The 281,232-nt window shown below is 54.8% G+C and overlaps 6 protein-coding genes across 11 annotated transcripts; 4 read left to right on the top strand and 2 right to left on the bottom strand.

Moving 5' to 3' along the window:
- Positions 1-22,364: 22,364 nt before the first annotated feature.
- HES5 (hes family bHLH transcription factor 5) lies at positions 22,365-24,141 on the top strand. The gene is made up of 3 exons (XM_049875863.1): positions 22,365-22,755; positions 22,861-23,026; positions 23,193-24,141. Exons 1-3 carry the CDS (start codon positions 22,702-22,704, stop codon positions 23,462-23,464), a joined length of 492 nt encoding a protein of 163 aa, XP_049731820.1. The 5' UTR covers positions 22,365-22,701; the 3' UTR covers positions 23,465-24,141.
- A 2,350-nt stretch (positions 24,142-26,491) lies between these two features.
- On the top strand, positions 26,492-49,167 carry PANK4 (pantothenate kinase 4 (inactive)). The gene is made up of 19 exons (XM_049877664.1): positions 26,492-26,669; positions 31,756-31,838; positions 32,269-32,483; positions 33,270-33,453; positions 33,818-33,910; positions 34,294-34,447; positions 35,891-36,072; positions 37,827-37,908; positions 38,761-38,861; positions 41,148-41,303; positions 42,354-42,466; positions 43,023-43,110; positions 44,162-44,313; positions 45,573-45,628; positions 46,227-46,276; positions 46,711-46,815; positions 47,307-47,407; positions 47,649-47,717; positions 48,585-49,167. Exons 1-19 carry the CDS (start codon positions 26,546-26,548, stop codon positions 48,796-48,798), a joined length of 2,322 nt encoding a protein of 773 aa, XP_049733621.1. The 5' UTR covers positions 26,492-26,545; the 3' UTR covers positions 48,799-49,167.
- A 2,486-nt stretch (positions 49,168-51,653) lies between these two features.
- Positions 51,654-83,337, bottom strand: PLCH2 (phospholipase C eta 2). 4 transcript variants are annotated; one of them, XM_049877663.1, is made up of 22 exons: positions 83,126-83,337; positions 81,197-81,343; positions 78,445-78,704; positions 78,168-78,296; positions 74,165-74,335; positions 72,789-72,882; positions 72,364-72,567; positions 71,984-72,104; positions 70,091-70,262; positions 69,648-69,755; positions 67,995-68,153; positions 62,997-63,089; positions 62,514-62,596; positions 61,053-61,150; positions 60,571-60,753; positions 60,139-60,246; positions 58,956-59,080; positions 58,593-58,677; positions 58,173-58,319; positions 57,830-57,909; positions 55,192-55,489; positions 51,654-53,521 (listed from the first exon to the last, which is right to left on the bottom strand). In XM_049877663.1, the coding sequence occupies exons 1-22, from the start codon at positions 83,247-83,249 to the stop codon at positions 52,197-52,199; spliced, it is 4,314 nt and encodes a 1,437-aa protein (XP_049733620.1). In that variant the 5' UTR covers positions 83,250-83,337; the 3' UTR covers positions 51,654-52,196. The 4 variants fall into 4 exon arrangements, with proteins under 4 accessions (XP_049733620.1, XP_049733618.1, XP_049733619.1 ...); XM_049877661.1 differs by lacking the exons at positions 78,445-78,704; positions 81,197-81,343; positions 83,126-83,337 and having other exon boundaries at positions 77,624-78,244; XM_049877662.1 differs by lacking the exons at positions 78,445-78,704; positions 81,197-81,343; positions 83,126-83,337 and having other exon boundaries at positions 74,165-74,475; positions 78,168-78,202.
- Positions 83,338-149,814: 66,477 nt separating this feature from the next.
- PEX10 (peroxisomal biogenesis factor 10) lies at positions 149,815-157,041 on the top strand. Of its 3 annotated transcripts, none has more exons than XM_049877655.1 (6): positions 149,828-149,997; positions 151,402-151,482; positions 152,204-152,586; positions 154,226-154,401; positions 154,475-154,610; positions 155,965-157,041. In XM_049877655.1, the coding sequence occupies exons 1-6, from the start codon at positions 149,892-149,894 to the stop codon at positions 156,031-156,033; spliced, it is 951 nt and encodes a 316-aa protein (XP_049733612.1). In that variant the 5' UTR covers positions 149,828-149,891; the 3' UTR covers positions 156,034-157,041. The 3 variants fall into 3 exon arrangements, with proteins under 3 accessions (XP_049733613.1, XP_049733612.1, XP_049733615.1); XM_049877658.1 differs by lacking the exon at positions 149,828-149,997 and adding an exon at positions 150,979-151,209; XM_049877656.1 differs by lacking the exon at positions 151,402-151,482 and having other exon boundaries at positions 149,815-149,997.
- An 873-nt stretch (positions 157,042-157,914) lies between these two features.
- On the bottom strand, positions 157,915-172,142 carry RER1 (retention in endoplasmic reticulum sorting receptor 1). The gene is made up of 7 exons (XM_049877659.1): positions 171,976-172,142; positions 166,927-167,014; positions 165,354-165,458; positions 163,749-163,848; positions 161,882-161,960; positions 160,086-160,221; positions 157,915-158,929 (listed from the first exon to the last, which is right to left on the bottom strand). The coding sequence occupies exons 2-7, from the start codon at positions 167,005-167,007 to the stop codon at positions 158,840-158,842; spliced, it is 591 nt and encodes a 196-aa protein (XP_049733616.1). The 5' UTR covers positions 167,008-167,014; positions 171,976-172,142; the 3' UTR covers positions 157,915-158,839.
- A 259-nt stretch (positions 172,143-172,401) lies between these two features.
- Positions 172,402-277,244, top strand: MORN1 (MORN repeat containing 1). The gene is made up of 14 exons (XM_049875498.1): positions 172,402-172,477; positions 176,170-176,241; positions 177,499-177,597; positions 178,466-178,576; positions 180,714-180,804; positions 181,644-181,731; positions 191,383-191,479; positions 193,700-193,810; positions 229,877-230,000; positions 231,942-232,114; positions 255,239-255,369; positions 256,170-256,243; positions 272,232-272,296; positions 277,025-277,244. Exons 1-14 carry the CDS (start codon positions 172,402-172,404, stop codon positions 277,171-277,173), a joined length of 1,461 nt encoding a protein of 486 aa, XP_049731455.1. The 3' UTR covers positions 277,174-277,244.
- The last annotated feature ends 3,988 nt before the right edge of the window (positions 277,245-281,232 follow it).

Below are 281,232 nucleotides of genomic sequence, written 5' to 3'. Positions count from 1 at the left end.
CTCTCATTCATTATGCTCTTTCATTCATTCATTTGCTCATTCATTCACCAGCATGGGTGGAGCACTCCCCACATGCCCAGCCAGGACGTACCCCTTATGTCCCAATGACACACCCTCTATTTCCATGTCAAGGCCCTGTTCGAGGGGTGTCAATGAGGGGTACGTTATTATGGGTTGAACTGTGTCCCCCCAAAATATGTGTATCAATTTGGCTATGCCATGATTCCCAGTACTCTGTGATTGTCCACCACTTTATCATCTGATGCGACTTTGCTGTGTGTTGTGAATCCCACCAATATGACGTTAATGAGACAGATTGGTGGCAGTTGTGTTGACAAGATCTAAAGGTATTAGATTCTGTTTTAAGTCAATCTCTCTTGAGATATAAAAGAGTGGTCGGGGGACCTCATACCACCAAGAAAGCTGCGTCGGAAGCAGAACGTATTCTTTGGACCCAGGGTTCCCGCACGGAGAAGCTCCTAGTCCAGGGGAAGATTGATGACAAGGACCTTCCTCCGGAGTTGACAGAGAAAGGCTTCCCCTAGAGGTGACTCCCTGAATTTGGACTTTTAGCCTACCAGATTGTAAGAAAATAAACTTCTGTTTGTTAAAGCCATTCAGCTGTGGTACTTCTGTTACAACAGCACTAGATGACTAAGACAATTGTCATCTGACATCCCCTGGCCTGGGACTTTTCTCATTGCTGTGTTCCCACACTCATGCTTACAGAGCACTATGCTCCCTAAGAGCTGGGACAGGCAGGAAAGAAGGAGAACGCCAGCCAGCTTCCAGGGAAGGTGGTTGTAACAGCCCAGTTTATTGGAAGCCTGCTGGGTGGCAGCTGTGGCTGGTGGTTCCATTAGGTGGGGACACTGGAAGAGGTAGGTGGTCTCTCCAAGGTTATATATGGAAAGTGGGGGTCCATCTCATTTTGTGGACTGAATTGGAATATTCAAGCAAGAAGGCCACTAAGAGATGGCCTAATACCACCCCCTTGTTCAGTCGAGGACAGCCAGTGACTACCCAGAGTCTCCCCTGGGCCTGCAGGCTCTTGCCCAGCACCCCCTCCCCATCTCACCACACAGTGAGAGGAACCCCCAGGACCAGGCACAACTCAGACCCAAGTCCCTGTAACTCTCACTCCAGTCACTGAGTGTCACTGAGCATCTCTGAGACTCTGTCTGGGACATGGAGAAGCTGCCACCCACCACCTGCTGGAAAGGCTGGGACACCCACAGGGAGGGACCTGGAGCCTAAGCTAGAACTGGACAAAGCGGCTTCTGGGGCAGAGGGAAGGAGGCTGGAGGCTGCTCCTTCCTGCCCATACCTCAATGAACTTTTCCAGGCCTTTGTTCCTGAGCCCACGTGCCCTCCTCAAGCAAAGGGCACAGTGCACCCCCAAATAAGATGCGCTGCCAAGGGGATCCCCCAACACTGCTGCTTGAATATCTGACAAAGACAGCAGATCATCTTTCTGGGAATTGACAGTTCTGTTTACCAGGAAGCAGAGGGTTCTAGAAAACCAGTCAGGGCAGTCTCCATAGCCACAGCCTCACCCTGGGCAAAGGGCAGGAAATAGGCCCAAAGCCAAGGGAGGTGGGGCTCCACTGCAGGCACTGGGTTGGGGATGGGCAGACCCCTGATAAGGAAGCTGGGGTCCCCTGAGCTGGCTGGGCTCTACCTTGAGTCCAGGGCTCCTGGAACTGCAGGAAGGCATGCCTCTGTTCAGCTCATGAACATTTATTAGGCATCTACTGTGTCTTTTTTTTTTACTGTGTGTGCTGGGCAAATGGCCCAGGAATGCTGTCACATCTGCTCCCTCCCACTGGGGAGAGGCATGTAAGAGTTGGGATACATGGAACCTGATTGCGAGGCTGGGCCCTGAGGTGGACACTGCTAATCTGAGGCAGGTCAGCTCAGGGTGCTGTGAGTGGGGACCTTGAGCCATCCTGGCTCAGAGGGAGAGAGGCATAAACAAGGTGGCCCTCTCCACACTGGTCCTCCCTCATTTCTAAACTGGTTGGGTCTGGACAGGGCTGGTGCTTCCTGGACACATATGTAACCTTGCCTTCTGTGGCTCAGCAACCCCCATTTCCCGGAACATGCAGAGAAAACACCAGGTGTGGTTTCTGAGGTCACTCCCCATGTCCACCCAGCAGCCTCAAGGGTGACCCCTAGTGGCAGCTGAGAAAGTAAGGGCAAGCGCCGCTGGGCCTAGGGGTGGGGCATGCAGCAAGAGAATGGTGAGTCCTAGCACAGAGGGACCTCCCCCTCCGCCCTGGCCCAGCGGTTGAGGAGCGTGGATTTGGACACCCCTCCCCTTCCTGGGAGCTGCAGAAACTGCCAACCAGGCCCTTCCCGCACTGGGTCCAGTGTCACCCAGCCCTTTCTGCGACCCAGACCCTGCCAGCAAGCTGTATCCTCTTCAGCCCCCAGGAGACGCTGGGGAGGTGGCAGGTCCAGGTGCCACCAGGGGGCAGCAGAACCTAGACCCTGTTGCTCCTAGGTGTAGCCGTAGTACATAGGGTCTGTCCTCTGTGGGCTGTCTCCTCTGTCCCTCACACTCCATGGAGTCAAGAGATCCTGGTGGCTTGTGCCTCCTGCATCCCCTCGAGAATGTCCCCCAGGGAAAAATGGCCAGAGCTCCCTCTGGCTCTGCTCACAGTGAGGGACTCTGGGCGTAGCCCAGGACAAAGAGAGGTGCTTCCCAACCCTATAGCAGTGTTGGAGGAGGCGATGCGCACCGGGGAATAACTGGAGGGCAAAACATGGGGTACCAGAGGGACAGGTGCTTGGGGAGCCCATCCCTGCTGAGGCAGGGAGGATGGAGGTTGGGACCCAGCCTCACCTTGGCAAAGGAGCCTCACTGCTGGGGGCTCCAGCCCACCCTGACACCCTGCCATGTTCTCCTGGCCATCCCTGACCTCCCCAGTCCCAAAGTGGAAGTGAGGACACTCCTGCCTCCAGGGCTGTTGGGAAGGCTACCAAAAACTCCACAGCATAGGGTGCAGTGTTCAACCCACAGGAGGTCCCCCCAGGCAGGGTGCCCCAGGGTCAGGGCATCACTGAGGGTCTTCCTCGCCACTGGGGGTAGGGGAGATGGGTTGGGCAGGGGCCCAAACAGGAAGCCCTTGTTACAGTGCCCCACCCCTAGAGACCTGGCTCCCTTCCCACATCCTGGGCAGGGCCATGAACCCCAGGTGGAGGGAGGCTGGCAGTCAGCCTATGGTGGAGGGTTAGGGTGGGGACAGAGACCCAAGCAAAGGCTGGTTTATTCCATCTCTACGGTCCAGCCCTGAGGCATACATTGTATGTATCCCCATACCCGCCATCAAAATTGGATACGCCGGTGTCCTATGGGGACGAAGCTGTAGCCCACACTCCTGCTGGTGTCCAGTGGAGCCCACAGCCTCCCAAATGCACAGCATTCACCCTCCCCACCCAACTTTAACATAAAGCAACTAGTCCTTCAGGTCTGTGCAGCAGAGTCCCAGCTGCAGGGCTGGCCCCACAGAGCTGATTCCCTCTGTATGGACAATCTCGACAATTTACAACCTTGTAACATACAAAAGAAGGGTCCTAGCACCCCTCCTTCAACATGAAGGCACAGGACACTGCCCTCCCCCCGCCATGTCACCACACACCAGCAAGACACAGGCTCGAATCTGGCTGCACGCTGGCATCCCAAAGAGGAGGGAAACTGAATCCCTACTGGCCAGAGCGCTAAGGCAGCCCGCCTGGTCCTCTCCTCTGGAACAGGGTGCACAGAGTCCATGGGACAGGGCTGCACGGGCCGCCCACTGCTCTTGGGAAGTGGGGGGCTCAGGGCGGTGGACCCGGAAGCAGGGGTCTCTCTGGGAAGTCACTTCTGCTTGGCCAGGTCTCCCTCCACACAGGGTGCAGGGAGAGGATGCAAGGCTTCCTGAAGGCCGGGCCCAGGCCTTCCCTGAAAACTATCTCGGGAAACATGTGGCTGCCAGGTCTGCTGAAAGTCAGGGGAGACATCAGGGGCTGGGAGCGAGGAGCCCAGCGGGCTGCCCGCCCTGCCCAGCCTGGTGACACACACTAGCACCCCGCCCCCCACCAGGCCAGGGCTGGGCGCAGTGCTCACCAGAGATGTCACGGTCTCCATCTCCAGTATGTCCCCTTCTGCAGCTCGGAACTGGGCTAGCGCCGTGCAAACTCCAGCAGCTGCAGCTTCCCCGTCCCAGGCTTGGTGCCTGCGGGGGCAGGAGGGCGCTCAGAGAGCAGCGAGGAGTCCCGTGGGCCCTGCCTGGACCCCCAGGATGCACCCGACGCTGCCAACGCACCTGACACCGCTCTTCATTTTGGGGCTGGGGAAGGCGGTGGGAGGCTGTGCCCGGGGCTAAGCAGAGCCTGGGGTCCTGAGCCTGCGGACAGGAGTGGGGCCAGTGGAGGCGGTGGCAGCTGGGGCGGTGGAGCCTTTATGTGGCGCTGGCCTACGAGGCAGTGGGCGTGCTCGCTTTCCCACGCTCGGCAGCCAACCGGGGGCCAGGGCTGGACAATGCGCCTGTCCTCATCCCCCCTCCCCACCGGGCTGCTGGGCTGGGTAATGACTCCCCTGCTTCCAGCAGGTGGAGGAATGGGGGTGGGGAGGCTGGGAGACACGTGGGGTGCAGGCTAGAAGGTACCTGGTCCCACCAGAGTCCCACCCTCAAATTACTGCAGGGCTGCCCCCAAGGTCCAGCTGGCTGCCCGAGATGCAAAGTCCAGGCGAAGTGGCAGTCCCCGAGGGCCCAGTACCAGCCAGGGCGGCTCCTTCTCTGCCCCTTGCCCCTGCCCCCAACCTTCCTGCCGCACAGGACAAGCATCTCCACCCTTGCCCCCTGATCTCTCCTCCCAAACTCCAACTACTCATGCTTTCCGGCCTGACAGGGAGCACCCCAGCCCAGGGACCTGCCGGACCTGGCCAGCCTCACCAGGTCACTCATGGAAGCAGCATGGAGCCAAAAAGCAGGGAAGGGGCACTCACCCCCAGATGCTGCAGAGGTACCAGGCCACCCCTCAGTCAACACCCTTGACTGGGCCAGTGTCCTGCTCATGGACACCCCCACAGTCCCCCTGTGCTTCCAGCTGCCCTTCCTCCAGGAAGCTGTCCTCATCTCCCTCTCCTCCCTCCCCTGGTCTGGTCCAAGTATTGTCAGGCTGGAAGGTATCATCAGCCTCTGAGCAGGCACCCCCTGGGGGCAGAGGCCCCCTGCTCTCCCAGCGCCTGGTATTGTTAAGCAGCTGACTGTGGGGGCAATCACTGGCCCACGGAGGGGACACTGGAGCCCACACTTCAGACGAGGAAGCAGAGTTTGGGAAAGGAACCTGCCCCAGTCCCCTGCTCCCGTCCCGCTCTCTCTTGTCTCTTGCCCTTCATGGCAGCATAGGCTGTAGTGAACGTGAGGGCATGAATGTGAAAGACTGTCAGGGTGAGAAAAGCAAGGATGTCTGCCTACCATCCCCCACCGTGTGCTTCCCCAGGAGCCCCCGTGTGCCACGAGGAAGGTGTGTGGCCGAGGCAGGGAGACAAGGCAGTCATTGTGGAGGCAGAGTGCCAGGCACAGCACAGGGATGTACAGGGCATTCCTTTACCCTGGGCACCCAGGGACAGGCAGGACAGTGGAGGTGGGGTGGGTAGCCGGTTTGGGTGGCTGCACGAGACTGCCCCAAGCCCACAGCCATAGCCCTGCCTCCCTGGCCAGCAGGCAGGAGCCTCCCCAGTGTTACGGGCCTGGCTTGAGGGTGGCCAGGTAGGAAGGTTGGCAGGGCTGCGCTCTGCTCCCCCCCCCCCACCCCCTCGAGGTGCTGAATGGCTGGAGTCTTTTGTGCAGAGCAGCTGGCGGCTTGGCCTTTATGTGGGGCTGTGGGAAAGCCGAGGGCCAGCCTCTCACAGGCTCCTCCAAAGCCGGATTATCTCCAAGCCCGCAGGACACGCTCTCAAGGACGCCCCCCAACAGTATGGGGGTGGGGCGCCTTCACAGTGGCCGGAGGAGCCCAGGTCAGGCAGGGTCCTGTATGTGGAGAGACCCAGGAGGCCCAAAGACCCCCACTCCCTGCCCCCAGCAGTCCAGAAGCCCAGGCCCCAATCTGATCACCCCAGGCCTCTGGTCCTCAACCCCTCTGCATGGCCATACCCACAGCTGGACAGACCCAAGGCTGAGGTCAGGCTGGGGGCTGCCCAGGACTGCAGCCTGGTGGCGGCAGCAGGGGAGTACACACTTATGGAGCACCTATTGCATGCAGGCCAAGCAAGACACACACCTCCCTGAACCTGTTCCTTGCCCTAAGGGAGAGAGGGCTACACCTGCTCCATGGAGCCCACCACTCAACCCAGAACCCAGGCCTTTCCCTAACCCAGGTAGGCAGGAGGTCACCTCACCCCAGGAAGCTGAATGAGGAGGGGCGGGGGAGAAAGAGGCCTGACACTACCAGGGCAGGGTAGGTCATCAGGCCGTTAATAACTGCAGTTCTCACTCACATGGTGCCCACTGGGAATGCTGGGCTATATTCACTCCCCAGTCCTCAGGGTATGCTTGAGTGGGACTATTATTAGGCCCATTTTACAGATGAAGAAACTGAGGTCCAGAGAGCTCAGCTACCGAGTGGTAGAGTCTAGACTCAAACCCTGAGCCATAGCCCTGCTCCCTGGGCTGTTATGACTCCCAGAGGTCTCCAGCCAGCCATCAGAGGGGTGGGGGGCAGGGAGGTAGGGCCCGAGTGTGCAGGGAACACCCCGGGCTAGAGGGCCACTAGGCGGGGGCTGTGGGAATGGGGAGGCGCTGGACAGACCAGATGTGCCGCCTTCCTGGGGGCCATTGCTGGGAGCTACTGCCGATTCTTGGCCTTCAAAGGCAGCCTGGAGGGGAGCCCCCTTCCCACTGGGACGACTGCTCCCCAGATGGCCTCAAGGTCCAAGCTCAGCACACAAAGCCCAGGCAGCCCATGGCGAATGAGTGTGTCTCCAAGCACGGGCCTTTTGTGCAGGATGAATATCCTGGCGGCCAGAATGTGGGAACCCACTGAAGGGGGGGCTCCCCACCTCCGGGCCTGGGTGGGCAGAGCTGACAAAGAGAGCTGGAGCTGAGAGCCTCCCTGCCCACACCCTGTGCCTTCTCTCATACTGACAGTGGCCATGGTGGCTGGAACAGATCATCAAGCTCCCCCCACCCACTCCACTCCACACACAGGCAAACAGAGGCTGGGAGGGAGGGCCTACCAGGACACTCTAAGGAGCCCTGTGGGGTTTTCTCACACTCCTCTGATGGGAGTTTAGGATGGGTGGGTGGGGGAAGATTCCCCGTGGGACCCAGAGAAGGGGTGGGAGCTGGCAGCAAGGTCTGGAGACCACACCATTTTGAAATCTGCCCTGGACCCCTTCTAGGGCCCTGGTGAAGCCAGGGCTCATCTCAGTCCTGGGGCGGCAGGAGGTTCAAGATAGGTTTAACAGCCAGACTTGGGAGCAACCCTCCAAGGCCAGGCCAGCACCAGCACAGAGTGGCCACCGAATCAAGAGCAATGGTCACTGCTGGGCTGGAGTGAGCGGCCTAGATCCCACCCCTCCGCTAGCCTGCCTGCCCCTGGCGGGGTCCCAGAACTAGCGTGGCTTCTAACTCTCTCCCTCCCTGCTTCTTCATCTGTGAAGCGGGCAAAACGGGTCCTCAGCCCTGCAATGTGGATTCTGTGAGGAGCAGGTTCACAGGAAGCACCAGATGGGCACCTGGGGCCATGGGTGCAACTCCCCTCTGCTGGTCAGGCCTGAGGGGGCCCAGTGCTTCACTGGGAGGCAGACTCTGCTCCCAGTGGCTGGCCGTGATGGGCCAGTTATAATGGGTGGAAGTGGGAGCACCAAGGACCGAGTTCCAAAAGGAACGCAGATGAGGCCGGCCCCAGTACCTGGGCTGGGACAGGGGAGGAGCCCCGGGATCCAAGGATCAGGGAGAAGTATTGAAGGGGTGAACTCTACATCTGTGAGCTCCCCAGTCCCCACAACACCACGAGGCAGAGATGGGAATGGCTGGGTCCTTGGCCAAGACAGTGCTCACAGAGCCATGTGCCTCTCATTGAAGTGGGGCCAGAGGGTCTGATGGGGCTAGGATCTTGGGGAAAGGCTCAGGAGGGGCTTCTAAACCCAGAGTCCCTGAGTTGTGGAGGTCCCCTTGGCCCCTATCCCAGGTTTCTCTGTTAGTGGATCTACCAGCCGTAGCCTAGGCCCCCAGTGCAGCCCCAAGGCCCTGGCAGCCCATTCTCACATTGCTTGCAGATTAGTCACCCCCTCCATAGCCTAGGATTGCTGCCTCAGGCACTGTTCCCCTGGGTTTCCCACAGGGGTTTCCTACCCTCTAGAGAAATGCTGTGTCCCTACACCCACGCTCACTTTGGGAGCCCCCAGTGACCAGGAGCCAATTCAAGATGTCCTTATAGAACAGCGCGGGTCGCTATGAGTCGGAATTGACTTGACAGCACTGGGTTTGGTTTGGTTTTTTGGTTTTATTGAATAGCCGGGCCAACCCCTCAATAATCAGGTAGGGAAAATGAGACTCATGAAAGGCAAATCCTGACAGGGGCCCCCACTAGCGAGCTGGGGTTGGGGGCAGGAGATGGAGGTGGGGTTGAGCCCAACCAGCCAGTAGCTGCCCTCTGAGCAGGTAGGGGCAGTTGGAGGGGAGGTGAACTTGGCGGGAGAGTAGGAACTCGGGTGTTTTTGAATATAAAGTGCTTCACCCGCCTTCTGGTGCTTGCTCTTGAAGCATGAACAGACCCCATGGGTGGCCAGGGGAAGGTCCTCTCCCAGGCCCTGGAGGAAGAGCTTGTGACTGACTTAGGGAGAGGTGAGGGGGGGAGCAAAGTAGGAACTGATCCAGGAACTCCACCCCACAGGTCCTTTCTGGAGGCGGGGGTGGTGTTTCCCCACCTGCCTTATTTCAGGGTCTAGTCTGGCCTGGGCCACCAACTGGCAGCCTGGCCTTGGGTAGAAGACCAGATTTCTCTGGTCCTCAGTTTGCTAGCCTGTGCAGTGGGTACGATGACACCCAACCTCAGGAACATGGCCATCCTGAGTGCAAACAGACAGTCAGCTGACCGAAGCTCCCACACCAGCCAGAGCACAGAGAGGGTGGTGGGGCAAGCAGACTGGGTGGTGATGCCACAGCACTAAAAAAAAAGAAAAAAAAAATTTTTTTCTTTTTTTTTTTTAATATTCTTGGGGGTTTCCGCTTGTCACCACGTGCAGGTGGTGTTCTGAGCTGGGGGATAGAGAAGGGCAAATGTCTTGTTTTCTGTAAAAGGCCAAATGGTAAATATTTTCAGCTTTGCAGGCCCCACGATCTCCGTCGCACCTACTCAGCTCAGCCATTGTAGTACAAAAGCGACCACAGATAATCCGTAAAGGAATAAGCGTGACTGTGTGCCAATAAATATTTATTTATGGGTGCTGAACCTTGAAATTCATACTTAACATTCAGTGAAATATTCTTCTTCTTTTGATACTTCCTCACCATTTAAAATGTAAAATTATGTTGAGTGAAATAAGTCAGTCACAAAAGGACAAATATTGTATGATTCCAGTTAAATGAATATCGAGAATAAGTAAGCATATGGCAACCCTGGTAGCATAGTGGTTAAGTGCTATGGCTGCTAACCAAAAGGTCAGCAGTTCAAATCCACCAGGTGCTCCTTGGAAACTCTATGGGGCAGTTCTACCCTTTCCTATAGGGTCACTATGAGTTGAAATTGACTGGAAGGCAATAGGTTTGGGTTTTTTTGTTTTTTTTTTAATAGAGATCTAACATTTTTTTTTTTTTTTAAGTTTATTAGTGGTCACCAGGGGTGGGTAAGAGGGAGAGGGAAAAGAAACCAAAATGCTTAGGGGACACTGAGCTTCTATTTAGGGTGATGGAAAAATTGGGGAACTGTTCAGGGTGATGGTTGAATAACAATGAACCAAATTAATGCATGTGAAGATCATTGATCAGGCAAATGTTTTGTACCTATGTATTTAAACCCGTTGCTCTTGAGTCATTCCCACTCATAGCAACCCTGTAGGACAGAGTAGAACTGCCCCATAGAGTTTCCAAGGACCACCTGCTGGTTTCGAACTGCTGACCTTTTGGTTAGCAGCCATAGCACTTAACCACTGTGAGCCCCCAGTGTTTCCTCTACATATTTACCAAAAAAAGACAAAAAGTAAAAAACCATTCTCAGCAGGGAAGGGGCCTTGATGCCAGCCCTGCTCTAAACAATTTACAGACACTAACAAGGCTGATCCTCTCAAACCTTCTGGGATGGGTTCTGTCCTTGGCTGACTCCATTTCACAGATGGGGAACTGAGACACAGAGGGTCTAAGGACGATGCCCCATGTCACCTGGGGTGGCCTGCTGTGAGCAGTCCCGCACTCACCCAAGCTTCCAGGATGCAGGGGTTGGGGGGCCTGCTGCTAGCCTATCTCTGCTCCCCTCACGAGACCCCACTTCTAGGAACCCTCTGGCTCGGCCCAGCGTGAGGGCTGTGAGTTTGCGCTCACCGGCGGTTCCCACAGTGGCGCGGTGGCCACAATGGAAGCGTGCCCGGGCCTCCCCGAGGCATTAGTGCCGGGCTTTGCTTCTGAATGAATGAGGGCGCCCGCGGGGGGCGGGGAGGGGGGTAACTCCCAAAAGACCATCTGGCTCCGCGTTATAATAGAGCAATAAAGGGCTTGTCTGCCTTTCAGAGGTTGGGAACGCGTTGCTCTCTGACACTGTGGGGTTTTTAACCAGCTTGGGACGGCGACCCGGGCCTGCCCCAGCGCGCGGGGGAAGGGGGGGGTGCCCGGGGGCGGACGCCACGTGGGCCGCGCGGGGCCCTGATCCCGGGCCTGGGACCGTGGGCCCCGCGCTTTCCCACAGCTGCGGGGAGCTTAACCGGGGAAACTGAGGCCAGCAGGCAAGCTCGGTTTGTGCCCAGGCCTTTGGGGGGGATCTGGGGCCCAGCAGGTGCCAAGAGGTGTGCCCTGGTTTTGTCAGCAAAAACAGGGCTTTCCAGATGTAGCTGCAGTCCACGGGTGACTCTGCACTGTGTCCTCCACATGGAGTAACCCCCACTTGCCCAGACCTGATGGAGCACCCTGGCAAGGATGTGGGCAGGGGCCCAGGCTCACCCCCAACCCCTGAGGCTGCCAGGTGGGCAGAGCCAGGGGCTGCACCAGCCTCTGGAGCCAGTACCTTTCCCTGTGGCTCTTGGGGAAACTGTGCCCCTCCCCTGCCATGTGCCAGCATCCCAGAGGTGGCTGGAATGCTCTGGTGGTCAGGATGGAGGGATCCCAGCCTCAGGGCACAAGGCACAGGGTGCAGCCAGCCTTGAGGGGGCATTACATCAGACCATCATGAGAGAAGGGATCACAGAGGAGCCCACCACCCCAAGGCTTTTATGTCACCCCCACCACTAGGTTAGGGGACAGCATCATCACCCCAGCCCCAGGTGGGGAAGCAGCCCCATTCAGGCTCTGCTGAGTAAGAGGAGAGACTGGAACTCAGAGTTGCAGGACTGTTCAAGGAGGAGAAGGGTCGAAAACAACCTAAATCATAGAATTCCACCAAATTACACAGGCATCCCAGCTGAGGAAGCCCCAGAAATGGCACAAGGCTCACTCCAAACACACCCCTGCTCAGAGCCCCCTCAGGCTCCCATCTTGGCAGGCAGGGGTGGGGTAAGAGCAGGTGCTGGGCGGAGAGCCCTCCCCTGACTCTGGGACCTGGGGAGCTCTGAGCAGGGGGTGAGAAGGCCAGCCTCACCCAGGACGCTCTTCTCCACCATATACTCAATGCCTGCCCAGGGGCCCTCTGCACAGTGGGGTAAGTGGGCACCTCCCAGCCTTAAACTACTCCACTTACCCAGCACAAGGAGGGTGTTACTCCATGTCAGGGGTGTGGAGACAGGCCCTGTCCCTAAGTTGGAGAACCCTCCCCCAAATCCTCCCATGCAGCCTACATTCCTGCTGGCACTTGAGTGTCCCAGTGGTCTTCCCCCCAATAACCCAGGCCTAGCAGCATCCCAAGCCTAGTCACAGCCAACCAACTGCAAAGTCAACTTCATCTGTCAGTTCGTTGTGCTGTGGGGGCTTGCATGTTGCTGTGATGCTGGAAGCTATGCCACCGGTATTCAAATACTGGCAGGATCACCCATGGTGGACAGGTTTCATCAGAGCCCCTAGACTAAGACAGACTAGGAGAAGGACCCAGCAGTCTACTTCTGAAAATAGTGACCTTGTGAATAGCAGCAGTACATTGACATAGTGCCGGAAGATGAGCCTCTCAGGTTGGAAGGTACTCAAAATACCACTGGGAAAGAGCTGCCTTCTCAAAGGAAAGTCAACCTTAATGGAGTAAAGCTTTCGGGACCTTCATTTGCTGATGTGGCACAACTCAAAATGAGAAGAAACAGCTGCAAACGTCCATTAATAATTGGAATATGGAATGTACATAGTATGAATCTAGGAAAATTGGAAGTTGTCAAACAGGAAATAGAATGCATTAACATCCATATCGTAGGCATTAGTGAGTTGAAATGGACTAGTATTGGCCGTTTTGAATTGGATAATCATATGGTCTACCAAACCAGGAATGACGAATTGAAGCGGAATGGTGTCGAATTCACTGTCAAAAAGAACATCTTAATATCCATCCTGAAGTACAACACTGTCAGTGATAGGACAAAATCCATATCCCCACAAAGAAGACCAGTTAACACGACTATTATTCAAATTTACCACCAACCATTAATGCCAAAGATGAAGACATGGAAGATTTTTACCAACTTCTACAGTCTGAAATTGATCAAAAATGCAATCAAGATGCATTGATAACCACTGATGACTGAAATGTGAAAGTTGGAAACTTTTAAAAAGATCAGTAGTTAGAAAATATGGCCTTGGTGATAGAAAAGACATCGGAGATCATATGATAGAATTTTGCAAGACCAACAACTTATTCATTCCAAATACCTTTTTGAACTACATAAATGGTGACTATACACATCAACCTTGCCAGACGGAATCAAATTGACTATAATCTGCGGAAAGAGATGATGAAGAAGCTCAATATCACCAATCAGAGCAAGGCCAGGGCCTGATTGTGGAACAGACCATCAATTGCTCATATGCAAGTTCAAGTTGAAACTGAAGGAAATTATAGCAAGTCCATGAGAGCCAAAATACAACCTAGAATATATTCCACCTGAATTTAGAGATCACCTCAAGAGTAGATTTGACGCATTGAACGCTAACGACCAAAGACCAGATGAGTGGTGGAATGACATCAAGGACATTATACATGAAGAAAGCAAAAGGTCATTAAAAAGATAGGAAAGAAAGAAAAGGCCAAAACAGATGTCAAGAGAGACTCTGAAACTTTCTCTTGAACATAGAATAGCTAAAGCGAACTGAAGAAACGATGAAATGAAAGAACTGAAGATTTCAAATGGTGGCTGGAGAAGACAAAGCAGAGTGTTATAAAGACATTTGCAAAGACCTGGAGTTAGAAAACCAAAAGGGAAGAACACACTTTGCGTTTCTCAAACTGAAAGAACTGAAGAAAAAATCCAAGCCTCAAGTTACAATATTGAAGGATTCCACAGGGAAAAATATTGAACAACACAGGAAGCATCAAAAGAAGACGGAAGGAATACACAAAGTCACTGTACCAAAAATAATTGGTCAATATTCAACCATTTCAGGAGGTAGCATACGATCAAGAACCAAGGGTACTGAAGTAAGAAGTCCATTATGCACCGAAGGCATTGGCAAAAAACAAGGCTCCAAGAATTGACAGAATACCAATTAGATGTTTCAACAAATCGATGCAGCACTGGAAATGCTCACTTGTCTATGCCAAGAAATTTGGAAGACAGCTAAGTAGCCAACCAACTGAAGAAGATCCATAGTCGTGCCCATTCGAAAGAAAGGTGATCCAACCAAACATGGAAATTATCAAACAATATGATTAATATCACATGCAAGTAAAATTTTGCTAAAGATAATTCAAAAATGTCTGCAGCAGTATATCAACAGGGAACTGCCAGAAATTCTAGTCTGACGTGGAACAAAGGATATCATTGCAGATGTCAGATGGATCCTGGCTGAAAGCAAAGAATACCAGAAAGATGTTCACTGTGTTTTATTAACTATGCAAAGGCATTAGACTATGGGGATCCTAACAAATTATGGATAACATTACCAAGAATGGGAATTCCAGAACACTAAATTGTGCTCACGTGGAACCTGTGCATAGACCAAGAATCGTTAAAACAGAGCAAGAGGATAAATACTGTGTGGCTGAAAGTCAGAAAGGTGTGCGTCAGGGTTGTGTCTTTTCACCATACGTATTCAATCTGTATGCTGAGCAAATAATCTGAGAAGCTGGACTATATGAAGAAGAATGTGGCATGAGGAGTGGTGGAAGACTCATTTAACAACCTGTGATATGCAGATGACACAACTTTGTATATTGAAAGCAGAGAGGGCTTGAAGCACTTACTGATGATGAGCCAAGACCTCAGCCTTCATTATGGATTACACCTCAACATAAAGAACACAAAAAGCCTCACAGCTGGACCGATAAGTAACATCATGATTATTGGAGAAAATATTGAAGTTGTCAAGGATTTCATTTTACTTGGAACCACAATCAACACCCATGGAAGCAGCAGTTAAGAAATCAAATGACATATTTGCAAAAAACCTCTTAAAACTATTAAAAAGCAAAGAAGTCACTTTGAGGACTGAGGTGTGCCTGACCCAAGCCATGATATTTTCAATCACTTCATGTGCATGTGAAAACTGAACAATGAATAAGGAAGACTGAAGAAGAATTGGCGCCTTTGAATTACGGTATTGGCAAAGAATATCGAATATACCATGGACTGCCAGAAGAACAAATAAATCTGTCTTGGAAAAGTCCAGTCAGAACTTTCCTTAGAAGTGAGGATGGCAAGACTTCATCTCATGGACTTTGGACATGTTATCAGGAGGGATCAGTCCCTGGAGAAGGACATCATGCTTGGTAAAGTGGAGGGTCATGAAAAAAGAAGATCCTCAACGAGATGCATTGACACAGTGTCTACAACAATGGGCTCAAGCATAAACAGTTTCTCGTTGTGTTGTGCATAGGGTTGCAATGAGTCAGCACCAACTCGATGGCACCTAACAACAACAGCAGCACCCCAAGCCTAGATACAGCCATCAAACTGTGAAGCCAACTTTGGAGCTCTCACCCCAACTACGGTGGGGAGAGGGCTGGGAGTCATCTCTCTTCAGCCCTGACGGCCTGGCTGGGGGGCAGGAGAAGGCCTGCTGACCCCAGCCCAACAACTGCCCTTGCCTGCCTTGCCTCAGCCTACAAAGTGGGGATAATGTTTCCTGCCTCTGAGGGTTGCTGGAGGCCTGGATGGGCCACAGGTGCAGCATCAGCAAGACGCTGGCCCAACAAATTCTGGGTGGGAGTAGTTATTAGGGTCTTTCCCATGCTCACCCCAGGGACGCTCACCCCAAAGACCTGTTCCAGGAAGGACGCACATAGAGTGCTTAGCCCCGCCCTTCAACCTCCAGGCAGCTAGGCAGGGCTGGGAACGAGTGACTTGAAGGTGGTTCCAGAAGCATCCATTAGCCTGAAGGGCATCCACACACTGACCTGCTGAGGGAAGAGGTCCCAGCCAGTGAGGCCTTCCAGGCCAGCGTCAGACCTTCTATTTCTAGAGCCAGGCACACATGCACAAGTGCACACAGGCACAGATGCAACAGGAGCACAAGCAAAGGCACACATGTACAGGCACACATGTACAGGCACACATGCATGGGCGGACACGTGGGTACACAGGTAGGGGTACACGAATGGCTGCACACACATACAGATGCACGCACACACACATACTCACACACACACGGTCATACACGTATGGATGCAGCACACAGGCACACGATAATGGGAGCCACCTTCCAGCCAGAATCGGAGGCTTCCAGCCCTGCCTCAGGTGGCCATGGTCTCTCTCACCTGCAAGCCGGCATCCCTGCCATTCCCTGCCTGGAAGGTGCTTCTGGGAATTCCTCACCTGGACAGGCTTCCCAGGCCTCGCCTCCCCCTGGAAGCCCCTAACTTATCACCCTGCCTTCCTTTTCGCCTCTATCTTCTCAGGACTTTTCACTGGCAAAACCCCTATTTTCTTCTGGAAAACATGAGTGCCTCAAGCTCCTGCCCCCAGATGCCTCCAGGCTCCCTGGAGGCCACCCAAGGGCCATAACTACAGATATATTTATGTCTATGTATTTTATATTATATAAATATTTACATTCCTATCTTCTTGTGTATTATATATATGTAATATGTTGTTAGGTCCCATTGTATCGGTTCCAACACACAGCAAGCCTACATACAAGAGAACACAACACTGTCCGGTCCTTCGCCATCCTCACAATTGTTGCAATGCTTGAGCCCGTTGTCGCAGCCACTGTGTCAATCCAACTCGTTGAGAGTCTTCCTCTTTTTTCTGATGCTCTACCAAGCATGATGTCCTTCTCCAGGGACAGTTTCTCTTGATAACATGTCCAAAGTACATAAGACGAAGTCTCGCCATCCTCACTTCTAAGGAGCATTCTGGTTGGACTTCTTTCAAGACAGATTTGTTGGTCCTTCTGTCAGTCCATGATATAGTCCATATTTTTCACCAACACTGTAATTCAAAGGCGCCAATTCTTCTTCAGTCTTCCTGACTCATTGTCCAGCTTTCACATGTACATGAGGTGATTGAAAATACCATGGCTTGAGTCAGGCGTACCTTAGTATTCAAGGTGACATCTTTGGTTTTTAACATTTTTAAGAGGTCTTTTGCAGCAGATTTAATATACATATACAAATAAAATTATATTCATTTGTTCGGATTATTCTTTAAAATTACATAAGTTCTGAATGGTCGTTCAGGAACATTTGGAAAATACAGACATTGAAGAAAAACTATCCATAGTCATGCCCCCCAAACTCTGTGGGCATTTTGGGAGCTTCCCTTGGTCTCCTACCCTGATCAGGTGGCCTGGCCGCTGGTGTGCTCCTCTTGGACGTAAACCCCCTACTTTCTCCAGGTGAGGATCTCCCCGGACCAATTTCAGCCCCCACCACCTCCCCAGTGGGGGCGGGGGGCAGGTCTCAGTCCCCTGCTCCTCCCAGTCGCCTCCTGCCCCACCCCCCGCCAGAGAAAGATAATCTTTCACAGGTAGGGAGGGACGGAGGGAGAAAGAACGCCCCCCCCCCATCTCTTCCACCCAGTCCTTTGCTCTGGCTCTCAAAGGGGCTGCAGGGAGCTGAGGCCGAAAGGGGTCACGCCCAAGGGGAGGGGCCCCAGAGCCTTGCTAACCCTGGTGGGTGCGCAGCCGTTGGTTCCCACACTCCCCGCGCCCCTGGCGGCCTTTGGCGGTGACAAAGGGCAGCGCGTGCCTCCCTTGCGGACCGCCTCTGGCCGTGGCCGCCTTTGTCCGCGGTCACGCGGCCACCCGCCATCTGGAGCGCGCGCTCTTTGCGCCGCCGATGGATCGAGGAGCCGCCCTCCCCTTGCTGGGGACCCGGGAAGGGGCTCGCTGCACCGGGGAGAGCCAGCCATTCCCCGACGCCCCCTCAAAGGGACTCAGACCCCGCACGCCTGGTCTCGCTCCTCCTCTTGGAACTCCGAACACATTAGCGCCCGAGGCTCCCTGCCCCGGGCCTACTCTCCTCACTCCCTCTCACCGGACCTTCCTTGGCTCCTCAGGACCGAGAAATAACAAGTGCCACAGGTTCCAATCCCAACTGTGACCCTCACCCACAGTGTGGCCTCTGCGCCTCTCTTTTCCTGTTGGCTCATCTGTAAAATGGGGGTAATAAATAGTATCCACGTGGTGAAGGCTAACCTGGCAAACATAGGGAAAGCACTCAGTTGGCCTAGCCTGCGGTAAATGCTCAGATTCATGGTACATTATCACTATCATCATCAACGTAGTGTTAGTTGTCCCAGGGTATGGAGACCATGGGCAAGTCACTTAACCTCTGTGACCCTCTCTTTCCTTGTCTTTAAAACCGGGAAAGGGATATTCCCTCTGCAGGACTGCACTATAGCTAGAGATTTCACATTCCAAACTCAATGACTGTGGACTCTTACTCCCTCCTCCCTACAGCTCTTCCCAAAGGGAGACCCTGACCCCCTTCCACTGTCAAGTAGGCTAATCAGCTACTAGACACTACAGCCCCCAGGCATCCTCAGTGGCTGGGACTGGTCCACACCTGGGGACAGGAGCCCAAGTGCCCCCTTGCTCAGAGACCACAGGGGGACCACTCTAGCGATGGAGGGAGGGCCTGGGGCCCTACCAGGAGCCCCTGGAGTGGGGGGGGGGGATGCTGCATTTGGATGGGCCACATGCACAGCACAAAGCCAGGGGGCACCCCCAGGTCTGTGCAGAGGAGAAGAGGAGAGGGGAGCGGGGGAGGGGGCCCTGGCAGCTTCCTGGACAGAGAGAGTCATGCTTCCAGCAACCTGGGAGTAAGGCCATCTCCCCACCTCCCGGGTGGCATGACTTTCTGCATTTCCACCAAGGAAGGACTTCTGGGACAGAAGAAGGAAAAGTGGTGAGATTTGGGCCATCCCTGTCCCTCCTTTCCCAGAGGGCCAGCATAGCTCCTAACCCTCCCCATCCTGCCTGCTCCCCACACACACACTGTGGGGGGACCCTGGCCCTTCGCAGAACAATGGCCTGCACACTCAATCCTGGGACTCACGCTTTACACCTGGGCTTCAGGGGAGCAGGTGGACAGGAGGCAGGTGGGTGAGGCAGGGTGCCCCAGGCCAGCCCAGCCTGCACGGCCTAGGAGGTTCCAGTGCCAGAGGTGATTAGAGGCTTCAGTTCCAGTGTGTGTGGGGGGGGCCGGGGGGGAGGTGCCTAGGAGGGGAGTAGTTTGTGGCTCTTCTCCAAGGAGTCTTCCTCTGGTAAAAAAAAAAAAAGAACAAATGCCCCTGAGCTTCCCTCTGCCTCCAGGCCCTGCCTTCCCGAGGAGCCCTTTGCTCTGCAGTCAGGCAGGGACTGGGGTGGTGTAGGAGGTAGGGGCTACTTAGAAACTGTTATGGTCCTTGATTGGTGAGTTTAACATAACCATGACCAACTAGCGCGGTTTGCCAGGAGACTCCACATCCACACCTCTCTGCCACAGTGGTTATTTCTGGGACACATCATTAACTCCAGATACCCCCTCACCCCAACTAGCTGGCCCCTCAGACTTACTGAGCTCTCCAAGGTGAGGGCTCTGGGAACTGCAGGAAGGACAAGCAACCTTACCTCCTCAAAGCCACCCCAGCCCACCCCTCCATGGCTTTTGGGGGCAGCCAAGGGGATGATCTGAGCTCCTCGCCACATTCCACGGTGCTTCTGCACAGTAAAGCCCTCCTGGGACCAGGCCTCCAGCCCCCTCCTCTCCCCCCAGCCCCTCCCAGGGCCACGCGGGTGCTATTCACATCGGATGGTGTGAGCCAGGAGCCCAGCAAGTTTCCCACACTTTGGCCCCATTCATAGTGTTAAACGGCCCACAAAGGCCGGGCGTGTGCCTCAGAGGCCTCCTGAGCCTTGGCGGGGCAGCCATCTGGCCCGCACCCGGGGAGGGAGCAGGCCTTTCATCCGGCCAGGCGGCCGCCCCCGCCCCTTACTGCAGCCCACGCACCGGACAGGATTTAACACCATTCATTTCATATTTCCCACAATCGAAAATTGGATCAAAGCTGTGCAGCCCAGGGGAAGGAGGAGAGGGAGAGAGGCCACAGCCCCCTCTGCCCACCCGCTACCCTCACCCTGGCCACTGCAGGTGGGTGGGCGGGCGATGGGGTAAGGGGGGCTGGACTGCTCCAGGCACGTGTCTCATTTGGCCGTGGAGCCAGCTGGGGGAGGGACACCAGCCCCAGCCAACTGTTTCTTCCGATGCCTGGTGGGGGGTGGGGTGCAGAGCCCCTGCCTGAGTGCCACCCCCCACATCTGGGCCCAGCTCTGGGGCCCTGCTGCCAGCAGCCCAGTGGTCACGGCACATGTGGGCTCAATCCCCATCCCCAGGTGGTAGACTGTGGCCAGGGCTGGCACAAACTGCCCCCTCATCCCTGCAGTCCCACCCAGCTCTTGCTTGGCTAAGTGCCTACTCGTACTGGGCCCTAGGCTGGCAGGATGTGGGCTATGGGAACACAGGTGACTGTCATCCTGCCCACCCCAGCCCCAGACAGCCCACAGAGAGCCCCCAACCACCAGTGGCAGGCGTGAAGTGTGATGGCCACCCAGCATGAGCCCCTTTTGGGCATCCCCTGGTGCCATTTTCAGCCTGGGGACCCTGGCCTGCCCTGAGGCTGTCAGTGATGTAAGAGCCCAGGGCTGCCCAAAGTCTTGGCACCTCACCTCCACCCTGAGTGTCCTTTGCCCTTGTGCATCAAACAAGGGCCATGTGTCCATAGGAAGGACCCATGTGCTCACAGAGGAGCCCCCACCTCTGGTGAGGCCACCCTGGCCCTCAGCTTCCCCTTCTCCCACAGACAGCCTGCGGCCTGTGTCACCTTCAAGGGAGATGCTATTGGGGGCAGGATGGGAGGAAGAGTGACTAGGGGATTCCTCTCCTCCCCCCTTTAAAGTTACCTGGAGGTTCCACCCCAGGACTCCCCTAATCCCCAGCCTAGCCTGACCCAATGCTGGACCAGTTGGCTAGTGATTCCACTGGCACCAAGCAAAGCCCCACCCTGGTGTCCTGGCACTGCCCTACCTCCTCCCCTGATGGCTCCACTGCTAGGTTCCTTGTGCTGGGGACATCTGGAGCCACATCCACCTAACAGGCCACTCATAGCTGTGAGTCACTGCCAAGACCAGGCCCTTGTTTGTTGTTGATTGCCACTGAGTCAATTCTGACTCAAAGTGACCCCATGTGTGCAGAGTAGAACCACGCTTCATAGGGTTTTCAAGGCTGTGGCCTTTCAGAAGCAGATTGTCGAGCCTGTCTGTCAAGGTGTCTCTGGGTGGGTTCGAACCACCAGCCTTTCAAGCTCATAACTGTTTGCACCACCTAATTCCCAGACATATCTGGACAAGACTGCTGTCCATGGAGCTGTGCCTCTGGACTTAAACTCTGGCTAAAGTGCCTGGTCCAGTGGGCTCCAGACCCTGTCTTCCCCTAGCACCTGGCTGAGTCCCACCTGCCCCTTCTCCACAAGATGCTGGGAAAGAGAGCTGGCAGGGGGCATGTAAGACACAGCCCAAGCCCCACTCCCTCTCTCAGTCCCTGCAGGCTGCAGGGATCAGAGGCAAGGGACTGTTCTGGACAAAAGGTTCACAGCAGACTCTCCCCAAGGGGCCAGGGTGGGGCTGGTGGCCTGAAACAGCCACTGGCCCTCAGCTGGCTGGTCAAGAACTGGAGTTGTCAGATTGTCAAGTGGGTCCCTAGAGGGCCAGTCTGGGTGGCACTGCATCCATGTGGGCTCCAGGCCTGCCCTGCTTAGACCCTCTTGTCTTCCCCTGGTGCCCACCTCTCCACCCACTAGCAAGATGCCTGAAGAAAGCAGACCCCAGAAGTGCCCAATGGGCTGTGCAGAGGGGTGACAGGGGGCTCTGGCCTCCCACCAGTCATGCCAGGCCCTGGGAGACTTCTCCCAGCCCCAAGGCTCACCTGGGCTCCAGGCAGGCACCCCTACCCCACAATGGGGTGAGGCCAGCAGAGAGGCCACCCAGTCGCCTAGGATGCCCCAGGATTCTAAGGCAGCTGGTCTGGACCAAGTGTGGCTGAATTCCCAGCCCGATGGGGGCGGGGTGAGGCTGGAGCACCCCAAATGCTACTGCCTACCAGGCTGCTCCCAGGAGGATAGGGTACAGGGGCCCCAGGAGACTGGATAAATGCCAGGCCCCACGCTGGGCACTCTGTCTCCCTGAAGCTCCCTGAACCCCAGCCAGGGAGGCAGGTTGCCTATTTTCCAGGTGAGAAGATTGAGGCTTGGGTAAGTCACATGTCCCAGGTGACACAGCCAGGGGACTAGCAACATGGCTGCCAGGTCTGATCCTAGGAGCTAGGGCCTTTCCTTGACTGTGTCCACCTACGGTCCAGGTGACCAGACGCCAGTCCAGGAGACGTGTGGCCCCTCCTCACCTCCCAGCTGGGCATGAGTCTCTTTCAGGGAGTGTGGAAAGCTGCCGTTAAGCCACTCGCCGCTCTTGTTAATTCTTAAGCTTTTCCCTTATCATCCCTTGTGGTTTTTGAGCGGGGGTGGGGAGGAGGGGAGCGAGTGGGAGGGGAGGGCAAGGGAGGGGCCCCTTCTTCCTGCCCTGCCCCCTCCCCTCCCCGGCGTCCCTGCAGCCTGGGAAAAGGCAGCATATTGAGGCGCGGGTCTCAGCATCAGGCCCGGGATGCTAATGAGGGAGAGCGTGTTCCCACAGCCCGGACATTGTGCCGCGCGGCCCACCTGCTCCTCAGGGAGCGCCCATTGTGCCCGCGCCAATTCACAGGCAATTTAGCGTGTGCTAATGGGCCGGCGCCTTTGTGCGGCCTGCGCCTCCATTGGCTGCCGAGCGTGGGAACCGCCGCGGCGCCCGGGCCCCAGGCCCTGGCCGCGCCGGCGCCTATATCAGGCGACTCGCGCCCGGTCCGGCCAGCGCCTGGCCCGCCACCGCAGGCCGCGCCCGCTCCTCCGCGCCCACCGGCATGGCCCCCAGCACTGTGGCCGTGGAGCTGCTCAGCCCCAAGGAGAAAAACCGGGTAAGTGCCAGCCCCGCCGTCGTCTCCGTACGGTCTTTCCCCGAGCGATCCCCTCTGGCCCGCCCGCCCGCGAGTCCGCGCCCTCTGACGCCCCCTCCTCCCCAGCTGCGCAAGCCAGTGGTGGAGAAGATGCGTCGCGACCGCATCAACAGCAGCATCGAGCAGCTGAAGCTGCTGCTGGAGCAGGAGTTCGCGCGGCACCAGCCCAATTCTAAGCTGGAGAAGGCTGACATCCTGGAGATGGCCGTCAGCTACCTGAAGCACAGCAAAGGTGAGCGCACCACCCGCTCTCCCGGTCCCTGAATTTCACCCCGCTGCGGGTCCCCCTTGCCTCGGCCCCGCTCCCTGGGTCACCGCTCCCCAGATCTCCAGCTCCCGGTGTCCCTGCTCCCCGTCTCCCAGTGCCCGCCGCCGGCTCACTGCCTATCTCCCTGCAGCCTTTGCTGCCGCTGCCGCCGGCCCCAAGAGCCTACACCAGGACTACAGTGAGGGTTATTCGTGGTGCCTGCAAGAGGCCGTGCAGTTCCTGACGCTGCACGCGGCCAGCGACACGCACTTGAAGCTGCTTTACCACTTCCAGAGACCCCCAGCCACCTCGGTTGCGCCTAAGGAGCCCCCAGCTGCCAGCGCGGCGCCTCTGCCTGCGCTCACTTCTGCCAAGGCTGCTGCCCCAAGGCAGCCCGCCTGCGGCCTCTGGCGACCCTGGTGACCGGGACTGCCCAGGACCAGAGGGCGAGCCAAGCCGTTCCTCTCCCGAGTAGGGAAGCGCCTTCCCATCCCCTCGGTCCAGCTTGAAGGCCTCTCTGGAGGGCTTGTTCCCCAGCTGGCGGGCCAGCAAGGGAGTCGTTCTCAGAGAATGTGTGCCGGCCCTTGTCCTTTTAGGACAATCAGGGCCAATCTTCTTCAGAGAGAGCTGCTGCAGCATCTGACCCCAAGGGGTCGTTCTGTGTTTGCATTTCAGCAAGTGACTTCCGGGAAGTCCCGGCCACATGCCGGGGTCTATGATATTTGTAGGTGGTGGGGCTGGCGGGAGCTGCTGTAGAGGACTTTCTTCAGGCCTGTGGCTGTGGGCACGCCCCCGGGCGGCCGTGCAGTGGGGGCTGTCTTGCCTTTTGTGAAGGCGAACTCAGTGTGCATCCTCATAGGAGAGAGAGTAACAGCCTGAGGGCATGGAAGAGCCACGCAGTGGATTCCTTCCTGAAAGGCACCCTTGTGTGCTCAGCTGTCTGCTTGGGGCTCATAGTGGGCTGTTTGGGGCGGGTGGGTCCCCATAACGATCCTTAAAGGATTCCTGTGTGTGGGTGCACGTGGGCGCGCGTGGGCGTGATGTCTGTACTCAGTATTTGAAGTCTGTTATGCAGACTGCTCTGCAGGCTTTTAATAAAATCTGACTGTTGAGTCCTTGTCTCCTCTTCTGCCTTACAAGGGTGTCTTTGCCAGCACGGGGGTGGAAGGGCAGGTCTTTAGGGGTGAAGGAGAGTGAGCATGGCCACGGTGTGTGGCCACAGCTGGAGATTTGCTTAGCAGTGACCCTCTGGCTGCTGGAAGAATGTCTGGGTCCTGGCCTGGGAAGGAAGAGGAGAAGCTGGAAATTAGGGAGGGAGGAGAAGAGTAAGGAGGAGAGACACAAGGAGGGAGGGGAGAAACAGGTAGGGAAGGAAGAAGGGAGGGAAAGAGAGGAGGAGCTGGAAACAAGGGAAAGAGGAGGCAGGGGAGAAGCTGGAAGGAAGAAGGGGGGAGGGGAGAAGCAAGGAAAGAGGGAAAGTGGAGAGGAACGCTAAGGAGAAAAGGGAGAGGGAGGGAGGGGAGAGGGAGGCTGGAAGGTGAGGGACATTGTAGACTGCATTCCCTCTGTGTGTGGAGGAGGGGCAATCAGGCGGGAGACCTGGGTTCCAGGGCCTGGGTGAGGACAAAGTGACAGCTATGGGTGAGCCCTTCCTGATGTCTGGCTGGGGACCTGTAGCCTGCTGTGGAGCCCTTGCTGCAATCAAAGGGGGCTTGGCCAGGCCAAACAAACAGGCGGAAATGTTTACCGCCAGCCCCTGCCCCTCCCCTCCAGCCTGCAGCCACCTGCAGCCCTGGCAGGAGCTCCCTCCCAGAGGCACCTATCTAGCTAATTCCCAGGTGTCCGCCCTGTCCTCCCAGTTGCAGGCCGCTTGCCGGGCTGGAACAGACAGTGCTGGTGGTGACTCGGCCACGGCTGCTCCCTTGCTCTGAAAGGGCACCTATTTTTAGGCAGGCTACGGGGTTTTGGTTGAGTCTGCAAGAACCTAGAACTTCAGCACCCAAGTGCCATTTCCCCAAGGGGTGAAATCCACCCAGCAAGGAGCAGAAAGGAGAGCCTGGCACTCCAGAGACTCCCAGATACTTTGTGATGACAATTCAGGCAGCGCGGGTCTCATCCCTCTCTCCCTTCTGCCTTCTGCCCTTTCTGGCTCATTCTGAAAAGTGCCTTCTCTGGGCCAGCCGAGTGTCTGCCACCGGCCCTCTCTGGTAGCTGCTGAGCCCCAGCTGTGGTGGGCAGGGGACAGGGGAGGCTCGCTGCAGGCATGTGGATCCATCGTGACTGGGAGGAGCGCCGCTGCCCTTGTGAACTGTGCCTGCTGGCTGGGCTAGCCCAGGGCCCACCCCGCTGTCCAGGCCACTATGCCATGTCGCCTGCTATGCCCTCTGGGGAGCAGACCCTCTGCCCTCCTTTACCAGAGCCTCCTTTAGGCAGGCTCACCTACGGCAGCACAGCCATCTCCTGGAAGGCACTGCGAACCCACCTAATACACCCTGGAATTCTGCCCAGGGCTCTGCATTCCTGCTGCCCATGAGTCTGTTTTGGCTCTTTCAGGGCTCCCAGGAACCTGTCTAGCAGCTGGTGGCACTCTCAGTTTGCAGACAGAGAGGCTAAGGTCCAGAGGCACACAGCAATGACCAGGGTCACCTGGGAGGCAGGAAACCGACCTCAGGGGCTGAGTCTGCCTGCCTCTGTGCTGGTTCTTTGAGGGACTCGCTCCGGAAGCCATTTCAGACATTCCCTGCGTCCTTGCTCTGCAGCAGTCTCAAGTCTCAACGTGTTTCTCAGCAAACTCCCATTGGTCCCCCCCTCCCCCATCCCTTGCTGGAAGGTACCTCCTCCAGGCAGGCTTCCTGGCGGTGCAGGAAGGGGCCTGCTTCCGCTGTATTTTCTGTGGCACGCCAGCAGAGCGCTCCTCTTCCCTAGCTGCGGGTCTGTGTCCCAGGCCTATCTAGACCCGGGCTGGGGGCTCCTTGGGGGCAGAGTCCTCTCCTCCTCCTTGCTTGCATAGGACTTTTAGCACTGAACCTGGACGGTGGGTCACCCTAGCAGAGACGTCATGTGCACCCTAGCGTGCAGGAGCCTAGCTTATAGAGCGCGCTCGCAGGGCCAAGAGGCAGGTGTTATCTTCTGCAAGTTCCATGGCTGCTCTGGAAGCCGGAACGCCGCCTGCCCTGTCTTATTCAGCACCAGCTCAGAGGACCCGAGTTAAGCATCTGGCCAGCTCAGTGGGGAGGGAAAAAAAAAAAAAAAAAAACCACAACACACGCCAGATGTTTAGTGCCGAGGCGCAGTCTCCGGAGAACAGCCGCGGGCCCTCTCGCAGCCCAGCCTCCTACGACCCCTCCCCAGGCCCGCCCCCGGCGGCTCCAGCGGCTGAGAAGACCAAGGTAGGCGGGCGGGGCGGGATCATCATTAGCATAATCTATGCGCGGGAGGTGTTTAGCAGCCAAATATATGCGCATATATCTCCATGGCTGATGAGGCTGGCCGGGCACATTCAAAATGGCGGAGTGTGGGGCAAGCGGCAGCGGTAGCAGCGGGGACAGCCTGGACAAGAGCATCACGCTCCCTCCCGACGAGATCTTCCGTAACCTGGAGAACGCCAAGCGCTTCGCCATCGACATAGGTAGCCGTGGGCCGGGGCCCCGGGAGCTGCCCGGCCTGGAGCAGGAGGGAGCCTATTTGGGGTACCGGCGAGCCGGGGGCGGCGGGAAGGACGAAGGGTGGGGCGGGGGCCGCGGCGCGCGCGGCGCGACGGGAGTAGTAGTCCGCGGGCCTCCGGCGCGAAGGCTTGCGGCGGCGGCTGGACCACAGTTACCGACAGGCGCCGCGCGGGGCGGCGCCTGGCATGCCGGGGCACGTAGTCCGGCATGCTAGCGGGGTGGGCGCGGGGGAGCTGGCCAACCCGGTCCACAGTCGGCGGAGACTGGACCCAGGCGCGAGAGCGGGCGAGGGGCATGACCTCGAGGCGTCGCCCCTGGGCGCCCAGGGCGGCAGCCACCCCGTTATCCTGGCGGAGGAGAGGACCGCCGCGGAACGGGGGCCCTGGGGCCGGACCCTGGGTTTAAATCTTGGCCCGAGTCGAGCCGCTCGGCCGGCAGGCGAAGGGGATGATGCCCCACCACTGTCTCGCGGTCCTCAGAGGCCAGCCTGAGATTTGGGGTTGAAGGCGAAGCTGGAGCCCCAATCCGTGCCCAAGCACTTCATAGGGCGGCCCAGCAATGGCCGCGGAGCCGGCGGCAGGGACCCCTCTCAGCCCTTCCGGGGCGATCGTCGACCTTTGGCCCGCGGCCCCAGGCAGAGGCCGTTGGCAGACTCGTTAGGGCGCAGCGCTGAGGTCCTCCCGGACAAGCTGGGCGCCTGCGCTTTACTCGCAGGCGTTGCTTTTGAACGTTTGACTGTTAACAACCAGGGACGGTGGACTTCGCAACTGGGGTCATCCTCTGGGCCTTCCCACGGGTGTTTTCAGGGTGTGGGACATTCACTTCTAGCCCTCCATACCTTCCTACCTCTCGGGGTCCCTTGTTTCCTCCCTCCATCCTCCCACCACCGGGCCTTTAGGTGGTTGCTGGGGTGCACTCTGCCCACCTAACCCTGCAGCATATTATTGGCATTAGCTCCTGTCCCTCCTGGGCACTTCTTACTCACTGACACCCCTTGAGGAGCTTCTTGCATCACCCCATTTACAGGTGAGGAGACTTGAGTCACTGAACGATGGATCAGCTGGTGGTCACCAGGCTAGAAAGTGACAGAGCTGGGATTGGAACTCCTCTGGCAACAACCACACTGTGGCCTGGGGCAGAGGTCTTCCCGGGCAGGAGCTAGGTGAAGCCCCTTGGATGGGCCCTGTGGCTGCCCTTTTAGCAGCCTGTGTTTGTCCGAGTGTCCGTTTGACTGTCCTCAGGTAGACAGTTAAGGCCCCTGGGGGCAGGGCAGGGTCTCCTTTTGCGTCCCCTGTGTCGTCAGCACCCACACAGTGCTCAGTTGGAACTCAATAAATGCTCCAGTGAGTGAGCTGTGAACTGCTGCTCACCCTCCTGGGAAAGCTGGGGTGTCAGGAACCCAGGCCTGTCCCCTCGGAGCTCATTGTTTCTGGTGCATTTAATGCATTTGCAAGTCTCATGTTCTGGGGATCACTTGAGTCATAGGCTTGGTCCTTCACTGTAGTCCATGATGCCCCATCAAGGAGGGGAGAGGTGTCCTCCAGGAAAAACTGAACAGTGAGACTGGAGGCGTGGCTGGGTCCCGGGTTCCTGCCTTGCAATGTGGATGTCTTCCTTTGGACTGGTGAATGGGTTGAGCTTGCAGAGAAGCAGAAAGGAGGGCTTGAGGGGTGGGACTTTGGGGGGGATGGCCAGTGGGAGGTACCTGGAGGCTGGCCCTGGGGAAGAAGCCTGTACAGAAGTGGGCAGAGCCTGACCAACTGCCACAGAGGAATCAAATAGAAGGAAGGGCTGGAAGTGGTGAGTTTGGAGGCCCCACTGCGGGCGTTGTTCATGCCAGCCTAGCCGAGGCTTCAAGCAAGCATCCACTCCAGACCCATAGTGGCAGACTGGTGCTTCACACACCCTGTGAGGTTCAGGCCTTCACGCCCATCACTCCTGGGACCCTACATCCCCAGAGCAGTTCTCTCTCCTCAATCGCTGCTGTAGAAGCTTCACAGTAACGGCTGTCCCACGCTAGGTGACATTCTCAAGTTGTTAAAAGCATACGTGCTTTGAAACAAAATAGTATTTGTATTATAAATATATGTTAAAAACTGAAAAGAAAAAAGAAAGGCCTTCGGTGGCCTGCAGCACCATGAGGTCATGGCGTCCTGGCGGGCGTGTGGTCTAAAAGGTTCCGCTCCTTGTCCCGCTGTGCGCATCCTGCGCTCGGGGCCCTGTTCGGTGGGAATAAGTCAAGAATCAGTGTTTCTGAGGTGCAGATATCACTGTGGGGCGGGGTGAGGGGGGCAGCAAGAGGCCGGGCCTGCCTTCTGTGTTCTTTGTGGCCTCAGAGGCCCACAAGGGGCCACTGAGTGTTGCTGGCAGGAAGGGCTGTCACTGCCCTGGAGGGTCCCAGCCTGACCTGCCGCCCGGGCCAGGTGGGGTTTGCTGGCAGAGGAGCATATAGAGGGATATTTTTAGTGCTGTTATTTATTTCCTCTCTCTGAAGTCCCCCCGACCCCCGGTCCGGGTCCAGTGTCTCTCGGTCTGAAAAGAACACTCTCATCATTACTGAGTACAAGCCTTTGAAAGTTTTTTACTGTAGCCTTGGGAGGTCCCTCTAGGTGGGGTGCTCGGCCCAGGGATCCACACAGCCAGAGTGCTCATCAGTAGTAGGCTTCTCTGTTTCCCTTTCCTTAACCAGGACTGTGGACCCAGGAGACCGCAGCTGCTCAAGTGTTCTTGGTGAGGCCTTGCCTCGCTTGAATGGGGACGCCTAGCCATCTTGGCCAGCCTACTTCCTTGAGAGCATCAGGGATGCTTGTGTCCCCATATGTACTTGAAGTGATGATTAGACTTCAAAGAAGTCCAGGAGGCCTGGTGCTGCCGGGTGGCAGGGAGTACTCCTCGGGGGCAGTGGGCATGTGGGCAGGAAGGGGCAGCAGGGGTGATGGGTTCTGGCTTCCTGTCCCTCCTCACTCAGTAAGGGCCCAAGGAGGGCCTTTGGGGCAGGAGAAGGTGCAGGGCACAGGCAGCCCGAGGGTACCCTGCCCCGGCCCCGTGAGGTCTGGAGATTGGAAGGTGGTGGTGGGGCTCAGGTGGTGGACCATGTGTGAGTAAGCGGCTGGGCCCCCTTTTCTCCTGTCCTCAAGGAGGGGTGTGGAAACTGGCTGGCAGAGCACACAGGGCAGTGTGCTGATGCCAGCCTGGCCCTTGTCATTGTTGGAGGTGGGGCTGGGGAGCAGGTGACAACACACCTGGACTAGGGTACCTTCGAATTCTAACAAGTCCCTGACAGCAGGCCAAACGCTTCTGGTTTCCTCAGGCTTCCACTGTTCTTTGAGCCACTTCTGGTCCAAACTGACCCCCCTTTTGTACCCATCGCCCCTCGCACTCCGGTGCCCTGTCTGCCTCCTCCTGGGTGGGGTGGTAGAGGGACTGGGGCCCTGCCATGACCGTCTTGTCAGGGCCCAGCGTGGGCTATTTAAGGCAGTGTGTTCTGCTGCCCTGTTGACGGGGCGCAGAAACTAGCCCTCCTCACTCTACTGCTGCCAAGCCCTCCACCCGAACCACTCACACACCTTGTTTGGCTTGCGGTCCAAAGCTAACCCAGAGAGCACTACTCTGAAATTGAGTCTCTGTGTTCTCAAGTTTGTTTATAGCGGCTTTTGACGTGTCTCTTAAAATATGTCATCATCTCTTTGCGTCACCTGTCGTTAGAAAACAGTGTGTTCACAGAGGTGACTCGGACAACAAGCATCTTAGAAAAGGACTTGGCTAGGCTGGGATTACCCCGGGGGTAAGGAGGCTCAAGGCTGGCTCTGTCTTCTGAGCTCACGGTGCAGGCGAGATTAAGGCCAGCACCGAGTTGACCCAACCAGGTGTGCCCTCTATCGTGACAGAGGTGAAGCTGCGGGACCATGGAGATCAGACCGCAGCTGGGACGGGCGGGCACAGGAAGGTGGCCTGGGTCCTGTGAAGGGAGGACCTTTGGCCCTTGGCACCTGGACGTTTCTAAATCGATTTACTGACATGCATTTGTCCCTATACATCCCTTTAGTATTTTGTCACAAAACAACTGTTTGGAAATCATTTTCCCCTTCTCATTCTCTCACGGCGAGGGATGTTTGCCTTATTTTTGTCAGGCCCTGTAAGAAAGGCAGCCTGCTCAGAAGTCCTCTTGTGCTCTGAGCATGTGGTTCCTTCTGTCTCCCATTCGCGGGCCCTCACATCTGTGTCCGGAGCCCCGTTGCCTCCAGCATGCCTGCTCTGACTTGGAGAGGAGCCTGCTTTAGTTCATCTGGAGGGGGACTTCACGCTCGTTCCCAAGATACGTACTGGGAAAGCCTCGTCTGTCCACTGATGTCTGGCACAGCCTTTGGCCGTCTGTCTATGTTGCATGTCCAGCAGCATTCTAGGGGCAGTGGGACTTCTCCAGGACATCTAGAAAATCTTGATCATTGAGAGAAAATACTGTGGTGTTTCTGGTTTCTTCTGGTTCGTTTTGGGGAGTGTACTGCCGTCTCCAGCTCTGAGCCTCTCCAGACAGAGGTCCGCAGGCTACTTCTGGGCCCCAGGTCTTGCTCAGCCCCATTGTCTCCAGTGTATCTGCTAGGAAAATACTTGTATAGCCTGCCCCGCTTGTTAAGATGGGTGGCCACGTGTGGGACTTGTAATGGGAACGCACTGGATGTAAGAGCCTATTTCGTGGGTCATTCTCAAGATCAGAACTAGAAGCTGACATTTCCAAAGCTGGGAACAGCAGCGGAGCTCCTTCAGAAACTGGACCGGCTCCTTCCTTCTCCAGGGAGAGTGGAAGCTCTGAACCCAGTTTGGTCAGGGTCTGAGGAGGAACTGAAATTGTAAAGGGAAAACAGGCTTAGATTTGATAGCTTTTTGTCTGTGGGGCTCCAGGCTGTGCAGAGGGACCCCAAACATCTGCATCCTAGCCCCCAGCGAGAGGCCCCATGCTTGCTCAGAAATGTCCCAGAGAGCTGCAAGCAGCTGGTGGATCCTCTGTCCCCACACCCGGTTTTGACTGTGTGGTTTGCCTCCCCCTCACAGGTGGGTCCCTGACCAAGCTGGCCTACTACTCAACCGTGCAGCACAAGGTCGCCAAAGTGAGGTCTTTCGACCACTCGGGAAAGGTGAGCTCTTCAGTGGAGAAGGCTCTGGCAGGCGTGGGTTGAGGCAGCAGGCGAGCATGTGGCTCAACCAAAGGGGCTAACTGGTGGCACCTCCCCGCAGTGGTGTTCGCCTGCCAGCCCCTTGGCTGCTAGTGAAGGTGGACAGACCATCCTGGACGTCGCTAGCCTTTCTGTCCCTCCCTGTCCCCGGCCCTGTTCCCTGCAGTCCCGACCTTGGAGGCAGGCATCTCCACCTGCCGGGCTCCTTGGGGAGGCCTCCTTTCTCAGCCCCCTCACTGGGTCTTTGGGTCTCTTCGCTTCATGGAGACCCTCAGCTCGGACCCTCTGAATTTGGAATCTGAGTTCTGCTTATCTTAAGGTCGGCTTGGGTCGCCAGGCTGCTGGGGTGGAGCAGCAGAATGTTCCAGAACCTCCCAACTTTATTCTCCAGGACACAGAGCAGGACCATGAGCCGCCCTATGAAATCTCTGTCCAGGAGGAGATCACCGCCCGCCTGCACTTCATCAAGTTCGAGAACACCTACATCGAAGCCTGCCTGGACTTTATCAAAGACCACCTGGTCAACACAGAGACGAAGGTCATCCAGGCCACGGGGGGCGGGGCCTACAAGTTCAAGGACCTCATTGAGGAGAAGCTTCGGCTCAAGTGAGTGGGGCCCAGCAGCCAAGATGGGGCCGGCAGGCGAAAGCGGGTGAGGTGGCCCAGCCTGCTTGGGTGGGGTGGTGGGGAGGGCTCCCTACTGGTGAGAGGGGTAGGGGACTTACTGCTGGTGTGTGTGGGGGGCTCCCTGCTTATGTGCGGGGGTTGGCGTGAGGGTTCCCTGTGGGTGTAGGGAGGGGTGGGGGTCTCCCTGGAGGTGTAGGGATGGAGACAGGCTGGTCAGTCCTTGGGCTCGGGCTCTCCTGGGCTCCATGGCAATACACCTGGCTGCTCTGCATCTGTTCCAGTCCTGTCGTGGGGTGCCTGAGACCCAAAGATCTCGCTTGCCTTTGAGTGGGTCTAGGGTTCTGGGCCGAGCTCTGTAAGCAGATCTGGGGACTGAGCAGCAGGAAGGCCTGGGAGGGACTGAGGACGGGTGGGCACGGTGGGTGAGAGCGGCGTCGGGACCAAAGGAAGGAGATGGGCTCTGGGGGAAGGAGTCTGTGCCAGTGTCCTGATGGCTGGACACTCTCCAGGGCTTTCTGGGGTCCTGGGCTGCACCCGCCTGGCAGAGCCCAGTACATTCTCTGTCACAGAGCTAGTGGTCATTCTGTAAGCTGCCCTGCTGGTTGCAGTTCCTTGAGCGTCTTATCTGTTTGTGGAATCGGCAGCCTGGGGACAGCATGCGGGGAACAGCGTCGAGGGGTTTTGTGCCGGCCTGCCTCCCTGCGCTGTGGATGAGCTCCATCCTCTGTGGCCACCATGCTCCAAGTGTTGTCGCTTCCCTTGCAGAGTCGACAAGGAGGACGTGATGACCTGCCTCATAAAGGGCTGCAACTTCGTGTTGAAGAACATCCCACACGAGGCCTTCATGTACCAGAAGGACGCTGACCCCGAGTTCCGATTCCAGACAAACCACCCAAACATTTTCCCCTACCTTCTCGTTAATATCGGCTCTGGGGTCTCCATCGTGAAGGTGAGTGAGGGAGGGAGGGATGCGGGGGACGTTGGTGAGGCCCTTGTACATGTCAGAGGCAGTGTTGGGTGTGGGGACCCGTGACACAGGAACTTGCGACATGGGGACACATGATGCATGACACAGGACTGGCCCTCGGCCTGGTGTGCACAGGACATGCTGAGTGCCAGTGCTCCTCATCAGCAGGAAGGCCAGCCCCACCACAAGCCTCAGGCTCTCTAGGCCATCAAGCTGCACCCTCGAGAGCGGTCACCCATGGTGGTGGCGGCAGTACACCTGGCAGGGTCTGCTCTTGGGGTAGCCCTGAACGACTGTGTCCCCTGGGGACCTGTCAGGTGCTAATGCACCCCTGTCTGCTTCCCAGGTGGAGACCGAGGATGAGTTCGAATGGATCGGCGGCAGCTCCATCGGGGGTGGCACCTTCTGGGGGCTCGGTGCTCTGCTCACCAAGACAAAGGTGCTCAGCTGCCTGCAGGAGGATGCCTGGGCTGGGAGGGCTGGGGCTGTGGAATCGGAGACTTGTAGTCAGCCAGAATTTTACAAAAGTGGCTCCTTTCTGGACTTTATTCTGTCTCCTGGGTCTCGGACCCCACAGCCCCAGTCGGCATGGAGTTGTTTGTGCTCTGGAGGATGGAGTGTACAGATGGGCCTGGGGCATCGCTGGGTGGGTGATCCACAGAAAGGCATCTGGCCTTGCCCTATACCTGCCCCACGCCATGCCAGAGAGGCTGCCCAGCACCCACAGGCTTTGCTTGACCTTTCATGGACGTGGTTCCACGTGCCACAGGGACACTGCCAGCCCCTGAGATCTAATGGCTGTCATCTGCTCTGTCCCCACAGAAGTTTGATGAGCTGCTGCATCTGGCCTCCAAGGGCCAGCACACGAACGTGGACATGCTAGTGCAGGACATCTATGGTGGGGCCTGCCAGACATTGGGGCTCAGCGGCACCCTCATCGCCAGCAGCTTTGGGAAGTCGGCCACCGCCGACCGAGGTGCCTCAGGCTGGGATCTATGACCACGGTGGAGGGAGCGGCCTCTTTTATTCTTAAAGGATTGGTCTGTCACTGTTACATGCTGGCTACTTGGAGGAGTTGGATTCTCGAAAAATAATTCCCCATGTTCCTTCCCATCACCCATTTACTACAGCCTTCACTTCGTGCCGACTTCACTTTGATTTTAGTAAATTCATTCAGTCCTTCTTTGTATGACTTAGGAAAGGTGTTTTTGTTTTTTCTTTTTCCCTTGTAACTTTCCCTGGATCGCACACACGGTCCACACACCTCTTTCTTGCTGTCTCCCGCGCATATGTATTTTCTCACTGTCTCTGTCTATCGCTTGCTCTCTCATGCTCTCTTGCTCACTCTGGCTTTCCCTCACTCTCTCCCGCTCCCCCCTCGCTCTCTATTTCTTTTATTTACTTTTAAAATGTTTTATTCGTTTTTAGTGGCAGTATACACAACCGAACATACATCTGTTGACAGTTTCTACACGAGCCGTTAGTAACTTCGGCAACATACTTCACATCGTATCACCGTTCTCCCTTCACGCGTACTGATTCATCACCATCCCCTTAGGCCCACTGCCTCTTAAAGTTCTCGTCTGTGCTGTAATTGGTGTCGGTTTATACTCGTGTAGGTAATTCTTTGGAAGAGTGCCATGCTTGAGGTAAACATTATTAATTGGGCTCGGTTGTTGTTTAGTTTAACAATGGCTTCATGGCGTAGTTTTGGTGCAAGGTTTAAGGATTATTTCTGGGCATTAGATTCAGGGGTTCCCCCAGTCTCGATGGATCCAGTAAGTCTGGTTTCCATGTGTCACTTTATCTTCTATTTTTCTCTCTCATTCTCCCCTCCTCTTCTGTTTCTCCGTCTCCCTCTCTATCTTGCTCTCTCATTCCCCCTGTCCCTCTCTCTTGCTCTCTTTCTCCTCTCCCCTTTCCTCTCTCTCTCTTATTCTCCACATTCCCCTCCCTGTCTGTTATTCTCCCCTCCCGTCTTTTTCTCCATCTCCCTCTCTATCTTGCTTTCTCATTCTCCTCCGTCCCTCTCTCTTGCTCTCTCTCATTCTCCTCCCCCCTTTCCTCTCTCTCTCTTATTCTCCCCGTTCCCCTCCCTGTCTCTGTCATTCTCCCCTCCCGTCTGTTTCTCCGTCTCCCCCTCTATCTTGCTCTCTCATTCCCCCCATCCCTCTCTCTTGCTCTCTCTCTCTCATTCTCCATTCTCCTCCCCCCTTTCCTCTCTCTTATTCTCCCCGTTCCCCCTCCCCCGTCTCTCTCACTCTCCCTCTCCCATTTTCTCTCACTCATCTCCACCTCCCCCCTTCTGCCCTGCTCCCTCTTCCTGTCCCTTGCCCTCTCCTGCTCACCCCCCAGGGCCTGTGTACCGCACAGCCTGTGTGACTGCCTCGGTCACAGCCTGTTTCCACTTGCCTCTCAGAGTTCTCCAAAGAGGACATGGCCAAGAGCCTCCTGCACATGATCAGCAATGACATCGGGCAGCTCGCCTGCCTCTACGCGAAGCTCCACCACCTGGACAGGGTCTACTTCGGAGGCTTCTTCATCCGCGGCCACCCCGTCACCATGCGCACTATCACCTACAGCATCAACTTCTTCTCCAAGGTAGTGAAACTCAGGCCCTCTCTCCTGGCCTCTGCCCTGAGCTTCATTCTTCCTGGGCACATTAATGTGGACTCTGGTGCTTTTAGCCCCAGGGTGTGGTGCATAGGGCAGGGGACGAGGGTGTGCTCACCGGGCCCAGGCCACCAGGGGAGGTGGGTAGTGAGAAGTCTACACCCACCTTGCTAATCCTTCTGTCTTTCTGCCCTTCATCTGCTGCGCCTCGGCATCCTGCCTTTTGGAGTGCCTTGGCTTCCTCAGGCCTTGAGCCTGCCCCAGTGATTGGGCTTGAGGCTGCCTCCTTCTCCATTGACAAGCTTCACAGCTAGCTTAGAGGCATCTGGGCCAGAGGGCGGTACTACTTCTGGGATGTGTGCCCACAGGAAACAAAGTGTGTCAGCAGAATGGTGTGAGGAGACCAGAATGATGCGTGTGCAGAATGGTGTGAGGAGATCAGAATGATGTGTGTGCAGAATGGTGTGAGGAGACCAGAATGATGAGTGTGCAGGACGGTGTGAGGAGACCAGAATGATGCGTGTGCAGAATGGTGTGAGGAGACCAGAATGATGTGTGTGCAGAATGGCGTGAGGAGACCAGAATGATGCGTGTGCAGAACGGTGTGAGGAGACCAGAATGATGCGTGTGCAGAATGGTGTGAGACCAGAATGATGCATGTGCAGGACGGTGTGAGGAGACCAGAATGATGCGTGTACAGAATGGTGTGAGGAGACCAGAATGATGCATGTGCAGGACGGTGTGAGGAGACCAGAATGATGCGTGTGCAGAATGGTGTGAAGAGACCAGAATGATGCGTGTGCAGGACGGTGTGAGGAGACCAGAATGATGCGTGTGCAGAATGGTGTGAGACCAGAATGATGCATGTGCAGGACAGTGTGAGGAGACCAGAATGATGTGTGTACAGAATGGTGTGAGGAGACCAGAATGATGCATGTGCAGGACGGTGTGAGGAGACCAGAATGATGCGTGTGCAGAATGGTGTGAAGAGACCAGAATGATGCGTGTGCAGGACAGTGTGAGGAGACCAGAATGATGCATGTGCAGTATGGTGTGAGGAGACCAGAATGATATGTGTACAGAAGGGTGTGAGGAGACCAGAATGATGTGTGTACAGAAGGGTGTGAGGAGACGAGGATGTGTGTGCAGAATGATGTGAGGAGACCAGAATGATGCGTGTGCCGGACGGTGTGAGGAGACCAGGATGATGCGTGTGCAGGATGGTGTGAGACCAGAATGATGCATGTGCAGAATGGTGTGATACCAGAATGATGCGTGTACAGAATGGTGTGAGGAGACCAGAACGATGCGTGTGCAGAATGGTGTGAGGAGACCAGAATGATGCGTGTGCAGGACAGTGTGAGGAGACCAGAACGATGCATGTGCAGGATGGTGTGAGGAGACCAGAATGATGCGTGTGCAGGACGGTGTGAGATCAGCATGATGTGCTTTGTAAGATGAGCCCCACCAGGGAAGCCTGACTCCAGAGAACCAGATTTACAAACTAGACAAACTGGGTGGTTATTTATTTCATGGAAGGATTATTGTAGAAATGCTCGCCCTCAGATTTCATCGACCTGCACGCTCCCCTGTGCACTTTAATGCTGTCCCATTGACAAGCCTGCCATGGACAACTTTTCAGGAAGGTGCCACCACTGCAAGGTGTTAGATCATTCCCGAACCACTCTGGTTAAGTCGTGGCCACCCTGGCCGGCTACATGGGGCATTTTGGGCCATGGCAGGGAGAAGTCCAGGCGTTGTTCCTGAGACACGAGGGCTACCTGGGGGCCATCGGCGCATTTCTGAAAGGAGCCGAGCAAGACAGTGAGTAGCGTGCCCTCGTTGTTTCCCTGTGAGCAGCCTCAGCCATGTCGAGAAGTGTGCGTGGGGCCCTCTGAAGCCCCTTCCTCTGTGTTGGGGGCAGCAGCAGGGATTTGTGGGGTGATGAAGTGAGGGTGGGGGAGACTGAGGCCCCAGGAAGTGGTGAGGATGGATATTTTTAACATTGAGTAAAGAAATGATTCCCCACCCCCCCACCTCTGCTCTTCCCCTTTCGACTTGGAGTTGCCAGCTGTTGCTGGGCCAATTCCTGCCTGCAGTGGAAGGGACACGCCAGCACTTCACTTGTGGTTGAGGGTGTCACTGTAGACAACAGGCCCCCTGAAGGCCTCAGCCCCCTACTTCCCGTGTGCTCTGCTTCAGTGACTGCTCGGTTCAGCTCACCTTCCCAGGTTCAGAGGTGCCTGAAGGTCTACAGATGTGTTCCTGGCCGGGAAAGTGCAGGCTGTCTGCCGGGGGACTGGCTGGTGCCAGGGGCCTGTCAGCCTCAATGAAGACTCAGAGTGCTGTGGAACCTGGGCCATCCCAGCTTTAAAAACCATGTCCTTAAGTTCAGTTTTCTGCTTGATATGTATCAGAGAGCTCTTCCCTGAGAGGCTCAAAAAGGTCTAAATCATTCTTTCCCAAAGTTTCATCTCTAGCAGGAAAATAAGAAATAACAGAAAAAAAAAAAAACGACTGGGAAAGAAAGTTCTCGCTCGTGTAGCCTGGCAGGGACCCTCGGGGAGCTGCCCCTTTTCAAGTGCAGCCAAGCAGTCCTGGGTTCACTGTGGGGGTTCAGAGAGCGGTGTGTTGTTGCCCAGGCTGACACGGCGACTTGGTTTCTCTCTTTGTCAGATCCCAACCAGTACAGCTGGGGTGAGAACTACGCGGGCAGCTCCGGCCTGAGGAGCTCGTCCCCTGAGCTCTGCCCGGCACAGCGGGCGCGCAGCGGCACCGTAAGTAAGGGCCTGTGCCACGGGGTGTGTATCTTGGGGCAGGCGCCTGCAGCCACAAAGCTGTTGCCAGGGCCTATCACCTGCTCCTGAGAGAAGTCCCCGCGCAGCTGCAACTGGACTGATGGGCGCTTTCTCCTGGCCCAGACTTTTAAAAACCTAGCCACGGACGTGGGGACTTCCCCTGAGGGCAGAGTAAGACACCGTGGCTGCCTTTTTTCACCCTGTTTGCAAACCCAGCTCTCAGCTCAGCAGGAACCTGGAGACCACTCAGTGCAGCCCCCTGTTCGTATAGACAAGCAGAAGTTCAGAGAGGACAGGGGTCTCTACCAGGCTATGTGACAGAACCAGGACCGAAACCTGGAGTCCCAGGAGCCAAACCCAGGGCTTCCCTCAGGTATTTTTTTAGCTGGCGGTTTCAGGGTGGCAACAAGTCACACACAGCATCCACCCTCCTAGGAAGGTTCTGGCCTATGTCTTGAGTCCCCACTTGGGGCAAGGCCACCTTGACTAGACAGTGCCCTCCCCCTGTTCCCTTAGCCTGTTGCACTGAGTGGAGTGCTCTGTGGCCCCAGATAGGGGAAAGCCATCCAGACAGTCAACATAGTGACTGTGTTCCCTTGCCCTCATCAGTTCGGAAGCGAAGCCACGGTTTCTGTGTTAGCCCTGCAGTTTTGTGGGTGCGTCTTGGAGGCGAGTCCTCCCCTATGGGCCAGGCCTCAGTGTCAGACGACTGATGCCTCAGGGTCACACCTGCATCTCCACCCTGGTCGCTTGCAGTAGCAGTGCTCCTGGCAGGGAAGAAGGGCTGAGTCCCAGGTGTGCGACATAGTGTCTAGTCACTGAAAGGCAAGGAGAAGTGGCCCTGTGGGGGCAGGCCTCCACGGCAGCAGGTGCTTAGTTAGTATTTTGTGCCAAGGGCCAAGCGTCAGTTTGCACATCTTGGCGTAACTCTTTCCCACGTAAAACGAAACAAGCCAACCGGGCGTATTACCATCCATCGGAAAATGCTGCATGTCCTGGGTGTGCCCGCTGCTGACGCTATCAGAGCGAAGTAGTTGGTAGTGTAGACCGGTCCTGTGTTGATCGGGAGGTGGATTTTGAACACTCCGATGTGGTTGTAAAAAAAAGGGAAAAAAGAAAACTTTTTTTTTTTTGATGTGGTTGTAAAGGGTCAGACGTGCTTGGGGGAAGGGCAGGGAATGGTGATGGGGGACAGAGGAGTGAGTGTCTATGGGGGTGGAGGCCATGGTAGTTGTGCCCAGCTGCCAGTACACAGGGCCCAAAGGAGTCAGTAGGGCAGGTTGTAAGAACAGTGGGAAGGCCCAGGCCAGAGAAGGGGCACGCCAAGGCCCAGGACCTTGGCCATGTGTTGGGAGAGCTGGATTGGGGGGCATAACCCAAACTGGGGTGGGAGTGGTCAGTAGGACCACCAGCTCCAGGGTCACAGGGGCCCACAGGCCTCAGTGCGAAAACAGTGAAAGGGGGCAGAGGAGAGGGGAGAGAGGGAGCCAGGAGGCATCTCAGGCTGCTGGGCAGATAGAAACCAGATAGGGCTGCAGTGGCCACTGGGAGGCCATCCTGAGGCCGGCAGAGGTGACAGTGGAGGAGGAGGTGATGTGAGCAGACCTAAGATCTGCTGGTGATAGACCAACCCAACTTGCTGAACCTGGTGACAAGCCCCAGGTGTTTGACTTGGGCAACTGAGTACCAGAGGAAGAAGACAGAGGTATAGATGAGGTAGCCACGACAGCCTCCGACATGCTAAGCTTGAGGCAGGAGACATCCACGTGGGGCCCTGGTGGGTGATGGGTAACACGTTGTGGCCCCTAGACATTGAGAAAGGTGCTTGTCTACTCTCTGAGTTCAGCTTTAGCTTGTCCGTTCTCACAGAGAATAGCTAATTCCAAAACCTGTAAATGAATATTTTGGTGACGGGAAGTCAGACCAAGAGGACACATACTGTATGTAGTTTCTGGAACAGGCAATTGCACAGAGGCAGGAGGCGGATTAGCAGCTTCCAGGAGCTGGGGGAAGGGAAGAGGGGAGTGCTTGCTCGAGAGACTGGGTTTCTGTGGGAGCGGGGGGTGAGAAAGGTTTGGAAACAGATGGTAATCATGGTTGGACAATGTGGTGAGTGTCATTAATGCCATTGAACTGTCCACTTAAAAAAGACTAAGTGGCAAATTTTATGTTGTATATGCATTTTGCCACAGCGAAATTTAAAAAAGGAATACTTTGATCTTGTGGAAAAATGTTGCCACCGACTCTGCCCCCTTTCTGTGCCAGTTCGACCTGCTGGAGATGGACCGGCTGGCACGGCCAGTGGTGGACCTGCCACTCCTCCTGGACCCATCCTCCTATGTCCCCGACACAGTGGACCTAACTGAGGACCCCATGGCCCGAAAGTACTGGCTCAGCTGCTTTGAGGAGGCACTTGATGGGGTAAGGGCTCTGGACGTGAAGGGACGGATCCCACGGGAAGAGCATGCTTGGAAAGAGCAAGGAAGACCTGGGTTATCTTGGAAAATGTTGTCTGTCCTTTTTTGGCTCCTTCCCCTGAGCATGTCTCTACCGTGGACAGTTTTCTGCCTTTGTCCATTGCGGTGGGCATGAAGCCACAGTGGTGTGGCCAGACAAGCCGGGCAAGCTCCCCAGGAGCCTCGGAGTATGGCAGGCGAGCTTCTAGATGCTGTGCGGTGGCTTCCGTGTTCAACGGGCTGGCTCACATTTCTCAGGGGGACGATGTGGCTCCAGTAGCTGTTGGGTTAGCAAGTCAGGACGTGGTACTAGTAGACGTGCTTTTCGTAAGTACTCCAAGTAATGTTGCTAGTTATGACATTTCTTCAAAAAGCCAGCAATCAGGTAGCCCTCGCCCCTTGAGGTGTGTGCCTGATAGACCTGCTGGGGGGCTGTCGGCGGCTGCTCGGACCAGGGACTGCTCGCTTGGCCCCCTCTCGCCTCCACCCCAGCATGTGCTGCACTTTGGGAGAAGCCACTCCAGCTCGAGCCTCGTCCTACCCTTCCAAGGATGGTGCCAAGTCCTGAGCTTATGGCTGCCCCGTGAGGTGCTCGGAGCTGCCAGATTCTGGGAGGAATACCTCTCTTCCCATGAGCCCTCGGGCTCTCCTAGGTCTGCGGCCTCGGCGGTCCAGCCTTACCTAGACCTCGGGCTCTCCCGTGCTGGGAGAGCTCTGGGCACAGCCAGAACCGCCCTGTAGCTGGAAGGAGGGGGCCTGGGCCCGACAGCACAGCTGGACCATGGGTCGAGCTGTGGGTCTCCAGGTTAAGTCAGGGTGAATGGTGACCTGCCCCCTCCTCTCCGTGGAGTTGGAGGCCCGGAGGCAGAGGGGAAGCGTCCTGTGGATGGGGCTGGGCTCTCAGCCTGAGCATGTGCCCAGTCTACCACGCTTGCTCCCGGGGCTGCTCTGAGCAAAGGCTTTGCTCCCCACCCGGAGCAGCCTGGGGCCTCCTCTGACTGTGTGCCGTTGCCAGGTGGTGAAGCGTGCCGTAGCCAGCCAGCCAGATTCCATCGACGCCGCTGAGAGGGCCGAGAAGTTCCGGCAGAAGTACTGGAACAAGCTTCAGACTCTGAGACACCAGCCATTGTGAGTCACTCTGCCTCAGCTTCTTCTGGTGCTGGGAGGCCTGTCACTTGCCCACGAGGTGCTTTAGGGACCCCAGTGTGTTGGCGCTTAGGATCCCCCAGTGCTGTGGGCTGGGCGTGGCCTTTGAGGATCTCTGTCTCTGGGGGCACTTGGGACCCCTGGGGCACTGTGGCTGGCTTGTGGCCTTGAGGGACTGCTGTCTCCGTGGGTGCATACCCCGCTGGCCTGAATCTTTAGTCCAGTGATGAGGGGAGGACCCAGGAAACAGGGATCTCTGAAAACACATCCCTGAAGGTGGACCACTGGCTCACATGCCCACCCCTGCTGCTGGGTTCTTCCAGGGCCACTCCTTGGTCATCTGAAGCTGCAGCCGCCCTCCTGCCTCCCCAGCTTAGGCGTGCAGGGGTGAGGCTAGTGCGGAGGGCAGGCCACCCCAGGTCCTCGGGCTGCACGTAGCCATGTGCTCTGGTTTTCCCGTGTGTGCCGGACCCTGCACCCACGAGGAGCCCCAGTAGAGCTGGCATTGTTCACCTTCTCCGGCATGGTCTGTCCGCAGTGCCTATGGGACCCTGACCGTGCGCAGCTTGTTGGACACGAGGGAGCATTGTTTGAATGAGTTCAACTTCCCGGACCCCTACTCAAAAGTGAGTCCCGCCCATCCCCTGGCAGATGGGTGAGTGAATGGTCAACCCTGCTGTGTGATCTCAAATGTGCTGCCCTGGTAGGTGCAGGGGGCCAGTGACTACACTGCAGGGGGTCAGTCTGCACCAGCGCCTTGTGGGATGGCTCCTGCGGGTGCAAGGTGAGCTGCACTGGGCCCCTCTGCTGCAGTATCTGCCAGGGAGCTGCGGGCTAGAGATGCGTGGGGCTCCCCTCTGTATGACCTAGGGGCATTGTGGGGACTCCGCACCAAAGACGGCCAGTCAGGACAGGTATGTGAGCAAGGTAGGAAAGTGCCATGGGGCCCAGGGACACAAACTGGATGCCTGAGTGCCTGCTTTACCTGACCCATTACCTGAGAGGTGCAGAAAGGCCTGTGTGAGAAAGCAGAGTTTATCGTGGGGTCTAAGGAGTGGCCACCAGGAGGGAGAGGGCTCATGGCGTGAGGCTGCAGAGTTGGTACTCGGGGCCTCCACTGTGTACCTGCCATGACCTGGGGCCGCCAGGACCACCTCATGGGCACTGAGCTGCAGAGCTGGGGTGTCTGTCCTGCTGCCTGACATCTGAGCCAGGAGGTGACCTGGAAACAGCTGCTTTCCTCCTGTGGCCACGCCCTCAAGGAGGCTGTGCCATGGGCCATACTCCTGTGACACCACCCGACCCCACATGGTGCCTGGGCTGCCATGTGGTCCCTGTTCCCATCTCCTTCCTGCCCACCCCCACCTGTGGGCTGAGGCCCCACAGACCTTGCCCTCTGCACAGTGATGTGTGTCTGTGTTGGCACACCTGCTGTCTTCCAGGGTCCTCAGAGCCAGGCTCTCCCTTAACTTGACATGACCTTGAAACATCCAGCTGCATCTGTGAATTCCTAGTGTAGCCGTGGCAGGTTCTCTGTCAGGGCACAGGCTTAGGTTTCTCCATAGCGTCCTCTGCCAAGCATCTTTCCTGGACCGCGCTGAGCACACTCCCCTGAGGGCCCAGAGGAGGTCTGAGGAGAGCGTGGTCTCACCCATAGCCCCATTCGTGTCTCCTCAGGTGAAGCAGAAGGAAAACGGCGTGGCACTGAAATGCTTCCAGCGGGTCATCCGGTCACTGGACGCACTGGGTTGGGAGGAGAGGCAGCTGGCGCTGGTGGAAGGACTCCTGGCAGGGAATGTCTTTGACTGGGGTGCAAAGGCCGTCTCCGAGTAGGTGCCCTATGTTCCATTCCACTACGGAGGCCCACCCTCCCCGTAATGTTCATGGCTGCTTGGCGCAGCGTTGGCTTCATCAGCTTGTCTGTCCCTGTCCCCTCCACATGCACACACACACACACATTGCTTCTGTGCTTGGTGGCCCCAGCAAAGTCGCCATTGCATCGCCCCAGCCCTGTGCCCTGGTGGCCTGGCTTTGCCCTAGCAGGGAGAGTAGGGGAGATTTGGATGGGGTTGCCTAGCACGTGGTGGACTGGGTGCCACTTAGGGCTCTTGGCTGGACCTGGGCCTCAGCAAGGGGTGAGGCTGTGGTGCCCCATTGGCTGGTGGGCCAGGCATCCCTTGCACCCTCATGGAGCCCTACGAAGCCCAGTCTTATCCTGTGCCCTGTCAAAGAAAGAGACTTGGGGCCAGGGTTCAGTGGTAAAAGTCCAATCTGTGTCTTCCACATACCCTGGGAATTACGCTGGGGAAAAAGGCTGCACACAGAGGCCTTCACCAGCTCATTCCATGGGACTGCACGTGTTCCTCACTTGCCAAGCGCCCCTCCTGGAGCTATCCTGTGGGTGTCTCCAAAAGGAAGCGCTTCACGTGATGATTGTGGGTTTCCACAGTAGCCATCTTAACTGCTGAGAAAGTCATGCTCCTCTTCCCAGGCCTCGCTGGTGGCCTCTGTCTCACCCTGGCCTGCGGTGCCATGTGGTGGTGAAGCCACAGGGAGCTAGTGTGGTGGGCTGCTCGGTACCAGGCCCATCACCCAGGGGGACAGGGCACCAGGACCCAGGAGGGCTGCCCACTCCCTTCCCACCACCACCCTTGGCTGGCATAGACCCTCTGTCCTGCTCGAATACCAGCTCATCGGGCTGAAGGCCATGTGGTGTGTCTGGTTCATGTCCCGTCTCCGCAACCCGTGTCCTGTGGTGATGTCCCAGCTTGAGGCTCTCATTGGCCCCAGGCCAGCGAAGGGGGAAGGAGTCTGCTAGGACTGCCTAGGCCATGACCGGCCCTGGGCACCATCTTCTTTCTTGAGGAAATTTTATAAGTCAGCTGAAGGAATACAATTTGTGATTCTTTCAAGATATTTGCTCAGTGGACCCCTGAGCTTTTCCTGAACAACTGGAAGTAGCAACATAAACAGCACGTCGGTAATGGTGCATTCGCTCAGCTCATGAAATGCCGTATTTGACATTTCTGCACTCAGCTACGTAGACTCAAGTTTTGTTTTGTAACTTTTTTTTTCCTGCTCCACACAGCGTTCTTGAATCAGACCCCCAGTTTGGATTTGAGGAAGCTAAGAGGAAGTTACAAGGTATTGACCCCCACAAACCCAGAGCCGGTGCAGGTTAGCCAGTGTCCACTACATGTTTGTTGAGAGAGCTATGAGGACCATACAGGCTGGGCACAAGGGCCTTTCTCTGGGTACAGCTTCACCCCTAGATTCAGGGGATGGAGAAATGAGTGAAGACAGATGACTCCCTTTAACTGTCTTCACAACTCTGGGCCTGAGGGAACTGGGCTGATTAGGGGCTAACTGAATTGTATAGGGGCTGACCAGGCTGCCTGGGCCTGACTGGGGGCTGATTGAACTGACTGGGGGCTGACAGACTGACTGGGGGTGATTGGAGCTGATGTGGGCTGACGGACTAACTGGGGCTGTTGTGGGCTGACTGAAGCTGACTAGGGCTGATGTGGGCTGATGGGCTGACTGGGGACTGACCATGCTGACTAGAGGCTGACTAGGCTATTGTGGGCTGACTGGGGCTGATGTGAGCTGACTGGGGATGCATTCACTGGGCCGATGTGGCCAGGGTCTGATCTAGGCTGACTGGGGCTGACAGGGCTGATGTGGACTGACTGGTGCTTACTGGGCTGATGTGGCTGACTGTGGGTCTCTTCTCTCTTCCCAGAGCGGCCTTGGCTGGTGGACTCCTACAATGATTGGCTCCAGAGGCTAAAGGTACGTGGAGGTGCCTTCCCTGCCTCTGCCTTTGGGGGACCAGGAATGGAATGGGAGTGCTAGGAACAGGAGTCGTGGGGACTAGGAGTCAGACCAGGTCAGAGCAGGGGGCTGGGAAATGGGGTGTGGGGCCACCTCTGGGAGCAGAGAGGGACCCTGGGCAGCTGGTCAGGATCCCAGCAGAGCATGAAGGGGCCTCTTCTCTTCAAGTCCCGCTGCTTCCCCGATCTGTGAGTCTAATCTAGGACATTCTTGGCTCTGTGCCTACCCTTGTCGTCAGCACTTGTTATTAGGGCCAGTTGACCTCAATACAAAGGTCACTTGGGCCGGCAGGTGGCACCATCCCTAGTACTCAGACTGTTTGGGGATGCGGGTGTGTCTAGAATGCTTGGATTCACCTGTCCCCAACTGAACACCCTGGTTTTGTCTTGCAGGGGCCCCCTCATAAATGTGCCTTAATTTTCGCAGATAACAGTGGAGTAGACATCATTTTGGGAGTCTTCCCCTTTGTCAGGGAGCTACTCTTTAGAGGGACTGAGGTGAGTGACGAGGCCGTGTTTGGGCTGGGGGCCTTCTGGGGTGTCTCTGGGTCAGTGGGGATGGTGCCGTTTGTGGGCTCTGGCAGCAGTGGCTAGAGCTTGTCCTCACATGGAAGGTAGGTGAGGTCAAGGGGCACAGGGGGAACAAGACTTCCCTGGGAAGGGTGCCTGGGTCATCATGTCAAGAGGCCGGGATCAATATGCATAAGTCTGGGAATGCTGCCCCGGTTCTCTGCGGCCAGAAAGATGCTCTTGGGGCCAGATCTCCATGCTGACCACGTGGTGGGGTTGGAGGGATCCCCATGGCAGGCTCTGAGTGCCTCCGGAGGCCATAGGGTGGTGTGAGTGAGGGTGGTCAGAGGCCTAGCCCAGCCTTGATGGGCACTGCCAGTCACCTTGTTAAAATGCAGAGGGGCCTTCAAGAGCCTCGGGGGGCACAGGGCATTGGCCCTGCAAAGGGCCCTAAGTGCCTCGGGCCCTCCCTGCTGCAGGTCATCCTGGCGTGCAACTCGGGGCCTGCCCTGAATGACGTGACCTACAGTGAGTCACTCATAGTGGCTGAACGGATAGCCGCCATGGACCCCATCATCCAGTGAGTGCAGGGTTGTGTGTATGAGTGTGGGTGTGTGTAAAAAGTGGGGCCCTGGGGGCTGGTGGTGGGGCAGATGCTCCTAAAAAGGGGTAGGAGATGCCAGGCCAGTCTTTTGGTCATGAAGAAAGATGGGTGGTGCCAAGTGGGTGGAGCTTCCTGAGGTGGGTGGGGTTCCCTGAGGTAGGTGGGGCAGCCTTACAGCCCTGCCCTCACAGGTTCTGACTGTCTTATACTCCGGCAGCTCTGCGCTTGGAGAAGAGAGGCTGCTGCTGGTGCAGACTGGCTCCAGCTCCCCATGCCTCGACCTCAGGTAACCTGGCAGGCAGGCAGGCGGCACCCTTGTGCCCTCCTAGGGTCCTTCCCATGGTCCCCCCCGGGGTCCAGTGTGTACCTGTGAGACAACAGGAGTCAGCACCTGCCCCAAAGGAGCTCCCCACCCCCTCCTAACCCCTGACCCCAGACCTCCTCTGCTTCCTCGGGGGCCTGTGGAGAGTGGGCAGGTCTGAGTCTGTGTACTAGGTATGGCTTGCTCTGGCAGGAGAGACATAGACACCCCTGAGCCAAGCATGTCCACCTGTGGGACTCAGGGCCCCACCTGGCCTCTCAGGCCTTGGCATCCCTGTTTGTAGATGGGTCCATTGTGCTGAGGACTGAGTGAGCAAGGCCACCTCCCAGTGGCCCACTAGCCAGGTTACTTTTGGTGCCTCAGTCCCTGGTGGTCCTAGAAATGGAAGTACTGGTAACTTGGAGAACACTTCCCCAGCAGGGAAAGTCTGGTCTGGGGCACATAGTCACCCAGTCTGTTTTAGTAGCGATTCTCCCATGTTTATGCCTTTTTCTTCAATGAGGAAAGATGATGAAACATCTGTGAAAAGGAATAAAATCTTTTAAAGTGAAAAAATAAAAAAGGGGGAAGGTTACTGCAGCAGTGTTCAGAACTGGGCGGGCAGCCTTCGTAAAGAAGCGCTGGTGCTGGTGGTTTACCCGAGCCCAGAGGAGGCCCAGGGTCGGTGGAGGCCCATCGTTAAGAACCACCTGGACTCAAAGTGCTGCTGCATAGATGGAGTCATTGATTGGCGGGCTTTTTCCAGGCACGCTCTCGGTCATCACACTTGGTGAGAGGCAGGGGGGTGTCCCTACTGGTACCCCACCTCACAGACCCCCTTCTTCCCCAAAGCCGTCTGGACGAGGGGCTGGCTGCGCTGGTACGGGAGCGCGCTGCCGACCTGGTGGTCATTGAGGGCATGGGCCGCGCCGTCCACACCAACTACCACGCTGCGCTGCGCTGCGAGAGCCTCAAGCTGGCTGTCATCAAGAACTCCTGGCTGGCTGACCGGCTCGGAGGCCGGCTCTTCAGCGTCATCTTCAAGTACGAGGTCCCGGCCGAGTGAGGGCCGCGCCCACCACGCAGGCCAGTGTCGGCCTTGTAGAGAGTGTATTTTTACCGCCACGGGGAAGCTGCACCTGTCAGAGCCCGAGTGTAATTGTGCTTCTGTGACGCAGCACCGAGGGAGCCCATGCCCACAGCGAGTAGCAGTGTGCCGCATCACTGTGGCACTTGTGTGACGCGTGTTTCTTTTCATGCTGTGTGTTTGTGATGGGGACTGACTTGGCGTCCTGTGAGACACTTGTGCTGGGGTATATTTAACTGGTAAATAATCTTTTATATACATATATATATAAATCTATACATATATATCTTTGACAGAGTTCGCCAGCAGGGTTGGGCATACGCCAAATAGAGTTTTTAAAGAGTGAAACCACGTGGCCTGTGTATCTGCCGTCTTGTTCAGGAAGCGTGTCTAGGCAGGGGAAGCCTGAAATGAGGACTTTTTCTAAAGTTACTTCTAGAACTTTCTTAGCCCCTGAGCACCCCTTTTCCCCACCATGGTGTCAGCCCCGAGGACCCTCTGCAGCAGTGTTCCCAGGGCTGGCCTTGGCTGCTGTCACCTGGTTTTCCACACCACCCCCTTACCCTGGCCTTGGGGGCTCAGAGAGGGGGCCGCCCTGAGCAGTGCATTGGGTCGCCTGTGTGCTGTGCCTCTGTAACCATCCCTGGCCCACTCCCCCATTCCCCTGGCAGGGATGCGTGAAGCCTGTGCACACACTCCTGGCTCGAGAGTCACTGAGAGGAGGCATCGACCACTCTCAAGGGCTCCTGGGGTAGAGGTGGTGGCTGAGGGTGGTAGACTGAGCACCCTGTGGGTTTCTCGCCGACTGCTCCTGGACTTGGGCCAGCACAGGGTCCTCCCAGCTGGATTGACCTCCCCGGGGTACAGGGAACAGGAAAGCAGGTGCAACCTGCCACCACAAGAGTAGGGTCACATGTCGGGTTGCAGGTGACTGGGGGCGGGGAGGTGTTTCCTGGAGAGGGAGAGATCATGAACCCAGAGTCCTTGCTCTCAGATCTTGATGGGGCCGGGAGCTGCCCAGTGGGACCCATGCTGGGGCACTCGGCTGCAGAGTATAGGGCTGTGGCCCTGCAGTGGGGGTACATGCGGACTCTTCCTGCCCCTGAGCTGCTGGAGGGGATTTCTACAGAGGCTGAGCCGCTGCAGCCCCTCCAAGGCCTGCTTGTCTGCAGGGAGCAGAGGAACTGGGAAGGGACGGGCCCAGGTGGCAGTCGTGACCGTGGTCTCCAAAAAGGTCCCCAGCTCTGGCCCTGCTCTTGGGCCAAGGAAGCTGACAACCTGCACTCCTGCCAAGTGGCTCTCCCCAGCACTCAGGGAACCTGCACAGCTCCCCCAGTCCTGGGACCCTGTCTCCCTGCCCCTCCTCCACATGGGGCTGGGCCTGGTCCTCATGATGCCCTGCATGACAGGAGGCATCATCACTCTGGTCCTGTGGACAGACACCACTGCCCTGTGGGCCAAGGGCAAGGCCGGGCTTGCATGTCTGCCCCAGGCTCCATGCAGAACAGCTGCTCCCCAGCTGGACGATTTCTGGGTCTGTCCTTCCTGCTACTGCTGGCCAAGTACCCACAGATGCCTCTGCATGGAGCCCCTGCCGGATCGTGCCGGGCCATCTGCAGGTGGCTGGAGTCCAGGCCAGCCCATGGCAGTGACTGAGCAGTCAGGCAGGCCCACAGCACCAGTCGAGCCTGGTTGAAGACCACCACCAGATGGCAGCAGGAGCTGGCCAGGCCTGGGCTGCAGTTGTCCTCCTGTTCCCTCCTGGATGACCCAGAACCGGAGCAGTGGCTATGGGCCAGGTCAGTCTACACAGTGGTAGTGAGGGTCAGTCCCTGTGCTCTGTGGCTGGGGCAGCAACAGGGCCCTTGCCCTGGGTCTTCGGAGCAGAGACCCCTTCCCCGCCTCCAGCCACACCCCCTGGCCAGCTCCCCTTCCTGCCTGGTGCCCCCCCCCTCCAGGCTAGACCCTGCCCACAGCCCCTGCTGCCAGTGCCAACTTCCTGCTCCAGCCTGTGAGCCCGACCCCTCCCAGCTGCACTGGACTCTGCCTTGGGACCTGTGGACAATAAAGCCCTTCCTAGCCTGCACCCCTGGGGAGCTCAGCCCCATGTATCCTTGTCTGGGAGGTATCCCTGACCATTTTCAGCCCCAGGCTGCCCTCTGCTCCTGAGCTCACCCCCAGGGGCCAATCCTGCGGCCCCGACCCCCTGTGGAGGACAAACGGTCCCCTTGGCTGTGAGGCACAGAAGGGGGCCCTGCCAGTTGCCATGGGGGGCTGGGGGAGATGCCTGGGCTGGGGTGGGGTTGAGCATTGCCCCACCCGAGAGCGTGCAGGGCCCCATGGGGAGGGAGCACTCTGACCTTGGGCTCTCACCGCATGCTCGCCAATGCAGAGTCTCCCCTCTACCCGTGCCTGCCCTGCCCTCAAGGACTGCACCCCCCCTCCGCCCTGTCCAGGGAGGGAGCTGGCTGCTGAACTAGGTGCTCCAGCCCCATGTGCCCCAGCCCTGGTTGCTCTGGCCCCCAGCCCCTCCAAAGCTGTCCAGTTTCTCAGCCTCAGCATACCGGGGGAGAACAGCTCCTGGATCGTGACCACGGGGTTGGGGGCTCCAGCACACCCTGCTTTCTGCAGCCTCACCCAGGGTGCCTTTGGCCTGGGGGCCCTGCCTTGGGTCAAGACTGCCCTTTGAGGAATGGGAGGGGACTAGAATCACGTCACACACCTGGTGGAGGTTGTATGTGGGGTTCCCCTTGCCCCATGAGCCGGTCGGCCAATACTGACCTTGCCCAGCAGCAGGAGCAGGAGTGAGTGAGGGGCTGCGCCAGCCTCGCCAAGTGAGAATGCATTTATTGGAGTCATGTTCCAGAGTTTACGCAGTCCTTAAAACGTCCCGATATGGAGGACGGGGGTCAGAACAGGCCAAACGCCGAGTCAGGCGGGATGCCGGCAGTCTGAGCAGCTCTGGGCACGTGGCCTGCACCCTGGGAGGAAGACCACTTGGGGGCATGACTCCCCAACACTGTGGCACACGCTCACACCCGTGGGCTAAAAGCCCAGGTAAAAAAATGGAAAAGGACTTCGGTATAATTTCAGTGTTGTACAAGTTTTGTCTGTAAAAATTTAAATACCTCTCTGTATATATCTTAAAATGGAGTGACGACCTCAGCCTCTTCCTCCCCTGGGAGTGGAGGGCACTGAGCAGCAACCAGGGCAGAGGGCCACAGCCCCAGCCAGCACGGTCACCCGGGCATAGCCAGCCACTGGTGCACTCAGCATACAGGCCAGCTCTGGGGACCTGTGACAGATGCCCTATTTCCTGAGCAAACACGAAGGCTCCCCACTCAGGCCTGGAGGGTACAGGCAGGCTGGGGCAGTGGTCAGAGTCTGAGCAAGAGGGGGCTGGCAGAGGCCCCGAACTCCTGGCCGGGGGCTCCCTTGGTGGAGGCAGGCACATCCACACAGCCCTCATGACCCATAGAGCAGGCACCTTCGGGGGTGCCACGCTCCTCCTCGGGGGGTCCTGGTGCACCCAGGCCCTGTAGCCGCTGCTGCCGCTCCTGGGCCTGGCGGGCACGGCTGGCGATGGCGCGCACCCGGCTCTGGCTTCGGGAGGAGGAGCGCCGCAGGAAGCCAGGTACCCCTGCCACCGCTACTCCCTCCCCGGCCAGGCCCAGGCTGGTGGGCGAGGTGATGTCCCCTGCTTGCTGGAAGCCTGTGAGCCAGCGCAGCTGCTCTGTCAGGGCGTCCAGCTGTGGCTCGCCCTGGGGGCCCAGGCCTCGGCCTGGGATTCGGGGCCTGCTCTCAAAGCTGGGGGCAAAGTCGTCGGCAGTCAGGTCCCCCAAACTCTTGGACTTGGCAGCTGCAGGGCAGTCCTGGAGGCCCACCAGGGAGAGACGGCCCCAGGGTGGCCGGAGGCGGGAACCAGCTGGGTACCTGTGCAGCCGAGGGGCCAGGGGCCGGGGCTGCAGCTCATCAGACACAGGGGGCAGCTGGCCTGTGACCCGCAAGTTGGGGTTGGACTTGCTCTTGGTCACCGGGGGCAGGCCTGGGCAGGTGGAGCAGGGCCGAGGGGGCAAACGGCTGGATGGGGCTCCGGCCAGGCTCTCTCGGCTGCGGCCCAGGCCCAGGCTGGGCAAGGAGAGGTCGATGACGGTGTCACTGGATGACATGCTGGAGGATGAGGACAGGCTGTCACGGTGGCTGCTGGGCTCCAGACGCTGCCACAGCCGGTCACCGCTTGTGGCGTCTGAGTACACGGCGGGGGTTGGGGAGGGCCCAGCCAGGAGCCGCCGCCCAGCCAGGGGCTCTGCAAGCACCTGCCCCTCACTCTTGGCGTTTCTGACCAGGTGCAGCTGGCCCGGAGCCTGGGGCTGGCCCCTGCAGCCCACCTGGCTGCCAGCGGCCCCCTCAGCTAGCCCCCCAGGGCTCTCGTCGTGGCAAGGCCACTGCCTGCTGTCAGGGGGTGCCTCATTGTCCCTGTGGCTACCAGTCATGAGCTGAGGGGGCTCAGAACCTCCTGGGGCTGCCCCTGGGGGGCCTGCTGCCTTGGCACTGGGTCCTTCGAAGTGCTGGGGCCCTTCCGGGGAGGGGCTGGCAGGGGCAGCCCGCGGTAGCAGTTGGGGACCGGGTGCCGGCTCCTCAGCAATGGTCTCCAGGCCACACAGGGAGGAGACAGACCTCTGCATGGACAGGGGGCGGGTGTCTGGGGAGAGAGAGAGGGGTATCAGTAGGTGCCCCAGGCTCCCATGCCATGTGACAATGGACCAGGACCCTGGGGCCCTCAATGGCCAGGCCCTCCATCTGTACACATGGGTGCCCAGCATGCCCCTCTCCCCGGCCACCCTCTGGAGCTGGGGAAGCAGGCAGGCCACAAGGCCACAGCCTGGTGCTGACCCGTGGGTCTTCAGGGCAGGGCACGCACACGGCACACAGGGCTGCCAGCCTGTTACCTGGTGCTCGGCCGCCGCCATCAGTTCCTAACTATGGAGGCAGCATGGGGGCAGGGACAGAAAGGAGAAGATGGATGATCAGAGGGGGCGGGGGTGAGGTGGCTGGCAGACCGACAAACTGACAGCAAGCCCGAGCAGGTGCAGGACGGGAGCTCGAAGGAGGGAGGAAGGGAGGGCCAGCTTTCCCTGCCCACAGACTGGCTCTCCAGCGGCTCAGAGCCTGTGTGACCTCGCCCTGCTGTGGGCCTGCAGCACTCAGGACTGCAGGCAGCGCTGTAGGACCTGCCTGGAAGGGCCTCTGGGTCAGGCGCTCAGTGCATGTTGGGCCAAGAGTGAGCCCATGCCAAGCCACGTGGAATCTACTCCATTAGCACTCTCAGCGCTATCTGGAGGGCCCTGGACCACCGGTGGGGGGGTTAGGGCTGGCCCTTGACACGTCAGACTTGGGGAGTGACTGGGCCAGCAGCTGGGGAGTGGGGGACAGAAGGCAACCAAGGTCCAGGAAGGGTGTCAGGAGCATCTGAGCCCCCCAGTCTCCTTATAGGCCCCTGTGATGAGGGCCCGGCTGGGACAGCTGGTGTGCACTGGGCTGGATGTGGCCCTCAGCAAACGCTGCCCACAGGCCCTTGCCTGGGCCCACCTTATCAGGGATGGGAGGCACAGCCATGCTGCCCAGGCCCCCACCCCCCACCTCCGGGCTCCAAGAGCACCAGGGCCCCTCGGGTCAAATGGGAGGGTCAGAAGGGAGGGCCAGAGCTGAGGGGGCGGGAGAGACAAGCTGATGGAGCACAGTGAAATGAAAGCGAATGGTGGGCCAAGGGTGGAGGGATATGATGGCGGCGGAGCCAGGCAGGCCATGCCAAGAGTAGGGACGCAGGGGAAGGCCCAGTGGGGCCGGCCTTACCAGCTGAGAACATGGGGGATTTACTCCTAATTTCGTCCAGTTTTTGAACAAACAGGGCGTTCATCTCCCGCTGTAGGGCCCCCGGGGGCCTGCGGGCACCCCCAGGCCAGCAGGGGGGCCCCTCAGGGCTACCACAGCTGTCGGGGCTGCTGGAGTCCGAGGACACGGAGCCACCACCGCCCGGCCGCTGCCGCCGGGCTCCGCGGCCCTCGGAGGCCTCTCTGCTTTTTCCTGACTTGGCCGCAGTGGCTCGGGAGCCCAGGCTGCCACGGGGGTCCCCCAGGGCATCTGGCCGGGCCTGGGGCTGCTGGCTGATGGGCAAGTGGGCGCTCATGGGCCCGGGGCTGGGTGGCCGCTCCCTGAGCAGGCCCTCAGCATCCACACCAGCACATGAGGCCACCACACACTTCATGCACGTGGCGGCCATGCCTGCAGGCCCAGTGCCCTCAGGAACACACTGGGATGGAACTGGGGCTGGGCTCCTCGCTGCTGCAGCCACTGTAGGTGCCAGCACCTTACCTCGGGGGCTGGCATTGCTGGGCCCCTCATGCAGTAGGGCTCCTGAGGTGGGGCTGGGGCTGGGGGGCACCACGTCGTCAGCTGCCCCCTCAGAGCCCGCGTCCTGCGTGCCAACCACCAGCTCTGGGAAGCCCTTCCGGCCCGGCTTGTGGCTCTTGGTGGGGGCGCTGGCCGTGCGCCGCAGGAGCCTCTGGCTAACGGAGGGCCGGGGCAGCAGCCGCCCAGCAGCATGACTGTCCAGTGAGCCGGGCTTTGGGGCGCGGAGGAACAGGCCTTTTAGGCCCAGAGCCTGTTTGACCTGCAAGAGAAAGGGCCCAGCATCGGTGGTGGCTGGGGACTACCCACCCTTGGCACTGGCGAGTGTGGGCAGGAGGAGCCATGGACAATTCTGGACAGTGACTGCCTGGGCCAAGCCAGGCTAGCTGGGGTAGAGGCAGGTCCCCAGGTGTGCAGCAGGTGGGGCCTTAAGGGGGGGTGGGGAAGCAGAAACTTGGAACCTGAGACCCAGCACCCACCGCGCGCTGTACCCCTCGAGGCTCACAGCCCCCAGCTCTGCCAGGGGTGCTGGTGTGGAGAGAAAGACATTAGAGTGAGGACCCCAAGAGCTGCCTGGCTGGCCTAGCTCCTGCCCTTGGGCGCTGGCAGCCTGGAGCAGTCACAGAAGACTGAGGCAGGCGGCCTGTTCTTGGAGGCACATTCCTGCCAGGCCTGGGAGGCAGAGCCCATGGCCTGTTCAGAGCCCCCCGAACTCCAGCGGGTCCTCAGGGACCCCACTGTGAGCTCAGGGCTCAGGCTCCTGCCTCTCAGATGCCAGTTCCAGCCACGCAGCCCTCCTGGACAGCTGGCCTGGGGCCCTGGTCAGGTGGGCCCAGTCACTGCTGAGAGGGCCTGGCAGCCATGTCCCAGGTTTGCACAGGTCAGGAATCCTTGCATGCCAGACACGCCGTGCCCCCAGAAACTCTGCCACCCCAGACTCCCCCACCCCCGCCCCTCTTCTCCCTGGTGACCCTCGGGCTCGTGCACGGAGCAGTTCTGTGGCCTGGCGGGAGGTCACCCCCATTGGCACTCTAGGCACAGGTGTTCGTGTGGCAGCACTTGAATCAGCATCCCGATTCAAGATCCCAAATCCAGTGCAATTTGGTCAGAGACGGCCAAAGTCATTTAGAAGAAGATCCAGAATTCAGGCTTGGAGCTCCCGGTCCCGGGACCTTCCCACCCCAGACACAGATGGGGGGACAGAGAAACGACAAAATCAGAGGGGGAGGATACAGTGGGGGAGCAGAGACAGGAAGGCGGACACAGAGGAAGGGGATATGGGGGGCACAGAGACAAGTGGAGGGAGAGGGAGGAGGATGCAGCGGGAGGGTCACAGGCTGAGAGTGGGTACAGGCGAAGGGGAATATGGGGCGAGAGAAAGGGAGGGAAATACAAGCATAGAGAGGGAAGGGGAGCAGGAAGGAGGGGAAGACAAGGGGAGGGGAGGTAGGGAGAGGGCTTGCAGAGGAGGAGGGTTTCCAGAGGGGGAGGGGGAGGGTTTGCAGGGGGGGAGGATACAGGCAGTGGGGAGAGGAGGGGAGGGGCCAGAGCAGGCTGCAGGTGGGCACAGGGGAGAGGGCAGGGCAGTGGGGGGAGGAGCGGACAGAGGGCAACCCCAGGGCCCTGCTGAAGTCCTGGGTCTGCTTTGTAAATGCTGCTCTGGCTGAGGATGGCCCGCGGAGCCCAGGAGCCACGGCATCACCCATGTCACACGAGCAGAGTTTCCAAAATGCTACCAAGTGGCAGATGCTAATGAGGGGCTTCGGTCTGAGCATGCGGGGGTGGGGTGGGGTGGGTGGCAATGTCCCCGCAGGGTACCTTGGAGGCTCCTAACAGGGCTGCGCTTCTAAAGGTGGACTTTGCACATAGAGACCCACTGCAAGACCAAAGAGACAGAGCGAAGGCAGGTGAGGTGCAGTGTGGCCGCTGGGGCCCAGCGCCCGTGGGCAGGCAGACACGACGGACGAACGGACGGATGGACGGATGGACAGACGGACAGATGGCGAGCCCCGGCTCCGGCCGGCACCTCTGGCCTCATGGAGCAGCAAGAGAGACGGTCAGTGCTGGGACCCAGAGTGGCTGCTGTGCCTGGCGGCCCCAGGGGCTGAGCCTGAGCTGTGCCCAAACAGCTGCACCTGCCCTCTGCCGGCCCAGGCAGGGGGACAGGCCTGTAGAGTAGGAGGACTGCCCTGGGCAGGAAGGGGCAGGGAGAGGAGGAGTCTTGGGGAAAGAAGGGGAAACTGGCTGGCCGGTGCCCAGAGGAACATGGCACCCTGACCTGGGTGGGGCCGGAAGGGCCTAGAGGAGTCACCACAGGGTGGGGGCAGGATAAGAGCTAATGACCAGGCCCTGGGCATGCCAAGGCAGGGAGCTGGGCCCCACAGTGAGTGTGGGGACACGGAAGTCCACCCTGGTGGACTTAGGGCCAGGCAGCCTCCCACCACCCTGTCTTAACGGTGGAGAAAGAGGCCTTGGGGGGTAACTACAGGGCTCACTGCCCAGTGGATCAGGGGCTGGCCCTGGGGCAGCAGGACACGCTGCTGGGCTGGGGCTGGTTCTGCCCTTTCCTGATGGCAAAGGTGGCCCGACAGGCAGCACTCACCTTACCACTGACGTCACTGATGGCCACGTGGACAAAGATGGAGGCCTGCTCCATGCCCTCCAGGTACACATGCCGATAGCCTGCAACAGCAGTCACCAGCTCCCACCTGCCCCTGATCACTCACACTTCCCACTTACAGGTCCCTAAGGACACCGACAAGCCCAGTCTGGGGCCTCCGCCTGACCCCTAGCTCCACCTCCTCCAGGAAGCCCACTGGGGTTGCACCAGCCTCAGGGATGAGGTGTTTCCCTCCCCTAGGTGGATGGAGTCCCCGGGCCTCCCTTGCTCTCCTCCCCAAGCCCCCTCTGTGTCCCTGTGGAATGACCAGGCCCCACCCATCCACCTGGCATCATGCTGCTGAAGGCCAGTGTCCTCTGGCCAATGAAGTCCCGCCCAATAGGGTCATGATCCCACACGAGGAAGCGGACCAGCGCCATCTCGGGCATGTGCACCAGGAACACCAGCGTCTCCTCCCACATGGGGTTGAATCCTAGAGGCCACCAGGGGGTTGTCACCTTCCTTCCCTGCCTAGGGTCCAGCCACCCGCAGCCAGGCCCTGCCCACCGAAGTGCCAGCCTTGGGCTGGCCACCTGGGAGTTGGGGCCATCAATGCTACTTGCATCCAGGGAGACAGTGTCTGCTGATAGTGGCCCGGGATGTAGTCCCTGAATGCAGGGAGATGGCCAGGAGCTGGGATGGGGTATCTGAGGCACAGGTATACGGAGGCCTTACTGTCCCCTTGCCCCACTGCCCTGTGTCTCACCATTGTCATCCACCACACGGGTCTGCTCCTTGTTACAGTCCACAGGGAGCCCGATGATCTCCACCTCCACAAAGGGGTCAATGATCTGGGGGCCCCAGAGGTACAGGTGGCACCTTTGGCCCAGGCACCAGGCTCCTGCCCTTCTAGTCTCTGCCCTCCCGCCGCCCGGCCCAGCTCAGCTCTGCTGCCCCTGTGGCCCCCTCCTAACTTCCTGCACCACTCCACCTCCCCGCGGAGCCCCAGCATGGAGTCCCACAGCCCCCTATCTCCCTGCACCCTTCCACCTCCCCGAGGCGCCCCAGCATGGAGTCCCACGGCCCCCTACCTCCCCAGAACCCCCCTATTTCCCTGCAGCCCCCCTACCTCCCCACGGTCCCCTAGCATCGAGTCCCGAGGCTTGGGGAGCTGCTGCCCGCTGATGATACGCAGTACCAGCTGCTTCTTGAGTTGCCCAGGCAGCGGGTCCTCAGAGTTGGGGTTGAAGATGCCTGGGGGCCGGGGTGGGAGGCTGAGCAGCCATGGCCCTCCCTGAGGCCCCACAGATCCTGGGCAGGCACCAGGCTGCAAACAGTCAAATCCCTCTTTCCCCCATTTTACAGATGGGACCTTGAGGCCCAGGCAAAGGAGGGGAGGCAATATCACAACGCGTCTGGGGGGGGGCGCTTTGGGGATCGAGACTGGCAGGTGGCTCTGAGACCGAGACCTGGAACACAATATGGGACTCCCACCCCCCATCCTACAGGTGAGCTCAGGGACCTGTACAAGGTCATGCTGCCTCTGGATGGGGGCTGGGCCCTTGGAGTCCTGGTGGGGTGGGGGACCCTGGTGGTGTAGGGGCTGGGCCCTGGGAGCTCTCGTGGGGCAGGGAACCCTGGAGAGGAGGGGGTCCAGGCCCTGGGAGCCCAGAGGTGGGCTCTCTGGCAGTACGCCAGGGGCTGTGAAGGCTGAAAACTTGGTGGGAGGTAAGTGCAGCTAAAAAACAGTCAAATACAAACAAAGAGGGGGTGTGGGGGGAAAGATTAGGATTAAAATGGGAAAAAATCCATAAGTTCTTTTCAGCATGTCAGGGAGAAATTGAAGCATCTGAGAGGAGAGGATGGGTGGGGGGTGGGTAGGGGGGTGGCGTGAGGAAGAAGTGGGGAGGGAAGAGGAAAGGGGGAGCTCCTTAAAATGCCCAGCCCAGAGGCTAGCCTCAAGAGCACCTTGGTCTACAGCTCCTACAGACCAAAGCAGGCTGTGGGTGGGAGACAGGCCTGGGGTACGGTGGAGTTGGCACCGTGCCACCTGACAAATCCTGCCTGCACCTGCTAATAAACCTCATGCTGGGAGCCCAGGTGAGGGGTTCTCTAATTCACCGCCTCCAAATTCCTAGCTGAGTGGGGGTCCTTCATGCAGCCCCTGCCCCCAGCAGGGCAGGTGACTCCAGCCCCAGCATCCTGGGAGCTATACCCCACAGGTCCCCCACCAGGAGGCCCTGCTGAAGCCACTGTCCCCAGTTACTACCTGGTGCAGGTTCCCTTTCAACTCACACTCCCAGGCACCTCACCCTTGCACATGCATGGGGGCTTGAGCACGTAGCCACAGTTGCCATTGGCGCTGAACTTGGCACGGTTCAGCTGCAGCATGCGTCCCTCCGACTGGTAGTTCAGGGCCACTGTGGGGCAGGGTGGGGGTTGCCAGTCACACTGGCCTGCCTGGCTGCTGGGTGCACCTGCCACCCCACCCCACTCCCACCACCGGGTGTGATGGGGGCCCTCAGGGCCACATAAGGCCCAACCCCTGGCTCCCGGTTCCTAGTGGGGCGCCCCTGGAGCCCTGCACAGCCAGCCCCTGCAGACCCCAGACCCCAGGTATGTACAGGCAGACCCGTGTCTCTGAGGACCCAGCCCAGCGCCAATACACAGGGTTGGTGGGATGGCACAGAGGCTCCCCTGGGGGCTCCTCGATGCCTCCCAGCATGCTGCCCATGGGCACCCACCCATTTGGCAGCCGGCGTTCCAGAAGGGCTGCGGGTTGTAGTTGCTGGAGTCGACGCGGTAGGACGAAGGGTAGATGCGGGAGAGCTGGTGCTGGTTGAAGCTCAGGTATTGCGCCGGCTTCTGCTGCAGGATCTGGTGTGCCTTGGTCTCGCTGAACGACGACACCTGCCAGCTGGATGCCACTGGCAGATGCAGACCGGCAGGCATCAGAGGGCAGTCCACCAGGCTCGGGGCTCCCCAGTGTGCACCTGACATCAGGGCATCCCTCCCTGACATGCACCCTAAGGTCATGGTGTTCCCTACAACCATGTACCCTGAGGTCAGGGCCAGCAGGGCTCAGGACTCTCTGGTGTGTACCTGGCTCAGGGCATCCCTCTCTGACATGCACTCTGAGGTCAGGGGCCACCTGGGGTAGAGGGAGGGCCTCCCCACTGTGCCTTGGGATCAGGGCTGGCCAGGCCCCACGCCCGGCCCCGCTCACCCTCGGTCTCCACATCATGTGTTCCCACCGACTTGGTGTACTTCACCAGGTCCGACAGGGCCCGTGACAGCTTCATAGTCTTCTTCTGCCGGGTCACCCTGTGGGGTGGGAGGGGTGTCAGGAGCCTGAGGTCACGTGGGGGCCAGGAGGTGTGCGCCCATCAAAGGGGTGTGTGACCAGTGCTGAGTGCTGCAGAGACAGCGGGGCCAGGCGGCTGGGATGGCCACACTCCTGGGCTCAGACCTGCAGAGACAGCAGGTGCCCAGGCTCAGGGGTGTAAGAGGAGCACAGAGCAGCAAGATGTGGCCAGGGGGGTTGGGCTAGGAGGTCCTCCAGGAGAAATGGGGCCTTCCGGGAGGTCCTGAGCAGAGGAGAGCCTGAGACAGAAAGAGGCTGTTGGGGTGAGAGGTCGAGGCTCCAGGTGTGCACTGAGGACAGAGCCAGGAGGAAGTGGGGAGGAGCCGGGTGTGATGATGGAAAGGATAGGGAGCTGTTAGCAGGGATGGGGGTGTGAGAGTGGAGGGGATGGAGGATGGGGGAGGCAGAGGAGACCGAAGTGATGGGCGACAGAGGTGACTAGGGACAGTGTGGGGGGGACAGAGGTGACAGGAAACAGAGGTGAGGGGGGACAGAGATAAGGGGACACATAGTATGGGGGACAGAGTGGGGGGACAGAGGCGAGCGGGTACAAAGCAAGGGGGGACAGAGGCAAGCAGGACAGAGTGTGGGGGGACAGACTGTGGAGGACAGAGTGTGGGGGACAGAATGCAGGGGGCAGAGTATGGGGGACAGAGATAACAGGGGACAGAGTTCGGGGACACAAGGAAGCCTAGATTTAGAGGGCAGCTCTGACAGGCCGACTGCACACCCATGGAGGCACCAACATAGGATGGCTGGGCTGGGCTGGCCTAGTTTGCATGTAGGGGCATTTGAAGGGTGGACATGACCCCTCAGGAGGGCATTTGGCTGAGGGGGCTAGACTCTGGGAGGGAACGCTGAGCGGAGGAGGAGGTCCTGGGAGAAGGACCCCAGGGACAGAGGGGGTCCCAGAGGGGAAAGCGGGGGGTGTTGGCTGGATCAGGGGCCCAGGGAAGAGAAGGACTGAGACCTGATCCCATCTCCCCCAGCCACCACACAGAGCCCTGCCCTGGGTTCCCGCAGATCCATGCTGCACGGCCAGCAGTGGGCCTGGGTCTCTGTCTGGGCGCTCTGCTCCAGGGTCTGGAGCACAGGGCCCACCCTCCTGACTGGACCCCCACCAACCATTCCGAGCTACTGGAACTGGGACTGCAGATCCGCTGCCCTACTGCCTGGACCTCGACTTCACCAGCTCCGGATGCCTCTGGTGCAGGGTGGTGGGGAGCCCCTTCCTTCCCCACTGCCCCACCAAAGCCCCCCTGTGCCCCCCTCCAGGGACTGCCTCCCGGGGTGCACGTGTAGGCACCGCAGTAGGGCACTGACCCTCGGTTCTGGCCTCCTTGGGGGTCCAGGTCCTCCACCCCCTCCTCCACGCTGGCCACCTTCTTTAATTTGCTGCCTTTTTTCTGGGCAGAAGGAGAGAAGCATTGAGACCTGCTGGAGCGCTGGGCTCCGACTAGGCCGTTGAGAGGTGGGCCCCAGCTGCACTGCTTCCCAAGCCCCTCCACACCTAGCTGTGGCTGCCCGTCCTCTGCCACAGTCCCACCCCATCTGTCCCTGCTAGGCACTCAGCCCAGCTATGGGGGCCCTGAACCTGGGCCAGAGGAGGGGGCAACTGGAAAGGGCACTGTGGCCCCTGCTCTGCTACAGCCCCTGCCCCAGCTCCCGACCCTGGCCCCCTGAAGCCACCCTTGAGATGCTACCAGCGAGGATTCTGAGAACCAGCCAGGGAGAATGGAGACCCACCACCCCGCCAGTCTGGAGAACAATGGTCTCTGGCCCCCCAGCCCCAGAAGCCCACCAGACCTTGCGCTTGGAGAAGCTGTTTATAAGGAGCCGGCTGTTCCGCCGGCTGGCTCCGGCGTCCTCCCCAGAGTCAACATCCTCCTCGGCTTTGCTCTGAGCCCCAGGGAAAGAGAGAGAGAGAGAGAGAGCAGCAGGGGTGAGCGCAACAGGTGAGCCTGGCCCTGAACCTGGTGTGGGGCCGGGAGCTTCTGCCATGCCTGGCTCCAGGAGGCTCCAGGAGGCCTTCCTGGAAGCAAGGGATTGAGCTGGGCCTGAGAGGAACCGGGGCAGCAGAGCGAGGTGCTGGGGTCCCAGAGCAGAGCCCAGGCCCACTGGAGGGGGTGAGGGGGGCAGCTCCCAGTGAAAACACAACCGCAAATCAGGGCCATCGAGGCACCGATGGTGGTGTTCTCACATGCACACATGCGTACACAGACGCACGCACACACTAGCTTTTCACAATGCACTCTCTAAACCCGTTAAGTTCCCAGTTCTGAATGTTTTTCCAGGGAATAATACCCATAGTCTGTGGGTCTGGAATGTTCCTCAGCTCTTTGCTTATGTAACCCTCTCAGGACACCTGTGCTCTGATGCCCAGCCGGCGGCAAACAGGCAGACTCGGAGGAACAAGGATAGGCTGCGTTTAAAACCCAGATGCTGCTTTCTGCTCACCGTCAGGGCTCCCAGGGTGGGTGCAGGACTCACCTGTCTCCTGCTATTTGAAAACCACGTATCTTGGGCCCTCCCTGCTGTCTGCTGCGAGAGGTACCACAGAGTGGTCATAACCACCCACTCGCCTGGGGCTCATTCATGCCCAAGCCCTGGGAACCTGAGCCACGTGTTTCCATCCCTGAGGCCTGCAGCCACCGCCACCTGCCACTGCCAGCCTTTTGCAGATGTTCCCAGTCTCGGCCCACGTCTCATCTCACTCACACGTACCTCTGCAAACACCCTGGCACACACCTCTGCACACACACTCCTGTCTGCACCTCTGCACACACACCCCTGAAAGCACCCCTGCACACATGCCTGTATGCACCCCTGCACACATGCCTGTATTCACCCCTGCACACACACCCCTGTACACACCCCTGTATGCACCCCTGCATGCCCCTACACACACACTCCTGCACATACACCTGTGCACGCATCCTGTATGCACACACACCCCTGCACGCACCCCTGTATGCACCCCTGCACGCACCCCTGTATGCATCCCTACACACACACCCCTGCACACATGTGTGCACACATCCTGTATGCATCCCTGCACGCACACCTGAGCACACAGCACTGTACACACCCCTGCACACATACTCCTATACACACCCCTGCACACACCCCTGTACACACATCCTGTAGGTACTCTTGCACACACACCCCTGCACATACCCCTGTATGCACCCCCTGCACACATACTCCTATACACACCCCTTTACACACCCAACCCTGCTCTCACATGGGGCTGCTACGCCCACTGGTGTGGCCAGCTGGAGGTCCCTCCATCCCTGGTGAAAGCCATTGTCCTTTCCTGAGTCTCAGCCACCTGGGGAGTCCAGGCCAACAGCCTCTTCTGGGCTCTCTGTTCATACTTAGCCCCTAATGTGGCTTTGGTACTGGCCCCCAGCAGGGTCCTCAGGGCCAGGAAGGTGATGCTGGCAGGCTGGCTCTCGGCTGGCTGAGGGGTGAGCTGGAGGTCCTCAGGCCCCGGGGGTGGACACTCTCCATGCTTCAGCAGCGTCCCCAGAGGCCTCCAGCGACCAAAGTTTAGGGAAGCAGCAGCCCCACCATCCCTGCACCAGACTCCCCCCACCATTCCTAGCCCAGCCTCCTGCTCAGGCCCATGGCCCGGCACCTCTTGCTCCAGGTGGTAAGTAAGACTCCCTCCTGGGCAGCTCTCATCGTCTGGGAGGGCCTCAGGAGTGTGGAGCTGGGGGCCTTATCCACCCTATTCCAGGAAGAATGGGTGTCTGTCCTGCAAGTAGGGTTCTCCAGGCCCCAGAATCCACACTTCAAAGCACCCCAAGGAGCCCACCACGGGCGTTCAGGAACCAAAGAAGCCACGGTGCTGGAGCCAACTTCACAGCCAACAAAACTGTGTGCATCCCCAACTGGATACCGAGCCACACACATCTAAAGACGTAGTACATTGCCGGCTGTGGCCCTGGGCTAGACAGCCTGTCAGTTGTTTGTGGCCGGCAGCTGCCCCAGCTGCTCCAATGCCTGGAGACTGTGCCTATACAGCCCAGACCTTCCTCCCTCCTTCTCCCACATCAGAAGCCAGGACAAATACACGCCCGTGCCCCAGGTCTGGCCACCCTGGCCCTGCTCTCCCACTGCCCCCAGGAGCCCACAGTGGTGGGATTCTCAGTGATGAAGGCACACGGGATTAAGTCCCCAATTGCTTTGAGAGATGTATGTCTTTCTCCACAGCCCCCAGCAACAGCAACTCGTTTTCCTCTTAATTTACTGACGATGCTGAAGTATGCTGGAAGCCGCACTAGCGTTTGCTTGAAACCTGTGGAGGCTGACACGCTCCGGCTCTCCTTAAACATTGCCTGAAACGCTGCAGCTGCTACTGAGAGCCACAGGCGCCCATAAATCTGGGCCACAATTAAGGGAGCAGCACTACTGGCCCAAGTCCCTGGAGGAGGTGCCGCCAACTGTGGCCCAAGTCTCTTGGACCAGGATGGACTGCTAATGGCACAGCCCATTCTCCCCCAAAAGCTGGGCAGAGGAGAGCTGACAGCCCGTAGGGGAGGGCGAGTCAGTCAGCCAGCAGAAAGACAGCATCCACCAGAGGCAGAGCACAGCCCCTCCCTCCTGACAGGGCTCAGCCCTTGTGATGGCACAGCAGGGTGGGAGGGCTGGGCAGGACAGGGTCCCCAGCAGAGGGCGAGGCCTCGCCTTGGCCAGCACCAGCTCTCCCGGAGTTGTCCTGTACTGCAGAGGCACTTCGTGCTCATCCGTCCCTCGCCTCCAAGTGTCCAGGTGTCCCCCATGCTGAACTCAGTGCCTCCTCCTTCCCTACAGGACCCCCCTGTAGGACGGATAGCATTCAGGACCCAGGCTCACGCCTTAGGGGTCAGCTCTGGGGAGGACAGTGCCTGCCCCCATGGGGCCCAAGTGGCTGTGGTGGGACCCCCTGCATTGACGCCCCCTCTGCCTGGAGTCTGCACCCCTCCGTGAGCGAGCTCCATGGCTGACAAAGTCCCCCCTCCCCTCGCCCCTGCCCCTGCCGGGGCTCCATCTCTCCATCTCAAGACTAGAATAAGCAAGCGCCTGGCGGCACGGGACCTGCCGGGGCCACCTGCAAAGAGTGTCGCTGAGTTCCCCAAGCGTCAGCTGTGCAACGTGGTGCCACACTTGTGGGTGGAAACAAAAACAACTGCGTCTAAAAATACAGGTCCCAGTGGGGGCACAGGAAGGAGCTACTGCTGCCCCCCCCCCCAAAATTTGGAAAGCAGGAGGGGCTGCAGGAAGGGGAAGGGTGAGCCAGTGCCTGCATGGCGGGCTCTCCAGGAATGTGGAGGCGGCCACACCCACCACGAGTGCCCTCTCCAGGTTGAGGGGGGAGGGCAATCAACGTCCCCCGCCACCTGCCCCACCCCATGTCTGCACCTGCCCCCGCCATAAGGGAAGCACCTCTGACTCCTCAGGCCAGTTGTTGAGGAGCCATCCCTCCAGGCTGGCTGCAGCCCAGAGGCTCAGCCTCACTGCCCAGTCAGGGTCCCCGGACACACACGCTTCCCTGTATCTGCCCTGACACCCCTTACAGCCGCTCTCCATGTGGATAAGTGCCCCATGGGGCTGTGAGTGGCTCCCAGCATGGGGGCCCCGGGCAGGGGTGGCACTGGGCAGGAGGGCCCTGGGCAGGGAGGCTCCAACCTTCTGCACTTGGCTGGGCCTGCTGTGGGTGGGGGGCAGCATGCAAGCTTGGCCCTATCTGGCCTTGAAACACTCTGGTAGGAGCTAGAGGCCTCCGCCTCTCCAGCATTCCCGGGGTAAGGGGCCTGAAGCTGCCCCATGTGGCCAGTCCCATTGCCAGCCCCACACACTCCTCACTGGACAGCTCCTGGACTGGCTTGGCCCTGAGACCCTGCTGGGCCCCTCCCTGCCACTCACGAGACCCCCCCCCAAGATGGGGGCCAGAACGAGCCTGTGGGCAAACCCCCTTCTGTGAGGAGCTGCGGTCACCCAGGGCTGTCTGCCCACAGACAGACTGGGTGGAGGGTGTGGGCTGGGAGCTGCCCGCAGGCCTCCGAGGGGACGCGTGTGGCTGTCAGACTACAACAGAACTGCCGGAGGATGTGAAAACAGCCACACCAACAGTGCCGCCAAGCCCCAGGCTGATTCGTTCTGTGACAGGTTAAACGTCTCAAGTCCTCCCTCAGCATGGAAAATCAAAACAAACCTAATCACTGAGCTCCAAGAGGACCCTGGTGATGCACCATGGGCAGTGTCTGTATTTGCACTTGTGCATGTATATGTGCAGATGCGTGTATATGTGCAGGTGTGTGTGCACAGGTTTGTGTGTACATATAGGTGTGTATGTACAAGTATATCTGCATTTGTGCAGGTGTGCATGTGTGTGCAGGTGTGTGTGCATGAGTACTAGCGAGTGTGTGAGTGTAGGCGTTTATATGCAGATGTGTGCGCAGGTATGTGTGGAAACATATATATACAGGTGAATACACAGATGTGTGTGCAGACGTGTATACAGGCATGTTTTCAGGTGTGTATGCAGGTACATGCACGTAGGTGTGTGCAGCCAGGTGTGTACCTGCAGGTATGTGCATTTTGGTGTCAATGTGTGTATGTATGTGTGCATGTGTGTGTGTTCAAGGGCGTGTGTGCAGGTATTTTCATGCAGGTATGTGTGCTGGTATGTGTATACAGGGGTGCATGCATGCACACACGTGCAGCACACAGACAGCACACTCCAGGCCCCTCACCAGCCCACTGGCCAGGCCTGGAACCTGTACCTGTGGAGAAGAGAACAGGCGTTGGGAGCCTCACCTTCTTTCCCTCAGCCCTGTGCCCAAGTTTCCATGCAGGGGACAACGTGGACACGGAGAAGTCGTTGGGGTCTTCACAGTCTCGGATCTTGGACTCCTTGATGAGGGAATCCAGTTTCCTCTTTGCGATGTTTTCCACACGCTTCCGGTTGGTGGAGGCCTGCAGGAGCCAGAGGGTGCCCTGTTGTGTCTGTCCCCAGCCCGGCAGCAGCAGGGCACTCCAGTGGGTCAGTTGGGGCTACTGGAGTCCCGTCCAGGCCCACACTGCACTGGCCACCAGCATGTGGGTCAGGTCACTCATCCTAGAAGCTGGCTCACGGAGAACAGATGATTTGCCCCCGGGACGTAAACCCTGGCCCTGCTGGTTCTAACTCTCGGCTCCTTCAGCTGCAGGGTGATGCTCCCCTACGACCTAACACAGTTTGTGGGTGCCGACCCAGTGGGCTTCAGGGTGGCGGGGGGAGGGGAGGAGTCAGTGCACCCGCATCCTGCCCTGGACTCTCAGAAAACACTCAGTAGTGCAGGGTCTGGGGCCCTATCACCCCAGGGAAGTGGGCCAGCCACAGTGGACAGACTATTCAGCACCAGGGGCCAAGACCCCCTACCCTTGGCCCATGCAGTGTCCACATGGCCTTGATGACCTTGGATGTCTCAGGGGCAGGGTCTGGGCTCAGGCATCTGAGTGTCCCCAGAGCCCCGTCTGGAGTAGCCCAAGTGGGTATCAGGACTGCAGCTGTGCCATCTCTCTGGCTGGTGAGAAATGCACACGGAAGAATTCACTGCCTCAGAGCTTTCTAAAATAATTAACCAAGAGGCGGGGAAGGCTCCTGTGCAATTATTTTCCCATCCAATGGCCCCTCAGGGAGAGATAAAGTCTTTGCTGCCTTGTCAGCAACAGCTTAGCACAGGTCCTCGGCCCCCACCTGCAGCCCCCAGCCCAGGTGGCCGCTGGGAGCAGGGATAGCTAGCCGAGCTGCAGAGAGGAGACACCCGCAGGAACCCCCTGGCAGGACAGGCGGCTCTCTCCACATGCCTCCTGGCATCTGTGTGGGACTTGGGGTTCATGCCTAGAGGTGGCGCCAGGGTTGAACCAGGGTTGGCCAGAAAGGAAAGGAATGAGGAGAGGAACCCAGGTTAGAGCCTGGCTGGTACAGTTGTGGGTGGGGTTGTCTGGGACCGGGGAGGTTCCCTGAGCCCCGTGCTACTCCTAACTGCTGAGGACGCCAAGAGGATGTCACAGGAGTTTGAGTGGATGGTTCCCTCAGGGTCCGTTCAGAAATGGAAGCTGAGAGGGGCCCCAAGCAGACATATGTCCGCCACCCTGAGGGTCAGCCTCACCGGGAATGCAGAGTGCACACTCCAGTGGGTGTGGGGAGGCGGGCAGGGAGGGGACCGCCATGGCCCCAGGACCAGTGCTCATGCACGGCAGCCTGGCTGGCTTTGGAAATCCCCCAGCTCCTGGCCTGGTGTTCTTCACTCCAGCCACCTCCCTTCTTGATTTCCACTGACCACAGGAACATGAGCCCCTCATCAGGCTGCAGGACTCCTGCCCCTTGCCCAGGGCTGCCCTGGCCCCACCCATACCCAGCCCCGCCCCCACCCCAGCTCCGCCCCATCCAGGCCCTGCCCCCACTCCAGCCCCACCCCCACTCACATCCCCATTGAGGAGCTTGCAGTCCTCATCAATCTCATCAGCGCTGTCCTCATCAGACACCTCGCCCTCCTCAGCGTCCTCACTGATGTTGGCCGGGAGCTTCTTCCCCTGGGGGAGGAGGCGGACAGTGGGAAGGGCCCAAGGGCCCAGGGGCCTTGAAGGAAGTACTGGCAGCCTGCACCCGAAATGAGCAGCTGTCAAGGGGCAAGGCTTTTCTCAAGTTTGCCTGTGGTGACTCAGGGGGTGGAGCAGGGGGTAGGGACCAGGGCTTGTCACCTCTCTACAGTAGCAGCATGGAAGGGACATGATTCAGTATGCATGTTGGCAGGGGTGGGGGTCCCTAGATTGGCACGCAGGCCTATCTGGAGCAGGGTCTTCCCCAAGTCCTGGTCCCAGGTCAGATGCCCAGTTGGATGCTGGCCCTGGGAGGGGTAGTGGCTGACCTTCACCAGGATCTTGCCCTTAAGCATCTCTGGAGAGGGAAGCATGGTGAAGTCCTCGCTGCTCACCGACGACAGGTCCAATTTGTCCCCAAGGATGTCAGTCAGGTACTGGGCCATCTTCTTCTGCTGGATGACACTGCAGTGGTTCTCAATGGATAGGATCACTGGGTACCTGTGGCCCCAAGGCAGGAGGAGCTGGGTGAGCCAGGGCCTCAGAACCACTGATCAAGGAGGGGTCTCCATCAAGAGGCCTGGACAGATAGGGCTGCCAGCTGCTCCAGGAGGGGCCCACCAATGACTTTGAAAAGCAACTAAGTAGATGGGAAAAGGGCTGGAAGACCTCAGGGACAGGGAAAGAAGACACACATTTCATCTCTTGGTGAGAAAAAAGAAAGGCAATTAGAAACTCCAGGAAAACAAAAGGCAACATCTGAGAAATCTGTGGTTCAAAAATGATGCAGAATAAACCAAGACATGTTGTAGAGCAATGGACAGATGGTGAGAAAGATGACCCTTTGACCGAGACACTGGGGACACTGCCCTTGGATGGCCTGGAGCCTCAACATTGGCCCCAAGGAAGAGACATAAGCCTGGCACACACCGTCTGGTGGAACATGGCTGTTATCTGCAAGTGCAGAATAGGGAGTGGAGCATAGAATTTTTCATTATTTGCTCTTCTGCTTGTTTTTTTTTTTCAAACCATGTGCACATTTTCCTTGGATTTTTACCCAAAGGTAGTCATGGTTCTTTTAGGAAATATGACCTTGATGGAGAGGGCACAAACCAGAGCAAGAGATGGGCATGTGCTGTGGTGTGGGGGGACAAGCAGGGCTTGCGGCACAGGTGCTCATCCCATTCTCGCATTTCTCAGGCTGGAGACTGAGGCCTGGAGCCCAGCATTTGGGGTGGGACTAGGGTGCCCACAAAGACAACATGGGCACCTGAGATGCATGCCTCTTCTGAGATGCTGGCTGGCCCTGGTTCCTTGGCAGCTGCAGGAGCCCCCCGCCCCGAGCCACCCTCCCCACCTGCAGCCCCAGGGGCTGGTTGCCTTGAAGCACCCTCCCTTCATCCCTCCCGGTAGCTGAGACAGCCCAAGCTGCCCTTCCAGGAGGAGCTTCCTGTCACTATTTTCTCAATCAACCTGCTTCTCCTCCCACTTCATCAGGTTAGCTCCCTCTTCACCTTCGAGCCTTGTTTAACAGAGACTTGAAGGTAATTCTCCAAGTGAGGGAGGCAGTCTTCTATTTCCAGAAATGAAATTGCATTTTGTTTAGCAATGTCTGTAGCCACAGTTGAGTGACAGCAAATTGAGTCCAGACGCAGAGTGGCTTCTTGAGGGTAATTAGGACCAAAGCCACTGCAGGCAACTGACATCCAGGGATGACCGCCAAGCGAGTGTAGGCAGGGGGCTGCTTGCACACGCCTGTCATGTTGTCTGCCTGCTCACCACCACTGTCCCTCTCCCTGGAGCTGTGGGTCCATCCCTTCCCTGTCCCTCTCTCCTCAGTGAGACACCCCAAAACCAGCCCCTCAGCTCAAGGCTACCACAACCACTGCCCCCCATAGAGGATGTGTGAGAGGGGCAGGAAGAGCCAGAGCCTCGTGGTCCCTCCCCAGCCCCTTGGGGCCACCACCCCAGTCCCAGCCACTCACTGTTATATCCTAATTTATTTCTCTTTGTTGTTAATTGCCATTGAGTCAACTCCAATTCATGGCAACCCCATATGTGCAGAGTAGAATGGTGCCCCATAGGGTTTTCAATGGCTGTGACTTTTCAGAAGCAGACCGCCAGGCCTTTCTTCTGAGGCATCTCTGGGTGGGTTTAAACCTCCAACCTTTCACTAGTAGCTGAGCACTAAACTATTGCACCACCCAGGAACTCCTACTCACTCATTCTTGATGAAGGCATATTTGTTGATGGTTTCAATGACGTCTTTGAAGAGGATCTTGGAGGTTAGGGTGTAGCCATGGTGTACGATAGGCTCGCCATCAGGCCCGTCCCAGCAGTCCACTGTGGGGAGACAGGCTATGGGTCAGAACCAGGGCACACAGGCCACATCTGCTCCAACACCAGCCATGGCACACACAGGCTGCTGAGCCTCCAGACTCCAGCTGAGGACCGTCCACATGCTCATACACTGAGGGGAGGCCTTATCCCAAGCTTCCAGCCTGATCCTCAGCCCAGTGTACCCCTTATACCCCCAAGGGAGCCTGCTTGGGCCCTGGGGGCGAGCAGGTCTTGGAGCACCCGTGAGGTGGCTGCTACTCACCCTCCACGCAGCGGCAGCCAGCCTGCAGGACCCAGGCATACATGTCCACACGGGACTGGGACATGAGCTGGTCGCCCACGAGGTAGGTGTTGTGGGATGAGGTGATGAAGTAGTGGCTCAGCGGGTGGCTCATATCCTGGTGCACACTGTGGTGCATGTGGTTGAAGATGTCACCAGCTGGGCTCCGTGTGTAGTTGGTGAAGCCTGCAGAAGGTGGGATGGGGTCATCCCTGTGTGCTTGGCCCCTGGCCCGGTTGCACTAGTCCCTCATCACATAGCCACCCACCCCCATGCCTCATGGTGCCAGTGGCTCAGGCCACTGCCTTGAGCACAGCTCACGCTGTGGCCAGTGCCCCCAGTGGCCCTCTGGGACAGTAGATTCAGGGTAGTCCCCAGGACAGTGGACACCAGGCGGCCCCACTTACCATCAATGCCCAGCACCCCCTTGCTCTTGTTTTCTGGGCAGGGCTCAAACTGCTCAATGATGTCCTGGCAGCTCTCAAGTGTCACACCTGTCATCTAGGCAGAGAAGGGGTCCGGGCTAGCCTCAAGCAGCTCCCCACCCTCCCCATTGCCACTGCCTCCCACCTCCTGTCCTTGCAGCCAGCTTCCTCCTCCCCAGAAGGCTCACTGGCTACTCCCAGTGTCACATGACTTGGGACAGACTGGGGTCTGTGCTCAGCAGGTGGGCCCAGCATGGAGCAGAGGCCACGTGTGGGGACGTACAGACAGCCAGGACCACATCCCAGGCTTGGGGAACTCAGGGGCATGGGGGAGCCCCCTGCCATCTACCCCAGGTCCCTGCAGGTGACTGTCATGGGAAGCTGAACCCCCAGCCACTCCTGAGAAGGCTCTGCACATCGGAGGCTGAGCGGCTCTCTGGTCCCCCCTCCAGGACCAGTCCAGCACCCCAACCCCACCTGCACTCGAAGACGCCCATGGCTTGTCACCACAAGGCTGACTGTGCCCTCACGGCTGAGTGACAACGGGGCTCTGTCATAGGTGGGGAAAGCCCCTGAGCCCCCGGGCCTGGCTGCCCAAGACCTGCCCCTCCCCTGCTCCTCCCTAAAGAGGGTCCATGAGGGTCCTAGGAGGAGAAGCCCATGACACTGGTCCTCATGGTGGCCACCCCTATCAGCACTGAGGGTGCAGGGCACATGCTGCCTGGGCCCCTCCCATGGAAGCATTCTCTTCAAGGGGCTCTGCCTCTTCCCACCATGGCAGGCTTTCAGCCAAAGGCATGCACCTCAGGTCCTACACATCAGAGGGGCCCAGGAGGACGGTCCAGACCCCTGAGCCTCTGGACACTAGGGCTCAGGCCAGTAGCGCAGTCCCAGGAGAACATGGTTCTTGCACTGGACCCTGGGCTGGATGGTGCTTTCTGGAGTCAAGGTACAGAGGTGGGTGGGTCTCATGGGCACCAGGAGGCACTGGGCGTTTGCTGGGCAAATGATGAGTGGAGGTGGCCCTGAGCGAGCTCTGGGGAGGGGCCAGCCAGACCCATGCAGGGAGCATGGGCATGTGGGAGCAGTTCCCAAAGTCTGGGCCATGGAATTCCAAGTCCCTGCTGAAAGCTTGGGCGGCCAAAGCCAGGACAGCACCCTTCTCAGGCTCCATTGGAGAAGCCGCTAGCTCTCTGCCCCACACAGCAGACTCCCCAGGCCCCAGAATGAGGTTGGTGTACTGATGTGAGCTGGAACAGGTGCCATCAGCAGAGGCAGATCCTGGGCCACAGAGGCCAGGCTGTGGCCCCACCAACCCCAAGCTATCAGCCACACTGGAACCCCCTCAGCCCACTCACCTTCTGCTCTACCTCCAGGAACCGCTGCAGGTCAGCGGTGTCCAGGTGGTCCTTGTGGTTGCTGTAGGTCAGCAGGAGCAGGTAGAGGTCCCGGCGGGTGGACATCATCTTGTAGAAGGCACAGAACTCCTCGAAGTCCAGTGTGCCCTGCTGGTCATCTGTGTCTGCTTCCTGCAAGCGAAGGCCTCTGGGTCCCTGTCGGCGTCCTCTCACAGCCACAAGGAGTCCTCAGGCTTGTCCCCCTCCTTGGCCAATCAGAACCGCAGCTCCACCGCCCCCCACTTCCTGTTTCGCTGCCATGTCACAGTGCCCTGGACAATCACATCTGTGTCTTCAATGGCCTCCCCCTGTCTGCCTCTCCCCACTAAGAAGCCACTGGGGCAATCCTTTTAAAACACAATTTGACCCCCTGGCTCTGAGCCCTCCAAGGTCAATCTACAGCCAAATCTGGCACCATCACCCACACTTGGAGTCAGTATCCACCCTGGTCTCCATGCCACTGAGCCTTTAATGAAATCGATGCTTATCAGTTAGGAACGCTCATGGCCCCAGGAGACCCAGGACCCAGGTCTCCCTGGCAGAAACAAACAGGACCTGTTCTTAGCTGTTGCCTTCCTTTCACTCACAAAATGCCCCTAGCGGCCTTTTGGGGCACTCCGCGGGGGTGGTAGTTCCGTGGCACAGACCCACCAGGGATCCCTGTGAGGGTATGGGCTCCTTAGTGAACCCACATGCTCACAGCATTTACTGACAACATGCCAGACCCCAAGACGCCAAGGGAAAAGGCACAGCCCTACTAGAAGGGACCCAAGTCTGGGGACAGATGCACAGGACGTGGTATCCCAGTGGCTGGAGACCAGTGGATGGCTGAGGTGCCCAGGGGCCACAGGCACCTGGGGGTGTGCAAGAAAGGCTGCTTGACCACAGAGGCTGGGCTGAGGCCCAAGATGAAGGTGGATGGGGATGGTGGGGTGGAGGTGGAGTGGGAACATGACCCACTTAGAGGCACTGGGCTCCAGCTGGCCTGGCCAGTGGGACCCAGCACCTGGCCCTGTATGCAGCAAAGCATCTGTGCTCAGTGAACCAGGTCAGCCATGGTTCCACCAGCTCAGATGCCCACCTTTCCAGGGCTCACAGAGATGCTGGTGGGGTGGCCACAGGCGAAGCCAATTGAAGCCACCAGTCCAGCCCTGACCACAGCTGCGCGGTCTCCCCAGGCTTGGCTCATTGAGGACCACAGCCACCCTTATCCTCGGACTCTGCCCAAGGCCACAGGTCTCCACCAAAAAAAAAACCAAACCCAGTGCAGTCAAGTCGATTCCGACTCATAGTGACCCTATAGGACAGAGTAGAACTGCCCCATAGAGTTTCCGAGGAGCACCTGGCGGATTCGAACTACTGACCCTTTGGTTAGCAGCTGTAGCACTTAACCACTATGCCACCAGGGTTTCCACAGGTCTCCACAGAGTCTCTAACTTTTCATCAGTCCCTGAGACAGGACGAAGCCTCATAGAAGTAGAAGTGGTGCCATGCCCACCACACCAGAAATGCCGGGAAGCCCTGAGTGGGTGGGCTGGGGGCCCCCTCAAGGTGCTATGGGCAGGGGACAGTCTCAGCAGCTGCCTTTGGGGATTCCCAGGGAGCCTGGAAGAGCCCACAGTGGGTGTGACAGGGGGGCTGGACAAGGGAGGGAGCAGACCACCAAAGGTCATTCTCAGGCAGCCCCCACCCAGCATACTGTCAGAACCATGGACAGCATCACCTGCTGAACTCTTGGGGGTGGTCCTCTAAGGTCCCCTCTGAGCCAGGAGCACCCCAGAGAGTGCGGTGGCCTCAGCCACACCCCATATCCCTGTCCCCATGAAAGCAGGGTTCTTGGGGAGGCAGGGCCCTGATGAGCTTCTGGCTGTACCCCAGCATGGGCTTGGCCTGGCAGTGGGCACCCAGCGGGGCCTCCATGACTCCCTCTGGAACTCGAGAGCTGAGGCGCGGCAGAGATTGTGCCACCTTGGTGTGAGGGGCCCAACCCAGGTGGTGCTTGGCCCCACAGATGCCAAAGGAAGACCCTGGTGCGCCTGAAACTAGATTTGAGGGCGCCATAGGTCTGAGGTGAGGCAGTGGTGGTTCAGTGGAAGAGTTCTCCCTTTCCATTCGATAGACTCAGGTTCAATTCCTGGTCAATGCACTTCACTTGAAGTCACCACCTGTCTGTCAGTGGAGGCTTCTGTGTGGCTACGATGCTAAACAGGTTTCAGAGGAGCTTCCAGACTAAGACTAAGACTAGGAAGAAAGGCCTGGAGATCTACTTACAAAAATCACCCAGGGAAAATCTTATAGATCACAATGATCTGATCCACAAGCGGTCATGGGGATGGGCTGGAAAGGGTAATATTTTGGTGCATTGTGCACCGGATTGCCATGACTCGGGGCCCAGTGTCCTTACTGAGGACCGAGCGGCAGGGAGGGGATCCAGAGCTCCCCATGTGGGCCTTCTCCAGCCAGGACTCCACACCAGAACCTTGGCCCCAGGAGCTGGACACACTTATAGCCAGTTGTTGTTAGGTGCCATCAAGTCCATTCTGACTTACAGTGACCCCATGGACAACAGAACAAAATACTGCCCAGTCCTGAGCCATCCTCATAATCATCTTTATGCTTGAGGCCATTGTTGCAGCCACTGTGTTAATCCATCTCATTGAGGGTCTTCCTCTTTTTCGCTGACCCTCTACTTTACCAAGCATGTCCTTCAGGGACTGACCCCTCCTGATAACATACCCAAAGTATGTGAGATGTAGACTCCCCATCTTTGCTTCTAAGGAGCATTCTGGTTGTACTTCTTCCAAGACAGATTTGTTCGTTCTTTTGGCAGTCCGTGGGATATTCAATATTCTTTGCCAGCACCACAATTCAAAGGCATCGATTCTTCTTCAGTCTCCCTTATTCATTATCCAGCTTTCATGTGTATATGATGCATATACTCAGTTCAGCAAGGGCTTTGTCCCCCTCCAGCCAGCCTGTCAACTGGTACCCGTACAACCTCACCTCCCTGGAAGGGCTGCTGACCTCAGAGCTGCCCCTGGAGCCTGGATAGGCCGTGAACAGCCCAGCCTCAGGCAGTCAGGGGGCTGTCGGTCTGGTGGGTGATGTGCCCAGCCCCCTTAGTCCTCTCGGGCAGGGTCTGAGAGCCTCTTGCTCCCCTTCCCATCCACACTCAGATTTGCTTGTGCTGAGCCAGGCTGGCTGCCTCTCTCCGGCCAAGCACGACCTCCCTGTCCATCTCAAGACAGGCAACAGGAGCCAGGGCCGCTGTGGGGAGCTGTCAGGCTGGGGTGGTGGTGCAGGGGGTTGCAGAGCCTGACGTCCAGCTCAAGAACCCTCCTCCAGGTGGAAGGAAGAAGATGAGGCCCAGGGCGGGGCAGTGAGGTTCAAGATTAGCCTGTTTTCACGCTGCCCACCTACCTGGAGCAAGATCTGCTGACGGCCATGTTCCCCCATCCCAGCAGGGGTTCCAGAAAGACAGAAGCTAATTACAGACAATAAAGGCTGCAGCTCCAGCTGAAGTATCTAGGGGATGCATTTTCGTAACTTTTAACTATGGGGCGGCTGGGGGACTGCAGAGGCCAGGGAGGTGTGGGGCCAGGGGGGCGAGACGGTGCCAGCTAGGGCCCCTGGGGCCCAGACTGGGCCGGGCTCATCTCACTGTGGCTTTGTTGGGGGGCCAGGAGAGGGGCTGTGGCCTCCTCTGGGCACTTACCTCAGGGAGCTGACTCCTACCCCCAAAGCCCAGTCCACACACCTAGGGTTGGTGGAGCCACACCCACCTAGCTGCCCCCCTGTGTCTGCTGCAGACCACCCGTCTGTAGCTGGACCACCACTGCCCAGGACCCCTCCTGCTCAGACAAGGCTATGCCTCAGCCCGGGGTGCCCCCCTCCTCATCTCTGCATAGTCCCCAGTCCTCTGCAAAGACCCCACAGCAGGAAGCCCGCCCCCTTCCTGCCTCACCTTGAACATCTGCTTCACACGCTGCCGTGGCAGGTTCACGTTCAGCTTGTGCAGCAGCTGCAGGACCTCGCCAATGCTCAGGCTGCCGTCCCCATTCTTGTCAGCCTCGTCGAACGTCTGCTTCAGCCACTTTGGGGCCGAGTTAAGGGCCACGCAGTCCACAAGACAATGACGCTGCCCACCCTTGGTGCAAGCAGCCCAACTGCCCTCCCACGCCCATATCCCTAGTGTGTGGCCTGGCCTGGGAGGACAGGTAGGGGCACTGTCCCTGCCCCACCCCACCCCAAGGATATTGGTCCCTGGTCCGCTGCCGGCGGGCCAGGCTGTCCTCATCACTGATGCCAGCCATGAGGTAGCGAAGGCCAGTGACCCAGGTGCGCGCCTCGTCCCCACTGGATGAGACCAGGTCCAGTGAGTCACGGTGGTCGCCATAGTAGACGCTGAAGCAGCAGTTAGGGTCGAAGCTGCCGTCAGGGTAGCGCTGGAAGATCTCCGACTGCCGGCCCTCGCTCACCTCCTGGATGGAGTCGATGGAGACTGCGGGCAGGGAGCAGGGGGTGGTCAACAGGGTCTCAAGTCCCCCTGGCCTAGTCCCCCTGGCCCACAGCCCAGAGTCCACTGGGTCTGGGAACCATGGAGGACTGAGTGGCCTGGGCTGTACTAGAGTGCTGGGCTCTCGTCATAGCAACAGCTCAGCACCAAGCCACAGTCCCTCTAAGCCTTGGAACGCCAAGGCAGTTGCACTTTCGGGAGCTCCTTTCTGTGATGGAAATGAAGCTCTCTCATCCCAGTAGGGTATGGCTCTGATTCCACTGAGCCAGCGCTGAAGCCCGGGCAGCAGCAATGGAAAGCAGAGGGACCAGCCCCAGGGGCCGGCAAGAGACGATCCACTCCACCCCACCTCCAGGGGCTTCACAATCCACCCTCTCATCTCCCACCTGCACTCAGGTCCAGCCTGCTGTGGCAAGAGGCTGCCCAATGCTTAGGCAGTGCACTGGGGACAGATGGTTCAGGGACCCCTGGCACATTTCAGATTGGGAAGAAGAGACAATGCATCATGCTCAGGCAGCCAAGCCCCCTTCGCAGCCCTCCCTACTCAGCTCTGACAGTGTGGTCCCCCTCCCACACTTTGAGCATGAAAAAGACGCCCCTCAGAAAAGGGGGGAAACACTTCTTCCCATGAGTGCTCCAGATGTCCCCTGGTTAAGGAGCAGAGTGAGACTTCAAGGAACAGACAGGCCATCACCTGGTCAACTCATCCCCACTTCCAGAAATACAGCTGGTAGCTGACACCTAGCATGCTCAGCAGGGGGAGAGGCAGGGGGACAGCTGCCTGGCTCAAATTCCATCAAGGGTCTCATTACTGGCCCCGGCGCTCAGGCTCCAGGACACTCTGTTTAAAACATTGAGTTACCATGGACAGATGAGCTCAGAGGGACTCTGTAAAAGGCCTATACCTGCTCACAGCAGGGCCTGTTCATGGCACTGGGGTCCAGGCATAAAAGGGCTGGGGGCAAGTGCCCACTGGTGGAGGCAGACACCCTTGGTACAGCACCACCAGGGCCTGATGGCCAATACCAGTGCCCCATCTCCTGCCTGCCGGATCCGTGCCAGCCTCTGTGCATTCCTGTGTCTAACACTCAGGGCAACCCAGGATGCCAACAGCATGCGATGAGGATGCCGAGGCTCCTCTAGAGCCTCAGATGCCATGGAAAGAATGTTTTCCAGATGCTGGGTCCCCATTCCAGCCCTGCCACTGCTGCCAGGTGACCTAGGCACCCCCTCCCTGGGCCTCAGTTTCTCCATCTGTGCAGTGATGGGTAACCTCATACTTCTCCCTGCCACTTCATACCCCCTCCCGGAAGCCCCCTTCCTTGGCCCCCATGGTGCCTTCCCCACCTGCTGGCCTTCCCTCATTCCTGTGCACAGCACTGAGGGGCTGGCTATGGGCCCCCAGACAAGGGAGACAGTCCAGGGAAGAGCTGCTTTGCCCTCTTCTTCCCTCCTTGGGACACCTCCCAGGCCCAGGGATTTGTCTGCCCCAAACTATGTCTTCCTGAGTATGGAGACAGGGGCAGAAGGCTAGGGAGGCCCACCCCAGCCCTGGGCCCCAAGCCTTCAAGTCTCAGCTCAGTTGTTCCCTTCCCCAGAGAGGCTTTCTTGAACCTCAGGCCACCTGTCTATCCCCCTTTCTGCCGCTCTTGAATGTTCACCATGGGGCATTATCTTCTCACTTATGTGGCCCAGTACAGAGAACAGCACCTGGCACAGAGTAGGCACTCACAGCTGAGCGTGGGTGCTTCCCTCCTGGACCCAGAGGGCAACCCTGGCCCTGCACCTCCCCACACACAGCCTCTTGCTCCAGGACTCCTCTCTCTCAGCTCACCCGTGCTTGGCCCCCCGGGTCCTCTGCAGCAGGCTCTCTCTTGGGCCCATGGTGGTGGTAGTGCCCTTGGTAACTGCTGGGCTAAGGCCCTGGAGACACCTGGTCCCACCCAGGTCAGCAACACCAGAGCAGGTGTGGAAACTCCCATCTCTCAGCCCAAGAGGATGCTTATGTGTCTCTTCCTGACCCCTGGGACCCCTCACCTCATCCTGCCTTCCCTCTGCCTGTGCAGACCCTCCCAGCTCAGGAGCTGCCTCCCTATCCCACTTCAGGCCCTGGCTGGGGTCTCTTCTGTCCATCCACTGGCCTCTCAGGGCTGGGCCCCAGGGGAGCTGCATGGGCCTCTGAGTCCCAGAGACGGCCAGACAGCCTCAACGCCAGGCAAGGGTCTCAAGGGATGGGGCCCTGGCTCCCCCACCACATGGTCGAGATGTCACTCCAAGGCTGAGTCTGGCCAAGGCCTAGAGCGACGTAGAGAATTCTGGGGGCAGGGTCTTACTGCCCCCTTAGCTGTCCATTGGTTATTCTGGGAAGGGTCCCTACTCCCCCCCCAGAGGGGTTCTCACCCAGGGGCCCTGGGTCTGCCCCCATCCAGGGCTGCCCCCTCCCCTGCCCACCACACCACCCCCAGCCCCGCACTCACTCTTGGCTTTCTCGTTCTTGCGCGAGGGCCGCCAGCGGATACAGGAGCGGTGCTCGTCCAGGTAGTAGAAGCGGACAAGGCCTTTGGAGCCTCCGCGGAGCTTCACCATCTGCGTCCCTGCCTGCATGGCGCTCATACACCGCTCCACTGGATGCCACATGTGGACAGACAGACAGACAGAGACACAGACAGAGTGCTGGTGAGCCCTGGGGCAATGCCATCCTCACAGCAACCTGGCCTCCTCCCCACCACCCCAGCTACCCCGCCAGTGCTGTCCCAGGGCAGGAGGGAGTGTGAGACCACCCACCCATTGCCCACCCCTGAGATTCCCAGGTGCAAGCCCAGGCTGTCGCCTAATCACATTCAGTCTGGGCTTGCCCATGATCAGGGCCACCAGGAGACATGGCTGCTCTCCTCCACGTCCTAGGGACAGAGGGCCAGGTAAGGTCCTTCCCCACTCAGGCCACCTGCCCAGCCCACCACTACTGGGATCATCTGCTCAGAGGGAGCGTGCACAGTAGGACCACAGTGCAGCAGCTGAGCTGGCAGGGCCCCACAGTAGCCAAGCTCAGGGGCCCCTCTGCACTGGAGGCCTCTGCTAGGCATGGGGCAGGCTTGGGCAGGTGGTGGGCGCCCCGTGACACCTGGCCTGGCTTGTCAGCCTTCCACCACACGGGCCACCCCTGAGAGAATCCAGTCTCACTCCTGGGTTCCTGCTTTCCCCTCCTCTGACACCATAAAGCCACCCCTCCCATCACACAGCAACACCAACACGGATCACACTTATTCCTGGAGGCTCCTCAAACCATGGACGACACGAGGGAGAGGAGGCCAGACAGGCCAAAACCCCTAGAGCATGGATTCTGGAGTGCAGAACCGATTTGAGCTCTGAAACCCAGGCCTTCCCGCCAGGCCCACTGCCCTCTCCCCTCCTCTGTATGAGCTTGCCCCTCTTTTAGGTCACAGTGGGTAGTGATGCCAGCTTCAGGAGCGGCGCGTGAGACTGGAGGAGCTGCAGGCTCAGGGTCAGCCACCCAGGCCCTCACACCAGCTCCCCGAAAGCTCAGCACAAGGAAGGCCCCAAGGAACCATACCCCACAAGAGCCACACTACCAGTGACCCCAGCCTGAGGGCAGTGGTCAATGATGACCTCCAGAGAGAAACCAGTGTCAGACCTTGGAGGGGACGGAACCTTGGCAGTGGGGTGGGGTGAGCGTGGAGGCCTGATCTCCAGGGAACAGTGGAGGGGGTGGGGAGGGAGAAGCAGGGGCGGCCACAGGGCTGGGCCACAGAAGGCTTAGAACAGGGCCCGGAGGTGGCAACCTGGACCCAGCCTGCCCACCAGTGGAGCAGAGACCCAGGTGGACAGCCCCACTGAGGCCTCCCTGGGCCTCCCGAGTCAGACCATGAGACCTTCCCCTTTTCCAGGCAGGCGTGTGACCCCACCGCAGGGAGTCATGGCAGCAAGAGGGTGCTCTTCTGGCACCAGCATGCTGGTCCCACCCCAACCTGGGCTGAAGGTGCTGCTGCCCCCCAAAGTGACCAGGAATCTCCCTGAGCACCCCACCTAGCAATCCAGCAGGGTCCCTGCCCATCAGCCCCCTCCTTCCCCTGCTCAACCCCACTTCCTGTCTGGGTTCACCTCCCAGGCCTGCTCTGAAGCAGAAGGGTTGGAGGAGTCAGGCCTGAGGCTGCTGCTGGAGCCACACCTGAGGCCGAGTGGGAGAGCCGAAGGGGAGGGAGGATAGAGGTCAGCAGAGGAGGGGATGGGAGACCCCAGGCCACCGACCACTGACATCGCCAGTGACATCCCCTCCTCTCTCCCACAAGAGTCCACCTAGGGCCTTCCGCACTCGGATTGGCCCCAGGGGCCTTGTGCCCAGTGCCGCTGCCCTCCCCCCGGGGGCAGGCAGGCTGGCCCCTGCTCACCGAGCTGGTCGAGCTGCCACCTCGGACACATGGCCACGCTCCCTCTGACCCAGAGTAGTGCCTCAGCCAGGCAGGCCACTGCTCCCCGGGCCCGGTGGTGGGTAGCGGGCCCAGCCGAAGTCATGCTGGATGGCTGCCAGGACCAGGGAGGGCATGCAGAGGCCAGAGGGGGTCCGGCTCACATCAGGCCGAGGTGGGTGTGGGTACAGGGTTCTGGGGGGAGCCTTCTTTGGCCCAATCCCAACGCTAATCCGAGGCCACCACTGAGCCCAGCTGCTCAGAGGATTTAGGAACTCCCAGCTGGGGAGGAGGGGACCAGGAAGGTGCCAGCCCCCAAGGGCCAAGTCATGACAGGCAGGATGGAGGGTGGCCTCTTAGGACTTTGGCCACCCCCAGGATGCATCTATAATGGTCAACCTAGCCTGGGATGCCAGTCCTCATGGACTACCCCACCAAGAGCTCCTATCTCAGCCCCCCGATACTGGGATGCAGAGGCTGATGTCTATATTCACAGGGACCCCCAAGAGGGCTCCCCTGGTCCGGAGGAAGGCCGTTCCCAAGGAGAGGCAGGAGCAGCAGCATCCTGTCCCAAGGCCCAGTGTCCAGCCCTCTGTAGGGTGGGGTCCCCAGTTTCCTCTCCCCACCCCCCACCCTGGCCTGGAGGTAGACACACACAACCGGGGCCCTTTCAAAGAGTAAGGACCCTGGGCCCAGTCCGAACACCCATGCCTACCTCACCCAGCTTGAGGTAGGGCCTTAGTAGCCTTAGGCACTCTCCAAGTCCCAGCCCCTGGCAGGTGACCTTTCCCACAGGCAGAGGCGGCTGAGGCTCCAAGTACATTCCTCACCACATTCTGGCTCCTGAGGCTGGGCTAACCTAGGCAGCCACCCTCCCCTAACCACCACCTGGCCTTGGAGAAGACTCAGCAGCACCCCCCTTGCCTGCCCACCGGACCCAGGGTCCAGCCAAGAGACAGACCTGGGAGCAACGGGTGGCCCCTGGTGCTGATTTGGGGTGTGGTGGGGGGAAGGCAGAGGAGTGGAAAGGAAGAAAGGCAGAGGGGACTCTACTGCTAGGAGTTGGGACGCTGCTGGGCACCCCGGCCTGCCTCACCCCCAGGCCAACTTGGCAAACCTTCCTCCTGGTTGGGGCAGCCAGAGGTTACATGGAAACCCCAGGGTTGGGACAGCTCTGGGACCCCTGCTGCTGACCCCAACACAGTCCTGGCCAGCCACTGTGCAAAGAACTCAACCCCTGGGGCCCTCAAGCCCACATTCCACCCTATGCCCACCCCATTCCTTCTGCCTGGGCACTGCCAGGCCTCAAAGGGAGGGCCAGGCATCTGCCTCACCCATCCCAGGGTCCTGCTGGAAGCCCGGTGGTAACCAGGGGCAGCTTGCAGGCAGTGCCTGGGCCTTGGAGGGGGCAGACCTCATGAACGCTGGCCACCCGCCCTGCTGACTATGCCCAGGAGGAGCGACCAGCCTGTCCTGAGCCTCCAGCTCCCCTCCCCTGCCATGCTGAGGCTCCCATGATTCTGTCAGAAATGTCCAAGAGGGGTAGTTTACCCTGAACCCTGCCCAAAGGAAGGAGCTACAGAGCCCAAAACAGGAAGAGCCTAGCAGAGCTGCAGAGGTCTAAGGTCACCGAGAAGGGGAAATGGATGCAGAGAGCACATGAACTTGGTGGGCTGACCAGAGAGCCCAGAACACCCCGACCCAGAGCCAATGTGATCAACTGGAAGCCAAACTCCAGAACCCAATTAAATGCCTTTGTCAAGGAAGCCCTAACTGGCTTATCTACAGAGGGCGGTCAGCGCCTTTGCATGTTCTGCTTCAGAATTGGATTAGGAAACCATTAGCCCCTGGAACAGGAAGGAGGAGGCCTGTGCATCTCAGGAAGATGGGGCCCCTGGCCCCCGCTACCACCACCACAGCATCATTGCCTGTGCCAGAGGTCTGGGGGGATCCCCAAGAAGTGTCAGAACCAAGGCGCTAAAACCTCCCTTTCCAGGACCAGAGCCAGGGCTGGAGGGGATCCCATAGCTAGTGGACCCCAGCTTAGATGAGTTCTCATGATCTACACCCTCAGTGCCTAGGGCTACACCCTCCCTTTGCCCTGGGCTCGGTGTGATACTCCCACCTTCCTCACCTGCTGACCCTACAGTCACTGCCCTAACCTCGTTCCATCCTCCCCCTGACACACTACCCTTCCTCCATGACAGTGGGCTATCCATTCCTGTATCAAGAGCCTGTGGCTCTTCGTGCCCAAGAAGGCTGGGTTCTTCTTGCCTCAGGGCTGCCTTGTCACAATCTGGGGGCACTCCCTCCTCCTACCCACCCAGCCCTGAGGCTCAGCCCAAAGCCCAGCTCTCCTCAAAGCCCCTGAGGCTACCAGGTCCGGTCCCTTGGCCCCTGGCCATGAGATGCCCTCCTGCTTTCAGCCTGGTGGGTCTGGCTGCCCCTCTGCCCAGGGCAGAGGTCTGGGGGGGGAGGTGGGCAGGTTGGGTGGGCCCAACCCACCTTCCCCAGCATGGGCCTGAGCCCCAGCACCTAGGATCCTTTGACTTACTTGGCTGCCCTAAGCTGTAATCCTGGACAGACCCAGCCAGATGAAGGCCCATCTAATTCGCCCTCTGACACGCGGCTCCACCATCTAGGGCCCCCTCCACCCTGAGGACTAAGGTGACCCCACCTTCTCTGACACTTCAGGGACACGGAGCACCGAACTTCAGCAGCTGCAAAGCTGGGGTACCTGGGGCACCAGGACATGACCACTTGGGTCAGGGCCACCACAGGGAGCTAGCTAGCGAGGGCTGAGCCCACTGCTCCTGACGCTGATGGCCTGGCCCTAGGATGGTTCAGATGCCCCAAACTAGGAGCAGCAGCCCCCACCCCAGGGAGGGACCCACATACCAGGTCCCACACCCCACTTCTGGCACAGCTGCTGCCGGTGCACAGCAGAGGGTGCCCCCGCCCCCCAGCCTCCAGCTTTTTAAAGGCTCAAGGTTGGGCAGAGCCAGCCAGGACCCACCTGCCCCATGGAAAGGCCCACATCACCCATGGCCCACATATGTCACCCTTTGCTAGCCCCTCTGCCATGTCCCATGATCTCTGATGCATGCCTGGCTTGCCCTTGGCCGAATCACCCCTTTGTGTGGTTCAATGACTGGGGGGCCACCCAAGCCAGCCCACCCTCCATTCAACAGGAAGACCCCAGGCGAGGCCACACACCTTGAGGAAACCTTTGTACCCAGGTACCTGCAGACCTGCCTCCAGGCGACACTGGAGGTGAGCAGGTGCCCAGTGCCGGCCTCCAGCTCCCACCCTCCTCACCTACTAACCCTGCCATCACTGCCCTGACCTCATCCCATCCTGTCCCACCACCAGATACCTCTCTCTCTGAGACACTGGGCCACTCATTCCTGGCTCAAGAACCCACAGTCATAGGAGGCTCAGCCTATGCCCAGGAGAACCATCACCCAGCCTCAGCACACTGGGCCTGGAACAGGCTCACCCATCCCCACCACGGCCAGCCTCCCTGGCCCCCTCTCCCCTCCCCCTCCTGGTGCACATCTTACCCTACCTGCCCTGGGTATGGGCGTACTGAGTGCCCTGGGAGAGCCCTAGGAAGCTGCCCTGTGTCCTGCGGCACTCACAGACCCTGGGCCCCAGCCATGGTCCCAGCCCAGGGCCGCCCTGCCCTTCTTTTTCATGGGCCTCCCTGTGGCCTAGGCAGACACACCTGGTATAGCCCTGCAGCCCCCAGAGTTCAGGTGGGAAGGCAGCAGCCACACCTCCCTGGCTCACATGGAGGCTAGATCCACCCTGGACCACCCATTCTCCCAGGCCCATCCATCCCCCAGGCCCACCAGCCCCCCAGGCCAAGGCAGGTAGGGACATGGCCCTGGGTCTGAAGGGGGCTCCATGGGAGAGAGATGTACCCTGCCTCATCCCCCCCAATCCCCTCCCCTATCCACACGCACCAGTGGTAACCCCCCCCAGCCCCTCCCAGGCTGCCACCTCTCTAATCCTCTGTCCTGTGACCCTGTTTTATTCCCACAAGGCTCCCCATGGCCTGTGGCTACCCGACCGCATGTATTTATCTGCTCACCATCTGATCCCCGGTGCCCCTTGGGCACAGAGCAGCCCCTGCCCCCTGCTCTGTTCCCAGCACCTGGCCCAGAACCTGGCACACAATGGACGCTCCACGGGTGAGGTGACGAGAGAGATGGGAGGGGGCGTTGCAGAGAGCCCAGGCCCAGTCCTCAAGTACAGGTGATGACACAGTCACTGGTGCCAAGTCCACCACGACAGCTCTGAGGAGGTGACTGCAGCCAGCTCCTAGCCTGGACACCCCTGGACAGGCTTGGGGTCCAGCTTTCTAGGACTCAGCCGCTTCCAGCCAGTACCAGCAGCTTCAATCCGTCCTAGAGGATCCAGGGCGCAGGGACACAGCAGGGACAGACAGAAGGACAGGCAAGGTCATTCCCTAGGTTTGTTGTTGTTGTTAGGTGCCTTCGAGTGGGCTCCGAGTCATAGCAACCCCATGTACAACAGAACAAAATACTGCCCAGTCTTGCGCCATCCTCCCAATCACTGATATGCTTAAGCCCATATGCTGCAGCCACTGTGTCAATCCATCTGTTTCATTGAGGGTCTTCCTCTTTTTGCTGACCCTCTACTTTACCAAGCATAATGTCCTTCTCCAGGGACTGATCCCTCCTGACAACGTGTCCAAAGGATGTGAGACGTAGTCTTGCCATCCTTGCATCTAGGGAGCATTCTGATAGTACTTCTTCCAAGACAGATTTGTTCGTTCTTTTGGCCAAACAAACAAACAAACCCTTTGCCATCAAGTCGATTCCGACTCATAGCGACCCTATAGGACAGAGTAGAACTGCCCCACAGAGTTTCCAAGGGGCGCCTGGTAGATTCAAACTGCCGATCTTTTGGTTAGCAGCCTTAGCTCTTAACAACTACGCCACCAGGGTTTCTGTTCTTTTGGCAGTCCATGGTATATTCAACCTTCTTCTCGAACACCAAAATTCAAAGGTGTCAATTCTTCTTCGGTCTTTCCATGACATGTACTCCCCAGGGTAGGAAGAGGATAAAGGGAGAACTCCACAGAACCCAGAGTCCCCAGCGCCCTCAAATCTGCACCTGCTAACCCCACAGAGGAAAAGTGCCCCCATGAAGGCCCAGGCTTGGCAGCTGGGGGAAGGGGTCCTACTCTGCCCCCGACCCCCTCTGATTTCCACCATGACCTTGGGCTGGTCCTGCCTGCCTGAGCCTCAGTCTTCCCATCTTTTCAGGGAGCCCTCTCCCCATCCCCTTGCTTGTTCTTCCCTGAGTCCTTGCAGCAGGTGGCAGCCACTTGGAGCAAGAGAAGGCAGGAGGGAGCTGCCGCCACACCCTCGGAAGCTGGGGGCCCACGGTTTAATTTTGTTTTTATGGCTCAGATTGATCTTGTCCTAACATAGCAGGCAACACGGCCTGCAGTGCCGGTGGCGAGATCCCTCCTGTCCCCCAGAGGACGATGGCAAAATCAATTAAATTTTCCAACAAAATTCACAAATGACACCCATGAGCTTCTAGCACTGATGGGGTGACCTATTGGGGTCCGCCCCCCCCCCCAGCTGGGATGCACGGATGTGCCCTTGTTCACTCAACCCTTGTTTAGCATACATGGGGAGGCTGCAGCCAGGACCACATATTCTTCCTCCCTGCAGCCTCCAGGGACTGCAGACCTGCCCACCCCAGGCTGCCCCCCAGCCTGGCCACCTCATCCCCTGGCAGCCCCCTCCTCTTCCAGTATGTGTGCTTTTCTGGAGGACAGTCCCATGGCCCTTCCGTTCATCACTGGACATGAGTAGCCCTTCCCCTGCCCAGTCATTCACCCCAACAGTGTCTCAGTCCTGCTGTCTGATGCTGGCCTGGGGCAGCACCTGCCTCTCCAGCAGCCTGGGGAGGAGTCCTCCCAGGTGCATCTGCTGTCCTCCCTCGGACTCAGCTTGCCATGCAGTGATGCTTGGCCTGCACTTAGGGTGGAAAGGAGGCCGAAGGGAGAGGTCCTGGCCATCCGTGGAGCAGCGACCGGCTGCACCCCCCAGATGGGCCGGCCGCTGGCCCGGCGCCGATAGGGGAGGACGGCCCACACACAGATGGCGGAGATGATTTCAACGTCTCAAGAGGCAGCTCATCCCCCCACATGTCTGGGCGCCTCCTCCCCAACTATTTTTATTTTATCAGGGTGTGTGAGTCGGCTCACTCAGACCTCCTCCAGGCAGGACTGGGGTGGGGGGCGGATAGTGCCCAGTACCTTGGTGCCAGCAGCCACTGCCGAGCCCAGAGTGGTTTCAGCCTGGTCAGCCAAGCCTGGGTAGCCCCATGACAAGTGGGGGCACTGGAAGGTCAGAGGGAACAGTGGGGCCCTGCCAGCTTTGGCCACTCCCCCAGCAGCACCCTCTCACTAAGCAGCAGCTCCAGCTTCCCCCAGGAGTGACGAGAGTCCCTCAGGCAGGAAGGCCTGACTCCACGGCACGGCCCAGGCAGGGGGAGCCCCGGGGGCAGGCCGACCAGACTTTGTTCTGCCCCAAAGGGCAGCTCTGGCCACCTCATCCTTTGCTGCCTATGCACTTGGCCTCTGGGGAAGCCAGGGATGGTGTGTGTCCTAAAGGAGGAGACAGGTTTTCGGTGGTTGGTCATTGTCTGTTCATCACACCAAGCTTGGCTCCACTCAGAGTAGGCATCCCACCCCCAGCCTGAGGGGACACCTCCCTGCCATCCCAGAGTCTGCTCTGCCCACAGAGGTCCAGGGGGATCAGAGGCCCAGCCCCAACTGCTTGGGTTGGGGGTGACAGAAGCTTGGCCTACCCCCAGATGGTGGCACCACCCCCAACTGGAAGGATCCAGCCCCCAGTGGATACAGGTGAGGGCCAGCGAGGTCCTTCTGTCTTGTCACTCAACCAGGAGTCTTCATGATGGTCAGAGGCAACCTGGTAAGGGATGGGATGCCAGGAACAGTATCACGGGGCAATCCCAGAGGCTGAATGGGGTGTGGACACAAGCTCTCTGAGGCTGGGATCCAGGGTCCATGCGCTCCCCTTGGAGGAGCCCCTTCCTGTGCAGGTGGCCCTAGCCCCTGCTCTTGCCCAGCCAGCCCCTTCAATTCCCACCACTACCGCTTCTACTTCCAGGCCTGCCCCCTGGGCACCACAAAGAGACCTGGAGTCCTCACACAGCCAGGAAGCTCTCCACACTGGACCTCCCTCCACCTGCTGCCCAGAGGAGCCACCTCCCCCAGAGCAGCCGCCTCCCCCAGAGTAGGCTCCCTTCTGGCCCCCCCCACCCCAGCAGGCCCAGCTGGTGGCAGGTGGCAGCCCAGCTTGTGGCAGGTAGCAGCCCAGCTCCTTGGGTTAGTTGTGGATACTCATCACACCTGGTGTCCCCCAGGGAGGGACTCTGTCAATGTCCCCTTGTCAGTGTCCATGGGGTTCCCAATACCAGCCTTAGCTTCCCCAAGGCCTCCCTGCCTCCTTCTTGTTCATGGAGAACCGGGGAGTCCAGGCAGGGAAGACAGAGGGTGCTGCAGCCAGGGCAGGCCAGAGCACTGGCAGAGGTCAGGCCAGGCCACTGTACCGACCCAGAGCGGCCCAGTACGAGTAGAGAGGGTGGGAGGCTCCAGTAGCGGCCAGGGTGGGGCCGTTCCTGAAAAGTCACCAGATGGAGCCCAGGCTGCCTGGCAGGAGGAGAGGAAACTCCTGCTGGACAGTAGGGGGCAGTGGCTTCAAGGCAAGGATCCCCAAAGTCAGGGGAGCCCAGGCCAGGGTAGGGGGGAGCATCTGGCAGGGCCAAGTGGAGCAGGCGCAGGACCAGGGAAAAGCCAGGAAACATAAGGCAAGGCCCCATGGAGGAAGAGGCAGAGGGTGGGGAGGAAGGCAGCTTCCTCAAGAGCTGGGCCCACAGCCCCAAGCACCTGCCGGGGGCCTGCAAAAAGCAAGGTGACCTGCAAGCTTTACTTCCTGAGTGTCCAGGCATCTAGTACAGGGGGGACCCTCCCAGGCGCCCCGTCCTCACCTGATTCCAGGTACTGGCCTGGGGTCTGACCCCTGCCTCCCTCCCTACAGTGGGGGAGGGGAGGGCAGGCCAGGAGGCTTTCCCTGGTCCACATGCCCCCATCCTATATCTCCCCACCCCGCACTGTGCTATCCTCACACCCACCGCTGACCCAGGGAGGGACCTGTGGAGGAGGCCACCGGAAGCCTGGCCCTTGGTGCTGAGCACTGACCTGTGTAGAATTCCACAAGAAAGCGGAGGAGCTGGGCTGCCTCGGGCAGGGGCCTGCCTGCGCCAGGAGCCAAGAGTGCCACAGAGACATGTGGAAGCAGTCACGGGTCGCCCAGCCTGAGCAGGCTGAAGGTACCTGGCCCAGCACAGGTTCCCCTGTCTCCCCAGGCCCTCTTCTCCCCTGTGGCCCTGATTTTCTCTGCTCCCCGGCTCTTCCACCCCTCTAAGTTCCCCTGCCCTTCTGGACCCTCTGCCACCTGGGAACTCCTGCCTCTGGCTGCCCCACCTCTGGAGCCCAGAGCTCGAGGGGCTCCATGGACAGCCCCTGGCCCACAGGCGTTCAGAGCAGATCACCCCTCTCCTGCTGACCAACCACAACCCAGGCCCCACAGTGGGGTGGGGTGTTTGACAGCCATGACTGGGCCACCCAGGAGGGTGCCTGCTTTTCCCACAGATCCCCCTGAGAGTACCCCACCCACTGCTGTCCCCATACAGGAAATATGTCCACCAGCGGAACCCACATCCTCTGCACTGCAAGCACAGTCCCAGGAAGACGATTAGTCACCCCCTCCTCAGCCCCCAGCCCTCTGTGATGAGCTGTGGAGGGGCCTGCACCCCCACCTGTCCCAGGACGGGGAGCTTCCGGAGCAGGCTCTCTGCCCACTTTCAGAGAGAGGTGCCAGGAGCTGCGAAGCCGTCGCCATCAGCTCATTAGCAGGCAGATGGAGGGCCGGACCCAGAACTCCGGCCCATCTGCTCCCGGCCTCAAGACATCAGAGACTGTTCTTCTGGGAGGAGCCACCAGCACATTCATCCCAGAGGAGAAGGCAGTGCTGTTGCATCGCCTCCCCTCATGGCCAGCCCTCACCCAGGGTGGGGGAATGGAGTGGGCATGGTGGCTGACTGCTCCCCGCCAAGGCCTGGGTACTCAATGGTTGCTTCTTCCTGGCTGCAGTAGGACCCTCGGTGGGTCAGGCTCCCTGGCCCCCAGGTCTTGGGGCCACAGGGCAACAACCAGTGTACTGGGCATCGGGCAACCTCAAGTAGGGCACAGGTGTTCTGCGTTCATCAGCCCAGACTGAGGCTGGGTCACCCCAGGCCATTGACACCATGAAGCTGTCTACAGGCCAGGCCCTCCCTGTGGACCACCCCTACATGGAAGCCCTGCCCAGCACTGGGGTGGGGGTTTTGGTCAGGTACACCTGGGGAGGCCTTAACACGAAGCCCAGCCCTGTCCTCAAAGTGCCAAGCTGTGATGTCTGCTTCACCAGATCCATGTACACACTCCTCCATTCATTAAGGGCATCTCAGCCTGGCGGGGGGAAGGGGCAGGCAGACATTCCCCACCTGTGCTCGGCACCCTGCAGACACCTTTGCTCCAAAATCCTCACGGCTTCTCTGGTACATGGCCCGATGGTGTCTCTCACACGAGAGGCTCAGAGAGTCATGTAACCTGGCATGGGGCCCCACAGCTTGTCAGAGGCACCTCCCCAGCCCACTCTGTCCCCTGGCATTGACACTGTGCTTCCCCCTCGCCCTCTCCATGCTTGCCGGTTAGCCCATCCCCTGCATCCACACCAATCAGAGGGCAGAATGTCTGGCACCAAACATGTCTCCAGAGTCAGATTCCGCTCTCCCCTCATCAGAAAGTTATTCCCACTGGCTTGCCCAAATCTCTCCTGCTGCAGAGTTGGCCAAGGCTGCTGGTCCCTCTTACTTTGCTTCTCCCCACCCTGGCTCCAGGGACAAGCACTGCCAGGGCGAGGGGCAGACAGAGACCATGCTGAGGAGAAGCTCTGCTGGGTCCAGCTCTGAAGACTCCCCTCCTCAGAAGCCCTGGGGGGTTGGTCCTGAAGCCCCTCACCCTTAAGCCCCTTCTCACTACCCAGCTCCTGGTGGCAGGCAACCCTGAGAAGCCCCAGAAGGTTCCTGCCGCCCCTGGTGTTCAGCACCATCTTCCCAGGGCAATACCCCGGCTCCCAGACCAGGAAAGGACAGATCAGAGCCTAATGTCTCCAACCTGAGTGCCCAGCACTAGGGCAGGCGGGGATGGGGCTGGCTGCTGCTGTCCATGGTGCTGACCAAGACTCAGGGCCGCCTGTGCTGCCTTTAAAGCCCTGATTGGGGAGGAAGACCGGGGAGGCCCCAGGGTTCCAGAGGCCAGAGCCCACCAGCCCTGGACATTCCCAGATTCTGTCTCCCTCCAGGCAGCTGGTATTAGCTGTGGGCAGGTCAGAGGTCAGTGGAACTGGGTCAGTGTGGCTGTGGGCACCTCCTCCCTGCCACCCACCGTGGTTGTCTCCACCCTTCCCAAGTGAGTGGGACCCTCTCTCCAAGTATCCGAGGCAGCAGCGCATGATAGGGGTGTGTGTGTTGCTGGGGAATGGGGTCATGGGGCTGTACTGCTGGGAACCCCATGAGGAGAGGCAAACACTACCTGCATTGGGCTTCCCACAGGCCAGGCAGCACCTTTATTGAGCTCCTGCCCCACCTGCATCCGATCCTCACCCGCACCCTTACCTTGGTCCCGGCTGAGCCCGCTGGGGGCCCCAGGCTCTTCCATGGCCCGTGGGCACCAACCCCACAGCTACCGGCGTGGCCCGAGGGGGCCTGTGCCCCAAGCTCGCCCCGTGGGTTGCCAGAGCCTGAGCCCTAGCAGGGGTGCCCCAAGCGTGGAGCCCATGCCTAACAGCTTGCCGCTGCGCTGCTGCCGGCGGGCGGGAGGGCGGGAGGAAGAGAGAGAAGCAGAGAAGAGCCTCCGCCTGCCGCTGGGCACCGCCCCTCCTGCGGGAGCCCCGCCTGCCCTTAACTCCTTGATGCCCATCTCATTGCCCCTTATGCCCCATTGTCGGTGGAGATGGACACACACAAGGGGGGGAGTCTCAGCAGCACTGAGCTGGTTCTGCTCAGAGGCCAGCAGCGGAGGCAGTGCCTGGACACAGCTCCTCCCGCAGAGGCTCAGTGACCTCCCAGCACCTGCCATCCCCGTCTGTCCTCCAGGTTGGCCCACAGATGCACAAGGCTGTGTCCCCTCCTTCCAGAGGGGTAGCTGCCACGCCCTGGGGTCAGGAGAGACCCCAGGGTCTCTTGGATTGTTACACATAAGCCAGTCCCCAGGCTGATGGCTGGATCCAGGACAAGTCATCCCACCCAGGAGGGGCTCCCAAGAAGGACTGAGGCCACTTTAAGGGTGGCTAAGGGGACTTTTTTTTAAGGGGACAGTGGCTGCCCTGGTCCAGACCAAGGGAGGGGCTGAGACCTGACTGCTCCTGTAGAGAGCTCCAGCTATTCGTGCTCCCAAACTCCCTTCTCTGTATGCTACACCTGCCCCTCTACTGTGTCCTCCAAACTGGGGTTTGCAACCTGGCCACACAGCCCCCTGCAGGAGAAAGCAGAGCTCGAAGCCTGTAAGGCCTGGGGATGGTGGGACGCTACTGGGAGTACTGAGAACAGCCAAGCCCCCCATGTATGCCTGCCTGGGGCAGGGTCCATCCCTGGTCCCCAGAAGCCACATCCTCCCTGGCCCAAGCCACCCACTCCTGCCTCCTCTTGGGGGGTGTTTTGATTTACTTGCCTCCTCTGGCATCTGAGGGAAATAGCATTTTCCAGATCAACAAAAGATGTTTCTGTTTAGCAAGTGACACTTTGAAAGGTGCCACTTCTGCTCACAGCCCCATCTGGCAGGGGTTTGGCAGATACAGCCCAGAGGATGACCAGGGGAGGTGACAGGGACAGGGAGTCCTGGGCCTCAAGGCCCCTGAGCCCTGGCAGGAGGACTATGGCTGGCCACCACCACCTCTGAGTGTGACTGCTCCTGCCATTGAGGCCCCCAGGTGTGGAGGGGGAGGGGCACACCACCAAGGCGGCACTATCACCTGGATCCTGCCAGGGAAAGCCCCTGGGCCAACTGCCTGGCACCCTTAAAGGGGCCACCCTCTTCCCTCCACTGCAATGCACAGGGGCCCTGGTCCCTCTGGCCAGGGCAGGGCACCTATTAGACACTCAGTGTGCCTGGGCCTGTGCCCACCCAGCCGGGCAGAGGCCAGGAAAGGAAGAGTTTTGTCCTGCCTCTAACTGAGGTCTGCTGCTGGCTGCAGACAGAGGGGGTCCTTCCTAGTGGAGGTGAAGCTGGGCCACATAGGCTGGGGCTGGGTCTTCTGGGCCAGGAAGGCTGGTCTGGGGAGGGGGGAGGTTCTGCCAGGCCAGGAAGGCTGGATGGGGGGCAAGGTCTGCAGGAAGGCTGGGGGTGGGTCTGTCGGGCCAGGACAGCTAGTGGGGAGGATTGAGCCAGGCTAGGAAGGCTGGGGGTGGGGTGTCTGCCGGGTCTAAGCCATGGCACTAGTGTGCAAAAATATAAGGGGTGGCCAGAGCCAGCGGGGTGATCAACAGCCCCCCAAGTCTCAGAGAAGGAGAAAATGGGCAAGGAGAGAGAGGAAGTGGGGAGAGGTGTTTGGCAAAACCAGAGATGGGGGAGGAAGGAGAGGTGCCAACTCAGGGTCCTGGAAGGAGGAAGGATTGGAGCTTGCCCAGTGTGTCTCCAAGAGGCGGGACCCCACCAGTCCGCTGGGCCCTCCTCTCTCAAGAGGCCAGCTGACACCAAGTTCAGGTTCTAATGAATAATCCATGCCGCTGCCAGCCCCGCCCACCGCACGCAGCCGGTGGTGGGTCCTCACCGATGAAAGCAGTGATTAAAAGCAGCCTGCTGCACATGTTAATTTGCTTAAGATTCTGATCTCGTAAATCTCCTTTCTGGGCATTTAGCAGAATTCTGTCTTTGAGATCGCTGGGCCTGGCTGGTGGCGGGCAGCTCACTTGGAGAGTGTCTTTATGAAAGAAGGCCCCCCAGGAGTTTAATTTCCTCCTTATTTGAAGAGGGTAGCAGGTATAAACAAATAGCAAGTTGGGGGTGGGGAGCCAAGGGGCTCTGCCTTGAGCCCTTCTCCTTTCAACCAATTCTCGTGTTCAGAAAGGGAGACTGAGGCAAGGAGCCCAGATTCTGCCCTCCTGGACCCTGCTCCGCCTTCTGCAGTCTGTGCCTCCCTCCCCCACCACCAGCATCCTTCTTTCCTTCCTGCCTCTTTCTGCCAGCAAGGAGGAGTCCTTTGGAAAGGGCTCCCCCCGCCCTGGTCTGACCAGGGTAGTGAGAGAATAAATTGTGTTCTTTAAAGTCATCCACTTTGTGGTATTTTATTATGGCACCAAAACGCCAGTTGCTGTTGAGTTCATGGGTGGTGCGAAAGATTAACACACTCAGCTGCTGACCAAAAGGTTGGGGTCTCCAGTCCACCCAGAGGCACCTCGAAAGAAAGGCTTGGTGATCTACTTTGAAAGATCAGCCACTGGAAACCCTACATGGAGCACAGTTCTGTTCTCATGCACATTTGTTGGGGGACCCCTAGAACACTAAAGCACCTCCTTACTGCACTGAACCTCTGCCCCAGGGCTGGGGTGAGGGCCCATTAGTCACTCTAGTCGCGTTTACTACGCTTGCCACATTCACACTGTGCTGGGTACCCCTGGCCAGGTGATCAGGAGACCCAGGTTCAAGTCCTGGCTCTGCCTGGACTCTCCACGTGGCCTGGGGGAAGTCACTGTCCGCTCTGGCCTCAGTTTCCATTTGTAAACCAGAAGAAGGACCGGACTGGAGTCTTGAGTTGGGCCCTGGAGGAGGGTCTGGGAGGCAGAAATGAGAGACGATAGTGAGCACCCTCAGTGGGGCCAGCTGGGGCCAGACCTTCTTGCACCAAAGGTCCAAGCGAGATGCCCGCTTGGTGGCATAGCCTCAAGGAGGGGGCTCGGAGAGAATTTTCTCTGCTGTTCTCAGGCTTCAGGCCCTGACTGGTGGCCGAGTAGCACCGGCCACCTTGCCCACTGACCTCCAGGATGCAGGGGGCCATGAGAAATCGCCTCGCAGACCCTGGACTAAAGCAGGTTTACACCTGGATACCTTTGCGGTGCTCCACAGATCTGTATGCCCTATGACAACAAGCTCCAGGAATCGCTTCCCAGTGACTTGCCACGATAAAGCGCAGTTCATGGCAAACTTCAGCAGACAGGGCTCTGAGTCTCCAGCTGGCACTATAGGAACCCTGTGGGGCACAGCAGAGGGGAGCTCCGAGTGTGGCCCCGATCCTGCTGTTCTGAGTTAGAAGGGCCCCAGGGGCCACCTGGTCCCACCTCTTGGCTTCTCAGATAGGGAGACTGAAGCAGAGGGCCCTTGCCCAGTCTCCCAGTCAGGCCCAGGCCTCAGGCCACAGACCCCGCAGCTCTCCCTCTGGGAGGCCACATAGTCCCCTCGCTCCCCCAAGCATTTTAATTACCTCTCCAAAGTGTCAAAAGAGTGTTTAAGGACGGAAGCACACCCGGTAACAGTGGAGCTGACAGCCCTGCCACTGGGAGACAAACAGCCGAGCCACCAGTCACTGGGAGGTTTTATTAATTATTCAGCATTGAAGCCAATTCAGTGTCACTTTCTTGCCAGTTTAAGAGTTCGGTCAACATTACAGCCTCTATTAAGAAACTAAGCTACTCTGGAGGGCCCTGCAGGTGGCCGGACCCACCCCAGTCCTCCCAACACACATTGCGCCCCAGTGTGGGCTGAGCAGCTTCCTTCCTGGGAAGAGGCTGGGTAGGGGGAATTCAGGGGACACTTGTCTTTGGGATGTCCCTCCCCTCTGGGTCTCTCATATCCCCCTCAAAGACCCCCTGCTCTCCTGGGCCCCAGGTCCCTATGTGGAGTCACCTCCAATCGTAAGTCAACCCCAAGGCTCGGTCTTGGGGGCTGGGGTCACAGAGGAGCATGTGACCTGGTTGAGGAGAAGGACACCCCAGTGGGAAACTGGCCTGACCACAGGCCACCCCAGAGAGACCACTGGCCTGCATATAGTGATACCAGGCTGCCCGAGGCTGACCACAGGCCACCCAGAGTAACTATATGCCACCCCAGGCTGACAATGGGCCACCCCAGGCTGACCACAGGCCGCGGGGAGAAGACGGGGTGGCGACAACGGAGTGGAGGGCAGCATTAAAATATTACCACGAACGGTACGGCCTGCACAGGCTGAGCTCCAGGGAGGGGGCATCTGGAAGAAGGCTCAAGAAAGTGGGGTCTCAGCAAACCCAGAAGTAGATAGGAACAAGTGGTACTGGCCGAGGACAACCCAAACGCAGAGGTTCTGTTGGGGCCTTCTGTCCCCATCTGTCCCAGGTGAGGCCTGTGCCACCCTGCCCCATCACCCCATGCCAGCCCCCAAATAAGGGTGCCCATCCCGCTCCCAGCTTCCCAAGCCCAGCAGCTTCAGAAGGAGCATTGCTAATTCCAGGGGTGACGAGGGAACAAGCAGAGACCCAAACAGCAGGAGCTGCTGGAATTTGGGGTCTGAGGTACTGGAGGCTGCAGGAGTGTGGTGGAGACTGGCTGGGGAGGTCACTCTTTCCTCTGCTCCCTGAGCTATGCTCATTCCACAGAGGGGAGCCGAGGCCCCGAGGGCTGGAAACCAGCTCCAACCTTGGAGCAAAGCCTAGGTCTTTGGATGGCACCTCCATGGAAGGCAGTGGCTGTGGGAAGCTGGGAGGACCAGGGTGATTAGGTGGCCCAGAAGTGCAATAAGGGGCATGAGCTGGCAGGGAGTGAAAGCAGGCACAGAGCTGGAGGGCCAAGGCCTCCAGGGAGCTTCTGGAAGGTCTTGGCCTGAATCCTTGTGGCCACCCCGCCTCATCTGGGCCCCAGAGCAGAGAACTACACATTCACCCATACAAGGGCATCCACAGTCACAATCAGGTGTGACGCAGGGCCTACTCACTCCCCTCAGGGGCGGCCAGCTCCGCCCTGCTCAGGATGCCACCCCCAGGAGGGGCAGGCCAGGCCAGGGTCAAGAGGACAGGTCCTCCCCCAGGCGCCTGTGGCCCTGCCAAAGCACGTGGCAGCAGGCGCCTGCCCTCACTGCCCGGCCCACCTCCCTGCACCAGCCTGACCTAGATTCCGAGCCTGCTTGCTGGCGGCAGGCAGAGCCACCTCGCCTGGCACTTCAACAAGCTTGATTTCAGGACAATCGCACTGGACGTTTAGGGTAACCCTGCCCCTGATGCCACCAGCCTCTGCTCAGTGCTGGGCCCTACGGTCCCAAGCCAGGCTCTTGAGCCCTCCGAAGGAAGAGGGTACAGGAAGGCGAGAGACGGAGGAGGTAGACCCCACCACCATTCACGCTTCCTGCCACCTTGGGGCAATCTCGAAACAGCCCTGCTGGTGGGGGGTGTCACACTGCTACACAAATGGGGCAGGAGGATAGCTGTGAGGCTCCCCCCTCCACACATACACACACAACCATTGGCTCCATCAGCCCTGGAGACCTCCAGCCTCGGCCCTGCCTCCCCTTCACACACACACACATACACACACACACACCCCAGAGTCTGGCCTGTGCCAGTGTGACAGTCCATCAGCACTTTAGCATCTCCATGCCACCCTGGGCAGGGGTGCAAGAAGCCACATGGCTTGTCTTGACTAAAAATACAAAAACCCTTGAAATTAGAAGCTTGTCCACACTGCATGCAAATGTATGCAAATAAGCCCTGTCCTTTAGCTATAAGGCCTTCAGAGGGATCCCCCAGGTTGGGGCTACAGGTGTAAAGCCCTTCCCAGGGCCAGGGAAGCTGCCTGAGGCCACAGACCAGAACCTGCCACCCTGTGCCCCTTCTTTGCCCTTATCACTGCTACCTGCTCCATGCCCTCCCAGCTGTTAGCCAATGTCTTTTAAGTGCCTGCTGTGTGCCAGGCATTGTGCTAGGGCTGAGGAGGGAGTCGTGGGCAACCGGAAGCAGCCCACCTTCGGAGAGCTTCCAGTTTGGGTCTCACTCCTAGGGGGAGCCCTTGACAGGGTGGGCAGAGGAGGGGCCTTGGGGGGCACAGCCTTGGAAAGCTTACAGCAAGGGCCTGGGGGGCTTGGGCTCAGAAGGGCCAGCCCACCAGACCCCAGAGCCCAAACTCCGGAACCTGTCCTCCAGCCAGGCCCAGGGCAGGAGGCTGAAGAGGCTGTCAGCGGGAAGGGTCTGGGTGGGGCCCCACATGCCACCCTGGCCCAGTATCAGCCCAGACCAGGGAGTGTTGCTGCTTGAAGAGGGGCGAGCAGCGCGAGACCCCGTCCTAGCCATCAGCACAGCAGGAAAGGGCCCTTCCCTAGCCGGCCAGCCCCCTGAGCACAGACCCCACTTCAGAATGCTCGGCCTGGAGGCACCCTCTAAATGCTGCTGCCTCTGATGTCCCCACCACGCAGCTCCATGTGTAAAGTACTCCTAAGCCGGCTCCTCAAACTCCACCACGGCACTTAAGTTACCTTTCTTGGTGTTCATTTGTACTGGAGTCCCTGGGTCATGCACAAGGCAAACATACTCAGCTGCTAACAGGTTGGAGGCTCAAGCTTACCCAGAGGCACCTCGAAAGAAAGGCCTGACAATCTACTTCAGAAAAACTCAGCCACTGAAAACCCTAGGGAGCACAGTTCTATTCTGCCACACAGGGGGTCGCCAAGAGTTGGGGTCGACTCAGTGGCAACCGGACTAGACTGATTGTTCATTTTTAGAATAAAAACCATTTAAAAAATGTGAGCAGTGGCATATTCGAGCCAACACAATGGAAGAAACAAACCAGAGAGGGCTCTACGGTGAGTGCGCGATTTCTTTTAATATTCCACACAGGTGGAGGAGGGGCCCCGGAAGGAGAAATCGGAATGGGGAGGGGTTTTAGGCCTGGAGGTCCCGGCAGTGGGGAAAGACAATGCCTTGGCAGCAAGCACAAGGTCCCATCACATACTCCGAGGCCTGTCCTGAACTTTGCCCCTAGAGAGACCAGGGCCTGGCAGTTGGGGAGGGGGTGGGAGCTGACTTTTAAAAAAGAGGGTCCACAATTGGCATAATAAAAACTACTAAGAAAACATTCTGCATCCCACCTTGGCGAGAGACGTCTGGGGTCTTAAACGCTAGCAAGCGGCCATCTAAGATGCATCAACTGGTCTCAACCCACCTGGATCAAAGGAGAATGAAGAACACCAAGGACACAAGGTAATTACGAGCCTAAGAGACAGAAAGGGCCACATAAACCAGAGACTACATCAGCCTGAGACCACAAGAGCTAGATGGTGCCCGGCTATAACCGATGCCTGCCCTGACAGGGAACACAACAGAAAACCCCTGAGGGAGCAGGAGAACAGACCCCAAATTCTCATAAAAAGACCAGGCTTAATGGTCCGACTGAGCCTAGAAGGACCCCAGTGGTCATGGCCCCCAGACCTTCTGTTGGCTCAGGACAGGAACCATTCCCAAAGCCAACTCTTCAGACATGGATTGGACTGGACAATGGGTTGGAGAGGGGTGCTGGTGAGGAGTGAGCTTCTTGGATCAGTTAGACACTTGAGACTATGTTGGCATCTCCTCCCTGGAGGGGAGATGAGAGGGTAGAGGAGGTTAGAAGCTGGTGAAATGGACACGAAAAGAGAGAGTGGAAGGAGGGAGCGGGCTGTCTCATTAGGGGGAGAGCAATTGGGAGTACATAGCGAGGTGTATGTAAGTTTTTGTGTGAGAGACTGACTTGATTTGTAAACTTTCACTTAAAGCACAATAAAAATTAAAAAAAAAAAAAAGAGGGTCCAAGTTCCTCTGAGGCAGCCAGTTCTGTGAGCCACCTAAACAGCCCAGTGACGCACCTAATCCTACCAGATCACCGAGAGCCACCTGAGCTCACAGGAGAGACTGCACGGCCCGATCCAGCTGAGGGGCTGGCAAAACACACATCTCGAGGCCTCCATGAAGAGGAGCCGTAATAACCTTTTGTATCACAGCGGACATGATGTTGCATAAGCACAAAGATTAAAAGCCAGCGAGACGACACGGAGCTGCTGAGGAGAATGAAACTTGGCTAAAGATCACCAAGTGGAGGCGGGTGGGGCTGGAGGTGCCTGTGTTGGGAGGGGGGCTGGAGGGGGGCTTCCTGCCCACTCCAAGGTGCCCAGCGCTGGGTCTGGCGCACGAATTGCTCTTGGTGTTTATGGCAGGGCCCCCTGAAATCCAGACCCACGCAGGGAGGGGACACTCGCCTCCCCCAACATTCCCCTCAGGTGGCTTGGCTACTGACCAGCTGAGAGGATGGCGAATGGCCACTAGCTCCCTGCAAGCAGAGCCTGCTCCCCATCGCCTACCTCGGCCCCTTCCCAGATGGGCATTGAGCAAGGAGGAGGTAGGGGATGGTCTAGGGGGCTGGGGAGTGGACAAGGCTCTCCAGGCACCTGGAAGACACTGCCTCCTTCCAGACTGGAGAGAGGTACCCAGACCCCACCTGACCAGTGCCTGCCTGCCTATGGATGGATGAGTCTCCTCAGGGCCTGCAGGGAAAGAGGGGGCCCTCTAGTTGTGGGTCCTAAATACATGCCACCAGGGACTCAATGCCAGCAGCCAGCCAGCTGAGGGTCAGCAGTGGGCACTGCCCTGAGTTGGTCTCAGTCTGGGCACCTTGCTCTGGGTAAGTGAGTTTCCATAAGACCCCACTCTGCCCTGTCCCTGAGCTCTCCCCACCCCCAGCCTCACTTTGCCCCCCTGCCTTCTCATCAGCCTCCTGCAGGACTGCTCCAGCTGGCCATTCTTGAGTTCAGGGCCGCAAGGGAAGACTTCCAACCCCGCCTCCCCAGCACCCACCCTGATTTCTGCCCCGGAGTCCCGTGCTGCAGCCTCTGCTCCAGGCTGTGCCTCCCAGGACACCCACCATCCTGCATCCCGGACCATGCCCCCACTGACCACACCTACCTCCACTGACCACACCTACCTCCACTGACCACACCTACTCAATGATCACACTTGCGCAATGGTCATGCCCCTCTCATGCCCTGCAGGCCTGTCCAATTGTCTGGCATGCATGTGAGCTGCTTCTCCAATGACCCTAGGGTGACCAAATGCCTCAGCTGGACCCCGTTTCACACACTTGGCCCTCAGCCAAGGTGTCTGGCCAAAGGACACATGGACAAGCCACTCTTACCCGCTCCTTCAGCCTGGCTGGACCCAAGCACTGCTGAGTGACCGATGGCCCGGAGCTGGTCTTCCAGGGCTCCTCCCCCAACCCCTGGGCAGCTCTGGGTGACAATCATCTTTCTTCTGTCCTGGGGGCTCCCAATGATGGACTTGTGGCCACAGCAATGTCCCCCCTCACACACTTTCACCCCCAGGCTGGGCCAGCCAAACCCAGGACAAAGACAGGGCCTTGCCCTTGGTGCCTGCCCTCTCCTGCCCTTTGCCCTCCCCCCAGCTGGATGCAGGCTGCCTGCAGGCTGCGTGGGCCCTGCGGCATCGAATGCCACACAAGCAAGCGTTTATTTTTTCTTGAGGGCAAAAAAGAAAAGATAAGCAGCAAGAGGAGCAGCCCATTAGGTGGTGAGTCACTGGGAATTTTCAATAAAGAGCAGAGGGGGCAGCCCCGCCCAGCATTCCCTCTGGGGCAAGACCAGGCTGTCCTCCCACCCTCCTGGGTGCCAAGGGCAGCCTGGACTCTGGCGAGTGGCCGGTCAGCCTTCGGGGCTTGTTACACCCCTGGCCAGACATTCAAGGAAGCTGCTTCCTTCAGGAAGCCCTCCCTCACCACCTCAGGGGTCCCTCAAGGTGGAGAGGCTGGTTCTACACCTAGTGGATTCAGCCCTCGTGAGCAGTCAGGGTGGATGCTGGAGAAGAGGGTGGTCTTCTCTCGGCAGATCTCTGTCCCCAGGGAGCCCCTGGGAGAGAAGGTCAGGAGATGCCTGTTCATTCGACAGATGTGGAGTCCACTGTGCCCACTGATGAGGCAGCTTAGGACCCCCTAGAAGCCATTTGTGTTGGGAAGCCCTTTGGAGGCAGAAGGGATGACGGTCCCTGTACTGATGGGCACAGGGCCAGCCTGGACCCATGCAGCCCCCCACTCACTCCTGGTGCAGACAGGCCCCCAGGGGAGGGATGGCCAGACTCCCAGGAGGCAGGTGGGCCACCCGGACCACATCACTCGGAGCCCAGATCTTGTTCTGCCCCACTAAGATGGAGTTTCCAGTGCCAGGCATTCTGGACTGGGGTTGCAGGGCTCCCTGAGATGACACCCCAGTGCCTGTTCACCCATCCTAAGAGAATCGAGTGCCCAGACCCCCCCAAGTAAGGGCCGGCCAATGCGGGACAATAACCGGGGCCTGACCAAAGCCACTGCAGACACATCTGGGTGACTAAGGGCTGAAGAAGCCAGAGACTTGGGGGCTCTAGCTATAGCCTCCCACTCCCAGCTCTGGAGGAATGGGTACAACAAGCAGGGACATAGGGTGATCAAGGGGACCTGAGCCAAGTGCTCAGGAAGAGGCTTACTCACCCCTCGTGATGCCAGAGGGGGTCACAGTGACTTTGGGTCCCTTAGTAGGAGCCCTGCTTGGCTCTGAGACCTGTTCTCTCAGACCTTGGCCTAGCCCCTCTACCCTGGGCCCTGCCCAGCTAAGGCTGGTCCCAGTGGACAGGTGAGCCAAGGGCCTGAGGCTCCCTCCCTTTTCCCACTACGACGCCTGCACACATAAGGTTAGAGAGGTCAACTCCCCACTTCTGAATGGGAAATTGAGACCCAGGGGGGTGGGGGCAGGGAGAGTGACTGAGGCGGCCAGTAAGGGAGGAAGAAGTCTCAACCAAAGTCCTTCAAACCAAGTCCTTTTCTACCTGCCCTCTGCCCAGCAAGGGTCAAGGAACGGGTTGCAATGGCCAAATTCAGGCATGGGGGAGGCTGTCTGCTGAGCTCTGCCTGGGTCTCCAACCTGGCCTGGGGGTCTGGAGGAGGCCACTGCTGCCCAGGACGGGCCGCCCCTGTGACCTCAAGTGTCTCCAAGAGCATGGTTCCATGGTGACAGCTGAGTCACCAATGGGGCTTTTTATGGCACAGCTGAGTGCAAGGGGGCAATTTGGGTCTTTTTGATGAGGAAGCGGGTGGCAGAGAATAGCAGGTCAGAGCCAAATGCAGAGCTGTGTGCCCACAAATGTGACAATGACTCCCCCCTGCAACCCAAAGGAGAAGCCAGACTCTCAGTTACAGCATGAGGGACTTGGGTCAGGCAGAAGAGGGACTGTCCCTGCAGGAAGCTTGTGCAATGGGCCTACACACCTGGCCTGGCAGGGTTGAGTAGGGCCCTCCCTACCTCGTTCCATGACTGGGGGGTGGGGGACCTAGGAGGGAGGGCCCGGAAGTCCTCACACCCCACCCAGTCTTGTTCTCTTGTCCTTGGGTAGCAGCCGGGGGAGGCCTGCTATGTATGGACTGAACTGTGCCTCCACAAATATATGTTGCAATCCTAATCCCTCTATACCTGTGGATGGCAATGTTGTATTAATGAGGTCATGTCAGTGTAGGGTGTGCCTTAAACCTAATCACCTCTGAGTTATAAACAGAACAGATTAGACACAGACACACACACAGGCGAAGACAGATGCCACGTGAGGATCACCAAAGACCAAGATCACCTATGACAAGGAAGGAATTGACAGAGCCGAGACCCTGATTTGGACTTTTAGCCTCCAGAGCTATGAGACAGTAGAGGTCTGTTCTTTAAAGCCACGTACTCGTGGAATTTGTGTTACAGCAGCACTAGGCTATAGGGTCGCTATGAGTTGAAATCGACTCGACGGCAGTGGGTTTTGCAGCACTAGGAGACTAAGACAAGGCCCAAAGTGGACATTGTTGCCCAGAAGAAGACTAGCATCCAGGGAATGGCCTGACACTTGAAACCCAGGTTCTGCAAGACTGGTGAGCCCAGGCTGCAGCTGGAGCCCTGAGGGACGCAGGCAGCCCAGCATGCTCTCTCCTCTGTCCCCTCTGCCTTGATGTCCCCGTGTCGGCATGCCTGGCTCTCCCAGGGCCAGTCAGTCAGTCTGTCTGTCTGGAGTGTACAAAGACTGTCGGTGTGGCTTAGCCCCTCAGCATATGAACTCATGACATTCTGTTCAACAGGCCTGGGAACCAGGATTTGGGATGGTAGCGAGCAAGGGTCAGCAGGAGAAAGAATGCCCCGGGGTAGGGCTGCTAGAACCTGGTCAGGTGAGCCAGAAACACCTATAAGGTGTCCCCTCCAAGAGGGGTCTGGCATGGAGGTGGGCAGGGGCAGGCTGGGTGCAGCCCAGGAAAAGTCTGCATCACAGTTGGCCCCCAGGTGTCCAGTACGGCCCGTACGTCTGACACCAGGGCTCCTTCTCCTCCTCTGGGTCTCGCTCTCCCAAACTGCATCCAGCAGCCCCCTCTTCAGCCTGATGATTATTCCCTGAGCAGTGCAGCTTCCTTGCAAATACAGAATATAATAATTCTCAATAATGCCAAGCCCAAAATAACCCCGGAATGTGCTGCGTGCCGAACTCCCGCCGAATAATGCAACTGACTCAGGCACAGCTGCAGAGTCGCTTTAAAAATACATCTAAACACACACACAAACACAAAGCCCGCCTGCAGGGTGCGTGCGCCACCCACGGGCCTCCGCTCCACAGGTATGGGGGGAAGTTGTGTGAAGGCGGGGCCACAGGCCTCCCTGGGCAGGCTGAGACCCTGCCCCACACGGGGGGGAGGGCGCTGCACCGGTGGTCCCTGCAGCGTTGCGGGGGGTGGAGGGCGGATGGTCTCCTTACCATCCTAAATTTGCAGCAACTGGTCACTCACACCTGCCCCTCTGCGCCAACCCTGCCTGCCCTGCCCACCAAGACCACAAGGGACCCAGAGGCGCCCGAGTCTGTCTCAAGAGAGCGGCCAACTGAGCCTCCACTGAAAGGTGCAGGGCCCCAAGAACTTAGGTCAATTGAATTCTGCAAGAACGTGGGGTGCCGAGGCTTTCACCTGCTCCCAAGCCCAGGCCTGACACCCCCCACAGCACTCGGAGGGCCCTTCCCACAGTGGGAAATACTCTGATGATGTCCACATCCCCCAAGACCAGGGCTTTGGGCCTGGCAGGGAGCACTCAGGGGACAGGCTGGGCGGAGGGAGAGAGCGAGGGAAGGAGGGTTGAGGGCACCCCTGTCCGCAGGGACACACACTGGCTTTGCTCCAAACAGAAACTGCTGTTGTGGCGTGGACTCCCTCCCGTCTCGTCTCCCACCCCCAGTCCTTGCCACCAGGGCAAACAGAGGCCACCTGTTGCTCTGGGGTCTCACTATGGGAAACACCGCGTGGCCAAGAGAAGTGGGCCATGGGCCTGGCTGGACACCATGCTGCTCAGAGCCTGGCTGGGGCACAGGTCTGCTGTATTGGGCAGTGGGCAGCCTACACAAGTCAGACTTCCTGCTCAAGGACACACCTCTCCCGGTGCCTCTACCCAGTGGTCACCAGCCCTGCTCCCCCCTACTAGGAGGGGCTCCCCAGCCATCCTGCTGACACCCCGGGGAGCCAGCCTGGCAGCCCTTCTACTGATGGGACCCCTGCCCAAGCCCAGCCCCGACCCACCCCCGACCCACCACCTGGCTCTAAGTCCCCGTCAGGTTCAGAGGAGGGAGGATACCGCCAACCCCCAGGTCATCGGAGGATTCCAAGGGCTTCCCATTCCCCAGGGCTGGGGGCTTCCCTCGATGCCCCACCCGACCTGGGAAATGCAGAAAGAACTGTTCATCCCCTCCCCTAATGTTGGCCAGTCCTGGGGCCACCTGGGAACCACTTGTCCATTATGAAATGGGGGTTGGGGATATGGGGAGGAGGGGGTTACCAGGGGCTTCACACTAACAATGGGAACAAGGATCCCACTGAAGGGGCTTGCTGTGGGTTTCCTCAGTGCTGCTAGAGGGACACAGCTCATGCCCTGCAGAGGGCAGAATTAAAATCAGGAATGAGGTGAAGGGTGCCCAGAGGGGACTCTGGGCCAGCCAGAACAGGGTGGTCCATGGGGACTTCTGGGTCAAGGCTGGCCTCAGCCAGGTGGGCTCCAGGAGGCAGGAGAACAGAGGCAGCAGGGTCTGGGAGGGTGCTGGCTGAGAGGATGCCATGGAGGGGGTTCTAAGAGTTACTTGCTTTCTTAGTCCTGGGCTAGAAGAAGAAGAAAAGAGTTCCCACAATGTGGTCAGAATACTGGCTACCTCACAGCGCCTTTCATGAGGGAAAGAGGGACCAGCACCCACTGAGTGCAGACTGGGTGCACAGATGCTCCTGTTTAACCCTCTAGCACCTCTGTAAGCCATGTGCTCCCCCCATAGAAGGGTTGGAGGGCCTCACCTGCCACCCCTGGCACCTCAGCTATTCTCTTCCCTGACCCTCAACTTGAAGGCGGCAAGAGAATAGGGCCAACCTCCCAGAGCTGCTGTGGGGCCAGAAAGAACACTCGTCCTAAGGGCAGCAGGCACTGATACTGTGGGGAGAGGTGGGGGCCCCACCATGTTTGAGCTTTGGCAAGCTCACCCTAGCTGTCCACGAGGAGACTGAGGAGATCTAATAGTCAGGAGGCTGTTGCCATCCTGGGGGTGACCCAGGCCAGGGTGGAGGTGGCTTCCTGCCTGAGCAGTGGGAGCCTTCTCCTATAGGCAGCCCTCCTGACCCCAGTGGCTATTGGGCCACACAGCCAGACAGCCCCCATAGGAAGTCCCTTCATGGGCCTGGGTGAGCACGGTGGGCAGAGGGCTTGCTGCTGCATTTGAGGCCCTGTGCCAGGAGAGATGAGCGCAGACATGGATACGCTGGGTAAGGCGGGGGTTTGGGGCAGGCCCCTGCCAGGCCCAAGGCTGACCAGGGATGCAGGCTGGGCAGGCCCCAGGAAGGGAGCCCTGCCGAGCTTCCCATTCCCATTGCCGTGAATTATTTAGGCGCCTCCCCGGCCATCTGCTGCTCTCTTGGTGGCTAGGGGCGGGGCGAGTGATACATGAAGTCCCCACAGCCTGCCAGTAGGGCAGCTAGGGGCTGGAGGGGCAGCAAGCTCCTCCTGCCCTCCAGAGGGGAGCGTGGCTTCCACCAGAGCCCCAGCCCCCTAGAGGCCTAGTGTAAAGGCCACCGCTCAGGGTGGCTGCACCGAAGACCAAAGACTTGGTGAGCAGGAGTGGGTGGAGGGGCTGGATCAAAGGCTCCAGCGCCCCCACGGCAGCCCCTCCCTTTGGGGGCTTGTTCTGGAACAACACTGCTGCTCTGAGCCCAGATGAAACACTTCCGAGGGGCTGACTCCCGCCAGGCAAGGCATGGGGTAGAGGGGGCCAAGGCCTGGGACCCAGCATGGCATCTCCTTGGAAACCTCTTGCTTTGTTCCCGGGAGGTGTGCTGTCTGGGCACCATGGCCAGCTGCCCTCAGGCCTCGTCTCTCTCCTTCAACAAACCTGGCTGGATACATGCCCACCTACCTCCCATGGGGAGGGGACTAAGTGACAAAAGCTCAGCAGCATGGGTGAAGGCTGCCTGGCCCCCACCCTGGTTCCCGGGGCGCCACCCTCCAGCAAGGTCTGGGAAGGAGGGCAGTGCCCGTCACCTGTACTGGTGGGAGGGGCTAACTATCAGGATCAGAGGGGCCGCCAGGCACAGGGCCCAGGTTTGGCATTTCTGGAGAATGACAAAGATCCGGGCTCAGAACGGGCTTTCTGTGCATACAGACATTCCCCCACGTCTGCCGATGACAGCACCGCCTTCAAGGTTCAGCTCGAATCATCGGCGCCCCGGCAGCTCTGCAAGGGCAGGGGCAGGGCTGGGGGCTGACAGCCAGCCGTGGGCCAGGGTGATGGGACTCAGGAGTCTGCCACCCGCCCGGGCAGAGGGACCCCATCTGCCTGGTCAGTCCACAGTTTCCCGGCCCAGGTTCTCTATTCCCAGCTGCAGGGACCCTGCTCAGATGGGCTCTGCAGGTGCCCAGAGAAGTGGCTGTGGCTTTGGGAGAGGGGCTGTCACATTCCAGGCTGGCTGTGCCCTCCACATGATGGGAGGGCATTAGCACTCTGGCCAGGCTTGTGGGGTACCAGACAATGCATGCCAAGTGACCAAGCAGCAGACCCCTGAGGGAGGGGGAGGCTGAACCCCAGCCCCTCCCAGAAGCTACCTTCTCCAAGGATGGGGGGCCTTGTGAAGGAGGAAGCCCTAGCAAGGTGGGGTGATCATCACCTTCCAGAATGTTCCTCACCTTCTCTACTGCTACCTAATTTTCTCTTATAATCACCCTATGCATAAGGTCATCACAAACCCCTTCTACAGACGAAGAGATTGAGGCTCAGGGAGACTGGGGCTCCCCTCAAACCAGGATGTGAGCCAGGCTGGCAGCTTGGGGCCTGGCCAAGGGTCATGGAGTCGATGCTGAGCACACAGTAGGTCTGGGAGCAGGCAGGCTGGGGACCACCAACAGAATGTGCTCATTAGCTTTCTGAGGCTGTGGGAGCTATCCAGAGCCGTGCATTTTCACTTTGTGCAGCTCGGAGGTGGTCAGAGCTCTCAGAAAAGTGGGGCATTTCATGATTAGTTAACGAGGCCCGAAGGGAAAGGCCAGCAGCAAAGGAAGGAGCTGCGAAAGCTGGGAAGGTGCAGAATTGAAGGGGAGAGGTGAGAGGAAAGGTGGGCTCTGATCGGCATTTTTGCAAATGCAGGCCAGGGCCCTCCTGGGAGGGGGCTCCCCATATTGGCCCCCAGGAAGGAGCACTCCTGCTGGCAGGTGGACAATCCTGTGGGAGAGTGGGGGGGACACTAGCCAGGTGGCTGAGGGCCAGGGCTTCCAAGGCCTTGCGTGCAAAGAAAAGGTCTCCCAGTACTTACTGTGCGTGGGGGGACTGGGGCCCTGGCACAGGCAAGGCCCAGCACTAGCCTCCTGTTTATGAATTAAGGCCCCCCAACCCGCTCAGCTCTGGGCACTGGGTTCTGCAGAGATCAGTGGGTTCTGGGTATGACAGGGAGCAGAGGGGCGGAAATGAGGCTCTTCCCTGGCCCCTCACTCCCACTTGTGTAGGTGGAGGACTCTGAGTGGACTCCTTGTGTTGGACCAGAGGCAGCAGGGGTGAGGGGACAGGGGGTAAGGATGGGGGGCAGCAGTGTTCAAAAGACTGCCAAGGTCAGCTTCAATTCTGCCTCACATCTACTGCCCATATCACTCACAGCATGCTACCTTTGGCCCATTTTACAGATGAAGACGTTGAAGTCAAGCTTCCTAGCCAAGGCTCCCAGCTGAGTGGTAGTAGAATTGGGTTCCTCCCCGAGCCAGCCCAGTTCCAGGGCTGAGGCCTCCAACCTGCTGATCTCACACTGGGCAAGGCTAGCCTGGGGATCATCCTTCCAAAAACAGAGGAGGCCAGGTGCCATCCTGTTCCCACTCCCACTGACACCATTCAAAGCATGGTCCTCCCATCTACAGAGCCTGTTTCAGATAAGTCTGTCTACTAAAGCAGCCCTGGCTTGAGAGTGGGGCCGGGCATCTGCCTGTTCCACACTCCCAGAGGACGCATTAAGCCAGCTGCAATTAGGTGGCACTGGGCTAGGTGTCATCAGAGCTATGGGGCCCCTAGGGGCTGTCTGAGTCACTCCACCCTCCCTGCAACCACTGGCAGCAGCTTGGCTCCATTGGCCTCCATCTGGAATCCAGGTCTGGCCTCCTATCTCTGGCCACCAGAGATTCACCTGGCTCGACACCCCCTAGGGGGCCAGCATGTCCCTCCAGGACCCTCTGGAGCCCCAGCCTGAGGAGAGACTCAGGCAGAGGATCCCAGAAGGCAGGTCAGTCAGGGGCTCCCACTGCTCAGCTGCTCTGCCTACATGGGCTGCACCTCCCAGGCCAGTATGGGTCCAGAGGTAGTCAGGCAGGGAGTGGGCAGAGTTGGCCACACCATCACTGCAGTGAGTTCAATGGTGGCCCCCAAAAAGATGTGTCCACACCCTAATACCAAAACCTGTGAAGGTGACCTCATTTGGAAAGAGGGTCTTTGCAGATGGAATTAAGTTTCTCAAGATAAGATTATCCTGGATTATCTGGGTAGGCCCTAAATCAACCAACAAGTGTCCTTGTAAGAGACAGAAGAGGAGACAGACATACAAAGGAGAAGGTGATGTGACCATGAGGCAGAGACGGAGCCATGCTGCCAAAAGCCAGAAACGCCTGGGGCCACCAGAAGCTGGAAGAGACAAGGAAGTATCCTCCCCTAGGGCCTTCGGAGGGAGCGCTGCCCTGCTGACACATTGATTTCGGACTTCTGGCCTCCAGAACTGTGAGAGAATGAATCTCTGTTGACAATCCATTTCTGTAAGCCACCAAAAAACCAAACCCACTGCTGTCGAGTCGATTTCGACTCATAGTAACCCTATAGGACAGAGTAGAACTCCCCCATAGAGTTTCCAAGGAGCACCTGGTGGATTCGAACTGCTGACCTCTTGGTTAGCAGCCATAGCACTTAACCACTACGCCTCCCGGTTTCCTGTAAGCCACCAGTTTGTGGTAATTGGTTACAGCAGCCCCAGGAAACCAATATAGTCATGTAGGGCTGAGCTGGAGTCCCTGACAGAGCAATTGGTGAGCGCACTCGGCTGCTAACCAAGAGGATGGAAGTTCAAACCCACCCAGAGGCACCTCAGAAGGAAGGCCCGGCAATCTACTTCCGAAAGATCAGCCATTAAAAACCCTATGGAGCAGTTCTACTCTGACACACATAGGGTCGCCGTGAGTCAGAGTCAACTTGATGGCAACTGGTTAAAAGAGCCAAGTGTCACTGGGGGCACCTTGGAGCTTGGGGCAGGGGGAAGACAGGCTGGGCTCTCAGGGAAGCCCTCCTGAACATGGAGGCCCCTCTGCCTGGTCTGGCTGCCCCGGAGGGTCGCCCCAGGTACAATAACCACAGCATGCATGGCCAAGGGAGTCCTGCCCAGCTGTGCCCAGGGTCACATGATCACTGGAATGGCCTCGCTTGGCATCTGCAGTGCCCCTGAGCAGCTGGCTCCAGACGCTGCTTTCCAGAAGCGCAGGGCAACACAGGGGGTGAGGGGACTCGACTAGGTCCTGAAGCCAGGAAGGGGACTGGGGTCCTCCAAAGGGACAGGAGCCCCTGAGTCTTGAGGCATACACAAGCGGGCTCACGTGCAACTGGGGCTGAGGAAAGCCTGAACCAACAGAGCACCTGCTCTCAGGTAACTGAAGGCCCTCAGGTAACCTCTGGCCCTGGCAAGGACAGGGTTCATCACCAACACCCCAGGTTGCAGGCAGGGCCACATCAGGGAAGTGGGGGACCGGGCCCAGGGCGTGTAGCTGAGGCTGAGGATTCACTGAGCCCCCCTTGGGGACCGAGCAAAGGGATATTCCAGAGAACTGCCCCCCCCAGCCTATCCCCCTAGGGTCAGCAGCTCAGTCCATCTAAAGACCCCCGCCCCCACCATCTGTCCCCTTGTGCTATGTCCTTTCCTGCTCCCCACACTGTCCCAGGTCCTGATTCCACCAGTCGGTGTGAAGACTCTCCTCACATGACAATCTTAAAAGGGACAGTGGGGGCCACTCCACCCCATGTGTACACGTATTCATGCATGTGCACACGTATGCAGGACGACACACACCACACACACCTCTGTGGGCCCAACAAGGAGGAAGAAGATGTGTGGCAGGTGGCAGGCAGTCTTGCAGGATGCAGGGCAGGCATTCAGGCCCTGCCCACAAGATGCCGAGCGTGCGTGGACAGCTCTGCCACAGCCTCTCGGAGGCCCCACTCCTAGAGAGCAGGCTGATCCCCCCACCACCTCCTTGGTGCGCAGCAGGAGTTCAGAGAATAGTTGTGAAGCGCCAGCTCTGACTACGGGGGTGGAGACCCCCATTTAATGCCTGAAGGCTGCTGCGAGCACAAGAGGGGGAGGGAGGCAGGAAGAAGAACTGCAGAGAGCAGACCTCCACCTCACTCACCCAGGCCACTGTGCCAATCTCGGTCTGGACCCAGGAGGAGAGCACACACATGCACACACACACGTATGCATGAACAATGTGCACACAAGCACTCACACCCACATGTACACATGCATATGCATAAACACGTGAACAGAGGCACACGTGCACATATGCACGCATACACACACACATGGCTGCAGGGGCAGAAGCCTCAAGCCACACTCAGCCTTGGGGAGCACCAGTAGGTGGGGTGGCCAGACCCTCGCTGGCCCTGGCCCTTCTCCATAGCCCTGGCTGGCAGCCCTTTGCTGGGCAGGTGGTGGAGACATCCTCCTTTGTCTCTTTGTGCTGGGCAGGCGGAAGGGACAAAAGCTGCACTCCCGGCTGGCTAGCTTCTGCCGCTGGAGACATCTCCCAGGAGCCGTCCTCCTCTGCTCAGATGCTTGCCTGTTACGCAACAGGCCTAAGAATAATTCGGAGGATGGCGGTGCAGGGGGACAGGCCGCTCACCTCCTGGGTCCCCTCCAGCTCAAGGACCAGCAGGCATTTGATTTCTGCTTCTACCCGGGGGCCTGGGTCCCTCTGGAGGCTTAGGGCACCTGGGGGTAGGCTCTGCCCCCAGCCCCTGAGAGGGCAGAATGCGAAGTCCTGATTCACTAGCCCCACCCCAGTTCATGGGGCCGGCCTGGCAGGGCCCACAGCGTAGGCAGTCAGGAATGGTAAGTGGAGCCCCAGAAGATCCAGACCTGTGCCCAGTGGCCTTTGTTCAGGGTCAAAGGACAGGACTTCATGGCCTGAGAACAGGCAGCTACATGGAAGTGGGTGTTCAATGGCTCTGATGGAACCTCAGAAGCCCTGGCCAAAGCCTGAGACCAGTGGCTGCCCCTTCGTACAGCCACAGGCATGCATGCTGGATCCCGAATGCTGCAGCTGGCACAGGGCAGGATTGGGTGGAGATGGCTGGCTGGGCAACTGAGGATGGTTGGGGGGTCCTCAGCCCCACCCCGAGACCTCACCATGACCCCCAGCAGCCCAGCCGTTCCTGTCCCCCGTCCCAGGAGCAGGTGGTAGGCAGCCTGTTAGTTCCTGGCACCAGCTCCGGGCTGGGCGCAGGCAGCAGGGCGGGCTCAGTAGTTAACCAGCTAATGAAGTAGTCCTGTTAGGTGTAGAGTAACAGAATATATACAAATTGGCCCATAGCTCTTCATCTATTGCAGACATTAAAAATTAAAATCCAATTACAACTTGTATTGTCAAACCTGGCTGCTGTGGTACTCCCGGCAACCTGAGTGTGGGTTGGGGGATTATGTAACCTCAACTCTAGGTGGGGCGAGGGGCTGCATATTCCAAGGGTGGGCCTAGTGGAGATGGGTGCCTGGCCCCAGCAGCCCCCAAGAGAGTTGTCCAGGGGGTCTCCCACCCACAGCCCCTCTGGCCCCTATGGGGGCCCCGAGGGTGTAGGGGGGCACTCAAGATGCAGCTGGGAGGGGCAGACCCTGAAGAGCCAGCTGAGGGGAGGAGGGTGGGGTCCTGCCTGGTCAGCCCCAAAAGGGGCCCCGCCGGCCTGCCTGGTACCCTCTGAAGACGGTTCCCCCGGTGCCAAAAGGTCCTCCAGCCGCAGCGCTGCCCCAGCTGCTTCCAAGAGCAGACAGCAGCTCTGGGTGATAGGCGTGAGCCCTACAGACCCCCAGTCTCACTGTGCACCCCCAGGGAGTGGGATCTAAGATATGAAGGCCCCGGGGCCAAACCCTCTAGGAGGGGGGCACAGCTCACACTGCCTGAAGATGCCCGACGCTCAAACCTTGAGCCGCCCGGGCCAGCTCCTAGCTTCCCTTCTGCTGCCCTCTATTCCCTGGGCAGGTGTCCCAAGCAGGCACTGGGCTCACCCCCTCTACCCTACCCAGCACCCAGCCCAGACCAGGAGGTCACCCTGCCAGCTGCCAGAGGCCAGGGCCACCAAGCATCAGGGCCTCAGGAAAAGGGGGCATGGGGACCGTCCAGGGCAGAGCCAATGGCACCCACGCCAGCCACCACCTGCCTCCTCTTCCTCTGGAAGCCCAGACCCCCCTGTGGGCCACACAGAGGACATGGCTGTGTGGCTGCAGGGTGAGGAGGGAATGAGGAAAGGCTGGGGACTTCAAAGCCCAGAGTCCTGGAAGGCATGCAGGCTGGCTCCAGTCCCCAGGGACCTGGAGAAACGATGGTGACCTCTGACCTGCCCCGAGGCCCAGCTCCCCCTGGTGCCTGGACTCCCCTCTGTAGCCGCAGATCAGAAGACCCCAGTAGGTGACAGAAGCATCCAGATACTGAGTTTAACCTCACAGGAGGTCAATGTGAAAAGGGTAAAGGCAACCCAGACCAGGCGAATGCTCATGAGGGGTGGGGATGGGGTGGGAAGAACAGCTGGCTTTGGAGGGATGCACTGGGTGGCAAGGGGAGGGAAATGGTGGGGAGCGGAAGAGAGGGAAAAAGAGAGGGGAGAGAAAAGGGGGGCCAGCTTCATAAGTACCCACCTTCCCTAAAGAACGCCCTACAACGCCACCCCCAGGAAGTGCTGCCCAGTGCCACACTCGCTGCCCCCCCCTCCAGCCCGGGCTGGTCGCGTTCCTGCGTATGGGGGCAGTGGCCGGAGCCTCCCCCACCAGCTAGTAGTGCAGGAGAGGTTGGCCCTGGGCCAGAGTCCGCACCTGCAGCCCAGGCAGATGTTCCAGGCAGTCGCTGAGGCACGGCCACCTCGTTGCAGACCCAAACGGCCCCCGCTGCCCATCCAGGAGGGGACAGGTATCCTGCCTGGCCTCGGCGGGGTCAGCCCTCGGCACCCATGGCACAGCCCCAGCGCACAGCCACCCCTGCCAAGGGAAGGACTCGGGAAAGTTGGGGAGTGCCCCCCCACAACTCCCTCTCTGGGACCTGAGGCTCCAGGAGGCCCGGGACCTCTGCCTGCCCTGGCGCAATCCCGCACCCCCTGCAGGCGCACCCAGCACCCAGTTGCCCTCTGCGGTCGGGGCTCTGAAGCGCACGGCCCGCGCCCCCTCCTCAGCCTCTCTCCCCGCGGCGCCCCCGCGCGTCGACGAGCCCGAGGCGGCGCAGCAACAGGAGCGAAGACGCGCGGCGGCACCTACTGTGCTTCTGCGGGGCGGCTCCCGCGTCCATTGTCTCAGCGGCAGCGGCTGCAGCGGTAGCGGGCGCGGGCGCGGGGCGTGAGGGCTCAGGGCGTCAGCAGCCCTGCTCCTCCTCCGGGCCAGGCTCCGGCCGCATGGTCGCGCAGCTCTGGCGGCCCGCGGTGGGGCTATGCGCGCGGCGGACTCGGCGCAGTGACACTGCGCCCCGTGGAGGCGCAGCGCGAGAAGCGCGCTGTCACTCGTGGCGCCCGTACCACACCCCCTGCCCGCCCCGCGCCGGGAGGGAGCCAAGGGAGCGGCGCAGCGGGGCGCGGTGTCCCAGGGTAAGGGGTGCAGGACCGTGGGTGCGGAGCGGAGGGCGCAGAGTAGGCGGCGCAGAGCCGGCCAGGCTGCCTGGCCCGCACCTGCCGCAGCCAAAGTACTTTCTCCCGCAACGACGCGCGCGGCCTCCCGCCTGTCCACCCCCCACCGCGTCCGCGTGGCCGCTAGCTGGACCGGGAGGGGGTGGGGCCGAGCGCTCGCAAGCCCGGAGCTCCGCGCAGCCCAGGCAGGGCGTTTTTCTGGGCGTCAGCCCCCAACCATGCTGCCCTCACTCTCGTGTTTGAAAGAGTGGGGCCAGGCCACCCCTCCATTAACTAAGTGGCCCGTACAGGGACCTGGGGAAGTGCCCTCACTGGCAGGGCAGGGGTGACAGCCTAACACGTAGCCGCCCCTTGTGTGGAGGCATCCCTTAGCTCACATAGGGGGAAAAGACCAGGCTCCAGATTGGGGGGCAGCCCTCCCGGGTCTGGGGGAGGGCACTCGGCTGGCAGTCTTGGTCATGTGCCACATGCCTGGACAAGGAGCAACCTCAAGACCTGTAAGCACAGGCACTGCCCCCCTGCGCAGCTGGCCCATGCCCCCTGGGCCTGTCACTAGCCCCAGCATACAAGTTTCCTCCCCCACCCCCACTGTTCCCAGTCCTGAGAACCCCTAGAGCAGGGGCAGAGATAGGCCCTGGACCCTGGAGACCCTTCATGGGACCACCCTGCCAGACCTGGCTCTCTGGATGCCCTGCGCCTTCTCAGAGACCCCAGCACCACCACCACCGCCACCCCCCCCCCCATCCAGAGAGATGAAGGTGGAGGCTGAGATGAGGAACAGATCAAATCCCTACAGCCACCTGTGTCCACAGAGGCCGGGACTCCCTCTGGCAAGCCCCTCCTTCCAAGGTTCTGAGCCCCCCAGCTTCCGCACTGGCCACTCCAAGCCCCAGACTGCTAGGGAAGTCAACAGAATTCACTCAGGACAACCCCGTCTGTACCACCACCCAGGTTCTGCACCTGAAGGGCCCTGGAGTCAAATCTTTCGGGTCTGACATGGGAGGTTCAGTTAGCAGTGGGCTCCTCACCAGAGTGATGGGGCAGAGAATATGGTCCCCGTGTTTTCTCAGCTCAGCCCTCAGGAACCTCAGAACCACAGGCCAGGCAGCTTTGCCCAGTGGCGGAGGGAGGGCCCAGGTCTGGGACAAGGCCTGGGTCGGCCAGGCTGGGAGCAGGTTTCAGGAGGTGGGGAGACCAGGGCTGGAGGGAGGGCAGTCCAGGAGGGTGTCCCTTAGACACATCGACAATGTCACCATCTTGCCCCTAGGCAGACCTGTCCGCCAGCTCGCCTCAGTCTAAGGAGGAGGCAGGAGGTGCAGGTTCATACCTCTGATCCACACAGATTCACAAATAGCCTCAACCAAGCCCCGCCCCTCTGGGCCTTAGTTTCCCCAGGTGTAAGACCTGCTGTTTCTGAGGTTCTTTCCAGTTTGCTGAAGCCCGGGAGGTTCCTCACTTCCCCCAAACCACACGGCAGTTCCTTAGCAGCACTGAAGACCCCAGAGTGTGCCCGGGAGGCCTTCGAGTGCCAAGGCTGACGCTCAAGAAACCTCATCTCGGGCCTGCCAGGCCAGCTGACTCTGAAGCCACCCACTTTCTAGGAGTGCTTGGCATGATTGAGACCTGCTCTCAGCTGTCTCTGCAGACAGTGCCCACGGAGCTCTGCGCCAGTTTGCATCTGGGGACACTTGGTCTGGCTAGGCTGGGTGGGTTCTAACAGCCCTCTCCCCCACCTGCTCGGGGCAGCGTGGGGCATTCCCAGTGCAGCCTAGGAGAAGATTCCTCATCGTTCTGCAAGAGGCTGCCGAGAGAGGCGCCTGCGCTGTGCTGCCTTAATGGGACTGCAGAGCAGAGGGAGTTAGAGCAGCTGTGCCTCCCTGGCCAGCTCCAGGGCTCCAGGGTGCAGGCTCGGCGCTTTTCCACATAGCCAAGGCCAGCTCCTGGCTCCCTCACTGCATGGGTACTGGCCCCCCCTCCTCTGCCCTGGCCTCTGCTCCTGGAATACCAGCTCCAGCAACTTCTCTGTCCTCCTCGCACTCCAGAGCCTGATGCCCCAGCCTGGGCAGGGCCACCGTCTCCTCTACCCTCCTTACCCCAATCCTGATGGTGTGACACCCCTAACCTGGGGGCCCAGGACCCCAAAATGAGTGAGAAAGGTCACATCGAATGGGCAACAGGGATGGACAACAGACACACCCATGGAACAATGCTCAGAAACCAGAGAAGGATGGACAGAGTGAATGGTCAAAAGCCCACAGCATGCGTGTGCTTATGAGAAGAAAGGAGCCCCCTACCCATGTTCCTGCCCCATGCCCAGCCCCCACCCGAAGGTGTGCAGAAGCCTGGGAGAGCTAAGGCGGCTGGGATGGAACTCCTGCCTGGCAGCAGCACAGCCATCGGTGATCACACCTGTGGTGTCTCACATTCTTTGGCTCCTGAGATATCAGCAGGGGCCTGGACAGGCAGGGCTGGCAGCAGGCCAGGGGCTTCCTTCTACACCTGGTTCATCCCAGGCCCTCCCCAGGCTGCCATCATGGCCTAGCTCAGAAACCCCCACTGGGTGTGGTGGGTGGTAGAGGGGACCTACTCCATCTACCTCCTGGCATCTCTGGTGAGAAAGCCCTCCAAATCCTGCCCACCTGCCTGCCTTTCCCAGACATTTTGGGGTTCAGCTCAGGAGGGGGCTGCCGGGCACAGCCAGATTCCAGCAGCCCTCAGAGGTAGGCCCAGGGAAGAATCTTTGGCTCTCTGTGCCCAGAGCCGAAGACCCAGAGACAGAGAGAGTGACTAGAGCCAAGTAACAGACCTGGAGCCAGAGACAGAGAGAGAGAGCAGCGCTGAGTGACCGCAACCTAGAGACAGAAAGACAGAACCTGAGGAAACCACAGACCAAGGAGCCCAGGCTTCCTCTAAAAATGGAGCCAAAACTGAAATGCAAATGTAAAACCATGAAAGAAATCTCCTTTCCAAGTCAGGAACTCCCAGAATTCCCAGACCATAGGCACTGGACCTCTGGACCCACTGTCTCAGGGCCTTAGGGAGCCAGCTGTGGAGATGGGGGAACTACCTGCACAGGGGGATAGCCTGCCCTCCCCCACCCCCACCCACCATTGCCCAGCCCCCATGTCCCAGATATGTCAATATTTGGGCCTTACCCTCAGCCCCATCTGGCTCCAGGCCTCTCTCCAGTGCCGCATACCTGCTGCTGACACCCAGGCCATGAGCCCCACTCCCATCAGGCTACACCAGACCCCTCAGCCTGGCACCTGGCTGCCCCTAGACAGGCTGATGCCCTTTCCCCCTTCCTTCTGTCTGCCCAGGGGCCCGTGCACAGGTGCTCCACCAGACCTGACCCCTCCTGCTCCGCGTTCCTCCCTTGTCCCCTCCCATGTTTCCAAGGGTGGATCAAGACATCTCTTCCAGAAAGCCTTCCCTGGTTGCCTCTTCACCTCCTCCTCTGAGACCAGGAAGCGCCCAGTCTGAGCCTCAGATGCCCCTTGTGATGCTGCAGGGCAGGACTCGAGTCTGTGCTGCCCTTCCTGACAAGACCACAAGCTCCCCACAGTCAATAGCCGGGCCTGGTGCAGTATGGGACTCCCGGGGTGACACTCAGGGGAGAGGAATCTGCCAATTTGACCCACTGCCCCATTGACCCAGAACTCTCCTCTGCTGGCGGTGTCTCAGCTCCCGGGATAAGGGGCAGAGCTACCAGGGCAGGGCCTGCGCTTGGGGAGGGTGGCTTGGGTAGCCCTGGGGAGAGACAGGCAGGCCCAGAGAGACACAAGACTGGAGAGATGCAAGCAATGGGGCAGCGGGTGGGTCTTGGGCAGGCGCAGACAGCCAGCGCCTGCTTGTCAAATCAATAAGTCTAATTGGGTAAATGTGCGATTCTCAACTGGCTAAATTTAGAAAGTGTGTGCTTCATTTTTCACCAGCATCTGATCTTAAAATGTCCTGTTCTGGATTGTAAGAACTTAAGATAACATGGTGAGGTGATTGGACCTAGGTCCCCCAGCCCGGCCTCTGCTGCCTAGAGTCTAGGGTGGCCCCAGGGCCCAGTGCAGGGAAGCAGAGGCCGGTCTCACTAGGGCTGGCAGTAGATGACAGCCTGGGCATCTCCCACAGGCATGTGGGGTGCTTTGGGAGGAGAGGGGACCTGGCCCCACTCCAGGGGAAGGGTCAACCCAGTTGGCTCCAAGACTCCCAGGTACGTCACTGCACGGCTGCTTGCCAGACTCAGAGGGACCTCTGACCCCAACATCCTGGGGTGGCGGATCTGGTGCCAAGGAGACGGGGGACACACTGGAAGGGCAGCCTGTGATGGGCCAGAGGCGCCTTTGAGGCACTGCCGACCTTTGGATATCTTTGATTCTTGACACCTTTTTCTCTGAGGGAAAACAGAGGCTCAGGTCGAGGAAGGCCCCTGCCCAGGGTCCCCGGAAACTGGGTACCCTGCCCAAGTCACCTCTAGGCCTCGTAGAATGGAGATCCACCTGTGAGCCAATCAGCTGCCCATCTCCTAATATGGAACCTCTGGCAGGCCAGAGCCCCAGAACCCTCTGGGCCAGCCTGGATCCACACTGGCAACACGGTCTTGAGCAGGAAGCAGCCCAGCTGCACGGGGGTGAGGCCAGAATTGCCCTAGTCCCCCCAGGACAGACACACCGGGGCCCTTTGTAACTGCCCCTGTGGAGCGCCAGAACCTCACAGATGTGCCCACGGGACCAGGCCGTAAGTCCCCCTGGCTCAGGGGAGGGTGTAAATTTGGGGAGGGAGGGGCAGTGGGTTGCTCCCAGCCTCCATTTTGGGAGGAAACAGCTGTGGACTGGCATGTGGGTAGTACTGGGCTCAGCAGGACTTCATGCCCCTACTTACTCCCCACCAGGTGGGTCATGCCTGGCCCCTCCTTGACCCCTAGCCTCCTCAAAACTCCCCGTGATGTTTCTGGCCTGGGCCCAGGGGAGCCCTCTTCAGCTGGCACCTTGGGAGGCCCCAGTGGCCTGCCCCCAGGCCAGGCCACACTGCCTGTCCTTCCCCACTCTGCAGACCCTGCTTCCTTGGCTGCTGTCACCTCACACATCCTCAGACTTCAGGTGGAGCTGTGCCCTAAGGCAGCGCGCACCTGCCAGCTGCAGCACAGCAAACGCCTACTGGCTAACCCCAGGGAATGGGCCACCAGGAACAAGACTAGCTGGGCCCTCAGGCCACAACTGCCAGTGGCCCCCACAGCCACCCTCCCTGCCTCTTCCCTGCTCTCAAGCCACAGGCCCAAAGGCGATGCTCTGTTAGGAGCTGCCATGGGAGGGGCTTTGGCCACAGGAGGGACAGGGGAGATACCATGCTCATTTCCTGGCCGGAGGAAAAATGTTCCCACACCCCGCAACCCCGGCAAGTCCACCCAGGCCGGGGCCTCTTGCAGTACCAGGTGGACTCCAGCCTTACTGAACGATCCATAGTTCTCCTTGGCCCCAGCCTTATTTGGCCACCCCCAGTGAATCAACACCTTTGAATTGTGGTGTTGGTGAAGAATATTGAAATACCAGAAACTGCCAAAAGAACGAACAAGTACAACCAGAATGTTTGGAAGAAGTACAACCAGAATGCCCTTGGAAGACATACAACCAGAATGCTCCTTAGAAGCAAGGATGGTGAGACTATGTCTCACATAGTTTGGACATGTTATCAGAAGGGATCAGTCCCTGGAGAAGGACATCATGCTTGATAAAGTACAGGGTCAGCAGAAAAGAGGAAGACCCTCAATGAGCTGGATTGATGCAACAATGGGCTCAAGTATAACAATGATGGTGAGAATGGCCCAAGACCAGGTAGTGTTTCGTTCTGTTGTACACAGGGTCACTATGAGTCAAAAGCAACTCGACGGCACCACCAACAACAGTGGCTTCTGGAACCCCCTTCGGAATCAGAGCTGGGCCAGGTACTGGGGAAGCCAAGAGCAATGCACCTTGCATGAAGACCCACCCCGCCTCAAGCAGTGGGTAGGCAGTGTAGTCCACGGCCAGGCTGGCCTGTGCCTACCCTGAAGAGCCAGGACACCCAGCAGGACCTGGTGTGTGATGGGGTTAACAGTCATGGATAGCGGGGAGCTGATGCCCCACACTTCTCAGAACAAACCTCCCCATGAAGCTAGCTCGGTCACGGGGGAATCCCCACTGCCGAGGGACTCCCTGCCTGCTGGGGCTCATGTCCCCCCTGGTGTTCCCAGGCATGATGTGGACACCCAAGGACATAAAACTACTCACAATGGAATCATGCAACCTGCCTAGGGATTTACAGTGACACAAAGCATCAGTCACCATGTGAAAGGGACCCACACATTTCCAGGATGGGGATCAAACAACAAGACCCCCTTTCCTCCCCTGTCCAGACCTGGAGACCCAGGTAGGCTGGTGCAGCCAACTTGCTTGGGAGGGGTGTTTCCTAAAAGAAAGGCCCCTACCATGCCCTTCCGAGGCTGGAGATTCAAGCTGGCCCTGGTGAGCCAAGTCTGGCTGACCGCCTCAGCTATCCACTTGAACTGTGCCTAAACCAAGAGTTGCCAGGCTGAGTGTGAGCATCAGAGGGAGGGAGGGAGCTCACAGGTATTTAGACGTGGCAACTTCTATTTGTCTGCCCAGGAACAAAGAGGAGCCTCACGGTGCCCAGGAAGAGAGGAAGTCCAAGACTGCCACACTCCAGAGAGCCGCAGATGGCTCTGGAGGTAAGCAGGTGTCCTGCCTCCTTCCGGAAAAGCCTCTGGGCTGGCACCAGGCAGAGGCTGACTCAGGAGAGGCGGCAGTGAGCTCGGGGTTCTGAGCGCTTCCGGCACAGGCTACTTGGTTGGCCACCCGCTGGAACACGTGAATGCAGCCAGCTGTTGCCTGGGGCTTCTCAGCAAGAAGCTGAAGGTGGGAGCTTCAAAGAGCCTAGAGCTCTCAGATGCCTCTGGGAAGATACGTGGCTCCCAAGGATACACCAGAGGCACAGACCAAGACACCTGGGCAGGAGCTTGCCTTTCAACGTTATTGAAAAACGTGAGTGCTTAGAAGTTTCCGGAATGCTTGCTGCTGACTTGGGGCCACGTGCGCTGGATTATGGGGTTGGCCATTAAAAGCAGGCTCTAAAAGAAAACCCAGAGGCTAAGAGGGAACCGACCTGGTCATTTTTAGAACACCAGGATTGGACTTGCCCCAGGAGGGGGTAGAACAGCAATGAGGGGGGGTCAAACAGTCAGGAGCAAAACCATCTGAGGTCAGTGCTCTCCATGGGCACTATTGTGAGTTGAACTGTGTCCTCCAAAATACATGTGGTAAATCCTAACCCAGCAGTTCAAACCCACCAGTTGTTCTGAGGGAAAAAGATATGGCAGTCTGCTTCCACAAAGATTACAGCCTTGGAAACCCTATGGCACAGTTCTACTCTGTCCTGTAGGGTCTGCTATGAGTCTGAATCAAATCAATGAGACGTTCAATGGTGGTTATAACCCCATTTGGGAATGGGTTTTCTTTGTTATGTTAATGAGGCGGTATTATTGTAGGGTGTATTTTAAACCAGGAAATCCTGGTGGCATAATGGTCAAATGCTACAGCTGCTAACCAAAAGGTCAGCAGTGCGAATTCAAACTCTACGGGGCAGTTCTGCTCAGTCCTATATGGTTGCTATGAGTCAGAATCGACCTGAGGGCGATGGGTTTGGTTTTTATCTAAAACTGATCACCTTTGAGATATCAAACCAGCAGCGACACAAAAAGAAGGAAGCAAAGATGAGGGAAGAGAGATGCCATGCCACGTGAAGGTCACTAAGGAGCCAAGGAATAGAAGATGAAAAGAGACAAGGACCTTCCCCCAGAGCCGACAGAGAGAGAAAGCCTTCCTGTAGAGTCAGTGCCCTGAATTCAGACTTCTAGCTTCCTAAAACTGTGAGAAAATAAAAATCTGTTTGTTAAAGCCATCCATTGTAGTGTTTCTGTTATAGCAGCAGTAGATGACTAAGACAGGCACTGAGGTGGGAAGAAGAGATGCCTACGGCTGGGCAGCTATCTCTAAGCAAGGGATTTGTGGCAACTTTTAATATCTTCTTTATATTTCTCTGTATTTTCCAAAGCACCTCCTTTGAGCTAGTCTTGCTTTCATCATCAGGGAAAAAAAATACAAGCGAGGCTGCCACAGAGCCGGGTGTGAATCCCCAGAGGAGGTGCCGATCTGTACACACTTTGAAGTCCGAGCCCGGGAGTGCAGTGCTGGACATGTCCTTCATGTGGACACACTCTTGCCTTGTACCACCCCCTCCTCACCACAACCACCACGCCCCCTGCAGCCCCACCTCAGGAGGACACAGACCTGCACATGCCAGCCAGCCAGCCCAGGACCCTTTCAGTGGACAGGAGGGTACTTCCAGGACCCCTGACTGCAGCCTATCTGCAGTGTCTTGGCTCAAAACCCTGTTATTGTCTGCAACCACCAACCAAGCAGTGTTCTGGTTCCAACCCTGCCAACCCAGGGCATGGCCACCCAGGGGGTGCCAGGAGCAAGAGCTGGCTGCCGGCCCTCAGGCTGGAGACCTGGTGGGCTGCCACTCCTGCACCAGGGGATCAGCAGCTGTAGGATGCACACCCTGTCCCTTCTGTTCCTCAAGACCTCGGACTCTGGCCCCTGACCTGTCACCTTGGGTATCAATGATCCCACAAGGCTCAGAGAAAAGGTTGCCACTTCTAGAGCCTCGTGAGTGAGGGTATCAGGTCCATGGAGGGGCCTAGCCCTGGGGCAGCCTCAGCTCTCACTTCTCGGAGATGGGGGGGCCTGCAGTCTGATGGAGGCTCCTGAAGCCCCTAGTCGCTGAGGCCTGGCCTCAGCCCTGACCCCTCATCTCCTACAATCTGGGCTCATTGGCATTCTCCCCCATCCTTAGCTTGTGGGATTGGATTCAGTCACTTTAAATGAAACCGCGTTACCATGGATACACGAGAATTGGGGTAAAACAAATCACACTGTAGGAGTGGGGGCTGTCAGCTCTGAGGGGGCAGCGGGGGAGGCCCCCAATGTTGCCCCCTGCCCCCAGGCCTCGCTTCCTTACCCACCAGGCAGGCCTTCGACGCTGGTCCAACCAATTCCCTACCTCTCTGAGAGCCCTGCTGGGGTTGGTAGGGGGAGAGCAGCCCACTCCCCAGGTCTGGTCACCCAGTACCACCCCATGTTTTTCCCCAGAGGCTGCATGATCTGTGCCTGCAACGTTCCCACCCCGGGAAGGGGGGCGGCTGCCTGCCTTAGCCCGACCGTCAGTAAGATGGCCCACCCAGCTGTGAGGTCCACAGTGATGGTACTGGGTGGGCTCTGGGAGGGAGAGGGGAGGGGGAGGAGGAGATGGTAGGGGGGAGGGAAGGGTAGGGAAGGGGGTGGGAGTTATAAGGCAGCCCCTGCTTCATTCATCAATGGTACCCTTGCTCAGTTGCTAAGCAAAAGGTTGAAAGTTCGAGTCTACCCATGGGCAACTCAGAAGAAAGGCCTGATGACCTACTTCCAAAAGATCAGCCATTGAAAACCTTACGGAGCACAGTTGTAGTCTGACACACATAGGGGTGCTATGACTCTAGGTCAACTTCTCAGCTACTAGCTGGCCTCTGATCTGGCCAGCTTGAGCTGGGTGCTAGGCCGCTCTCCCCACCAAGTGAACTGCCCTCCCAACCCATGTCTTGGGGCTCTTGAGGCATGAAGATCTCCACACCTTTATCCATCACTCTCTGGTCAGTGCCTGAGTCCCGATCAGAGCAGGTGAGACCTGGCCTCTGTCCTCAAGGACAGGGTATCTAGTGGGAGTAGAAGCATGGGCCCTAGGGTGCAAAAATTGTGAGGAAGAGGCCAGCCAAGGGCCTGTGGATTCAGGGGATGGGAGCCACTTCCCTGCTCAAGGCTTCCTGGAAGAGGGGACCTTCAGGCCTCAGACACTTGGTGGTGGAGAGGGAGTTGGGTTGGGGCAGAGGGCTGCAGGCCCAATGGGGAAGGGCTAGAGGGCTGCTCTGAAAGGGAGCTCAGTGCACCTTACCCAAGAAGCTGGTGCCCTCCCAACCTCCGATCTCGTCCTCCCACCACTACTCTCTCAAGTGCAGAGGCGAATGGAAGGGATGAGGGCCGAGGGTCTGCGTTCTTGCCCAGCTTTCAGGAGAACACACCCAGGCAGACTCAGTGGTCTTGGCTGGAGAGTAGTGTCCTGAGCCCCATTGTGGGACATGGCATGGGCAGTGAGGCTGACGCAGTGTGGGCACTGGGTTGTGTTGAGGGCCCTGTAGCAGACCCCAGACCCACACCACCCAGGACACCTTTCTGACCATTACCCTGCATGAACCAGCCCAGGCCCTGTAGTTTCAGTGCCTTGAAGCCCTTCCCTGTCTTCCGCCATGGGTGACTGGGTGACTCCCACCCTGCTCACTAGGGCAGCCTCAGGTAGCCTCAGGAGGGATCTCAGCGTCCCATCAGACACTCCCTCCCAGACTTAGAACCTAGCACAGGGCCTGATATGACATCAGCATGACAAAATCAGGCATGGGCAGGGCCTGTGAGCAGGGGGTGTGGGCTTGTCCACAAAGGGTATACAGCCTGGCACTCCCCCTTCTGCTCATCACCCAGCACAGGGCCAGGTATGATGTCAGCATGACAAAACCAGATGTGGGTGGGGCCTGTGAGCAGGAGGTGTGGGCTGGTCAGCATTGGCTTTGGCCCTGTCAGTAGGGGTTGTGGCCCTGCGAGCAGGTGTTGGGACCCTGTAAGTAAGGTGTGTGGCCCTGTGAGTAGAGGTTTGGTCCCTGTCAGCAGGGGTGGTTCCCTGTCTTCAGGGAGTGGTTACCTGTCAGTTGTGGACATGTTCTATCAGCTGGGGGCATGGCCCTGTCAGCAGGAGGTGGAGCCCTGACAGCAGGGGGCATGGACCTATCAGCTGGGGGTGTGGTCCTGTCAGCAAGGGGCATGGCCCTGTCAGTAGGCAGTCGGGCCCTGTCAGTAGCAGGTGTGGCTCTATCGACAGGTGGTGAGGCCCTGTCAGCAGGGGTCAGGCCCTGTTAGCAGGGGGTGAGGCCCTGTCAGCAGGGGGTGGGGCGTTTCAGTCAGGGGTGGGGCCCTGTCAGTAGGGTTTGTGGTTCTTTTAGCAGGGGGTGTGGGCAGGAACAACCCGGACCCACCCTCCCCCCCTACCCTGCACCATGGACTGCAGCCTCTCCACCAAACATTCTGCCTGGGCCCAGGGACTCTCAGGAACTCTGGGGCCTTGAAGGAGGGAGCACAGCTTGTTCTCCCTTCGCCCCTCAGCCACTCCCTCCCAGGGTGTCCATTCCAGACAGGGATGAAAACACAGGGCCCTCGGTGCCCCAGCTGGGCCACGTGCTTCTCAGCAGAATAGTATACCTCTCAGCAGAGACCTGTCTGGGCTCGTCTGGAGAATGTGGGCTTGGCAAGCCAGAGCCAGAGCCACAGCCAGCTCGGGGGGCCCAACACATGAGCCTGCATACGCACATGCAGGCACCACCCCGTGCACAGACCAGCACACGCAGATGCTGGCACACAGTGCACGCACACACACACACACACACAAACGCTGACTTCCACCATTGCTCTCCATGGAAGGTCAGGTCCAAGCCAGCCCCCAGGAGAAGCAGCAGGTACCAGCACACACGCATGCATGCATACACACCCACACACACACATGCACACGTGGGCAGGGAGACCCTACCTGGCACAGACGAGCAGCCAGACTAACCAGAAATGCAAGAGTGACAAGAACCAGCCCCGACTCCCTGAGGCCTCCCACACAGAGTAGGCACCAGGAGGTTCCCAGGCTAGACTCAGAAGCTTTCACCCATGTTGAGAGATCCTTGCCCAGGCGCCAGGTCCAACAACACACCAGAGAAGAAAACATTCCCAAGCTCCCCGGAAGCCCCTGCCTCCACCCAGTCCCAGGTACCCACAACACTCCAGGTGGGCTGAGGGCTGTCCTTCAGGGGTCCCCACCCCACTCCCAGGTGGGCTGAGCCACTACCTGTCCTGGAGTGGGTGGGTCCCAAGACAAGCCGGTGAGGGCAGGCCTCGGGTGGGGGCAACTCAGCCCATCCCTGAGGCCCAGAACAGCAGGCAGGCGAGGCCCATGACAGCTCCACTCAGCCCTCCAAGCTGGCTCCTAGGAAAGGCAGTAGCCAACTGGTCTGGGGCAAAGGGTGTTAGCGTCCCACTTTCCAGACACCCGGGCCCAGCCCCTGCCTCGTGCCCAAATGCCTGCCGGCTGTCAGAACAATCCCTAGCTGCAGATTGTAGATGCAGACAGACTCTATCTGGCTGGACATGGAGCACATTGTAAGCAGGAATGGGACAGGAGCAGCACTCAAGGCAAGGGGGGTCCAGCCAGTGGGGCCTGTGCTGCCCAGAGGGTGGCAGGCTGAGGGCACCGCTGGGCATCTGCCCTCTCCAGGGACAGGGGGCTCTCACACCTGGCCAGCCTGAGTACACCTGTGTGGCCCCAAATACTGAAAGTCAAAAAGCAGCCAAACAAATCTACGATGGAGAAACCAGAACAGTGCTGTCCCCTCCTGGTGAGGGGAGAGGCAGTCCCAGGGAGGCAAGGGGAGACCCCAGGTGCTAGAATGTTCCATTTCTTGATATGGATGTTGGCTGCTCAGCATGTTCACTTGTGGCACTTCGGCCAGCTGGGTGCTAACGATGTGTGCACTTTACAATGTGCAGATTACAGCTTGAGTTTTCTTGGAAGTTGAAAGAGAGCAAACACATGAACCAGCATAACTCCCTGTCAGAGGCCTCAGTGTCATTGCCAACAGCCTCAGAGTCACTGGGAAACAGCACAGAGAGCCAAGCCTAGAGACCTACAGAGCGTCCTCTCTGGGACACACAGATTCCCTGCAGACCCACCATGGCAGGACATGGTTCCAGGGATCTGACCAAGTGGGGAGTCCCAGGGTGGTGCAAACGGTGAATGTGCTCCTCTGCTAACTGAAAGGTTGGAGGTTCAAGTTCACCCAGAGGTACCTCGGAAGTGAGGCCTGGAGACCTACTTCCAAAAAATCACCCACTGAAATCTCTACAGAACACAATTCTGTTCTGACACACATGGGGTCGCCATGAGACAGGGTCATCAAGACTGCAACTGGTGTTTTTGGACCGAGCTGGTCTTGTTTGAGGAGAAGCTGGGGGCCCAGAGGCTGCCCCTCAAACCCACCCTGTGCATTCATTCCCTGTTCATTCTCACCCCTTGTTCTGCCCCTCAAGGGGAGGATGAGCCCAGGGCAGCCCCCTTTTCCCACCCCCAGCTCTTGCTTTTGCCTGGAGCCACGGAAAGCCACAGTTGGGGTACACTGGAGATGAGATGCCGAGGTTCATGTTTCATGTCAATTAGAGAAAAGTCCAGGGCCTTGGAATGCGGAGTGGATGCTTGAGACCCCCAGCCTAGAGAAAGATCGGCAGAGGGACTCCCGCCCTGTACACTGACAGAGAGCCCTGCTGGCTCCTGGCAATGTACACCCAGGCTCCTCAGGTGTGTGGCAGCCCAGCTGTTCTGCAAGACTGCAGAGCCCCCTTCTCCCAAGGTGAGCCTGGGACCCCACCGTCGCTGGTGAACCGAACCCAAAACCCCACTGTCCCCTCATTCAATGGCAAGAAGAGAACAATGCCCTCTGGCCAGAGCCAAGAGCCCTCACTTACCCACAGGCAGCACATTGGCACAAAGGAACATTCTTCTGCCCTCCAGGTCAGGCCCTGGGTCTTCAGGCAAGGCAGCAGCGCCAGGTGAGGGGCCAGCTGGTGGGGGAGTTATAGGGAGTGCCCAACTGCTCTTAGCTGTTAGGGCAGCAGCAGGCGAGAGGCAGAACTGGCCTGGACTACCAGCTGGCACCAACCATCCACAGGAGGCAGGAGGGGGCTGCTCTGAGCTCACTCTACCCCCAGGGGCCCCGGCGTCCTTTGCTGGGATGGAGTTGGGGCCTTCTGGTCATTGGACACCTAGAGAGAGTGAGAAGGGGCAGAGGGAGTTGGTGGATGAGACCAGCTGTCCAGGTTAGCAACTCTCAGGCAGGAATGCCATGGCGCCCCCTGTTGTGGGGTGTTGTATTGCAGCCCAGCTACACTAAACCAAAAAAAAAAAAAAACCCACTGCCATTGAGTAGATTACCATTCATAGCTACGCTATAGGAAAGAGTAGAACTGCCCTATACGGTTTCCAAGGAGCACCTTTTGATTAGCAGCCATAGCTCTTAAACACTACTCCACCAGGGATTCCAAAAACAAAACCCATTGCTGTCAAGTTGATTACAACTCAGAGCGACCCTATGGAACAGAGTAGAACTGCACCGTGGTGTTTCTAAGGAGTGCCTGGTAGATTCGAACTGCCAACTTTTTGGTTAGCAGCTGTAGCCCTTGACCACTGCACCAACAGGGTTTCCCCAGTTTCACCAGGCCTTATAAATAAACACACCACTGAGGTGGGGTGTAAGGCAGGTGGTGTTAGGCCATAGACGGCCAGGCAGGAAGGGCCAAAGAGCAGGAGGGAAGTGAAGCCAGAGGCTGATGACCACATTAAGAACCTCCTCTCCACAACTTTCAGAGTGTTTCTCTGTGCTGGACTTTCTCCATATCTTGATAAAACACAAAGGCAGAACAATCATCTTACAGAAACCAGCCGACCTCCAAGGAGCAAACTTTGCAAAGCAAGGGATGCCTGGGAGTCTCAGAACTGGGCCAGTGCCATCTGCTGGGCTGGGTGCTAAAGGTGCTCACTTGGCCCTATGGTCGGCAGGAGGAGCCCCAAGGAGGGCTCCCCTTGTCCTTCTCCCTCAGGCCCCCGCACTGTCACTCTCAAACCCCAGGGTCTTCTGGTCACATCAGCTGCTACTCAGTTCTTGCAGCAAATCAAGGCCATATTGGTCTTGCCAAGGGCACCCACTTGGCTGAACCATTAAAGCCCAGAATCCTAACTCTCGTGGCTCCCCAGTGCCCCAGGCTCCACCAGCCTTCTTGTCACCTCCCAGAGCGTGGCCCCATCTTCACGCCTTTGCTTGGGTTCATCTCCCTACTTGGAGTCTTCCTGTCACCTTCATTCCATCCATCTAACTCCGCCTTACTCTTCCAGGCCAGTGCCTTCCAGAGCCTTCCTGGCCACCTCTTCACTGGTGCCTACTCCCCACTTAGAGCCCCCTCCCTTGGCTCCTGGGCCTTGGTGACCACAGAGAGCCTAGCAGGGCCTAGCGTAGCTTGGCAATGGGTCCCAGAGCCTGTCGACCTGTCCAGGACAGAGCTCAAGGGGCCCTGGAGTAGACATCAGGACACGGCCCTGTGGTAGGTAGAACAGCCAGGAGGTGGCATGCGGAGTATCCCAGTGGCTACAGGGGGCCGCGTCAGGCTCCCTGCCAAGCCCTAGGCTGTCCAGCCCCCTTCCAGGACCTCAGAGCACCCGTGGCAGGTGGGTCCAGGTGGGCCCCCACCTCTGCCTCACTCCCTCCTCAAACCCACGCCTCATGGACTCCCTCCAGTCCCCGAGGATGGATGGACCCTCGTCATCTGTCCTTCTCTTCCCTGGCCCACGAGCCTGCCCCCCAGAGCAGCAGCAGACATGGAATGGGCTACCCAGGAACTCTTTGAGGTACTGGGCCTCAGTACAGCATAGGTGGATGGGCACCAGACAGCCCCAGGGCCCCGGGCACCTGGCACTTGAGGCTCGGCTCTCAGCCCAGAGGCATCCCCTGCTGGCCGGGCTGGGCCCCATCACCACCTTCCCAGGCCCCCTCTTCTCCTCAGCCCCCTCTCCCACATTCCCCTGGCCCCCAGCTCACCCACAGGTATGGCGTCTCCCAGGCCAGCCTCGCCTGAGCAACTGGACAGCCAAGCCCCTCCGCCACACGCCTGCCTTCCCGGTGCTGTCCTAGCCACGCTGCTGGTTCCGGAGCAGGCGCCCCAGCTTCCTGCCTCCCTTGGAGCCCGGCAACCATGTCCAGACATGTCTGTGGTGCGCAGGCCGGGCGTGGGGCTCAGCTGGGGCTGGCACAGAGAGCTTGATTAGGCAAGGGGTGCCCCACCAGGCCCACACAAGCCAGGGCGAGGCCATGAGGACCATGAAGTCAGCCCTGGCGTGGGCCCTGGTGCACCAAGCCAGGTGTCCAGGGGCCCTCGCACATGTCCCTGCCCCAAAAGCCTCATGATCCCCTTAGCAAGGCTGCCCCTTCTAGCACTGCCACCCCAACAGTTTCTGGGGCCCACAGGAGCTGAAGAGAGGCCCAGAGCAGGGCAGGGGGCTACGGGTCAGAGCAGGAGTGGTCAGTCCACTGTGGTGCCACCCGAAGTGAGGCCTGCCCTGTCCTGCACTGGAGCAGGGTTCTGACCGACTCCAGGCCTCCAGGCCTCCGGGCCATAACTAAAGGAAGCTGCACCTCCAGCCTCAGGCCTCGCCACTCTGCTGAAACCTGGCCCAGACTCCCACACCATGCCCCAGGAGCTGGCCATTGTCCACAATGACCACCCCTGGCAGCATCATTCAACTCTAGGCAGTGCTGGGGGCACCAGGTTAGACCAGGTGGCCTGGGGACAAGGTGGAGAGGTCTGCTTGACTCCTGTCCCCAAGCAGCAGCTTCACTGAACCAGGAGGTAGCCCCGGCCCCAGAGCCCTGAGTCCTCAGGGTATGCTGCCCAACACCCTGATAACACACCCTCACCCATACAGGAACTAGCCTCTATCCTTGCAAGGCCACAAGGAAGGGATATAGCAGCTCCTGGGCAGACCTTTGAAGTCCTGAGCTCACAGCCCTCCCTGGCCCCCGGTGGGGGAGAGGGACCCAAGAGCCCTGTCCTGGCTTTCTGTCCCAGAGGACTCACTGGCAGCCCCATCCTGGCTCCACTGTCTGCTGCAGAGCACCAGCTCACAGCAGCCATTGCAAAGCCCCCACAAGCCCCAGCCTGCCCCTTGACACCTTTCTTCCTCCCATCACCTGCGTCAGGGCCCAGGAAGTGGAACTGCCTCACCTTGATCTGGCAACCCTACTTGGGAAGTCCCCGGGGGGTAGGGAACCAGCCTCTTGAGGAGGAGATGTCAGGGTGGGTGTCTCCTCTCTTGGCCCCACTTGGCCACCCAGAACACAGACAAATCTCGCTCTCTGGAGGGAGAAACTGAGGCCCAGAGAGGGCAAACCTCTCCCCAACCCAGCTGAGCTGGGACACAGCCAACTTTGGAGTCAGCTCCCCCTCCAGACTCTCTACTCCTGGGATCCACTGCCCAGTCTTGTCCATGGGGTCCACCCTGGGTTAGACCCCTGGCCCAAGGCCCCCAAAGGCTGACACAGAACCAGTACTAGAAATCAGAGAGCTGCCACCTGCTTCCAGCCCCCAGACCCCGTTTGCTCCCTGTCCTGGAGGCCCCCACTCCAGCCTTGCCCAGCCCCCACTCCCAGATTCCCAGGAGCCCCTGAGGGATCTCCGCTCCAGGCTGTCCTCACTGGCCAGTGCTGCCCTCCAATGCCCACTTCCACACTGAGCTCTCTCCTTCCAGAGTGCCTGCATCCCCTCCACTGAGAAGCCCCTCTTGACTGCTCCCACTCCCGGTACTTGCCTGCCCTGGGAGGACCTCCTGGTGCCTGCAGTCCCCACGCCAACCAGTGTGCACAGGCCCTAGCCTCTGAGGTAGCCTGGGCCACCCACATTGGCTCTTCAGGTGCCCACCAGTATCAGATGGGGGGGCTGTCTCCAGGCTGGAGTGGGACCCATAGTATGGAGACCCATGGCAGAGAAGTCCTGGTGATGGGTCAGGGCACCTCTGGGTGTTAAGTCCGGAAGCTGGGCCTCTACCCGGAGCCACCAGCTGCCCAGCCTCCCAGGCTCCTTTGCAGGCCCCACTCTCCACCCCCTCCCCAGTCCTCATGGATGCAGAAACTTCAGAGAACTAAGGCTGGCTTGGGAGGAGCCACAGGTCTGGGCAAGCTCGGCCACTGATGCCACATAGCTGGTCAAGCCAGCTGGAGCTAGAGCTGGAGCCCAGACCCGGCAGCAGAGCCTGGGACTGTAAGAAGCAAAACGCTCAAGCAGCCCTGCCCTGAGACCGTGATGGGAGGTGTGGCGTTGGACTGAGAGCCCTTGAGCTACAGGCAGTTCTAGCCTCTACCCAAGGACCCAACAAGGTGCAGCCCCCCATCCCTACCCACCATCCCCCCCCACCCCAATTCAAAGGTTCATCCAACCCCAAGCCAGGGAGAGAGGGAGGGAGCAACAGACAGAGTGACAAGCCACACATCTGGCCAGGGCTGTCTTCACAAGCAGAGACTGCCCAGTGCTCCAGGGTCCGAGAGACGGGAGCGGAGGGCTGTTGTTAAGGGAAAGGCTAATGGCCTACAATGGGCAAGTCAGAGATGAGAAACGAGCCACTAAATCAGGGCTTGTGTGGGCCAACTTGTGGCTGAGCCGCCCCATGACCCAGCTGCTCTGTGCCAGGAAGAAATTTCCTCCAGGCCCCCAAGGGGATGTGCAGGAGGGTGTTCATGACAGTCCCGTTGGGGTGGTGGTGCTAGAAGCCACTGGGTGTCCAGTGGTGGACGAGACCACAGGAGTGGTCACATATGTAGATATCACATGTCAGTTAGAAACAAGAAAAGAGATTCACATGGGCATCAGATGGATCTTTAAAACACAGTGCCTAGTGGGAAAGGAGCAGTAGTGGTGTAGGGGTTAAAATCTGAGCTGCTAACCAAAGGGTTGGCAGTTCGAATCCACCAGCCACTCCTTGGAATCCTGTGAGGGCAGTTCTACTCTGCCCTATAGGGTCATTGTGATGGTTAATATTGTGTTAACTTGGCTGGGCCATGAGTTTCAGTGTTTATATGTGATCACTCCTATGATGGAATAAGCTGTGAGTATCCAATCAGTTGAAAGGGAATTTCCTTAGGGGTGTGGCCTGCATCCGAATATAAGCAGACATTCTGTTTTTTTGCTCACTCTGGATCCTGTGGCTGCCTCCTCTTCATCTGACCTCCGGCTCTTGGGACTTGAGCTATCAGTTTACCTGCAGATCTTGGGATTCCTCAATTTTCACAGCCTGAGAGCAGGAGCCCTGCTCTCAGATCTGTTGATTTTGGGTTTGCCAGCCCCTGTGGCTAAGTGAATCAAGAGAAGCCTCTATCCTGATCCACGGACTTGGGACATTCCAGGCTCTACAATCCCATGAGCCATTTTTCTTGATATAAATGTCTCTATATATGTATTTATATGCTTTACTCATTTTCCTTCTCCAGAGAACCTAGCCTAAGACAGTCACTATGAGTCAGAATCGACTTGACGGCAACAGGTGTTACACATTTAGTGGGAAAGTAAGAAACAGAATGCAGTACATGACTCAAACCATTACATAGAGCAGTGCTTCCCCGGGAGCCCCAGAGCCTTTCAGGGTCTGCAAGATCCAAATGATTTTCATAATAATTTGTTGTTTGCTGCCATCAAGTTGGGCCTCAACTCATGGCAACCTTTGTATAATGGAACCAAATGCTGTCCAGTCCTGCACCATCCCCATGATGGTTGCCGATCAAACCATTGTGATCCATAGGTTCTCACTGCCTGATTTTCAGAATTAGATCACCAGGCCTTCCTTCCTAGCCCATCTTAGTCTAGAAGCTTCACTGAAACCTGCTCAGCACCACAGCAACATGAAAGCCTCCACGGACAGATGAGATGGGCGGCAGCTACACATGAGGAATCAAACCCAGGTTCTCTGCACAAAAGGTGACGTTGTCTTTTCCCCTGTGTTGATGTTTGCACTGATGGTAAAAAGTAATGGTGGGTAAAATGGCTGGACCTTAGCACAGATCAAGGCTTGGTGCCAAACGGCACCATGAGTCATTGCATTCTTTACCACCATGCATTCAGAATTTAAAAAAGCAAAAGTGAGCTGCCCTTAAAAATGTCCTTGATAAAGCAGTAGAAAAACGCTAATTTTCTTAACTGTCACCCTTGAACTGATATTCTATAGGAGGGAACGGGAAGTACTTACGAAGCCCTGCTGCTGAACATGATGGTTGTCTCTGAAGAAGCACTGGAGTGATTGAGTTACTAGCTGAACTAGCCACATAGTAAGAGGAACAGCATTTTTACCTGAAAGAAACTAAACTATGAGTATGCTGGCTTGGGTATTTGGCAGACATTTTCTAAAAAATATATGAAGTAAGCTTGTCTCTTGAAAAAGCCAAACAAGCAAAGTGAGGTTATTTGTTGCCTATGATCAAATTCAAGCGTAAGTGAAAATTCCACCACCATCTGTCAGTTAGTCATACTGTGGTGGCTTGCTTATTGCTATGATGCTGGAAGCCATGCCACTTGTATTTCAAATACCAGCAGGGTGACTCATAGTGGATAGGTTTCAGTGGCTCTTCCATATTAAGTTTAGGAAGTAAGGCCTGGAAATCTACTTCCAAAAATAGCCAATGCAAACCTTACGGATCACAACAGAACACTCTGTCTGGCTTACTTTGGGATCAGTTGCTGTAGGAGAAAATCATGCTTGGTGAACTAGAGTGTCATCGAGGGCAAGGGAGACCCTCTGTGAGATGGATTAGCATAATAGTCATGAGAATGGACTCCAAAATGCCAACGATTATGACGATGATATAGGGCAAGGTAACATTTTGTTCTGTTGTACGTGGGGTCACCATGAATTGGAGTTGATTCGACAACAGCTATCTATCTCTTTACCTAAGTGAAAAGGGGAATTTTGGAAAGCTTTTTGTATCCACCTCTGTGATTTGTCAGCTTCCCAGTACCAAAGACTTTTCTTATGAGATCAGTGCAATGTTAATGAATGATTTCTTGATAATATATAATGAACTGAGTCAACATTTGGAAAGTCTTCATCACTCAGTGAACCAATATTTTCCAGATGACCAAAACATGGTGTTTCAAAATCGTAGCTGGGAAGAGATCCATTCAACGTAAACCACAGACCAGTGGGTGTTAAGTTAACAAAGACAAAACGTTCATGGATGTGATTTCAGGCTCTAGATTGCAACTGCCTATAAGAAACTATCACCGGTCTAGCTCTCATGTCGCATCAAAGAAGATCCACGATATCTGAAAAGACAGCATATCTATGTGAGGCTCAATTTCTTCAACTAAAACAATATAATGTGACAAATGGAATATGGAAGCAGAGAGGAGAATTCTGCTGTCTCCCATAAGCCACAAACACTGCAGGCATTTCAACAATGTAAAACAATGTCACTCTTCTCACTAAACGTTTTGTTGTGAAAAATACAGCTACTTTTCATAAAATATGTTATTTATCATAACATGTAATTAGTTTATTATTGTTCTTTTTAATGAATTCACAAACAGATATTTTTAAGTCACCAATTTAAATTTCTAATACTGTAAATATCAATTGATAGAACGAATGGCATGCTAGTCAAAAGTTAACCACCAGTTCTCTGAGGGGGGAGCCCTGATTTGAGGTGTTTGCCGATTTCCATGGTGTAAATACTCCCACCATGGCCAATTTCAAGCTATCACCATGAAATCACTCACTGATCATGGAGCTGAGATGACCAGTAGCCACTATCATATAGGACTTCCACCACACTGATAGAATTGACACAAATAACCTCAAAAGCATAGGAAATTGTAAAATATAGCAAAATAATCAGGAAGTAATGAGTCTTGTGTGTTACTTTTGTTTCTAGGTATATTTTATGTCTTGTATACACTAATTAGTTTAATTGGATGTTTAATAATGGCTGTGTTAACAACCAGCTCACAAAATTACCGGAGCTCTTGCAGCTGGCTCTTAGGAGCTGGTACTAGCCAGCTCTTTCACCCCACTGGACAGAACCCTCCTAAACAAAAGCTCTGTGCGGAACTCAACAATTAAGTGTGTACGGGGGTCCTGAGACCAAAACATTTGTGAATTGCTGACATTGATTACAAGCACTTTCAATAAACCACTAAACCAAAAGACCAAACCAGTTGCCATTAAGAGGATTGTGATGTTGTATATACCAGAAAATATGTACCAAGAAATACACACTAATAATGATCAGAATGGGTCCCAAGGGGCACAGGGAGTCTGTGGGATGGGGTAAATGGCAATCAATCAAAGCACTAATCAATCAAGAGGACCCATGGTGAGAAGGGTTACTGTCCCCTATAACCAAGGCTGGAAGGAAAATTGTTCACAAAACGGGGCTTTCTGGGTCTTAACTAGGTCTGAAGCCTGGCTCTAACTGCCAAACCCTCTCTCTCTGAGCCTTAGTTTCCCCATCTCTAAGGTGGGGTGCAAAGGGGGCCCCCAAGAGGCCAGGAAAGTTCCACCCACCCAGTCCCGCAGTCCAGAGAAGCCCTCTTCGCACTTTGGGGTCCTGGAGGGGCTCCCTGCTCTGCCCTCAGAGGCTCCTTCCCCAGACTGGGACCTGGAACACGCCTGATAGGGGCCAAGACCTTGACGACTGGGTTCAACCCGTCAAACGGAGGTGGGTGCCTGGAAGCCCCACCCTGACTGAGCATGAGCAGGGGGGTTCCTGCCTGACACCATCCTCTCCCACCCTTGCCCTCTTGGGCTCCCCAGGAGGCTCCACACCTGCTTCCCCACACAAGGGGGCTTTGTTTCCCAATCCCAGGGTGGGAAGAGGGTGTCAAGTGAAACAAGCAGCCCCACCTAGAGGAAGGCCTGAGAGGAGGGACCGGCAGGTAGACCCATTGACATGGTGCCTTTGGGTTCCATCCCCAGTGCCCTGAATGGAATCTGGAGTCTTTGTGGAGGAGATGAGGGTCCGCTGAGAGTAGAAGGAGGGGAGATGAGGTTTAGGGTGGGGGCATCCCTGTGTCCTTCCACCCAACATTATCTGAGCTCCTGACCAGTGTGACTAGGTACCCAGAAGTGCCCCCACCCCCACCCCTACCCTTGCAGCACCCAGACTAAAGGGAACCAGGCCAGCTACTACAGAGTGCCAGAGTGGAAGGAAGGTAGAAAGAGGGGCTCAGAGGAGACGGGGGTGGGGGGCAGGCTGTACTGGGGACTTCCATTAGTGAGCAGAAGGGATAGGAGCAGCTCATGCAAAGGCCCTGGGGCAGGAAGGCCCGCCTCATCCTCAGCCCTGGGCTGGCTTGGGCTCCCAGCCTGGCTTCCACCGAGGGAAGTTCGGTCCCTCCTCAAAGAATGGACACAGGTGGAGCAGAAGGAAAGCAAGACCACTGGATGATTGTCACCTCTGTGTGGAGTAGGCAATGTGTGCTCCCTGTTGAAGGTCAACTAGGAGCAGGGACTTTTCCTCCCTCATGTCCTCATCCTCACCAGCTGGGCCCCCACTGAGTTCGCTGGGGGAGGGAGGCAGGTCTTTATCAACAAGAAATGGAAAAGCCATCCCCTCCCATACCAGTTTGGGCTTCGAATGTGCACCACAAAGGCCCACGTCCACTGTCACTGGCCCACAGAGCCTAGGACGACTGACCACTCATTTCCTCCGGCCGCTTGCTGTCTCTTCCCACATGCCAGGAAGCTCAGTGATAGGCTCAGAGGACACCCAGGGCCAGCAGGCACCCTGGGTGAGCTGGCATATCTTGCAGATCCAGGAACGACTTGGCCTGGGGACTCTGCTAGGGAGAGCAAAACCCTGCATGCTGGGACAGGGCAACCAGAGCCTGCCCTCGAAGGCATACAGCCTATAGGACAGGGACAGTGAACTCAGCAAACAGGTGCCCAGACACGGCAGGGACTGACTACAGTGGGGTGCAGGATGTGGGCAGAAGGGAGTAGGGAAGGACCCCAAGGAACTGCTGGGAGGAGGCAAAAAAGCCCCTAGGTGGGCTATATAAATGCCAGTGTTGCCAGGAGGGGCAAGGAACAGGCAGGAGGTGGGATGGTTGGGTTTAGAGGGGTCTAGTTGGGGAGTTGAGGGAGCATACAGGTAGGGGCTCAGTGGAAGTAGGAAGGCAGCCAGACACTGCGGTGGTCCAAGAAGGTGGATGTGGTCAGCACCTGGACGCACCTGGATGCACCCTGCAGGCAGAGCATTGGGGTATGGCTGATGGCAAGAAATGGGGGAGGGGTTCAAGACCAAGTGGAGTCTGGTGGCTTCAAGGCTGTGGCTCCAAGGCTGAGCAAGTGGGGAGGCAGGTGTTGGGTTTTGGGTGGGAGGGGCCGGGGGCAGGTTTGGGCAGGGAAGGGGGTGAATTGTAACTCTGTACCATGGGATCGGAAACCCTGGTGGCGTAGTGGTTAAGTTCTATGGCTGCTAACCGAAGGGTTGGCAGTTCAAATCTGCCAGCTGCTCCTTGGAAACTCTATGGGGCAGTTCTACTCTGTCCTATAGGGTCACTATGAGTTGGAATCAACTCGATGGCACTGGGTTTGGTTTTGGTTTTTTGGTTTACCATGGGATCCTGTTTGGGAACAGGGATTTTCTTTGTTATGTTAATGAGGTCAGGCTGGGTCCTAAACCTAATCACTTCTGCTCTACAAGAAGAGAATAGACACAGAGACACACACAGGAACAGGAAGACAGACACAAGGAACACCAAGGAATGCCACTAGGGATGGGACGGGAGGACACCGTGATGTTCTCAACCCCAGCAGGAGCTGTGAAAGCTGGCCACCTGCAAGCCCCTTCTTCACCTAAGGGGCTCCCAGGCCTCCTGGAAAGGCCAGGCTCTGCGCCCCCACCCCACTCTGTCAGTGCACGCTCTGAATCACATCTGCTTCCAACATCTGCACCACCTACGCCTGCTCCCATGTGGGCACTTCAGTCTCCACAATGCACCCCAAGCCCCTGCCGGGGGCCGGGCACAGTGCTCACGGCTGGGGACAGAGACACCCCGGACACAGAGCTAAAAGCCTTGCAAAGCCCTGCCCTGCGGCTTGTCTCTACCACCCCGCCCTCGCCTCCCAGCAGGCCCAGTCACCCTAAGCCTGCTTGGTCCCTGCCAAGAACCCTCCAAAGCAGGAAGCACCTCTCAGTCCCCCACCTCATAGCCACCCACGTCACCCTGAGCCTGCTCAATGCCCTTGAAGTAGGGAGTACCCCTGACCCTCACCTGCCAGTACTCCACACACAGTCTCCTGGGCTCTTGCACAGCCCGGGAAGTGGGCACCTCTATTTTAACTGACACTTGGGGAAACTGAGGACAGCCAGGAGGGAGTCTCCAGGGAACTCCCAACACCCACACACACCCCCTTGGGAGTGGGTCACACTCTCCCCACTATCTATGGAGAGCCCCCAAGATGGGGCCAGCCTCCTGGAGCCCATCTGAACACCACATCCAGAATGGATGCTCTCCTGCAGGGGCATCAGGCACCAAGGGGTGCCTGAATGAGGGGATCATGTGAATGGCCAGTGCCAGCTGCTCATGAGGCCCTGTTTGGCTGTGGGTCCCACTCGGCTGTCCCTCTTGGGCCCTCCTTGGCCCTGCCCGATGTCACAGGCCACACACCTCCCTCTCTGGGTGAGGCTGGGAGGCTGGCTGCGAGCCTGCCCTCAGCCTCCCATCACCCCCAGACACCCCCACATTTGCACTGGCCCTACCTCTCCTTCCATTGAACAAGGCCTCCTTCTCCCAGGAAGCCCTCCTGGGCTTCTTCGTCCTTTAAAGGTCTTGTCCTGCCCTCAATGCTGGAACCAGCCAGCTCAGCCAAGATGAGAGCTGTGCTCACGGGGACCCCTTGTGTCCCCTTGAGAAGGCAATGCTGCTCAGCACCCCTGGCCCCACCCCCAGCAGCAGGAAAGTGGGACAGGCTCAGGTTAAGACAGACAGACCAGGACTGGGCAGGAGTCTGCACAGGCCAGATATGGCCTCACGTAGCTGTGGTTCCTTCTGCTCTGCCACAGGGACAGCGCCTCCCTGGCGGACTGTGGGGACAACTAAGGAGACTCGGCTATACTCCCAACCTGGGGTGGGGGCATGCAGGACTGATGAGGTGGTGCTGGTCTCACGCGGGGGCAGCACAAGCACTTGGGGGGTAGGGGCTAGGGCGCCTCCTCTATGCTCTAGACCACATCTGCCACCTTCACCCTGGCTCAGCCACTGTTCGCACGGCCCCACCCCCACCTCCCCTGTGGTGGCCCAGCTCCTGCTCCTGTTGGTTTCCCTGAAGCCCTGACCGCAGCCCCAGCCCAAGGCCACTCTGCAGCCTATATCCCCAGCCACACAAGAACACACTGGCCCAAGCCACGGTTACGGCCCTGGCCACCAGCCTGTGCCCGGAGTCCCCCCAGTCACTTCCCAGCCCAGCCTAGGCCCCAGGCCAAGGCCAAGGCTCTGCTTGCTAGCCTTTTGCCCTGACCAAACTCACCAAGCCCCTGACCAGGTACTGCGGTGGTCACCAGCCCAGGCCTTCTCATGGAGGCTCGGACCAGGCCAGGGTCCATACCCTGGCTGTGGCTTTAGGGCCACCTGTCTCTCCCTCTGCTCTGACAGCCCAGTGTCCCTGCTCCATCTCGGGGCCAAGGCAGTGTTGCCCTCCTCACCTTGTGCCCCAGCCGTCCCACGGAGCCCCACCTCCCCAAGCACTGTGCCCACCAGCACCCACCCCACGCTCACCCACATACCTCCAGGGCTCAGTTGTGGGGTGTCCGGGATTGCGGGCCGCCAGGGTGGTGTGGTCTGGGGTGGTTCCCAGGGCCTCCCAGGCAGACGAACCTGTTTGCCAGGTTTGTGGCCCATGCCTCACCCTAACGGTCTTGTCTCAGCATGTGGGGCCCACTCAGGGGCTCTTCCTCAGGCCCCTTTGCCCATTTTATAGCTGAAGAGGAGGGGAGGAACATGTCACTGGGGCCCCAAGCATGGGATCAAAATCACGACTTTGCCATCAGGCATTCCCCACCCCTGTGGGAGTATTCCCCAGAAGTCAGCAGGTTCCCACCTGTTCAGCCCAGTGATGCCCAATCGGTCCCATCCTGTCTTCCAGCCCCAGGGCCTTGGGACAGGCCTCCCAGGATGGTCAGCCTCCTCCAGCTTCCGGTGTGCCTCCCAGGCTGGACCCCTCTGCAGCCCAGGCTGGAAACAGCCACCCTGGGAGACCAAGAACCACCTTTTCCTTGTAGGTGGGGCAGCAAGGGATGAGCTCTAGGGGGTCCAGCGAGGGCCCTGCCCAGGAGCACCCTATGTTCAACAGTTGCTCAGAGGTCCCGGGAGCAGAACGGGGTGAGAGCATCCAGCCCAGGCAGACCCCAAGTGCCACAAGTAGACCCCAAGTCCTGCATGTGGACCCCAGGTGCCACAGGTGGACCCTGAGTGCCGCAGGTGAACCTCGGGTGCCCCAGGTAGACCTGGAGCACCGCAGGTAGACCCCAAGTGCTGCAGGTGGACCTCGAGTGCCGGGGCAGCCGAGCCCTGGCAGTGACTCACAGTGGGGCTGCCTAGGTTGGAATCAGGGCAAATGTGTAGATTCTCCTCTCCCATTTTCCTGAGCACTTATCATGTGCCAGGCACGATGGGTACAGATGGTGCAAGGCGGTGGGGAGGAAAGAGAACAGGGAATGGGAGCACGTGCGGCAGGGCTGCCCACCCACGCTCCTGGGGCCACTGCCAGCATGAGTGGCCCCAGCAAGGAACTTAGGAACGTCAGATGGGAAAACGAGATGCACGGTGGGTGTTGTAGAATGAACCGGGGCAGGGGAGGGGGTGAGTGCTGAGACCACAGCTTGCACCTTGCTCCTTCTCAAAGGGTCTGTGGGCCATGATCAGCATCATCACGAGCTAGAAAGGCAGAACTTGGTCCTGCCCAGACCCAGTGGACCCAAACCATAGACAAGAAGCCCGAGGGCCAGGGAGTTAAGATGGAAGCAGGTGAAAGCTCACCAAAAATGACAAAGACAGTGTCACTGCCAACTAGCCAAGGTACCATTGAGTCAGGGTCAGAGGCCAGCCCAGAAATGTCCCTGGTATCACCGAGTAGCTTGGTGATGAATGAAAAAAGGAAATAGCACGTCTTGGTTTAAACATCATGGCGGTCCCTTGCTGGAGGCCCTTTTGGTGATCCAGCAATGGACATCCACCCCAAGGCCAGGCTGGCCTCATTAGTCACTTCTGCCACATGCCTGTGGCCAGTTTCCCTGAACTCCATGGAGGCTCCTAGGAGCTGGAAGGGCCCGAACAAGCTAGAGGAGCCAGAATGTGTAAGAAGGGGCCCCAGGTCCTGGGGACTCAGGTGAAAGGCAGCAAGAGGCAAATGCTTTCCCCCATCCCCTCCTTGGGGCAAGAACCCTCATCCTGCTCCCACCCCAACACCAGAATCCAAGAAATGAGAATGACCCACGGACAGGACCCCCAGGCTGCATGGCCAGCCAGGGTCATCTGGTAACTGGCTTGTTGATGGGGGGGTGATCTGTGTCCCCCCAACCCTGCTTCCCTCTGAGACTCAGACCTTCACTAACCTTCAGCAAGGCTTGGGCAGTCCCCTCCTTTCCCTCAGCCGGTTCCCCATCTTTACTGTGAGGCTGGACGAGCAGCCACTCCCACTCCATCTTTGATTCTGATTCAGGTCCACCTTTCTGGGTGAGAGTGGGACTCAACGCACAAGTCTCATAAAATCGACCCCTGCTAGGTCAATTTCAACTAACCCCGTAATGAGTAGATGAGCTGATGTCGCCACCTGCTGGCCGACCTGGGATCTGACCCTCAAGTTCAAGTAATTCCTAGTAAAGGGTCCCTTAGGGCGCCAGAGGCTCTGGATGTGTGCTACCCCTGCACCCCCATAACCCATTGTCGTTGAGTTGATTTCGACTCATAGTGACCCTATAGAGAGGATGAAAACTGCCCCACAGGGTTCCCAAAGCAGTAAATCTTTTTTGGAAGCTAACTGCCACATATTTTTCCCACAGAGCAGCTAGTAGGTTCAAACCACTGACCTTTCCATTAGCAGCTGAGCATTTAACGATTGCGCCAACAAATGTCCTTCCCTGCACCCCCAAAGAACCCTAAACAACCCCTAACACCCCACATATGAGGGAACTGAGGATTAGAGGCACCATTCAATGTTGTTAGGTGCTGTCAACTCAGTTCCAACTCATAGCAGCTTTATGTACAACAGAATGAAACTCTGCCCGGTCCTGCACCATCCTTACAATCATTGCTATGCTTGAGCCCATTGTTACAGCCACTGTGTCAATCCATCTCGATGAGGGTCTTCCTCTTTTTTGCTGATCCTGTACTTTACCAAGCATGATGTCCTTCTCCAGGGACTGGTCCCTCCTGATAACATTTCCAAAGTACGTGAGATGAAGCCATCATTGCTTTTAAGGAGCACTCTGGCTGCACTTCTTCCAAGACAGATTTGTTCATTCTTCTGGCAGTGCATGGTCTACTCAATATTCTTCACCAACATCACAATTCAAAGGCTTCAGTTCTTCCTTATTCATTGTTTGGCTTTCACGTGCATATGAGGTGACTGAAAAGATCATAGCTTGGCTCAGGCACACAATACATCAATTCTTCTTCGGTCTTCCTTTTTTATTGTCCAGCTTTTGGATGTATATGAGGCAACTGAATTTACTACTGAAGATCAGAGACCACAGCCTTTGGTATGGATTACAACTCAACATAATGAAAACAAAAATCCTCACAACTGGACCAATAAGCAACATCGCCATTCAACAGCCAAGCCAATATTTGAACCTGGGGGACCCCCAGCCCTGCCTCCATGTCCTGGGAGCAAGACACTCTGGATTTCATTGTTTCATGTTCCACCTTCAAAGATGTAGTGAGGTTGGAAATTTTAACTCATTCTGTGGATAAGAGGACAGTTGGGAAAATGCAATCCTGTCCCAGGGCCAGCCTGCGAGGAATGGCGCCCTTACCGTAGTAACTGAGCTCCTGAGTCAGGAGAAGGAAATGAAAGCTCCTTCAACTTAAACTGGGAATGATGCCATGAAAACTGATATCCACTGTGCAAACCACCAACCCGGGCTCCTGGGCCAAGGACGCACACTGGGTTTCCGGGCTATATGAGAGCCAGCCAGAGAACTGTGACCCCTCCGAGTCTCTGCATGGCCATGCCCAGCCCTTGGCCAAACCCTACCCATCTGCTCCACCAAAACAGAGTGCAGCTTCTGGCCCCAGGAAACAGCCAGGGCCCTGTGGGAGGCCAAGCTTCGAAGGGACATGGGGGCTTCAGTATCGAGAAGGGACCTGTGAGACCACCAGGACATGCCCTGTTATGGACTGACTTGTGTCCTCCTAAAACTTAAGTGGAAGTCCTAATTCCTGTATCTGTGAATGTGACCCTGTTTAGAAACAGGGGTTTTCATTTGCTGGGATAATGAGGTCACACCAGAGTACGGTGGATCCTAAACCTAATCCCTTCTGAGTGGTGACTGAGTGGAGAATAGACACAGCAGGGGGAAGGCAGACGCCATGTCTACTGCCCATCTACAAGCCAAGGAATGCCCAGGGCTACCAACAAGGAGGGACCTCCCCTAGAGCAATACCCTGATTCAGATTTCTACCCTCCAAAACAGTGAGATAATAACTTCCTCTTCTTTAAAGCCACCCACTTGTGGTATTTTTCTTACAGCAGCACTAGGAGACTAAGACAGACCCCTTCCCTCTAAGGAGGTCTGTGCCTGTAGCCAACAGCATGAGGCCAGAATCCAGGCTCCTGGTGAGCTCTGAGCCTGTCCCCTTGCCACCGGCCTCTCGGTCAGTGGCTGACCCCTGGAAACGGGGTCAGAGGGGCAACAAGGAACTATAGCCGGCCCTGCCCCCATGCCCTCCACTGGGGCCTCAGTGGCTCCTCCACCCTCAGCCTTCTTTTTCCCTCCTGCAGTCCCTTATGGCTGTACTTTTGGCTGCCCATGGCCAAGCACTTCCTGACTCCTCCTCGAGACATCTGGGGCATCCAGCCGGGCACTCAGCAACACCCGCTACTGAGCCTGTGCTTCCTCAGTCCTTCTCTTATGCAACAGGATGCCCATCTCTGTGCACCCTGAGCCCCTGTGGGCTTCTGTGATTCTGTCAGTCACTCAGCAAACATCACTGAGCCCCTACCCATTGCCAAGTGCTGTTCTGGGCTCTTGTTCAGCAAAGAGCACACAGCTGCTGACAGGAGCAGAGGTTCTAACCCAAGCAATGTGGCTTGGAGTCCAGAGGGTGTTGAGCAGGGAGGAAGGCAAGCTGAAATAGCTATTAAGGTGATGTGGAACCCGAAGGGATACCTGGACTTCCAGCCTCAGAGTTGCCACAGTCCTGCTGGTGACCCCTGCCTCAGGCCTCAATGTCCCCTGGCAGTAGTACCTGGGGGTTTGGCCCCCCACACTCCACTCACCATGAAGCAGCCAGATCAGCTTTCAAGATCCAGCGATCCTACCTGTCCTCCCCAGCCTTTAGAATCAACCCCGTCACTGGGCCCTCCCCTGCCATCCTCAGCCCTTCGCCAGCCTCGTTGCCTCCATCCGCCACTCCTTGCTCGCCCACCGACACCCTGGGCCCCTGACGGTGCTCCTCCTGGCCTAGGCCCTTCCTCCTTCCCTACTCTGGCCCCATCACCCATGGGTGTCACTGAACGGACAGGCCAGGGCCTCCATGGGGGTCCTCGCATCTCAGGACAGAGCAGAGGCCAGAGGGTGAGATCGATGCCCCGGGTAGGCTGCCCGCGCTGGAATGTAGGCTCCCAGATGGCTGATGTTGGGCAAGCAACGGAATCGCTCTGCGTCTCAGTTTCCTCTTCCGTAATACAGGGCAATGCTTCGACTTCACAGAGTTGTTACCAGAGTGAAATGAGCTAATGCAAACGAAGGGCTGAACGCAGCGATCCACAGAGCTCGCAGACCAAGCTGGTAAACCGGTGCCGGGCCCTCCGGGACGTGGTCTGGCTCAGGGCCCACCCCATAACGCCCACGCCCCGCCCCGCCCCGCCCCGCCCTCTCTCGGATCTGGTCCCCGCGCAGGGCTCACTCTGCCCCGCCCCACAGCCCCGCCCACCACACCTCCCCGAACCAGAACTCGCTCCGGCACGGCCCCGCCCCCCGTCCCGCCCACAACCCCACCTGCGTCCCACCCTTAGCCCCGCCTACCCCTCCCACACCACCACTCCCGGCCCGCGTCATAAGTCTTGGCCCCCGTCCCCGCCCCGCCCCTCCCACGCAGTGACGCAGAACGTCCGCGCCGCACGCCAAGCCCGCGGCGCGCTTCGCCACCGAGCCCCGCCCTCTGGGGGCGTGGCCGCCGTGGCCTCCGAGGCCGGTGGGTCAAGACTTGGAGCAATGGCTGCCGCTGGTCCCCCAGAGGTGGTTCGCGCCGCCCAGAAGGACGACTATTACCGCGGCGGGCTGCGGAGCGCGGCCGGCGGCACCCTGCACAGCCTGGCGGGTGAGGGCGGGTGGCTGCGCTCGGACCCCGCTTCTGGGCCAGTCGGGTGGCCCCGGCCGTCCCTCTTTGCGGAGGTTCCCGCGGTGCCTCTGGGAGCGTTGTCTGATTTAGTGAGACAGTGTGTCTGAGTACCTTATTGTAGCCAGGAAGCGCCGTTGCCTGTGTGACGGCGTCGCTGTTAACTTTTGTGTTGGTCCCAGGCGCGTGGGGAGTAGAACGAGCCCTGGCACTTCGGTGGGCCGGCCCCTTTGCCCACCCGCGAGCCCTTTCTGGGCCTGACCCAGGAACCAAGGACTCACCTTTAACTTCTGCCCCCGCCCGGGGTCGGCTCACTGGGAAGTGCAAGCGGGGAGTGCTCAGGACGGAGTGGATAAAGAGTTGGACACCAGTCAAAGCTTTGCGCTTTATAGTGAAGCCCCAGTTTTTATGGAGCCTCAGCGTTCGAGTCCGGGGGTGAGAGTATTCCTGGCACCAGGAACAGAGCTACTGGCAGGAAGAGTGTTGGACAAGTTTCTGGGGACAGTCAGGCCCCTGTTTGGAGCAGCTGAAGTGAGGCTGGGCCTGCCAAGTAAGGCCTCGAATGCCAGGCTGGTGGCTACCAGCAAGTTTTGAATGAGAGGGTGACTTGACCAAACAATTTTTAAAATGTGTATTTATTTTACAACCACTTAGCACTTACTTTGTGCCAGACATTGTTCTGGGTGTTTTACAGATATTAACCCACTGAATCCTCCAGGCAACCTCATGAGGGAGGACTTGTTATTATTCTCTTCTTACCAATTGTCATCGAGTCAACCCCAACTCATGGTGGCCCCTTGTGTGTCAGAGTAGAACTGTGCTCCATAGGGTGTTCAATGGTCGTGACCTTTCCAAAGTAGGTTGCCAGGCCTTTCTTCAGTGGTGCCTCTAGGTAGACTCAAAACTCCAACCTTCCAGTTAGCAGCTGAGTGCTTAACCATTTGTACCCCCCGGGGGAAATTGAGGTTCTGGAGAGATTGAGTAACTTGCTTAAAGTCACACAACTTGGAGGTGGGAGGGCTGGGATTGGACCTGTTGCTCTCAGCTGTGGTCTCAGGCAGTGCTCTTGGAGCACTGGACCTGTCTTTTCACGTGGCCCTTCTGGGCATCCTGGCAAGGGAGGTGGCTGCAGGTGGAGAGATTGTCAGAAGACGCCCTCAGTGGCCCAGGCGTCAGACGGGGGAGCTGAGGCAGGTGAGGACAAAAAGTGGTGCAGATGCACATGTCAGAGTGGAGGCCAGCAGGAGGGGGACAGCGTGGCTCAGGGCAGCTCAGACCAGGGGAGGACTGGGACTTGCCGGGCCTGGCAGCTGGAGGGAGGGGTTGTGTCTAATCCTTAGACCCTCCCTCACACCTTAGTGATAGCCTTGTCGGTTCTCCCCTCAGGTGCAAGGAAGTGGCTGGAGTGGAGGAAAGAGACTGAGCTGCTCTCCGACCTAGCCTACTTTAGCCTCACCACGCTGGCAGGTGCAGTGCCCTCAAGACCTTGGAGTGAGGGCCCTTGGGTGGATGAGCGGGAGGCAGAATACCAGGCAGAGGGGTGTGCAGGCAGTGAGGCCCTGCAGAGCAGTCGGCGTCTGGGGCCAAAACCCACAGTCATCCTCTAGTGGGAGAGCTGGCAAGCGAGGCCTCAGGACCACAGACCCACTTTCAGCTTCACCACAGGCCACCACATCCCTCTTAACTGGCCCTGTCCTCCACATGGGACCCCCAGTGAGTCCTGCTGTCAGGCTTGCACCATGGGTGGGAGGTGGACGATGAGCAATAAGGATCACCATCGCAGAGCCCTAGAAGCACTGAGTGCTTTAGAGGACACGACACAGGGCGCAGTCGGCTGCATCTTTAGGAAGAGCACCTTCCGAGTGGCAGAGCAAACCACCACCGAGGAGGCCTGAGAGGACACGTCCTCAGTGTGGTCAGGGACCAGCAAGGTGGCAGTGTAGCTGGGGAAAGTGAGGGGACAGTGCTTTGTGGGGACTTGGCTGTTCTTCCAGAAGTGGGCGCCATGGCCCACCACTGGCCAAGATGAGATCCAAGGGGAAAGAGGTGGAGGCAGGGCGGCCTGTGGGGAAGCCTCAAGTCAGAGAAAATGATGCTGGCACAGGCCCTGGAGACAGCAGTGAAGGGGTGGGGAGCAATCCAACCTGTAGGAGTGCCTGGTCCCTCATGAGGCATCTGCCCCTTCCAGGCTACCAGACCCTTGGGGAGGAGTATGTCGGCCTAGTCCAGGTGGACCCATCCCGGCGCCAGGTACCCTCCTGGCTCCGCCGCAGTGCACTCATCGTTCTGCACACAGTCCTGCCCTACGTACTGGACAAGGTGCTGCTCCACCTGGAGCACGAGCTACAGGCCAACGGTGGCACAGGGCTTGGTGCGCGTGGCCGGGCGGGTATGCGGCTCTGGGTGCACCGGCACACCGCCTGCCTGAGTGAGCAGCAGCGGAGGGCACTCCTGCAGGCACTGCACGTCTTCTCAAGGGGCCTCACTTGCCTGCGGAGGCTCCATGTCGCCTGGTTCTACATCAGCGGTGCCTTCTACCACCTCGCCAAAAGGCTCACGGGCATCACTTACGTAAGTACAGCCAGGCCACCTGTGGCCCTGATACTCGGCTTTAGCTCCTCTATGTGTTGCTGGCTCAGGCCCAGGTGGGCAGCCCCATAACTACACAGCAGTCACTCCACTTTGGGCTGGAGTCCAAACCCTCAGCTTGGAAAACAGTGTGGTTTGGTTACGGTTTGCTAGAAGACACAGGAAGCCTGATTTCCGTGAGCCCTGCGCGATGTATCAGCCATTCTCCCTGCGGCCAGCACAGCTATCCTGTCAGTGCCACTCTGTGCCCTGGGCCCTGCCTTCCTGATGGACTGCTGCACACAAGCCGGGGACAGTCCATTCACAGCTCAGGGGCGGGGAGGGGGCAGCAGCTTGTCCTGGTTCACCCAGACAGTGCTGGAGCACAGACTTTTGGCCAGGTCCCAGCCACACCTGCTGCCCTCCTCACTGCTCGGCCCTGACCCCAGCTGTGTCTGCTGCCCTTCTCACTGCTTGGCCCTGGCCCTAGCCATACCCCCACGTTCATACCACCCTGACCAGAGATAGTTAGCAGTCTCAGGGTTAAGTCTTAGCAGACATCTTCCCAAGGGTCTGTATAAAGTATCACAGGATGACTCCACAGTGCCAGCATCGCTGCAGTCCTCCCTGCCCTGCACCCATTTCTCGCCTGTCCCTCCCCCAGCCCTGCCACCTTGTCTATTCTTGGTGATGGCTTCCTGCCTCACTTGCTGGGAGACAGAGCCCTGGGAAACCCAGGGTTGCAGGCATCACTGGCTGCAAAAGAGGCCGGAAACCGAGGGTCCCCAAGGGCCGTGTGCTGTGCTAAAACGGGGCATCCATCCCACAAGTTTCTAGCAGCCCAGCCACACTAGTCTTCAGGGTAGCACCTCCCCACATGCCTGGACATACCTTCCCAGGCCGTTTTACCTCTTCATCAACTCACCCTCTGACATCAGGGTTGCCAAGGAGCAGTCTCTGGACATTACTTCCAAACGACACTCACTCCCTGGCAGCCACCCAGCCTCTGGCCCTGTCCCCATCTGCACCAGTGGCTCCGGATGTCTGACCCTCCTCCCTGCTGGGCACCACAGACCCACATGGCCTCAATGGGCGCCAGACTGGTCCTCTGGCACACAGCCTGCCTGCAGCATTGGGCTGCTTCTCCACAAACCTAGGAGCCTTCGGTGGGCCTCCCACGCCCAGTCCATCAGCAAGGGCTGCTGGCATGATGACCCCCACGCCTGCGGCCTCTGCCCCAGTAGGAGCCAGTGACCTGCTAGGGCTTCAGTCCTACAAGGCGATTTCTCGGCTTTCCAGCAGTCCCCGACATGGCCTCCCCCGGTGCTCTTAGCTCACTTACTGGAGAGACTTTCCCTGCTCACCCAACCCCTCCCCGTTACTGATGTGGCTGCAGCTCCCCCAGCACAGTCACATCTGGCCATGCGTGGGTGCCACCTCTCCCTCCCCCCCCCCCGCCCCCGTGGAACCGTGCACTCCAGGAGGGCAGGGCTGGCCTCAGTTGCTTTCGGGGCCCTGTGGGAGGGCTTCCTGGGAGGTGCTGGGCACCAGCATGGGCCGGGTGGTCATCAGGAGAACGCAGACACTGTGGACACAGAGGCCTCGTCCTCTAGGGTCCTTACAGGCCACCCGCCTTGTGCAGCTCCGTACCCGCCACCCACCCAGAGAGGAGCTCAAGGCTCGCACTACCTACAAGCTGCTGGGGGCCATCTCCCTGCTGCATCTGGTGCTCTCCATTGGGGTCCAGCTGTACAGCTTCAGGCAGAGGCAGCGGGCAAGGAAGGAGTGGAAGCTGCACCGCCACCTGTCCTACCGCAGGTATGCAGTGGGCAGGGGGCAGAGCCGGCTCTGAGGACCGTGTGGGTGCTCACCTCCATTCTGCCCCGTCTAGGAGCCATGTGGAGGAGCGGGCCACCCCCAGAAGCCCCCTGTGCACGCTGTGCCTGGAGGAGCGTCGGCATGCGACAGCCACACCCTGTGGGCACCTCTTCTGCTGGGAGTGCATCACCGAGTGGTGTAACACCAAGGTGGGCACAGCAGGCACGGGGCCAAGGCACAGCATGGAGCTGCTCCCTGGAGCCCCTGCTGACACCGCGGGAGGGTTGGCATCTTTCCAAACCTCCCAGTGAGTCGGTTGCAGGGCCACACTTGGGGTCGATGTCTGAAGTTGTGCGTGAAAACTGTGTTGAAGCTAAGCTCTGGGGCAGCTGGCACAGTCGTTTCCACCCCTGGAAAGTGAGTGGTGGGCGGAGAGAGCCCGGGTGGCCACACCCTAGCTCTGTGCCCCTGGCACCTCTCCACCTTTGTATTCTCGGTGCTCATGCATTTCCACAGGAGACGTGGCCTTGAAGACGTAAAGAGGCGGGACCCTGGGCATAGTGACCAGAGCAGAGGACACATACATGTACTCTCTCAGAAGTAGCCCCAGGCCATCGATGCCAGTATCCCTCAAGAGTGTTTACAGAGGTCTGAGTATGACCAGTCCTGAGACCCATGTGGTCTGCATAGAATAAGTCCTGTTCACCCCACCTCACACAGGCAGAACACTGCTTATCCTCATAATGTGAGCTAGTAGAACAATCCAGAAATAAGGGGTTAGAGCGGCATCTGGCTTAGTTAGAACCTGGCACTCTGGGCTGCAACGTGGCCAGCTCAGCACGTCCAGGGTCCTGGGGGCAGCCAGGTGGACATAGCTCTGGAGGGCATCTGCTGTGGGGAGATCAAGTCTGTAGGTTGCGGGCAGCGCTCGGAACTGTCCTCTGCTCAAGCTGATCGTCCCCAACAGGCAGGGTCTCATCCCCTCGTGTGTGTAGCACCCCAGTGTCCATGACACAGCCAGCTGCCCAGTGCCGGCACGTGTGTCCTCACACATCCAAGGCAGCAGTGACAGAGGTTAGAACGCACTCCTCCCATCCACCACCCACCCCACCTGGGCCAAAGCCTTTGCATTTGAGGCTTCTGGGAAAATGCCTGGAGCCCTGGCGGCGTAGTAGTTAAGAGCTATGGCTGCTAACCAAAAGGCTGGCAATTCAAATTCACCAGCTGCTCCTTGGAAACTCTATGGGGCAGTCCTACTCTGTCCTATAGGATTGCTATGAGTCAGAATCAGCTCCACGGCAGCAGGTTTTGTTTTTTGGGGGAAAATGCCTGGAGCTGTTTTGTAGTAAATGAAGGAGGCAGAGATGTGTTTGTCGGTACCACGTGGAAACTAGAGGTCACTTGAAGCCAGGGCACTGGCATGAACCCGGGTCTGGCGAGGGTGCTGAGGAGAGGATGCCAAGCAGCCCTCCCCAGCGGTGGGGTCCCACCAAGACGGTGCTGTGGAGGGGTGGGGTGGAGCCTGAGCTACCTGCCCAGCAAGGGACCTTTTTTCTTCTACAGATGGAGTGCCCCCTCTGTAGGGAGAAGTTCCCGCCCCAGAAGCTGGTTTACCTACGGCACTACCGCTAGTCCCGTGAGCCCAGCGAGGGCCGGAAGCACCCGGAAGGAACTGTGATGTCTTCAGTGTGAGGAGAGAAAAACATATTCTCGAGATCAACTTTACTCACACAGAAATGATAAAATCCTAACTTTACACTTTTTGTCACACAAGACCTGGCAGCAGAACTCACATACAGGGAAAAGGTGACGCTGGCTGGAGGCTGCAGACCAGGTGTTCAGGGCTGGTGTTAGGCAGACAGGCTCTGCTCACTAGATCCAGCAGAGCCAGGGGCTGACAGCATGAGAATCCAGCAAGGGGGGAATCAGAGGGCACCTCTCCAGGCCATGTGGTACAATTTAAACAGTTAGTTCTTCAGGAATCTCACCTAATTGGACGTTTTAGGTTTCCTTTCCTTCCTCAAACTCATCAAGAGCTAACTTCAGAAAACAGGGCAGAACAAAAGCGTATTCACTTATGAGACAATTCCAGTATCAGGCTCACTATTGGTGGCTGTGAACTGTTTAAGTGCTCAGAAGGTAGTGTCTGCTTTAGACAGCGTGTGGGTAGATCGACCCCAAATCAGTGTCCTCCAGACCAGCCAGGCACCCGGACAGGCTGGGTGTCAGGAGCCCATGTGTGGCCAAGCATGAGAAGGAAAGCAGGGGTCCAAGTGCCTCTCCACATGCAGCGCTGGCACCCACCTCACTACATGCCAGCAGACAGGTGGCTGGACGTAACACGGAGGCTCCTTCCACACAGTACCGTGCGGCCTCGCAGCGCTGAGCTCTCGACAGGACAGAGCGCCTACTCAGGGCTGGCCCAGCAGGCTTGAGGGAGGTTTTTGTTCTCTTACTGACCAACTAACCACCACCACCACCCTCTCCCTTAGAGGCTCTGAGGACTGGGGAGAGGGTGCCTCATGAACCAGTGTTCTCAAGAGGCCCTGGGGAGCAGGGCAGCTCCTTCCCCAGGTGTCTCCGTGGCAAACCAGCACCTCTTGACCCCCAAATATATGCTGTTCTTTTTTTTTTTTTTTTCAGGTTTTTCAAACTAACTTGTGCCAGAGATGGGACTAGCCATCCGGAAGAACTAGTTCCAGGGAAAGGTGGCAAATTAAGAGCACAGGGTGAGCTGGAGAGGCTTTAAATATGCAGTCTAGCAATGCCCCATCAGCCCTCATCCATACCTAGTGTCCCCTACTGGCCATGCCCAGCAGCACAACTTTAGACAAGCAGCTCCTCCAGCCAGGCCTTGTTTCTGACCGTGTAGGACACGGCTGTCCAGGAAAAGATAATCCATGTTCCTAGGTTAATACAGGCCAGCATGCCAAAGACAGGCCGCCATTAACACCAACCACACTGAGCCACATTCTCCAGACAGGGCCATGAGGGCACCAGCTCAGGGTCCCAGAGGAAGGGCAGGTCAGCACCAGAAGAGTGCTTCCCACTGCTGCAGTAGCCTGATGCCGTCATTCCTGTCCACATCGATGCCCTGACCAAGAGCACCCTTGCCCCCACATTGGAGGACTCAGGGGTTACTGGGAGTACTGTAGGAAATGAAGTGCTTCTAAATATGGGGTCGGGTATACAAGGGTCCCTGAAAGGCACAAGGAGCTCAATTCAGAGACAGAACCCGGTCAAGGAAGAGCCAAGCATTGGCACATTCAACGTCTAAAATCATAGGGCTGACGGATGGACGGCTCAGAGCAAACCGCCCAAGGATCCAGAAGGAAGTTTGGCAGCTTGCGTATCAGTGTGCACCCTGTGACGAGACGCACGTTTCCCACTTCTTCTGTCATCAGCAGGGAGCAGGCACTTGCCCGCTAAACCACCTCTGTGCAGGGAGAACACACTCGCCCACTGGGCCACCCCCACGCCGGGAGCTGTGTTTCAGACAGAGACTAACACAGGAAAGGGATACTGTCTTTAATAAAGCTGGATTAAAAAGTCACTTAGTAAAAGGTTGAAGAGTTTGTTTGCTTTTTTATCACGTGAAAAAAGTTGACATGCAGGTAGGTCAGAGTTCTAGTTCCCCATAGAAAATGAGAAGCTGTGCGTTAAAACCCACAGAACCAGTCTGATGTCACCAGTTTTGTTGTTTCTTTAAAGGGGCTGTTGCGTGAAAACAAATTTAAATTAATCAAAAAACAAAACAACTCTTTACATATTAAAGAAATATGTCAAAATAATCTCAAACGATTAAAATATAATATATATATTTGTCACCCCAGGCCCTCAGAAGCAATCACGGCAGTAAGAACAGAGTTTTGAGTCATCATGATGAAGGCTGATTTGAACACTTTGGTGAGGTGGAATTAGGAAACTGGCATGAAACCCACAGTTACTGGAAGTCATCTGTAATTTGTGAGGCTCTTCCAGACGGTCGACATCAGGCGAGCATCACCCTCCTACGCAGGGGTCTGACGTGGCCTGGGGCATGCACACCCCACCTGCAGGCGTCCTGGAGAACGTGGGTCCCTTCGCACAGGCCTCGCTGTCCCCTACACTCACAGCCTTGTAGGGCGCCTAGGACTGCGGTGAGGCGGCCACCACCACCCACCCACCAGTCCCCACACAGACTGTCTTCCATGCCCAGGCTTACTAGGGCTTCGCCAGTATGAAACACTTAAACGTCACTGAAAAATAAATCAATGCAATTTGGTTTAAATGCCAGTTTCTTCAAGAACCTGATATTTCTGATACAAATAATTGAAGCTCCTTTTTAAAAAGAAAATTCGACTCCCTCATAATCAACTACTTTATGTGAAGAAAAAAGGCATTGTTACAATGGCTCAAAACCGTTCTTGAGATACGGGTGATAGATTCAGTCCAGCTTCTAACTAGCAAACGTCTTCCCCACGTCTTCCTTCCCTTTGTATTTCCTCTTGCCGTGTGTGAATGGGATATATCGGTATTTTATCATGTGCTGGGAAAATAAACAAACGAAGGTGAGTTGTTTCAAAACAGTTTTCGAAGGATCACACTTTCCCAAAATCTGAACTGGCAAAAGGGACCCACCCACCAATGCTTTTCTCCTTCATGGGCAAATGTCCTGAGGGCCCACTGTCTCACTCTGGTGTTCCCACTACTCAGACACTGGCCAGGCCCAGCTCGTATGGTTAAAGCCCAGATGACAGGGGAGCTGTTTGGACACCTTCCGGTATAGGAAGGGCAGAGCTGGTGGGTTGGGATGGTAGGTGTGGGATGGCCCGGGGCCCCTGATGGAAGAAGGGGGAAGGTACTGGTCACCGCCCCACAATGCAACTCTGGCAGGACAGAGCCTCATAACCTGCCAGACCAACAGCAAGGTCTAGGATGGAGATAATACTGTGGAAACCGGAAAACTAACTCAGCACAACTGGACTTTCATAACCTGCTGCCAGAAAACTGTTTCACGGAGCTGTTTACTCAGACAACTGGCAGCACCTGAGACTAGTGCTCATGGCCTTAACAGTGTGGAGCTGGCTGCCCTCACAAACGTGGAACGTACAGGGTTTGTGGTGAACCCTCCCAACCTGCTCTGTGCAGACCAGGAAGGTGCTGAGATCACCCCCACCCTAAAGCACCTCAGAGACCGTCATCACCCCCCACCCTAACGCACCTCACAGACCATCACCCCTTACCCTAAAGCTCCTCACAGACCATCACCCCCCACCCTAAAGCACCTCACAGACCATCACCCCTTACTCTAAAGCTCCTCACAGACCATCACCCCCCACCCTAAAGCACCTCACAGACCATCACCCCTTACTCTAAAGCTCCTCACAGACCATCACCCCCACCCTGAAGCTCCTCACAGACCATCACCCCTTACCCTAAAGCTCCTCACAGACCATCACCCCCACCCTAAAGCACCTCAAAGACCATCACCCCCCACCTTAAAGCTCCTCACAGACCATCACCCCCCACCCTAAAGCTCACCACAGACCATCGCCCCCCCCACCCTAAAGCACCGCACAAACTGTCACCCCCACCCTAAAGCACCTCAGACTGTCCCCCTCCACCCTAAAGCGCCTCACAGACCCAGCACCGCCTCCTGTCTGAGCACTCGCTGGGCAGCAGGCGCATGCGTTCCGGGTTACCTTTATCTGCCTCTTCATCGTGATGCAGAAAAGCATGATGAAGTACATCACCAGGATGGGCCAGAACACCGGCACGTTGAATGCCTCAAAGAACGTGCAGACCATGGCCACCAGGATGCCCTTGGTGGCTGCGTGCCTGAGACGAGAGGGGCAGGTTAGCGCCGCCCGTGTGCCTGCGTTGGCCACAGATCATCACCTGGCTCTAGCAGCTACCCTGGGACAGCCGGCAAATACTAACACCCAGAAAGGAGGCTGCACGTTCACTCGGGGGCAGCTTCAGCAGCCCTATCACTCCCACACATTCTGCACAGGACAGGCTGTAGTTAACCACAAATGTGTTATCATCTTTAGTCCCATGACAGCCAGAACCACACGGAGTAGCGGCTCTGGTGTGACCCCAACCCCAGAGAACGAGGCCAGTCTGCAGATTGACCGCTGAGTCCTTTGAGGGAAATGCAGCTCCTCTGCCTCGTGCTCCCATCTGCACCTCCAGTCAGGGCAGTGCAGGCTGCTGACCTTGGAATTTCAAGAAAACATGAGATGGCCAGCATTGCCCGGACCTGCCTGTACTGCAGCCCTACCAGGCAGCTGCCAGCCACCACCACCGCCCCCTCACTGTACACCTCGTCCCCGCAATGAAACACCTCGGCGGCTCTCCCTTCCTCCAGGACAAGGTTCCTTGAAGGATCACACGGCCCTCAGTCTCACCCTAGGTGCCTCACGTACCCCCTTTCCACTCCCTCTCCCTAAACACCCACCCCACCCCCACTCTTCACCACCAGCCCCCGCCCCAAACATGCTCTAGCAGGTAACATTCCTTCCACAAAGACCACTGAGCACCCACCCAAACACAGTGCTGGGAGCGGAAACGTTGGACAGGCAGCTTGCAAAGGAACTCAAGTTATTCAACTCCCTTTACTGATCGAACAAGGCCTTCTGGTCCTGCCGGGCACCAGGGACGGGTGCAGAGACAAGATCGATGGGCTCATGGAGCCCATACTCTTCCCACAGTGGGCGGCAGATGTGCAGACACAGGATGGACAGGCAGTCTGTGTGCGTGTCCTCGGCCTAGAGGCCCGACTCATCTTTTCCCACCTGTCAAACTCAATCAGCGTTTCAACACCCACACAACTGCCAGCACCTGCATGGTCTGTGTCTCCAGGTACTTCCCCAGAGCCACGCACTTTCAACAAAGCAGCCCCTCTTGAGGCTGCGCTGAGCAGCTGTGTCTGTAGACACCAACACCTTGCTTCGGGGTGAACCGCAGGGCAGCTGGGTCTGAGGCACCTCTGCTCGAGGGTGAACCACGGCAGGGCTGGCCTGAGGCCTCTTGAGGAAGCTAGGCCATCCCAGCTGGCAATTGGAATGGTGTGCTGTAGAAGTGGCAGATCTAGCAGGCCGGTCGGCAGAGAAAGAGTGCAGACAGGGCCCTAGAGGAGAAGGGAGAGCGGCTGTGGGCCCTCCTTCCCGAGGCCAGGATTTGGGAGGTATCTGGTTACCCTCAGGAACTAACCTTGTTTGCTGGCTTTAAGTGTGGCCGTAAACTTGGAACTAAGAGCACGCCCCAAGGCCGTGGCCTCTCCCAGAGAACACCCAGGTCACCTGTGCGTACCCGGCCCAGCACAGCCTCATATTCTGCATGGGTGAGTGTTTCAGAAGAGAATAAGGCACACGAAACACAACACCACAACTATTCCTTTGAGAAGTCTAAATTGCTGACTAACCAAAACACAAATTAATCTTTTCAGCCACACTCGAGCATATCTTTCTCGAACACGTTTAAGGAATTGACTCACCAAAATTTGAACTCTGGCAGCCTTCGGATGAAAGGCCGGAACTCCTCGTTCTGCTTGGTCGGCAAGGAGGGACCGTCATCTGAAAGGCAGCACAGTGTCGGAGACGAAGCCTGCTGCGGCTTCTACCTTTCTATCACTACACTCGTCACTCTGTTCTAAAACCTTCTGAAGTAGCAGGCCTGCTATGTGGGAAGACGGATTGATATAACTTAAGCAAATGGTAAAATGGGGGTCACTAGCCGATTTACCAGTCGGTTCGCTGCTTTAGAAGAGTCACGTTAGAAAGTCTTTTTAAAAACAATGATACATTTTCTAACTGAGACTAGAAGGACCCCAGAGGCCATGGTCCCCAGACCTTCTTTAGCCCAAGACAGGAACCATTCTGAAAGCCAACTCTTCAGACAGGGATTGGACTGGACTATGGGATAGAAAATGATACTGGTGAAGAGTGAGCGTCTTGGATCAAGTAGACACATGAGACTATGTGGGTAGCTCCTGTCTGGAGGGGAGATGAGAGGGCAGAGGATGGTCAAAAGCTGGCTGAACGGACACAAAAACAGAAAGAGGAGGGAAGGGGTGTGCTGTCTCATTAGGGGGAGAGCAACTAGGAGTATATAGCAAGGTGTATATAAATTTTTATATGAAAGACTGACTTGTAAACTTTCACTTAAAGCACAATAAAAATTAAAAAATATGTATAATATACATATATACCCATATAGGCTTAACCTAAAAAAAAAAAACTATACACTTGAAATGATTACATAAAAAATCAAACTGCATACAAATAACACCAACTGTACTGCAGAGAGGTTCATACAGAAAACAGGGACAAACGAACATTCAGGAAAGCACGCAGCATGGGGTGCCCACAAGGGTCGAGCGTTTGTTCTCGAGAACAGTGGGCGGGCCCAGTGGGAGAGGGTGGCCAGCTCTCCTCTCACCTGGGACAGGTGCTCTCTCCCCACTGACAGCTGAGGAAACTGAAGCCAACAAAAAAGCCTCTTAGTTATTTCCTAACTTCCCCCAGTGGCAACCCTCAATGAAAAGGCTTAACTGTGTTTCCTTTACTATCTTCATTAGACATTCTAGAGAAAACCCACACAATCTGAAAACAGTCTGGAAAAAGCACCAGGTGCTCAGAACTCATTCATCCCTTAACAGAGATGGCTCTCCTAGCAGGAGCTAAACTGGGCTTCCCAACAGGGCAGCAGATGCACCTGCACAAAGGGCTCCCTTGGACCCTGGGCTGCCCTCACTGGGCCAGCCAGCCAGGTGTGGACCTGAGCCCCCCTACCTGGCCCAGGTACCACCAGGAGTGGGAGCCTCACAGGAATCTCAGCTCATCAGCCTCAGACACAGAGACCCTGCCCCCTCACCGCTGGATGGAGCTCGGGGGCCCGGGAGTCACAGCGCGCTGCTAGAATTCTGGGCATGTGAGAAAGACGCCTCGCAGTGAGTCTCAAGGATACTCAGAGACATGCCAGCCACTCTGGAGGGAGAAGAGGGGCAAGGCCTCTGGGCCCAAACTGCTGCTCTGCCACGTGACCTGGGAAAGTTCCAACTGCTGTGTGCCTCAGTTTCCTCATCTGCAGATGGAGGCAACAGCTGGTAACACCCACCTCGCATAGCTGTTAGGAGTTAATACGCACAGCGCTTGGAACACGGCCTGGCTTATCACTTAAAAAATCACGGATTATTCTACAGACACATTTATCCTCATCACCAAACATTCTAAGTACGTTTTAAACAGTCTCAAAAGTTTGGATTTCAAATATTTCTAGAGAAAACTGAGCAATCCTGTGATGCATACAAAAACATATCCCGCCCCAAGCAAACAGAGCAAAGTAGCCAGCCTCGACTCTACCTGAATCTTCCATTAGGGAAGGGTCCACTTTTGGAGAAAGAAAAGCTATGAAAAGGTTTAGGTGGTAGATTCCCAAGGCGTAGGTCACGATGTACCAGCCCTGAAAGAGAAGGCAGTGCAGGTCAGCAGTGAGCCCTCGCCGCCCACCAACTGGACCGATGTGTCAACACACTAGTAACTCTGGGCTTCGTTTTAACTGAACTTAAAAATGGACCCGCCATACTTACAGAAAGTAGGTACGATAGCTTATAACTTAGGTGACCAAGAAGTACAGGGGCTTCCATGGTGACAGCTTATTTCCGAGAATCCTGGTCAGGAGCGTGTAATAACAGAAACTACCACGTATACCAAAGGGGGCACCAGAAAAGGAAAATTCCTCCAAAAGACACCCCGGGATTCATCTCCACGATTGGGCAGCTCGGGGTGACCGAGGGGTTCAGAACCCACCTTGGGCAAACAAAACCACCTGAAACGTAACATGACTAGTGCTAAGCATCACATGTGCTGCTGAGGCTGATATTCATTCCACTGTACAAGTCACATCACCAAAACCGCTGTGTCAGAGTGTTCGCAACCTCAGCCCAAAAGAAATCCAGAACCAGAAATCGTGAAGTTTACAGTGTGCCGAAGCCAAGTCTTCCTCAGATACAAAGGGGCGGCCACCCTGGCGGCCACTGGCTTCCTTGTCAAGAGCTCTGGGTTTATCCAGTAGAAACCAGGACTGCACGATCGAGTCTTGAAGCCTCAACTTGTCACACAAACAAGATGAAATTACCCACCTTAAAAAATTTTAAGTCTGACAATTAAAAACTAGCTGTGAAACATTAAATAGTTCAATGTTTATGTATCTTCATGTTGCAGGACCCAATCAGCATAGATTTGGTTTAGAGCAGAGTAAAACCACCCTGTGCACACTGCACCCCCGCCCCCTACCAAATTAAGGTTTCTAGGTCATCCTTTCCATTAGAGAATGGATCAAGTTTCAACTAAAAAAAAAAAAGTCAATTCAACATTATTCTTGGCACCCTGCGCAAACTGAGGTCTGTCACCACAACCTAGAGTGCACCCCCCACTGTCGCATGAAATCATGGGAGGTTCACTCAGAGGAGCGACCCTGCACACGAGAATCTCCCACAGCACTGGACACACACCAGTGTCCAGTGAGTAAACGTGTCCACTGCTGGGCTGACGTCTGCCCCAGTCCTGGAAAGGAGCAGGAAGAAAGGTGTGTTCCTTCAACGAGGGAATATCCTAACTAGAGGAGAAAAAACTCTGGACAAAGCTTTTAACCTGCCTTCCTTTGGACATAATAAAACATTAAATAAATGAGCCTCAGGGGCTATAAAAAATTTGCATATTAAGGGTTTGCTCTTAGAAACCAGGTGATCATGTAAATATTTCTCAACTAGGAAATAAACACCACGGCCGAGTCCAAGAAGCTGTTGCTGATGGAAGGGTGCTCACAGAGGCAGCTGAGGAAAACCTGTCACTCATTTGATTCAGTACCTCACCTGTGCTCTCCCTATGGCCTCATAAGATGCTCAACAACGTCCCAGCCAACCCCACACTCAGATGGCACTGAGCACCACCCTCCGCCGCACCTACCTGCAATAGGTAAACTCTGATCATGTAGACGAAGCTCAGCCCCAGCGTCACGACCCATCGCACTGCTGTGTAAGGGGTAGACTTGTCCAGCCAGGACTGGTAGATCTAGAGACACAAGTTCACATCCGTTATGCAGACACTGTAACTGTGCACACTGCACCTTGCTACAAAGTATACTTTCTGCTATGTACCACATTGTGCGAAAAACCATTTCATCAGTTTGCTTTCTATTTGAAAATAGCAAGAGATCAGATCATATACATACACACACGTGTATACGTATACAAGTGTGCGTCCGTCTGTCCATTCATCCATCGGCATAAAGTAGTTATTGCAATTAATCCAAAATGTATTTGCAGTAATTCCTGAGGCAAGTCCATCTCTTAACCAAAACAAAGACTACGAAACAGTCGATCATGGGAGATGGGCCCACAGCCTTTGCCTCAGAGGCTCACTACGGGGAGGAGGCACAGGCCGCTTCACGTGGAGACTTTTCACGCCCCCTCTCCCCCCAGCCCTTCCGCCCACTGCACCCTGTGCCTCCCTGCAGCACTGGGTGCTGTCTCTGCCTCTGCTCAGAGCCCACCTGCTGCAGCTGGGACCTCAGCGATGCAGGACCTTGTGCACAGCAGGTACCGAAGTGGCGGTGGGATGTACTGAGGGGATCCTTAACGGTGTGTGCGCTGAATTTTAATTATGAAAAACTTTAAACATTCATAAGAGACTATATAAGCCCACACACCCACCACTCAGCTTCGATAATTATCAAGAGTTTGCCAAATGCTATTTTACTTTTAGTTCTGAGCCCAAACATCAGCATATGATGCTGCTGGCTGGGATGGACTCTCCCTCTGGGAGAAATTCAGACCAACAGCCGAACAGGGATAGTTCCCGCCCCAGAGGCGGGCTCCTCATCCGTAAGTAATGAAGAGGATGATACGTGTCTCTGTGCCTTCCAGCAGTGGGTGGCACTTGGGGAAAACAGGACAGAGAAAACCAGCACGCACCAAGCAGCACCCAGAGGCCCAAGGTGTTGGCATCAGGGCTTCCGACCACATCAGCCCTGAGGCAGCAATGGGACACAGCCACTTGGGGTACAGCCACGGCACGGACACACACATGTGCCTGCAAACAACAGATTCCTTCACACACAGTGAGCGGAGCCACAGGAGCGCACGCAGCGTGGGCCAGGAGGGTGTGAGCACACCTGCATGGGCGACAGGGGCCCCTGCCGCCTGGGTCTCCACCACCCAGGAGCTAGGAGTGGTCTTTACATTCTTAAAGGTTGTAAAAAACAAAACATGAAGACCATGTAGCAGAGACCGTATGTGGCTCCCAAAGCCTGAACACTTTCCTATCTGACCTCTACAGCAAACCCAAGAGTGCAGGTTCACGGCAAGGAGAGGCCTCTCCTGAAAGTGTACATGTTAAGGGTAAGCCAAGACGTTGCTTAATTTCTCTACTGGGAACACTGGCACACTTGTATCATTCAGCAAAATGTCTCAGCCGTCAGTGGTAAAAACAATTTCTAAACAGATGACTGTTCACACTAATCGCCTATAAACACACCCACCTGTCCAAGTCTTGTGAAAAACCTGTACACCACAGAAGGCTTCCCATGGACGGAATCGCCAACACTGTCCCCTTCGGACATTCTGTAACTGGGAGGGAAACACAAAGTACTTTTAAATTAAACAAAAAGCATCCTGGAATTTGGAAACCATGCCGTTTTCACCATACTGCCAAGCGGTTTTTGTTCACCGTCTGCCAGCTGTGAGAACCAGCTCATCTACGCCATTCCTCTTTCCTGTGTGTGTTCACTATGACCTGCAGACAGGGTGCACGCTGGGCGAACAGTCACAGCGCGCAACGCAGGCAGTGCCAGGCTAGCTTTCTCTCAAGGGTCATCATCCCTGTCACCCTAGCGACACAAGGGCTCCCACCTTTCTCGTCCTAGGACTGCTGTTGCCACAGTCACAACAATGACCTCTTGAGGATCGAGTCCCGGGGATACGTTTCTGTCCCCACCTTACTTGGCCAGTCCCCGGGTCCTGCCCTTCCTCGGACTTCATGGCCCATTCAGACTTCACGCCCCTCTGGCCTCTCCTCTCTGCCAGCTCCCCCTCACCCACCCGTCTCTTCTAAGCCCTGTGCTGGGCTGCTGTCCAGGCTGCACTCTGACCAGCCCATCGGGACAGGAAGCATCCCCTCTTCTCAGGGTTAACGCCTCTAGCCCAGGGACTGTGCCACTCCCCACCCATGCCCAAGCTAAGAACCTGCAAGTGGTCACAGATGTATCCTCTATTCATACAACCAGGTCAAGTGCAGCTCCCCATGTGTGGGGACATCCCACCATATGCCTGGCCCATGGTGCCTCTTCCCAGCACCGCCTCCACACAGGTGTCTGGGAGACCTTCCAACCATGCCTCTACTCTGCGCAAAACCCTTCCACAGCCTGTGTCTTCACAGGTAAGGTCCAAACTCTCAGACATGGCGCCCAGTCTTCCCGAGCTGAACTCTGCCCTCAGCCTCAACCCCCACGTCTGCCCTGCAGAGCACTAGAGCCCTCTGTGGGCCTGACGCACGAGGCTCCTGCCCCCCAGCCCCTCTGTGAATTCTGGCCCATCTGGAATGCCCACCCCCCTCCCACCTGTATCCCTTCCTCCCCAACCCCCTTTGTCTTTGGCGGAGCCGGTATTCACCCTCTCTGGGCTCTGCTGGTTCCTGAGGGTCTGTCCCCCCACACTGCCTGTCCCTGTTTGTGTGCTAGCTATTGGCCACCATCTAGGAGCCCCTGGAGCTGGAAACTGTCCTTTATCGTAGCCCTCAAGGCCTGGGGCAGAGTCTGCTCAGAGCTCAACATCTGTCAAATTTCAGAATGTTTTCTAAGCTGGGTATTTCTTTAAGAATGTATGGGTTAATTAAAAATAACGACTCATGGCAACCTCATGTGTTCCAAGTAGAAGTGCACTCCATGGGGTTTTCAGTGACTAAGCTTTTCAAAGGAGATCACCAGGTCTTTCTTCCAAGGTGCCCAAGGAGACTCAAACCTCCAACCTTTCGGTTAGCTGCTGAGCACATTAACCGTTTGCTCCACCCAGAACTCCAATTAGAAATAGTAATATTTTAAAATATTTTCTCCCCAAGGCTAGCTTTTCTGTTCCATACGTTAATTTAATCTTTAACTTTGAAAAATATCACAAAGATTCTCGGTAGTCAGTTTATCTGTGCCCAGTTTCTTATCTGTAAAATGGAGGTAATCCTATCTGTTCCTAACTATTTCAACATGCCGTTGTGAGTCTGTGGGGAATTAACCTGTGAGAACCCAGGTGCCAGGGTTGTCTCACATGCACTCTCACTTCATTTCCAAACAACCAAGGGAGGCAGGCATGGCTAATCCTATACCACAAAGGACGAATGGGGCTTAGATGGCCGAAGCACCTGCTGGAGCTGCCACCTAGTAGCCACACTTCCGAGAGGCTGCAGCCAGCCTGCCCAGGACTCCCTCCGCTGGGCACGCCACAGCCACCGAGTCCCAAACGAGCTGGACTCACAGGACTCACGGTTCTCGAGAAAGGCACTGCTGAGGAAGCTGTGCCTGTGTCTTGTCACTCCTATTTTAAGGATGAGGCACCGGCAGCCCCCAAAGCTCACGAAGATGCTTCCCCAGGGCCACCTGCTGTGACTGCAGGCTAGTGAGCTGGGAGAGACTTTCAGTTTCAAGTGTGAAGTTCCCCTGTGCTGGCAGCTGAGACCTCCCGCAAACCCTCTGACCACACTGGCCTCAGTTTCCTCAGCGTAAAGGGATGACTGATTAAGTGTGGCCACTCAGGACCAAGCATGCCACTCCACATCAACCTTGGGGCTGGTCTTATGGTTCCCATTCAGAGATGAGAAAACTGAGGCTCTCAAGGCTCAAGCTGCTTGGCCCATCCACCTGCCCACAGTGGGGCTGGAACTTGAACCCGAACGCCTGAGCCCAGCACCTTCCCACTCAAAGCCCTTGCTGATGAGAATCTCAGAAAATCCTCTTTGAATGAAATCAGCTGGCTCTGTGATGCGAGCCTGGGACTCAAGTGGATAAACTTGCTAAGACCTCTGAGCAGACACCTCTGCACATCATCAAGTCCTCGTTAAAAACCATGAGACCCTGACACTCCACTTCCGGGACACATCGATGCAGACAGAGCAAAGCGCCAGGAACCAGGAGTGTGGAGGAGGAAACAAAGAACTGCCCTTTGCTCTCACACGGACTGTGTAAACTAAAGACGTGACTTCACTAAAGAGCTGAACTACTTTCTGTGCCTACCCTACCCATCTCCTTTTTGGGGGGAGAGTGCATTTTTACATTCAACTAGAGACAGGTTCCTTATTCAGAAATGGCCAAGTTTGAATCTGTGACCTAGAATGCTACTCCACTGAGGCTAAAGCCAGCCCAGCAGAATCACTTGTTAACTAACACTCATCCTTTCTTCCTTATGAACCTTCTTATATTTTACATCCTTCTAAGTATATGTTTTCTGACCAAAGTGACCATTAAACACTTTTACTTGAATTGAGACTATAAGAGTAATATTAGGACAATAATACCTGGCTAGCCTGTCAAAGCATGTCCTGAGGAGCTACGTTCAAAATCGTTCTCACTCTTCAATGTGTGGAATTCTTGAATGTGAATGTGCGGAACACCCACCAGAAACGCAAACTGAACGTGAGCATTAACACGTGGCTGTCCATCTTGATTAACTCACCTCCCAAGGGGACTCAGTACTATCAGAGGCAGTGCAGCTTTGGAATCTAGGCTGCTTTGAGATTCCATCTCTGCTGCTTTCTAGCGGGATGACCTGAGCAAACCACTTAACAACATCTCTGGCTCCAACCTGTAAAATGGGGGCACTCGTACCTTTAGTGTCTTCCTCAAAGGGTTCTTTGGAGGACTAGGCTAACCCAAGCTAAGCACCCAGCACTGGTGATGGCACAGGGAGCCTGGCACACAGGTATGCTGGTCTCCCGGCTGCTTTGCAAACATGTCAAACTTGTTCCGGATCAGACAGGCTGCTCTCAAATACGTCAGACTTGTTCCAGAACAGGGATCGGGGCTGGCCCTCACCAGCTGTTCTGGCTGCAATCCTCTCCCCTCTGCCCAGTCTAAAGACACCTCTTCAGGGAGGTCCTCCAGACTGATCACGCAGGCCCTGATATCACATCACCCTATTTTTATTTAGTGCAATAATGCTGACTTTTTTTTCTAGTTTATTTCTCCATTTCCTCCTACTAGAAATCAAGCTCCTTAAGACGGGAAACTTGTCTGTTTGATTCACTGCTGGGCTTTACAGCCGAGAAGTGTCTGCTATGTAGCAGGCAAGCAATAAGCTATCATCTGTTGAATTTAATTGCTTTATGTTGTCACACAGGAATAAAAGCAAAAAACAAGACAGAACAATTCCAAGGGGAGACTTTTTAAACATGCCTGAAGTTCTAGTAAAACTGTGCACGTGCGTCTTCCTAGGGTCCAATACTTTCATTCATTTCTCAATCACTGCTAAAATAGTATGCATCATCCTAAAGGATGAAGTCCAAACTCTTCTACCTGCCACAAGGGTCTGCCTTTCCATTCCTCTTCCACCAGGCTAACTGCCAGCGGAGGACACCCCTCCTGAGTCATCTACCTTCATACCTCTGATGCTGTCCCCTGGCCCAGAACACCATCCAGACCTTAACTGCTCCTTCCCTAGGCCACATTCCAGCCTCAGCCCCTCCCTCCTCCTGGCGGTAACCTGAACTGGAGCGGCTCCCACCACGGAATAGGGGCTCAGGAAGGGACATACCTGGCGCCCCGTAGGCTTTAAGTGATTACCGCAATTATTCATTCATTCAGGATAGTCTAACTTCCACACTACTATGAAGTGAAAATTCAACCCAACTAAGAACAAATCACCTCGAGAAAACTTCCAGCCCATCTCCATTCCCAAGTTAAAAGGAAAAGAGCCCAGTGAAGGCTTCTCAAAGGGAAAGCAGCTCCCCAAAGCAGACGTTCACTTTGTCAGCGTGGCCACGGACGGGTAAAAAGCCGGCCCGGAGAATTTATGATTTCATTACCTCAATCTGGAACACTACCGAAATATGGAACCATTTAACTCATTTCCCTTCGGCCCGTTCAGTGATTTCATCATGATGCTTTAATACCGAACTTCTATAGCTAAGCCCTGATAATTAACAAGCTTATGGGGCGCAGACAATCACAATTCTCCCAGAATTTGGGGGCTGTGCACCGGACAACTTTCCTGAGATGTCCCTGGCGGGTAAGAGGGAAGCAGCTGCCAGCGCGGGCGGGCCACGCCGCCCTCCCCGCCCCGGGGCTCTACCGTCCTCCTCCCCGGGCAGCCCCCGACCGGCAGCAACGCGGGGGCCGGGCGGGGGCGGGGTCAGCGCAGCGTCCCCCGGCGCCCGACGGCGCGGGGCGACGGTGCTCTCAAACCTCCCGGGCCCTCAGCCGCCCCGCGGCAGCCGGTCGCGGCCTTGACAGCCCGGAAGGAGGCGGCGCCGGCCCGGCCGGTCGCCCGCCGCCACGCAGCCCGCCGGGGCATGCCGGCCCGCCCCGCCCCGGCCCGGCCCCGTCTGGCACCTCGCAGCGCCGCCGCGGCCGAGCCACGGTTTCCGTCAGGGCCGCGGGAAGGAGGACGGAGCAGGCGGCGGGCCGCGCTACGGTCGGCTCGGGACGCTGCAACCAGCACTTCCGCTCCGTCCGCCGCGGAGCCGCCTCCGGGCCTCCAAGATGGCCGCGGGGCGGGACCTAGAGCTCCAACCATTTCCGCTTCCGGTGCGGACTGTGAAGCCGTTGGAGGGTGGCCGCTCGGCGGAAGAGACGGCACGCCGGAAACGCGCTTCGCCGCACAGGCGCAGTTGCTTCTGACGGCTCCGGGCCGGGAAAACGCCTATCCAGAGATTGTTATTCGCCTGAAGACCGGCCCCCTGCTCTCACGCCCATCGTGACCAGAGAGCCAATGGGAGAGTGTTTTGCTGGTTGCTAAGGCAAACCTCTAGCGGCAAGATGGCAGCCACCGGCCCAGGGAGTTCAAGCCCCTGTTCGCCGCGCCAGGACGCTTTGGGGCGGCCGCCGCGGGAAGGTAACGAGCGCATGGATCGGCTGGCCCGCGGGCGACGGGAGGCCGGACTATCCTGCACTCTTCTGGTTATCCACTGAGAATTCGAGAGGAGAGAAGAGTCTCTGGCAATCGCTGTCTCTCCACACCCAATTTTTCAGTTTGGGAAATCGAAGTTCAGGACTCCCGGCCCGGGCTCGTCCCGACGCGCGCCTCTCCCGAACCCCGGTTCGCACCCGCCCAGGCCTCCTCCTCCCCGAAAGAGCCCTTGCCGCCCCTCCCCGAAAGAGCCCTCGGCCTGAGAGGGACTGGGCTCACGCGGCCTTAGGGGCCGCCTCTGTGTGTCCTTATTCCCAGGCAGGGGTGGGCGAGCGCTCCTGGGCACACAGTATCACAACCAGCCAGACCAGATCGAGGTCTCCCAAACGCCTGATTGTTGGGATGAGGAACCGAAGTCCGGAATGGAGATGAGTTAGGACAGGCACCAACCTGGTGCTGTCTAGGGATGTTAGGATGCGGTTTCAAAAACTGATGGTAGGGACTGTTCATAAAATCAAAGAAACAGGACTGGAATGAGTGAGCCCATGTCAGTATCTTCAGATAGAAGCTGCCCGTAATTTATGGCAGATACCGGAGCCTGTGGTGACCCCGTGCCCTTCTTTCCTCCACACTTCCCTTTATCCGCTACCCTAAGTTGTGCCTTGAAAACGGGCGCTGACAGGGTAGGGGCGACAGTGGTATGAATGGAATTGTAAGATACAGCAAGTGGTTTAGAAGGGGCAGCAAAGGAAGAGATGACTGGGGTGGGTTGGCCTGAAACCAGGAAGGGCACCCGGGCCCTGAAAGACAGGCCTTCCTATCTCAGTTACCAGGGAAACCCTGAGGACACGTCCTGGCAGACAGGAGGGACTGGAGCAGGTGCGGCCCTGCAGAGTGCTCAGAGGGCAAGACCCAGAAATCAGGGTGCCTTGTTTGAGGGGTCATTTTTTAAAATTTGTGACCTGGTATATATGCAGAGGCTTACAAGTACTGACAATCAAGTGACTCTCAGTTACACATTTAACAGATCACCTTTATTGAAAGCAGAATAAACTTCCACAAAATCAAGATGGCCAGGGAAAACCATTAGTTTTGATCACAGAAAGCTCTAGTCCACTCACTCAGCATATACTTTTTGGGCACCTACTGCATGCCAGAACCTGAGGAAGGCCATGGAAAACTACCCTGCTTTCACGATGCTCACAGACCTGGGAGACAGGATGAGGGGGCAGAGAAGCAGCTCCCCACAAGCCCACCCCGAATATCCTGCCAGAGTTTGTCTAAAACCTAAACCTGACCTTTCCATTCCCTGTGGGAGCCCTTCAGTAGCCTCCTGTCACTGTCAAAATCCATACTTGCACCCAACAAGGGCCTGCCCAGTTTCTTACTACTGGTGCCAGGTGCACCGTCCCCCACTATGGCAGCCCTTCCCGCTCTGTGCCTTCACAGATGTTGCTCCTGCTCCCAGGACTCCCTCCTCTACCTTCACCTGGCTAATGCCACTCCACCTTCCTAGTGGTCCCAGGACTCCCTCCTCCAACTCCACCTGACTAAGCTCGCTTCTCCCCTTGCTGGCTCAGCTCAGATATCTCTTCTCCGGAAGACTCCCCAACATTCCCACCAGCCCCTCCCCTCTGCTTTCTCAGAGGACCCTGCACACATTCCATCCTGGCCTCATCCCACTGGGCTGTCCTCTGTATTCCTGGAGCCTAGAATCAAGCAGGTGTCTTCTTAGTTTTTTTTAGTGCTGCTAAAACATATACCACGAGTATGGCTTTAACAAATAGAAGTTTATTTTCTCACTGTTTAGGAGGCTAGAAGTCCAAATTCAGGGCACCTGCCTATAGAAACCTGTGTACAACAGAACAAAACACTGCCTGGCCCTGCCCCATCCTCGCAATCGTTGCTATGTTTGAGCGCATTGTTACAGCCACTGTGTCAGTCCATCTCATTGAGGGTCTTCCCCTTTTTCACTGACCCTCTGCTTTACCAAGTGTGATGTTCTTCTCCGGAGACTGGTCCCTCCAGATAACATGTCCAAAGTATGTGAGACAAAGTCTCACCATCCTCACTCCTAAGGAGCCTTCTGGCTGTACTTCTTCCAGGACAGATTTGTTTGTTCTTTTGACAGTCCTTGGTATATCCAGTATTTTTCACTAACACCATAATTCAAGGGCATCAATTCTTCTTTAGTCTTCTTTATTCATTGTCCAGCTTTCATATGCATATGAAGCTATTGAAAATACCATGGCCTGGGTCAGGTACACCTTAATCCTCAAGGTGACACCTTTGCTTTTTAACACTTCAAAGAGGTCTTTTGCAGCCAATTTGCCCAATGCAATAAGTCATTTGATTTCCTGACTGCTGCTTCCAGGGGCATAGATTGTGGATCCAAATAAAATCAGATCCTTGACAACTTCAGTCTTTTCTCTGTTTGTCATGATGTTGTTTATTGGTCTAGTTGCGAGGACTTTTATTTTCTTTATATTAAGGTGTAATCCATAGGCTTACACCTTAAATAAAAGTCCTCGCAACTAGACCAATAAACAACATCATGACAAACGGAGAAAAGACTGAAGGCTGTTGTCTTTGACCTTCATCAGTAAGTGCTTCAAGTTGTCTTCACTTTCAGCAAGCAAGGTTGTGTCATCTGCATATTGCAGGTTGTTAATGGGTCTTCTTCCAGTCTTGATGCCCCATTCTTCATATAGTCCAGTTTTTCCAATTTGATCAGCATATGGATTGAATAAGTATGGTCAAAGGATACAACCCTGATGCATACCTTTCCTGACTTTAAACCACGCAGTATCTCTTACGGCAATGGGTTATGGGTAGTATCCCTTTGTTCTGTTCAAACGACTGCCTCTTGATCTATGTACAGGTTCCTCATGAACACAATTACATGTTCTAAAATTCCCCTTCTCCAAAATGTTATCATAATTTGTTATGATCCACACAGTCGAATGCCTTTGCATAGTCAATAAAACACAGGTAAACATTTTTCTGGTACTTTCTGCTTTCAGCCAGGATCCAGCTGACATCGGCAGTGTCATCCCTCATTCCATGTCCTCTTTTGAATCTGGCTTGAATTTCTGGCAGTTCCCTGTCAATGTACTGCTGCAACCACTTTTGAATTATCTTCAGCAAAATTTTACTTGCATGTGATAGTAATGATCTTGTTCGATGATTTCTGCATTCTGCTGGATCATCTTTCTTTGGAATGGACACAAATATGGATCTCTTCCAGTCAGTTGGCCAGGTAGCTGTCTTCCAAATTATTTGGCATAGATGAGTGAGCACTTCCAGCACCGCATCTGTCAGTTGAAGCATCTCAATTCCTGGAGCTTTTGTTTGCCACTGTCTTCAGTGCAGCTTGGGACACAATTCAGTCCATAACAGTGTCCATCCATGTTTGTGGCATGAATTAGCGCAGGAATGAATGAATGTGCAGGAAACAGGAAACCCCTGTGGGCCTCAGACTGAGTCTCTGGGCAGCCGTGCTGGAGAGTTAACCAGAGGCCTAGGGCGCAGACACCTTTAGTGGTCTCCCAGGAGCTATCTGCTCCCCCTTGATGCCACCTCAGGGGCTTTCATGGAGAGACCCCCCCCCCGTGCCTGCTGAGTGTCACCCTGTCAGGGTGCCATGTACTCACTGTGTGCCTCTTCTCCATATTCAGGTTACGGTGTCTATGTATACACCAATTCTTTCTTTCGATACGAAGGAGACTGGAAAGGAGGAAAGAAGCATGGTAAGAAAACCTCCATGGTCTCTTCCCACATCTGCCACCTCGCAGCTGGCCAGGCGGTCCCTCAGGGCTCAGGGCAGCTGGTGGCGCTGTACAGAGTGTAATGAATAACTGTGCCTGGGGACTGGGTGCTTGCAGATCAGCCAGGTGCCATCCAGCATGCACACTGATTCAGCTGATTCCAAACTGACCGTACGTGCTACCCTGGCACTGCCCCAGCAGCTGCCACAAGGCTGGCAGGGGCGATGGTGTCCTGGGAGACCCCCGATAGCTCCAACTAGGAAAACCTCCCTGGAGCCCTAGTCCTTCTATTCTGAAGTGAAAAAAATATAAAGAGGCTTCCTACTCTTGTATAGGTCCTTGGGTGGCACAAAAAGTTTGCACTTGACTGCTGACTGGAAGGTTGGCAGTTCAAGTCCACACAGAGACACCTCGGAAGAAAGGCCTAGTAACCTATTTCTGAAAAATCAGCCATTGAAACCCTGTGGAGCACAGTTCTACTCTGACATACATGGGGTCACCATGAGGTAGAGTCAACTTGACAGCAGCTGGTACCAATGCTTACAGAGAACCCATGCAGTAGAGGAAAGAAAGTGGAGAATAAAGAACAAAGAAACCTTGTGGGGCACGTGCTGTGAGTGCGCTGGGGAGTTGTCCTCGGTGGCTCTTCCTACCCACACCTGGCCCACAGGTCTGCGGGTCTTTTCTTACAGGAGCTCTTTCCGTATCTGTGGACAAATATAAAAAACTTTCTACATTTTCAACCTTTTAACTCTTATCGTAGTGTTTTTGCAAAACAGATGTTTCTCATTTTAATGTGGGAATCTGTGATTCGTTTCCTCCTTGCCAGGCAGGAAGGCTCGCGGCTGAGCCAGCCAGGGTGGGGGAGTCCCCTTTTAAAATGTGTCCCCTGTGTCCATGAGATCCTCTCTTCTCCTGTCCCCTGGGCTGGCCGAGGTGGGATGGTCAGAATGTGCTCTCTGAGGGGATTGAGGACCTTTATTTACGGCTCTTCCAGCAGAGCAGGGTGCTTGTTGGTGTTTGGGGGAAGGGGGTTGACAATACCTTTCTTGGTAAATATGAAGCAAGTGAGCAAGCATGTGGAGACTGCATGAAGACAATGATGATGACATGTGGCAGAGCCGAGCACAAACCCCAGAGAGCACTGGAGCCAAGCACTTCGCTCCAAGAGCTTTGAGTGGGCTTACTAGGAGCCACCTCTAACCTCTACATGAGTTTACCAAGGGTGTCTTTTACTAGGTCACGGGAAACTGCTGTTTAAAGATGGAAGTTACTATGAAGGCGAGTTTGTGGACGGAGAGATCACGGGGGAAGGACGCCGTCACTGGGCCTCATCAGGTAGCGTGGGAACTTGAGTGGGCAGGTCAGCGTTTACAAATTGTCGCTGACGCCGCTTGGCGGCTCACTTCCAAAGGGTACAAAATGTGTTTCTATGGTAAACACAGACAGAGCCTCTGGTTTCCACAGTAGATCTCATGACAGCAGCGTGCCAGCCCAGGGTGAGTGTGGGCATGTTTGGCCTCAGCTGGGGTGGCCAGGGTGCCACGAGGTGCCCAGCCCAGCATGGGTGGTGTGGGGTCTGGGTTGAGGCAAGTTCTGACAGGAAGCTTTGGTTTCCCTGACACTTTGTTGGAATAAAAGTATACCAGTTTAAAGTTATGTTGTTTCCTTTTTTTCTTTAAAGACATTTTAGCAAAATTGCATGGGTGGTGGAGGGGGAGGCAGACAAGAAAACATCTCCGGTGGTGTCCAGGCTGCATAGCAGGGGCTGCCTCAGGAGCAGCAGACCCTCCAGGCCCCAGGCGGGGTGTCCTTTCCACGTATTTGGCGTAAATTCTCAACGGAGGACTTTTCTCTTGGGTTTGGCTTTCCGCTGGTGTTTAAAGAACCCAGGAGAAGGCCCAGCTCACGGGCTGTGATCAGGCTGGGAGTGAGCTGGTGGCGGTCTGTGTCTACACCTGCCTGCTGTCAGGGGAGCAGAGCCTGGCACCTCCTGCAGTCACCTGGAGGGAGGGCAGTGCCCACCTCGTCAGGTTTTCCATCACTGACCAGAGTAAATAATGAGAAAAGAAGACATCATCATCTGTTGTAAAACGGTCCTCAGCCACACTGATCAGGGGAGAAACGGGCTCATTGTTGTCACCCTGGGGACCCAGGAAGCAGGGTGACCTGATATGCTGTCCCCCTTCTCCTTGTCTGCCCCCAGGGAACACCTACTCTGGAACGTTTGTGCTGGGTGAACCACATGGACATGGTGTCATGCATTACGGAGCTGGCGGTCGTTACGAAGGGGCGTTCTCACACGGCTCCAGAGAAGGTCTGCTGCCAGGCGCCCCTAGATGCTCCCTGAGTGCTGGCAGGCGCCTGTGCACTGGGGGGCTGAGTTTGCCGGGGGAGTCCCCAGATAGTGCGAATGGTGAATGTGCTTGGCTGCTAACTGAAAGGTTGAGGTTCAAGTCCACCCGGAGGCACCTCAGAAGAAAGGGCTGGTGACCTGCTTCTGAAGACTCAGCCGTTGAAAACATTATGAGGATGGTTCTACTCTGACACACAATGGGGTTGCCATGAGTCAAAATCGATGGTGACTGGTTTTGTTGTGGTTGTTGTTTTAGTGCTACTGTGACACAAATACCAGAAGCAGGTGGCTTATTTTCTTACAGTTCTGGAAGCTAGAAGTCCAAATCAGAATCTCAGTTGCCTTGATTCCCTCCTTGTTGATAGCCCAGGGCATTCCTCAGTCCTTGGCTTGTAGACTGTCCTTCTGTGGTGTCTGTCTCCCCCTATGTGTGTCTGTGTCTGCTCTGCGCTTTTTATAACTCAGAAGTGATTACGTTTAGGACCCACCTTACTCTGGTCTGACCACGTTAACAGACCAAGAAAAAAAACTCTATTTACAAATAGGATCCTATCAACAACAAGGGCCAGGAATTCCACACATATTTTGGGGAACGTAATTCAGTCAGTCGGGGTGGGGGGGCAATCTGTCTCCCAGGACCCCTCCCCAAGGTTGTGACTCCACTCAGCTGGGATGGGCTGAGGAACGTGATGTCACTCTGGGCGGGAGGCCCTGGTCCAGTCTGTCTTACGTCGACATTGGCGCAGGGAGCTGAGGTGCTTGCCCTCCCCTCTCAGCCTGGAACCTTGCCCACCTCAGCCCAGTGTGCTGGGCCCTGTGAGGTACACACCCTGCATAGCGTGACCCACTGTACCCTCTGACACATGTCATGGTATCTATCTGTTAGCTGCAGCTGCATAACAAACCACCGCACGCTTAGTGGCTTAACACAAACACCATTTCTTTACTGCTCATGGTCCTGTGGTCAGCAGGTGCCTGGGCTCAGCTGGGTGGGTCTCTGGCCTCACTTGGGGTCCCTCCTATGCTACAGGTGGCAGCCTGGCTAGGGCCAGGTGGTCCCATGGAGCAAGGGCAAGAGCTGCAGACCTTCAAGGCTCTGGCTCGGGAGGGAGTCTCGTGGAATCACTTTTATCCCTCCCTGTCCTATGGGTCAAAGCAAGTCTGAGGATGGATTCTGGAAGGGGAAGAGCCCTCCCTGCAGACCCTCTGCCCTAACCCCATGCCCCGGCCTCAGCCAGGCAGCACAGAGCAGGGGGCAGTTGCTGGCGGCTGAAGGGCCACAGTGCTGGATGTTCCAAGGAGTGAACAGACAGGTCAAGCAACACGTGGTATAGACGCAGCTGCCTTTCATTTGCCCCATCGTGCTTATGTTTAGTGGAAACACCACTGCAATTCAAAGTGTCCAAGCTCTGAAAATACCAAGCAGTTTCAGGAAGGCATGCTCTGATTCGTTTCCCCTGGCCTTTGAGATCAGAGTCCTGTGAGTGGCTCATTCGCTTGCTGGGAAGTGGGGGTTTCCTGTGACCCTATAAATGAACAAGCAAGCATATCTTACATGCACAACAGCGTTATCACAGCCATTCACAGAGCATTTTCATTCTGAAGTGTACAAGTCTCAAGCCTTAGACAGACCCCACATGACAGAGAAGAATTGCCCATAGGTTTCCTAGGCTGTAATCTTTATGGGAGCAGATCAACAGGTCTTTTCTCCTGTGGAGCAGCTAGTGGTTTTGAACCGTCAACCTTTTGGTTAGCTGCTCAAACACTGTACCACCAGGGCCGGTCCCCTGGCCTCGCTAAGAACTGGTGAGAGCTGGACCCGGGGTCACCTTCACGGACACTGTGGGCTGAGGTCGTGGGTTGGCTCTGGGCACTGGGCTACCAGTGCTTCCCAAACCAGACTTGCCAGTCCCTATCCTGGGCAGTGTGGGCAGTGCCCAGGGCCTCCCCGTGCAGCCCAGCCCTGCCTGCAAGGGCAGCCTGGCTTCTGGAGGGGTTATGAGCCTTCTCCTCAACCCACCCACTTGTCCTGGGAGGGGTAGGTCCGTCCCTAGCAGAGGCACAACACTAAGGTGGTCTCCTCTGGTTCCTTCTCCAGGACACGGGCTCCTAGTGGACCAGGATGGACAGGTGTACCAGGGCTCCTTTCACAACCACAAGAAGCACGGGCACGGGCGAATGCTCTTCAGGTGAGTAAGAGTCGGGAAAGGTGGCATCAGGGCTGCATGGGGACCGACAGGTGAGGAGCATCGGTGGTCACCCGCCCCCCACAGCCCCTGCGCTGGCCTCTGGAACACTGGCCATTAAGCTATGTCTGCATTTTTGTCCTTATTCTACAATTTCTCCCTTATTTACTAGAATGGCCATTAAGCTATGTCTGCATTTTTGTCCTTATTCTACAATTTCTCCCTTATTTACTAGAAATGATCATTTGTGTGTTTAGCAGAGGAAATCCACCAACCTTTCCCCTCCCTCAAAAAAGACATCTCTGGAGCGAAGCCGGGAAGTGGGGAGCAGCTCCGAGTTCAAGTGATAGTGCAGTGACACACAGGCCCGACAGGCCTTTTCCCGGCATAGGGTTGGCCCTTTGAAACCACTGTTTTAAACCCCTAAGGCAGTTCCGCCCGTGTGAATCTTGCCGTTGAAATGTGCAGATTCCCCGTTTTTCTTTTCCGGCATCCTCACCAACTTTTGGCAGCACATCACACTCGGTACAGCAGGAGGGTGTGAGAGGAATCCGCGTCCAAACAGACAGAGCCATCCCGTCCTCCTGCCGGGACGAGGCCTGTCAGCCTCCCACCCAGGAGGCTCAAGGTCACGCTCTTGCTCTCCCAGCTGAGCCCAGGGCGCAGTTGGTCTCCTCGGGCCATCTGCTCAGGCCTATTTTTGCCTTGGCCCCTGGGGGTGCGTGCTGAGCACCGGTTGGAGGGACCGGTCTGAATCACACGGCCACCTGGCTCCTCTGTGCAGGCCCAACCCTGGTGGAGAGTCCCCAGCCTGAGCACAGACTATGTCTCTCTGTCCCCAGAAACAGTGACCGATATGAAGGCGACTGGGTCCTGGACCAGCGTCAGGGACACGGGGTGCTCTGCTGTGCCGACGGCTCCATATATGAGGTATTGGGGAGTGCCCTCTGGATCCTCGCTGCCTCCAAGGAAGGGACTTCCAACCTTGGGGGGCAGGGAGGGTCTTCTGAGACCTGCCCTCACCCATCATCTCCTCTGGTCCACTTAACAGCCTCATGAAGTAGGGACTGTGATTGCTCCCATTTTACTGATGAGAAAACTGAGTTTTAGAGAGGTTAAGTCAATTCCCTGCATCCCCATGGCTAATAACCAGCCCAACTGGCACTTGCGTCCAGTTTGTCTGATTCCAGAAGCCACCCTGTGACTGCGATGCCATATTGCCTCATGGAAATAACGTCTGTTCCTTTGGGGATGCCCTCACCTGCTCGGGAAGCATTTCCAATCAGATATGTCCTTGGGTTCAAGGTGGCCGCCCCCCAATTACAAGGGGAAGTAGGTCCTGAGGTCCAGGAGAAACTGGCTGGAGAGTGACATGCTGGGCCCCCCGCTGGTAGGTGCACCCCAGGAGTTAAAAATAGACACTCTGGAATTGGGAAAAGAAGTCCATTCCTACTTCAGGGTCCCTCCATCGCCCCCTCTTGACAAAACCTAGCACTGCACAGCTGGCAAAGGAGAAATATTTGCAGGGTCCAGCTCTAGCATCAGAGCCAAGCAGAATAGGTGTCCTTGGAGCTGAGAGGCAGTGAGTTGATAACTGGCCCAGGTCCTTGTTGGGATGGAGCAGGCTGAGGGTGGGAGCAGGTGGCATCTGGAGTCTTGTCTGGCCTCATGAGACTGCCCACGGCAGCGCTATACAAGTGGCAAGAACCTAGGACCTGAGCTCAGAAAGCCCAGCACAGCCACCTCCCTGCTTGTGGAATAGAGTTCTGTTTGTGTAAAACCGCCGCCCAGGGCACTCTCCTCTTCGAGGCAGTCAACTTGGAGCTTTGTGTCGATGTGGCTGCTGCCCCGGCTGGCCTGGGCTTATGCTGCTGATGGTTTGTACCTGATACAAATGCCACTGTGGCCCTGCCAAAGCTTGGCCTCTCTGCCCCCAGGGCAATTATTCATAGTCCTTACAGGCTCAGCCTTTAAGGGCATGCCCTGGGCAGCCACAAACCATGGCCTTAACTCTCAGACCTCGGGGCAGAGCTACAGTGGGAGAGAGCTCCGTGGGGAGCCCTGGGCAGACCTTCCTCCTTGCTTCTCCCACCCGCCTCCACGTGGAGCCATGTCTCCCACAAACATCCACCATGGCGTCCTGCAGTCCCAGGATGCATGTGGGGCCACGTTTCTAATGAACAGCGCCGGGTGTTTGGTTTCAGGTCCTTTGTGCCAGGCACTGTTCAAAGCACTCTCCATGTATTAACTCACTCAGTCCCCACAACCCGATGAAGAAGGAGCTGATTCCCCATTTTAGAGATGTGGAAACTGAGGCTCAGACAAGTCTTTCAAACCCAGAAGTGCCTTGGATCTGGCTTGAATGCCCACATTCTCAGCCTGCAACCTGTGAGGATATGGAGTAGGGGCGGACTGAACAGAGTGCTACCCGCCCAGGGACAGAGGTGGTGTGTGCCTGCTCTGGGGGCTGTCCCCTTGGGGGAGAAGTTTCAGGGTCCTCACTGTGCTGCTGCCTTCCGAAGAATGACCAAAGGCTTTGCCACTCCCTCTCCATTCCCCGCGCCTGTCTCCTCCCATGGACCCTGGCTGCCTCCAGGTTCACCAAATGGTTATGGAGGCCACATGACATCCGTGGTCTGGGCCACTGTTGGGACCTGTCTGCCTTTCCCTCTGATGCCTGCAAATAGCCACACAGCCCAGAGGGGACAGGCTCAGCCTCACTGCTGCCTGCTCCAGGGCCTTCTGAATGAGGCTCAATCCCCACTGCCCTTGTGAGCAGGGCCGCTCCAGGGGTCTCTGAGCCGCCGCCCCAGCTGCGTGCCACCAGGGGGCAGGCCAACCCTGCTCAGCCACCAAGATGCGGGCGCCTGGCCAGACTCCTTGGCCTAGACGCTCAGTTTCAAAAAGACACTCTGAGACAAGATTTGAGATAGGACGCACCCCCGGCCTGCAGCTGTCAGGACCTGGCTGGTGGGCGAAAGGGGTGACCCGGGGATGCCTCCTCACCAGTTGTGGGAGTAAATGTCAGAGCAGGGTCACTGGGCACTCTGGTGTTTGCATCTCTCAGCCATAAGTGGACATGGCATCCAGCCATCAGTGTGAGGCCTGGGGACCTCAGGAGCAGCAGAGTCTCATGGGGGCAGCAGGCACTTGAACTTGCCCCCATGTTGGGAGGCTTTGAAGTCTCAGGGGTCCTCTCGGACTCAAACATCCAAGTTGTGCAGCAGGTTCCTGGGTGAGACGCCTCCAACGCTTAGCTTAACCTACGTGTCCTGTTGCTCAGCGGCTCTCCAGTCTCTGAGATCCTGAGGACCCAGTTTGGATTTGTCAGGCTCCCCACCGTTCCTGCAGCCTCGTCCCTGCATAGGCCCTGAGTTCTTACGCATTTGCTTCTGCGGCTGACAGTGAACAGGGGGAGCGTGGTAGCCTGCATAGTGTCCTGTGAACTGCTCCCCGAAGCCTGTCCCTTCGAAACCTGTCCCCACGATGTCTGTCCCCCCAATGCATGTCCCTGGAAGGTCTGTCCCCACAAGGTGTGTCCCTACAAGTTCTGTCCCTGCGAGGTGTGTTCCCTCAAGCATGTCCCTACAAGGTCTGCCCCTTTGAAGTCTGTCCCTCCAAGGTGTGTTCCCACGATGCCTGTCCCCAGCCTTCGTTAGCACTGGGTGTGCCCTCTGGCTTGGGGACTCATGCTGCAGACGCAGGTGAGGGTGGAGAGTGACACAGGTGCCCCATGTGCAGTCATGACAGGGGGAGACAAGAAGGCCCACGTCTGGGCACAGGCTGGGGATAAAGGTTGCTGCTCTTGGTACAGACCTGGAGCAGGTTACTGAGCTCACCACACCCCCTCCTGCGATCTTTAAAGATGGCTTTGGTATCGGAATCTACTCAGCAGTGGGTTTGGTTTTTTTCTGGTTTTGGGGGTGGCCGAGTTGAAGCATGTCTTTCCTCAGGCCCAGCCTGAGCTGAGAGGCCACAGGCACAGCTGTCTTCCGGTCCACAAAGCTGTCTTCTTGTGGATCCAGTCGCCCAGGGTGTTGCCCAGGAGCTTGGAGAGAGCCAGGCCCCCAAAGTCACCTCAGGGTGGGACGCACTCCAGGCCCCTGGGCTCAGCCCACACTCATGGCTGCCAGACCCACTTCAGAGGCAGCACAAGGCTCTTAGCGCAACTGCTTGTGCGAGAAAAAATAATTACCCCGTCTGTCACTTGGCCCCTAATTAATTAGGAGAAGCAGAGGGTCTCACAGCGCGGCGTGGCGCTTTCTCACGAGCTCGCTGTGCGGATTCAGGCTGGCAGCCCTCCTCTGCTCCATTATTCCAGTATCGGGCATGAGGAATCACGGGCAGAGGGGCGGGTGGAAGAGGTGATGGCAGCCGACGGGCTGGACTGCACATCCCTGGAATGCAACTCACATGGGGTGCGGTTACTCCTTGTATTTTCAGTAGTCCAATATTTAGCCTCTCGGCAACACCCCATCCACCCCAACCACCCGGTGCTCTGCGCCTCTTCTGCCTTTGTGACGGCAGCCTCCACCGAGATGCTCATTTTTGCTTGGCAATTTCTCCTCCAGCATTTCCGCAAGCTTCCTCTTTCATCTTTTGAGGTTCCACTCTGCTGGCAGCATGTAATGGCTGACACTTTCCACTGTCAGAGTGTGTGGTTGTCTCTGGCCAGGTAGTTTGGTGGTTCTTCCGCCTTTTGCTTTCTGCCCTTGGAATCCATGCCCCAAAGGGAGGCCACAGGCCATTATCAGATTCAGGGCCCTCCGACAAGGTTCAGTGGCCTCCAGAAAGCTGCTTGGGGCCCCAGGCCCCCGCAGTGCCACCAGCATTCACTTTTCTATTTACTTTAGAGATAATTTTATTTTCTGAAAAGACTAGAAAGTAGTGACTCTTTCCATAGGTAGAGACCCTGGGTGGTGCAAAAGGTGAACACACTCAGCTACTATCCAAAAGTTTGGAGGTTTGAGTCAACCCAGAGGCACCTCGGAAGAAAGGCCTGGTGATCTCCTTCCACAAAACCAGCCACTGGAAGCCCTGTGGAGCAGTTCTACTCTGAAACACATGGGATCACCATGAGTTGGAGACGACACAGCAGCAACTGGCTTACAGGTTTCCATAGGCATTTTTCTGTCTTTGCCTTTTTGTTTGCATTTGAAACTTAAAATTTTAGTTCTAGAAAAAAATTATCCCTAAAAATAAACGTGTTACAACTTGTTCAGTCAAAAAATAAGAACAATGTATCCCCAAACCAAAAATGTCTCCCCTTCTATTAAAAAAATCCAGTCTCTGTGGAGCCAACTCTGACTCCTGATGACCCCGTGTGCGTGTATCAGAGCACAACTGTGCTCACAGGGTTTTCAGTGGCTGATTTTTTGGAAGTAGATTGCCACGCTTCCAAGGCACCTCTGGATGGACTTGAACCACCAGCCTTTTGGTTAGTAGTCGAGCGCTTAACCTTCAGCACCACCCGGGGACGCCTCCCGTCCATTCAATGACAGTTGCTGGGATCAGTTCACCATGGGGCCCTGAGGGTGTCTGCTCCCTCTGATGATTTCTGTCCTGGTTTTATCCCAGCTGCTCCCAGTTTGAATTTTGCCGAATCTTCTGTGCTGCCTTGACCCCGTGGGATGTGGGGATGGCGTGCACGCTTCCCATGTTGGATCATTCAGGGCCAGCCATAGTGTGCTCCCAGACGACAGAATCACAGCTCCAGAGTGTTCTGCTGACTGCTCCGATTGGAACCCAGAGCAAACACTACACACAACAGGGAGGCTTGGGGAAGGGCTGGAGGAATGAACCGAGCCAGGTGTTGTTTGATGTGTGAAGTGCTTGTTTGCATACCGAGGTCCTGACCTGCGTCGGCTGCAATGTGGCCCCCCCAGCAGCTCTGGCTCCCGGTGGCGCCAGGGCGGCTGCTCTGCGTGTGTTGGCTGGGTATCTCGTGTTGGCTTCCCCGCAGACGGCCCGCTGTCTGGTGCACCTGCTTGCCTCGTGGAGCAGGTGGCCGCCTTATGGGCTGCCTCACCTGCTGGTGCTCCACTGGCTCCCTCCTACCTTTGTGTCTGCAGAAATGGCAGTCCAGAGGGCATGGGGCCTTCATGCTACTGCCCTCGGGCCAGGGGTCACGTCCAGGCAGGGGGCACTCCACGGGGGAGGATACTGAGAAGCATCAGGCAGGGGGATATGGCCTTGCGTTGACCCTTCCCACCCTGCCGAAGCCATCGGGGACCCTAGAAACGGTTGCCTAGCGCCAGGCTTGGTAGTCTGTTCGGGGTTCAGACGTCTACAAATGTCAGGACTTGAACGCATGAAGGGCTAGCATTAGCACCAGCCTCTCCACAGTTTCTGCCGAAAAATCCAAGGCCTTATGATTGAGGAGGCCTCGAATTGATGATCAAAGCAGTCGAATGCTGTGAATCTGGAGATGTGGAGGTGCCAGTGCCTGTAAGGCCACTGCAGCTGGAGACCCATGGGCCTCATGACAGGCTCAGGCCCAGGCAGGAGCTTCCTGGTGCTCCCTCACGTGTGACTGGCCCCACAGGGCTGGGACGATGGCCCCGAGTGCCCCCAACCTGGGCCAGGAAACCGTGATTTAGCTAAAGGACTCACCTGCTTGGGGTCCTAGGTGGGCAATGGTTGGGGAGCATTACCTCCCCTGAACTATAAATACCACCTGAGGCAAAGACCAGAAAACTGGGGCTCTGAATTCCCGTGCTGCCACCTTCCTAGTGTGCTTGGGCGCTCCAGGGGAGGTGGGTGGAGCAATGGAGGATAGTGCCAAGGTGTCCACAGAGCACCTAGGAACTCAATAGGAAGCAGTGTCACTTCCACGCTGATGAAAACAGAATAAATTTTCCTCAGAAAGAAAAATAGCACCAATTAGCTGGAAATTGCTTCCTGAAAAGTGAAAAGCAGGCAAGCACACGTTTCTTACAATTTATTCAAGTCCATCGCAACGGGGTGGCCAATGCAGCACCCTGAGACCAACCAGCACCAGGGTTGCCCTGCCCCCGCCGACGCCTCCGTGTGTCACAACTGGAGCCGCGAGGAGCTCTGAAAAGAGGAGGGCAGTGGCACGTCCACGTCACCCATGGACTGTGCTCTCAGCTGTGGCTGAGAAGAGAGAGGAGCTGACTGCCCAAATCCATGGGTTGTGAACACCGGTGGAGCTCTCAGGACTGCCAGGGGGTCTCTCTGCAGCAGAGGTGCTCCCTGGGGCGTCCGGGCTCCCAGGAGCAGAGGTTGCGGCTCGTGGGAATGAGCATGTCACCCCGCCTCCCTGCACCACCCCGTCACAGGGCGTCACCCCGTGTCTCAGTCTGCTACTGCTGCCGTAACATAAGCACTGCACGTGGGCAGCTTTGAACAAAAATTTATTTCACAGTCCTGGAGGCCAGAAGTCCAAATCAGGGTCTGGATCCTGTCGATGCCTTCTGTGGGCCTCTCTCCTCGTTTCTGGCATCTACCAGCCATTCTCGGCGTTCCTGGGCTTGTAGCTGGGTCCTCATGTGGTGTCACACTAATTAGAAAGGATTCTGCACTGCCAGGTCAGCAGCCTGGCTCACTTGGACGTGTCTGTGCCAAGGAGGCTCCACACTGAAGCTGTGAGCATCAGCTAACCTGGGGCTTGCGGAACTGTGTTCTGGGCCTGGGTGGTACATCACCCCTCATGAAGACCACAGTTGACGTCGGGGATTGTGGCATGAAAGATGACTGCACTGGAACCCCAGTTGTCCCCCACTCTGTTGAATCAGATGCAGAGACGTGTGGCGCTGGAAGGCATGTGTCAGCAGCGACCTGTGATGACTGTCCCCTGCCAGCTTCTCACCTGTGGATGGACCCAAGTTCTCTGCTACCATCATGCCCCAGTGAGTGTGTGTGGCTGTGTGAGTCTGGTCCCCCTGCGGAGCAGGCCCATGACAGACAAAGGTTGCCTATGTCAGCCCCATCACGTGACTCCACATGGTCCCTCCAAACCAGACCAAAGCCGCATCAGCACCTCCCTGTGGGCCTCCACCCGCTCCATCTTCAGTTCCGTCACTTCTGTCTGGTCTTCTCCAGAAGAATATGAGCTTCCTGGAGGCAGGCCCGGTCTCACTCATCTTCGACTCTTCCAAGGGGTAAAAACACCCCACACAAGTGGGCTTGTGATAAACATCTCTGACTAAATTGCAGGCAGATGGGGGTCTCCTGTCGGCCTCCACCGGCGCTGGCCTGGGAAGGGAAATGGCTTTCTTGTAAATGACAGGGCAGGGTCCCTGGGTGGCTGGTGGTCTGGGGCCTTTCAGTGGGAAGAGTGGCTTGGGCTTGTGCTAAGGGGGTGTCTCTGTAATGTATTGATTTAGGGAAGCGAGAAAGCGTGGCTGAGGAGTCACGATCCTGTGTGCCGGGAGGTGACCCAGCTGAGATTCAGTCCCATGTGCAGGTGTGTGTGGGGCACCCGGGCAGAGGCGTGGCCCACGTGAGACCAGGGAAAGATGGGGGGAGGCAGTGCCAGGGAAGGAAGGCCCTGCCCACAGCCTCTCTGAGTCGGCCACCCAGGCCTCTACACACAGTTTTCTTTTAATGGTCCCAACCATTCCCCCATCTACCATCGGTCATTCAGCTGCACCCAGCGGAAAGGCCTGGGCCAGGCTGTATCTGCGTGCAAATGCATACTCAGATGCACACACTCGTGCTTACAATGCACACATGCACGCACACATGCTCACACACATGCGCACGCACACACAAACTCACATGCACACACATGACCACATTTCACGCACGCACACCTGCACATGCGTGCACACATGTGCATACATACTCACGTGCATGCTCTCACATGTACATACACACATGCATGTACACATGCACGCACTTGCACACATGCATGCTTATACTCACACAAGTAAGTCCTTGCCCCAGTGGTAGGTCCTCAGCACCCACAGACCATTCCCCCATTCCCCACACCACAGATGCCACCATACACCTCCCACACAGTCCTCAAAGCTACCTGGCAGGTCCCCACTCCTCCCAGTGCAGGTCTGTAGCACAAGTCCCCTGGACCGCCACCCCGTGGTTATGATGCAGCCTTGACCTGGCTTTCACTGTGATCTGGTCGACCCTGTAGATGTGAGCTGTGCCTTAGGGGCACTGTTAAACTAGAGAGCACTTGGAGAGACGGCCAGGGAGCCTCCAGCGTGGGACATCAGCCTCTGGAGGGCCCAGGGTGACAGCCAGTCAGGGTAGACTGAGCAGCAGCATCTAGTACTTGGACCTGAGCCCTCAGGAATGCCCAGTGTGTGGCTGAGGGGAGGTCCAAATCTGTATCCCCGGAGCTTGGTGTTAAGGGAGAGCCAGGCCCCGGGGAGGGCAAAGAGGCTTGGGCTTCTCGGGAGGAAGGACCCTGTCCAGATCAGAAAGTGTGTATGCCAGCTAAGGGGGTGGCCCTGCCTCCTGCCCACCTGGCCCCCAGCCGGCAGCCTAGCCCCTCCTGAAGTTGAGGTAGCCATTGTCCTGGGAGAGCTCCAGGAGACTGCCCGTGTCACTGTCCACTTCGCCCGAAGTGGTTGAGTGGATGCGTCCTGGGCTCGGCTGCTCCTCCCAGGGCCCTCTGGCCTCTGCCCTGCTTTCTTTATGCACTACGTTCCTTCCCCAAGTCGACGTGGCTATTCTGGGGCACCCCCATCCTGAGCCACCAGCACCCTCTATAGTGGGTTTCCTCATGGGCCTGGGGCCCCTCAGGTTGGGGGCAGCGTTTTAGCCAAGCATGTCCAGTGGGGAGACCCCAGAGGGAAACTGACTACCGAGCAAAGGACCTCAGAGCCCACGTGGGAGGGCAGCTTGGGGTGGGGGTGGGGGGTCCAAGACTTCTGGGCAGGAATGAATAGATCCAAAGCGTGCCTTTGGCTAATTCTTCTTCTAACAGAAGGTATTCATCATCAAATAAAATGCCCTTACAGCCTTAGACTTTCTCGTGAAAATAATTTTCCTGCTATTTCAAATTATCCTGCCACCCTCTGTCACGCGTATTATTTCAAAGAGCAAGGCGTATTGCGGAAGAGGCCTCACTGGGCGCGGGGAGCGGCTGGTGCGCTGGTTGAAACTGTTTTTCACGGGGCCTTTTCATCAGAGCCAAGTGGTATAACAAGGAGCCGTGCACCTCCGTCCTAACGCTGATACTAAGGTTTGGAGGTTCGCGTGGCTTTTGTGGTCCCTGAGCACACACAATCTCTTTGTCCTGAAAGTTTTGTGCTGAGAGGTATGCCCATGTGCCGCGCGTTGGGTTTGCGTTTTGTACTCTGTGCGCCATTGTTCACACACTTCTTGGCATCATTAACATTCAAGAGGGACTGTGTTTTGCAAAGCCCAGTTGATCACATCCTAATCAAGTGTAATTTCTTCCCAGCGGAGGGAAGGTTCTGACAGGCTGGAGACAAAGGGGTTTTCTTGTTGCCTCCTAGTTCCCAGGGAGCCCTGTCCGCCCTCACGGAGCTTCAGTGCTGGGCAGGGACCCCAAGCCCCCTAGGTAGCAAGAGCTCTCCGGGGATCGTGCCTTCCGCCCAACCCTTCTGAGAACCTACCGTCTCTCTGCAGGGGCAGTGGCACAGTGACGTGTTCAGCGGACAGGGATGCCTGACCCACTGCTCTGGGGTGGTGTATGATGGGATGTGGATCAATGGCCACCCAGCATGTAGGTATCCCCCAGCCCCGCCCTATCAGTGGGGTTCACTTGTGGGGTCACACTGGGTCCAACCATGTCTCCTCTTGAGGGCCTGAAACCTCTGGGCAGTCACATGGGGTGTGGGACCAAGACTGCAGGGGAAGGGGCTGGGATGAAGTAAGATCTGGAATACCACCCCATTCTAGAAAAAGCATGTTCTAATTTGATTTCAAAGTAGCTCCTGAATGTGCAAAGGCCTGGGAACAAATCTTGGACCCAGGTGATCTGAACAGCTTGCTGTGGGCAGGACCCTGTGTCCCCCGCCCCCCCCCCACCGCCACCAGAGTCTGGGTGCCATCGTGACTGCAAGCTGGACAACTCCACTCCTCTGTCAGAGTGGCCACCAGTCAGGCATGACAAGAACATGGCCACCAAACAGGGGCCACCATAGGGCAGGGGTCACTGAGGGGTGGGGGGCCACTGAGATGTTGGGGCTGCCTCTGGGCTGGGTGGCTGTCACACTGTCTTTGTGCTCCTGGTGGCACCTGGGCAGCCTCCAGCCAGACTCCAGGGCGAGGGTAGCCATCCCAGTGGCCCACCTGGGCAAGGACGTGATCCCTCATCCAAACCTTGGTGCCAACCCGTGACGAAGTCATAGTGGCTGATCAGGCAGCAGACATCTGTGTGCCCATGAGGCCAGGGTCCAGGTGGCCTGCTCCACACCTCCAGGCTTGGGCACTAAGACACACTGGCACTCCTGAGCAGGGGTCATACATAACCGCTAAGCTCAGCTCAGACACCCACCCCTGCTGGGCCAGGTGGGACTCAGGTGGGGGCCTGAGGTCTTGGAGAAGGCAGGGTAGCTGGAGCAGCTGGGAGCATGGAGGGTTTGGGGGAGGGAGGGCCTCCTGCCTTCGGCCCCAACCCCTGGCGACACCTTCTCCCGCCCCACAAACACACCCCAGGTATGCTGACAGCCACTCCACAGCCTATGCTGGGGGGGGGCACCGAGCTCGGATTCTGGCCCATATACCCCTCCCCCAGGACATCCTTCAAAGGGGTTCTGGCTCCTTTCCGACCCCTCTGGCCAGCAGGAATTATTTCCCCTTGAGGGATGGAGGCCAGGTCCTAACCCCTACCACCACCACCACCACCATCACCAAAGAGCTGCTTGATCCTTGACGAAATCCCTGGATGAGAAAGACCTGGTGTGTCAGGCATGAGGCACAGGACATAGGGTGCAAGGCATGGGGCATGGGCTCACTCCGCCCTTCATGGGCTCCCAAGTAGAGGGTGTGCACGGCCTCGGTGGGGGACCGAAAGCAGAGCGGGTCACTTCCCACGTGAGGCGACACTTCCAGGCTAGCCCCTCTCTGGGCCTTCCCAGCCCCCAAACCACTGCACAGTCCCAGTGAGTCCATGTGACCACAGGCCTGTGCGGCCCTGCCCTGCCAGGTCTCTGTGGACAGAAGGTGGATGTCATGCCTTCGGATTAGCATCAGACCCTAAGCACGTCCCCAGCTTGTCTTCTAAGGACCCTCCATGTGCTTTGCGAGGGGCAAGAGGACAGTTGTGGATGGGGGAGTGGGGAACGATGGGGACACGGAAAACACCAGCTCTGGCTGCTGAGCCACGGGAGCAGGGGCACCCAGACCACCAGGCTACACTGGCCAGCCGTGGGCCCCTCCTGCCGCCAGCCTCAGGCGACACCTCCTCCCGCCCCCCTGACTCAGCTGTGGGGAATGCTGGGCCCAACCCGGCCTTTGGGGAGACATGCCGGAACATTCCACCCGCACAGCGCAGCTCCCTGCCTCTCTTTCAGCCGTTAGTGGGCCTCTGAGGCCTCTTTTCAATATCGTTCATTCAGTTCCAAAGTGAATCCCCTTAAATAGTTACAGCTGACCCTCCTGGAGCTATTTCTGTGCAAACTTGTCATGACCTGAACTTTAATGACCACCTAAGTGACTCCTTGCTACAGAGGCGTTTACGGTCACCAGCTTGTGTTTGTAGCTGTGCCCATACCAAAGCTCTCTCCCCACCATTCGGAAAGGCCTGTTCCCGGCCTTCCTGAAGGAGGGAGGCCCCCTGAAGGGGAGAGGCCCCCTCCCCGGGGAGTTAATTCGATGTGGGGGGGCGGGGGGAAGGGCAAGGCCAGCACAGGGATGCCCAAAAGCATCTGGGCTCCACCCCTCCCAGCGCCCCTGGGCAGGTTCCCAGCCACCCAGTAAAGCCAGCTCTGCTCTCCTCCAGCACAGGCCACAAGAATCGTGATTTTGGGCCCAGAGGTGCTGGATGTGGTCCAAGGAGCCCCTATCAGGCTGGACGTCCAGCTGCAGCAGGAAGATGGCAAGGTGGCCAAGAGTAAGTGTCTCTAGGTTGCCTTCCGACCTTGTGACATAAGTGTGCACCAGACTCATAGGTAGCAAAAACGCAGACATGACATCAAGTGTGGCTTCTGGCATTCCAGACTTACCATGGTGACCTTGTGGTGACCTTGTTCATAAGCTCCTGTCACTGGAGGCCCCTCAGAAGGACACTCTAGTGCTCCCACTGGCAGGGACAGTCGTGTGCATATGCATGTGTACTGTGTATGCGTGCTTGTGTGTACATGTGTATGCATGTGTGTGAGTGTGTGTGCACATGTACTGTGTGTATGCTCGCATGCTTTCACCCACCCACAGTTATCGCACATCTTGTAGAATGCAGAAGACAGGTAGGACAGAGGCCTTGTGGGTGTGAGTGGCTAGTGGCTCTGCCTGGTAAGGGGAGGGCTTCTCATTGCCCCTTCGGAGGTAATCAAAGAAAAACACATTTCCATCTGTGTGGGCTGCTTGTCAGGTCATTAAACCAGCCCTGCCTCAATGCAGAAGGATGGGCCAGAGACCCCCTAAACCCTTCTCACCAGGGAGCGGGGAGTGCCTGGGGAGGTTGAGACACAGCTGAGAGAGCAAAGTTCCAGTCACGGCAGCGGGCTGCAGAGCCGCGGGTGTGCAACTGGCCTGACACCCCCACATGTGCCATGGCTGGGGCAGATGGCCCTGCTGGTAAGCCACACCCACAATCCCTAATATACAGGAATTCACCTTAGTTCGAGTTCTAATTAGGAAACCTTGATGTGCAGCATGTATCAAGCCCGCTTAGTCACAATTGGTTTATTTTAACAACTTTATTGTGGTGTTATTTACATACCATAAAATTCACCCACATTATGTGATTCCGTGATTTTTAGTAAATTTACAGAGTCAGGCAGCCGTCACCACAACTCATTGTGAGAACAATTCCATCACCCTAGACAGATTCTGCATTCCTGTTAGCACTTAATCCTTGTTCCCACCCCAGCCCCAGGCAACCACTAACCTACTTTCTGTCTCTGTGGATTTGCCTTTTCTGGACATTTCGTACAAATGAAATCGTACAACACGTGGTCTTTTGTATCTGGCTTCTTTCACTTAGCATAATGTCTTCGAGGTTCATCCACGTTGTAGCGTCTATCAGAATTTTATTCATTTTTTATTGATAAATAGTATTCCATTATATCGATACATTCTGTCTATCCATTCTTCAATTGGTGGGTTGTTTTGAGATTTTGGCTATTATGAGTACTGCTGTTATGAACATTCATGTAAAATTTTTGTGCAGACATAGATTTCCATTTCTCTTGGGTAGATACCTAAGAGTGGAATTGCTGGATCATATGGTAGATTTATGGTTCAACTTTTAAAGAAACTTACAAACTATTTTCCAAAGTATCAGTACCATTTCACATTTCCACTCACAAGGTATGAAGTTTCCAGCTTCTCCGGATCCTCACCCATACCTGTTATTGTCCTTGTCCATTGTTCTATTATAGCCATCCTAGTGGGTGTGAAGTGATGTCTCAATGTGGTTTTAATACCAAGCATCTTTTCATGTGCTTATCAGCCCCTCATATGCTTTTTTTTTAATTTTTATTGTGCTTTAAGTGAAAGTTTACAGATCAAGTCAGTCTCTCATATAAAAATTCATACACACCTTGCTATATATTCTGAGTTCCTCCCCCCCAGTGAGACAGCACACTCCTTCTCTCCACTCTATTTTCATGTCCATTCAGCCAGCTTCTGACCCCCTCTGCCTTCTCATCTCCCCTCCAGACAGGAGATGCCCACATAGTGTCATGTATCTACTTGATCCAAGAATCTCACTCTTCACTGGTATCATTTTCTATCCCAAAGTCCAGTCTAATCCCTGTCTGAAGAGTTGGCTTTGGGAATGGTTCCTGAATTGAGCTAACATGACCTCTGGGGTCCTTCTAGTCTTGGTCAGACTATTAAGTCTTGTCTTTTTACCAGAATTTGAGGTCTGCGTCCTACTGCGCTCCTGCTCCCTCAGGGGTTCTCTGTTGTGTTCCCTGTCAGGGCAGTCATTGGTTGTAGCCAGGCACCATCTTAGTTCTTCTGGTCTCAGGCTGATGTGTTCTCTGGTTTATGTGGCCCTTTCTGTGTCTTGGGCTCATAATTACCTTGTGTCTTTGGTGTTCTTCATTCTCCTTTCCTGCAGGTGAGTTGAGAGCAATTGATGCATCTTAGATGGCTGCTTGCTAGCATTTAAGACCCCAGAAGCTACTCTCCAGAGTAGGATGCAGAATGTTTCCTTAATAGATTTTGTTATGCGAATTGACTTAGATGTCCCCTGAAACCGTGGTCCCCAAACCCACACCCCTGCTATGCTGGCCTTCGAAGCATTCAGTTTATTCAGGAAACTTCTTTGCTTTTGGTTTAGTCCAGTTGTGCTGACCTCCCCTGTATTGTGTGTTGTCTTTCCCTTCACCTAAAATAGTTCTTAGCTGCTATCTAATTCCTCTCCCTCCCTCCCTCCCTACTCTCGTGACCATCAAAGAATATTTTCTTCTCTGTTTAAACTATTTTTCAAGTTCTTATAATGGTGGTCTCATACAATATTTGCTCTTTTGCAACTGACTAATTTCACTCAGCATAATGCCTTCCAGGTTCCTCCATGTTATGAAATGTTTCACGGATTCATCATTGTTCTTTATTAATGTGTAGTATTCCATTGTGTGAATATTTTTTTTTCTAGTGTATTCCATTGTGTGAATATACCATAATTTATTTATCCATTCATCTGTTGATGGGCACCTTGGTTGCTTCCATCTTTTTGCTATTGTAAACAGTGCTGCAGTGAACATGGGTGTGCATATATCTGTTTGTGTAAAGGCTCTTATTTCTCTAGAATATATTCCAAGGAGTGGATTGCTGGGTCGTATGGTAGTTCTATTTCTAGTTTTTTAAGGAAGCGCCAAATCGATTTCCAAAGTGGTTGTACCATTTTACATTCCCACCAGCAGTGCATAAGTGTTCCAGTCTCTCCACAGCCTCTCCAACATGTATTATTTTGTGTTTTTTTGGATTAATGCCAGGCTCGTTGGAGTGAGATGGAATCTCATTGTGGTTTTGATTTGCATTTCTCTTCATATACTTTCTTATAGGATCTCTTTGAGTCGGAATTGAGTTAATGGCAGTAGGTTTTTTTATTAGCCAATCATTTTTTTCTTAGGGAAATGTGTATTCAAATATTTTAATCAGGTTGTTTGTCTTCTTATTTTGAGTTATAAGAGTTCTCTATATATTCTGGATATAAGTGCTTCATCAAATATCTTTGCAAATATTTTTTTCCCTTTGTAGTGCAAAAGTACTAAATTTTTATGAAGTCCAAAATTTATCATTTTTTTTTTTCTTTCGTGGATCATGCTTTTGGCATTGTATCCAAAAATCCTTTGCCAAACCAAAGGTCACAAAGATTTTCTTCTGTGTCTTTCTGAAAATTGTATACTCTTCGCTCTTATATTTAGATATGTGATCCATTTTGAGTCAATTTTTGTGGATGAGATGAAAGTCTAAAATCATCTTTTTTTATATCTGGATATCCAATCATCCTAGCACTATTTGTTAAGACTAGCCTTTCCTCGTTGAATTGCCCTGGCACCTTTGTCAAAAATCAGTTGACCATAGAATTAAGAGTTTATGTCTGGACCTTCATTCTGTTCCATTGATCCATATGTCTATCCTTACACCAGTACCACATTGTCTTAATTATAGTAAATTTTGGAATTGGCCAGTCTTCCCATTTTGTTCTTCTTCTTCAAAATTGTTTTGAGTATTTTGGGACTTTTGTATATCCATATAAATTTTAAAATCAGCTTGTCAATTTCTTCCCCCTCGCAAAAAAAAAAAAAAGCCTGGTGGAATTCTTGTAGGGATTGCATTGAATCTATCTGGGGAGAATGGCTTTCTTAACAATATTGAAGCTTCCAGTTGAAACACCTCTCTATTTATTTGGATCTTTTCTTTCTCTCACCAATGTTTTGCAATTTTCAATACACAAGTCTTATAGTTGTTTTGTTAAATTTATAAATAAATAATTGTTCTTTGTTATTTTATTATTAATTAATCATTACAATTTACTGTTTAATTATAATTGATCATTTAATAATTAACCATTCTAAATAATTACTGATAGATGCATTTATTAGTTTATTTTTTTATGCTGTTATGAATGGAATTTTTTTAACTTCATTTTCAAGAAATTGCTAGGATACAATTGATTTTCATATATAGCTCTTATATCCTGTGACCTTGCTGAACTCATTTATTAGTTCTACTTGTTTTTCCGAGCATTCCTTAGCATTTTCTACGTACAGAATCATATCCGCTGCAAATAAATACAATTTTACTTCTTCCTGTCCAATCTAGATGTGTTTTCTTTCTCTCTTTTTCTTACCCCCAACGCCTTCCTTCTTTCTCTGCCTTCTCTTCCCACCCCTGCCTTTTTTTTTTTTTTTACCTGATTGTACTGGCTAGACCCTCCACTATAATGTTGGGAGCAAAGATTCTTGGTTTGTTCCTGATCTTAGAGGGAAAGCATTCAGTATTTCACCATTAAGTATGCTTTAAAAAAAAAAACCTAAACCCATTGCCATGAGTCAATTCCAATTCAAGGGAGCCTCATGTGTTTCCGAGTAGAACTGCACTCCATGAGGTTTTTAATGGCTGTAATCTTTCAGAAGTAGATTTTCAGGTCTTCTGAGGTACTGCTGGGTGGATTAGAACCACCAACCTTTCAGTTAGTAGCCAAGTACTTGCAAACTATGTGGGACACCCAGGGACTTAGTATGATGCTAGCTGTGGGTTTTTCATAGATAAGAGTTTTATTAGAATTAGAGGTTGGGATTTTGTCAAATGCTTTTTCTGCGTCTATTGAGGTGATCATGTGGTTTTTGTCTTTTCAAAAAAAGGTTGGAAATCAATGTCATATGCCACATCAATAGAACAAAGGAAAAGAATCACATGATCATCTCTATGGATGCAGAGAAAGCATTTGGTAAAATCCAAAACCATTTGTTGCTGAAAACCCTAAAGAAGATTGGAATGGAAGGAAAATTCCTCAGTATGACTCAGGGCATATATGAAAAGGCAACAGCCAACATTATACATAACGGAGAAAGACTGAGAGCTTTCCCCTTGAAATCAGGAACAAGGGTCCCTTCTTTCACCACTTCTATTCAATATTGTTTTAGAAGTCCTAGACAGAGCAATAAGACAAGAAAAAGGAATAAAAGATATCCAGATTGGAAAAGAAGTAAAATTATCTCTATTCGTGGATGTCCTGGTGGTGCAGTGGTTAAGAACTTGGCTGATAACCAAAGGTCAGCAGTTCAAATCCACTAGCTGCTCCTTGAAAACCCTATGGGGCAGTTCTACTCTGTCCTATAGGGTTGCTATGAGTCGTAATTGACTTGATGGCAATGAGTTTGGTTTGGTTTTCTGTTTATGATCCTATATATAGAAAATCCAAAAGAGTCCAGAAGAAAACTTCCAGAGCTAATGGAGAAGTTTAGCAAAGTTGCAGGGTACAAGGTCAACAACAACAACAAAAAAAATTGGTTGGGTTTCTACATACCAGCAAAGAGAAATCTGAAAGGGAAATTAGGGAAACAATCCCATTTACAATAACATCTAAGAGAATAAAATACATAGGAATAAATCTAACCAGGGATGTAAAGGACTTATACAATGAAAACTATAAAACACTGCTGAAAGAGATTAAAGAAGACTTAAATAAACTGAAAGATGTTCCATGTTCATGGATTGGGAGACTTAGTATTGTTAAGATGTCATAACTGCCCAAAGTGGTCTGCAGATTCAACGCAATCCAGATCAAAATTCCAACAGTCTTCTTAACAGAAATAGAAAAACAAACCCTCAACTTTACATGGAATGGCAAGAGACCCTGAATAGCCAAAACAGTGTTGAAAGAGAAGAACAAAGTAGGAGGACTCACACCTCCTGATTTTAAAACAAACTCTACAGGGTCACTATGAGTCTGAGTTGACTCGATAGCAACGGGTTTGGTTTGGTTTTTTTTATACAACTACAGTAATCAAAACAGCCTGATACTGGCATAACAATAGACACATAGACCAATGCAATAGGATTGAGAGTCCAGAAATAAATCCACACATCTATGGTCAAATGATTTTTGACAAGGGTGCTACTTGATGGAGAAAGAAGAGACTCTTCAATAAATAGTGCTGGGAAACTGGATTGCCACATGCAGAAAAATGAAACACTAGACACAAAAACAAATTCAAATTGGATTAAGGACCTAAATGTGCAAACTAAAACTATGAAATTCTTATAAGAGCAAACAGGGGCAACACTGTCAGGCCGAGCTTTCAACAGTGGATTATCTAATACAATAACAAAAGCATAAACAGCAAAAGACAAAATAAATAGGACCTCATAAAAATTAAAAACTTTTGTTCATCAAAAGATTTTATCAAAAAAGTGAGAAGACAAGCTATCAACTGGGAGAATATCTTCAGAAACCCTTTATCTGAAGAGAATCTAATAACCAGAATATATATAAAACTTTGATAACTTAACAACAAAAAGACAAATAACCCAATCATAATATGAGCAAAGGACTTGAATAGACGTTTCACCAAAGAGGACATTCAAATGGCCAGCAAACATGTGAAAAGATACTCAGCATCATTAACCATCCAAAAAAAAAAACCAAATCCACTGCCATTGATTTGATTCTGACTCATAGAGACCCTACAGAACAGAATAGAACTGCCCCGTAGAGTTTCCAAGAAGCGACTGGTGGATTTGAACTGTTGACCTTTTGGTTAGCACCCGTAGTTCGCTGTGGCTTTTAACCACTGCTCCACCAGAACTCCATTAGCCATCAGAGAGATCCAAATCAAAACCACAATGAGAGACCATTTCACTCCCACTAGGATGGCCAAGATTAAAAAAAAAAAAGAAAAAGAAAATGACAAATGTTGGCAAGGATGTGGAGAAATTGGAGCACTTATCCATTGCTGGTGGGAATACAAAACGGTACAGCCATTGTGGAAAACAGTGTGGCCGTTCCGTAAAAAACTAAAAATGGAACCTCAATTCCACTCCTAGGCATATACCCAAAAGACTAGAAAGCAGAGACTAAAAAAGAGATTTGTACACCAATGTTTATTGCAGCACTATTCACAATAGCCAGAAGGTAGAACCAAGCTAAATGCCCATCAACAGATGAATAGATAAACAAAATTTGGTACATACATACAATGGAATACTACTCAGCCAATATGAAAAATGAAGTCTTAATACATGCTACAGTATGGATGGAGCTTGAAGACATTATACTGAGTGAAATAAGCGAATCACAAAAAGACAAATACTATATGACCTCACTTATATAAAAAGACAAGAAAAGGCAATTGCATAGAGACCAAAGTTTATTAGTGGTTACCAGGGGTGGGAGGGAAGGGGAAAAGGGGGGTTAACGGTGATGGAAAAATTGTATTGATTAAGGGATTAAGGGTAGGGTTGCATAACCGATTATCATAATTGCTGTTAATAAGTTGTACACCTGTAAAATGTTGAATAGGCAAAAGTTGTGTGATAGATTTCCAACAATGACAAAAAAAAAGAGTAGCAAGTAGCTGCTGAGGCTGTATGTGTACAACCAAACACCTCATGGGATTTGGTTCCTTGGTTTGGAGGTTTAGGACCATAGTTTCATGGGACAGCCCAGTTAATTGGCCTAATAATGTGTTTAGTGTTTCTCTTCTACCTCCCAGTTGCCTGTGTAGTGCCTGGGGTCTTAAAAGCTTTCAAGTCGCCATCCAAGTCACAAAAATTGGTCTCTATTCACCTGGAGCAACAGAGGAAGGAGAGTCAGCAATAGCAGGAGGGTATGGAATGGGTGACTAATTGCCTCCATACAGAACTGCCTCCTTTGCCATGAGACCAGAAGAGCTGGATGGTGCCTGGCTACCATTACTGAACATTTTGATCAAAAATTCCATAGCAAAGTTCTGATCAAAAGGGGGAATATGTGGAACAAAGTTTCAAACTTTAATGGACTGTCAAAGTGTAAAATAATGAGAACTCTGTAGGGAGAGAAATGATAGGGTTTTATTGAGGAGTAGTAAAAACCGCAGCTGGGCAACACTTGGTGAAATACCAAGTGTTCTGAAGTCTGAAAGGGGAGAGGGATTTTTATGATTTTCATACAGGAGGGCTAGGAGTTACACATGAGTCACAAGTAAACCTGTCACAATGTCAGTTAATTTATTTTCCATCATAGATTTTCCAGGGGCAAACTGCACAAGCCATTTTTCTGAGACTATCTTAGACAAACACCTTTTTGGGGAACATTCCTGTCATTCCCTTCCTAGAACATTCTTATCATTTGCTTAACCCTAAACCACAACCTTGTCGCACATCAGTTACAAGCATTCCTTCTGAGAACAAAACATTTTTATCAGAGTCTTAAGTAAGCATAACCACGTAGGTGTTCACTCAAAGGGGGGGGGGGTGCACATATTCTGAGAGCAGAAGCAGGAATCTAGGGCAAAAGGGGAGTTATTTCTTTTCAGACCTGTGTCAGAAATTTTAGTTATGCTAAACTCCTCAGTTTTAAAGTGCTTTTACACAAGACTCTATAATTTCTGGAGCCATGGAGGGTAGATGAACCCTGGGAGCTATTGTTTTGAGATAATCTTTAAACATTAAAACAAAAATATCTCCTGAACTCATCTTAAAACCTGACACTTTTTTTTTTTTTTTGACACTAGTTTAGCTTAATTAGTGAAAAGGTCTGCCTTGAGCATTATACTTTTTAAAGAACTCTCTGTAGGAGATCAAATTGACGACAGCAACTCAAAAGATTAGACAGGAACCTTAAGGGACAGTGAGCATATGTTAACGGGGGAGGAACAACTCAGAAAAGGAAGGTGAGAATTGGTTGCACAACTCGAAGAATGTAATCAATGTCGCTAAATTGTACATGTAGAAACTGTCGAATTGGTGTGTTTTGCTGTGTACATTCTCAACAACAACAACAAAATAAATAGAATTTAGGGAAAAAATTGGTCCGTTTCTATAGTATGTTATGCAATTCTGGTATAAATCTCGCTTTGTCTGAGTTTCTTAGTGCTGCTATAACAGAAACAGAAATACCACAAGTTGGTGACTTTAAGGAGCAGCAATTAATTTTCTCACAGTTCAGGAGGCTAGAAATCCGAATTCAGGGTGCTGGCTCTCAGAGAAGGCTCTCTCTCTTTCTGTCGACTCTGGAGGAAGGTCCTTGTCTCTTTCCAGCTTCTGTGCCTCAGTTCCTTGGCGATCTTCATATGGCGTGGCATCTATTTTCCCACATCTGTGCTTCCTTGGTTCTGTGCCTAATCTGCTCTTTAATATCTCAGAAGTGATTGGCTTAAGACCCACCCTAACTGTTAATGGCCTCATTAACATAACACAGAAAATCTTATTCCACAACAGGGTTACATCCACAGGTATAGGGGTTAGAATTTATAAGACGTATTTTTGGGGGGACACAATTCAATCCATAATAGCTATGGTTGCTGGATTCAGTTTGCTAACATTTTGTTGAAGATTTTGCCTCTATCATCATGAAGAATGTTGGTCTGTATTTTTTTTTTTTTTTTGATATCTTTATCTAGCTTTGATATCAGAGTAATACTGACCTCACAGAATGACCTAGAAATTGTTCCCACTTTGTCTGTTTTCCGGAAGTTTGTGGAAAATTGCAATTATTTCTTTTAAAAATATCTCATAGAATTCACAAGCAAATCCATGTGGACCAAGGCTTTTCTTTGTGGGAAAATTGTAAATTACTAATTCAATTTATTTATATGCTATAGGTTTATTCAGATTTTCTATTTCTTTTCCTGTGTTAGTTTTGGCAGTATTTATTTTTCTAGAAATTTGTTCATTTTATCTAAATTGTCTACTTTGGTGGCCTAAATTTGTTCATAGCATTCCTTTATAATCTTTTTAATTTTATAGGGTCGGTAGTAATGGCTTCTCTTCCACTCCTGGTTTTGGTAATTTTTGTCTTTTCCCATAACGTGGTCATCTACAAAAGATTTGTCAGTTTTGTTGATCTTTTAAAGGAGCAACTTCAGGTTTCATTTATTTTCTCTATTGTTTTTCTAGTTCATTGATTTCCACTCAAATCTATGTTTTCTTCCTTCAACCCCCTACCCCTTGGGTTTAGTTTGCTCTTTTTCTCTAGATTTTTTTTTTTTTTTAATTATACTTTAGATGAGGTTTACAAAACAAACTAGCGTCTCATTAAATAATTAGTACACATATTGTTCTGTTACATTGGTTACCAACCCCACGACATGTCAACACTCTCCTCTTCTCGACCTTAGGTTCCCCATTACCACCTTTCCTGTCCCCTCCTACCTTCTTGTCTTTGCCCCTGGGCTGGTGTGCCCCTTTAGTCTCGTTTTGTTTTATGGGCCTGTCTAATCTTTGGCTGAAGGGTGAACTTCAGGAGTGACTTCATTACTGAGTTAAAAGTGTGTCCAGGGGCCATATTCTCAGGGTTTCTCCAGTCTTTGTCAGACCAGTAAGTCTGGTCTTTTTTTGTGAGTTAGAATTTTGTTCTACATTTTTCTCCAGCTCTGTCTGGGACAGTCTATTGTGATCCCTGTCAGAGCACTTGGTGATGGTAGCCCAGCACCATCTAGTTGTGCTGGACGCAGTCTGGTGAAGACTGTAGTACTTGTGGCCCATCACTCATTTGGACGAATTTTTCCCTTGTGTCTTTGGTTTTCTTCATTTTCCCTTGCTCCAGACAGGGCAAGACCAGTGGTATATCTTAGATGGCCACTCAGAAGCTTTTAAGACCCCAGAACACTACTTACCAAAGTAGAATGTAGAACATTTTATTTATAAACTATGTTTTGCCAGTTGAACTAGATGTTCTCCAAGACCGTGGCCCCCACAGCCCTCAGCCCAGTAATTCAGTCCCTCAGGGGGTTTGAAAGTGCCTATGGAGCTTCCATGACCTTGCTTTGGACAAGTTGTGCTAGCTTCCCCAGTATTGTGTACTGTCTTACCCTTCAGATAAGTTACCACTTATCTATTGTCTATTTAGTGTTTTTCCATCCCCACCTCTCCCCTCCCTCATAACCATCAAAGAGTGGTTCTTTTTTGGTGTAAATCTTTTCACTAGTTTTTATAGTAGTGATCTCATACAATATTTGTTCTTTTGTGATTGACATATGTAACTCAGGATAATGCCCTCCAGATTCATCCATGTTGTGAGATGCTTTGCAGATTCATCCTTGTTTTTTATCGTTGCACAGTATTCCATTGTTTGTATGTACCATAGTTTGTTTATCCATTCATCTGTTGATGGGCATCTAGGCTGTTTCCGTCTTTTCGCTATTGTGAACAATGCTACAGTGAACGTGGGTGTGCATATGTCTATTCGTGTGGCAGCCCTTATTTCTCTGGGATATATTCCTAGGAGTGGAGTTGCTGGATCATATGGTATTTCTATTTCTAGCTTTCTAAGGAAGCGCCATATCGTTTTCCAAAATGTTTGTACCATTTTACATTGCCACCAGCAGTGCATAAGCATTCTAGTCTCCCCAAAGTCTTCCCAACATTTGTTATTTTCTGTTTTTTTGATTTGTGCCAGTAATGCCGGGGTGAGATGGTATCTCATTGTGGTTTTGATTTGCATTTCTCTAATGGATAGTGATCACGAGCATTTCCTCCTGTGTCTATCAGCCACCTGAATGTCTTCTTTGGTGAAGTGCCTGTTCATTCCCTTTGCCCATTTTTTAATTGGATTTTTGTTGTTGTTGTTGTAGAGGTTTTGGATTTTCCTGTAGATTTTAGAGATTAGACTTTTGTTGGATTTGTCATAACCAAAAGTTTTTTCCCAGTCTATAGGTTCTCTTTTTACTCTTTTGGTAAAGTCTTTTGATGAGCAGAAGTGTTTAATTTTTAGAAGATCCCAGTTATCTAGCTTATCTTCTGGGGTTTGTGTGTTGTTAGCTATGGTTTGTATCCTGTTAATGCCAAGTATTAGGGCCTCTGGCGTTGATCCTATTTGTTCTTCTATGATGTTTATAGTTTTTGGTTTTATATTTAGGTTTTTTATCCATTTTGAATTAGTTTTTGTGTATGCTGTGAGGTATGGGTCCTGTTTAATTTTTTTTGCAGATGGATATCCAGTTTTGCCAGCGCTATTTGTTAAAAAGACTGCCTTTTCCCCATTTGATGGACTTTGGGCCCTTGTTGAGGATCAGGTCACCATAGGTGGATGGACTCACATCTGAGTTCTCAATTCTGTTCCATTGGTCAGTGTTTCTGTCATTGTACTAGTACCAGGCTGTTTTGACAACCACAGCTGGGTAGTAAGTTCTGAGGTTTCCATATAAAGTTAATGATTAGTTTTTCCATCTCTTTAAAGAATGCTGTTGGTATTTGGATCGGGGTTGCATTGTATTTGTAGATTGTTTTGGGTAAAATTGACATTTTCACAATGTTGCATCTACCTATCCATGAGCGTGGTATGGTTTTCCATTTATGCAGATCTTTTTTGGTTTCTTGTTATAGTGCTCTGTAGTTTTCTTTGTATAAGGGCTTTTATACCCCTGGTTAGATTTACTCCTAAGTACTTTTTTTTTTTCAGGGGCTATTATAAATGGTGCTGTTTTCCTAATTTCCTTGTCGCTGTTCTCTTTATTGGTATATAGGAATCCAACTGATTTTTGTATGTTTATCTTATATCCTGCTACTCTGCTGAATCTTTCTATTAGTTCCAGTAGTTTTCTTGTGGAGTCTTTTGGGTTTTCTATGTATAGTATCATGTCATCCACAAATAGGGACAGTTTTACTCCTTCATTACCAATTTGGATGCTCTTTATTTCTTTTTCTTGCCTTGTTGCTCTATCTAGGACTTCCAGCACAATGTTAAACGGGGCTGGTGGTAAAGAGTATCCTTGTCTTGTTCCTGTCCTCAAGGGAAATGTTTTCTGCCTTTCTCCATTAATACTGATGTTGGCTGTTGGTTTTGTATAAAAAAATGATATCCTTTATTTGTTGAGGAATTTCACTTCTATACCTATTATATTGAGAGTTTTTATCAGGAATGGGTGTTGGACTTTGTCAAATGCCTTTGCTGCATCTATTGAGATGATCATGTGATTCTTTTATTTTATTTATGTGGTGAAGTGTGTTGATTGATTTTCTAATGTTGAACCATCCTTGCATAGCATACCTGGTATGAATCCCACTTTGTCGTGGTGTATTATTTTTTTGATGTGATGCTGAATTCTATTGGCTAGAATTTTGTTGAGAATTTTTGCATCTATATTCATGAGAGATATTGGTCTGTAATTTTCTTTTTAATGGTATCTTTGCCTGGTTTTGGTATCAGGGTTATGCTGGCTTCATAAAATGAATTTGGAAGTATCCCTTCCTTTTCTATGTTCTGAAATAGTTTGAGTAGTACTAACATAAGCTCTTCTCTGAATGTTTGGTAGAATTCTCCAGTGAAGCCTTCTGGGCCAGGGCTTTATTTATTTATTTATTTTTTGGTTGGAATTTTTTTACAGTACCTTTTCAATCTCTTCTCTTGTTATGGGTCTGTTCAAATTTCCAACATCAGTTTGCATTAGTTGAGGTAGTGTGTTTCTAGAAATTTGTCCATTTCCTCTAGGTTTTCAAATTTGTTGCAGTATAGTTTTTCATAGTACTCTGTTATGACCCTTTTTATTTCAGTTGGGTCTGTCATAATGTCTCCCCTTTCATGTCTTATTTGGGTTATTTGTATCCTCTCCTGTTTTTCCTTTTGTCAATTTGGCCAATGGCTTGTCAATTTTGTTGATCCTTTCAAAGAACCAACTTTTGGTTTTGTTGATTCTTCCTGTTGTTTTTCTGTTTTATTTATTTCTGCTCTGATCTTTATTATTTCCTTTCTTCTGGTGGTTGTGGGCTTCTTTTGATGTTTTCTTTCTATTGTTCGAGTTGTGTAGCTAATATTTTGATTTTGTCCGTTTCTTCTTTTTTGTTGTGTGCATCTATTGCTATAAATTGAGCTTCGAGGGCTGCCTTTGCTGTGTCCCAAAGGTTTTGTTATGATGCATTTTCATTCTCATTTGATTCTAAGAAATTTTGATTCCGTCTTTGATTTCTTCTACTACCTGTGGTTTTTTAGCAGGATGCTATTCAGTTTCCATGTATTTGATTTTTTTCTCCTTGCTCTTCCTGTTGTTAATTTCTACTTTGATGGCACTGTGATCAGAAAAGATACTTTGAATTATCTCAGTGTTTTGGATTTTGTTGAGGGTTGCTCTGTGGCCTAATATGTGGTCTATTCTGGAGAACATTCCATGTGCCCTAGAAAAGAATGTGCACTTTGCAGCTTTTGGGTGGAGTGTTCTATATATGTCTATGAGGTCAAGTAGTCTGATTGTAGCCTTTAGATCTTCTGTATCTTTGTTTAGTTTCATTCTAAATGTTCTGTTCTCTACCGAGAGTGGTGTGTTGGAGTCTCCTACTATTATTGTGGAATTGTCAATTTCTCTTTTCAGTGCTGTTGGAGCTTGTTTAATGTATTTTGGAGCCCTGTCATTGGATGCATAGATATTTATTATGGTTATGTCTTCCTGATGGATTGTCCCTTTAATCATTATATAATGCCCTTCTTTGTCTTTTATGGTGGATTTTGTTTTAAAGTCTGTTTTATCTGGGGTTAGTATTGCCACTTGTGCTCTTTTTTGATAGCTCTTTGCTTGATATATTTTTTTCAATCCTTTGATTTTTAGTAAATTTATGTCTTTGTTTCTAAGGTGTGTCTCTTGTAGATAGCATATTGATGGATCCTGGTTTTTTAAATCCATTCTGTCACTCTCTGTCTCTTTATCGGTACACATTTAGGCCATTTACATTCAGTGTAATTATTGATAGGTGTGAGTTTATTGCTGTCAACTAGTAGTGCTTTTTTTGTGTGTGGTGCTGACATTTTCTTTGTTCCTCTTACTCTCCTGTGCTGAATTCCTTTTGTTTGTGCTTTGTTTGTTTGTTTCTTTTATTTTTGTAGATTTTGTGTTTACTGAGACTTCATGTTTTTCTTCTTTATTTTGGTGCATAGGTTTGTTACCTTTCTCTATGGTTACCCTGAAATTTACCCTTATCTTCCTAAGTTTGAACCAGTCTTTTATTGCTTGGTATCGCCTTGCCTTCCTCTCCATTTGAAAGTTCTATACCTACACTGTTTATTCCCTCTTTTATTCTGACGTTTAAGTCATTTACAGATTAACCTCTCTGGTTCCCTGTTGTAAGTCTTTTAGTTTTGATTAATCTTGAAGAGTTTATCACGTACGTTGGTATCTGGCTGATGTGGTCTTGCGTCCTAGATTCAGGCTGTCATCTGATGTTGTTTATTCTCTAACCGAAGGACTCCCTTTAATAATTCTTCTAAGTTTGGTTTTTATATATTCCCTTAGTTTCTGTTTCTCTGGAAATGTCCTAATTTCACCATCATATGTGAGTAAGAGTTTTGCAGGATATACTATTCTTGGCTGGCAATTTTTTTCTTTCAAGGTTTTATATGTCATCCATTGCCTTCTTGCTTGTATTGTTTCTGCCAAGTAATCAGAGCTTAGTCTTATTGTTCCGCTCTGTATGTGACTTTTAATTTTCTCAAGTTGCTCTCAAGATTCTTTTTTTGTCTTTGGTTTTAGTGAGTGTGATTATGATATGCCTTGGTGATTTTCTTTTGGGGTCTATCCTATATGGGCTTCCTTGAACTTCTTAGATGGTCAGCTTTTCATCTTTCAGGATATTAGGGAAGTTTTCAGTCAGCAATTCTTCAATGATTCACTCTGTGTTTTCTATTTTCTCCCCACGTTCTGAAACACCAATCACTTTAAAATTTTTGCTTGATTGTATCCCACATCATTCTCAGGGTTTCTTCATTTTTCTTCACTTTTTTCTCTGAGCTTTCCTCAAACAAAGTGGTATCCAAGCATTTGTCTTCAGTTTCACTGATCCTGCCTTCCATTGTTTTAAACCTGCTCCTCAAACCTATGACAGTGTCTGTTTCTGAAATCTTGTTATTTATCTTCTGGATTTCTAACTGCTGTTTTTGTATGATTTCTAGTTGTGAATTTATTTTTACATTTTGTTCCTGTACTATCTTTCTGTCTTTGTTTTGTCTGTCTTTTCCACGATTTTGTCTATGTTTCCCTCATTTTTGCCTACTTTTTCCTTCAACTTTTGGATAGCTCTGAATATTAGGGATTTGAATTCCCTATCAGGTAGTTCCAGTGCCTTTTCTTCTACTGGCGTTTTATTTTGAATGCCTGTTGGAATCATCTTGTCCAGTTTTTTAAAATATGTTTTGTCATTTTCTGCTGTCTCCAGACATTCAGTAGTTATTTTCTTCATTTATTGATATTAGATTTGTTTCATCCTGCTTTTTTGTTTTATTTGATTATATCTGAGCAGGTATGCTGAGTGTTCTTTGTTGTCTGCTCATCTGTGGGCACAATAGCTCTCACCACCTTGTCCAAAGGGCAGGACCAGTCGCTCAGCTATGTGCAGCAGGGCAGGTCCAGCTGAAGGAAGGGCTGTGATAGGTCGTTTGTGGCATGTCCTGGGGCCAACAGGGTGGGGCCAGGGGTAAATGCAGGGCAGGTTCTGGTAGACCATGCCTATGCTGCTCGGGGGTGTGATGCTCAGCACATGGTGGAGCTAGGCAGGAAGGAGGAGGGAGGTTGTGACGTGTGGAGCTAAGTGGGTGTGGGAAGGAAGAGAAACACAATTAAAAAAAATAAGTGCTGAGGGAGCCTGCCATTGGAGTGTCACAGGCCCAGGGAAGCAGTATGCCAGTGGGTTTCTAGCCAGGCAGTGAGGCACAGCCCATCAAGAAGGAACATATACAGCACACACAGCTAGGTGGGCAGGAGAAAGAAAAGGAAGAGAGAGCGAGATAAGAAACTAGATTTTTTAAAAAATTAAAAAAGAGAGGGAGAGAGACAGGCACACACAGCTAGGTGGTCAGGAATGTAGAGAGAGATGAGAAACCGAGCAGGGAAGAAAAAAAAAAAGATGTCAGGTGGTTGTGAGGAAGGAAGGTAGAGAGAGACAAGAAACCGAGAAAAAAAATGAAAAAAATGACCCAAGGGAACCCACCAGAAACGGGTACCCAGCCGAATGGCACTACACAGCTCATCGAGAAGGAGTGGAGATGGCACACAGCACCAGGTATTCAGGAGAAGGGTAAGGAAGGAAGATAGAGAGAGAGAAGAAACCAAGAAAAAAAAGAAAGAAAAATGCCCCAAAGGAGCCCACTGGTAGTGGGTTCCCAGCTGAGCAGCACTGCACAGCCCATCAAGAAGGAGCAGAGATGGCACATGGCACCAGGTGTTCAGGAGAAGGATAAGTAAAGAAGCTAGAAAGAGAGAAGAAACTGAGAAAAAAAGAAAAAAAATGCCCCTAGGGATTCCACCAAGCATGGGTCCCCAGCCAAGCAGCACTGCACAGCCCATCTAGAAGGAGTAGAGATGGCACACAGTGTCAGGTGTTCATGAGAAAAGAAGGGAAGGGTGGTAGAGAGAAACAAGAAAATCAAGAAAAAAAAATCCCCAAAGGAGCCCACCGGGTTGGCAACGTGGCCTGAAGAAGTAGCTCCTAAGCCGAGCAGCACTGCACAGCCTGTTTAGAAGGGGCGAAGATGGCACACAGTGCCAGGTGTTCAGGAGACAGGAAAAGAAAGAGAGAGAGAGAAGAAAATGAGAAATGAAGAAAAACAAAAAGAAAAAAGATGCCTCTAGGAATTCCACCAGCATGGCGATGCAGACTGGAGAAGTGGTTCCCCAGCTGAGTGAAGTTTCAAGAAGGAGTGGAGATGGCACACAGAGCCAGGTGTTTGAGAGAAAGGAAAGGAAGTTGGTGAGAGAGAGAGAAGAAACCAAAAGAAGCCAGAAAAAGCAACAACAGCAGCAAAAAATGGCACTGAAGGAGTTTGCTGGTGTGGGTGAGGCAAATCCAAGCAGGAAGGAGCCAACGCATCCCCAGCCGAGTGACCAAGGCCTGCTGGGAAGCAGCAGAAGCCGAGCAGGGGGAAGAAGGGTGGGGAGTGGGAAAGCGTGTATGGCTGGTTACCGGGCACTTTGTCTCCTGCTGGCAGCTCCTTGAAGCTGTCTTCCCATACTCCCTGTCCACCATTCTCAGTGGCTGAGTAGTCCAAGATGGCGAATTCGTGCCTTGTTAGCTGATAGGGAACCTCTACTCCGCATTTCTCCTTGCCGTCTGTTCTCTGTCAGGTTCTTATTTCATTTGGTGCTCGGTTGAGTTCTTTATCTCTTCATATGACACTTAGGGTCCCAGGATTGACATTTGTCTCTGTTTACCTTAGTTTTTTGTGTCTTTGCTACGGAGGGTTGGTGTGGTGCTTCTGTTTATAGCTCCATGTTGGCTCCACGTCTTTTTTCTAGATTCTTAAGTTGAAAGCTTTTGATTTGAGATTCTTCTTTTTTAATGTAGGAATTTAAATATAAATTTTCCTGTAAGCCCTGTTTTTGCTGCAAACCATACATTTTCGTATGTGTGTTTTCAAGTTCATTCAGTTCAGAATATTTTCTAATTTGCTTTGTGATTTGTCTTTACCCATTGATTACTTAGAAGCATGTCATTGAATACTTATGTATTTGGGAATTTATTTCTATTGTTTATTTTTTATTATATTTCATTGTGGTCTGAGAACATATTTTGTATGATTTCAGTCCGTTTAAATGTACTGAGACTTTTACAGCCTAGCATATGATCTATGCTAGATGTATAGAGAATGTTCTGTGCATGCTTGAAAAGAATATGCATTCTTCTACTACTGCATGTAGTGTTCTATAGATTTCAGTTAGGTCAAGTTGTTCATAATGTTGTTCAAGTCTTTCGTCCTTGCTGAGTTGCTGCCTAGTTGTTCTACCAGTTATTGAGCATGAGATATTGAAGTCTCAAACTGTTATTGTTGAATTGTCTATTTCTCCGTTCAATTCTGTCAGTTTTTCCTTCATGTATTTTGGGGCTCTGTTGGTAGATGCATGTATGTTTATAATTGTAATATTTTCCTAATGAATTGACCCTTTTATCATTATGAAATTTCACTCCTCTCTAGTAAAATTTTTGTCTTAAAGTCTTGTTTGATATTAGCATAGCCATTCCAACTTATTGTTACTGTTTGCATGGTATATATTCTTCTATCCTTTTACTTTTAACCTGTTTGTATCTTTGAATCTAAAATGTGTCTCTTGTAGACTGTATGTAGTTGTTCTTTTTTAAATCCCAGCCTGATAATCTCTTCCTTTTTATTGGAATGTTTAATTCATTAATATTTAATGTGATTATTCATATGATCATTACGTTATGCAGATGACACAACCTTGCTTGCCGAAAGTGAAGAGGACTTAAAGCACTGATGAAGATCAAAGACCACAGCCTTCAGTATGGATTACACCTCAACATAAAGAAAACAAAAATCCTCACAACTGGACCGGTAAGCAACATCATGATAAACAAGGAAAAGATTGAAGTTGTCAAAGATTTCATTTTACTTGGATCCACAATCAACACCTGTGGAAGTAGCAGTCAAGAAATCAAAAGACCCATTGCATTGGCAAATCTGCTGTGAAAGACCTCTTTAAAGTGTTGAAAAGCAAAGATGTCACCTTGAAGACTAAGGTGTGCCTGACTCAAGCCATAGTATTTTCAGTCACCTCCTATGCATGTGAAACTGGACAATGAATAAAGAAGACCAAAGAAGACTTGATGCCTTTGAATTGTGGCGTTGGCAAAGAATATTGAATATACCACGGACTGCCAAAAGAATGAACAAATCTGTCTTAGAAGAAGTATGACTAGAATGCTCCTCAGAAGCAAGGATGGCAAGGCTGCGTCTTACATACTTTGGACGTGTTGTCAGGAGGGATCAGTCTCTGGAGAAGGACATAATGCTTGGCAAAGTACAGGGTAAGCGGAAAAGAGGAAGACCCTCAATGAGGTAGATCGACACAGTGGCTGCAACAATGAGCTCAAGCATAACAATGATTGTAAGGATGGCGCAGGACAGGGCAGTGTTTCGTTCTGTTGTGCGTAGGGTCACTATGAGTCGGAACCGACTTGACGGCACCTAACAACAATAACAACAAAGAAACCGCTAAGATGTTTGTACCATTGTAAATGACGAGAAGTTATATTTTTACCAGCAGTGAATGAGAGTTCCCGTTCCTCCATATCCTAGGCAACACTTGGTATGGTCAGTCTTTATTCATCTTAGTCATTCTGATAGGGGTGTAGTGGTATTTCATAGCGGTTTTAACTTACATTTCCCAAAGACTAGTGATGATGAGAATCTTTTCATATAATTATTTGCCATCCATATATCTTCTCTGGTGAAGAATATGTTCAAAACTTTTGCCCATTTTTTATTGAGTTGTTTGTTTTATTGTTGTTTAATTTTGAGCTTTTATATATTCTGGATAAAAGTCATCAAATCTATTCTTTGCAAAGATTTTCTCCCAATCTATGGGTTGTCTTCTTGGGTGAGCTTTGATATTTTGTGTCTTTCAGGGAATATTTGTCCATTTCACCTAAGTTGTCTATTTTACCGGCATAGAGTTGTTCATAATATTCTTTTATTATTTTTTTAATGTAGCGATATCACCTCTCTCATTCCTAGTATGGATTATTTGTGTCTTCTCTCTCTTCCTCTTAACTAGTCTGGCAGAGGTTGCATATTTCATTGGTAAACAACCAGTTTTTGGCTTCATTGATTCCTCCATTCTTCTCTGTTTTCTATTTTGATATTTATTATTTCATTTTACTTGCTTAGTTTGGGTTTAATTTGCTTTGCTGTTTCTAATTCCTTAAGGTGAAAGCTAAGGTTATTCATTTCAGACTTCTCTAATACAGGTGTTCGTTGTTGTAAATCCCCCCTAAGTACTGCTTTAGCAGCATCCACAAGTTTTGATGTGTTGTGTTTTCTTTTTCATTGAGTTCAGAATACTTTCTAATTTCCCTCTTGGTTAAGTTTTTGACCCATGAGTTATTTAGAATTGTGTTATTTTGTTTCCAAACATTTGTAGAATTTTCCAGGGATCGTTCTGTTACTGAGTTTTAACTTAAATCTGTGTTCTTAGAGTTATATTTTATATGATTTGAATTCTTTTAAATATATTGAGACTTATTTTATGGCCCAGAACATGGTCTAGTTTGGTAAATGTTTTGTGTGCAATTAAGATGCATGTTAGTTCTGTTGTTGTTGTTAGGTGCCATTGAGTCAGTTCTGACTCATAGTGACCCTATGTACAATGGAACAAAACACTGCCCGGTCCTGCGCCATCCTCACAATCCTTGTTATGCTTGAGATCATTATTGCAGCCACTGTGTCAATACATGTCATTGAAGGTCTTTCTCTTTTTCTCTGACCCTGTACTTCACCAAGCATGATGTCCTTCTCCAGGGACTGATCCCTCCTGATAACATGCCCAAAGTATGTGAGAAGAAGTCTCTCCATCCTTGCTTCTAAAGAGCATTCTGGTGGTACTTCTTCCAAGACAGGTTTGTTCGTTCCAAGACAGACGTGTTTGTTCTTTTGGCAGTCCATGGTATATTCAATATTGTTCACCAACACCACAATTCAAAGGTGTCCATTCTTCTTTGGTCTTCCTTATTCATTGTCCAGCTTTCGCACGCCTGTGAGGTGATTGAAAACACCATGGTGTGGGTCAGGCGGACCTTAGTCTTCAAGGTAATGTCTTCGCTTTTTAACACTTTAAAGAGGGCTTTTGCAGCAGATTCTTTTGATTTCTTAACTGCGGCTTCCATGGGTGTTGATTGTAGACCCAAGTAAAATGAAATCCTTGACAACTTTGATACTTTCTCCGTTTATCATGATGTTATTTATTAGTCCAGTTGTGAGGAACTTTTCTTTATGTGGAAGTATAATCCATACTGAAGTCTATGGTCTTTGATCTTCAGTGTGTAAAGCCCTCTTTTAGCACGCAAAGTTGTGTCATCTGCATAGCGCAGGCTGTTAATTAGTCTTCCTCCAATCCTGATGCCCCATTCTTTTTCATGTAGTCCAGCTTCTTGGATTATTTGCTCAGCATAAAGACTGAATAGGCATGGTGAAAGGATGCAGCCCTGATGTACACCTTTCCTAACTTTAAACCACACAGCATCCACTTGTTCTGTTCGAACCACTGCCTCTTGATCTATGTACAGGTTCCTCATGAGCACAATTAAGTGTTCTGGAATTCCCATTCTTCACAATATTTTCCATAATTTGTTACGATTAACACAGTTGGATGCCTTTGCAGAGTCAATAAAACACAGGGAAACATCTTTCTGGTACTCTCTGCTTTCAGCCAAGATCCCTCTGACATCAGCTATGATATCCCTGGTTCCACATCCGCTTCTGAATCCAGCTTGAATTCCTGGCAGTTCCCTGTCAATATACTGCTGCAGCCACTTTTGAATGATGTTCAACAAAATTTTACTTGTGTGTGATATTAATGATATTGCTCAATAATTTTCACATTCGGCTGGATCACCTTTCTTTGAAATAGACATAAATATGGATCTCTTCCAGTCAGTTGGCCAGGTAGCTGTCTTCCAAATTTCTTGCCATAGACCAGTGAGCACCTCCAGCGCCGCGTCTGTTCGTTGAAACATCACAATTGGTATGCTGGAGCCTAATTTTTGCCAATGCCTTCAGTGCAGCTTGGACTTCTTCCTTCAGTACCATCAGTTCCTGAACATATGGTACCTCCTGAAATGGCTGAATGTTGACCAATTCTTTTTGGTGTAGTGATTCTGTGTATTCCCTTCATCTTCTTCTTCTTCTTCTTCTTCTTTTTTTTTTTTAATTGTGCTTTAAGTGAAAGTTTACAAATCAAGTCAGTCTCTCACACAAAAACTTATATACACCTTGCTACACACTCCCAATTGCTCTCCCCCTAATGAGACTGCCTGCTCCCTCCTTCCACTCTCTCTTTTCGCGTCCATTTTGCCAGCTTCTAACCCCCTCTACCCTCTAATCTCCCCTCCAGGCAGGAGATGCCAACATAGTCTCAAGCATCAACCTGATCCAAGAAGCCCACTCCTCAGCAGCATCCCTCTCCAACCCATTGTCCAGTCCAATCCCTGTCTGAAGAGTTGGCTTTGGGAATGGTTCCTGTCCTGGGCCAACAGAAGGTCTGGGGACCATGACCACCGGAGTCCCTCTAGTCTCAGTCAGACCATTAAGTCTGGTCTTTTTATGAGAATTTGGGGTCTGCATCCTACTGCTCTTCTGCTCCCTCAGGGGTTCTCTGTTGCATTCCCTGTCAGGGCAGTCGTCGGTTGTAGCCAGACACCATCTAGCTCTTCTGGTCTCAGGCTGATGTGGTCTATAATTTATGTGGCCCTTTCTGTCTCTTGGGCTTGTAATTACCTTGTGTCCTTGGTATTCTTCATTCTCTTTTGATCCAGGTGAGTTGAGACCAATTGATGCATCTTAGATGGCCGCTTGCTAGTGTTTAAGACCCCAGACGCCTCTCTCCCCCTCCATCTTCTTTTAATGCTTCCTGCGCTGTTTAATTTTTTCCCTGTAGAATCCTTCGGTATTGCAACTTGAGGCTTGGATTTTTTTCTTCAGTTCTTTCAGCTTGAGAAGTGCTGAGTGGATTCTTCCCTTTTGGTTTTGGTTCTTCCCTTTCTCCACGTCTTTGCACATGTCATTATAATACTTTACTTTGCCTTCTTGAGATGCCCTTTGAAATCTTCTGTTCGGTTCTTTTACTACATTTCTTCCTTTTGCATTAGCTACTCGATTTTCAAAAGCAAATTTCAGAGTCTCTTGTGACATCTATTTTAGTCTTTCTTTTCTGTCTTCTTAATGACCTCTTGCTTTCTTCATGTATGATGTCCTTGATGTCATTCCACAACTCATCTAGTCTTCAGTCATTAGTGTTCAACAAGTCAAATCTATTCTTGAAATGGCCTCTAAATTCGGGTGGGATATGCTCAAGGTCATAATTACTCTCTTGGACTTGTTCTAATTTTCTTCAGTTTCACTTGAACTTGCATATGTGCAACTGATAATCTGTTCCACAGTCGGCCCCTGGCCTTGTTCTGACTCATGATATTGAGCTTTTCCATCATCTGTTTCCACAGAGGTAGTCGATTTGATTCCTGTGTGTTCCGTCTGGTGAGGTCTACATATATAGTCGCTGTTTATATTGTTGAAAAAAGGTATTTGCAGTGAAGAAGTTGTTGGTCTTGCAAAATTCTATCATGTGATCTCCAGCATCATTTCTATCACCAAGGCCATATTTTCCAACTACCAATACCTCATTTCCAACTTTCACATTCCAATCACCACTAATTATCAATACATCCTGATTGCATGTTCAGTCAATTTCAGATGGCAGAAGTTGGTAAAAACTTCAATTTCTTCATCTTTGGCCTTAGTGGTTGGTTCATAAATTTGAATAATAGTGGTATTAACTGGTCTTCCTTGTATGCATATGGATATTATCCTATCACTGGCAGCATTGTACTTCACGATAGATGTTGAAATGTTCTTTTTGACGATGAATAAAACACCATTCCTCTTGTGGGTCAGTCAGGTCAGTTTTGTTGATGGTGTTCAAGTTTACTATATCCTTGTTGATTTTCTGTCTGCTTCTTATACCAATTATTGGAAGTAGGATATTTAAATCTCTGACTATAATTGTGGGCTTATCTGTTTCTGCATTCAGTTCTATCATTTTTTTGCTTCATGTATTTTAATGCTCTGTTACTAGGGGTATGAACATTTAGGATTGTTATAGCCATTTTTATTAATTGACCTTTTATCATTGTGAAATTACCTTCTTTATCTCTGGTACTATCCTTTGCTCTTACATGTACTTTCTGTGATATTAATACAGTCACTCTAGCTTTATTTTGACTGATGTTATCATGATACATCTTCCCATGATTTTACTTTTAACCTATTTGTGTCTTTGCATTTAAAATGTGGTTTTGGTTTGGTTTTGTTTTTTCCTCTCATCTGTTTGTAGGCAGCATATAGTTGGGTCTTGCTTTTTTATCCAGTCTCACAATTTCTACGTTTTAATCACATTGAAATTTAATGTGATTGTTGTACAGTAGGTTGAGCTTATCATTTTGCTATATATTTTCTATTTTCCCTTCTGTTCTGTTTTCTCTTTATACTCCATTTCTGCTTCTCTCTTTTTTTATTGTCTTTTTAATGATTCCGTTTTATCTTCTCTGTTGGCTTATTAGCTGTAATTCTATGTTTTCTTGTTTTGGGATTTGCTTTTTAGAGTTCAGCTTATCACAGTCTACTTTTCAGTGATACTACTACTTCACATATAAGAATCTTACATTTGTATACTGCTTTTTCTCCACTCCCAATCCTTATGCTATTGGTTTCATTTATTTTGTGTATGTTATAGACCTCATAATAATTTATCCTTTTGTTTAAACAGTCATTTGTCTTCTAAAACATGTTTAATAAAAGAAAAGAATCTCACCTATTTGTCATTGTAGTTACCATTTCTGGTTCTCTTCATTCCTTTCTATAGGAACAGGTACAGATTTCTAGTATTTTTTTTCAGAATTCTAAAGGTGTCGTTCCATTCACACTTGCATTGTTTCTAACATGAAATGCCCTGTCATCCTTATCTTTGTTCCTCTCTACAAAACATGTCCTTTTTCTCTGGCTGCTTTTTTTTTTTTTTTAATTAATTTTTATTAAGCTTCACGTGAACATTTACCATTCCAATCAGTCTGTCACATGTAGGTTTACATACATCTTACTCCCTTCTCCCACTTGCTCTCCCCCTATTGAGTCAGCCCTTTCAGTCTCTCGTTTCATGCCAATTTTGCCGTCTTCCCTCTTTCTCTATCTTCCCATCCCCTCTCCAGTCAAGAGTTGCCAACACACTCTCCAGTGTCCACCTGATTTAATTAGCTCACTCTTCATCAGCATCTCTCTCCCCGCCGCTGACCAGTCCTTTTCATGCCTGATGAGTTGTCTTCAGGGATGGTTCCTGTCCTGTGCCATCAGAGGGTCTGGGGAGCATTGTCTCCGGGATTCCTCTAGTTGCAGTCATACCATTAAGTATGGTCTTTTTATGAGAATTTGGGGTATGTATCCCATTGGTCTCCTGCTCCCTCAGGAGTTGTCTGTTGTGCTCCCTGACAGGGCAGACATCGATTGTGGCCGGGCACCAACTAGTTCTTCTGGTCTCAGGATAATGTAGGTCTCTGGTTCATGTGGCCCTTTCTGACCCTTGGGTTCTTAGTTGTCGTGTGACCTTGGTGTTCTTCCTTTGCCTTTGCTCCAGGTGGGTTGAGACCAATTGATGCATCTTAGATGGCCGCTTGTTGGCATTTAGGACCCCAGACGCCACATTTCAAAGTGGGATGCAGAATGTTTTCATAATAGAATTGTTTTGCCCATTGACTTAGAAGTCCCCTCAAACCATGTTCCCCTGACCCCAGCCCCTGCTCCGCTGACCTTTGAAGCTTTCATTTTATCCCGGAAACCTCTTTGCTTTTAGTCCAGTCCAATTAGACTGACCTTCCTTGTATTGAGTGTTGTCTTTCCCTTCACCCAAAGCAGTTCTTATCTACTGATTGATCAATAAAAAACCCTCTCCCTCCCTCCCTCCCTCCTCCCTTTGTAACCACAAAAGTATGTGTTCTTCTCTGTTTTTTCTATTTCTCAAGATCTTATAATAGAGGTCTTATACAATATTTGTCCTTTTGCCTCTGACTCATTTCACTCAGCATAATGCCTTCCAGATTCCTCCATGTTATGAAATGTTTCAGAGATTCGTCACTGTTCTTTATCAATGCGTAGTATTCCATTGTGTGAATATACCACAATTTATTTACCCATTCATCCATTGACGGACACCTTGGTTGCTTCCAGCTTTTTGCTATTGTAAACAGAGCTGCAATAAACATGGGTGTGCATATATCTGTTTGTGTGAAGGCTCTTGTATCTCTAGGGTATATTCCGAGGAGTGGGATTTCTGGGTTCTATGGTAATTCTATTTCTAACTGTTTAAGATAACGCCAGATGGATTTCCAAAGTGGTTGTACCATTTTACAATCCCACCAGCAGTGTATGAGAGTTCCAATGTCTCCGCAGCCTCTCCAACATTTATTATTTTGTGTTTTTTTGGATTAATGCCAGTCTAGTTGGTGTGAGATGGAATCTCATCGTAGTTTTAATTTGCATTTCTCTAATGGCTAATGATCGGGAGCATTTTCTCATGTGTCTGTTGGCTGCCTGAATATCTTCTTTAGTGAAATGTGTGTTCATATCCTTTGCCCACTTCTTGATTGGGTTGTTTGTCTTTTTGTGGTTGAGTTTTGACAGAATCATGTAGATTTTAGAGATCAGGTGCTGGTCTGAGATGTCATAGCTGAATATTCTTTCCCAGTCTGTAGGTGGTCTTTTTACTCTTTTGGTGAAGTCTTTAGATGAGCATAGGTGTTTGATTTTTAGGAGCTCCCAGTTATCTGGTTTCTCTTCATCATTTTTGGTAATGTTTTGTATTCTGTTTACGCCCTGTATTAGGGCTCCTAGGGTTGTCCTTATTTTTTCTTCCATGATCTTTATCGTTTTAGTCTTTCTGTTTAGGTCTTTGATCCACTTGGAGTTAGTTTTTGTGCATGGTGTGAGGTATGGGTCCTGTTTCATTCTTTTGCAAATGGATATCCAGTTATGCCAGCACCATTTGTTAAAAAGACTATCATTTCCCCAATCGACTGACACTGGTCCTTTGTCAAATATCAGCTGCTTATACATGGATGGATTTATATCTGGGTTCTCAATTCTGTTCCATTGGTCTATGTGCCTGTTGTTGTACCAGTACCAGGCTGTTTTGACTACTGTAGCTGTATAATAGGTTCTGAAATCAGGTAGAGTGAGGCCTCCCACTTTCTTCTTCTTTTTCAGTAATGCTTTACTTATCCAGGGGTTCTTTCCCTTCCATATGAAATTAGTGATTTGTTTCTCTATCCCCTTAAAATATGACATTGGTATTTGGATTGGAAGTGCGTTATATGTATAGATGGCTTTTGGTAGAATAGACATTTTTACTATGTTAAGTCTTCCTATCCATGAGCAGGGTATGTTTTTCCACTTAAGTATGTCCTTTTGAATTTCTTGTAGCAGAGTTTTATAGTTTTCTTTGTATAGGTCTTTTACATCCTTGGTAAGATTTATTCCTAAGTATTTTATCTTCTTGGGTGCTACTGTGAATGGTATTGATTTGGTTATTTCCTCTTCGGTGTTCTTTTTGTTGATGTAGAGGAATCCAAGTGATTTTTGTATGTTTATTTTATAACCAGAGACTCTGCCAAACTCTTCTATTAGTTTCAGTAGTTTTCTGGAGGATTCCTTAGGGTTTTCCATGTATACGATCATGTCATCTGCAAATAGTGATAGCTTTACTTCCTCCTTGCCAATCTGGATACCCTTTATTTCTTTGTCTAGCCTAATTGCCCTGGCTAGGACTTCAAGTACGATGTTGAATAAGAGCGGTGATAAAGGGCATCCTTGTCTGGTTCCCGTTCTCAAGGGAAATGCTTTCAGGTTCTCTCCATTTAGAGTGATATTGGCTGTTGGCTTTGCATAGATGCCCTTTATTATGTTGAGGAATTTTCCTTCAATTCCTATTTTGGTAAGAGTTTTTATCATAAATGGGTGTTGAACTTTGTCAAATGCCTTTTCTGCATCAATTGATAAGATCATGTGGTTTTTGTCTTTTGTTTTATTTATGTGATGGATTACATTAATGGTTTTTCTGATATTAAACCAGCCTTGCATACCTGGTATAAATCCCACTTGATCGGGGTGAATTCTTTTTTTGATGAGTTGTTGGATTCTATTGGCTAGAATTTTGTTGAGGATTTTTGCATCTATGTTCATGAGGGATATAGGTCTATAATTTTCTTTTTTTGTAATGTCTTTACCTGGTTTTGGTATCAGGGAGATGGTAGCTTCATAGAATGAGTTGGGTAGTATTCCGTCATTTTCTGTGCTTTGAAATACCTTCAGTAGTAGTGGTGTTAAGTCTTCTCTGAAGGTTTGGTAGAACTCTGCAGTGAAGCCGTCCGGGCCAGGACTTTTTTTTGTTGGAAGTTTTTTGATTACCGTTTCAATCTCTTTTTTTGTTATGGGTCTATTTAGTTGTTCTACTTCTGAATGTGTTAGTTTGGGTAGGTAGTATTTTTCCAAGAATTTATCCATTTCTTCTAGGTTTTCAAATTTGTTAGAGTACAATTTTTCGTAGTAATCTGAAATGATTCTTTTAATTTCATTTGGCTCTGTTGTGATGTGGTCCTTCTCGTTTCTTATTCGGGTTATTTGTTTCCTTTCCTGTTTTTCTTTGGTCAGTCTAGCCAATGGTTTATCAATTTTGTTGATTTTTTCAAAGAACCAGCTTTTGGCTTTGTTAATTCTTTCAATTGTTTTTCTGTTCTCTAATTCATTTAGTTCAGCTCTAATTTTTATTATTTGTTTTCTTCTGGTGCCTGATGGGTTCTTTTGTTGCTCACTTTCTGTTTGTTCAAGTTGTCGGGACAGTTCTCTGATTTTGGCTCTTTCTTCTTTTTGTATGTGTGCATTTATCGATATAAATTGGCCTCTGAGCACTGCTTTTGCTGTGTCCCAGAGGTTTTGATAGGAAGTATTTTCATTCTCGTTGCTTTCTAAGAATTTCCTTATTCCCTCCTTGATGTCTTCTATAACGTAGTCTTGTTTCAGGAGGGTATTGTTCATTTTCCAAGTATTTGATTTCTTTTCCCTAGTTTTTCTGTTACTGATTTCTAGCTTCATTGCCTTGTGGTCTGAGAAGATGCTTTGTAATATTTCAATGTTTTGGATTCTGCAAAGATTTGTTTTATGACCTAATATGTGGTCTATTCTAGAGAATGTTCCATGTGCACTAGAAAAAAAAGTATATTTTGCAGCAGTTGGGTGGAGAGTTCTGTATAAGTCAATGAGGTCAAGTTGGTTGATTGTTGTAAGTAGGTCTTCCGTGTCTCTATTGAGCTTCTTACCGGATGTCCTGTCCTTCTCCAAAAGTGGTGTGTTGAAGTCTCCTACTATAAATGTGGAGGTGTCTATCTCACTTTTCAATTCTGTTAAAATTTGATTTATGTATCTTGCAGCCCTGTCATTGGGTGCATAAATATTTAATATGGTTATGTCTTCCCGATCAATTGTCCCTTTTATCATTATATAGTGTCCTTCTTTATCCTTTGTGGTGGATTTAAGTCTAAAGTCTATTTTGTCAGAAATTAATATTGCTACTCCTCTTCTTTTTTGCTTATTATTTGCTTGATATATTTTTTTCCATCCTTTGAGTTTTAGTTTGTTTGTGTCTCTAAGTCTAAGGTGTGTCTCTTGTAGGCAGCATATAGATGGATCGTGTTTCTTTATCCAGTCTGTGACTCTCTGTCTCTTTATTGGTGCATTTAGTCCATTTACATTCAGCGTAATTATAGTTAAATAAGTTTTTAGTGCTGTCATTTTGATGCCTTTTCATGTGAGTTGTTGGCCATTTCATTTTTCCACATACTTTTTTTGTGCTGAGACGTTTTTCTTAGTAGATTGTGAGATCCTCATTTTCATAATGTTTAACTTTATGTTAGTTGAGTCGTTACGTTTTTCTTGGCTTTTTTCTTGAGTTATGGAATTGATATTCCTTTTTGTGGTTACCTTATTATTTACCCCTATTTTTCTAAGTAAAAACCTAACTTGTATCATTCTATATCGCCTTGTATCACTCTCCATCTGGCAGTTCAGTGCCTCCTATATTTAGTCCCTCTTTTTGATTATTGTGATCGTTTATCTATTGATTTCCATGATTCCCTGTTATGTGTATTATTTTGTTTATTTATTTATTTTTTAGAATGAATCTTAATTTGTTTGTTTTTGTGCTTTCCCTATTTGAGTTGCGTTGATATCAGGACGTTCTGTTTTGTGACCTTGTATTGTTCTGGTACCTGATATTATTGGTCATCAGGCCGAACAATCTCCTTTAGCATTTCTTGCAGTCTTGGTTTAGTTTTTGCAAATTCTCTAAACTTGTGTTTATCTGTAAATATCTTAATTTCGCCTTCATATTTCAGAGAGAGTTTTGCTGGATATATGATCCTTGGTTGGCAGTTTTTCTCCTTCAGTGCTCTGTATATGTCGTCCCATTCCCTTCTTGCCTGCATGGTTTCTGCTGAGTAGTCTGAACTTATTCTTATTGATTCTCCCTTGAAGGAAACCTTTCTTTTCTCCCTGGCTGCCTTTAAAATTTTGTTTGTCTTTGTTTTTGGCAAGTTTGATGATAATATGTCTTGGTGTTTTTCTTTTTGGATCAATCTTAAATGGGGTTCGATGAGCATCTTGGATAGGTATCCTTTCGTCTTTCATGATGTCAGGGAAGTTTTGTGTCAGGAGTTCTTCAACTATTTTCTCTGTGTTTTCTGTCCCCCCTCCCTGTTCTGGGACTCCAATCACTCGCAAGTTATCCTTCTTGATAGAGTCCCACATGATTCTTAGGGTTTCTTCATTTTTTTTAATTCTTTTATCTGATTTTTTTTCAGCTATGTTGGTGTTGATTCCCTGGTCCTCCAGAAGTCCCAGTCTACATTCTAATTGCTCGAGCCTGCTCCTCTGACTTCCTATTGCGTTGTCTAATTCTGTAATTTTATTGTTAATCTTTTGGATTTCTACATGCTGTCTCTCTATGGATTCTTGCAACTTATTAGTTTTTCCACTATGTTCTTGAATAATCTTTTTGAGTTCTTCAACAGTTTTATCAGTGTGTTCCCTGGCTTTTTCTGCAGTTAAAGCATTCTGTAAATTAGTTTTTTATATTCTGTATCTGATAATTCCAGGATTGTATCTTCATTTGGGAAAGATTTTGATTCTTTTGTTTGGGGGGTTGGAGAAGCTGTCATGGTCTGTTTCTTTATGTGGTTTGATATGGACTGCTGTCTCCGAGCCATCACTGGGAAACTAGTTTTTCCAGGTAATCAGCTAAAAAAAAATGCAGTCAGGTCCCTATCTGAATTCTCCCTCTGGCTCAGGGTATTCGGATGTTAATGGAGCCACGTGGGGAGGGTGGGGGAGGGATCAGAGAGCTAGGAGTGTAGCACCTCAGAATATAGAGCTGATCCCCGCGTTCACGCTCTGCCCGCGTCCGCCAAAATCCCGGCCGGACGGCTCCCCGGCTTGGATGCTGCTCTCCCCGCTCCGAGACCGGTCACTTCCTCCCGGGGACTTCTCCCTCCGGTGCGCCACACCGCTCGCGCGAACTGGGTGGGCGTCGCCTGCACAAACAGCTGGGCCTGCCCCCGGGGTCGCTTTAGGGAAATATAGCTGATCCCCACGCTTCTGCCACGCGCGCTTCCCGCCAAACTCCAGGCGGGACGTCTCCCCGGCTGGGACGCTGCTCTCCCCGCTCCAAGATCAGTCACTGCCTCCCGGGTGCTTCTCCCACCGGCTGCGCCGCTACGCCGCCTGCGCCAACCGGCTAGGCTCTCTCCCGGGATGAGTTCGGGGGGTAGGGCTGGGCCCCTTGTCTGTGCTGTCTGCCCCCCTGGGCTCTTCCCCAGATCGGGCTCCAAAGGTCACCTGCCTGTTATGCTGGCTCCTGGTTCTGAAAACGATCGCTGTCTCCCCGTATTTGTTCGTTCTCCGTCTCTAAGTCTGTGTTTGTTGTTCAGAGTTCGTAGATTGTTATGTATGTGATCGATTCACTTGTTTTTCCGAGTCTTTGTTGCAAGAGGGATCCGCGGTAGCGTCCACCTAGTCCACCATCTTGGCCCCGCCTCCTCTGGCTGCTTTTAAGATTTTCTCTTTATCCTGGGTTTTGAGAAATTTGATTATGACAGATTCGGTGTAGTATTCTTCACGTTTCTTGTGCTTGGAGTTGGTTCATTGAGCTTCTTGGATCTATGGGTTTATAGCTTTTACCAAATTTGGAAAACCTGCAGTCATCATTTCTTCAAATAATTTTTCTGTCATAGCCTCTTCCTCCTGTTCTTTGAGGACTCCCAGTACCCATGTACTAGGCTGCTTGAAGTCTTCTTCTCTTTTTCTTCCTTTCTTCTTTTTCTTTCTTTTTAATTCTATGTTGCATTTTGTATAATTTCTATAGCTATGTTTTCAAGCTCACAAACCTTCCCTTCTGCAATGTCTAATCTGCTGTCAATCCCATCCAGTGTCATTTTCATCCCACACATTGTAGTTTTCATCTGTAGAAGTTTTGCTTTGTTCTTTTTTATGTCTTCTGTGTCTCTACTTAACTTTTGAATGCATAGAATACAGTTACACTAACTTTTTAAATGTCTTTTTTCTGCTTATTCTAACATCTGTATCAGGTCTGGATCACTTTCAATCTCTTCATTATGGACCATACTTTTCTGCATTCTTTGCATGCCTGGTTATCTTTAATTGGGTGCCAGACATTGTAAATTCTACCTTGTCGGGTGCTGGGTATTTTTGTATTCTTATAAATATTCTCGAGCTTTGTTCTTGGGCATATTGCACTTACTTGGAGTCTTGCTTTTATGGTTTGTTAGGGGGGTCTGGAGGAGTGCCCAGTCTAGGCCTAATTATTCCCTGTTACTAAGGCAAGACCCTTGTGAGTGCTGTAGCCAGTGCTGGCGAATTCTGAGGTTTCCTGGTCTGGCTGGTGGGAAGGAGCACCATCCTTGGCCCTGTGTGGGCCGCAGGCTCTGCTCCCTCTGATCCTATCAGGTGGTCTGTCCCTAGCCTTGTGTAGTTCCCTCGGTCGCCTGCACTGATCTGTGCTCTGCCAAATACTTGAGGGGAACACTCTGCATATCCGGGGTCCCCCCTGTCTGCAGCTCTCCTTCTCTGCCCCTGTGTCCTTTGAACTCTAGAACTCCCAATGGGTGCCTCAGTCTACCCAGGTCCTCAGCTGTTTCCCCAGTGAGGGCATCTGTTGGCTCTGCCTCAGTTGCCTTTTCTGCACCAAATTGTTGACACTCTACCAGGGCAGTGACTGGGCACTCACTGAGCTCACATCATTCATTTCCTGTCATCTTTCAGGGATTGCTGTCCTTAGCTGCCCGATGTCTAGTATCTTGAAAACTGTTCTTTAATTATATCGTGTCTTCTTTTGTGGTTGTTTCACATGGGAAGATAAGTCAGCCCCAGTTACTCTATCTTGACCAGAAGCAGAGGTTGATCAAACTACAGCTGTTTTTTCATACCATACGTGGAACATTTTCCTTCCAAATCAGAGGTGTTCCCAATACCTGTCCAGTGGATCTCCTTTTCCAGACCCAGGTGACATAGGAGGCTGGACAGTGGTATCCTTCACTGACAGTGGTCAGTGGTGCCTGTTGACCTCTTCTTCCCCATTGGACCTTGAACCTCACAGAGTCCATGTGACCCTGCCTGGCACCAGGAGTGGAGGACCCAGGGCCCCACCATCCCACATCAGAAGCAGCCCCTGGGGTCCAAGACCCAGGCCAGAGTTGGTGCTCTCCATGCCATACTCAGGTGGGAGTGCATCTGAGCTTTGTTCCTTTGTTTTAGTGTCCTGAGTTTGCAGATCCCAGCCACACACATATCCCTGTGAGTCTGGAAATGCCCCAAAACACAGTATCAGCTCATTGGGTCTGCCTTGCCTGAGGACCGGGCATCTGCTCCTTCTCCTTCCCCTCCTGGCACAGCTGGCCTGAGTATCTCTTGGTGCCCAAGTGTCCCACATGCCACCCAGCAGGCCTTTCTGTCTGGGTCTTCCGGCCATGGCCAGACATTCCTGTGGGCAGGGAGCCCAGTGCCTCCACATCTACCTGCCCCCAGGAGGGCCTGCATGATCTGTGCTTGGTGACCCCTAGGAACAGTGGACAGTGGTGTCCATGCCTCAGGATCTGTCAGGTCCCAAGGCCAGGAGTGATGGGCCTGGATGCCTGCACCTGATAAGCTGACTCTGGAGGCTTTTGTGTGTCTACTCAGCGATATTTATTGGGCACTGATGGTGTGCCCAGGCTTGTGCTGTGTACCTGGGGACAGAGCTCATCCTCAGGGTCAAAGTGAGAGACGGGTAGGGAGAGTAGCAATGACCACTGTCTTAGTCATCTAGTACTGCTATAATAGATATACCACAAGTGGATGGCTTTAACAAGCAGAAGTTTGTTCTCTCACAGTTTAAAAGGCTAGAAGTCTGAATTCAGGGTACCAGCTCCAAGGGAAGGCTTTCTGGAGGAAAGTCAGCTCTGGAGGAAGGTCCTTGTCATCAATCGTCCCCTGGTCTAAGAGCTTCTCTGCACAGGTACCCCAGGTCCAAAGGATGATCTCCACTCCTGGCTCTTCTTTCTTGATGATAGGAGATTCCTCTCCTTTCTGTCCACTTTTCTGTTCTATACCTCAAAAGAGATTAACTCAAGATACAGCCTAATCCTGTAGACTGTGGCCTGCCTCATTAACATGACTGCCTGTAATCCTGCCTCTTTAATATCATAGAGGTTAGGATTTACAACACATAGGAAAATTAAATCAGATCACAAAAGGGAGAACAACCAGATAATACTGGGAGTCATGGCCTAGCCATGTTCACACGCATTTTTGGGGGACACAACTCATTCCATAACAATCACCGGGGTGAGTCCCCACCTCTGGCCAGCCTGGGGCCATGGGCAGCGTGGTTTGGTGCCACAAGGCTGGTCAGAGTAGAGGCCCTCCAGAGAGCCCCGGTGATGGACCAGGGCAAGAAGTGGTGCCACGGGCCTGAGGCCCAGAACTGGAAACCTGGGGACCAAGGACAGGGCCTGTGAGGCCCTACCAATGAGTGCAGTTAGGAACTGGGGTGACCGACCTGTGCTGATGGAGCCAGGGGGTCAGGATTCTGTGAAATGTCCAGGCCCCGAGCCTCCACCCTGGGCTAGCCTGGGCCTCTAGGGTGAGGGGCCAGAGCCCAGATGCTCACCTGCTACCCTCCCTCGGCAGGCCCAAGCATATTGTTTTCTCTTCTCTCCTGGGAAGGTGAGAGAGGCCGAGTCCTAAGGATCTCGGCAGGCATCCGGTATGTGCAGCTCCCAGCCTACTCTGATGTCAGCTTCTTTAAGGTGGATGAAGGTGACAGAGAGACACCCATCCTGACGCCATTGTGAGTGAGGCTGATCGTCCCTGGGCAGTGGACACAGTGGGGGCGTGTGTGGGGGCTTTTTAAAGGAGAGGAGGAATGTTCCAGAAGGCTGCTATACCCGGGGCCTGCCCTCACCCATGTGGCTGTACGACTTGCCTTGGCAGTGGAGTATGAACTGCTGGCATGTATCCTGTGCCTGTGTGTCCCCTCCCCATGTGTGAGTCTCCACGGCCCTATATCCTGCTTTGACCCTTGGGAAAGCACGTGTCCAGGTGAAGCCTGGCCAGCCTGGGCCTCTGAGCAACCTCCACCCAGCCATCTGCCCCTCCGCCTCTCCTCTGCCTCTTCTGCCAGGCCTGCCTGCTCTCCTAGCCTCCTTCCTCCCTGTCTCTCCTTTCTCCCTCTCTCTGTTTTGCCATCCTTCCTTCCTTGCTCTCCCTCCCTACTTTCCTTGTTTCTATTCTGCCTTCCTCCCTCCCTCCCTCTCTTCCTTCCATCTTCCTTCCCAGAGAAGCTTTTTCTTTGTCATTTTTCAAAACCCTGTCATAGAATTTAGGAGCGAGGTGGGCTTGCCAGCCCAGAATGCCTCTCACAGCATATTAGTCCTCACCATCTAGTTGTTACCACCAAGCATGTCATGGTGAACATCACCTGCACCAAGAGGCTGGGGGTGGTCTGAGGCCACCAGGCTGCTCTGGGGCCCAGAGCTGGATTTGGTCTCCCCAAAGCCTGTCCCCAGTCTTGCACTTGGCCACTTCGGCCCCTTTGGAAACACACTCAGGTCATCAGAATGGGTGTCAGCATTCTGCTTCCTGATGATTACATGTGAAAGGCGTTACAACGACCTGTAAGTGCTTCTCCAGTTAAAATTCCTTTTCCATTGAGTTAGTTTTGAGCTCTTTCATCCAGAGCCAAACCAGTTACCCTGTGTGTGTCAGTGGAACTGCTCCACAGGGTTTTCAATGGCTGCGACCTTTCAGGGAAACCCTGGTGGCATAGTGGTTAAGAGCTAGTCTGCTAACCAAAAGGTCAGCAGTTAGAATCTACCAGGGGCTCCTTGGAAACTCTACAGGGTGGTTCTAGTCTGTCGTACAGGGTCGCTATGAGTCGGAATAGACTCGACAGCAGCAGGGTTTTTTCTTTTCTTTTTTTTTGGTGACCTTTCAGAAGTAGTTTGCCAGGCCTTTCTTCCAAGATGCAAGTGAGTGGTCTCAAACCTCCAACCTCTCAGTTAACAGCTGAGCATGTTAACTGTTTATACCACCCAGGGACCCCGAGCCCATTTAGACCCTTTTCCTCCTTCTTGCAAAGAACTGGGGTGCCTTGGTTAGACGGGTAGGACCTTGATGCTTGCTATGGAGGAAATGCTGCTCAGGTCTCAGAATCTGGCACCTCTGCCGGCTTTCTCCACTTCCAGACTGTGAGCCCATGCTCAGAGGCAGAAGGAAGGCCTGAGCTGCAGGTCATGCCCAGGGGCCATGCTCAGCTCCCCTGCACTGCCACCTTTATTCGTAACCCTCACAGCCAGAATCAGAAATAACTCTGACAGTAGGGCAGCCAGTGTGATGCTGCAGCTCTGTGCCCTCTGTAAGAGAACTGAAAGCCCTCTCCACCAGCCGGCCCCTGAGTTTAAGCCTGCCCGCCGCTGGGCATGTGCAGAGGCAGTGAGGTGGGTTGCAGGAACACTGATAGCAGTGGTTCTCCTTTCCAGCCAAGAGACCTGTACTCCCCACCGCAGTCCGTCTCGCTTCCTGGGTCTCAGGGTGTTGGGCATGACCCCCGAGACTGGCTGGACAGTGCATGTCCCGAGGCACACAGCCCAAGCAGGCTCAGAGTGACTGTTTCGCCCTGACAGCCTGGGGTGTCCCTCCTGTTCAGCCCTGGGCCACTCTCCCCCTTACATCCCCCCATCCCATTTGGGGTCACAGGATGGACAGTCAGGCCCACCATTTCCCTTCACAGTGGATTTGAGTGCATCTCCTACCCTCTGTCAAGCCCTGAGTCCCAGGGGCTGGAGCCCAGGGTGTCAGTGAAAAAAGCTGGAACCAACCCGCCGCTCCCCACAGCCAATGTGGAGCCAGCGCCAGCATGGGGCACCCTGCAGGGCCAGGGAGATGGCCCCTGCCACCCAGCTGGTGAGTGGATATGATGGCCCATTGATTCTAGGTGTCAAGGGCTCTGGTATGGGGGAAACAGCAGCACCCCAGACCTGGATGGGGGGGAACAAAGCCCTGAGAGCCAGGCTTGGCACTTGGGCTCAGTGTCTGGGAAAGGTGCAAAGTGCCGAAACCTGCAGGCCTTGGCAGGGCCGCTGAGTAGGTTAAAGGGCAGGTGGGACTGTGTTGGTGTCTAGGGATATGCAGCTCCATACTGGACAGCCACAGGGGGATGGGGTTCTCCTGGTGGCCATTCAGGGTCCTGGAAGCTTTGGGCGTTGCCATGAGCACTCAATTGAGGCGGCTGGTGCCTTGTCCACCCTGGCCATAGCATCTTGGGTTGTTTGTGGCTCTATCAGGCCGAGGCCAGGCCTGGACAGCAGCAAACCCATCAAGACCACTGTCACCCATGAGGCCCATGGTCAGCCTGGGCATGGACACCCCAGCCCCACCATCTTCTGACCCCTGGGTGCCCTCACTGGTCACACGTGTGTGTTCCAGTTTCCAGATGACTCCATCTGAGCACAGCCTCTGCCCATCAGCCACAAGCATGTGGAGGGCTGGCACCCATGTGGGATCTGGTCTGAGACTCCTTGGGGAGACCAGGCCCTGGGCCCAGCTTCCGCACAAGGCGCTGGCCTTGCCTTACCCCGACTATTCCGGAATTATCATGGGAGCCAGGCGCTGAGGCTCGGGAGTTGAATCAGAGTTTAATCACTGCCGTTATTGTGCTGAGGAATATGAAATGTTCCCATTGTAAATACGTGGTTGGCATCTTAATGCGGGGAACAACCTTGATGAGCAATTGAGGTGACGGAGACATCGGTACCCCGCATCACTCTGGTGGGGGAGCTCCAGGGGAGGATGGGGGTCACAGTGGGGTCCCTGCAGTTGGGCCCGGGCACCCCAGGGTATCTTGTCTGATCCTTCCAGACATGACAAGGGAATGAGGGTGTTCATGGGCAGGGCTTGGGCGTTTCCCCACGGGCCTGTGTGTTTTGGGGCATGGCACCCTCCACAACTATTTGGAGAGGACTGGGCACTGATGGCCATGTACTGCCCCCTGCCCCACAGTTGGGATCTGGGCCCTGGTGCTGTGGGGTGGGGTCAGGGGCTGCAGGGTTCCTGGGATGCAGGGCAGGATGGGCTGTACTAAGACGCTGTCCATGTGATGTCCAGACATGACTGAGTGGATGCTAGGGGATGTGAATGAGGAGTGCCCGCCCACCCCTAGGGGGTCTTACTGGTGACAGGCTGGACAAGACATCCTTCATCATCATGAGCGTGCTTCAGGGACGGCCCTTTTTCAAGCTTCCTGAGAGGTGCACCACACCTGCCCCGAAGACACTGGGTTCCTGCTGTTGCTCCGAGGGAGAGCTGGGACCTCCCAATAGGCCCACGTCACAGGGCTCAGGTGCACAAATCTTTTCTGAGAGGCTCCTGGCTCTGCTATGACGACACACCAAAAACCACCTTCGGGGAGGCTTTGAGGGATGTGTTCTTGTATGAACTGCTCAGAATTGACCCTGAATATCCTGCAGCTGGTGTTCAGCTCAGCAGGCCTTTCCGTGGCCTTCCTGAAAGTTCCACAGCCCCAGCCAGCCCAGGGAACCCTCCACACAGAGGGCCCCAGCCCTTCACCAGCTGTATCAGCTCCCTGAGTTTGGGGACCAGCTGTGAGAGTTGAGTTGCTGATAATTTTTCTCATGGGAAAGGGCTAGACAGGCAGACCCCACCCCAGGGAATGCTCCATGGGAATGTCCACCCCTCCTTTGTTCCATGCACAGGTCAAGCACCTATGCTGGCCTGGCCTCAAGGTCATGGCTGGTAAGGTCCGGTTCTAGGCAAGGACTGCTAGTCAGAAGGTTCTGGGGCCTGTGGCAGCCCCGCCACCAAGCAGAAAGAGGGGTTGCCATAGCAACCCCATCATCAGTGACCCCAGAGACCAGGCTAGGCACCCCAGACACACTCTCAAGTTATAACAATGAAGTAACTTCCCTGCAGTGCCGCACGTCAGCCGTGAGGCAGAGCTCTGACACACGTGTGGGAGAGCCCATGGCCCGAGGGGCCGGGGAGACACAGTGTCTTCCAGCACTGTTGGACACGAGTGGGGTGGATTCTTCTTTTTTCAGTCCCCATCTTTTCTTCTTTCACTGTGTCTTGGTGTCCTAGTGCTGCTGGAACAGAAACACCACACGGTGAAAGAACAGAAATTTATCTTCTCACAGATCTGGAGGCTAAAAGTCCAAATCAAGTCTCTGCCGAGTTGATTCCTTCCTTGTCGGTAGCTCCCGGGTGTTTCTTGGTTCTTTGGCTATCCTCACGTTGTGTCTGTCTTCCCCAGTATGTCTTCGCCTCAGTGTCTGTTCTGCTCTACTTAAGACTTAGAGTGGTTAGGTTTAGGACCCAGCCTACACTGATATGTCCTCATTAAAATAACAAAGAAATCCCTATTCCTCAACGGGATCTCCTGCACAGATACAGGGGTCGAGATTCCAACACCTATTTTGCAGGGACACAATTTAGTGCCTGACATACCATGATTGTATGTACAAGAGATTATCTGGTTTACTGCTTTCAAATCATGATCCAGCTAAATTGTTAGTTCCTTCTGTTCATGTACAATTCAAAATGAACTTTCCCACCAATTCCCACCTACTGATGAAAGCCTCTCTCCCACACCAAGCTCTTCAGGTGGCCGTGTCACTAAGGAGCCCTGTCCCCCAGACACAAGGGGACGCCATCTAGATCACCCACCACCCACCCACCCACACACATCCACCCTTATCCAGCCCTGAATCTGCTCCAGGTCATGAACCCTCTGGCTGCCTGTCTGTCCTCCTCGAGAAGGTGGCAACTGGCATTCTGCAAATAGTCAAGGACATCGCCAAAGAATGCCAGTTCTGTCGTGATTGGAATTGCATTTAGCTGCAAGTAAGAGACCACCACACAATAATAATGGCTTAGTATGCAGGCAGCTTCGCTCTTATGTTCAGGAAACCCCAAGGTGTTAGCTCAGACCTGAAAGGCCGCTCCTATCAGGGACCCAGCTCCTTCGATCTGTTGGTCCTTTAGCTGTCACCCCACCCACCGTCTGAGGTGGCACTGGAGCTGGGAGGAAGGCCCCATCTGCTCCCACAGCTCCAACTGGCTATGAGGGAGGCTGGGGGTGCAGGCCTGGGTCTGGGTGGGCTGTGCCTGGAGGTGTCTGGAGACCCTGGGACTGAGCAAACATGGTAGACAAAGCGGTGCCGGAGGAGACCCTGGAGCAAAAGAGCCCCAGGAGTCAAAGTGGGCAATTTGTCCTCCCTCCCCTGCTGCTGCTTCTCCTCCTTCTTCAATATAACGACCTATTGTTTGAACACATGGGGATGTATACCTTTACATTTAAGTTTTCTTTTCTTTCTTTTTTTTTTTTTTATCCATTATCCTGAAAGAAAGAAGAAAATGTGGCATTATAAGGCAGACCCTGCAAGGGGAAATAAACCGGGAATCCTCTTCCTCTAACAGTTAGCTTTTATATTCTCAGGAAAAAGAAAGAAAGAAACCTCTCTCCCTCCAAGCTTATCCCTGCTGTGCGGCCACACCTTCACACCTTAGTGCCTTTGTATGTGCTTTCCTACCAACACCCAGTCCTGGGTCTCCCCCTCCCTCCAGACCTTCGTTCTTAGAGGCCTGCAGCTTTGCCTGCAGTCGAGGGGCACTTGGTGCCTGTGTAGTTCCAGCCTCCGGTCCCTGCCTCTGTGCATACCTGGGGACAGGTACGCTGAGTGCAGTAGGGCCAACCAGGACCAAAGGCTGGGGCTGCTGAAACTAGCTGTCGTAGGTTGAGTTGTGTCCCCCCAAAAAGATACATTGAAGTGCTAGCCCCGGTACCTGTGAGCATGACCCTGTTGGGAAAGAGGACCTTTGAAGATGTTATCAGTTAACATGAGATCATGCCAGAATAGGGTGGGTCCTGATCCCATCTCCTATAAAACAGGAGAATAGACACACAGAGGAAGGCGCCATGTGAGGGTGGAGATTGGAGAGATGGAGCCATGCATTTACAAGCCGGGAATGCCCATGGGGCTCCCAGAGGCCAGGCGAGACCAAGAAAGTCCCTTCAGAGCCTTCGCAGAGAGGATGGCCCTGCCCTGAATTCAGACTTCTGGCCTCCAGAACTACGACAGAGTGAATGTCTGTTGTTGGAAGCCCCCCGCTTGTGGTACTTTGTTACGGGAGCCCCAGGACTGAGACACCAGCCCACAAAGCTCTCACTGTGTTTGACTGGAAATCTCCAGAAACATCCACTCACGGTGCCCCACCAAGAGACAGGATTTTCCAGGATAACTCAGTATAAGTCCTGAAATAGATTTGGGCCAGAGAGTCTCCTGAGTGACGCTCCTCACTGAAGCTACCTGTGATGGCTCTAGGGGCAGGTGGATGCTGACAACAAGAGCTACCTGGGCAGAAACTCCAGCCTGGGTTCCCATCCCCCCAGAGCCACAGGAGCTGCTGGGTGTCTGCTGATGGCGGTGGCCGAGGCTGACCAGAGGCAAGGGCCGTGCTCGGTGAGGCTGTCATTGAGTGGAAGCCCTCGAATTCACCAGGAGCAGCCCCGCCCCCATTTCTACTCCAGTTACTCCCGTCTTGCCTGCTGAATAAGGCTTGATCCTGTGCTTATATACCAAAACCGCCAAACCCCTTGCTGTCGAGTCAATTCTGACTCATAGCGACCCTAGAGGACAGAGTAGAACTGCCCCGTGGGGTTTCCAAGGAGCACCTGGTGGATTTGAACTGCCATAGCTCTTAACCAGTGTCCCAACAAGGCTCTGCACTTGTACAAGTGCCTGCTAAACTTGGCTCCATCCTGGACAGGCTAGTGCTTAGGGTGAGATTTGGCCGCTTTTAACAAACAACAACTGAAGAGCGGCTTCAATGTCTTTCTTGGTAAGAGCCCAGAGGCACACAGACCACAGCCTGGATAAGCTCACTCCATCACTAGGGACCCCACTTCCTGCTTCCTCTTCTGCTACTCTTGCTATCCTTCGTGTGCCGCCTCATGGGCCTAGATAGGCTTCCTGAGCTCCAGCCATCACGCCTCTGTTCCAGCTATCAGGAAGGAAGAAGCATGAGGGGCTGGGTGGGGGGAGGATCTTACCTTTTAAAGCAGCTTCCTGGAGGTACCACACCCACTGTCCTTACATTTCATTGACCAGAACATGGCTGTTGTTGCATGCCATTGAATTGATTCTGATTCATAGTGACCCCATATGACAGAGCAGAGCTGCCCCATAGGGTTTCCTAGGCTGTAATCTTTACAGGAACAGATCGTCAGGTCTGTGTCCTGCAAAGCCGCTGGTGGGTTCATACTGCCGACCTTTTGGTTAGCAGCCAAGCACTTAACCATGGCACCACCAGGGCTCCTTAGATAAAATGTGGCTCTGTGGCCGAAATATGCCAGCTAGAACCAGGTTCTGTTGCCAGAGGAGCAAGGGCAAGCTACATTGCAAGTTAATCAGTCGTCTTTGCAAGTAGTCTTGTATGCCGGAATGAGAGATCCTATTTCCGACAGATACCTGCTGGGCACCCGAGGGCTCTCGGCCGAGCATCTGGTGAGGAGCTGGACAGGGCTCTGGGGTGAGCCAAGAACGAAGGCCAGCACCGCCTCGGTCCTCCACCCCCCCGTTACCGCTCCTGACCAGCTAGGGCGGGGCTGCCCTGCCTGTGACCCAGACTCTGCGGCCTCGCTCCCGCGCCCAGCAGGGCCATCAGGCGCTGATTATTGTGTTTGCCGACCACCCAGTCAAGACCCGGGCTCCAGATGAACGTGCTGATTCGGATTGGCCCGCGGGGCACTTGGGGGACGCGTCATCATCAATTGTGCTGAGAGGGGCTCCAGCACCTGGAGCACATCCGGTTAACGCAGCTAACAAAGTGTCCTCAGGAACCGTGGCCCGCTGCACACCCCGAGATGGGCCTCAGCTAGCCAGGCACACCCTCTTCCCCAAGACCCAGCTCACTGGGGTGGCCTCTAGTCTCTGGAGGAGGGTGATTCAGCGTAGGCAGGGGCCCTGGGGGCAGGGAGAGCAGGGGTCCTGGCTGGACCTGGCAGGACACATCTGCTCCAGAGGAAGCTCCCACAAGGCAGTACTGGGTGGGGTGCTGTGTTGCTGACGGCCTCGGCCAGCTCCGCCTGTTATCCAAGCTTAAAGCTGATGTGTAAATTCATAACGTTCTTGACCACCTCCGGTTCAGAGCCCTTCGTGGGGCACGGTGGGACGGCGGGAGGTCGGAGTGCGGCAGGAGCATGGGGGAAGGTGGAGAAAGTGGGCAGCAGCAGGGTGTGAGTGGCCACCGGCAAGTGGGGCCACATCTCTCATCCACAGCAATTATGGACGCCCCAACGTGTCCCTGAAGCCCATGCATGGCAGCCAGGCCTTAAGGGGCTCCTTCCCAGTAGCGGGGGCAGAAGCTCGGCGTCCCCATCCCGGACTTCTCTGAATGGAAAGAAATGGAGCCAATATGTCTGCCTCCTGAGCCCTGTGTTCAGAGCAGAGGGCCCATGGAGCCAAGACTAGACTCCTCTGTGCCCAGAGGGCCAGAACCAGGAAGGACCCCAGCCCCACCTGTGGGTCAAGGCCACCTGGTCCCTCCAGGAGCAAAGCCAGCTCTGCCGCTGTTGCCAGTTTGGGGAGGTTGCAGGCCTTGGTCCCACCTACCTGGTTGGGGGGCCCTGGGGCATCAGCCCAGTCGCCTCCCACATCCCCTCCCAAGGGGCAGGCCCCTGTGTGTTGACCCGGTGCCTCCTGGCAATGCCCCCCTACCGCTCTGCCTCTGCACCCACCTGAGCCCCATGAGCGGGGCACCCCCTCTCTGCAGCCCTGTGCCAGGCGCCTTCCACACCATCTCTGAACCAAGGTTCTCAGCCCAAAGATGTTCAGTCGGACATCTCTCCTCCCTATATACTGGACAATTAAGGAAATAAACCCTCCCAAAACTTGGTTTTCAATTATCCAAATAAGTGAAATGAAGAGAGATAACACCCTCTCTACCCAGAGGCCCAATGTCAGTAATATGTAATTGCCGAATGCGGTATTTTATTATTTTGTTGATATGAAATATTTCAGTTGTTTAATTGTTTTTAACTTTAGCACAGGAGATTTGCATTTCATTTAGAAGAAAGGACAGCTTCGCAGACGTGGACAATTTCCAGATATTCTGAAACTATTTTGGTTAAATTACAGCACCCAGATTTTAGTGACAAAGCACATTGATTTTATATTCAAAAAGATTTTTATATTTAGTCTCTTAACCTTTTGTGATTCCCGCCCACAGCTTTAAACTGTAGAACCCTTTTATGTTAATTGTTGGCAGTGGGGCGCCTGTCTCAGCCCCCCGTAATTTAAGCTCATTGAATCATAATGCAGGTGCTGATAATTGCAGGACAGACAGCATCGGGCGCCGAGTGGAGCGCTCACACAATATCCTGGAAATTGGGTTTGGGAACTAAAAACGCCTCGGCAGTGAGAGGAACCTCGGAGCACCTTTTTTTTTTTTAATGCACAAAACCTTCCCAGGAACTGTCGTCAATCGATTGGAGTGATTTCCCTCTTTCATTTGTTGGACAAATGGTTGCCCGTATTCATCAGTCGAGGTCTATGAAGAATCAAGTGTTATTGTAAGACCATTTTAAAAATCAAGGTGCCCTTTGCCGCTGGTTCACACTCGCCAATAAAAGCAAAGGAGCGAACGTTCACTTAAAGCTCAATAAAAATTATAAAAAAAAAAAAAGTGAAGGAGCGCAGCAGAGGGTTTCGGGAAATTTCATTGCCTCTTGGGATTCTAACGAGCTTTAATATTAATTGTCTGTGGTTAATTATGGCAGAAGTAGCATGAAGGATCCACATTTTTTAAGGAAAATTTGCATATACACTTTTTCTCTAGGAATCCTGTCATATAGAGGGAATGACCCAGGATAAAAAAAAAGTTGTATAAAAATATATTGTGCTATTTCCAATGCTAAAACAGTGGATACAAATGGAAAATTAACTGAGACATGAGGGTGTGTGTCTGCCTAAAACCAATCGACTGGATATTTGGAAAAGTCATGATGGTTGAACCAGGCAGGCAAAATTCCTGAGATATGTGTAGCAAGGTCAAATGTGCTCACAACATTGAGACATAGGGTTTTCATGGGCTTATTTTCAGATGTAGATCACCAGACCTTCCTTCCTAGTCTCTCTTAGTCTAGAAGCTCTGCTGAAATACGTCCAGCATAGGGAACCCTGCTGGTGTTTGAAATACTGGTGACATAGCTCCCAGCATCACAGCCACATGTAAGCGACCACAGTACAACAAACTGACAGACCTCTTTAAAGTTTTTAAAATCAAAGATGTCACCAAGTAGCCTAAGGTACACCTGACCCAAGCCACGGTGTTTTCAGTCACCTCCTATGCATGTGGAAGCTGGACGATGAATAAGGAAGACCGGAGAAGAATCGACCCCTTTGAATTGTGGTGCTGGTGAAGAATATTGAATATACCATGGACTGCCAAAAGAATAAGCAAATCTGTTTCAGAAGAGGAAACCCTGGTGGCATGGTGGTTAAGTGCTACGGCTGCTAACCAAAGGGTCAGCAGTTTGAATCCACCAGGCACTCCTTGGAAACTCTATGGGGCAGTTCTACTCTGTCCTGTAGGGTCGCTATGAGTCGGAATCCACTCACCGGCACTGGGTTTTTTCTTTGGGTCTTAGAAGAAATACAGCCAGAATGTTCTTTAGAAGTGAGGATAGTGAGACTATCACTTGCTTTGGACAGGTCATCAGGAGGGACCAATTGCTGGAGAAGGATGTCATGGTTGGTAAAGTATTTTGTTGTTGTTAGGTGCCATCGACTCAGTTCCAACTCATAGCGACCCTATGTATAACAGAAAGAAACACTGCCCGGTTCTGTGCCATCCTCACAGTCCTTGTAATGCTTGAGCCCATTCCTGCAGCCACTGTGTCAATCCATCTCCTTTAGGGTCTTCCTCTTTTTCACTGGCTCTCCACTTTACCAAACATGATGTCCTTTTCCAGGGACTGATTCCTCCTAAGAACGTGTCCAAAGTATGCAAGACAAAGTCTCACCATCCTTGCTTCTAAGGAGCATTCTGATTATACTTCTTCCAAGACAAGTTTGTTCGTTCTTTTGGCAGTCCGTGGTATATTCAGTATTCTTTGCCAACACCACAATTCAAAGGCATCAACTCTTCTTTGGTCTTCCTTATTCATCGTCCAGCTTTCATATGTGGCGATTGAAAACACCATGGCTTGGGTCAGGCGCACCTTAGTCTTCAAGGTGACATCATTGCTTTTGAACACTTTAAAGAGGTCCTTTGCAGCAGATTTGCCCAGTGCAATGTGTCGTTTGATTTCTTGACTGCTGCTTCCTTGGGTGTTGATTGTGGATCCAAGTAAAATGAAATCCTTGACAACCTCAATCTTTTCTCAATTTATCATGACGTTGCTCATTGGCCCAGTTGTGAGGATTTTTGTTTTCTTTATGTTGAGGTGTAATCCATACTGAAGGCTGTGGTCTCTGATCTTCATCGGTAAGTGCTTCAAGTCCTCTTCACTTTCAGCAGGCAAGGTTGTGTCATCTGCATAACGCAGGTTGTTAATGAGTCTTCCTCCAATCCTGATGACCCGTTGTTATTTATATAGTCCAGCTTCTCGGATTATCTGTTCAGCATACAGATTGAATAAGTATGGTGAAAGGATACAACCCTGACGCACACCTTTCCTGATTTTAACCATGCAGTATCCCCTTGTTCTCTTCGAGCGACTGCCTCTTCTACATACAGGTTCCTCACGGGCGCAATTAGGTGTTCTGGAATTCCCGTTCTTTGAAATGTTATCTATAATATGTTATGATCCACACGTTGAATGCCTTTGCAGAGTTAATAAAACACAGGGAAACATCTTTCTGGTATTCTCTGCTCTCAGCCAGGATCCGTCTGACAGCAGCAGTGATATCCCTGGTTGCGCGTCCTCTCCTGAATCCGGCCTGGATTCCTGGCGGCTCCCTGTCAGTATACCGTTGCAGTTGCTTTTGATTGGTCTTCAGCAAAATTTTACTTGCGTGTGATATTAATGATATTGTGCAATAATTTTTGCATTCGATTGGGTCACCTTTCTTGGGAATAAGTTGGCCAGGTAGCTGTCTTCCAGATTTCTTGGGATAGACCAGTGAGTACTTCCAGTGCCGCATTCGTTTGTTGAAGCATCTCAGTTGGTATTCCGTCAATTCCTGGAGCCTTGTTTTTCTCCAGTGCCTTCAGTGCAGATCGGGCTTCTCCCTTCAGTACCATCAGTTCCTGATCATATGCCACCTTCTGAAACGGCTGAATGTCAACCAATTCTTTTTGGTACAGTGACTATGTGTTCCTTCCATCTTCTTTCAATGCTTCCTGTGTCATTTAATCTTTTCCCCGTAGAATCCTTCAGTACTGCAACTCACAGCTTGAATATTTTCTTCAGTTCTTTCAGCTTGAGAAATGCGGAGCGTGTTCTTTGCTTTTGGTTTTTTAACTCCAGGTCTTTGCACATCCCATTATAATACTTTACTTTGTCTTTTCCAGCTGCCCTTTGAAATCCTCTGTTTAGTTCTGTTACTTCAGCATTTCTTCCTTTCACTTTACCTACTTGATATTCAAGAACAAGTTTCAGAGTCTCCTCTGACTTCCATCTTGGTCTTTTCTCTCCTGTCTTTTCAATGACCTCTTGTTTTCTTCATGTATGATGTCCTTGCTGTCATTCCGCAACTCATCTGGTCTTCGGTCATCAGTGTTCAGTGCATCAAATCTGTTCTTGAGATGGTCTCTAAATTCAGGTGGGATATGCTCAAGGTCATACTTTAGCTTTCATGGACTTGCTCTGATTTTCTTCAGTCTCAGTTTGAACTTGCATATGAGCAATTGATGATCTGTTCCACAGTCGGCCCCTGGCCTTGTTCTGACTGATGATATTGAGCTTTTCCATTGTCTCTTTCCATAGATGTAGTCGATTCGATTCCTGTGTATTCCATCTGACGAGGGCCACATGTATATAGTCGCCGTTTATGGTGCTGAAAAAAGGTATTTGCAATGAAGATGTTGTTGGTCTTGAAAAATTCTATCATGTGATCTCCGGCATCATTTCTATCACCAAGACCATATTTTCTATCACCAATCCTTCTTCTTTATCTCCAACTTCCACATTCCAATCACCAGTAATTATCAATGCATCCTGATTGCACGGGCAATCAATTTCAGACTGCAGAAGTTGGTAAAAATCTTGAATTTCTTCATCTTTGGCCTTAGCTTTTGGTGCATATATTTAAATAATAGTCATATTAATTGGTCTTCCCTGTAGACGTATGGATATCATCCTATCACTGACAGCATTGTACTTCAGGATAGATGTCGAAATGTTCTTTTTGATGATGACTACAACGCCATTATCATTCCTGGCATAGTAGGCCATATGATTGTCTGATTCAAAACGGCTAATCCCAGTCCAGTTCAGCTCACTAATGCCTAGGATATTGATGCTTATGCATTCCATTTCGTTTTTGACGACTTCCATTTTTCTTAGATTCATACTTCATACATTCCAGGTTCCAATTATTAATGGATATTTGCAGCTGTTTCTTCTCATTTTGAGTTGTGCTACATCAGTAAATGAAGGTCCTGAAAGCTTGACTCCATCCACGTCGTTAAGGTCTACTCTACTTTGAGGAGGCAGCTCTTCCCCAGTCGTCTTTTGAGTGCCTTCCAACCTGGGGGGGCTCATCTTCCGGCACTGTATCAGACAATGTTCTGCTGCTATTCATAAGGTTTTCACTGGCTAGTTCGTTTCAGAAGTAGACTGCCGGGCCTTTCTTCTTAGCCTTTTTGAGTCTGGAAGCTCTGCTGAAACTCGTCTACCATGGGTGACCCTGCTGGTTTTTGAATATCGGTGGTATAGCTCCAGCATCACAACAACACACAAACCCCCACAGTATGACAAACTGACAGACGTGTGGGGGTGGTGAAGTATAGGGCCAGGGAATAAGAAGGAGACCCTCAATGAGATGAATTGGCATAATGGCTGTAACAATTGGCTGAAAGATATCAGCAATTGTGAGGATGGCACAGGACCAGGCAATGTTCGTTCTGTTGTACGTGAGGTTGCTGTTAGTCAGAGCTGACTCAATGGCAACTAACAACAACAAACACTGAGACAAGCTGGGGAAGGGGACGGGGAGAATGCTTCGCTTACAAGTTGGTGGTGCCCTTCCTCTCTCTGGGACTTAAGCAGCAGCCCTGTTTGGGGCAACTGTTCTTGAGTAGAAGTTTAATCTTTCAGGGTCTCTCCTCCCTCTAGGGCTGTTTCTTCTTCTCAAAGACCCTCTTGCTCTCCCTCTCCCCTCCCCTTCCTGAACAATTCAGCCATGAAGTCATTATGTGGGGCCCGGGTAAGGCAGACATCCCAGAGTGCCCCTGAGGGGCATCAGAGCCCAGGCAGGACGAGGAGGGCACCATGCAGGGGTTGTTCCACTACAGAGAGTAGGAGCTCAAGGGGGCAAGGAGAGCACCCGTGAGAGATGGGTTACACCTGGGACTGGTCAAATTAGTCACTCTATTCAGGGAAATAGAAGGCAGGCTTCTTCCTCACTGTTGGGGCAAGAAGTACATACAGAAAAGCGGAGAATGAGAATGAATCTGGAGGTGTTGGCTTAGAACTGGAAGTAACGCATGAACTTATGGATTGCGCTGTCAAGGCAGAAATGAAAATAAGCCCAGATATAAGTGTGTGTGCATACATATGTGTACATATTAGTGTATGTGTGTGCACGTGTGTGTTACATATACTCCCTGGCTCAGAGAGGGCCTGGGGACCATGACACCCCAACAGCACTGAGCATACCCGATGCCCAGCCAGGGGTTTCTAAACACCACTCTCCACTAAAGGAACCAGACTCCTTGGAGAAGTGGCTGATCCCAGGGCTGGGGCATCTTACTGTGCAGAGGGAAAAAAGAAGGAAGAAAGGAAGGAAAGCAGAAAGGAGGGAAGGAGGTAACAAAGGAAGGAAAGAAAGAAGGAAGGAAGGGAGAAAGGAAGGTCTCAGCTAAAAGCTCAGTCCTGGAGGCCGGGAGGGAGGGAAGGGAGGGATCCCTGCCACACAGACCAAGGGTCCACACGTGCAGGACAAGGGCAGGGCTCTGTCCAGCACCACGTGGAAAGCAGGAGGATGACCTTCTCTCCCATGCCCTGGGGAACGTGAGTGTGTGTGAGTGACAGTGAGTTAGAGGGGGAATGTACATGTGCCATAGGAGCCTTGTAAACGTATAAGTGCGTATCAGTGTACACATGCATGTATGTGAGTATGCGTTTATGTGTTTGCAGTAGAGTGTATATTATGAGAGTGTGTACATCCGCGTGAATGTGTGTGTGTGCTTGAGGGTGTGTGTGTATATGTGCACCCATGGGCATAAGTGATTGTACATGTGTCTGTGAGTGTGAGAGTACATATACATGATTGAGACTGTTTGTACACGCATGTGTGATTTTATGTGAATATGTGAACTTACATGTGCATGTGGGTGTGTGGGTGTGTGTGCACATAAATGTGAATGTGAATTTGTATGTGTGACTGTGCATCTGTGTGTGAGTGCCAGATTGTGAGCATGTGTGTGTGAGAGTGTGTGCATGCCCATGTAAGCGTGGATGTGAGTGTGTGCATATGAGCATGTGTGACTGGGTAAGTGTGTTGTGCACATGTGAGTTTATGTGCATGCCCATGTGAGTGTGCATGCGTTTGTGCATCCATGTGTGTTTGCGCGAGAGTGTGAGCAGACATGAGCAGGTGTGAGCATGGGGTGAGGATGTGTGTGTGTGGGAAGCCAGCCCTGCCAAGACACATGCCGAGGAAGTGGAGGCTCAAGTCCTGTGCTCGTAGCTCACGTTCTGAGCCAGCAGAGGAGTCCGGCTGATGGTTAGCATTAGAGAACTGGGGTTTGCTACGGGGTATGTGGGGCATGTTTTCCTCACGGAGCTCCCACCTGTCTTAGCGGGTGACTGTGGTGCCGCCTCTCCTGCTGCTGAGTACCTCACTATCCTCTCCAAAGTAGCCAGAGACAGACTCACCTGACATCGTTTTATCCCTTCTCCCTTTGCGTTCCAGTGGTCTTTGTGCCAGTAGGCAGGGGGCCTCCCTAGAATTGGGATCCAAGTAGATGGTGTCCATGACTCACCCTCAGCACAGGACCCCCCCCTCCGCCCGGCACTCATATTCTTTGTGTAGCCGGCTGGGCGGGCGTGGGTTGGCACCCTTTCCAGAGGAGGCCTCACGTCTTGTCTCCTGCTGACCACCTCACCCCACGCCTGTCACCCTCCCTCCTGGCTATCTTTGTCCCTTAGAAATGCCGCTGGTCCCTGGGCCTCCCCAACGCCCTGTGTATAAGGGAAGCTCTGCAGGAGCCCGAGCTGCGGACTCCCCATGCCTTCAGAGCACAGACAGAGCTGTGATGGGAGCCCCGGGAAGCAAGCCAGTCGCCTCCTGCAGCCCATGGATTCTGACTACCCATGTCTCCCTCGGAGCCCATCCAGTCCCATGGGTGTCCCAACCCTGCCAGGTGACGCTCATCCAGCAGGAAGAACTCCACATGGCCACACTTTGGGGGGGCCCCCAGAAATCCTTTCTCATGGTGGCAGGACTTCAGTGTCTTTCTTTTCAAGGAGAAGTTGGCTGCCCAAGGGACAGGGCTTGTTTTTCCACCTTTCTTCCCAGGACGCTGCAGCACCCCCCGCCCCAGGGCCACAGCGAGGGTGGTGCGACCCAGGACCGTCCCCATGAACCAGACCCTCCCTCACCTGTGATCCCCATCCACCAGCGTGGGCAGTCTGTGGAAACTCTCCCATCAGGGCCAGGTGCAAATACTCTGCTCCTTTCTGGAAGAACGGGAGGCAATAGTCTCCGTTTGCTAAGAGAAGCCAAACCCCAAACAGGGTGAACCTACTTCTTCGGAGGCACATTGCTTCCGCAGCCCAGAGCGTCGATCGAGCAGTGCAGTGCTGAGACTTCTCCTTTAGACCCCACAGGGCACCCTGCGCAGTGTCACCCCTGGGCCTGCACTCTACAGTGCAGTGACCTTTCTCTGCTGACCCCTGAGCATGCTCCCCTCAATGTGGCCGTCTTCCTGGAAAGCTGCTGCCCACTGTCCACATCATCACTCAGAGGCCCCTAAGGCCTCCATCCCAGGAGGGTCTTCCATTGCCGTGGGTGGAAGGGTCTCTGGTGGCTCTCTTCAATCCCCCTCAACCCCGACTCTTCCCTCCCAGGTGCTGTAGTCAAAGTGACCAGAAGAAGGGCCGAGTTTCTAGAAACAACAACTAACAATAAAAAACCCAGCCACCAGTGCCGTCGAGTCGATTCCAACTAACAATAAAAAAAAAAAAAAAAAAAAAAAAAATTTTTTTTTTTTTTTAACAATAGTTTCAAGTAAATAAAAGGCCGTGCAACCAGAGGAGAGCTTTTTGAGGCTGTAAGTAGTGACCAGGGGGCCTTGGTGTGACCCCGTGGCCTAGACTCTGTCCTCCTGTGGCCGAGACCCAGGGTCGTAGGCCCCGCAGCTCCTAGGGGAGTCCCCCCACAGGATGAGGAGCAGCGTGGTGCAGGGAGAGCCTGCGTCCCCGAGGGCCTGGCTGTGGCAGGCTTGGAGCCAGGGGTCGGTGGCCAGGGGAGCCCTCACCGACTGCCTGTCCGCCTGCCTCCCCCAGACCAGTGCCCCTGCCACACCCTCACGGGCAATGTGCAGCCCCAGGCAGCAGCAGCATCCTGGTGGCGCCCCAGCCCCGAGCTGCCGAGCTGTGTACAAACAGCTTGGCTGAGGGAGGAGGGCCTGGAGGCAAGCAGTGGGCGAGGGTGTCAGAAACAGACTCTGGAAAGAACCCCAAATTAGCCCCCCAGTCCTGGCTGCTTGCCAGCAGAAGCAGCTCTCTTCCTGATTAGTTTGCAATCCTGTGAATCCGAGCGCCAGAAGGCAAGTCTGCAAACAGCAGCGTGCCCCTGAGGTAGTCGAGAAACATCAGCGCGGTGTTTCTGAAAAAGCGGGCAGGGTGGCACCTAGCTTAGGTGGGGCACAGAGTGTTCAGCTCTTTTTAGAAAAAAGAATGTTCAGAGCAGGAACCGTGAGGGTGACAGAATGCTCACGTGTCAGCAACAACAGGGCCACCCTTTATTCTTAGCGTTGGAGAGGGCCTGGTCCAGTGGGACTTGGCTTTTATTAGAACGTCCTCTGTGCATCAGAAAGGGAAAGGGAAGGCCGGCACAGGCCCTGGGGTCGTGCGGTGCTGGGATCGGAGGCTGCGAGCCATGCTCTGGCTGGAGTCTCTGATCCACTGTCCACGTCAGGGACTGGAAATTCCAAGAACTTAACTCGGAAAATAGCAATCAAATGTTTGGCCCGCCTGTCTCTTGCTGTCGGAGGCAAGCCATGCGATCCTTCGTTGTCCAGGATCTCACAAAGAAACACACATTTGAAAATTCTTGAATTCTAAAATATCTTCATTAAAAAATAAACCCAATCTCACAATGAGATAGAGGGGCCCAGGTGGCCGAGGGAGCCTTTACCAGGGCTCCAGGGGGGCGGGGGGCATGTAGGCCAAGCTTTGCTAGTCTCTTCAAAGACGAGGTCCCGGTGCACCCATTTCTACACGAGCGATACCAGGGTACTGGATACCAGGGTACAGCCAAACCAGAAGTGAGGGTGTCCTCATGGGCCAGAAAAGGCCCTGGGCACACGCAAGGTAGCGTGGCACCTTGGCTGGTGTTGGCTGAGCCTCTCATTTCCTGGTCTGTACTGTGGGGGTAGGAACACCCTCCTCTAGGCTGAGGTGAAGTTTAAGTGTAAGCCACGTGGGAAATACTGAGTACAGGATCTGGTCCCTGGACTGTGACGGGTAGAGGTGACAACAGTGATGGTGGTGATAAAGGTGATGGAGGTGATGGTGGTGATGATAATGATAGTGGTGTCTTAGTTTCTTAGTGCTGCTAAAACAGAAATACGACAAGTGGGTGGCTTTAATGAATAGAAATGTACTTTCTCACGGTTAGAAGGCTGTCAGTTCAAATTCAAGGTACTGGCTCTAAGGGAAGGTTTTCTCATTCTGTCGGCTCTGGGGGAAGGTCCTTGTCTCTTTTCAGCTTCTGTTCCTGGGTTCCTTAGCAATATCCACGTGGCATCTCCCTCCCCCAGTTTGTACTTGCTTGCTTCTGGGCCTAAGCTGCTCATTTTATATCCCAAAAGTGATTGGCTTAAGACAAGCCCTACATTGATATGATCTCATTGACATAACAAAGAAAACCCTATACCTGAATGGGATTATATCCACACGTATAGGGGTTAGGATTTACAACACATACTTTGGGGGGACGCGATTTAATCTATAACAGGTGGTGACGATGGTGATGGTAGTGATGATAGTGATTGTTGTGGTGATGGTGATGGTGGTGACAGTGGTGAGGTTGGTGATGACAGTGTTGGTGAAGGTGGTAAGGATGATGATGATGGTGATGGTGATGACGGTGGTGGCAGTGGTGAGGTTGGTGATGACAGTGACGGAGGTGATGATGGTGATGGTGAAGGTGGTAAGGATGACGATGATGGTGATGGTGATGGTGATGGTGGTGACAGTGGTGAGGTTGGTGATGACGGTGATGGAGGCGATGGTGTTGGTGAAGGTGGTAAGGATGATGGTGATGGTGTTGATGGTGGTGGCAGTGGTGAGGTTGGTGATGGCAGTGATGGAGGTGACGGTGTTGGTGAAGGTGGTAAGGATGATGATGGTGATGGTGGTGGCAGTGGTGAGGTTGGTGATGACAGTGATGGAGGCGATGGTGTTGGTGAAGGTGGTAAGGATGATGATGATGGTGATGGTGTTGACTGTGATGGCAGTGGTGAGGTTGGTGATGACGTTGATGGAGGTGACAATGGTGTTGGTAGTGGTGGTTTTGACAATGATGATGAGGTGATGATGGTGATGGTGGTGGTGATGATGGTGTCACAGTGGTGACAGTGGTAAGGTTGTGATGATGGTGATGGGGCAGGAAAGGGGGTCCAGGTGATGGTGGTGATGCTCTGAGAGGCCTGTGCTGGGAGACTGGCCATCAGGAGTGAGGTCTTTCTGTGGCCTTGAGGTGAGGGAGCCAGAGCACAAGTGCCCCCACACCCTCTCCTGCACCTGCTAGTACCCCCATCAGCTGATGGCAGGCAGAAGCCAGAGCATCAGGGCGGGGTCAGCTCCCCAGGCCACAGCTAAGTGGAGGGAGACAGTAGGTCTGGAGGGACCAAAGACCACTCACCAGCACGTGTACCCGCTGGACAAATTTAAGGTGGGGAGGGAGAGCTTGGGGACGGCAGGAGTCCTCACCCTCAAAGGAGCCTAACACCAAGGCCACTGGGGGGGTGGAGTTCAGACCCCAGCGGCTGCTCCTACCCACTCCTATGGAGCGAGAGACCCAGCTCCCCGCCCTCTGCCCAACTCACTGTGCAAGATGTTCAGAGCGTAGCTCCTGAGTTCACCCTGCCACTAACAGCACGCGCCTTGGCTAATTGAGCCTGGCCTTAAAGAGTAACGCAGCGTGTCTGGTCACCTCTACATGAGGCAAGCCCAGCCTCTCAGGATCAATAACGATGCATTTTTGCGGATTTGCTTAAATGCCACAAACATCCCAGCCAGGCCTATGCTCCCCGGTGAGGCAGAGGCATCACACTGGCCCAGGCCCCAAGGTGGCACTTGATGGGGCACCAGTGAGCCCTGTCTGTTCTGGCAATTTCTCCACCTTCTGCTGGGACGCCCTACACAGGTGATTAGTGCGTCTAATTGAGTCAGCTGTAAAAAGATAATTAATTGGCATTTCCCTCCCACAGAGGTCAAGCTTCCCCCTCCCAGGCTGGCTCCTGTCCTCTGAGCCCCCCTCCCTAGGGTAGCACAGCGACCTTTATCTTGCTGATAAAGCCATAATCGTTGTAATTAAAACCGACGTAAGGCTTCAGGAGTGACTCTTGGAGCGGGCGTCAGCATCTGCTTGTTCAGAGACTGCCTCAAATGGGACTGTGGTGCCAGGGGTTGGCCTGGACTGAGGAGGGGGTGGATGAGTGCCAGAATGCGGGGGGGCCACCCAGAAACTGGCCAGGAACAGCTGAGAATGCCTGGAGGCCGGCTAGGGATCCTAGCTCAGAAACACTGGCCTGTCCCCATTCAAGCCCATCGCAAAGACAGGACACCCTCTTTCTCTCGGGTGGACTTTGGGGCCCGTAGAACCCCAATTTTGAATAACCTCCATGTTCATCCAGTAAGGTGTCTCACTGAACATTTTAAACTAGCTCAGGATGGTATGGAAACTCCAACCAGAGACGCTGGCTGGTCTGCTCCTCAGCCCAGTGACTGAGAAGAAGGCTATTTCTTCTAAAAACTTGGTTCTTTTTGACCAGAAGTCAGACTTTAATGCCTTTAGAAAAAAACAAACCAGTTGCCATCAAGTGGACTCCGATTCATGGTGATCCTGTGTGTGTCAGAGTAAAACTGTACTGCACAGGGCCTTCAGTTGCTGATTTTTCTCAAGTAGATGGCCAGGCCTTTCTTCAGAGGCACCCATGGGTGAACTTCAACCTCCAACCTTTTGGTTAGCAGCTGAATACGTTAACCATTTGCGCCACCCAGGCCTCCTTAACCCCGCAGGCTAGCATGTATTGTCAAGCTTTTGGCCTTTCCTCTTCTGTGGTTTGGCCTACTCTGGCCCAGGTTGTGAACAGAGGCTGGGCGGGTCAGGAGGGTTGGGTCGTTGGGGTGCATTCAGCTGTCCCCTGGCAGCAAGACCAGTGGCAGTGGGCCAGAGCCCCCTGACCCTCAGACGTCAGCAACACCCCCAGGTGCCAGCTGGGAGCTGGGGTGCCACAGTGATGGGACAGACAAATCAAAAACACCACAGACACAGACAATAGTGCATGCCGGGCAGGAGGCTGGGCAGAAGCCATATGGTCGGCTGGCTCCTCTAAAGACATGAAGCGAGGAAGAGGCTGGAAGGATGAGAAGCTTGAGGCCCTGCTGCAGAAATCGTGGGAGTAAAGGACACAGGGTAGGGGGTGACTCGAGGCTGACCCCGGCTTCCTGCTTGAACGCCCAGGGTGGGGTGCCTTTCACTGGGTAGGGGGAGCAGGGAGATTTGGGGGTGAAATCTGAGGCGTATGAAAGATACGTAAGTGGTCAGATGTGCAAGCCTGGCGTGGTCAGCACGGGGCCACATTTGTGGAGGAACAAACAAAAGGTGAACTTTGGCCTCTCCAGTCCCAGATGCTGCACTGCCATCTGCTTTTCTTCCCACCCACCTTCTGTAGCAGAATGCCCCCTTCCTTGTAGCATCCACTCCATGTGGGTCAGTGGGCGCCCCTCCCCAACTCCCAACACCACGCAGGCCAGTGTAAGACCCCTCCCAGCCATCTCTGCCCCACTGGGGACCACGACCTAAGAAGGGAGAAGCACTGAGGGAGGGAGAACGGACAATGAGAAAGAGACACGGTGTGGATTCCTAAATCTAGAAGATTCCCTCCTGGGACTGGAGAAATGGTTTCCTTTTTTACTTTAAGCCCGTTTGGGTTGGCTTTCTCTCACTCGCAGTAAAAAGGATCTTGACCAATCCAGACAGCCTCTTCCTCTTTTATCCCTGCCAAGCAAGTGCATGAATGACAAATGGCCCAGAGGGAAACTTAGGCCTACTTGTCCAGATAACCTCAAATGTCTGGATGATCACAAATGTCAAACTCTTGTCATTCGGAGGACTGAGACTTTACTGTGTAATCATCCCTGGTGTTATGAATTGAATTGTGTTGAATTCCTGCCCCTTGTATCTGTGGATATGATCCTGTTTGGAAATAGGGTTTTTCTTATGTTGTGTTAATAATGTCATACCGCTGTAGAGTAGGTCCTAAACCTGATCCCTTCTGAATTATAAACAGAGCAGAACAGCACAGACAGACAGACAGACAGGGGTAGACATGTCACGTGAGGATCATCTGCAAGCCAAGGAACCAAGGAGTGCCTGGGTCTCCCAACAAGGAGGGGATCAACATGGTCGAGACCCTGATTTGGACTTCTAGCTGCCAGAACTGTGAAAAAAAATAATTTCTGTTCTTTAAAGCCTCTCACTCGTGGTATTTGTGTTACAGCAGCACTAGGAGACTAAGACACCTGGTATTATTCCATGTCCTCTTCCCTCTTGTTTGACATGGTGGATTTTAGGGATGTTTTTACTACCCAGATAGAGCATGGTAGTTACGACTGTGGCTCTCACATAACCTCTCTGAGCCTCGGGTTTCTCACCAGTCAAGTATCGACGACGACAGGACCTCTACGCCGAGGTGGTCAGGAGATTTCTGTGAGGCCCTGCCTGCAAGTGCTTGGCACCAAGTCAGTGCCACACAGACCTCAGTGATTGTGACGGTCATGAGAAGGAGCCTCTTAAACAGCTCAGGCAGGACCTCCCAAGGCAGGACTGTACCCCGCACGGGCCCTTTCACCTAGCCTAAGGGAGGAGGACCCAGTCCAGGCCTGGCTTGGGTATACACTTCTTTGCTCACCAGAAATGTTTGCTGCGCTTTTAATGCATTTCTCGGTCCCCTCCACTAGCCCCCCAAAATGGCATGTTGTGGGTCAAGGTCTGAAGTGACTGCTGTTGAATGAACCCAGCATCTGTGGTGCTCCCTGGTCTTGGACCCACTCTGGGCAACCACCTTGGCAGAGGGTGCTAGTCTCCGGGTTATTAGGATACAGAGCTGGCATCTTTACTGTCAGGTGTCCATAAAAGAGGTGGTCAAAGTTAGCTCCTGCCCAGCCCACGTGGAAGCCGCCAGTGCGTTGAGAAATGGAAATTATGCCGTCAGCAATATGGCTTCCAGTCCTTGCCCAGGATACAAGCAGCGTGAGGATGGCAAAAGCTAATGGAGAGGGGACAGACATTACCTGAAGAATGTCCTTGCAGGGACAAGACTTCACCTCGTATAACGCGCCATAATGATGAAATGAAGACACCGCTGAGAGAGGTCATTCTCCCACCTGTAATTTGGAAATACTTCTGTGGCCCGTGCTTCCCAGTGCCCCTGTCACCCCCTGAAGAAGTTGGGCCCCAGGGAGGGATGTTCATGCCCTAAACACCATGGCCCCATCCTGTGCACGGATGACAGCCGTCACTGCTATATTCTCAAAGGGGGGCAGCCCGAGGGCCCACCGAGAGGGTCCCTCCCGCAGACTACTTTAGCACAAGCAGACATCTTCCTGGGATGTCTCCCACTCCTTCTCACTGCCCACCTGACTTGGCCTCCTCCCCTGCCCCCCAAATCAGGCCCACATTCCTCCCGCTTCGGCACCACCCTGGATCCCACCCTGGCCCACCCCTCTGTCTATCCTTGAGGTAGGTCCCTCCTGCCCTCTTCTCTGACCCCGAGGCCATGCCCCAGCGCAGGCCTTGCCCCTCCAGAACTCCCATGTCCAGTTGCTGCATCACTGCATCCACTGGCCCTGCCTCCTCCTGCCCTTCCCATAGTCCCCCTCCGGCCACCACTCCAGACTAGGCTGACTTCCACTGATGCATCTGAGCTGACCCATGATCTAACACCCCCTCCCCCATCCTCACTTACTCCTGCCTGCCCAGAATCGGGACCTGGGGCACGTCTTCAAGAATGCCTCTACATCCTGAGTCGGGGGCAAGGCACTGGCTGGGCACAAGGGCAGGACTGCTGGGCACAAGGGCAGGACTGCAGCCCTGTAGAAGGATGTGGTGCCTGAGGGGTGGGGGCTCTGAGACTGGATGGGCCCCTCGGGGCAGAGGGGTACCAGCAGAACCCAGGACCTCAACAAGAAAGTGGATCCTCTGTGTGTTTGGGAGGCCCTGGGGTGACCCTGCACCAACCTGGCAATGCAGTTATCAACCTCCAGACGCTGAACCCAATCTCAGAGAGGCGCCAGTGGCTGGCAATCTCTTAGACCATTTTTAAGTCTTGGCTTTATGCTTCTCAAAGCCTACCTCCCTTACTTTCCTGGACACCCCTCTTCCTCAGGTGGAGTGCACAAGCCTCTGGGTTCCCGGTTCTGCCGGCGGGTGGAGCAAGGTTGTGCTGTATTCTCTGACGTCCTGCTCGGGCCCCCTCCGCCCCAGTACCACCCGATCCTGTTCCTGGATGGCGGTCAGGTAGGGTGGCCCTCCCAAGGCCGGGGGTGGGGAGCAGGGACCCCTCATCCACTCAGCCTTGGGGGGTTTACAGGGCAGAACCGCTCATCTACTCAGTCCTAGGGGGTTCCCATGGCAGGATCCCTCATCAGCTCAGCCCTGGGGGGTTCATGGGTTAGGACCCCTCATCAGCACAGCCCTGGGGTTTCACAGGTTAGGACCCCTCATCAGCTCAGCCTTGAGGGGTTTACAGGGCAGGACCCCTCATCAGCTCAGCCCTGAGGGGTTCACAGGTTAGGACTCTCATCAGCTCAGCCCTGGGGGGTTCACGGGTTAGGACCCCTCATCAGCTCAGCCCTGGGGGGTTCACAGGGCAGGACCCCTCACCAGCTCAGCCCTGGGGGGTTCACAGGGCAGGACCCCTCATCAGCTCAGCCCTGGGGGGTTCACAGGGCAGGACCCCTCATCAGCTCAGCCCTGAGGGGTTCATGGGTTAGGACCCCTCATCAGCTCAGCTCTGGGGGATTCATGAGTTAGGACCCCTCATCAGCTCATCCCTGGGGGGTTCATGAGTTAGGACCCCTCATCAGCTCAGCCCTGGGGGGTTCATGGGTTAGGACCCCTCATCAGCTCAGCCCTGGGGGGTTCACAGGGCAGGACCCCTCATCAGCTCAGCCCTGGGGGCTCATAGGGCAAGGGACCCTCACTGTTGGGCCCTTGAGGCACACGTTCCCCTCTCTGCCGCTGAGGCCATGCCTCTGGGGTACTGGGGATGAGAGGCTCCCTGTGGGAGGCAGCTTCCTGAGCCCTCCTCCTTGTAGATGGCAGGCCACAGGCCCAGCCTTGGCGCAGGGAGAACACTGGGAACAGCACAGGAGCCGCCAGGAGGCAGCAGGTACGGGGTAGGGGGTATCAGCCCCACTCTTGGGCGTTTGGGTGGGCTTGGTTCTGGCCTCCCGCTGGCCCTGTCTTCTCCCCAGGCCAGCGGTGCCATCAGGGGGACCAAGGGCTGGCAGGGGCCACCACACCTGTGTCCTCCCAGGTGCATGCATCCATGGCAGGTGGGGTCCTTCAGAACATCCCAGCACAGTTCCTCCTGGGTGGGTGATGCTGCATCTGGGTCACCGTGGGCCTCCACCCCTGCGTCTGCGTCACCGTGGGTCTCCACCCTTGCGTCTGGGCACCTGGCAAAGCAGGAGGTTTGGTCCCCCTGGGGAAGCCTGCAGGGTGGATTTGGGATGGCATACCTGACAGGCCTCCAGCTGCCTGCCTCCTGCAGCTCCATTTGGTCGGTCCCCCCTTGGTATCTTACACAAATGGGCCAGAGATGGGCCCAGCAGAGCAGCCTGCTTCTTGTCTTAGGGCCCCCGGAGGGGCTGAGTGGGGGCTGGGTGAGGGGCCGTGGTGAAAACGGTCAAAGTGAGAGAAATGGTCTAGGGGACTTGAAGGGCAGGAGCTGGCCCCCAGGTTCTCAGGGAAGCAGCAATGGGGCAGGGCGGAGACTCACAGGCCCTCCTTTCTCCCCGGGGACCACAGCAGAGGTGGCCGGGGTGCCAGGCGGTAGGGGAGTGGGTGCCCTCGAGGCCATACAGAGGTGGGAGAGATCTCTGGAACCACAGGTGGCCACTTGTAGCAAACTGCACCTCCCCCGCGCAGGTAGGGCCAACGAGGCACCTCAGAGGCCAGGCTCCCCAAAACAGACCCCAAGACAAGGACTTGCAGCATGCCGTTTATTGGGGGTCCCAGGAAGCCCCAGTGGGGCACTAAGTGAGAGGGGGTGCTGCTGAGCAAGTGATGCTGGGCTGGGGGGATGGGCACGCATGGCCCTGCCCCCCACCTGCCCAGCCTCAGAAGGGCCACCCTGGAAGACCTTGCACCAGGCGGGGGCACTCCTGTAGCCAGATAACCCCAGGTGTGGCTGGAGACACCGAGGTGTGAAGGGCTGAGAGAGCCTCATATAAGATCCGGTACCTCTGCCCTGATCAATCTCAGTGAGATGTAGTAGCTGCACGAGCAACACAGTGTGGCCGGTCAGCAGGCACTCCTGACAGACATGGGGTTCAAAGAGAGCTGCGAGGTGAACGAGAGGCATATGTAATGCCATCGCCTAACGTTGTGGGTTGGGGTGCCGGCCTGGCCATGGGTGGAGCTGAGCTCAAGAGCTTTCCTTGTATCTACCCACCCCCTGCCCCCACCACTCCTGTCCCCACCCCTTGCTTCTTGGCGGGGGGGAGGGCTTGAATTTTGGTCACCCAACCAGGGCGTATCTGGCCAGGTATGGCAGACATGGTGAGGCATCTGGGGTGCTGCTTGGGAAGGGCTAGCACAAGGTAGGGGGGCCACGTGGAGCCTCTGAGCCACTGCAGCCTGTGGGTCACCGTCCATTTCTCCCTGGTGGGGAACCTGCTGCTCTTGTGCCCGCCTCCATCTCCCTGTGTCATGGGGCAGGACACTCTGTTTCACCAGGGCCCCCACATTCACCCACACTTGAGCCCCACAGCAGCCCCAGCCTCACGGCCCAGGGGACACAACCGCACCTTCCCCAGGAGCAGGATATACATGGGTTTGGTGGGGGGTGCCCTGTGGGGGCCCTTTGCAAATCCAGTTTGCCCGTCCACAGCTGAGATCTTGGGGTGCACATGGGTGACCCTGGCACCGTGCCGTCCATGCCTTTGTATTGTCAGGGACAGGAGAGACTGGGGGGGCTTCTGTACCTCCCACCCCAGCCCTCTGAATCATCCCTGTGTGTCACAGGAGACCCACCCAAATCGGCAGCTAAAGTGGCCTTGGCACCAGCTGATCCCCCTGCCCACTAGAAGGGGCCATGGCCCGTTGGACATGTGTGGTGGAGCCGACCATCCCCATCACAACGTGGCATCTGGAAGGATGCCTGCGGCTCATCGTTAGGTGACCAGGTTTGGGAGCAGACAGCACCCTGGCCGCATGTGTCCTGGCCACGTGCATCCCATCCATGTCCATGCCCGGTGCTGTCACTAGTCCCATTTTACAGATGAGGAAACTGAGGCCCAGGAGTTCCAAATTCAGCAATGGATTACCCAAACTAGGTTTGGAGTTTTTCTGACAAATTAGAGAGGGTTGCTTATCACTCTGAGAGGAGGCCTCTCCGGGGTAAGCCTCCTTCCCAGCATGCAAGCAGACGGCCAGTCACCTTGCCTGTGGGAGGAAAGCTGGGCTCTGAGGAAGCAATGTCTGGGCCCCATTCTTGGCAGCCTCTGAGGAAGCAGCTTGTTCCCCCTTGGCCCCAAGGGCCCTGGGCAGCCTGGATAGGACGGACCCCAGCTACAGGGAGCAAGCTTCCCATCCCCAGGCATACCCTGGAGGACGAGAGCCAGTCCCTCTTCTAGTTCCCTTGACGGTGGGACCCAGAACTGGGGCTGGACAGAGAAACATGCTGGCGGTGGGGCACAGACCCACATGCTCTGACAGATGGGGCCACCAGCAAAAATACCACTGCCTTGAGAGACCCTCTGGAGACAGAATGGGCCCGGGTATAGGGTGGGCTGGGTTACCAGCCCCCAGAGTGGCAGCAATGAAGCTGTAGTAATTCCAGGTGCTGCCATCCCTCATGCACACCAGGCCTCAACCCTGCTCCCAGTGGGACTGGAACTGGCAGAAGCACCCACTCTGGGTTCCCGGCTCGGCTGGCATTCAACTTGCCACCAAAGAAGCACCGGCTGTAGGCACAGAGCCAGGGGGCTCCCAGGAAAGAAGACATTTGGTGAAGACAGAAACAGGCTGCACCCTGGCTCAGGCTGCCCCAGCCTGTGCCATCTGCAAGTAGGTCGTGTGTGGGGACACCAGCAGCAGGTGTGGACGGACAGGAGCACATAGCTGACAGTGCTTTGATGCTGCCTGCAGAGAAGGGCTGTCCTGTGGTCTCTGAGTCACAGAGTGCGAATCCCACATGAAGCCTGCTTCACATGACAGATGAGAAACATGCTCTTAAAGAAAAACAGCCGAGACCCTGCTGAACGTGAGATCCCATGGCCACCAGAGTTTCCATCTTGGGACTTGTATGAGAGACACATCCCAGACACACAGAGGGCGAGTCAGAGACACGGGAAGGCCCAGCTGCTCAGGCAGCATCCCCGGACACAGTGACTATGGTCACGTTGACATGTTGACATGTTGGTGGTCTGTCTCACCAGACAGCCCTCATGTCCCATCTTCCTGCTGACCTGTGACAGCCTGCGGCTCCCACTGAGGGTCTCCTGGGGCTGAAATGAAGTGTTTGTCCACCTGTCTGTGGGGCGGTTGTCAGAGTCCACGTCTGCAGAATGCCCCGAATCTCCTGTGCTCGGGCTGGGGTCAGCGCTGCCTCCTTGGCTGGCCCCTCCCCTCACTCGCTCGTCGTCGTCGCTTCCTCTGTCCCAGGACCCAGGCCCTGGCCGAACCACCCCTGCTGTACCACGCTGAGGCAGAGCTCCCTGGGGCCCAGCCCACCCTCCCCGGGAGCCATGAGCCAGTTGAGCGTGTGTGTTCTGAATGTAGGTGCTCCGGGAGGTATTTTTAGTCTCATCTCCCCAGGCTCATCCTGCCTCCCCGGGGAGGGAACCAGCTGTGGAGGGGAGTCCGGGCCCAGCTTCTCTCCGCCTGAGATGGCTGCTGAGGAAGCAGACTGCCCAACGTCCATGCTGAAGACCCCGGGCAGCCTCCCTGCCTACTCCACTGCCCCAGGCTTCCCTGATCCAGAATTCCTGCAGGGGTGCCATTCCTTATCTTCCTTGGCCCCCCCACCCATCCCACGCAGTCAGGCACCCCCTCACAGCCCCCACCCAACCCCACCTGCCTCATATACCTCAGGCATCCCAAGCCCAACTTCCCATCCACCACACACCCCCAGGTGTCCCCCACCCAACCCCCATCCACTCTCCCCCGGCCAGGTGTCTCCCACTCATCTCCCCACCCAACCCCCACTTGCCCCCACACCCTAGGCTTCCTCCAGCCATCTCCCACCCAACCCCCACCTGCCCTATACATTCTCAGGCATCCTTCCACCCAGCTTCCCACCCCCACCCACTCCCCACCCCCCAGGCTCCCACATCCACCCACCCAACCCTCACCACTTCCCACCCCCCAGGCGTTTCCACCCATCACTCACCTGCCCCACACCCCCAGATGCCTTGTTCCTGGGCTTTGGGGGACCACTGAGCTATTAACCTGGAACGAGACTTCTCCCAGTCTGTAATGCCTCCACCTGCAGATGCCCCTAACCTGAGGGTGTTTGCAGGACCCCCCAGGGGAGGGTGTGGAGGACCCCAGCCCCATAACCCGGCTTGCAGCCTTCCATTCTCTTGCCTTGCTCTTTGCTTTGGCACCAACTCCTGGCTCTCCGCCCGAGAAGCTCACCTTTTGGAATTCTAAGAACATGAACCCTTCCATCCACAAAGCCTGGCTGGGGCAAATCAAAAGCACGTGGAGTTTCAGCCCACAAGTCTGTTTTGCATTTAAGAAATCCTCACCAAGATCTTGCTGGTTGTTGCAGGCGGGCCCACCTCCCCCAGGGTGGAAATATGCAAGGGCTCACCCCCTGAATGAGCTAATGGCAGGGTCAGAGGGATGGCACCTGACAAAGTTCCCCCCACAAGTCCCCATGAGGACCTCACTCAGGTGTTGTATGACCAGGCCTCTCAACTGAGTACACACCTGGAGCTGCCTCCCCTCCACCCTACCAGGTGGGTCCTCAGGCCGTTTCACTTGACCCTCCAGGGGTCTGAGTTGGGATTCTGTCCCTTGTACACAGGAGTCCCTGATTAACCCCCAGTGCAAACATCTCTGGAGTGTCTGCACCCCCTGGTTCAGCCATACTGTCACTCCCTGTGATCCTCTGCTGTCCCGCCTGCCCTGCCCCCCGCACAGTGAGCACCCACAGGACACCCCGTGTTCTTTCCTTCCAGGGGACCTCTGCACTTGCTGAGGAGTCGGCTCCAGGCCATGGGGCGTGGCTGAGTGGCGGGTGAGGGACTGCAGGCCTCCCGCCTGGTGTACACTCAGGCCAATGGCCCTGTGTTCGCAGCACAAACCATGAGGGCCACCCAGCCTGAGTTCTGGCTCCCTAGACGGGAGCTGTCCCGACCCACCATTGGAGCGCACAGGCCCTGAGCAACGATAGGGTGGCTTCCACCATTCTGCCTCCTGTGCCACAGGGCAAGCTGTCACCTGTCCCCATCTGTGCTGACCCCTGTGCCCTCACTAGCTACTCCCAGTCGACGCTGGCCCACGTGGGCAGCACCTCCACCACCACCATCCAGGAGGTTTGAACAATAGAAGCAGTGGGAAGGGTGCTCCCCGCAACAGAGATTCAGGGTGACGCCACCCTATAATTTCAGAGCTGAGCAGCTTTCTAATTTACATAAGAAGGGTGGCTGCTCAAGGGAAACATTGCCTTTTGTTCTAAACTTTAAGGCAGAATTCTGGAATGTTGTCTCTGGGGAATAAGTACTACCTTCATGCCCCTGAGAAGGGCAGACCCCTAGGGTGGAGCCTTCAGCCTGGAGGTGAGAGTGGGCTTACCGAGCTCATGAGGATCCAGGGCTGGCTGTCAGAGAGACTGGGTCTGCAGGGTCCCAGCACAGCCCATGGGCCCTGTTACTCTATGCAGGTGGCTGAGAAGGGGGGCCCAGCACACAGACAGCGGAAGGCTCAGGGCCAATCTCCACCAGTCCCCAGGACTGGTCAGAGGGCGAGCAGCAGAGTAGGAGCCAAGGTGGAGTGGTTTCTCCCCACCTGCACTACCCGCCTCAGAGATTCTGCACCCCGCCCCCCTCCAACCACCACCACCAGATTCCCACCAGAGGAGAGAGCAAAGCAAGAAGCAGGGTCCTGGCCTGGTGGAGCTCCTGCTGCCCCATGCCGGGAAGTGGGTCCTGGCTGCTCAGAGGGTCAGGGTGCTGCCCACCCCGTCCATTCCCCAGGCTGGTGAAAACCGGCTCAGCTTCTGCCTGTCACCATGTGAGTGGCTTCTTGCATTTTCTAACATCCGGCCCCTGCCATGCATCAGCTCCAAGGGTGTGAGGTGGACGCCCCAAGAGTCTTGGGGTGGGTTGCAGGGCGGACCACAGGCTGGCCCCCCTCACAGGGACCCTCCCCTCCCGGGCCTCTCGCTGCATTCCTGCGGAGACATTCCTGGCGGATTACAGAATTCCACCCCATGACAAAGAGCCTCATCAGTTCCTGAACATGTTAAACGGTGTCAGCTGCAAACGCTGGACTCTATTAGTAACGGTGCTGGGGACGCACCCAGATGCACACGGGACTGCCATGGAAACGGGGGCACCTTCCCCAGCCGCACACAGGACGGCCATGGAAATGGGGGGCACCTTCCCCAGTCGCACACAGGACGGCCACGGAAATGGGGGGCGCTTCCCCAGCCGCACACAGGACGGCCACGGAAATGGGGGGCGCCTTCCCCAGAAACGCAGATCTCACACTTTGAGATGTGCGGGAGGTCCACTAAGACCGACCTGGTGCAGAATGGCTCTCTGCCGGCTCACCACGCAGAGCCTGACCCACGCAGCCCGCCCAAGCCCCCACCTTGGCCAGGAGAAAAATGGCTTTAATTAAGACTTCCGTGATTAGTCATTTAATCAGTCATTAGGCCAACACAGATGGCGCCCATTAATGTTTTATCCTTGAGTGGGGTGGCTGCTCCATGCTCAGCACTCTCGCAAGCCCAGCCTGGTGATGGCCATGGCGTCACCCTCACTCAGCCTGGAAGAGATTGCCCACAAGAGTGGCTCCGTGCAACCAGGACGTGCCCCTTGGGTTGGAGGTGCCTGCATCCTGGTTCCTCACTCGCCCCAACCCGGATGCCAGGGTGGCCAGCTTTCTCTTCCTGTCAGTCCAGGTCATGAGGATGGCCCAGGTTGCTGTCCACTGGTGAGCCCCTCTCAGGGACCGGAGACGCCTTGCGCAGAGCCAGATTATCAGGTTGAAGAGGACAGTGAGGTGTAGTGCGGTCCCTTGCTCTGAGCACTGGCTCCTGGTGCACAGGGTCCACAGAGCGCCTGCCGGGTGAGGCTGGCCAGGTCAGGGGGCTGTGCCTTCAGGGCCCAGTTTGTACAATGAGGGGCAGACAAGCAGACGGCCGGGCCCTGGCACCAGCCCACAGGCCTCCAGACACCCCGTTGTAAGGCCATGTGGACCCACACTGGAGGCCGGCAGAGCAGGGCCCAGCCAGGAAGGAGCAACATCGACCACTGCTCCACCCACCCAGCCCAGCAAGCACAACGGACAAAGAAGGAGGGCTGCCGAGTTTGGCCTGATGGCCTTCAGCCATGGACTCAGACGTGTGGTTAGCAGAACAGCCGCGCCGCCCTGAGGGCACGTTCCAGGACTGTGAGCTCCCTCACCCTACTCCTTCTGCCGGCTCCTCCCAACCCAGAGGGGCTCTCGGGCTAAACGGCGTCGAAGGCCCCCATGATGAGGCCTCTCAGCCTTCCGCCCTGTCTCCAGCTCCCCTGGGGCGCCCGCCTCTGTGCACACACGTAGAGCCCACTCTGCCTTTGCACACAGTGTCTCCTCTGCCAGGAAGGCCTCCTCAGGCCTGCTGCCCCCATCACCTGGGACGTGTCGGGGCTCTCCCATGCTGAGGGTCTGCTGGTGGGCAGCCTGCACTAGGGCAGGGTCCTGGCAGACTGTTGTGGCCCCAGCAAGGTGACTGCAGGGGCCCAAGGTCCACACAGTATAGGGGCACTCAAAGGCCTGGCTAGGGGCTTGGGGGAAGTCCATCTTAGGCAGGCCAGGAACAGGGTGCCCCAGGGATGGAAGATCCTGTGAGGACAGGTGCATGCAGAGGCACTGTGTGCCCCGCCACCCCCACTCACAGTGCAGGCCCCCAGCTTCATCTGTGTGGCTGCAGGGAGCTAGGAGATGCAGCCATAGGGTGGTGGCCATGACAGGGGTCCCAAGGCCAGGAGAGGGCCTCCACTGCCTACACCCATCCTGAGGGGCCGGCCTTCATGGGTACCCTCCCCTGACAGCAGGTCCCATGCAAGGTGGGCTCAGCTACCTCCCTGGCCTGAGCTGCTGCCACCCCGGGCTTGAATCTCCTCTGGGGGTGCTCTGGGGAGGGGTGGAAAAAAGAAAAAAAAGATAGGTTTTTTTTTTACCTGTTTAGAAAACGTTTAGAGTTGAACATGGAGCCCTGCCTAGTCAGAACAGGAAAATAAACCAAAGCAGGTGCGAGGGCTGGGCAGACAGCTGGGCCCAGGCGTGTCCACCCGCCCCCCAGTCCGGGCACAGCAGGGATACTTCCTGCCTGACACAGTGTGGGGATCATGACCACAGCAGATGGGGTGGCTGGGGTAGCTGTTAACCCTTCACACACCACATCGAGGCTGAAGATCCACCTGGCACCCATGGGGACAAGGCCACTGTGGCAGGGGCAGAGACACCGTCTACCAACTGTGTGGTTGGGCAGAGAGGGGAGCCCTCAATTGTGTCTGTGCCTGAGGCAGCCCCACAGCCCCAGCTGCCTGGACCCTGGGGGTAGAAGTGCCCACCATGGCCCACTTTAGGGCAGCTGTACTCCAGCATTAGGGGATGGTTCTGATTCTAGAATTTTCTGTGGGCTCTCTGTAGGGCCTGCCCACAGCCCACAAGCAGTCAGCTTCTCCACGCACCTCCCATCCTCACATCACAGCTGCTTTGTGTCTTCTTTGGCTTTTGACCCTGCGCCAATACCTCAAGTTAGTTCTGGGGGCTACTTGTGACCCACAGCTGTCTATGGGCTGATGCCCTGGGCCCCCTCAGGATCTGCCTGAACACTGCTGGCTCCTGGGCACTCACCCTGGGCTCTGACTGGCTGTTCCCTCCTCCAGAGGCCCAGACTCCTGACCAAGCACAAGACAGGGCCCCCCGCCCTGCTTCACCCTCGCGGTCCCTCTGCTCCAGGTCAGCAGGATTCAGGAGAGAGCGTGTCCTAGTACTGCACAGGAGAGGGCACTTCTGACAGCAAGGGGATCAGGGCTGGGCCAGACCCAGCCCAGACCCTACACGCTACTAGCTCGACACCCCAGGACCCCCACACGGCCAGGGCTGCCTGGTCCCAAGTCTGGCCTGTACTGCAGTTACCAGGCCCTCACCATCCAGGGCACAGGTATGGAGGAGCCCATGTCCTACCAGGGCAAGAAGCAGGGGATGGTGGCCAGGACGCCCAGGCATCACAGCCAGGACCTTGGCCCAAGGAGCCCAGCAGGGACAGGCAGGGAAAGCTCCTGGGTGTTTCCTGGCTGGGACCCAGCAGAGCCCCAAGCCCTGTGAGGAAGCTCACCCCATTGTGGGCACAGAGAAGGGGATTCCCAGACAGACCCAGCCGTCCAGCAACCAAGGGCCAGCCTGTACCTCCCTGTGGCTTCCAAGGAGCCCATCCCCATCTCCCCAGCCCCTCATGCTCACCAACAGCCCCCTATGCACTCTGGGCTCCCAAGACCCTTCTGACCTCCTGTGTGGAGGCCTTCTTGATCTGGGGAGATGAAGGGCCTTTCTGCTATCAGGGTGCTGGCAGGTCAGCTTCACAGGACACCCCCATGGGCCCCTGGATCTGTAACCCCCAAACACATTTACACCTGCAGAGAATCTCCAGAGGGTCTTAGGAATTTTACAATCACGTTTTGTGTGGTTGGTGGTAAATGCGATTCTAGGGAAAAGGATTAGCACAGATGAGTCCATGGTGAGAGTGTGTACAGTCAATACTGTGATCTTTAATAATGTCTGCGGTGTCAGGACAGGCCCTGCTGGCTGCCCTCCAGCCCTTCTCCCGTTCTTCGCCACAGCACCTGCTCAAGGCGCCCTAGGCCAAGTGGAGCATCCCTCCAAGTGGCTGTGTGACCAGTTCCGGCCAATGGGGTGCTGGGAGGCGGTGTGGGTGGGGCTCCTGGGAAGGTGCCATGGGCCTAGGCACCCCTTCCCCAAGGAGAGGGACGGTGATGCCCCCAACTGCCTGCCCTGAAGGCCCGCTCCGCCCACCTTGGGCTGGCCAACCCCAAGCTGAAGGCCCAGCCAAACCAAGCCTAGTGACTCATGTGTACAGATACGCCTGGAATTTCCCTGTTTCACAAGTGACTCAGGCTTGATTTACTTCAAACTAATACTGTAAGGAAAAGAAGGGTTGTTAACAAATTCATCATGACCCCCTGGTGAGCTTGTGGGTCCAGGCAGCAATGGTTAGCCATGCTGACGACACCCCGTGACCTCCAGGTGAAGAACACACCCTTGAAGAGCTGCCCACTGCAAGCGGTGAAATGGGAACCTGCCCGTTGCAGGGCACCCAGGGATCGAGGGACACCTTACAGGGCACCTGGGGTACCGTCAGCAGAGCCCAGACCGTGGGGGGGCTTGGCAGGACCACCACCTGGTTTCATCAACACACGCACTGGGAAAAACAAGGAGAAGTGAGCCCATAGAATAAAGGGACCTTGGAGCCATGCCAGCCAAGCACAGCACATGGCGCTCAGGTGGTCTCAGACAGAAACACACCTTCAGAGAGGGTGTGATGATGGATATCAGGTTCTGTTCAAAGCAGCAAACAGGGAGCTGCTTTATGGGTTAGAGACACAAACTAACCAATTTGGGGTTTGCTTCCCAGGTAGGGTAGAGGCCGTGGGAGGCAGTGAGTTGATCAAGCCCAGTCCGAGTCAATCACATGACGGGTCATTTCCCCTCCTCTCTCCACTTCTGGGTATATTTTGAAATTTCCCAAAATATGAAGTTAAAAATTTCAAAATCACACAGTAAGGTTTGGTTTGAGGACCCTCTGCAAGTTCAACAGAGACTGAATTTTAAGTATGGACTCAAAAAACGCAACCAAACCTGTTCCTGTCAAGTCGATGCCAACTCATAACGACCCTATAGGACCCTATATGGGGAGTAGAACTGCCACATAGGGTTTGCAAGGAGTGGCTGGTGGATTCGAACTGCCAACCTTTTGGTTAGCAGCCGAGCTTTTATGGCATCCTAAGTAGATGGCTCAAAAAATAAATCCAGTTGCCATCAGGTCTACTCTGACTCATGTGTGACTCATGGCGACCTCATGTGTGACTCATGGCGACCCCATGTGTGACTCATGGTGACCCCAAGTGTGTCAGAGCAGAACGGACTGAGCTCCATAGTGTTTTCCATGGCTGTGACCATTCAGAAGTAGATTGCCAGGACTTTCTTCCAAGGCAGCTCTGTATGCAAGTGCTTAACCATTTGCACCAGCCAGGGACTCCAAATAGATGGCTTAAGTGGCTGGGTAAGTAGAATTCCCACATTTTGTTTTTATACTTTTCTGTGATAAGATGCTTCCAGCCACTGTCTCAAGCCCCCCTCCCCTCCTCACACAGGCCAAGTGTGGGTGAGCCCTGCCCCCCGTTAATGAGAAGCCATGCTGAGTGCCCTTGTCGCCCCTGTGTCCTCTTTGCCCACTTGGTTCTGCTCACAAGATGCCTCAGTGAGTGACATGAGGATGCCGATCAGATGGGTGTGCGCTGCGATCTGAAGAGGCTCCGATGAGGTGAAGACAAATGACCCTCCTGCAGCCCTGACTATGCCAAGCTCCATACACTCTTAGCAGACCCTGTGAGGCCCAGCTCTGGGTGCACGGTCCCCTGGAGCCCAAACAGCCTCCTCTGGGTGGTGCACTTCAGTCTGGAAAATGGTGTCCTTGAGGCCAAGCTGCTCTCTGTGGCCAACCACCTCCAACGGCCAGGATAGATTCTGGGTGTGTGCGGGCAGTCTCTCGAGGGAAATGCAGACTTCTAATGGAAGTGGGCATTAAGGATACCTGCTGTTTACAAAACCTGTGTCAGTTACCAAGTCCAGTGGCCTTGGACATGTGAATAGTCCCACCTCTGGCTCTCCACTGCAGAGACCCAGCTTTCAGGATGGATAATTGAAAGGTGGTTGGATGCTGTCGGGCACTCACATCTCATTTGGATCTGTAAGTATGGGAATGAGTTCTGCTTCAGCCAAGATGGAGTGAGAGAGACTGGATTTTATCTCCTGCTGGAAACACCCAAAAAACTAGACAAGATATGAGACAACAGATCTCAAGATGGTGGCGTCAGGCAGCAAAGGACAGCAATTCCTGAGAAATAGGAAGCAAACGAGGCAAGCCCTACAGTCACCCCAGGTCAGTGTCTGGAGTGTTTCCAGACCAAGGTGCAGAGAGGGGAACCCAGCTGAGCTCAGAGGTCTCCCTGAGTGGAGGAGACAGAGCTGGGAGTATGGGGAAGCCAAGGAGTTTGCAGGTCAGAGCACCGGAGAGAGGAGAGGGCTACACAGAGAGCAAGACCCTCAAAGGGTTCTGCAGAGCACAGATCAGCGCAGGTGAGTGAGGAAACCACACAAGGTTGGGAGAGAACCACCTCATAGGATTAGAGGGAGCAGGGCCTGGGGTGGACATGGGGCCAGAAACAGTGTCTGATCCCACCAGGCAGACTGGGGAAACTCAGAATTCATGGAGAGTTGGGTAGAGTACTCAGTAGTGGGGAAAATTAACACTAGAATGAGCATTGCTCTGGACCCACCTAACAAAGCTTGAAAGAAAGACTCTAAAGAAGCAAACTGTTCCTTAGTCACTTAAATGTATTCCAAAACAAAGCTCAATATTTACAGGACCACAAAAATATCCAGCACCCAACAAGGTAAGACTAGCAATATCAAAAAACCTGGTCAGAGATTACCGGGCATGCAAAGAAGCAGGAAAATGCTACCTATAATGAGGAGGAAAATCAATCAATCAAAACTGACCCAGAAATGACACAGAGGAAAGGATTGGTAGACAAGGACATCAGGATAGTTATAACTGTACACCATATGTTCAACAAGCCAGAGGGAAGATTGAGCGTGCCAAGCAGAGACTTGGAAGATATAAAAAGGACTCAAATCAGACCTCTAGAGATGAAAACTACAACATCTGAGATGAAAGTACACTAAATGGGATTAATGGCAGATTAGACGTTGCAGAAGAAAAGATTATAGAAATGTAAATCCAAAATGAAACGCAGAGAAAAAACAAGACTGAAAAGACTAGGAGAGCACCACGAACTGTGGGACAACTTCAAATGGACAAATACACGCATAATTGGGGCCTTCAAAAAGGTGAGAGGAGGAGGCAGAAGCAATATATGAAGAAATCACAGCTGAAATTTTTTCAGATTTGATGAAAACTATAAACCCACAAATCAAGAGGCTCAATGACCCTCAAGCACAAGAAACAGGAAAAAAAAATAAATAAAAAAAAAGACACCCCGGTGGCATAGTTGTTTAGAGCTACAGCTGCTAACCAAAAGGTTAGTGGTTTGAATCCACCAGGCACTCCTTGGAAACTCTATGGGGCAGTTCTACTTTGTTCTATAGGGTCACTATGAGTGGAAATCGACTCAGTGCCAATGGGTTTGGCTTTTTTTTTTTTTTGGTAACAGTGATAAAGAAGGAAACTTGAATGTGGAAATGCAGGGAGTGGAGAAGGGTGACCCTACTGGCAGAGGCCCCTGGTACAGCTCTGGGTACCCCTAGAAGCTCCAGGCTCCCCCTGAGACACTGGCCCATTCCTGGTGGCCTCCACACAGGCTCCCAGGCTCTTTCTTCTACTCGCCCAGGGCCTTGGGACTACCTCCTCAGCACCCCCATGCTACGCTTTCAACTCGCTCCTTGGGTCCAAATCTCTCCAGCAACCTTTTCTGCTGAGGCAGAACCAGCACTAATCCCAAAAGGAAGCCTATTAGCCATCCACCATCATCACTTTGATCCCAACTCCTGGAGGCTGAGCCCAGCACTCTGCACACAGGCAGCGCCCAATTGACGTAACTGGAATCAAACAGAATCCCTACCTCACACCGCTGCCCTTGGCCAGCCCTGTCCTAGCCAAACCTCCATGCTCCCGGCAGCATCCCCACCCCTCTACATTGGCCTTCCCACTGCTCTTTCGTGACCGCACATCCTGACCAGCCCGGCACAGGCCTGTCCATCAGGGCACGCTACCAGGCCGAGCCTCTGCCAGCACTGTCATGGGCCTCTCACGCTGAACCCAGTGCACACATGGGGAGGTGCATGTGTCCTTGACCCTCCAAGGAACACGGGGGCTTGGGGCACAGTGGATGAAACACTGCCAGAAAGAGCCACTTCCCTGGGCAGGACACACAACCCTAAGAGGCCACAGTCCCTCAGGGTGCCACACCCGCACTGCAAGCAACCTAACCATCATGGTCTGTGCCCTGCTGTTCCCACTCAACACGCCTTTACTGTCTCCGCATGCCAGAACCTCAGAGCGCCGGCCTGGCTCTGCGTCTATTTTCTCAAAGCCCTGGGGGTTCTGTAAAAACTCTTAGGATTCTTGTAACCCCGTTTATTTCTCTTCAAGCTGGCAGCCCGACAGACTCCAGTTATTCTTGCTGCTCAATTATTTATCTTCCTGCCCCACCCCCCACACTCCAGAATCCTTTACAGGACTCCTGGGACCAGGCCTAGGCCCACTCCTCCCCACTCCAAATGAAGCAATTTTGAAATCTGGTGTCTTTAATTTTTTTAGCACCCGAGCCAGGGATGTGGTATTTAAGTGTAGCAAGGGGTTGGAATCTGGCCACGTCACCAAGGCCACTCTGCCCATGCCAGGGGGCTGCTGTCCCCTGGCCCTGGTTCTCTGGCGACTGCCAGCTACCGTCCGGCACAAGAAGCTCCAGCCTCTCAGCTCCCCGGGTCCATGTGGGTGGACAGTTCAGGGCACAGCCCAGCCCGCCACACCTGGGGCCCTTGCACCACCCAGACAGCAGCAGTGGGACCAAGGCTTCAGGGTGGACATCCACACTGCACCAGTTCCTGGTCCCCAGAGCAGAGGGGCACGGCAGAGAGCATGGCCCTGGGGTCACAAACCAGTGACGTGCCCTAGGACTCAGCAAGGGGCGTGCATGCCAGCCGGCCACAGCTCCTGCACGACAGAACCAATGGGGTCCTCACAGAGACACAGTTGGATCCTGTGGCCCACCTGCTCCCTGACCCAGATCTGGGTCCTCCCTGGACAGTGACCTCCTCCCCAGCTAGCTGGCCCTCCAGGAGGCTTCTTCCACCCCTCACTGCAGATCTGAAGTGCAATGGTGGCCCCACAGCCCTCTGGTGGAGATAGAACCACCATGTGAACATGCACCATGCTCTCGGGACACTTGGGGCTGAGGTCTGGAGCCCCGGGGGGTTGCCTTTCATGGCAGCTGTGGCCAGAGGACTAGAGAGCCCTCCAGACAGGGTGACCCCATGGCCCGCTCCAGCCTCCCTGACCCCACCTGTCTCCTCAGTGGGACTGGCCGCGGGTCCCTCTGAAGGGAGACATGTCATTGGCAAAGTCCCCACCCCCTACCCCTGCCTCCACGGCTGAGTCTCGAGCACCCAAGGCAGCCACTAGTTATCTATCACTGAAAATCAACACTGCTCCTAAGTAGCTTTTCCTCAGGTTGAGAACCTCAGCTGGTTTCTGTATGGTTTGTAATTCTTTATCCTCTGGGGTCAGCTCTGCACTGTAAGGTCTGTGGGAGGCTCACTCCAGCCCCCGAAAGACCGTCCTTCGTTCTGCACCAGGCAACTCTGACTGAGGGGTGGGGCTCATTCTGTCAAAGCTGTCTGACATCCAGCAGTGGGTGGACTCCGACCAGTGGGCCCCTTCAGCCCAAGGGGAGCCCAAGGGGGATGAGTCCACTGCTTCCTTCATGGGAAGAGACAGGCCAGCTGTGCTGGGGTACCTCGGGGGTCTCACTGTCCTCAGGGCTCCCAGCCTCCACCCCAGGTGCAGGCAGACTCTGCTGCCCAGCCCTGTGCCCAGGGGTCAGGGGTTGTGGAGTGCTGCTGAACCCCGAGAGACACATCCAGGGCCCCTCCTCTTCTCTCTGCAGGCCTGACGGGACAGTCAGCGGGAAGGGCCTGGCCACAGCAGAGCCAGTGGTGGTGGCTTACCCAGGTAGGTGGACAGAGCCCTCAGGAGGGGAGGTGAGGGCGCGGACGCTGAGCAGGGTCCAACCTCCAGCTGTCATCCCACAGTCCAGAGTGCCAGGAAGCAGCCACCACTTACGTGGACACCGCCTGCTCATTCCACTGATGGCGCCCTGACTGCGACCATCACCTCTCATGCAGCGGCTGTCAGACCCCTGCACACGCCCAGCCGGGCCCCCCAGGCCCCCCGGGAATCAGAAAGCTCCGCAGGCAAAGGGTGGGGGACCGCACCCTGCCTGGCCCCAGCCTGGCTGCCCCTCACACCAGCTCTCTGGGCACCCCCAGAAGCTACCCCCATTCGGTAGGGGCCCTACAGGGAGACAGGGTGGGGCAGTGGGACCACCCGCTCTGGAGCAGCAAGCGGGGTGAGGTTATTCTGGCATGCCCTTGCTGCAGGCATCAAGCCAGGCAGCCAACTCTTTCTTCTCAGCTGGGGTCCTCTGGGGGTGTCCTGCCCTGAGAACCCCCCTGGCCCAGAGGGCACAGCCCTGAGGTCTTTTCCAATAGCTGTTATTTATAGCAGCCTTGAGCCACAGAGGGGCCCCACAACACTGGCAACGGGGGAGGGGGAGGGACCAGGAGAGGATCCAAGGCCCCCACTACATCCAGGTGGGCCCTCTGCTCCTCTCAGACCCTTGATCTCTTTCTCACCCCCCAGAGAGTGAACGTGACCTTCAGGAACTCTGGTAGGGGCTTGGAACACTATCTGCCTTCTGTCCACAGGTGGTCAGCACATGAAGGCCACCTCCTAACTCACACCTCCCTGAAAGCCTCTTGCCCCACCCTCCATCTACCTGTGCCACACTGAGTATGTGGTGGCTATGGACAGGGCTCCCAGCACAGGCACATCCCTTGGTGGACACAGAAGTGCAAACTCTTCCCAAAGCAGCAGATATAGATGACAGGAGGAACCACTCTGATCCAAGGTCTTGTCGTCAGGGGGTAGGGTGATCTGACCTACCCAGAGGAGGCTATCTTAGTTATCTAGTTAGTGCTGCTATCACAGAAATACCACAAGCGAATGGCTTTAACAAACAAATTTATTCTCTCAGAATCTAGGAGGCTAGAAGTGTGAAGTCAGGGCACCAGCTCTAGGAGAAGGCTTTCTCTCTTTGTCAGCTCTGGGGGAAGGTCGCTGTCATCAAACTCTCCCTGGTCTAGAGCCTTCTTAGTGCAAGGACCCCAGGTCCAAAGGACATGCTCCGTTCCTGCTTGGTAGTAAGGTTCTGCTCTTCTTTGCTCATTCCTCTCTTTTATATCTCAAGAGACTGACTCAAAATACAACCTAATCCTGTAGATTGAGCCCTGCCTTATTAACATGACTGTCTCTAATTCTGCCTCATTAACATGACAAAAACCAAACTCATTGCCAAGAGCTGTTCCGATCCATAACCAAACCCTTTGCTGTTGAATCGATTCCGACTCATAGCGACCCTGTGGGACAAAGTAGAAGTACCCCGTAGAGTTTCCAAGGAGTGCCTGGTGGATTCGAATTGCCGAGCTTTTGCTTAGCAGCTGAAGCACTTAGCCACTACAGCACCAGGGTTTCCTTCTGACCCATTGCAACCGCATACAAAGGTTAGGATTTATAACACATAGGATAATCACATCAGATCACAAAATAGTGGACAACCACACAATACTGGGAATCATGGGCTAGCCAAGTTGACACACATTTTTGGGGGACATGATTCAATTCATAACAGAGGCATTGAGAATTAAGGCCAATGTGGTCGAGTCCGTGGGCCATCTCATGTGTTCCCACACACCTGGGCTCAATCGCCCAGTTAGACAGTGGGGGACCAGTGCAACCGTCCCTGGGTCCTGATGCCCTGCCTGTCCCTCTGCTGAGCACCTCCTGAGCCTCTACTAAATGGCTGCTGAGTATCTGCTGAGCACCTGCTGAGCCCCTGCTGAATGCCTACTGAATGCCTGCTAAGTAACTGTGAGCTCTTGCTGACCTCCTGCTGAGCACCTCCTGAGTGCCTATGAGCTCCTGCTCAGCACCTTTTGAGCACCTATGAGTACCTGCTGAGCAACTGCTGAGCACCTATGAGCACCTAATGATGTCTTATTTGCACCTGCCAAGCAGTCTGTGGGTGTGTTGAGGACAGTGGTAAGCAAGCCTGTAGTGACCAGGGAGAAGGCAGAAGGAGGCCCTGGATGCCAGTGGAGCACAGGCCCGGTGGGGCCAGGACAGGCTGGAAGAACCACTGGAGCAACTGCAGAGCTTGGAGAGAAGGTGGCGCCTTGGCCTTGGTGGACACAGGGAGAGGGTCTACTCAAGGACATTTTGGAGACGCGCCTGTGGAGACTGCCTCTGGATAGTGTCGCAGAGCCATAGGGGAAGGGCTCCCACCTCTTCCAGGCACAAGGGCTGGAGAGAAGAGGGGCCACAGAAGGAGACGGTGGAGGATAGCAGGCCACAAACTAAGAGACAACAGAGTTCCTTCAGGAGTGATCCTCACATTGAGGGTCACTGGGCCCAGCAACTTACAGTCAAGAGGCTGAGATCCCTAAGCAGTAGAGTTGGCACGTCCTGCAGTCTCAGGGCTAAAGCAGTCATGACAGTGACTAGGCCCTGTGGCCAGCTACAGCCAGGGCATAGCCAGAGTCAGCACAGCACCCCCCAATCTCCCCTGCCCCCCAACCCTTCAAGCTGAGCACCATGCTGGCTGTTCACCCTCAGTGTCCATCTCAACAGCAGCCCACACACCACCTCTCCACAGTCTCAGGCCTGCTGGTCAGCCCCTCAATATCTCAGACCCTTTGTATGCCTGAGGGGGAGGTGGGTGTGGGGGGGACAGCAGGGCGAGCTCATGGTGGCCACTGGAGGTTCGGCCAACACCTCCCATCTCAGTGGCACTCCTCCCCCAGTCACCCGCCCTGGAAGAAGCATTGTTTGTTGGGGTGCTGATTTCTCAGGCTGTTACCAGCTGTAAGGGGTGAGGGGCCACACGGGGTAAGGGCGAGGCCTAGGTGTGGGCCCAGGGGACTGGGCTCAGGAAAGATACCAGCCCGGGGCCCAAGGCCGCACAATACACCATTAGACTTGGATCTGGGCTTGGGTGGCTTCTGAGGCTGGCACAGTAGCCCCCAGCCCGGGTCCGTCCTGTTGGCCTCCCCATCTGACTGGGTCCACGTGGGGGTGTGTCCATGCCCTGTGGCTGATGCCCACCTAGAGCTCATGCGCTACCCAGCCAGCACCCTTGGCCACAGACAAGTTGAGCTGTGTGTTCCTGGGAACGCCTAGAAACCAGCGCTGCTTGGAAACACGGTGCCGTTGCCATGGGCTGCTTTCCTTGGTAGGCCGGCCAAGGAGGCTGCCCGCGGCCGCCCGCCAAGCTGGTCTCTGCGCCCCAGCCGAGGCTCATGCCCGACGGGCTGTGAAATGGGCACCCCTCTCCAGCCCCCAGCCTGGGCCCCCAGCACCAGAACCATGACTGTGTCTGAAGGAGCTGACTAGGCCAAGCGCATTCCTCTGGCCCCCGAGGGCCACTTTAGCCTCGCACCAGGGGTGCATGGGCATCTGCAGCACCCTCGGACGGCTGAGTTGAAGGATGACTGCACGGCGAAGTGCAGCTGCCTGTGTTCCAGGCCTGGTGTCTGGGCTGCCGCCCGCTCTCCACCACGGCCACCCCCCACGCCCCAGTTCTGAGGCAGCCGCATTCCTGGTGTGAGCCGGTGGCCGGTGAGCTTTTTCCACGCTCCAGTGCCAGCCCGCAGGCCCAGGGGAGGGGAGAGGGCGGTTTCCATGGCAACCTCACTTTTGTTATTTCTTATTTTCTTTTTTATGGCTTCTCCAACTTTGAAGCTCTCCAGACAGTTTACAGACAGCCAAAAAGAAAAGTGCTTTTCCTTCTTTCCCTAGAAGCCCCACATTCCCCTCCAGGGGGGCCACCTTCCCAGGCCTCTACCAGCCCTGTTCCCCATGCACTGCGACCCCAGCCTGGTCCCTGGTGGTCCCTTCTGCCCCTGCCCCATGCCCAAGGGCCACAGAATAAGCTGGATGTACCCTGTTTTCAGGGCGTCTGTTATTTCTATAAACATTCTAGAGAAAATGAATTATTTTCCTCCTTAAAAGATGAAGTCTTTTCAAAAGCAAACCCCTCCACTCAGGCAGGAGTCCCGAGTCAGCCGAGGGTGAGGTCTCTGCCTGTGTGGGGGACTCGTGCCCCCTGTCCTGCACAGTCGTCTTCTCATTCTTGGCCCCACTCTGCCCCAGGAAGCCCAGGTGCTAGCTGGGCTGGGCCAAGATGGAGGCGGCCGCACTTACTCAGAACCCAGCGATTCACCCAGATCCATGGCACCTCAGTGGGGCCCCAATGAGGCCGGGATCCCTGGGTGGGGTCGCAAAGCAGTTGCCCAGTGCTGAAGAAACACATGTTCGGGTGGCTGGGCCTTGGGCAGGTGCTGGGATAATGAATGGGGTGGGATGGGGTCCAGGGCAGAGGCTAGTGGGTGGCAGATGATCTAACAGCTGGTGGGGTGGGGGCTGCAGGGATACCTGCGAGTGAGGGGGATGGGCAATGATAAAATTTGCACCTTTTAAACTGACCCTGGCTTTTGGGTGGGGCTCAGTGCTTGGGAAAGAGGCCTAGGCAGGCAGTGGCCCCATGGGTTCCGTAGCAATCCCCAGCAAAACGTCTTCCCCCACAGGGAGCTCCAGAGAATGAGCACCCCCCATCTTTTGCAGGGGAGTATGTGATCATGATCCGTGACATGACGACCCCTCCATTCCTGGGCCGCCCGCTGCCCACCGCCTTCAAGTACCTGCGGATCTTGGCAAAGGGCACTGGCCAGCAGCCCCACACCCGTGGAGAAGGCCCAGAGGCCCCACGCTAGAGGTGGCCCCGGTGCCCTGAGAGCTGCCAGCTCACTGTGAGCCCGCATCCCTCTGTCAGCCACTGAAATAGGATGGGCAGGGCAGGGAGCACTGTTCCCCTCTAGACGGCCCTAAGAGGACGTTGGGGCGGGGGCGGGGGGGCAGGGTTGCGTCCTACAACATACTCCACATTTTAATAAAATGCTGCACAGGGCTGCTCCTGGTACCTCCCACTAGCACAATAGAGGTTTCTGCCTGACAGTGCAGCGATCCCTCCCCGTACCCTGGGATAACCTCCTGCCCTGCTCTCTCCCTGGTCAGCCTTGAGCAGCACCACTGTGCCCTCCCCACTTCAGAGGTGAGGCCTGGAGAGGGTCCCGAAGGAGAGGTGGCCCCCAAGCCTGTGTCCTTGGCCACCGCCCATGGCAGCCGTTGGCCCAGCTCTGAGCCCTGAGAGGATCGGCGGGCTTAACACAGGCGGCGACAAGTCAAGGGGCTATAAAAAGGCCCCAGGTTTTCTAGGAACTGGCTGGGCATCTTCGGTGACCTTCTCCCGAGAGTGTGCAGCCCTGCCCCATCTGCAAGAGAGTTTTACGAGTACGACAACAGTCGGGTTCCCCACTGGCTGCTGGGTGAGGCGCTGAGGACGACAGGGGGCCCATGTGGAGGCAGGCATCTGGGAATGTGCCCTTGGGGGGTCTGCAGTGGGAGTGGCTGCCATGACCTCGCTTACTCATAGCTACTTGTCCCAGAGCCCCCACCAGCCACTGCCTCCTGGCTCCCAACCCACAGGGACCTTTGGCCTGTTGACCAGACTACCCTGCCCTTCCCCCACCGTCCCTGCCCCCGGCTTCGTCATGATCTCCAAACACAGCTTGGTCATTGCTTACCTGCTTTTTCCTGGCCCCTGAGGACCCCTCAGCACCCCACCCCCTCCTCTCCATGCTCGCTGATCACCCTGCTTCCTCCTTCAGGGGACACAGGGGACAAGGAGAGGGATCCAGAGCTCCTAGCCACCTGGCCCTGCACCATTGCTATCCGGCCACACCCCCTGAGCCAGCTGAGCACCCCCCTCCAGCAGGAAGCCCCTTCCCGCAGTGGAATTTCCTATGAAGAGCTGCCGCTGCAGCCCTTCCTATGACTCCCCTTACCCACTCCCCCAACCACCCTATTTCGAGCCTTCTGTCACAGAAGGGAGGCCTTGTCCACACTGGTTGTCCACACTTCCTCTCCCCACACTCTCCCAAGCCCACACCCATGGTGTCTCCACTCCAAGACACTGCTTCAACAAGGGTGACACCTGCACCCTGACCCCAGGGACCCCCTTGGCCTCTCAGGCACCATGGGAGCCTCTTGCCTCCAGACTCTCGTCCCATGGGTCCCAAGACACCAGGCATGCCCTGGCAGCCCCTCCTCGGCCTCTCACTGGGTCCTTCCCACCTCAGCCACCCAGTGTCATCCCAGGCTCAGTCCTTGGTGTCCCCTCTGTCTACACTCACTTCCCTTTGAGTACCTCCAGTCTTTCTGATGCCAACTCCCAGTGTCTCCAGCAGCCCAGACTACATGCCAACCTAAGCCCGTGTGGCAACTGCCCACGGGACAACCTCCCCCGGACATGTAGAGGTGTTTTGGACATGTCTCAAACTGGCCTCCTGGTTGTCCCCCCAAAAGCTGACAGTCCCCAAGCCGTCCAGTGGCTCAGACCAAAACCATTGCTGTCAACTTTTGCTTCTCCCTCTCTCGGCCCACCTCAGGGCTCACCAGCCCACATGCAGGGTGCATCCTCTGTCCTCTCTGTGCCCACATCTCTGAAACCTCACTCCCCCTCAGCAACATCCCATAGTCCCTCCAGCCCTCCTCTTTTCTGCCTTGCACGTATCACTACCCAATATGCCATCTATTTTGTTCATTGTCTCCCAGAGGGCAGGAATTTTGTTCGTTTTGCTCACTAGTATGGCCTCAGCACCCATCACAGGGCCTGGCACACTGTAGGCACTCAGTGAATATCTGTTGAATGAATGGGTGGATTGTGAGCACCTCCTCTGTGCCAGTCAGTATGTAAGGCACTGGGTCACAGGGATGAAGTATGTAGGAAGGACTGGCTGATCATCAAACAAGAGCTTTGTGACTAGAAGAATGGATGAAAGGGTAGATGGATGGGTGAACAGATGGAAGAAACAGTGGATGGATAGGTGGATGGGTGGGTAGATGCACAAATGAAAGGAAAGTAGTAGATGGATGGTAAAGTTGTTGAATGGGTAAATGGCTGGAAATTGGATGGATGGATGGATGGATGGATGGATGGATGGATGGATGGATGGATGGATGGATGGATGGATGGATGGATGGATGGATGGATGGATGGATGGATGGATGGATGGATGGATGGATGGATGGATGGATGGATGGATGGATAGGTGGGTGGGCGGGCGGGTGGATGGGTGGGTGGATGGATGGGTGGGTGGGTAGGCTGGTGGGTGGATGCATGCAATTATGGATGGATACACCACAGGCATGTTTGTCATCAAGAGGTCGAGAATAAATGTGTTCTTATTTGAAGGGCAAGAGGCAGCAGATGGGGAAAGGAACCCTATGTCAAAACCAACCCAAAACCAGTGAACCTCTCTCAAGCCCCAGCAGCACCCCTGTGGCTTACCCGCCCATTCCTCTCTTGGGCTTCCTCTCTTGGGCTCCCCCACCTGACTTTCCCTCAGTATGGCTGAGGGACGGGGTGGTCCAGACGAGCCAGTCCCTCCTGCAGGAGCAGAGGAGCCCAGCCCCATCCCAGGGCACCTCTCCAAGCCCCACCCAGGCCTAGGCCTAGTGCCCAGACCTGGTAGGGCAGAGGGGTGGGAGCTGCAGTGGTTGGCCACTGTTCGAGCTTAGTTATGTGAGAGCAGTGGCGGGGGTCGGGGGGTGGTCCCAGAACCTGCGTGATGGGGAGCAGATGGTGCAGGGTGCACCTGCCCTGCCTCATTCTGTTCCATGAGCTCCTGCCACAGTATCCTTCCCAGAAGGCCAACTCCCAGGTCAGCATGCCTGGGCTGGGGGCTTGATCCTGCCCATCCCAGTCCTGGAGCCGCCTGCTGTGGGCAGAGCCCACCTAGGAAGGTGTGGGCCCTGCTCACACACAGCTGCATAAACATGGAGAGCAGCTCCTTGGCACACCGGTGTGGAAACGACCCGCCCAGGCGGCTGGAGTTGGCAGAGGTACCTGAGAACCACGCAGCCCTCTGGGGAGGACGCTGGTCAGAACACCCTGGGGCAGGCATCCCAGGGCTCAAGGGGCTTGCAGGCTGCACAGGCTGGGGTGGGCATGCTGAGGAAGGCCCGCTGTCTGGGGGACAGGCTGAGGGGTCCAGAAGACAGTGCAGGAGCACACCAGCCAGCATGGGAGTACAGCCAAGGAGAGCAGTGGATGGGAGTGGTCAGCTCCCTGTCCTTGGATGTGTCCCAGCACAGGCCACAGTCCCCTGTAGGTGCAGTGAGGGGGCCACTGCTCTGACAGGGCTGAGCAGCCGCCACAACTCCTGGCTCTGAGCTCTGCCATCCAAGGCCATCCTGCTCACCAGGCACAGTGGGCACCATTTGGTGAGGCACCTGTGCCCCTGCTGCCCTGGGTCCTGGCAAGGCCACAGTCAGTGAGCCCCCAGGGCACTGCAGGGCTGCTACCCTCTCCCTTGTCCTCCAGCGGAAGCCCACAGGCTGGAGCCCATCAGTAAAGCTGCTCCTCCCACCTCAGGGCCATGCCTGCCACCGCTGGTGCCCCCAGGGGCCCCCAGGGGCCATTGCAGGCCTGGTCTCCACTCCCCCCACGCCCTGTCCCTGGAGTCCCCAGAGCCTGGGGCTGGCCCAGGGCTCAGCTATAGTGATGGGCTTGGGTCTCTGAGCCCTGCAGCCCCATGGGTGCCCCTGAGGCTCTGAGACTTTCACATACCCTTGGGGAAAGACAGAAGGGGTCCCCCCAGGCTGATCCTGGGTACACCCTACCTTCTTGCCCACACAAGCCAGGGTCTGGGCCTACCAGGGCTGCTTCCTCCTAGGTCACCTGCCTCTGAAGAGGCCCTGGCAGACCCAGT

The sequence above is a fragment of the Elephas maximus genome, chromosome 3, assembly GCF_024166365.1.
Source record: "Elephas maximus indicus isolate mEleMax1 chromosome 3, mEleMax1 primary haplotype, whole genome shotgun sequence".
Lineage (NCBI taxonomy): Eukaryota > Metazoa > Chordata > Mammalia > Proboscidea > Elephantidae > Elephas > Elephas maximus.
This window is presented reverse-complemented; position numbering and strand designations above follow the sequence as displayed.

Bases quoted from the DNA above. Each gene is read 5' to 3' on its own strand.
- HES5 (XM_049875863.1), top strand. From the start codon at position 22,702: ATGGCCCCCAGCACTGTGGCCGTGGAGCTGCTCAGCCCCAAGGAGAAA. The intron at 22,756-22,860 runs GTAAGTGCCAGC...CCTCCTCCCCAG, and splicing joins GCCCCAAGGAGAAAAACCGG to CTGCGCAAGCCAGTGGTGGA. The intron at 23,027-23,192 runs GTGAGCGCACCA...ATCTCCCTGCAG, and splicing joins CTACCTGAAGCACAGCAAAG to CCTTTGCTGCCGCTGCCGCC.
- RER1 (XM_049877659.1), bottom strand. From the start codon at position 167,007: ATGTCCGAAGGGGACAGTGTTGGCGATTCCGTCCATGGGAAGCCTTCT. The intron at 165,459-166,926 runs GTGGGTGTGTTT...TTGTGTCTCTAG, and splicing joins TTTTCACAAGACTTGGACAG to ATCTACCAGTCCTGGCTGGA. The intron at 161,961-163,748 runs GTAGAGTCGAGG...GCTGCCTTTCAG, and splicing joins TTCCCTAATGGAAGATTCAG to ATGACGGTCCCTCCTTGCCG.
- PEX10 (XM_049877655.1), top strand. From the start codon at position 149,892: ATGGCTGCCGCTGGTCCCCCAGAGGTGGTTCGCGCCGCCCAGAAGGAC. The intron at 152,587-154,225 runs GTAAGTACAGCC...CGCCTTGTGCAG, and splicing joins GGCTCACGGGCATCACTTAC to CTCCGTACCCGCCACCCACC. The intron at 154,402-154,474 runs GTATGCAGTGGG...TGCCCCGTCTAG, and splicing joins CGCCACCTGTCCTACCGCAG to GAGCCATGTGGAGGAGCGGG.
- PLCH2 (XM_049877663.1), bottom strand. From the start codon at position 83,249: ATGACTTCGGCTGGGCCCGCTACCCACCACCGGGCCCGGGGAGCAGTG. The intron at 72,105-72,363 runs GTGAGTAGCAGC...GTCTCCCCACAG, and splicing joins TGGCTGCCGCTGCGTGGAGG to TGGACTGCTGGGACGGGCCT. The intron at 57,910-58,172 runs GTGGATGGGTGG...CTGCTGTTGCAG, and splicing joins CTTCAGCAGCATGATGCCAG to GCTATCGGCATGTGTACCTG.
- MORN1 (XM_049875498.1), top strand. From the start codon at position 172,402: ATGGCAGCCACCGGCCCAGGGAGTTCAAGCCCCTGTTCGCCGCGCCAG. The intron at 193,811-229,876 runs GTAAGTGTCTCT...TCTCCTGGGAAG, and splicing joins AGATGGCAAGGTGGCCAAGA to GTGAGAGAGGCCGAGTCCTA. The intron at 232,115-255,238 runs GTGAGTGGATAT...CCTCTTCCTCAG, and splicing joins TGGCCCCTGCCACCCAGCTG to GTGGAGTGCACAAGCCTCTG.
- PANK4 (XM_049877664.1), top strand. From the start codon at position 26,546: ATGGCGGAGTGTGGGGCAAGCGGCAGCGGTAGCAGCGGGGACAGCCTG. The intron at 32,484-33,269 runs GTGAGTGGGGCC...CTTCCCTTGCAG, and splicing joins GAGGAGAAGCTTCGGCTCAA to AGTCGACAAGGAGGACGTGA. The intron at 42,467-43,022 runs GTGAGTCACTCT...GTCTGTCCGCAG, and splicing joins ACTCTGAGACACCAGCCATT to TGCCTATGGGACCCTGACCG.